Genomic DNA, 288,358 nt, shown 5'->3' with positions numbered 1-288,358 from the left:
CTTTAAGCTATATATTCGTGGAAGCATCGTGTGAGTCTTGGTGTGGCTGTTAGCGCTATGGGTAAAGAAGTTTGTAGATGCGATGGTCAGGGGTTCGGTCAGGGTCACGGTTTACTTTTTAATTTTTTTTTGTTCTCATTTCATTTAACTTTTTTTATATTTCATTTTTCGATATTTCAACGTGAATAAAGTGTTATATAGAGAGAAATAATTATTTTTCTTTGGGAATGTGGGATTAATAGCTGAAAAAGGGATAAATTTCGTCTCCGGAGCTACGCACTCCACTCACTCCGTAGCTCCCTTTAATATTAACTTATAATTTTCAAACTCTGCCAGAAAATAGAGTTTTATATACCAAAACATCATACCAAGGAAAATTTTTATACGTTAATTAGAGAGCACATAATGGGCCAAAATAGATTTTGTTAATTAACCGGAAGGAAGTTCTTTAAGCTATATATTCGTGGAAGCATCGTGTGAGTCGTGGTGTGGTTGTTAGCGCTATGGGTAAAGAAGTTTGTAGATGCGATGGTCAGGGGTTCGGTCAGGGTCACGGTTTACTTTTTAATTTTTTTTTCTTTTCATTTCATTTAACTTTTTTTATATTTCATTTTTCGATATTTCAACGTGAATAAAGTGTTATATAGAGAGAAATAATTATTTTTCTTTGGGAATGTGGGATTAATAGCTGAAAAAGGGATAAATTTCGTCTCCGGAGCTACGCACACCACTCACTCCGTAGCTCCCTTTAATATTAACTTATAATTTTCCAACTCTGCCAGAAAATAGAGTTTTATATACCAAAACATCATACCAAGGAAAATTTTTATACGTTAATTAGAGAGCACATAATGGCCAAAATAGATTTTGTAAATTAACCGGAAGGAAGTTCTTTAAGCTATATATTCGTGGAAGCATCGTGTGAGTCGTGGTGTGGTTGTTAGCGCTATGGGTAAAGAAGTTTGTAGACGCGGTGGTCAGGGGTTCGGTCCAGGTCACGGATTAATTTTTAATTTTTTTTTCTATTTACCTTATTTTATTTTTCAAAATTTATTTTTCGATATTTCAACGTGAATAAAGTGTTATATAGAGAAAAATAATTATTTTTCTTTGGGAAAATGGGATTAATAGCTGAAAAAGGGATAAATTTCATCTCCGGAGCTACGGACACCACTCACTCCGTAACTCCCTTTAATATTAACTTATAATTTTCAAACTCTGCCAGAAAATAGAGTTTTATATACCAAAACATCATACCAAGGAAAAGTTTTATACACTAATTAGAGAGCACATAATGGGCCAAAATAGATTTTGTTAATTAACCGGAAGGAAGTTCTTTAAGCTATATATTCGTGGAAGCATCGTGTGAGTCGTGGTGTGGTTGTTAGCGCTATGAGTAAAGAAGTTTGTAGACGCGGTGGTCAGGGGTTCGGTCCAGGTCACGGATTAATTTTTAATTTTTTTTTCTATTTACCTTATTTTATTTTTTAAAATTTATTTTTCGATATTTCAACGAGAATAAAGTGTTATATAGAGAGAAATAATTATTTTTCTTTGGGAATGTGGGATTAATAGCTGAAAAAGGGATAAATTTCGTCTCCGGAGCTACGCACACCACTCACTCCGTAGCTCCCTTTAATATTAACTTATAATTTTCAAACTCTGCCAGAAAATAGAGTTTTATATACCAAAACATCATACCAAGGAAACTTTTTATACGTTAATTAGAGAGCACATAATGGGCCAAAATAAATTTTGTTAATTAACCGGAAGGAAGTTCTTTAAGCTATATATTCGTGGAAGCATCGTGTGAGTCGTGGTGTGGTTGTTAGCGCTATGAGTAAAGAAGTTTGTAGACGCGGTGGTCAGGGGTTCGGTCCAGGTCACGGATTAATTTTTAATTTTTTTTTCTATTTACCTTATTTTATTTTTCAAAATTTATTTTTCGATATTTCAACGAGAATAAAGTGTTATATAGAGAGAAATAATTATTTTTCTTTGGGAATGTGGGATTAATAGCTGAAAAAGGGATAAATTTCGTCTCCGGAGCTACGCACACCACTCACTCCGTAGCTCCCTTTAATATTAACTTATAATTTTCAAACTCTGCCAGAAAATAGAGTTTTATATACCAAAACATCATACCAAGGAAAATTTTCATACGTTAATTAGAGAGCACATAATGGGCCAAAATAGATTTTGTTAATTAACAGGAAGGAAGTTCTTTAAGCTATATATTCGTGGAAGCATCGTGTGAGTCGTGGTGTGGTTGTCAGCGCTATGGGTAAAGAAGTTTGTAGACGTGGTGGTCAGGGGTTCGGACCAGGTCACGGAGTAATTTTTAATTTTTTTTTCTATTTACCTTATTTTATTTTTTAAAAATTATTTTTCGATATTTCAGCGTGAATAAAGTGTTATATAGATAAAAATAATTATTTTTCTTTGGGAAAGTGGGATTAATAGCTGAAAAAGGGATAAATTTCGTCTCCGGAGCTACGCACACCACTCACTCCGTAACTCCCTTTAATATTAACTTATAATTTTCAAACTCTGCCAGAATATAGAGTTTTATATACCAAAACATCATACCAAGGAAAATTTTTATACACCAATTAGAGAGCTCATAATGGGCCAAAATAGATTTTGTTAATTAACCGGAAGGAAGTTCTTTAAGCTATATATTCGTGGAAGCATCGTGTGAGTCTTGGTGTGGTTGTTAGCGCTATGGGTAAAGAAGTTTGCAGATGCGTTGGTCAGGGGTTCGGTCAGGGTCACGGTTTACTTTTTAATTTTTTTTTCTTTTCATTTCATTTAGCTTTTTTTATATTTCATTTTTCGATATTTCAACGTGAATAAAGAGTTATATAGAGAGAAATAATTATTTGTCTTTGGGAATGTGGGATTAATAGCTGAAAAAGGGATAAATTTCGTCTCCGGAGCTACGCACACCACTCACTCCGTAGCTCCCTTTAATATTAACTTATAATTTTCAAACTCTGCCAGAAAATAGAGTTTTATATACCAAAACATCATACCAAGGAAAATTTTTATACGTTAATTAGAGAGCACATAATGGGCCAAAATAGATTTTGTTAATTAACCGGAAAGAAGTTCTTTAAGCTATATATTCGTGGAAGCATCGTGTGAGTCGTGGTGTGGTTGTTAGCGCTATGGGTAAAGAAGTTTGTAGACGCGGTGGTCAGGGGTTCGGTCCAGGTCACGGATTAATTTTTAATTTTTTTTTCTATTTACCTTATTTTATTTTTTAAAATTTATTTTTCGATATTTCAACGTGAATAAAGTGTTATATAGAGAAAAATAATTATTTTTCTTTGGGAAAATGGGATTAATAGCTGAAAAAGGGATAAATTTCATCTCCGGAGCTACGGACACCACTCATTCCGTAACTCCCTTTAATATTAACTTATAATTTTCAAACTCTGCCAGAAAATAGAGTTTTATATACCAAAACATCTTACCAAGGAAAAGTTTTATACACTAATAAGAGAGCACATAATGGGCCAAAATAGATTTTGTTAATTAACCGGAAGGAAGTTCTTTAAGCTATATATTCGTGGAAGCATCGTGTGAGTCGTGGTGTGGTTGTTAGCGCTATGAGTAAAGAAGTTTGTAGACGCGGTGGTCAGGGGTTCGGTCCAGGTCACGGATTAATTTTTAATTTTTTTTTCTATTTACCTTATTTTATTTTTTAAAATTTATTTTTCGATATTTCAACGAGAATAAAGTGTTATATAGATAAAAATAATTATTTCTCTTTGCGAAAATGGGATTAATAGCTGAAAAAGGGATAAATTTCGTCTCCGGAGCTACGCACACCACTCACTGCGTAACTCCCTTTAATATTAACTTATAATTTTCAAACTCTGCCAGAAAATAGAGTTTTATATACCAAAACATCATACCAAGGAAAATTTTTATACACCAATTAGAGAGCTCATAATGGGCCAAAATAGATTTTGTTAATTAACCGGAAGGAAGTTCTTTAAGCTATATATTCGTGGAAGCATCGTGTGAGTCTTGGTGTGGTTGTTAGCGCTATGGGTAAAGAAGTTTGTAGATGCGGTGGTCAGGGGTTCGGTCAGGGTCACGGTTTACTTTTTAATTTTTTTTTCTTTTCATTTCATTTAGCTTTTTTTATATTTCATTTTTCGATATTTCATCGTGAATAAAGTGTTATATAGAGAGAAATAATTATTTTTCTTTGGGAATGTGGGATTAATAGCTGAAAAAGGGATAAATTTCGTCTCCGGAGCTACGCACACCACTCACTCCGTAGCTCCCTTTAATATTAACTTATAATTTTCAAACTCTGCCAGAAAATAGAGTTTTATATACCAAAACATCATACCAAGGAAAATTTTTATACGTTAATTAGAGAGCACATAATGGGCCAAAATAGATTTTGATAATTAACCGGAAGGAAGTTCTTTAAGCTATATATTCGTGGAAGCATCGTGTGAGTCGTGGTGTGGTTGTCAGCGCTATGGGTAAAGAAGTTTGTAGACGCGGTGGTCAGGGGTTCGGACCAGGTCACGGATTAATTTTTAATTTTTTTTTCTATTTACCTTATTTTATTTTTTAAAAATTATTTTTCGATATTTCAGCGTGAATAAAGTGTTATATAGATAAAAATAATTATTTTTCTTTGGGAAAGTGGGATTAATAGCTGAAAAAGGGATAAATTTCGTCTCCGGAGCTACGCACACCACTCACTCCGTAACTCCCTTTAATATTAACTTATAATTTTCAAACTCTGCCAGAATATAGAGTTTTGTATACCAAAACATCATACCAAGGAAAATTTTTATACACCAATTAGAGAGCTCATAATGGGCCAAAATAGATTTTGTTAATTAACCGGAAGGAAGTTCTTTAAGCTATATATTCGTGGAAGCATCGTGTGAGTCTTGGTGTGGCTGTTAGCGCTATGGGTAAAGAAGTTTGTAGATGCGATGGTCAGGGGTTCGGTCAGGGTCACGGTTTACTTTTTAATTTTTTTTTGTTCTCATTTCATTTAACTTTTTTTATATTTCATTTTTCGATATTTCAACGTGAATAAAGTGTTATATAGAGAAAAATAATTATTTTTCTTTGGGAAAATGGGATTAATAGCTGAAAAAGGGATAAATTTCGTCTCCGGAGCTACGCACTCCACTCACTGCGTAACTCCCTTTAATATTAACTTATAATTTTCAAACTCTGCCAGAAAATAGAGTTTTATATACCAAAACATCATACCAAGAAAAATTTTTATACGCCAATTAGAGAGCTCATAATGGGCCAAAATAGATTTTGTTAATTAACCGGAAGGAAGTTCTTTAAGCTATATATTCGTGGAAGCATCGTGTGAGTCGTGGTGTGGTTGTTAGCGCTATGGGTAAAGAAGTTTGTAGACGCGGTGGTCAGGGGTTCGGTCCAGGTCACGGATTAATTTTTAATTTTTTTTTTCTATTTACCTTATTTTATTTTTTAAATTTATTTTTCGATATTTCAACGTGAATAAAGTGTTATATAGAGAAAAATAATTATTTTTCTTTGGGAAAATGGGATTAATAGCTGAAAAAGGGATAAATTTCGTCTCCGGAGCTACGCACACCACTCACTGCGTAACTCCCTTTAATATTAACTTATAATTTTCAAACTCTGCCAGAAAATAGAGTTTTATATACCAAAACATCATACCAAGGAAAAGTTTTATACGTTAATTAGAGAGCACATAATGGGAGAAAATAGATTTTGTTAATTAACCGGAAGGAAGTTCTTTAAGCTATATATTCGTGGAAGCATCGTGTGAGTCGTGGTGTGGTTGTTAGCGCTGTGGGTAAAGAAGTTTGTAGACGCGGTGGTCAGGGGATCGGTCCAGGTCACGGATTAATTTTTAATTTTTTTTTCTATTTACCTTATTTTATTTTTTAAAATTTATTTTTCGATATTTCAACGTGAATAAAGTGTTATATAGAGAAAAATAATTATTTTTCCTTGGGAAAATGGGATTAATAGCTGAAAAAGGGATAAATTTCATCTCCGGAGCTACGGACACCACTCACTCCGTAACTCCCTTTAATATTAACTTATAATTTTCAAACTCTGCCAGAAAATAGAGTTTTATATACCAAAGCATCATACCAAGGAAAAGTTTTATACGTTAATTAGAGAGCACATAATGGGCCAAAATAGATTTTGTTAATTAACCGGAAGGAAGTTCTTTAAGCTATATATTCGTGGAAGCATCGTGTGAGTCGTGGTGTGGTTGTTAGCGCTATGGGTAAAGAAGTTTGTAGACGCGGTGGTCAGGGGTTCGGTCCAGGTCACGGATCAATTTTTAATTTTTTTTTCTATTTACCTTATTTTATTGTCTAAATTTATTTTTCGATATTTCAACGTGAATAAAGTGTTATATAGAGAAAAATAATTATTTTTCTTTGGGAAAATGGGATTAATAGCTGAAAAAGGGATAAATTTCGTCTCCGGAGCTACGCACACCACTCACTGCGTAACTCCCTTTAATATTAACTTATAATTTTCAAACTCTGCCAGAAAATAGAGTTTTATATACCAAAACATCATACCAAGGAAAATTTTTATACGTTAATTAGAGAGCACATAATGGGCCAAAATAGATTTTGTTAATTAACCGGAAAGAAGTTCTTTAAGCTATATATTCGTGGAAGCATCGTGTGAGTCGTGGTGTGGTTGTTAGCGCTATGGGTAAAGAAGTTTGTAGACGCGGTGGTCAGGGGTTCGGTCCAGGTCACGGATTAATTTTTAATTTTTTTTTCTATTTACCTTATTTTATTTTTTAAAATTTATTTTTCGATATTTCAACGTGAATAAAGTGTTATATAGAGAAAAATAATTATTTTTCTTTGGGAAAATGGGATTAATAGCTGAAAAAGGGATAAATTTCATCTCCGGAGCTACGGACACCACTCATTCCGTAACTCCCTTTAATATTAACTTATAATTTTCAAACTCTGCCAGAAAATAGAGTTTTATATACCAAAACATCTTACCAAGGAAAAGTTTTATACACTAATAAGAGAGCACATAATGGGCCAAAATAGATTTTGTTAATTAACCGGAAGGAAGTTCTTTAAGCTATATATTCGTGGAAGCATCGTGTGAGTCGTGGTGTGGTTGTTAGCGCTATGAGTAAAGAAGTTTGTAGACGCGGTGGTCAGGGGTTCGGTCCAGGTCACGGATTAATTTTTAATTTTTTTTTCTATTTACCTTATTTTATTTTTTAAAATTTATTTTTCGATATTTCAACGAGAATAAAGTGTTATATAGATAAAAATAATTATTTCTCTTTGCGAAAATGGGATTAATAGCTGAAAAAGGGATAAATTTCGTCTCCGGAGCTACGCACACCACTCACTGCGTAACTCCCTTTAATATTAACTTATAATTTTCAAACTCTGCCAGAAAATAGAGTTTTATATACCAAAACATCATACCAAGGAAAATTTTTATACACCAATTAGAGAGCTCATAATGGGCCAAAATAGATTTTGTTAATTAACCGGAAGGAAGTTCTTTAAGCTATATATTCGTGGAAGCATCGTGTGAGTCTTGGTGTGGTTGTTAGCGCTATGGGTAAAGAAGTTTGTAGATGCGGTGGTCAGGGGTTCGGTCAGGGTCACGGTTTACTTTTTAATTTTTTTTTCTTTTCATTTCATTTAGCTTTTTTTATATTTCATTTTTCGATATTTCATCGTGAATAAAGTGTTATATAGAGAGAAATAATTATTTTTCTTTGGGAATGTGGGATTAATAGCTGAAAAAGGGATAAATTTCGTCTCCGGAGCTACGCACACCACTCACTCCGTAGCTCCCTTTAATATTAACTTATAATTTTCAAACTCTGCCAGAAAATAGAGTTTTATATACCAAAACATCATACCAAGGAAAATTTTTATACGTTAATTAGAGAGCACATAATGGGCCAAAATAGATTTTGATAATTAACCGGAAGGAAGTTCTTTAAGCTATATATTCGTGGAAGCATCGTGTGAGTCGTGGTGTGGTTGTCAGCGCTATGGGTAAAGAAGTTTGTAGACGCGGTGGTCAGGGGTTCGGACCAGGTCACGGATTAATTTTTAATTTTTTTTTCTATTTACCTTATTTTATTTTTTAAAAATTATTTTTCGATATTTCAGCGTGAATAAAGTGTTATATAGATAAAAATAATTATTTTTCTTTGGGAAAGTGGGATTAATAGCTGAAAAAGGGATAAATTTCGTCTCCGGAGCTACGCACACCACTCACTCCGTAACTCCCTTTAATATTAACTTATAATTTTCAAACTCTGCCAGAATATAGAGTTTTGTATACCAAAACATCATACCAAGGAAAATTTTTATACACCAATTAGAGAGCTCATAATGGGCCAAAATAGATTTTGTTAATTAACCGGAAGGAAGTTCTTTAAGCTATATATTCGTGGAAGCATCGTGTGAGTCTTGGTGTGGCTGTTAGCGCTATGGGTAAAGAAGTTTGTAGATGCGATGGTCAGGGGTTCGGTCAGGGTCACGGTTTACTTTTTAATTTTTTTTTGTTCTCATTTCATTTAACTTTTTTTATATTTCATTTTTCGATATTTCAACGTGAATAAAGTGTTATATAGAGAAAAATAATTATTTTTCTTTGGGAAAATGGGATTAATAGCTGAAAAAGGGATAAATTTCGTCTCCGGAGCTACGCACTCCACTCACTGCGTAACTCCCTTTAATATTAACTTATAATTTTCAAACTCTGCCAGAAAATAGAGTTTTATATACCAAAACATCATACCAAGAAAAATTTTTATACGCCAATTAGAGAGCTCATAATGGGCCAAAATAGATTTTGTTAATTAACCGGAAGGAAGTTCTTTAAGCTATATATTCGTGGAAGCATCGTGTGAGTCGTGGTGTGGTTGTTAGCGCTATGGGTAAAGAAGTTTGTAGACGCGGTGGTCAGGGGTTCGGTCCAGGTCACGGATTAATTTTTAATTTTTTTTTTCTATTTACCTTATTTTATTTTTTAAATTTATTTTTCGATATTTCAACGTGAATAAAGTGTTATATAGAGAAAAATAATTATTTTTCTTTGGGAAAATGGGATTAATAGCTGAAAAAGGGATAAATTTCGTCTCCGGAGCTACGCACACCACTCACTGCGTAACTCCCTTTAATATTAACTTATAATTTTCAAACTCTGCCAGAAAATAGAGTTTTATATACCAAAACATCATACCAAGGAAAAGTTTTATACGTTAATTAGAGAGCACATAATGGGAGAAAATAGATTTTGTTAATTAACCGGAAGGAAGTTCTTTAAGCTATATATTCGTGGAAGCATCGTGTGAGTCGTGGTGTGGTTGTTAGCGCTGTGGGTAAAGAAGTTTGTAGACGCGGTGGTCAGGGGATCGGTCCAGGTCACGGATTAATTTTTAATTTTTTTTTCTATTTACCTTATTTTATTTTTTAAAATTTATTTTTCGATATTTCAACGTGAATAAAGTGTTATATAGAGAAAAATAATTATTTTTCCTTGGGAAAATGGGATTAATAGCTGAAAAAGGGATAAATTTCATCTCCGGAGCTACGGACACCACTCACTCCGTAACTCCCTTTAATATTAACTTATAATTTTCAAACTCTGCCAGAAAATAGAGTTTTATATACCAAAGCATCATACCAAGGAAAAGTTTTATACGTTAATTAGAGAGCACATAATGGGCCAAAATAGATTTTGTTAATTAACCGGAAGGAAGTTCTTTAAGCTATATATTCGTGGAAGCATCGTGTGAGTCGTGGTGTGGTTGTTAGCGCTATGGGTAAAGAAGTTTGTAGACGCGGTGGTCAGGGGTTCGGTCCAGGTCACGGATCAATTTTTAATTTTTTTTTCTATTTACCTTATTTTATTGTCTAAATTTATTTTTCGATATTTCAACGTGAATAAAGTGTTATATAGAGAAAAATAATTATTTTTCTTTGGGAAAATGGGATTAATAGCTGAAAAAGGGATAAATTTCGTCTCCGGAGCTACGCACACCACTCACTGCGTAACTCCCTTTAATATTAACTTATAATTTTCAAACTCTGCCAGAAAATAGAGTTTTATATACCAAAACATCATACCAAGGAAAATTTTTATACGTTAATTAGAGAGCACATAATGGGCCAAAATAGATTTTGTTAATTAACCGGAAGGAAGTTCTTTAAGCTATATATTCGTGGAAGCATCGTGTGAGTCGTGGTGTGGTTGTTAGCGCTATGGGTAAAGAAGTTTGTAGACGCGGTGGTCAGGGGATCGGTCCAGGTCACGGATTAATTTTTAATTTTTTTTTCTATTTACCTTATTTTATTTTTTAAAATTTATTTTTCGATATTTCAACGTGAATAAAGTGTTATATAGAGAAAAATAGTTATTTTTCTTTGGGAAAATGGGATTAATAGCTGAAAAAGGGATAAATTTCATCTCCGGAGCTACGGACACCACTCACTCCGTAACTCCCTTTAATATTAACTTATAATTTTCAAACTCTGCCAGAAAATAGAGTTTTATATACCAAAACATCATACCAAGGAAAAGTTTTATACACTAATTAGAGAGCACATAATGGGCCAAAATAGATTTTGTTAATTAACCGGAAGGAAGTTCTTTAAGCTATATATTCGTGGAAGCATCGTGTGAGTCGTGGTGTGGTTGTTAGCGCTATGAGTAAAGAAGTTTGTAGACGCGGTGGTCAGGGGTTCGGTCCAGGTCACGGATTAATTTTTAATTTTTTTTTCTATTTACCTTATTTTATTTTTTAAAATTTATTTATCGATATTTCAACGAGAATAAAGTGTTATATAGATAAAAATAATTATTTTTCTTTGGGAAAATGGGATTAATAGCTGAAAAAGGGATAAACTTCGTCTCCGGAGCTACGCACACCACTCACTGCGTAACTCCCTTTAATATTAACTTATAATTTTCAAACTCTGCCAGAAAATAGAGTTTTATATACCAAAACATCATACCAAGGAAAATTTTTATACACCAATTAGAGAGCTCATAATGGGCCAAAATAGATTTTGTTAATTAACCAGAAGGAAGTTCTTTAAGCTATATATTCGTGGAAGCATCGTGTGAGTCTTGGTGTGGTTGTTAGCGCTATGGGTAAAGAAGTTTGTAGATGCGGTGGTCAGGGGTTCGGTCAGGATCACGGTTTACTTTTTAATTTTTTTTTCTTTTCATTTCATTTAACTTTTTTTATATTTCATTTTTCGATATTTCAACGTGAATAAAGTGTTATATAGAGAGAAATAATTATTTTTCTTTGGGAATATGGGATTAATAGCTGAAAAAGGGATAAATTTCGTCTCCGGAGCTACGCACACCACTCACTCCGTAGCTCCCTTTAATATTAACTTATAATTTTCAAACTCTGCCAGAAAATAGAGTTTTATATACCAAAACATCATACCAAGGAAAATTTTTATACGTTAATTAGAGAGCACATAATGGGCCAAAATAGATTTTGTTAATTAACCGGAAGGAAGTTCTTTAAGCTATATATTCGTGGAAGCATCGTGTGAGTCGTGGTGTGGTTGTTAGCGCTATGGGTAAAGAAGTTTGTAGACGCGGTGGTCAGGGGTTCGGTTCAGGTCACGGATTAATTTTTAATTTTTTTTTCTATTTACCTTATTTTATTTTTTAAAATTTATTTTTCGATATTTCAACGTGAATAAAGTGTTATATAGAGAAAAATAATTATTTTTCTTTGGGAAAGTGGGATTAATAGCTGAAAAAGGGATAAATTTCGTCTCCGGAGCTACGCACACCACTCACTGCGTAACTCCCTTTAATATTAACTTATAATTTTCAAACTCTGCCAGAAAATAGAGTTTTATATACCAAAACATCATACCAAGGAAACTTTTTATACGTTAATTAGAGAGCACATAATGGGCCAAAATAAATTTTGTTAATTAACCGGAAGGAAGTTCTTTAAGCTATATATTCGTGGAAGCTTCGTGTGAGTCGTGGTGTGGTTGTTAGCGCTATGGGTAAAGAAGTTTGTAGACGAGGTGGTCAGGGGTTCGGTCCAGGTCACGGATTAATTGTTAATTTTTTTTTCTATTTACCTTATTTTATTTTTTAAAATTTATTTTTCGATATTTCAACGTGAATAAAGTGTTATATAGAGAAAAATAATTATTTTTCTTTGGGAAAATGGGATTAATAGCTGAAAAAGGGATAAATTTTATCTCCGGAGCTACGGACACCACTCACTCCGTAACTCCCTTTAATATTAACTTATAATTTTCAAACTCTGCCAGAAAATAGAGTTTTATATACCAAAACATCATACCAAGGAAAATTTTTATACGTTAATTAGAGAGCACATAATGGGCCAAAATAGATTTTGTGAATTAACCGGAAGGAAGTTCTTTAAGCTATATATTCGTGGAAGCATCGTGTGAGTCGTGGTGTGGTTGTTAGCGCTATGGGTAAAGAAGTTTGTAGACGCGGTGGTCAGGGGTTCGGTTCAGGTCACGGATTAATTTTTAATTTTTTTTTCTATTTACCTTATTTTATTTTTTAAAATTTATTTTTCGATATTTCAACGTGAATAAAGTGTTATATAGAGAAAAATAATTATTTTTCTTTGGGAAAGTGGGATTAATAGCTGAAAAAGGGATAAATTTCGTCTCCGGAGCTACGCACACCACTCACTGCGTAACTCCCTTTAATATTAACTTATAATTTTCAAACTCTGCCAGAAAATAGAGTTTTATATACCAAAACATCATACCAAGGAAACTTTTTATACGTTAATTAGAGAGCACATAATGGGCCAAAATAAATTTTGTTAATTAACCGGAAGGAAGTTCTTTAAGCTATATATTCGTGGAAGCTTCGTGTGAGTCGTGGTGTGGTTGTTAGCGCTATGGGTAAAGAAGTTTGTAGACGCGGTGGTCAGGGGTTCGGTCCAGGTCACGGATTAATTGTTAATTTTTTTTTCTATTTACCTTATTTTATTTTTTAAAATTTATTTTTCGATATTTCAACGTGAATAAAGTGTTATATAGAGAAAAATAATTATTTTTCTTTGGGAAAATGGGATTAATAGCTGAAAAAGGGATAAATTTCATCTCCGGAGCTACGGACACCACTCACTCCGTAACTCCCTTTAATATTAACTTATAATTTTCAAACTCTGCCAGAAAATAGAGTTTTATATACCAAAACATCATACCAAGGAAAAGTTTTATACACTAATTGGAGAGCACATAATGGGCCAAAAGAGATTTTGTTAATTAACCGGAAGGAAGTTCTTTAAGCTATATATTCGTGGAAGCATCGTGTGAGTCGTGGTGTGGTTGTTAGCGCTAAGAGTAAAGAAGTTTGTAGACGCGGTGGTCAGGGGTTCGGTCCAGGTCACGGATTAATTTTTAATTTTTTTTTCTATTTATCTTATTTTATTTTTTAAAATTTATTTTTCGATATTTCAGCGAGAATAAAGTGTTATATAGATAAAAATAATTATTTTTCTTTGCGAAAATGGGATTAATAGCTGAAAAAGGGATAAATTTCGTCTCCGGAGCTACGCACACCACTCACTGCGTAACTCCCTTTAATATTAACTTATAATTTTCAAACTCTGCCGGAAAATAGAGTTTTATATACCAAAACATCATACCAAGGAAAATTTTTATACCCTAATTAGAGAGCACATAATGGGCCAAAATAGATTTTGTTAATTAACCGCAAGGAAGTTCTTTAATCTATATATTCGTGGAAGCATCGTGTGAGTCGTGGTGTGGTTGTTAGCGCTATGAGTAAGGAAGTTTGTAGACGCGGTGGTCAGGGGTTCGGTCCAGGTCACGGACTAACTTTTAATTTTTTTTTCTATTTACCTTATTTTATTTTTTAAAATTTATTTTTCGATATTTCAACGAGAATAAAGTGTTATATAGATAAAAATAATTATTTTTCTTTGGGAAAATGGGATTAATAGCTGAAAAAGGGATAAATTTCGTCTCCGGAGCTACGCACACCACTCACTGCGTAACTCCCTTTAATATTAACTTATAATTTTCAAACTCTGCCAGAAAATAGAGTTTTATATACCAAAACATCATTCCAAGGAAAATTTTTATACCCTAATTAGAGAGCACATAATGGGCCAAAATAGATTTTGTTAATTAACCGCAAGGAAGTTCTTTAAGCTATATATTCGTGGAAGCATCGTGTGAGGCGTGGTGTGGTTGTTAGCGCTATGGGTAAAGAAGTTTGTTGACGCGGTGGTCTGGGGTTCGGACCAGGTCACGGATTAATTTTTAATTTTTTTTCCTATTTATCTTATTTTATTTTTTAAAATTTATTTTTCGATATTTCAGCGTGAATAAAGTGTTATATAGATAAAAATAATTATTTTTCTTTGCGAAAATGGGATTAATAGCTGAAAAAGGGATAAATTTCGTCTCCGGAGCTACGCACACCACTCACTGCGTAACTCCCTTTAATATTAACTTATAATTTTCAAACTCTGCCGGAAAATAGAGTTTTATATACCAAAACATCATACCAAGGAAAATTTTTATACCCTAATTAGAGAGCACATAATGGGCCAAAATAGATTTTGTTAATTAACCGCAAGGAAGTTCTTTAATCTATATATTCGTGGAAGCATCGTGTGAGTCGTGGTGTGGTTGTTAGCGCTATGAGTAAGGAAGTTTGTAGACGCGGTGGTCAGGGGTTCGGTCCAGGTCACGGACTAACTTTTAATTTTTTTTTCTATTTACCTTATTTTATTTTTTAAAATTTATTTTTCGATATTTCAACGAGAATAAAGTGTTATATAGATAAAAATAATTATTTTTCTTTGGGAAAATGGGATTAATAGCTGAAAAAGGGATAAATTTCGTCTCCGGAGCTACGCACACCACTCACTGCGTAACTCCCTTTAATATTAACTTATAATTTTCAAACTCTGCCAGAAAATAGAGTTTTATATACCAAAACATCATTCCAAGGAAAATTTTTATACCCTAATTAGAGAGCACATAATGGGCCAAAATAGATTTTGTTAATTAACCGCAAGGAAGTTCTTTAAGCTATATATTCGTGGAAGCATCGTGTGAGTCTTGGTGTGGTTGTTAGCGCTACGGGTAAAGAAGTTTGTAGATGCGGTGGTCAGGGGTTCGGTCAGGGTCACGGTTCACTTTTTAATTTTTTTTTCTTTTCATTTCATTTAACTTTTTTTATATTTCATTTTTCGATATTTCAACGTGAATAAAGTGTTATATAGAGAGAAATAATTATTTTTCTTTGGGAATGTGGGATTAATAGCTGAAAAAGGGATAAATTTCGTCTCCGGAGCTACGCACACCACTCACTCCGTAACTCCCTTTAATATTAACTTATAATTTTCAAACTCTGCCAGAAAATAGAGTTTTATATACCAAAACATCATACCAAGGAAAATTTTTATATTCAGATTGTTGAAAAAATTGTATTCTTTCTTTTTATAATGGCCTTTCAATTCTTTTTTTTTCTGTGTCATAGTTTCCCGACAGGGATGGGGGAATTATCGCATTAGGCGGTGCAGCCCTTCTGCAGGGACCTAACAAGATTGTGGTTGATTAAGAGATGTTATGGATTTTCGGAAAATTTTGAAGATTGATGTATCCTTTATTTTAATTAAATATACTATTTTTCAAATTTAGAAATTTGATACTAGAAAACTATGAAGTATGCAAATATTTGTTTTTTTTAACACTTTTTGTAAAGAATTCTTGAAGGTATTGGTAAGATAGTTCATTTGTATAATTTATGTGCTTTTTTTTTTATTTTTGTGTGATAATTGAAAGGGATGATCTCAAATATACTTTACCTCACATTTTTTGTTAACTCATAAAGTATATGTGATTCGATTTTTAAAAATATTTCACTCAGAGTAGTACTAATAAAAAAAAATCAGGCGGTGGATTGCAGATCTACCAAATAACATTTTTATTATATTGTCGGCATTGAGCAGTAGACGCAATTCTGAGTTTGCGACTATCTATGTTCAACTAACCTTGTAATTTTGAACCCAGCCCAAAAGACAAGAGAACTCATAGATCAAGCATTGGGATAAACTAGCTCTCGCGGAGGTCATTTTGATGAAACTAATTCGCATTTGCGTTATAGTGAGAGGAAAACCACGAAAACATTTCACAATTAGCCCGAAGGCTGAGGTATACTAACCCTTGATCCATCTACCACTGAGGATATCCTACGAGTGCACTGTGTTCGGTGCGAGTCGGGACCGGAATTCGAATCAACCAGCACCTCTGGGTTTCCAAACTAGGGCTTCTCATTGAGAGGTGAACGCTCTATCTACAGCAGCTCTGATAAAATTTGTCGAAAAAATTTTTCAATGAAATATAACAAAAATATTTAATTAAGTATTTAATTTAAATTTCAAAATGATTCCGCTGAATTTATTTTTACGCAAAAACACTTAAATTATTTACTTATGATAGAACTCCGATGTTAAGCATCACTGGCTGCTGTCAGTGTGCGAGTGGGTAACCATATTGATCAGCCTGCGTAGGGACCGAGGATGCGCCGTATTGGTCCGCGTTAAGCTATTCTACCATATAGTACTCGACTTCGTGCGCAGGTCGTCGACCTACCAAAGCAGGGGAGCCTTTGCAGAGGATCAAAATTGCGATATTATGTCTTCGGATCATCCTCACGGATGTTTCCCAGACCGTCGCCAATAGCCCATTGTGTAGCTCTAATGCGTCGTCAATAAAGTACCTACCTACCTGCATAGTAGATATTTTTACAAAAATTAGGAACAAAAAATACGTTTATAGTTTAAATGCATCAGCTATAAAATATATTTTCCATTATTTGATAGAAAGGTTTCGGAAGAGCATCAAAGCAAAAATGTTAAACGACTTAATATGGGACTAAAATGTTTATAACTTCATATTCAAATATTTTTCTATACGCTGGAGCTGAAAGGTTTTTCACTTGTGAAGAGGACGGTGACCCAAAATAAGTTGGGAAGCTATGTTATACACGCTAAGAAGATTTTAGTCCCAGCTTCTTCAATAATTATTGTTATATTTTTGACGGTGTTAAACATTAATTTACGACTTTTTTTGTCCTCATTTCTGACAAGGATTCTAAAAATATACACATTAACCGCTTCCCTTACCAATATTTGTTGAAACAAATGCATAAAAACGATATATTTTTTTTTATTTCATTAATAAATACAAGGAACTGAAACAAAACATAATAAACAAGTTTTAAGTTAAATTTTTTTTTTTTTTTTATTTGTGAAAAAATATTTAATTCACTATTAGTTTACTATCCCGAGTTATCTCGGGAAAGTGAAGAAAATTAAATAGTAGTCTTTGTATAATAGTTTTTAAAAGTGACAAACAAACAAATTAACACTTTACAACAGCCAGTGAAGTGATGTCCCATTTGTTTTACCCTCTTTCTCCTATGTAATGTCATCAACCATCGTATAAACAATTGCACAAAACATGTTTGCAGTCCCACAATCTAACAGCATAACTCCCTAACAAACTTCTGATCACAGCAGATTTTTTTTTTTTTTTTTTTTTTTTTTGCTTTAGGAAAACAAAGCGTACCGACAAATTCTGCTATGCCCGAGTTTTCTCGGGATAATAAATATTTGCAATATATACGTACCCGAGTTAACTCGGGATAATCAGCGAAGCGGTTTAAGGGCGGACGTTGCAAATCACCTGAATGACGGTTATTTTTAAAAGTAACGCTTTAAAAAAGAAAAAGCGAATAAATTTAACCCTTTGCACTCGAGGGCCTTTCATCGATTAAACACAATTCACACGCAAAACTAAGGAGGATATTATTGAATTAGTTTAAATAATTATTAAAAACTATTTTTTATGTTGAATTATCATCGGATAAAGAAATTTTATAATCGTGTGCATAAATTTTACGATTTGCTTTAAAAGTTTTTCAGTAATAGCGACATACGCACAAAGTGACATTAACAATTAGGGTACCGAGCTTTCAGTCGCTCACCAGCCTTAATATTTGGAACCCGTATTTTATAGACTACGGGCAAGGCAACAACCCTCCATGTTTTGATGATAACGAATCGAAATCCTTCGAAAAAAAGTTACATTTAATGCAAGGAAAATACGGGTTTGTGTTTGAGTTTAGTTGAGTTATATTTCTTAAAAAGTATGAAAAGTATAAAGAAATAAAAACTGAGGAGGATAGAAAAAAAAAATGAATAAAATGAGAAACTAAATTACGGCTGCAAATTCTTCTGATTACTTGCCAACATATTAATTATTTAAAAATCGCTCAAAGTTACTTCCGCCCTCCCCACTTCCCTTCCCTAGACCCTTCCCTTGTCATCCATTTGTGTTTTTCAATCTTTTCTTTGTAAGGTCTCCTTTTTAGAGAGGAATTCTAATTTTTTTTCCTTTTCTTGCATGATTCCCATATTTAAGTCATTATCTTTTTCATAGTTTCCTTTCAAACTTGCTAATTCACTAAATAGGAATTTTTAGTGTAAGATACGATAAAATTAATAATAGCACATAAAATAATGACATCCCGCCTGGAAGGGAGGGTAGGAGTTCTTAAAACTGCAACAGTTTGATACAAAGGGCAGGGAGGGAGTTCTGCAAAACGCACATTTCGATTAGAATCAAAACTTTTAAAATCAGTAGATTAAATAATTTGTATAACTAGTTTTTGTACTGTTTATATATTTTTCATCAAAATTAGTACACATGTAAACAATATTGTTATTATGCTTACAAATGTCATTAGAAACATGCAGTTAAATTTTAAAAATAAAATGTGAAATACGATCTATAATACGCCTTTTTGATTCTGAAATTGTTATATTGTTTATGTATTGTAGCGCGAATGCCTTTTTTAACAAATAAAGTTTTAACGAAATGATTAAAATAACTCATTTCCTAACTAAAAATGCTTGCACACAATGCTAACTAACATGCATGTTTTGTTTTTTTCTCTTAACGAATAACATGTGATAGATAGCAATCAGCTAGTCAAAAAATAACATGATAATTGTTTTTCTTTTTCGATAATTAAATGTAATTGGTTTTCCAATGATAAGTGTATTGTTTTAAAATATTATCCTTCCAAGGTGTATTTCCGCATATGAATAGTATTTTTATTTTGAATATATACCAAATATCATATAATGTTGAATTACTTAAACTAATGTAAAAAAATTATTAAGAAAAAAGCTTTTTTATCGCTTTGAACAAAAAATAAATATTAGGTATAACTTGTAAGAATCGAGTTGAGTGTCTCACAATTTTCCTGATATTATGACCATTTTGTAGAAAAGTTTATCTTATAATGTGTCATAAGAATTTCTTATAATTTTTTTTTTTTTTTAAAGAAAGCAGATGAAAAGACATTGGTTAATTGAATGTTATTTTATTTCATAACCACCGTTGAACGGGTAACACATTTCTGAGTTAACGCATATCAATGTTCAATTCTGTAGCCTTAAAATTTGAACCCAACCCAGAAAACAAGGAAACTCCTGGGACAAGCATTGCGAAAATCTAGCCTTCGTGCAGGACTTTTTGAAGAAATTAATCACACTTACGATAAGTAGGTATATGTATATACCCCTTGCCTTTAGGATATAAATAGTAGAAACGCATGACCAGTTAGTAGAACAATGTGTATGTTTGAGTAGTTTTAAAGTTACGGTAGTGATTTTTATATGTTATAACCGTCGTTGAACAGCCGACCCACTTTTGTTTTGTGTTTACGACTACTAATGTTCAACTCCGTAGACTTGTACTTTTGAACCAATCCAGAAGACAAGGTAACTCCTGGATCAGTACCCCCAGAGGTTTGATTTGTTATGGGAACATGGGGGGTTTTGTGACTAGACAGATTTAACGTGCATCAGTCACCGTTTACTGCCCGGGGAGTCCTTAGCCGGCGGGGTTCGAACCAGCGTCCTCTTGGACATGGGTCCAGTGCCCTAACAACCAGGCTATCCCGGCCCTTCGGTAGTGATTTCTGTTAAATAATTTAACTTGAGCTGCGATGGTTCAGAGTTAAGAGCGTTCACCTTCCAATGAGGTGAACGGGGGTTCGATTCCGGCGATGGCTGGTCGATATGAATTCCGCATCCGGCTTGCTCTGACCACAGTGCTGATATGAGATATCCTCAGTGGCAGACGGATCCCCTAGCCGTTAGGCTAACCGTGGGAGGTGTCTTCCTCTCCATGTAATGCCCATCCAACCCGCAAATGCGGGTTGGTTCCATCAAAAAGTCCTCACAAAGGCAAATTTCTCCCAATATTTGATCCATGAGTTTCCTTGTCTTCTGGATTGGGTTCAAAATTACAACGCTACGTAGGTGAACATTAGTAAACGTAAACCCAAAAATTGGGTCGGCTGTTCAACGACGGTTATAATATAAAAATAAAACAAAATAATTCAACTTATTGTTATAGTCAATTAGCTGAATAGAAAAATAAACGAGCATATATTTCTATTTTATCGCATTAACCTAAACAAATCGAGAATTTAATGCTACAAAATATAGGTTGTTCCGTAAAAACTGCCTCGATGCATATTTTTAGTACCCTTTTAAAAAATAGAAGTCATAAAAGTCTGCGTAGTGGGAGTCGTGAATTTAATAGAGAGGAAAAAAGAAAGAAAACGCTATCAATCGCCGCCTGAGGGGGTCCTGTCTGAAAACATCAAAACATGAAACTTGATCAAAATCTATTAAAAACACCAAGTTTAAACCGTATTCAAAGTGGTTTTAATATTTTCTCAACCAACTTCATTCTTATAATGGTTCGATTTTGACAAAAAAAAAATTTCTTTTTCTCTCTATCGCTGAAATACCGATTTGAGACTTCGAATGGTCATTTTTTGTAAAGGATTCTGATATTCTGAAAGTTCATAATAAAGACTTTTTTACGAAACAAACTGCATGTTCTGGATGTTTTAAATCCTCGTATTTCGAATTCATAACAAACTTAAAATAATAATAATAATAATAAATCTAGCTCGAATTCTTCGTATTTCACTCAAGGAAAAATGAAAAAATAGAATCCTTGAATATTAATAAATAAAATTTTTAATGTTATTTTTAATCATATAAGAAATATTTTCAACTCGAAAAATTAACATATTTTAGTCTGTTTTTTTTTTTATTTGTTTTTATGCGATAAGGTAAAATGAAATTTAATTAATTAAAACCAGCATACAAACACTTTTTTTTCCCCACTATCACAAAATTTTTTTTTTTTCTTTCAAGTATTTCTCTTTATTTCAAAAGAAGAATAAATAACGAAAAAAACACTCTTATTATGGCACATCATAATCATATCTTGAAGGATGGATTTTCAAAACAAAAAGATTAAAATCAAAAGATTAAAAGATTTTTAAAAAGTCGTTAATTCGAATTTTTAAAAAGATACTATGATCAACAATCATTGAATTGGCGACCTTTTCCCCAATGGAAATACATCGTAACCGTCTCGTCCCGCAGTGGACTGATCGTCCCGCAGTGGACCCAGCAGATCACCGAAGTCAAGCATCACTGGCTACGGTCAGTGTGCGGGTGGGTGACCACTTGGATCAGTCTGCGTAGGGACCGAGGGTGTGCGGTATTGGTCCTCGTTAAGCTGTGCTATCGTAAAGTGCTCGACTTCGCACGCAGGTCGTCGGGCTACCGAAGCAGGGGTGCCATCCCCTCCACAGAGGATCAAAATTGTGATGGCATGTCTTCGGATCATCCTCCGGGATGTTTCCCAGACCGTCGCCAATAGCCCATTGTGCAGCTCTAGTGCGACGTAAAGTAACAACAAGTTCTTTATTTTTTTATTTTTTTTTATTTAAACGACTTAAAACTCCTCATGCACCACAAAGTATAGCATGAGGCTTACATTTGTAAGTAGAAAACAAAAAGAAGAAAAAATTACAAATTTACATTAAAAACAAAATTCCGCAACAAGACTCGTTCTGAGGTGCAAATTTCTACGCGCATCGTTGAATTTGATTGGTTAACAAATTCAAGGCTTAGGCGAAGCGCTGTTATTGGAAATCTTAAATTTGTTCTTAATAGTCGTTCTTACACAACGTAAATCACTCTGTAATATTTGCAATCTATTATTAACATTTGCACCTTTAATAAGCGAAACTAATTTTGTGTCATGTCATCTTTTATTTATCATGAACAAGGATTAAGGGTCTGGATTGTCCCAGGGACCTCTCTACTCCAAGGCTAAGCTAGCCACCGTCTGTACATCTGTCTTTATTTCCAGGCAGATATATTAATTTTATTTTTGTAAATAAAGTAGAATATCACATCCGTTATTTTAAATAAAGTGTTTTTATTTACAATTTTATGTATTTACAATTAGTATTTCTCAGTTACTGCTGCCATAATGAAACAATTCATGAAATCTTTAAATTAAAAAGCACTCTTTTTATTGCTTAACTATTATAGTATTGACCATTTTATTTCAGTAACAGACTTTTTGTTATTGGATGAAGTTAGTTCTTTAGCTTAACTTTGCAAATCTACTATTTGAAATGTGTGTTGTTTCTTGTGTTATATTTTTTCCCCTATGATCAGCGGTGGTCTAAATTGAGTTTTAATACTGTTTACATTTTCAAATATAATAAAATGTAATTAATCTTATAATTTTCCGGTGATTTTACAACACTCAAATTAAAGGAATACTTTTTTTAAAGTTTAGCTACATAGAATTAACCAATTAATTTGAGTAACAAGTAAGCTTTCTGTTAGTTGCTTTGGTTTCACATTGCAAATCTGCAATTTGTAATTTTTGTTACTTCTTTTGTTTTTTATTTTTTCTATCTACTAATTTGCTGACCCTTGGCCTAAATTAAATTTTAATATAGCTTACGTTGTGAAATATATTAAAATGCAATAGGTATTTCATGATTTAATTTTAAGGTTACTTATTTTTGAGCTCAGTTTAACCATTTATTATACTAGTAAATATTTTATGCATTTCTATATTGATTTTCTTAAAAGATATAAAATGTAATAATTTTCATTTTTAAATTTTTCTAAAATGTAGGTGTAATATCAGTATATTATATTTAAAATTTCCTTTAAGTATTCATACTTAACGTTATATGATTATAAAAATTTCTATGCTATTAGTAGTTGTGAATTAAATTTGTGATTTGGTGTTGTGTACCTGTTATATTTAGTTGTATTAATTAAAATTCATTATATTTTAATAATTCTTTAGATCATAATTTTTTTAAAAAAAAGGTTTTATATTGTTTATGTAAAATATTGAAGGATTACAGCTATACAATTAGATTTTAATTATAAGATGCTTTAAAAAAAGTTGTTTTAATGTTTGATATTTCTCTAGGAAAAAGTGTTACTCGGGAGAAAAAAAAACATATATATTATTGGGCAATTGGAAGATTTCCCTATCATGATCTGTGGCTGAATAATCTCCAAATATTTGCAACTTCCGGGCAGTGGTTTACAAGGTACTGGACACATTACAGACAAGGACCAACTTGAAGGATATATATCTCATAACCTCCAATCAAGTTTGTATATTTTTTTCTTCTTTTTTTTTTTTAAATTGAGATTTTAAAATCTATTAAATGCATTGGCGATAGCAGTTTGCACGACAGGTTCTTGTGATATGGAAAAATTCTTGGAGAGATTTCATTTACTATCCAGGGTTTTAGTTTTTGCATCAAAAGCTGGTTTTGACACGACATGTCAAAAACCTGTCGAAAATTATAATAAACTGTTTGTCGAAATGTGGCAAAAACTTATAAAAACCAGTGACAAGTTTCTTTTTTGTCATTGAAGATATTTTATTAAACACCCATCTACATAATTATTTCAATCATGCATAATATTTGCATTATAATTACTAATATAATTATTATTCATATTATACATCATATATTAAAAATGTATCTAAAATAATTTATTCGCTTTCTTAATGACTAATGTATTATTTATATTTTAAGGTTATTATGTTCGATATATTATAACTGTTCAGTTTACATTACAGATAATTACTATTGTTCTAATTGTTGAGTTGGTAGTTGTTATTCGTCTGAATATTGATGGTACAATTTAGACAGATGTCTTAGCGTAATTAGAACTAAAGTTGTCACTAATAATTGTATAATCTTAACCTGTGAATTTTTTTTTTTGTAATTCACATTATTTGTTTTTCATGCTTATGTGTGCAGCGTGAAAAAAATAAGCAGACCACCCAGGATGATTTTTGATCTAATGATCAGATCTTCACATTCTCTGACTCAGTCCTAATGGTTTGAAAGGGTGATCTCAAATATGGCAATTAATTAGTGCAGATGACATTTTAAAGACAAAATCAGATGGATTAGGGTATCTGACTCCCAAAATATTCTGAAGAATTAGGATTTCTGATCCACAATCGTGGAAAAGGTCTCAATAGTTTGGTCAGGAGAGTAGTCCAAAATTTGTACCCATTGATGTTAAGTTTTTTATTTCGAATATTTCGTCATATCTGAATGACTTTTTAGTCGAATTTAAAATTTTTTGCCCACAATTATTAAGTTGGTTTATTCAACGATAATTCGATGCCAGAAGATAACTTGCATATTTTATTTAGCAATAATAATCTAAAAAATTTTATACTGTAAAGTGCACAATTATATATATTTTGCAGAATAATTTTGCTATGTAATCATTATATCATTTACTCGTATAAATCGATTAATTTTTTTCAATCAATCGGTTAAAGTGCTTTATCAAGTTGATAACAATATTTAGTACAGTTATTAAAATAAATTTCCCAATACTCAAGTGATTTCACTAGCTTTGATGAAACTGCAGATCTTTAGAAAGCTGTAATTCTAAAATTCTGTTTTTTTTTTTTTTTTTTTTTTTTTTTTGTAAAAGCAGGTCTCTATTTGAAATTATTTAAGTATCTCTATTTTAAGAATCTGCATAAAATGTAAAAATTTGAAAAACTGTGATTTGCAACTAATTCCGTAAATAGTTCAACTAAGAATTTTAACAAGAAGCACTTTGCTAAGCATAAGATAAAACTAAATCTGTCCATTGCTTGTATGCAAAATAATTTAAAAATGAGTGTATAATATTTGGTAGCTTCAGCATAACTTAATATGAAAATAATGTATTCATACAAATTTAATCAAATAGATTATTTTCAATAAATTTTAGTTATCATATAGGTAATTCAAATGAAATATACTACTAATAAACTGCAATAGATTTGAAGTGAAAATTAAAAATTTGACTGTAGCAACTGTTACATCTGTTAAACTCTGACTTATTTTATTAGATCTGTGGGGAGGAAACAAAATTTACTTCTATTTTTTTTATTTCATAACTTTATTTATTAAACTTTGTATATTTCAGTGACTGCACTTTGTGCTGGAAAAAAAAATCATAATTTTTTTTCAATTTCTATATATTTTTCTAGCAGTAAATTAGATAAATTACAATTTTGAAAATTCTTAGTCATAATTATTCAATATTTATTATTAATAATCAATCATCCTCTTCACCAAAACTTATGATTTTCGACAGTGATTATCAAAACTAAAAGGGGGGTTAATGTCAGAACAATTGAACATCATAGTTGATCACTTTTTATTTTCTATGTTTATTTATTTATAATTACTTCACATTCATATTAGCTAACAATTATTTTCTTACCTAAAATTTTAGGTTTCTGATATGAGTGTTAAAACTGTGGTTAAATCTGGATAAAACAGTCAATTGTCTAATGCGTGCCAACTTTGACTTTAGCGTTTTCTCCACTGTGAATAAACTTCGTCCTCTTTGCTTCAATTTTGATTTTTTTCCCCAGGCATGAAAATTTACTTCATTTCAATGAAGTAAGTTGTCATGTCTTTACTCGAAAACATTGTTATATACTTTTCTATGGATGTTTAGTTGACATTTTATAAAATTTTTATATTCTCTTTCAGAGCATATTCTCAGTTAAATAGTTTGAAATGACTTTTTTTTAAAGTGCACTGGATGATGAACAGAGGTTCTGTATCTATTTATCCTTGTGGTATTGGTGGACAAGAGGGTACGAAAACAAGGTATTTTTCAGTTAGCTAGGCGCAATAAATTTAATTATTTTTTTTAATTTTTATGTGTTAAAAAAAAAGTTGGAGATCTACATTTTTCATCAAAAATATTTGTTTATGCAGGTGTAATTATTTCTTTTTTTTTGCTGTTTAATTATATTTTGTGACTTTTTTTTTAAACATAATATTTACTTTGTAAGAGGAAGATATAATAATTTATATTTATTAAACATTTCTATGTTTAAAATTTTTGTTTTTCTTTTAAATTGTAGTATTATATTTTATAGATTAGTTTTTGGTTTTCACATACAATTTATTTAATGTTTCTTTTGCTTTTGTTACATTGCTTCAGCCAAAAATTTTTTTAAATCTTTACAAAAATTAATGATCAATTTAATAATTTATGCTCGCCATTTTAAAGTTTTTATAATATTTTTCTCAATTGTTTTCTGTCCATTAAGTAAATAATTCTATTGTGTATTAAGTGCAGAATTTGCATGAAATACAAAATATTTTCAAGTCAAAATCTACCATCCTTTTTTTTTTTTTTTTTAAACTCTTAATTATTAAAGATTGTTACTAATTGAAGATTATTATGGTCTTTGGTGTAATATATTCATAACATTTCAGTTTTATAGCTGATTTCTTTTATAGCCAGGCAAGAGATTGATCTGACTTGTCCCTGGACAAAATTTCAAACTTTTTAAACTTTAGAAAAAAGTTCCTGAATAAAAAAAAAATCTTTAGTGTCTATTTTTCTTAATATTTCTGAATTATTTTGTTTTACTTTACTATGTTATCCTATTTAATCATGATAATCTTTGGTTTGTTAGACTGTTAATGTGCACAAATTATAACTTTAAATAAGTATGTAAATTATGAAAATGAGTTTTACATACTTTTTTTAAATTATTTTTTCACGAGTTGATATCTGTATTTTAGCTTTTTTATACTTTTCTCACTCTTATAACAAGCCTAGTTAGTGACTATAATAAGCTATCTGATTGGAGGAAATAGTCATCCCGGGGTCGGGGAAGCCTGTTTCAGATGCTTCAGACTTTTCTGTTATCTAGTAGAACTTAGTCAGGCATAAATTATAATATTATAAGTTTTTAAAGTCACACCAAACAATTAAAATTTAGTAGACTAATGGGAGTACTATTCTTTTAGTGTACCGAGATCTTAATATGGTAGATAAACTTGAAGGGGAAAAATAAAACTTTATGTTTGCATAATTTATATTATGGTACACATGCTATGAGATAAGAGACAGCTGCATACAATAAAAAACAGAAATTGGGACACATATAATAATGAAACTTCACTAGAATTTATTTGCATTTATAAATATTATTAAAAAAATTGCATTTAAAGCTCTCTGTTTTTAGATAAATGCAGTTTTCATTGACTTCTATCAACATAAAAAATTAAAACCATACACATCAATATCATTACACTGCAATGCGTCTTATACATAAAACGGAACTTAACTTTTTTTTTTTGTTGACAAATACATTGTCCAAAATAGTAAATATCATGTAAAGTAATTTTTATCAGAAACATTAAGAATAATTATTATAAACATTAAGTATGCTTTTACCATTGTTATAATATAAGATAATGATTTAGGAGTACTGTTTATTAAAATCTAAATCTAAAAATTCCTAAATAAAGGAAATTCTCAAAGCCTAAAAGATATTTCTTTTAGCTGATAGACAAATCTCGCTGTCAGTCCACAGAAAGCATGTAAATTTGAAATTTAAACATTTCAATTTTAAATGCTTCATCTCATGGAAAAGGGGGGTGGGTGGACAAGCCTTCCAAGTGTAGCCACTTTCCAGAAAAATTTAAAAGCTGGTAGCAATTGTTATCCAAAAATATTTGTAAATTTATGTTACAGCTGACAAATTGTATTCATGAAATATCCCTAAAATTAAAGCCTTTGAAACTTGCAATAACCTCATTAAGTAATTGGCGCCTCTTTTAAAAATTTTCAAGACTGTGGCCACCCTGCAACGCGCGGAAGAACTTATTTATTTCTATAATATTCGCTACCGAAACCTTCAGCTTAGAATAATAAAATTAGAAATTTTTTTTAACTCATGGAATTCAATATAAAATTTTTTTTTTTATTTTTATTTTGCTAATTCCTAACATTTCGACAAATTTGGCACCCATGCATATCATTTGGGTGACATTTGTAGAACATTTTACCTAGATTGTTGCTATATTGGCATAAACCTTATAAATTTTAATCAAGCTCGTTGCAGTATTTAGTTCTTATGATACCGATCTATTTAATCAATCCAAAAAGTTAGAAATTTCAAACTGTTGATAGTTTCCCACAACATATATTTATTTTATTATATATTTTATTAATAATATATTTTATTTTTAGGATTAAATGGGCCTTAATAGACTTCATCCTAATGGCTGTGATAACGTTGGGGCTTCATAGCTATTGTTTTGCATAGCTGCAAATGCACTGAGAGTCCCGCAGTGAACTGACTGATCATCAAGATCCCAATAGAACACTGAAGTCAAGCATCACTGGCTGCGGTTAGTGTGCGGGTGAGTAACCTCTTTGATCAGCATGCAAAGGGACCGAGAGTGTGCTGTATCGGTCCTCGTTAAACTGTTTTAAGCAAAGTGATTGACTTCGCATGTCATCAGGCTACCGAAGCAGAGGTCATCCCCTCTCCAGAGGATTTAAAATGGTGATGGCATGTCTTCGGATCTTCCTCTGCGATGTTTCCCAGATTGTCGCTAATAGCCCATAGTTCAGATCTAGTGGGAGGTAAACCAACAACAACTGAGACTCAGATGTTCTGTATTTTAAAAAATTTAATTTAGAACTACCTATGTATAATCATTTGTGTGGATCGGCTCTTCTTTGTCGCTTTGTTTTCACTCTCACTGTTATGTCATTAATTTATGTAAATGCCATCTTTAATGTAAATTTAGCTTCGTACGTTTGCTTTAAAATTAAGTTATTTTAAATGACCTCGGCATGTAAGTGATTTATTATTTCTTATTTAGCTACCTCTGAGTGTAAATTTTTTTTTACCCTTAAGTTTATATTTTATTTAATTACCCATATATATTTTATTTACCTGTCCACAGTAAATTTTCATTTCAAGATCATTTAAAAAAAATAATAAAATTCTGTTTTCAGTTGTTTAATAGCAATTTGTTTTGTTCATTAGTATATTTCCCTTAATTTCTTTCATGAATCATAGTTTGTCCGTTTAAAACAAGGTCAAAACCAAAAAAAAATTTTTTTTTAAAAAAGATAAAGCCTGGTTTTCTTATAATTTTTTTTTTCAATAAACATCTTTTTAAATAAATTTTCTGCTATTTATGTGAATGTTTTTAGTTTGAATATTGAAAAATGAAATAGAAATTCTCACATTTGTTACAATTTTGAGTTTAATTGATAATTGGAATTCACCTACTTGAAATAGACATAAATCTGCAATTTTTAATTGTTTATGTAAAATTAATTTTGTCCCCTCCAAAAAAAGCCTATGTAAAAGAAATTAATGCAATCAATTTTTAGCTAAAATCATAACTCTTAAAATGTTTAAAATAAAATAGATTGTTAGTTGTTCCCTGTTATGTTAGTTTTTTTGTATTAGTTAAATTGTGTGAATTAAAGACTGAAAGAATTAAAGTTTTTCAAACTTTATTTTTACAAACTTGTAAAAGATACATTTTTGCTGCAGTCAAGCGTATAAACAGGAATGAATTACTTTTCTAAATTTTATTTTAACAGTTTAATTTAAGAATTATTTTTTATTATTTAGGTGAACAAATTTGTATTGTATTTATGCAGTATGCTCATATTTATTATTATAATGTTTAAAATTGCTATTTTTATACTTCATTTAAAAAAAAAGTTTGAGAAATTTTTTTAAAATATTTTTTTTTTGTTTATGCTGAAATATAACAATAAGAACTTTGTTAAATTTAAAGCTAATGACCAAAAAGTAATTTATTTATTTTTTTTTTTTTTGTGTGTTTTAGAATCATTAAAGCTGAAATATACTTTTACAATTTTAAATGTTTGTAATTATGTAGCCCATTTATCAATTTTATTCTTTTCATCATTTTAATTATATTATTTAGTTGAAATATTACATTGTCTTGTTTCTCCCATGATGCTGCATTTTAAAATTGCATTGATTTCACATTTCCTCGATCACATTGATTCGAAGCAGCCAGGTTGTATAATTTTTATTTGACCTATATCAGTTCATAAAAGCATGTCTAAGCTAAGCAATAACAAAAATTATCTAAAGACGACTGTTATAACTATAAACTTATGCTCACAGTAATTTGGTTTATATGTTTTCTTAGTATTCATTATACATAAAAAAATTTTTGTTGCTTAATAATTTAAAAAATATGCCGCGACAAATTTCTTTTAAAAAAATAAATAACCAAGATGATAGACATACTAAAACCAAAATCTTAAAATTAATAAATATTCATATTTTTCTTTACAACAAAAGATGTATAGTCATTCATTGATTCAGTTAGATTTTGAGAAGTATGGGTCTCTAAGACTTAGAAAGTCTGCTGTTAAAGAAAATCGTTACATACGTTTGAGAAATCAAGGCTCATTAAGATTGGTCAAGCACCTGCATCTAGGAAAAACTATGTAATATGATGCTGAAAATTATTCTAATTTTCTCGTTAAGCTATTTAATTAAATAGCTTAATTAATTAAATATTTAAAGTTTTGTCTACCATCTCAGATAAAAATATTTTAGTGGATCTGTTAATAACCATTTCTTTTTAAAAACTAATTCCAATTTCTCAACATTACTTTTGTTGAAGAAAAAAAAATAGTTACCTCAAAAGTCCTTGAAAATCATTAAATAGGGAGTAAAGGTTACTGAAATTTTTCGCGACTGGTAGACAGGGTTTAAAAAGCTATTTTTTTCTTCATAAAAACCCAAAAACCAGGTGTTTTTTTAATTTTTTTTATTTTAAACGAAAGGCTAAATAGTATTTTATATCTAAATGTTATCTTAGTAATGTGTGAATATGTATATATACTGTGACGAATTTTAATATCAAGGAGAATGAGATATTCAAGAAAATGTATTTTTTCAATTAAGAAATATTTCATAACAGATTGATGAAAAGAAATAAAATTGATAAATGTGTTACATAAATATATACACACATATTATAGTAAAGGTGGGTTTTAGTTTTGACCGTTAGAAAAACGAAGAACTATTTACTTTTGTGTCATTTATTTTAACATAATTGAGCTTTAAATATAACAATGTTCTTATTGACATATTGCAAAATTATGAAACATTTACTTAAAAAATATTTTAAATGAATTTTAAAATAATGAATGTAAGCATAAAATTCACATTTGTATACAATTCAAATTTGTTTATCTAAGTAGCAGAAAACAAATATGAAATTGAACTGAAAAAATAAAATTTAGAAAAGCACCTTATTCTTGTTTATACTTTTGTTAGAACAAGAATTACTTTTGAATTAGTTATGGTCTAATTTATTTTAAGCATTTTTACAAAACCTCATGTTTTTATTTTAAATTTGCTTACAATACTTTATTTCACATTGGTATTTTTGTGAAAATTCAAATTCTACCTAAACATTTGAAAATAGCAGTTTTGTGTTTATTTAAAATAACGGAATTTAACTCAAAATTTCCGAAAAGGTGAGAAAACCATCTTGTCACTTCGCAATATTTAAACAAATAAAAAATCAATATAAATGCAGGAAAATTTATTTATTAAAAAGATTCTTTTAAAAAAAATATTCTGACTTTGTTTTTTTTCTTCTTTTAAATCATTTGGTTTAAACGGCATTGTTTTAAACCAGCTAAGTCTGCTAAAGAGGTGATTGTGCTCCTGAAAAATACCGGATTTTTTGCTAGCAATACTCCTCAAGTTTCTGGAAATTCTAGGTCCAGAAGCTTCAAGAAATCATCGATCGTGTGTAAAAATTCTTGTCTATTTTATTTAAAAATATTAGAACTAGAATTTATACTTGGCGTCTTTCATTTGTAAATATTTTTTCTGGCAGAATAATAAATGTGATTAGAGATAAAAGTAAACTTATACATAATTATTCATTTAAATTATGCTGTAAATAATTTATTTAGAATTTAATGTTTTGAAAATATAAATAATTTAACTTTATAAAGACATTAATTTTTTGAAATGCGTCATTAATGATTTTAATAAGAAATTTTCAGGATTTTTGAGTTGGGATCACAATCACCCCTGAATAGTTCAACAATACATCGGAATAAAAATCCAGTTAAAAAAAATATATTTAGGAATAGAAATGAGGAAAATGTTTGTTACAGTGATCAAGAGTTTTATGGATGAAATGTGATAATTTTCATTTCTAAACAAATGAATGTTGAACATGGTTTGATTGACATAGTCTTTTGACATTGCTTAAAAACTTATTAAAAAGTTGATATCTAACGTCTAAAATTAAATTAAGGAAATGAAAGTAAAATACAGGGTCGCCACTCCGCAGGGAGAATAGGGAAAACCTGAAAAATAAAGGGAATTAAAAAATCAACTAAATTAACAGGGAAAATGCAAGGAATATTTATTTCTTATTTTCTTTTTTTACAAAATGTTGTCCTCTTTAAGTGCAATCTATGGGGTATTTAAATATAGTTCAGTTGTACTTTACTATTTTATTTGCTGTATTTTTATTTTTTTTATGTATGTTAAACTGTTCCTTATTTAAGTTTTTCTAGCAATTAAAACTAGTATTAGTTATCCTGATATAGCGTACAAATTTGCGCAGTAATTGTGTGTTTCCTCTTAGTATATTGTGTATAATATATACAGGGAAAACGCAGGGAGCTTTTTTTTTCTTCCCAGATTTGAGTAGCAACCCTGTAATAAATCTATAAAATAACTTTTTTGCTCTATGAATTATTCTTTATTATTTCTTTTAAATTAAATTTAGTAATTTTAAACTATATTTGTGAAAAAAATGTCATTCTTTTTCTCGTGTCTTTAAGTAGATATCTCATTTTATCAATTTTTGGCATTTAGCTGAACAAGTCAAAAAGGGGTGAGTAGTAACAGCTCAACAAATAAAGTCTTAGCCATGTACTCAACTAATGTTATTTCTTGACAAGATTGGAAGTAAAAAAAAATGAGTATGTTCATTTTAATTATGTCATAAATTAGTTGTAGTATTTTAGTATAAAATTTTTTAATATAACCTAGAACAAAATCCCTGTATTAAATTACACTTGTTTCAGATTGGATAAATTAGAATAGTTATGAGTGTAAATTAAATACTTTGGTTTCAAAGCTCAAAAGATTTTGAAATTTTTTTTGAGGTTTTACAGTTGTGTACTGTTAATTATATTTAATAACTGTTAGGCAATTATCTTTGGTGTTCATTTAGTTTTGACTTCTAATTGATCTTGCTTTTTTGAATAGCAAATGTTCACAAGTTCAAAAACTTTTTTAATTTATGATCAATAGAGAAACAGGTTCATGGTATCTGCACGCCAGGAAAGTCTTAAATCTTGGTATTGAACAAAATTTGTCATGAAATGTCTTGATTTTAACTATTTATTTTAAAAAAATCATGGATTCAGGGTGCCCAAAAGTCTCTTTTTTTAAAATAGAATTTACCCCCTCACACACACACAATTTCATGATGTACCGAATATCTGAATTTGTAACAAAATCCCCACTCACAGTCATATTTTATTAAAATATAAAATGTTTTTATTGTGTTCTTTAAAATTATGGTGTTCTTTAAAAAAATGAAAGATAAAACATCATTTCTAGAGCGAATTATCTTTTAAACTTCTGTAATTTCAGAATTTTTGTTATTATTTTTATTTTATTTTATCAATTTAAAATTCTAGCTGAAGCAAGCCAGTCATTGGCCATTTTTTTTTATTCCGAAAAGAGAACAGAAATATCAGGAGTATTTCTTTAATCTCCGATACACAAGAAAAGCATTTTTAAAATATATTTCTGCAGTAAAAAAGAGGAGAAACAAATTGCTTTTGTATTTTTTCTGCTATTTTATTGCTTCAACTTTTTCTTTACTCTGTTTTTTAAATTTAAAATAAATATAAAGATGCAGAGTATGAATTTTCGTTATACCTATCATTTCAATTAATGTTATAATGCTTTTTTAAATTTATTGTTGTGCTTTTGTCGGAGAAAATAGTAACTTCGTTAAGTCATGGAATATTCTTGGAATTAGTCATGGAAAGTTATGAATTTAAAAATTTAAAATGTAGTAGATGCAGCTTATTAAACAAAATGATTCATGAAACAAAGATTTTTTTCTGTTTGGAAAGTGATGTCCAATATTTCTGTGATGGACAATCAAATATCTAAGTAGGCCAGGCCCACCGTAGCCCTTTGAATAAATGTACATGTTAAAATTCCTGTTTGTGTGTAAATAAGAGCAATAATTTACACTTATTATGATTTTTATCTTATTCATTAATTTATCCTTACTATATTCTCCATAAAACATTTCTTAGTTAAAACTTTATTGATCTTTCTTTTTTTTTTTCTTTTATGATAATATCTCAAAATGGGCTAATACGAAATGCTATTTAATAAAGTGATGAAATTAAAACAAAATCGAAATTTCGCAAACTTATATGAAAACGACTTAAAGAATTGTGATAATATCAATCTAAAGCTCAAAATATATTTTTATAAATCAGAAAATTAAAACTGATACACCATTAGTACAAAAAAAAGTAAAAAGTTTTAAAATATCTTTTTGTAATTTTTTATAAAAATATAAATTTTAGATAATTTTTTATTTCTGTACATTTTTGTATTTCCAACAAAGTTTATTTCAATAGTTGTATTGAAGTTTGTATGATGTGGAAGAAATATATATTATGATTTTTTTCTTTATAAATGAATGTTTTCTTCATTGGGATTTTTTTTTTTTTGTTGTTGCAAGAAATAAAAAATAACATAACTCCGATGCATAGATGAGTTTCTGTTAACTGTAAAAACAGTTACATTTTAGAACTATAATTGATTTGAAAGAGTGAAACGTTTTGAATAAGATTCAGTTTGTGTTTTTTCTAATCATATATTTTTTTAAATGTAAATAATTAGTAAGATCTATCAAAAAAGTCAAACATGGATGAAATGAGTCCAGTTTTATTTTGATAAAAGTATAAATTGTTTATTACCACTGTCTCCCCTTATACTTTTACCTTTGAGTTTGTATAGCATTTTAAATTTTTACTTTTTGTTATTCTTATTTCAGTTCTTATACAAACTTTCTCAAACAAAATATTGAGTCTATCACTTAAAAACAAAGCATGCCAATAATTATTGCATTAATGCTCCTGAAGATTTTGCTCAATATGAGTGTAGGTTCTTTACATGATCTTCTCATGACATAGTGCAAAAAGTTACACTGGTTGTTATAAATTAAGGAAAAATGATCAAAAATTATATCTCAAAAAGTTAAGTACAAAATGTAGTACATGTAGAAAAGTTCAATAAAATTGACACGCTGGAGTGCACATATTAATGTATAAAATAACATGAAGTGATAATCCCTGTGTCAGAATCATAGAGACACACCGTCTGAGCACGTTAGAGTTCTTGCAAAAAGATCTTTCTTTTGAAAATTAAAAAAAATATATATTTAATTTTCTTTTCAGAAATTTATGCATAATATTTGAATCATGCATATAGATAACCAATTTTTGACATGCTCAATTTACGCCGTTAGTATCGTAAATTAATATAAGGTTTTAATTGTATTTTCAGCAGTTATTGATATTGATTTTCACTTGGATATTAAATATCCCCATATATTTGAAACAATCGGAACATTCGTATCGTGCATTTGAGTATTTACTTTTTAAGGTGATAATTCTATCCCACTTTTTGCAGTTATTGCTATTGATTTCTCCATTTTTTTAAAATCTGATATTTTTTTATGCGCTGTTATTTATTACAATAAGGTAATCTCGAAACGAAGCGTTTGAGGAGCCTAATTCGAAACACGCATTTGTGGAGCTGGATTCGCATGATTTCGTCGATCTTTGGATTTCATACTTTTTATTTATTTTTTTATTGTGAAGATTATTTACAAAATGCAAAGTAGGAAATAATTTGTGTCAACCCCACCCCTACAAAATGAGAGAATATCACCCATAATATTAAAATTAAAAATTATTGCGTGTTTTATTTAAAAAAAATATATATATTTTTTTGTTGTAAACACAGTGATTTTGTTACCTTAAATTTGAAACATATATGTTTGTTATTCTTAAAAGTGTCTTGCAGAAAGATATTAGTGCTAGAAAGTTTTGTCGGAGATAGCTCGAAAAAATTCTGCCGTAAGGGTGATAATTATTATGGTATTACAGAAATAATCCTATGCAGCATCAAATATTCCCAAATAATCTTTGAGACGTATACTAAAAGGCTGGATATTTCCAAATCTTCTGAATATCCATGAAATGCTCCTCTGAAATCCAGGAGTTACAACTGTTAGATATCAAACAGATATTTGGGTATTGTGACATCTGTTGTATATCCCAGAAACACCTGACACATACATGTGACTTATCACAGATATCCATGAGATATCTGAGGGACTTCTTTCATTTATGAATTGTATGTTTTATCTGGATATCTCAGATATATTCTTATTGGATATTAGAGCAATGTTTTAACCGTTCAAAAACTTTATTCTATTAAATTTAATGATCCTATATAAATAGTAAATTTAAGTTTTATATTCCATAATTTTATGAGTAAAACTGGTATTACATCATTTAATTTTGCAGAATAAGTTCATTAACTCTAAGCATACTATCACTTAATCTATACCTATTTCTACCATAGCCGGTCAAATGACTATGTTTCTTGATTGAATGTATAAAATATGGATGTTAGGAAAGAAATAAACTAAAAAAAACTTTATTATGATTAAATAAAATTGTATATTGACAATTTTTATGTATTACAAACACGAAGAATAAAATTTTTTAATTCATTATTAAACTCATTTTTTACATGTACAAAGTGTTTCCATTGTACATTTTCCACAGACATATTTCTTGTAATTATTATTATTTCTATAATTCTTATTATTATTCTTATAATTATAATTCTTATAATTAATATTATTTCTTCTAAGAACTTGTGCTGTCTTGATTGTTTTGACATTTTTCTTTGTAAAAACTAACAATTAGTTAGAAATGAAATATAGCTATCAAAATAAAATATAAGCTACTTACGAAAACAGTTTTTGCCACTTTTTTTTCACAAAAATGTCAAAATCTAAAATTTTAGGTACTTTCTTGAAATTTGAATTCACAGTTATTCTGATTGAACTAATATGCAACAGTCTTAGTAGAAATGTGCAACTCACCGAACGCAATACATTGAATGTGCATTACATCGTAATTTCTGATCCGATAACCTTATAAAGCAATAAATTGTTCTCCGGTCAAATGACTGGCTGTGGTAGAAGCAGGTATATGACAAGTATTATTCGAAACAAACAAAATACCAAAAGAAAAATATAATATTAACTGTATATAATTGTTAGAAAAAGTCATGAAGTCAAATGTTAAAAAATGATAAGCACATTTTCGATGCAAAAATTCTTAAATGGTCATTTTACCGGTAATGATATGTTTAGTGTTAAATTTAAAGTTCTGTGAATTATTCATGATTTATAAATAACGATGTTGGAGAGATGTGTAAAATAAAAAGTGTTTATGATAAAAAAGAATTTAGTGTATTTTGGAAACTTTTGCATGTAGAGAAAGAATCAAATTGGTAATTTTTTTTTACTGACAGGGATATTTTTTATCATAAAATCAAACAAAATTATGTAAACATTTCAAGGCTAGATGGTCATTTGTGATCATACTAGTTTTATTTATTTTATGTTCAAATTTATAATTGCAATAACTTTTTTTTTATAATGATTTTTTATAAAGCATCAGTAATTGTAAATCTGTGTCTGTTTAACATTTGGCTTTGTGTATTTGGTAACAGAAAATTTGTTTTCAGATAAATCTGTTACAGTGAATTCTGTAATATGCAACAAGATAAAATGCACTTTAATTAAATAATATTTATGGTAACATGGCCCTAATATTTTGAATAGAAGTACAAACTGAATAAAATTTTCAGTACAAATGCAGCAAAGTAATTAAAATTTATACTTTTTAAACTAGATGAGAGAAAAGTTAATGACAATACTGTTTCAATCAAAAAAATGCTTAATTTTAATCTAAATACTTTGAAATTATCTGAAGCCATTTGTTTTTACTTTGTTTTGGCAATTTTGTAAATGAACAAATTTTAATTATATTTCCAGTCTTAATAATTATTAGGTAATAATTTGTAATAAGTCTTTTTTAAAATAATTAATATAAAAATTTTGTAACAAATATAAATGCCTAGTTCCATTATTCTTAGAGCATAAAAAATTTTACATCAACTTATAATGCTGTATGAATTTAAATTAACAACTACTTTCTAAATTTACCATAAAAAAAAAGAATTTTTTTAACAAACTTTTATTTAAGTTCTATATCAAGTTCACTTACTTAATACTTGGATTCTTAAATTTGTTTAAATGAACTACGAAAATCATAATGTGTTTTAACCACCAATATTATAGTATAAGTGTTTTTCTTTTAATTTAGACTGTTTCAATTGTGTCCAATTTAAGATGCTTAATTTTAACACTTACCTGTATAATAAATTTAAGAAAAAAAACGTAAAATAAAATATGCTTATCTTTTTCATGGGTGGAGCATAAAACAAAATATTGATGCCAGTGATTATTTTTTAATGGTGTTATTATTAGTTGCTACAGGTTTTGTGTTAATAGGCACTGTTATAAAAGGTACCCAAATTACTCTTATAGAGACCTGATGTAGCTAATGTTTTAATATACTTCTTGAATTATGTGAAAAAGCATAAAAGATAAAAAATGCTTCAAAAAGAATTGATCCAATAAATATTTAGTGTTAAATGTTCTTTTTTTAGAAATAATTTTTTATTTATTTTGTTTTCTTTCTTTCTTTTTTTTATTTTTTTATTCATACTTTATATACTGCTGCAGTAATAGGCTGCAAATTAATTATCTAATTAGCAATTTTTTTTATAATTAACCTTTTTAAATATTGACTTTTCTCTTACTTAAAAATGATTTATTAAATGACTTGGAAATAATACAATTGTTTAAACTAGATTATAGTTATGGATTTCTTAAAGTTTTGTTTTAAATTCATACTTGATATTTCTTTATTGAAAAAAAAGTTTCTTCCTCTTATGTGAGAGGAAGCCTATTTCTTTCACTGTGGTTAAAACTTTTCATTCCTGGTTTCAAGTTCCCTTTTAATTTTCTTTTCTGTGAATGTTTTTCATGTTGTGCCTTATTAAATTTTCTCAATCATAAACTGAGAATCTAACTGTTGCAATTTTAATGTTATGACTTACTGATATTCCTGAAGACTGTTGTTTCTCGCAAAATAATACAGCTTCTAAAAATAATACTAGATTATAGGGTTCAGAAAAGAACCAGCCCACAAAGATTTTTTCTTCTTTCCCCGTGAAACAACTTAATTTTGCCCAGAAATAAGTATTTTTCTAATATATTCGACATGTTACTTTTACATACTAAATATAAAAGTTAAGTAAAGTAAAAACTGAAAAAATATTGCTTGCCTATTACCAAAGGGATTAATAAAAAAATTATTATGAAAATAACTATTTCAGTTATATTTCTGCATTTGAAATGTATAATGCATTGCATAACGAAGTTACAGAAATGGTTCTTTGTAAAATGTAAAGCATAATGTTCTGGGATTATTTTTAAATTTTGAAAAAAAAACCGAAAAAAACCCGCATAGTTTGCTTTAAAAGTAATGAATGGAATTTTTAACAGTATTGTATACATATTTTTCAATGTATTCGTTCTCTGTATGTCTTAGAATTTACAAAAAATTATTAACTTGTTTGTTGTTTATACTTTTTGCTTTAGAGAGGCAGGAAAAGAGAGAATAAATTTTAAACATTTGTTTTCTCTGTTATTTAACATTTGTTGTTCATTTCAAGTACATAATTTATGATTTTTATGAGCTTGTAAAAATGCTTCTTAAATTTAGCTAATAATTATGCAGTCCATAGCGTATGAAAGCGCCAATCATTTTACATGTTTGGTGAAATACTTGCCAGTCTTCATATCCGTCTACTGGCTGAATTTGGTGAGATTCTTGTACTCTCATGTGCAACTCTGCTACATTTTGTATTCTCAATTTCAGGCTTCATTTTCCACCCTCTGATATCAAATTGAAAAATCTCCTGATCCTTTTATAATGGCTAATATAATCAAGAAAAGAGTTCTTTGTCAGAAACTAGTTATTTTATTATGATCATGTAAAGTCTTTGAAAATTAATTTGCATTTTGTTAATATATATATTGCTTAAAAATATTGTTTCTAGTGCTTAAGAAGCACTTAAAAGGTGCTTATTTCTTGTTGAAGCATTTGGCTCTGCACCCTGATTTATATAAAGTATGGGTTCACAACCTGCGTCCCGTCGCAGCTTTTAAATACAATGATTTTTGTTTTTTGAAGAAAAAAAAACCCCCGTAAGTTAGAATTGCTCATTTGAGTTATCACTTTTTGATGCCATTAATTCTATGTTGTTTCTTGATTGCTTTTTTTCGCAGTTATTGCTACAAAATTCCGCATGCTTTTAGTTATAAATTTTTCAATGTGTAAATGCAGAGCGGCGATGGCTCAGGGGATAAAGCGTTCGCCTTCCAATGAGGTGAAACGAGGTTCGATCCCGCCGATGGCTGGTCGATACGAATTCCGGTCCCGGCTTGCACCGACCACTGTGCTGAGATGAAATATTCTCAGTGGTAGACGGATCATGGGTTAGAGTCTCCTTGCAGTCAGCCTAACCGTGGGGCGTTCTCGTGGTTTTCCTTTCCATGTAACGCAAATGCGGGTTTGCTCCATCAAAAAGTCCTCCACGAAGGCAAATTTCTCCCAATCCCTTGTCTTCCGAAATGGGTTCAAAATTACAAGGCTACGACTATAAGAGAATTGTAACAAAATTTTGTTTCATATGAACTTTTCAATCATTTACATGTGGTGTTATGGAAAATAATTTTAAATGAGATTTATGAAACAGAGATCATACATCAAAACATAAACTTAGCAACCACAAGGTGTGTAGCGTTTTTTAAAAAGTGCTTGCATGACAATTTTCAATCACAATTTTCTCTGCAGCATTTATCAGAAACTAGTTATTTCATCATCATTATGTAAAGTATCTGAAAATGTTTCCAAATTTATTGACTTCATGTTTATAAATTAAGAACTTTAAACGATAGAAAAAAAATAATTTTTATTACTGCTCAGATCCTAATTGTGTTTTTGTTTTTGGAATGTGATTAAAAATATTTGATTGCTTAAAAGGTGCTTATTTTTCGTTGAAAAATCTGGCTACGCACCCTGTAACAAAAAATTTTGACCCTCGAATATTTTATGATTTTTTACTGTAAACAGTTGTATCTCCTCAGTGCCAAATTTAATAATTGCTTGAAAACGATAAATATTGGTTGCACGATATTTTTATAATTAGCATTTATCTTGGCTAACTAAATTATTTTGATTTGTTTTCATATATTCGTTACGATAAATATTATAGGGTAGTTTTCAAACAGTGGACAGGGTTGCAAAAGAAGACTAAAATGCGACTATTTGCAACTATTTTCGGTCTGAGACAACTATGGCAACTTTTTGCCTGAAAAGGCTAAAAAAAGCAACTATTTTTCTGGAACAGGAGACTATTTAGAAACTTTTCTGTACTGCTAGCAATGTTTTTTTTAAACAAAACTTAGTTTGACAACCTGCGGCCCTCAGGCTTCTAAACACAATGAATTTTTGTCCCCCCCCCCCAAAAAAAAAGCAAAATATTTAAAAAATTTTGAATTGCAAATTTGAGTCGTCACTTTTTAATGCACTCAATTTGCTCAGATTCCATTGTAAGTCTGTTTTGTTTCTCGATCGCCTTTTCAATGGTTATTGCTTCAAAATTCTGCATGATTTAAAAATATATATATTTTTAATACGATATTACTATCAGCGAATTTGAGTAACCACTTTTCATAACGTATATGTACATATATATATATAAATCCCATTCAGCATGAAAGGGCAAATAAACGTCAAAAATCCGTTCGTCCGTTATAAGGTTTTGGGCTTACGTTAAAATTACATTTATTTCACGTGATGATTTTCACCATTTCTTCATTCGTCAAAACGTATATGTTAAAATTACGTTAATTTCACGTGATGATTTTCAAAAGTTCTTCATTCGTTATTAAACGTATCCGTTAAAAGGACGTTATTTTAACGGTATCAATGATTAAATTTTTTTTTTTAACAGAAACTTCAATAAATAGCAAAAATAAAATTTAAGTATTTTGAACAATGTATCAATCTTGTTTCTTTAATGTAGTATATATCTTCATTACTGAAGGAAAAAAAAACATACGTATCAAAAGACAGATAATAAGGAATTCTCACAATTAGTTTCCGTAATAAAATTTAGTGTAGGAAGTTTTAAAATAATTGTTCTTATTAAAAAAGTTTTTTACACAGAAAAAAAATGATTACATTTTGTTTTGAATCTTGAATTTTATAATCTAGAAATTGTTTCATAATAAAATCTTATATGAAAATCATATATAATAAAAAATACGTACTAAAAATATGTTTCTTAACGTGCACTTTTTACCCATTTTTCGACCGTTTTTTAAAGTTGTTATTTTAACAAAAAATTGACCTTTTGTTGCATAGTTATATTTACGTAAATGTTTTAGGATTATAAACGTAAATTGAATATTAAAAATTTTTCAAACAAAAAGGGTGAACCTTTGAGAGCCCACGAAAGATAATCTTTTACGTCTCTCTTGAATTCGAATAAACTGTACATTGCAGATTTTCATTACAATTCATATTAAATTTTTAAATACTTATTATTTTTGTTTCATTAAACTGGTTATAAATATTTGCTTGTTGATAATATTGAGTCGGCTCATTATCAGTAATTGACAAGGGAAATATGAGTTTTAATTCTTATATAACTAAACTATGATGAAAATTAAGAAATTTTCCAAAATACTGAATAAAGTAAAAATTTGTTACAACTTGACATGCAACGAACATAACGTAGAAACACATTACTTAAATTTAAATTATCTCAGTCTAGAACAAGAGTCGTGGTGTAGTGGTTACAGCGTTCGCCTGAAGGGTACGGCGTCCTAGATTCGATCCTACTCTAGAGTGGGATGCTTATATGCGAATACTTATAATTATTATTATTCAAAGATCATGAATTAAAAAATTTATTTTTTTGTTATGTAAAAATTGATTCACTATTTTTTTTATATTGTAATTATCGCTCACCATACGAGTTTATAAAAAATAATTTTAATATTATAATAATTATTTTCTACTTCAATCAACATGAAATAGAAACGATTATTTTTGCTTAACTATGTTAACATTTATTTATTAATTTCTTACTTTGCAATTATCGCTTACCCTGTATAAGTTTTTTCGAAATAATTACTAAGAAATGTGTCTACTTTTAAATTCCACGTTCTTACTGCATGAAAGAGACATTTACTTTATTTTAAAATACTGATTTAATTTTTTTTCCTTCCAAAAACTTCATAAATTATAAAAATAGAATAAAAGTATTTTGAAAAATTTATCAATCTTGATTCTTTAATGTATATAATATTTATTAATGAAAAAAAATATACGTATCAAAAGACAGGTAAAAAGATAATTCTCATAATTAGTTTTCGTAATAAAATTTAGTGTGGGAAGTTTTAAAATATTTGTTGTTATTAAAAGACGTTTTTACCCACAACAACATTTTTACAAATTTATTAAATTTGGCTTTGAATCTTTAAATTTGTAATCTTGAAATTGTTTAATTATAAAATCTTAATTGCAATAAGTAAGTTATTTATAAAAATCATACATAGTAAAAAATAATATAAATTTATAAAATATAAAAAATAATATAAAATAGCATAAAATATAAATAATTGTAAGTTTTGTTGTAATGTCAGAAAAATAATTTTTTTCATAAGAGCAAGTAATGATAATTCTTTATTTCTTTGCAAAATATTATTTATGAGTGAGTTTTTGTGTATGTGAAATTGAAGCACTTTTAAAAATAGTTAGAGCGTTAGTTCGGTTTATTTTTCCGAACTGTCAGTTTTTGGCTTTCTTGCATTGAATAGCCTTTTTTTTTTTTTTTTTTCATATCGGGCAATAATGTTACATAACAGGGAATTTTAGTAAAATTTACCTAGGGACACAATGCTTGGAAGGTTTTAAATAGTTAATGAAGTTAAATAAATTGTTTTTAATTATTTAGATCATATAAATAAAAAAGAAAAGGATTTAAGTAAGGAAAAGAGAAAGTTCCTCAAAAATTGAAATTAAGACCTAAATTTTGCAATGCTAATACATAAACCCTAAAAAAACAAACCCACCTTTAAGAACAAAAAAGGAAGAGAGAAATTAAATATTTCTTTTTTCATATTTTGACATTAGTGCGACAAATTTTTTTCTATGTTTTTTTACCAAGATTTTTTTATTTAAACTTAGTTCCCGGTTAATAGGGGTTTTAAGGGCCATTCTAGTCCTTGACGGAGGCGATGCTCGATCCTCGACACCACCGAGTACATGCGATATATGTGCTATTAAAATCTGTGGAATCGAGAGGCCTGTGGTTAGTCGCATTGCTGTACCAAATGTACAGGGATCTGGAGAAAATTCCCTACCCCTTCAGAGATTTACAGGGTGGCCACCCACCTGGAAAACCTGGAATTATCAGGGAATTTTTTTTATACTGGAAAAATCAGGGAAATATGGATAAAAACTTGGAAATTTTAAAGAAAAGCTGGAAATTTTTTCTTATATATTTTTTTAATTTCACTAATTTAAATTATTTGCTAATTTTCTTAATTTAAATTGTTTCATCCATTATACCCACATTTTTTAGACCGAAATGTGTTTCCAAACAGTTAAAAATATCATCGACTTACTTTGCTTTCATCAAAATTTGCTCCATTATAACCCTGTTAAACTAGAATACAACATAAAATTCTCCCATGGTTGCTAAGCAAATGTAGAAACCTTTGATCTCTATGCAGACTATGGGACTGTGCAATTTAGGAAAGGCAAAGATTATGGTGGATGTGGAAGACGGGGTTAGAATATTTCCTTCGGTTTTTGAATTCTGTCCGTGGGTTTGTTCACACAATGATTCAAGTTTGTTTGCAATTGAGAGTGGTAATTTTTTCTATTTTGACAAAATGAGTCAAAATGTTTTTGTATCTTTAACTTTATTAAATTCTCTAAAAATTAGTTGGTTATAATTTAATAATAATAGATTTTATATTGCACTCTTTTTCTGAAAGCTTTTTAACTCCCATTCAAAGAAATCTGTAAATTATTTTTTCTCAGCAAACCAACCAATCACAACATTTCCCCCATCACTAACAGCAGTGTTTGTCGACAAATTGTTACAATTCTTGCATTAATGCTAATTTTTTCTATTTCATTTTAACCTTTTATAGTATATTTTTATTTTGAAAAAAGTTTTTTGTTTAGAACTAACTGTATATTAATATCAAATTTTACGTTTTTGTTGGTAAATATTAGTTTTCTGATTCAAAAATTCGAATTGTATAGTTATCACAATATCGAAAGTTCGTAAATGTTGCTTGCATTCCAGAGATGATGTTTCAAAACTATTCCTCTTTTTTCCTAAAAAAGCTGACAATGACTAAGGAACATATAGGAAACATATTAAATGATGTATAAACATAAAATATAATTTTTTTTATTCATATGTGTTTAGTACAAAGAAGGGAAACGAAACTTAGTGTTTTACTTCTGCACCGTACAAGAGTCTAGTTGTTAAAACAAAAACAATTGACTATACTAAACTAAAAAACTATGTGTTTAGATTGGAATTCTTTAAATATTTTAATTTCATTTAAGAAAAAAAAAGAATAAAATTTAAAGAATTTTATCTTTTTTCTTCGATAAATTAAACAACAAAAAGTTAGACAATTATACATTTGTGACGTTTATTTTTGGATACTGAATCTCTTAAAATAATAATGCTAATTCAAAAAAAAAACATTGTTTAAAAATTTCACTTGAGATATTGGTTTAAAGAAAATATGATCAATTAATTTTTTAAAATGCACTGTTAAGATAAAATACAGTTTACAGTACAGCTTTATATTGAAATGTAAATCCAGTGATTCACAAAAGTGTTGGTACACTTATGACTTTAAATGAAATAAGACTATTCGTTAATTAAAATGAATATTTCAGAATGGATATTTAATAATAAAAAAATATATTCTATTTTTATCAAGACTGCATGGAATATTTTAAATACAAAGCAAAAGTTAATTTGTAAGAAATCAATCATCAAAAAGTAACAATCACTTTATCGCACAAAAGTCATTATACACTTTCAAAAAAATCTCTGCCTATTAGTAAATATTCTAATTAGTAATATATTAGTTTCCTTTCACATCTAGAATAGCTTTTATAAGTTCGTAAATAAATGCAAGTAGTTTTTTTTTGTCTGAACAAATTCGAGCAGAATATTTTTTATAAAATTTTACAGAAACTGTTTCAACGCTCAATTGTTAATTTATGAATTTTTCCACAAATTTTATAATTTTAATCTCTGATATGAAGTCCTTCTTTTTAGCATTTTATTGCATATTACACATTTACAACATTTTATCGCATATTGCAATAGGACATAATATATTAATTTAACAATATTCATTACTGATTTACCTCTTATGATGACAAATAATCAACTATTGTTTTATTTTGACCATGAGGCGTTTTTAAAAGATAAAAGAAAATATTACAGTGAAGCAAAAATTAAAATATAATTTTAATTTTTAAAAAAATATAATTTTGCTGTCTCAAATTTGATACTAAATTGCAAATAAATATATAAAAAATGAAATGAAAAATAATTAAATGAAAAAATTAAAGCAACAGATGATAATTTTAATTCTGAAATCGGAAAACATTTAATTTTTGTTGCTATTTCATTATTGATATCTTAAAAATAAACTTTTGCTTTGTTTTTAAAATATTCCATGCAGTTTTGCTTAAGGTTAGATTATACATCTTATTGTCTGAAATATTCATTTGAATTAATGAATTTTTATTGCCTATTTCAATAACAGTTATAAGTGAACGAAGACTTTCGGGAGCCACTATAATTATAAAAATGTATTAATATATAATCTCCTGAAACGGTTTTCCTTTTTGCTTAATGAAAATATGTTAAACAATACCTATCCAAGGTCTTATTGGTCATTCTTTTTTGCCATTTTCTAGTTACACTTTGAGCAAAAACTAGTTAAAGTAACACATTAAAAAATTGTATTCAATAAAAACAATATATTCTACAAGTTAAACGTATTTTTCTCCATGTCTTAATTTCCTAAAAATTAATGTTGTACCAAAACATTAAAAAACAAATAAAAAAAATCTTGCAAAATTGTCAAAATAAATTATTTTTTTCAAGATGCTATGTTAAAAAAATAAGTTTTTAAATAAAATATTTTGTAATATAGACACTTTTTTTGTACACATCCTGCACTTTATAAGAGAAAAGAAACACAGACCTGGAAGTTTAAGATAGTTACTTGGAAAACCTGGTAAAATAAGGAAAATTTGAAATCTAATTTGAGTGACCACCCTCTCATAAAAGTTGCCAAACCTGAAAAATGTTAAAAGTCTAATCAAAATAGAATTCTGGAAATATTTTTCATTATAAATCTAGCAATATTTTATATCTGATGCTGAAAAAAATATATAAAAATTTAAATTATAATATGTTTGATGATAGATAATTTTTAAAATGAGGAATAGTTTGTAACATTTTATGATTTTCAACTTTTTCGTTTTACAATATATTTTATGTTTTCTAATGTTATGTTTGTAACATGTTATGTCCATATATTAAACCATTTTATTTTGCATTTGAAATTTGTTAATGAAAACTTTTTCCTCTATTTTGTTTTCGAAATAAGACTGCAAAATTATGGGTGTAGGTGTCTATAATCAACTAAAAATATCCTAAGTTTAGATTTAAAAAACGTATTAATTTGAAAGAGAATCACTGTACTTTGTGTAAACTAGACCACTTTCTTTAGATCTGAAATCTTTTATTTTATTTTTTTTATTAAAAGTATTTCTTTGTTTTTTTTTTTAAATAATTGAAATTTTTTTTAAACTGTTTTAAATGTGGTGAGAAAATAATTAATTAAAAAAATTAGTTTTTTAATTTCTCAGAATTTTTTTTTTATGTGGACCTCTGATGCCCAAATCTTCTATGCTTAATGCTTGCATATATTATGTCAAATATATTTTTGTACAAATTTTATTAAATTATTTATAATTAATGGAGATAATTAAATTGCAAATTCTTTTACCAAAACTTATATTTTGGTTATTATAATTAAAAATATTTAAAGATTGTCATTTTATTTCAAAATTTAGAACTGGTGGTCATCAGTGGGGTTCTCCAAAAATATGTTCTGAAATTGGTGGTGTGAACTGGAGTCCAAATACACCTGTGTCAAACTATGTTGGTGTGCCACAGAATGTACCACCTGTGGTAAGAACAATATTTTTATAAAAATTGATTTTAATATCTTTTCAAGGTTGCTAAAATTTTTTATTTTTAAAAAAAATGAAACAAACTTGTATTTTTGCCCTCTATGTTACCTTACTTGTTAGGCATGAATTTATACTTACAAAAGCTTATATCAAGTTTAATTGAGTTTGAATAAGTGCAATTTCAAGAATGATAATTATAGCATGTTTCTTGTAAAAATGTAATGTTACATTAACTTGCATATTGTATGACTTTAAAAAAAGTGTTTATAAAATTTTGTTCGATTTGTTAAGATGTTTGTGCATTTCAAATTTCAGAAACATTTTTCACTTTTGTCCTCTGAAAAAGCTATTTCTTTTATTTTCTAACAGTTATTGATATGACCTCTCTTCAGAACTCCTGAGGGCTGAAATTAGTCTTGAGAAAACGCAAGAGACCAGAATGCCATAGGACAATTAATATCTTTCCAATTTGATTTTTGAATTTATCAGGAAAAAAAATTATTTCTTCTTTAAAAAATTAAACAAACATACCTGCCAAGTCTCCTGTATTTTACGATCTCCTGTTTACCCATATGTTCTCAAATTTCTCCGTATTTGTTCAAGAAATTTAAGAAAAAAAATTTGGTGATAAAATATCCACTGATGGCAAAAATAATTATCTTATTACTCAACAGATGATACTATTGCTAGTACTGTAGTATGCTGAATGTTAATAGTTTAAGAAGAGGCCGGGATAGCCTGGTTGGTGGGGCACTGGGCCCATGTCCTAGAGTTTGTGGGTTCGATCCCAAACCGACCGAAGACTCCCCTTGTAGTGAATGGTGACTGCATGTTAAATCTGTCGAGTTGCAAAGTCCTACGTGTTCCCATAACAAATCAATATCTCTGGGGGTACTGATCCAGGAGCTCCCTCGTCTTCTGGATTGGGATCAAAATTACTAGAATACAGAGTTGAACATTGGCAATCATAAGCCCAGAATTGGGTCAGCTGTTCAAATAAAATAGTTTAAGTATTTATAAATAATGGTTTTAAAAAATCTTCTTTAGATTAAAATTTGTATGCATATTTTTTACTTCACTAAATGTAAGTGTTTATATTATTTCTAAATGTGAATTTTTACTTTTTGACTTACATAATTATGCATCATGTGTCAAAACTCCGTTATTTATTTCTCCAATGTGGACAGATATGAACAAATATTTTTGGTTAAAAATTATTTAAAATAATATGTACTTTATTATTACTTTTATTACATTATAATGAAAATATTATTTGTTGTAAATTGCAAAATAATCAAATAATGATGTGACACCGCAATGGAAGAATTGGACGCATAATACTTCCAACGTCTTCCGTGTTGGATCTACTTCAGTTTGTTCGTCGTCCTCCTCTTTTTTGAAATTTTGAAAGAATTAAAATTAAATGCTCAAATTGGGAATTTTTAAAAAAGAAAATTTATAGAGTTAGGAATAAAAGTTTGTGATATATAGAGATATGAATGGTTCTAAGAAAAAATTATTGTTTTTCAGCAAATGGTGTTTATTTTAATCTTTATTTTTTAATGACTTTTATTTTTCATGTTGTGTAGCGTTTTTAAAATGTGCTTAAACGTACTTATCTTGATTTTCATTTTTTTTAAAGCCCTTAAAGGTGCTTTTTTCTTTGAGTATTTTTAAAAAGTGCTTTTGAAAAAGAGATTTTTTTCTTTATTATGTCGATTTTCGGCATGTATTTTGCAAAATCGCGGTTTTCACCTTGTTCTATTCAACATTTTCACATTTTATTCAACCACAATCCATTTCGGCCTATCGTCTGTCCAATAGCGTATGAAAGCAGCTATCATTTTACATGTTTAATGAAATACTTGCGAAACTACATGTTCGTCTGAGTTCTTGGAGATTCTAGCACTCTCATGTGCAACTCTGCTGCATTTTGCTAGATATTCTCAATTCCAGGTTTCATTTTCCACCCTCATTTTTCGGACCGAAAAATCTCTCAATCTTTTTATGGTGGCTAATATAATCAAGAAAAGACTTCTTTGTCAAAAACTAGTTATTTTATCACGATCATGTAAACTCTTTGAAAATAATTTTGCATTTTGTTAATGTATACTTAAAAATATTTTTTTAGTGCTTAAAAAGTACTTAAAAGGTGCTTATTTTTTGTTGAAAGATTTGGCTATGCACCCTTTTTTTGTTTTGATTGCTGCAAAAAATATCTATAAATATTTTTTTAAGAAAAAATAAACAAGTCAATTTTATAATATGTGGACCATTCTCATGGAAAAATGCGTAAAAAGTTTAAGATTATATTATCAAATTCGAAACACATTTTTTGGAGTAACAAACTGGCTCATGTGAACATGAATAAATATTTCTTAATTATTCCCTTGTATTTTAATGTAAGCCAATTTCTTATTCACACCCATTTTGAATATATGTGTAAACTAAGTTCTCTAGCAAAGTTTGTCTCAAAGTAGTGAAGTAGTCACTACAATTCAAAAATAGTTTGTAGTCAGTTCATTATTTAAAAAAATAGTTGTAGTTAACTGCATTTTTAGCAAGTTGTAGTTGTAAATTCTGTGTAGTTGCAGTGAACTACAAAAATAATGTGGTTTTTCAAACTACTGGCTGAAACTCATGCTAATCATACATTGGTGAATCTGATTAATTTAAACTTAGAGTTCATTTCAAAAATTTAAATATATTATGTCAGATTATTTTGTCTCAATTCTCAAAGGTCTGTTTAGAAGAAATTTGGGTCCGTTAATGGACCCTTTACAAAATATCTTTTCATAAAAACGGACCCTTCACAAAATAATTTGTCTTTTAATCGAACCCCTCACAAGTGACACTCGAAAGATGTGTGCGTATTATTGTAAATGGGCAGGAAAAATTGACTGATGCTGAGTGTTTTGTTAATCATGTTTTTCTGCTTTAATTCTAAGGCTAAATTTGATCTCATTTCATTTATATTAGATCCCTTAACTTCTTCGAAGTAAAAAAAAAATTTATAAATTCAAAATGTAGTATTCAAAGAAAATATATCTACTTCTACAAACATCGTGTGTACATTCTTATTGATATTAAGGGATATTTTTTTGTAAATAAATAATTGAGCAATATATTATTCATAAAATTTATTGATAAAATATTATGTAAATAAAAATTAACTTATATCAATTTTTAAAAAAAACTATTGTAAATTTAAGAATTGTTTAAGTTTACTTAATGTGTAACACATTAAGTAAATACATAACGAAGTTATGTTATTTAAAATGTGTTCTTTGAAATTATTAAAAATGTGAGTGATTTTGTATCCATTATTTGTCCGAAATGAATATTCTTTGTTGTGCAGTATAGGCTAAATACCAAATATTTGTATGTTGCATCTCTAATTTAGTAGCAGCAATAGCTGTTTATTTTTGAAAATTAAATATTTTTAATTATAATTTTACAGTGTTGAGTATAATCTTGTGTCCATTTACAATTTAAAAGCTCCTTGAAGAGGTTTTTTGCAATAACGGAACCCTATTTGCACAAATTCACAAAACTGGACCGTGGTTGAAAGAATGTGACTTAACACTTATTTTATATTCACAAATCACGAGTAATTTTTTCACAATTTTACAAATACAGAACCTTTCACAAAATGTCTTGATAGACCCTGATTCTGGTATAATATTTTAAATTATAATTTTTATCTAAAAAAATAAAGATTGTTTATTTAAATAACTACATTGTTTCTCAATTCCACCATACTTTCACTGCTAGGTTTAAATTAACCAGTTTATAAATGTTTGCAAAATGTAATTTCTTTGTGATAAGCCTAAATGGAATGAATGGAATTTTTTTCCCTTCTAGGCTGCTGTTGGGCAAGGAATGGTTGGAATGGTCAATGTTCCAGTTTATGGCTATCCTCAAACAGTAATACCTACTATGATACCTGCTCAATCCTTCAGGGTAACCAATACAGTTACATCTCTAAGTGATTTTAGGAAAAACTTTAAAAAGTTATTCCAAATTAGTTTTGCAGAAATTGTTTTATTTAACAAAAAAATTGACAAAAAAGCCCATTTATTAATTTTAGAATGCCGCTACTGGAAAAGCTGTTCTTTAGATTAGAACTATGTGCAAACAAATTGTTTAAAACTTTCTAGATTTTTCTCCCCTAAAAGTTTTAAATAATAAAGAAAAAGTCATTTAAAAAAATGATTTTTTTTTTCTATTTAAAATTATTATACGTTGCTGTTTTTAGCATTTTGAATAAATAACTCCTAATTTTTATTGTCATTTTATTTGCATGTAGCATTTTACTTGATTTATAAAATTGGAGCTGATTTCATTTGTATATTATACCACATTATCCTTTTTTTTATTGTTATCCCTGTTATTTTATTTGTTTTTTTTTTATTGTAATCTCTGCTATTATAGTCCTTTTTTATTGATTTAAATCAGCTTGATTTAAATAACAATTTAAATCATGATATAAATCAAAAGATTTTTTTAAAAAAATTATTGATTTAAATCAACTAATTTTTTTTATATATATTGATTTTAAAAGTTAAAAAACAGTGTTTCAAATATTGATACTTTTATTATTTTCTTATCTTTGTTTTAAAATTTATTTCAAATAAATTGCTGCATTAATTAATTTTAGTTAACGAAATTACTCTCTTTCTTGATGTGTGTTAAATTCCAACACATTTGAAATTACATTTTTAAAAATCTATTGATTCTTGAGATTGAAAGTACAGATTAAAGTAAACATTTAATGCTGTCTTAATATTGACTTGCATAGCTGTAGAAAGTAATTAATAAACATGACTTTTTTTTAAAAAAATTGCAAATAATGCTAATTAAAATTCTACCTTTTGATTGAAAAAGTATGGAATTAAAATCTACATTATATTTTATTGATGTACGATTAAAAATGAATATTTTAATATAAAAATTTATAGATTAAATTTTTATTTATTTTTTGATGAATGACTACATTTATAAACGCAATCTGTTACATTTATTTTGCCATTTTAAAAATCAAGAGGAAAAAAAAGAAATCACAATTTTAAATTAAAATTGTGGTTTGCTAATTGAAACTTTGCTTTAATAATTAAAGTACAGGGGTCTGTCCGAGCCAAATTTACTACCGTTTAGAGGTACCTTCACAAATTCAACTTTAGGAAAAACTGTAGAATAATTTCACAAAATACTTTTTCTTAAAATTTTAGTTTTGTGTCTCGAAGGAAACGATAAATACATATTTTTACAATATTTTTGTGTTGATTTTTTAATATAATTTTTTATTTTCACAAATTATGTCTAAATTTTCACAAAATAGGTACATTTCAGAAAAACCTAAACAGTCCCCTGAAGTACTCTTTAAATTCTCTATTTCATCTAGTCTTTAAATTTCAATCATGCATTTGTTCCAAAATGGTTGCCATGCATTCAAAGCTATGTATTATAACGAAAAATTATTTTAGTAAGTTAAAGCTCCTAAAATATTGTTATAATATAGTTTTAATGTTAATTTAATTTTGACTAAACATTTATGAAGTATTTTTAATCATAAATTAAATTTCTTACAGTGTATTTGAGTAAAAAATCAAAAAAATCTGATTTAAATAAAAAAAAAAAATCTGATTTTTTTAGTTTTTTTTAAAAAAATATCAAAAAAATCTCAAACCCTGCTATGTATACACTAAATTGAATGAGAATAAAACCAAGCTGTCTGATTTAATAGTGAAGCAATTCGAAATTTTTTAAATGTTTCATGTGTAGAAAGTAAAATTTTTGTTTTTTTATGCAACTGACATTGCTATCTAAACAAATGAGACATTTCTTCAAATTCAATTTTTTATGCTTAACCTAATAAAATAGACCTTTGAAATAATTTTTAAAAAGAAATGAGGGTTTAATGTATGAAATATGCATTTTTTGACTTACCTTTTAATCTTAAAATATTTGTAACATCAAAACTGTTAGATCTATCAAATCAATTCTATTTTTTTTTTACTTTAGTCTAAAAAATACACAATAAATAATGTCTCCGGATTTATTGTCATAAAATTAATTTACATTGCATTAAGGGATCATTCTATTCATCATTTTAACATTGCATATCAGGAATATCATTTTTATGAAAAACCAATTTCTTTTTAAAATTATTTTTGAAATGTAAAAAGATTTTCAATTTCATACTTGCAAATTTATTATTATAAATTTAAAGCATATAACACTTTTAAAAGCTTCAGTTATAAGACTTTATTAAAAATGTTAAAAACAAAAATTATTCATCGTACAATTATAGGAGATAGTTTTTTAATCTCCCTTTTAAAACACACTACTTGGTTACATTTAAAAACACATATCCCCCATCTCAGTCACCCGTTGCCACCACCAGCAACAAGTGGAGGAAAAATATCACTATGGTGATTTTGGTTGGTTGGCGCGTGGCCGGAGGACATAGCGACCAACCCGTTTGCGATAAGCATTCATTATTGGTATATGATAATTAAATTCAAAGTTACATAATTTATTTTAAGACAAATTTATTGTAATATATACACTATATAAATTCATTAATAACTAGGAAAAAAAACTGTATTTTATAAAGAGCATACTTTTTCATGTACCCTATTATTTTGTTATAGGCTTTAAATGTGTTTTGTATTTTAAATAATACAAGAATCAATTGAAAAAGTCAAGTGAAATGTTTAGAACATTATTCATTTACATTTTTTATTTTTTAATTTCATTCATAAAAATTTTACAACTCTTTCCTTCTTCACCAAAAAAACCTTGCAAGATTCCACAAAATATCTGAAATAAAAGAAAGAAATCACTATCATGATAAAATTTTACATATTAACATTAGAATACACACATTAGAATAAGGGGGATTAAATACCATTAATTTGAAATCAGTTAAGCCATCAGGTATCCCTTATAAACTGATTTAAAGTTTGCCAGATATTTTGATTATAGTTCTAAGATTATTCTATACTCTAATGAAAGATGGCAGATATTTGGTTTTGTAGCTTTAACGTTTGGGCTGAAATTTGTTTTAAAAAAATAAATTGTATTTATAAACGAAGACTATTAAAAATGAAAGTATATTGAAAAATTAGTAAGGTAAACTTACATACTTACTACCATTGTAGAAAAGTAAAGTATCCATAGATAAATGTAAAGTATAAATAAAAAGTAAAGTATCGAGAGTTAACTTTGAATAATAATAAACAAAATATTATGCAAATCATCATTTAACAAAAAAAGAGGGGATGAATGTAGAAACAGATAAGGAAATTGGGAATTTCTATTTTTAAAAATTACTTCTTATATATAATACTACTACCTTTTTCTAATACTTTTCAATAATTACCGAAAAATGGTGTAGCTTTGTGAGAGAGAAGATAAATATTTATGTTTTCTAACTTGTTTTAAAATTAACTTTTCAAAAATTAAAAGAATTCTTAGGGAAGAATAAAATAACTATTTCAATAATAAAAATAAAATAAATTTTTCAAATAATCAAGCACAAGCTTTAACAATCAGCTGAAATAAAGATTAAAGTTTAAAAATAAAGAAATACAATGATTATTATATTTTATGTTACAATAATGCCACAAAGTTTGGCAAATTGCTTGGCGGATATTTCAAAATGAAGTTTTTCACCAGTATAAATCTTTACATACATTAAAATAGAAATTATTTCTATCTAAAGTAATTAAAACTTTATTTGGAATAAATTATAATAAGTTTTAATTTTATTAGTTTGAACCAAATATAAATATTTTAAAAGAAAATGTAGAAAATAGTTTACTGAACTCACCACTTTTGAAATGAGGTGCAGGTTCCTGTTATGGTACATCAACTTCATTGAGATTCTCATCTCATCATGTAAAAGTATTTTTAATGCTTTAAATTAAGGCAAATGTTATTATTGAACTAAAAAACTGTTCTGTTTCATCAACAAAAAATTTCATCTGATTATTTTCTTCATCAGCGTCGCCGCCATTTTTATTTACCTTTGTATATGTCATCCCACAAAATTGAAATTTCATAAAAAGCAAATGATCTGAATTGTTCAAATGTTAACGGAGAGAGAAAAATTGCCTGAGCAGTTGCTAATATTTCGGGCAACCGTGATTTCTATATCGCATGAAGATTTTCGAGCATTTTTTGGAGGATAGCGATTGACTTGCCAGTTTCATTGCCGATAATTGTCATCGTGTGATCTAACCATAATATGAATTTTGCTGCTTTTCTAAGCTGAAAACTTTTTAAGGAAATAAATTGGTTACATATTCTTATTTATATAAAATAATCATGTTTGAAAATTAGTTTGGCATTTCTCATACATTTGCATTCTCTTCCAAACTTTATTTTTTGACGTTTATTTCAAATTAGCAGTTTTTAGTCTAATGTTCTACTTTTTAAATTACTTCTAACGTTATATTAAGAACCCAATTATGTTTCTTTTTAAATCAAAGTTTGTATTATTACTTTTGTGTTAAATTTGTCTTAATGTTTATTGAATTCATTGTGTCTTGTCTATGTCTTGTGTCTTGTCTATGTCTTGTGTCTTGTCTATGTCTTGTGTCTTATCTATGTCTTGTGTCCTGTCTATTTCTTGTGTATTTGTCTTTATTCAATTGATTGTTTTACCTTTTTCTGATATTTGCAAATAAATTCAATAACTGATAATAATAATTTTTGTAGCATGTATAAAAATGTATTCCTCATTAGATTGTGTAACCATCAAATTGCTTCATTTTGAACTTTTCATTTTTCATTTTAGGAAATGTTATGGGGTTTGTCGGAATCATTGGATCTCTTTCTTTCTCTCTCTGTGTGGAAGCATATATTGCTGCAGCAATGCTGTTAGACTTGCTATTTTTTGTTGCTATTTTTATTTTTATTTTGATGCTATTTTTTTATTCCTAATCTTGATGAGATGAGTTAATTGAATTTTTTGACTTGTGTAAAGAAGAAAATTTTTCTGAATATATCAATATCAGCTGTATCAAAATTTGATTCAGTCAGTAACAAGCTCTCAAAAAACTTCTCAAAAGGTACTTAACTTAGTGTTTAAGTTTCATTGAATAAGCTCAAACTTTAATAAGGCATTTTTATAAATTATGTTACTACATAATTACTTTATATTTTCTCATATATAGCTTTTGGACATTTGGTCCTGCTTTATGAGATCCAAAAAAATAGGCATATGAGAATTTTTTTTGTCTTGATACCTCCTCTCTGGTAATAATTTCTTTTTATATTGTATTTCTTCGCTAACTTAAAACAAAATTCTTTGAAAGATTGAAGCCATATTAATGTACTATTTTTTTTTCAGACAATTTCGCTGAGGAATCTATATCCAGTAAAGAAAAACTTTCAAAGAAAAATAAAGTTAGAGCTGCTTTTAAACGGATGATGTGTGTGTGTGTGGTTTTGCTGTGAGTATAATATTTTCTTCAGATTTTTCTTCCATTATCATAGTGATGGTTATAACTAGCCCAATCGTTAACAGAAAACTGAAGCTTAGTTTTTAATCTTTTAACAATTCACTGATGGCATTATTATCTGGTTCTTTAGTTGATCTTACCAAAAGTTTTGTTTGATAATTTATTCCTTATTGAAATGACTATTAACTAATTCTAATTCCTGGGAATGTAATTAAATATTATGATTTAGATATGGATTATGCAAATTATGTTTGTAAAGAGTTTTTTCATCATTTCTGAATCTAAATTTTTTCCCTTTGTTTTATATGATTTTAGCAATACCTTTGTTTAACTTTCTTCCTATGGAATTTTATACCTAATGGCTAAATTAAAAAATTTATTTTCTATAGGAAATTTGGTTTTCATTGTGAATTTACTTTATTAATACTTTATCAGATTCTGTATAGTGTCAAGATTCTGACTAATATACGACATTAAGACTCAGTAGTATAGTTACACTTTAAAAAGTTTAGAATTAGGCATAATAAACCATGACTAGATCATCTAAATCTAGTTATTAAGGTCTTGATTTTAAACAAAAATATCTTAATTATTAAGCAAGTTTTAAGCTAGTGTGAAATCTGTGCAATATTTACTTCACTTATATACTTAATATTTTAATACTCTTCTTATTATTAAAAACTCTCACTCTCCATCTTAATTACACCAAATGAAATTTGCAATAGGTGATGCTCATTTTAAATCAGTAAAAAATTGTAAAATGTGGACAAAGAATGGTCCTATGGTAAATGGTAAAATGGTCCTATTTGATAAAAGAAACAAAATAGATAATTTTTGCATGTATTAAAATACAAGAAAACTAATTTTATAATATTTCATCTATAAAACTTGTATATCAGTCTATTCTGGTGTCAACTTTGGGCCAATGTTAATAAGTTGGCTATCAGTTCAATATTCTATGATTTTTTCAGTTGATTGTTTATATTTTTAGACGCTATTCATTATTATGACTTTTCTTGGAATTGTTAATTTCTCTAATTTTCAAAACCACCTATAATAGAGTACAACTGACGTGGTTAAATGTCTTGTCTTTTTCAGAGACAATAATTTCAGCTGTGGTTTATAAATTGCTTTTGAAAAAATTACAAAGTTTCTTTTTTGTTTTGTCCTGCAAAAAACAGAGCAGTATGCATAAGCATTAATTAATGAGTATTGTATATTTATCATTTTTAACATTACTTTTTTAAAAAAAGCTTGGAAACTATAAATTTTTCTTCAATAACCATTAGTTTATTTTAAAGGAAGCCATATTACTGCAAAACCACTTGTTTATATTATATCTAATAATTTATAGCTATATATTCACTTTCTTTGTTTTGCTGTGAAAGAGCTGATCAGTTTACATAGACTGTTTTTTGTTGTGTAATCTAGTTGTATGATATATAGCATGTAGGCTCAAATTTTTATAATTTACCTACTCAAGCAAGCTTCATATGGATTTTTAATTTTTTTTAATTATATGTCTATTTTAAATTGTTAATTCTACTCAATATTAAGAAATCCAATTTTTATTTTCTGTTTATAATTGCCATTAAAGCTGCTTTTTTAAAAAAATTTCCAATGAAAAAAATTTTTTTTTTCAATTATAAGGAATTGAAAGAATATTCCACCGTCATTCAGTTGTTATTAATGAATCAATTACTCATATTGGGAGGGGAGTAAAACATTTAGAACACCTTACTTTGAAAATAATTATCATGGGAAAGGTATGAACTATTTTAAGTTTTGTAAATCTTGAAAATCTACTGAAAATTTGGTTTTTATATTTTATATATAGCTAAATGACAACCATGATGTGATATTATCTTGATAGTTTCAAGTAAAAATTAAATTAACTTATGCAAAACTTGTATAAGATTTTCATCTAATAATTATCTAAAATTTTCATTATAATATAATTAGATTATTTTTAAGTGACACATGTTTTTAGAATATATCTATTCATATATTTTCAAAAATAACTGAGTCAACTAATCTTAATTTGTTGGTATTCATACCTGAATAACCTATAATAAAAGTAGAATATATTTTTATTTCCAACACACTAATGTAGAAGCTACCTAATTTACTCTCCATGACTACAAAGTAAAACATTTTCACAACAGCCCATTATGGGCCAAAGGGGTCGTGGATATTAAGACTTCACAATTTCGTAACCAACAGCATGATAGCAGCAATGTGGTCAGCATTACTACACCAGTCGTCTTTACATCCCAGACAAGCTGGTATCTATCAATCTGAAACTGGGTAGGCTTCAATTAACCATCAGCTGTTGTACTCGAATTCTTAATAATGCATAATTTAATCATTTATTTTCAAAAAGAGGGTTTCAATGCTGTATCAGTTTAAATTGTTCTAATTCTTTTAAATTTATTAGATCTTCAAAAAGAAGATAAATTTTTTAGGATTTTTTATGCTTGAAATTTTTAATTATCAACTTAATCAAAATTATAGTGATAAAAATGAAAAAAAAAAAACATTTTTAAGTTTTTATCATTAAATCAAGTTTATTCATTTATTAGTAAGTTTGATAAATGTACTTCAATTCAGAATGTTTTGCCATTTGTATTTCTCAATGCAGCTATATGTACTAAAAAAATGACCTTTCAATATTTAGTATTACAGTATTTTATATTATATTCACTCAATTCAACATTTTGAGGAGCTTAGCTTTAAATTGTCTTTCTGGTTTTTCTTTCGAATATAGTCTTAAAAAAACTAAATTATAATAATGTGGCTTTTATAGCAGATGCCCATGCCCAATGGCTTAGTGGTAGCATGTCAAAAGTCCTGGGTTCTATGCTCAATCCAGGTAAGGTTAACTTAGCCTTTCATTGCTTCTGTTGGTTGATAAAATGAGTGCCAAGCATGCTTGGGGATTAAACTCTGAGGATTACACATTTGGTTGACAACCCAATTGTAAAATCTACTGCTGTAACCCAGATGTCGAGAAAACCAGGATGGGTACAGTAGGTCTCCTTGAGCAGTTGCACTTCTGAGTTTAGTTTAGCTTTTATGATAAAAATGTTATTGTTTTACTCTACTGTATCTTTGCTATTTTAATTATATTTGTCAATCACAAAATTGCTAAACCAGTTACATTAAAACATCATGAATGTTTATTTTCTGAATAAAAGTTACTTTTTTTTATTTAGGCTTTAGAAATTAAGATATCTTTTAATGTACTTATTTTTTTTTTACGGGAAAGATTAGTATCTTTCAAAAAGTATAGTGAGTGTCGACTATATATTTGTTTTATCTGCTCTTAATGGTCCAGGTATGCAATTCCTTAAAATATCAAATTGCATGAATATTTATGTTTTGAGTTCCTTTATAAATTCAGTAATTTTTTGAATTTGATCATAATATTTAAAATTATTTCATAATTTTTTCAAGGGTACTTTTTTGACAATAATAAATATATTTATTTATATATTATGTGTATATTGTTAAAATTATTCCGATGTATGATAGATTGCATTTTATGCAGTGGAATTATTTCATATAATAAAAAAAACATTTGTAATGTCCAGTTCCATCTTGCTTAATAAGTTTTCTTCCCCTTTAAACTTAGAGAAAGTGATTGTTTTAAACTCATTCAAAAAGTTTTAAAAATAATTTAGTATTAAATATTACAATGCCCCATTTAGTGTTAAATATTACAATGCCTATTGGAAATAAGAAAAAAATATTGCAAAGAGCTTTGCATAAGAATGAATTTAAAAAAAAACTTTTGCTAAACTTTATATTTTTATTTGATTATAAAGTGTGAGTTTAAATGTGCAAAAGAATGAAGACTGGTTGCTTATGTCTGTAGGAGTGCAAATGGTAGCATTATTTCACATTTCAGTCAAAAGAAAAACATGTTATTATACATTTTATTTTATTTGAATTACATGAAATGATGAATAATTCCATAACAACTGCATTTTTCAGTTACTGGATTTTAATATACAAGTGACTTTAATTAACATATTATTTGAATTAAAACACTGATATCTTTCACAAAATTAGTAGTTGGTGCACTAAGAGTCTTGTTGAAAGTTGCATTTTTTTAAAAATTAAAATGTTTTCATTTGGGTCAAAAGTTTCAAAGAACATGCATTTCTGAAATTAATAGTTTTTGAAAAATTTAACACAGTGTTAGCACACACAAGGAAAAAAAGAATATATCTTGTGACACCCATTCCTCTAAGAGTATTTTGAACATAGTTCAAATGTTGCATTACCATCAGTATGTTTTGATATATTATTGCATATATACTCTTTCTGGCTAATAAAATTACATTACTTTTGATAAGTAATGCTATATAGTGTTAATATATTGATTAATTGTCTTCCTACTTTATAAATTCAAAAGTTATATTGTCAAAATATGTGAAATAAAAAAGAAATCTTTTTATATTTTAAAATGAAAATTTTGTACTAATGGGAATGTGTACGCTAATATTCAGAATGGTATTCTCATGGTAAAATAAGTTTAATTTAATGATACAATAAAATCAATACAATTTATTTTAATGATTACTGTTCCTATACAATGTAATTTACAAAATAGATTATTTCTAAATAAAGTTGAAACAGAATATGTATCTATATTTAAGACAAAATAAATGACAGTTGATATTTTTTCAATTGGCTATTCTATACCTTTATTATTCTATAGAGATTTAATAACTTTTTTTAAAATTTTGGTTTGGAAATAGAATGTCTGTTTTTAAAAGCTATTTGTTTTAAAGTGAAAAATAGTGTGCTACTATATTTTATTTTTTAAAAATGTAGTTGTATGCTACCATATTTTCGACTTTTAAAAATTTAATTTTAGCATAAAAGGTACATTGGTTAACATATTATAACTTTTTCTCCTTATTAAAATATTGATTACTAAAATAAATAATAAATTTAACCTTTTACTTGAAATTAAACTTACCTAAAAAATTTTAAATAATATGTTGAACAAGAATTTAAATTGCACAAATTATAGAGCTAAATCTTGCTAGGTAGTTAGCATCTGTATTTATATTTTTCTATCCGAATTAACATTGTAACATAAAGAAAGTTATTTAATACTTATTTTAAATTTCATTAATGTTTGCCTAGTATCATGCTACAAATGAATATACTTATTGTTTTGTATACATTTATTTTAAGCTTATTTAAAGATGATGAAATAGCCAATTTTTTCGATGTGGTGAAAAAAACTTGATTTCTTGTGCGATTTAAAAGAAAAGTTAATATAAATTTTTTATGCTGCATGCTGTAATAATTCTTATTACATTTAGACATGATTGGAATGTTTTTATATACATGTATTTAATGTAAAACTTATTTATTCACCCCTTGTATATTTTATGATTTGTAATGCATATTCGGTATATGATTAGTATTTTATAAAATAAAAATACCAGCTTTTTGCGGAGATACACTGCCCTGGTATATACCCTACATCTGGTATATGTGTAAAATTTGACTGTAAAGGAATGATTTTTTCATCAGAAAGGCCAGACCCTCTGATACGACACACAAAATTGTTTTACAATCGATCGCTAAGTTAACGCATCTGTTTTAACTAAAAAGTTATAAGCAAAATAAATTATTAGACATTTAAAAATCATTAAAATAATTACTAAATCAACAATAAATTAATATATGCATTCTTACTTAAAACTAGAAATTATGTAATTTGATAATTTTCATCACAACTTTACAAATGTATGCAAAATTGTACCAGGTACAATTGTTTACAATTTAAATTTAACCCAATCACAAATGTATTATGTTAATAAATGCCAGTTTAAAATACTCTAATTTTATGTAAGCCAAGTGATTAAGAACCCAAATATAATTAAAATGAGTTATCAAAATACAATAAATTGCTGATCACGTGGCTTTATCTCAATTAATGTAATAATCGGATTTGAAATACCTAAATATTATTAAATCAAATGATTCAATAAAGTAACATAAGTCTTGTTTGACTTAAATTGTACAATAAAACAATCATGAACACATCCCTTTTTTTTACTACTAATTTTAAATTTCTAAAATTTTAACCTATCAAATGATAACAGCTAAAAACTTTAAAAAAATAGTTTTAAAAATAGATGAATAATTGCACAAAATTAAAGCATTAAATGATCGTGAATGCGTTATTTCTTTTAATAATAAAGTTGATCTTCAGCTGAAAGTGGGAAAAAAAACTTGACCTTTAAGATTTAACCATTTCACCCAACTCATTTGATTGGATATTTTTCTTTCACTTTTTTTCTTCACACCTGCAGCAGAAAAAAGGTGGAATTATACTTCCGTTGCGCTTTATAAGAGACTATTAGCAGAGTGATTGCGAGAGGGGAATTCACCGACGACTTTTTTGTGTGAAGGGTAGAACGTATGTTGCACTATTGATACATTCTTGCAAACTGTTTTACACCTCCATTGTTAATTCTTTTAATTATTATTGATCATAAAATATAAAAATAGATTGCTGCAAAAGATAAAGAGATGAAGAAAAATAATGATATTTTGGAGAATCAATTGAACGAAATTGAATTTTCTAGCTCAAGTAGTTTAAAAAAAAAAAAATTACTGTACAGGCTGCCCCATTAGGTACGCAGTGCATACCGAAGTTTAATGTTTATAAATCATAAATGCCATGGTATGCTCTGCAAAATTATGGTATGTCTATCCAAGTTTTTTTTATGCATTCAGAAAAAGTATCTTTTTTTTTAACTACTTGAAAATCTAATGTTTTAAGGGTAAATTATGTTTAAAATTATTTGTTAAATTTTATAAATGACTTAATTGAAGGGCTTAGCTACCATGTATGTTGAGCCCATCAGTTTTATTAGCAAAAATTAATAAGTTTTAAAACTCTTCTCTCTTTTATAAGTAATTACTATTAGTGGAAGTCATAAGCATTTTTTGTAACTTATGCTTTTCAAGTTATTTTTTGTCAGCTTTTTAAAACTTATTTTTGCTAATTAAAAATATTTCTACTAAATTTAATTTATTTTATTTCAGGTTAAAGAGGATGCTTCTGACTACAGTTTCTTATACTGGCACTGTGCAGTTTTTCCTACGTATGTTGCTGATTTGTATGACAATGGCACTGACATATGATCAAACCTGATACAGGTATGTAGATTTTGTTTTTATTTCATTAATGCTCTGCATGTGTATATATGTCTATATAATATAGCATAATAAATAAATACACAAAGGACAAAAAAAAAACAACGAAAATTAAGAAAAACAATAAGTTTTATATTTTAATAAGTTTTTTTTTGTTGTCTTTTTTTGTATTTATTTATTATGCTATGTTTTAGTGATCAGATTTGATGCAGCTTACCTCTTAATGTTATCTACTAGTAACTTACTTTCATTTTCCTTCTGCTTCAGTTTAATAATTTTTTTTTCTAATTTCGTGTGATTGGGACGTTGTGTGTGTTTAGGGCGTTGCTCTATGAGCCTATTTTTATGGATTTAAACAGTTATAACAATTTTGTGCCTCGTAAAAAATATGTTCAATGTTTAAAATTTTTTTTTTCACTATTAAAATTATTCTTCATGTTTTACCCAGTACAAAGAGCCTAATTCAGAGGAGAAATTCGGATAGACATCTTGCTACTCTGGAAGCTAAAGATTTTTTGAATTACATTCCATGCCTGCCAAGTCTCCTGTTTTTTAATGAGGAATCCTGTATTTTATAACTATCTCCTGTTTACCTGTATGTTCTCAAATTTCTCCATATTTGTTGAAGAAATTTTGAAAGTAACTTTTTGCCGATAAAATAATTGATGATGGCAAAAATACTTCTCTTATTCCTCAACAGATGGTGCTATTGCTAGGCAGTATGTTGAGTGTTTATATTTTAAGTAATTATAAATATTGCTTTAAAAAAATCTTATTTTGAGATTAAGAATTATATATAAATTTTTTACTCCAACTAAGGGCGCTTTTTCATTACACGACACGATACCGACAAAATCGGACGACAAATGTGTGAACGACAATGTCGATGCCGGATCGTTTAAGCAATTGTTTTTTCACCTGTCCGATATCGTTTGTCCGAGAAGTAGAAATTCTTGTTCATTCAATGTTTTGAGCTTGAGTGTGCAGAGACATAAAATTTAAATAATTTATTTGAACGTGTTTTGAAAAATTATAAGTTTTAGTTTTGAATTCGTTTTGGCAACGGAGTTAGATATATAATAAATGTTGTTGTGTTCTAAAATGTTTAAGAAATAAAATATGTTATTTTTTTGATAAATTATTGGTAGTATCGTAAATTGGCATTCATTTAATTTAGTTGGCACAAAGACCCAACAAGTGAGCAGTTGCTTGTGTTCCGCTGTGATTTTTTTCTGCAAACTTTAAATATGCCGGATGATAATCGTCGTCTCAAACTTCTTACTTTATTTTAGAAGAAAAAAGCTAGCTGTGCAGAAACGTTTTTGGGTGCACGAAATGGTACTTACGTATTAACGCCACCGCAGCTACAGATTTGGCGGTTTTTAAGTGCCGCCAATCTACACTTAAAATTATGTCTGTTATCACTTAACATTACTTAAATTCTTTAAATGTTTTAAAGTAATAACGTTTTATTCAAATCGAATTAAAATATTAGTTTCATTTAGAATAATCTTTTTAGATGATTTTTTAAATGAGTTTTATCAAATTTATCTTATGAAGCCGTTCTATCATGTTTCAAAAAAATGTTTCAGTTGAATCAGGGAACAGACTTTATATTATTCAATCAAGCAGAAACCAGTAGTAAGATCGATTTCTGTTTGAAATACATAAGGGTCTTTATTTGCCTTCTTATCAAACCGTTACTATTATAAAAAATACCATCCCTTCATTAAAGCATATAATGAATTTATAAAAATTTTCAATGAAACTTTTATGATTGTTTACGTCTTTCAACCTCATTATAATGTAAAAAATGCAACTTCATAAAATTAAAAATTTATAACCAGACATGAGAATAGCACATGATGCAGAGAATAGCATAACCAGACATGAGAATTTATAAAAATTTTCAATGAAACTTTTATGATTGTTTATGTCTTTCAACCTCATTATAATGTAAAAAATGCAACTTCATAAAATTAAAAATTTATAACCAAACATGAGAATAAATTATATAAAACTTTTATTTTCGAATTTTACATTTGACATGATCTAATAAAATATTAAAATTGATTAAAAGAATAAAATAATGATATCAAAAGAGGAGATAAAACAGGAAAGATACACAACAACTTATAAAATCGCCACGATTTGAGGAGAAGTTTGCTTGCCTGACCGACATTTAATTCCGACAAACGATATCGCCTTGTTGGATACGACATAATCGTTATCGTATCGGTGAGTGAAAAAGCGCTCCGTTGCTGACCATGTATTTTACTTGACCCTATGTCGTTCGCCGACAATCGGATCCGTTTTGTCGTTATCGTGTCGTGTAATGAAAAAGCGCCCTAACAGTAACTGCTTTTAATATTTCCAATTTTATATCTTTCTCTTTTTGAGTTACTTGATTATGCATGATGTATCAAAACTTTATTTGTAGCCTAAAATATGTCACTAGTAAAATCTCTGCTATTTTATTTCTCCAATGTTGGCAAGTATGACATTCAATGTCTGAAATTTTACTGGCTTATAAAGCATGTGGTGTTAAAAGGTGCAAAACTTGCCCTAATATTGACCGCAAACATACGCTTCTTAATAACGATAGCTCCAATTCTTTTTGTAAAAGTAAAAATTTTATTTATATGTAAACCTGTGGTTTTTATAATATGAAATATGTTGGACAAACCAATAATTCTCGTAATATTTGAATTAATCAACACCGTTCTGATAACAGTAAACAGTAATAAATTATCAATAATCTGGAAATGAATCATTATAGGGAACATAATTTTAACAGTGTCAAAATTAATATTTTAGATGTAGTAGAAGATTTAGATTTAAGACTACAAAAAGAAAATTACTACAGACTTTTATACAAAACATTTTTGCCGTATGGGCTAAACGATACCTTCCAACATACACAGATTAACTTTAATAACTCCTCAACTTATTCACTTTTTCATATAGATAAGCATACAAATCGAGGTAAACGGGGATCAAGATGTAATAGAAACTCTCTTAATAGTGACAAATTAAATATAAATTTCATTTTTAGAATGGAAAAAGATTTTAATAAACATTATAATATTAAACCAATTAAAGATTTTATGTTCCCCCTTAAGAATAATGATGTATATATGCTTCAAGATCTTATTATTAAATTTTCTTTTACTAATTTACATTACTTTGTTTCGAACTTGTAAAAACTAAAATGAGTAAAATTTCCCCAAATAAAAGGAAAAATTTAGATATTAATATTTCGTTAACTTTCAAAATCCTATTTTCAATAAGATCAAATTTCATAATATTTTTGAAAATTTACTTCCATTAAAAGAATTTCACATAATTAAAAGCTTTAAATATAATAAATCTCTTGGTAGAACTATATTTAATTATAATGATGTTATCAAAAATTTTGGGGAAAGTTTGAATATCACTGTGAAGAAGAAAAAGATTAAAATTTTATTGATAAACATATTATTACTGGTAATTTAAATATTATAGAGAACTTAAGAATTTAATGATAAAAGGCACAGAATTTAGACCCATTTACCATATATCAATTAATAAATTTCTAAAATACTTTCTTAATGATCTCAATAGTTTTTGTTGAAAGATATCAAATAGATTCTCTTTACCTTTAAGTATGTTAACAGAATGGAAATAGGTTGTTTATTATTACTTTAAAAACTTTGTTTTTAATAATAAGGATAATTTAAATAACTGTAACAATTCAACAAATTTTTCTATAATTGTTCAATAAATAAAGCAACTACAAAAACATTTTATAGTTTCCCCATAGACAGTAACTATCCAACCTTCTGTAAAAAATTCTATATTGCACTTTTAAATATGGAGTTAAAAAATAGTAGAAATTTTTGGCTTTATATAAGAGATTAAAATTAGCAATATACAATTCCTTACTTAATTATCAGTCCTAAATTTCATAAAATTCCTATAAAACTTAGAACAATCTCATGTCACTAATACTTACCTAACTAAATCTGGCACCAATTTCTCTAACTACTTAAATAAAATTATTAACAATATTATTAAAGAAGATTTTTCTTGGATTATCACTAGCAATCAACTGATTTTAGAATTTATTAAACATATTAAAATTAATTCTATTGTGACTTTTGATTTCCAGGATCTTTTCAATAGCATTCCCCTTTCTAAACTAAAAGATGTACTTTTGAATTTTTACTATGATTTTAAACATATCCTTAGTCATGATTTTGTTTATTGGGAAATTCTAATTAATTTTTGTATTTTTAATAATTATCTTTGCGATGAAAAAGATATTTTTCTTTAAATTGACCAAATACCACAAGGATCTAATTTTTCATCTCTCTTATCTAACTTATTTTTGCACTATTAGTAAAAAAATTATACTCTTAATATTAAATTTATTTTTAGATTTATTGATGATTTAATTATCTATAATTTTCAAGATTATACGATTTTATTAAACAACATTTACCCCGAGGAATTATTTTTGCTTTGTAATAATGATGATAATATTAATTAAAATTTTTTGGATATTATAAAAGAAGAAAATATCTGCTTTGTGGATTTGTAAGATAAAAGAAATGATTTTAACTTTAATATGAATAAACTAATTACTTAGAATTCTAAGAACATCTATTTAAATACCATTTTTAATCAAATGAATAGAATTGAATGAATATGCAGTAATGTTTATTTATCCAAAAAACAAATAGAAAAACTCTTTCAAAATTGATTAGAAAAAAAACAATGAACAAGAACTAAAGTAATTAAATTCTATATAAAATCATTTAGTTAATTGTATATTATTGTAAATAAATTTACTAAAAAACTTCTTTGTTAATTTATATAATTTTTACCATGTGCAAATCATTTTCAGGCTAATCCATGACAGAAATTATTTGCAAAACAGGAAATTCATGTTTTTTTCTCTTTCCTATTTTATTTTTTTCTTAAATAGAAGTTAATTTTCTGAAATTATTAATTGTTAACTTCTTTAAATTATCCAGTATAATATTACCTTGTGCATATCTATTTTCGGGCCCATTATTGATAACTAACAGATCAAACGCACTTCAGTACTGCAGTAAGAATCCACTATAAAACAAAACCCTCTATTTACGCTTTTACCTCAATTTGAGCTTCTGTTTTCATATTTTGTTATCTGGCAATCTTGTTGTAAACATATTTTAAATCATTCTTGAAAAAATTCCCATTCATGTAAGTTCAATTGAATTCGCTATTTGCTTTATAGATTTTGTTTTATGTTTTATTCTGTTTTTTATTTTATTTTCTGATTTTGCGTGATATTTTTACTTAATGTGTTCTATTTTATATGTTGTAATTTTTTGTAAATTTTTCTTTTAATTGCTGTATTGATATATTTTGCTTTGGCTATATTGATACAATATTAGAAAGTATTCCTTTCTGCGGATATAATCGCGTGAGCTGATGAAAAGATTATTTACGGCTTTTTATTAATTTCCCCCCTTTTTTCGAATTTTTTTTCTCCCGGATTTTTATTATTATTCTTTTTCTTTTTCCCTTTTTTCATTGTTCTATAATTTTTTCCATGTTTTCTCTACATTTTGAAAAAAAAGAAAAATTTATAAATTAAAATTGAAAAGAATATGTTTTATGGATTTAAGAAGGTTTATTATTTATTCTATTCCTGAAATGATCATAAGTGCTCGTATGCCACTATTCTTTTTGTCACCTTTACAGTCTATAGGAATCTTGAAATGTTTTTTTTTTATCAGGGAAAAAATTTTATGGAACTAGAATGTTATGAGGCTGCAGTGTTGTAAGTTGGAAGCATTGCTCGGGAATCTGTTGTGTAGTGATCATCTGCATGCCAAAAGAAAAATTATAATTTGCTAATGCACAAGTCTACTTATATCGTTTCTTTTTGCAACTGAGTAGTGTAAAAGTGTGTAAAAAATTATTAGTAGCAACTAGTTAACTGATCCCAACAAATTTAATTTTATGCTATTAAAAATAATTTCAGCGTAGCTCATAGCCCAATCCACTTTTACTGATGAATTCGATAAGAGAAATACTAGCTAAAATTTTTGTAAGACAAATTCATCTATAAATTTTGATTGGAATAAGATCTATAGAGTTCTGTCCAGATCTAGATACAGATCTACAAGTTTATTTATTAATTGTTCTTATCTCTTGAGTTTTTTTAAAAGTATGTCGAGCATTCTATATCAAAATATAATGAATAAAATGTAACAATTTATTTCTAGTTTTCTTTTCTTCCTTAGTTAATAAAACCTCAATGATTATTATGCAATTTTTATAGTAATTTTTACCTGTAAAGTATTTCAATTCACCCCTATTTGTTGTGTAAAGTATCGACCACTACAACAGAACAACTACCTGGTCATCAATGTGGGGGAGAAGTTATCGCAGATGTCAACCTTCGCCTATGAAAAGCCACCCCACCATAGAATCGAATTAACATGTTTTATATACTAGTGAAATGGAATTGTATTTTTGTAGTGTAGATACACTACAGTTGCATCCTCCCTTCCGCACAATTAAGTTCTGTATTTAGTGGTGTGCCGAGATATTTCATTAATTGCTATAATTTATAATCATTAATTTCATTAATGATTATAAATATGCTAACATAATTTAAATTCCGAAAATATACCAATAAGCAATCATATGTAAGTAAAATAATTAAAAATTCTTTTCACGTCTAGTTTTTTTTTTTTCATAAACTTCCACCAATGAAGGTTACCGCTCAAGCTTTGAACATAAATGACACCCCTAAGTAATTAATGACCATAACTGGACAAATGGTGCATTTTGATTATCTTCTAAGATTAGGTTTAAGGAGTGCTTGAACTTGAAATATGTAACATTGTTGTAGAATCTGTTTCGTATATGTGATGTAAATGTAAATAATGCAAAACAGAACAAACAAACAAAACTGACGGCAATTTTTTTTATTATTATTTAGTAATTTATATTATATCTGTTTTGCTTTGTATATTGGATTTAAAATCTTATAAATGTTGATGTAGTTTTGTTTCACTTTAAATTTTTTTTCCCCAGTATATGGTATCAGCATTACATGACAGTGTCTGGTCAATATTATCATCTCATCATGAATCTACTCCTGAGGCTTGACTGTTTGCATTTCAGACGAAAATTTACCTTACTATAAAGAAAGTTAGTATTTGAAAGTTTTTTTTTCTTTTAAACTAAAAGAATGTTCAATATTTTTATTAATGAATTAATTGTTCACTTTTCATTTCCTTTGTTCTCCAAACCTTTTTTCTTGCTAGAAAATATAATGTGTGCTTGTCTTAATATCACTTTTTTTTAAAAAAAATTGGTTCTTATTTTGTTTTTTCAGGAAACATCTAGTTCATCTTCTATTTTTCAATAAGTAGCAATAATTACTGAGTAGTTAATAGCTTAGAAATGATAATTTTAAATAAAAAATTGGGTAATAAAAATTTTTCTTTAAATAGACTTACTAAAAGTTAAAAAAAAAAACTGATTGATTGAGAAAGTAAATATCTCATTCATTAAAATATACCTAGATGTTTTTAAAGTTTCTTTTGAAAACTTATAAGAAAGTTCTTTAAATTTGGCAATGATGTGATGTATGTAAATTTCATATTTTTATAAAAATTCGATTTGGTTACTGATTTAAGGAAATTCATTAATACGTGCCTTCAAAAATTTTATAAAAAAAAATAGTTTAAAACCATCATCATCATCATATCTGGCTAGACAGCCCAGGGTGGGCCAGTGCCTTCCTTTGAATTCGAATCCACTTCTCTCTACTTTTGACACTTGTTCGCCAGTTTTTCTCCTTTAGAGTAAGGAAATCAGTCTCAACTAAATCCAGCCATCTCAGCCTGGGTCTACCTCTTTTCCTGTTCGTTAGGGGTTTGTGTAATAGGATTTTCTTTAAATTTGAGTCATCATTCCTTCTGAAAGTGTGAGCTGCCCAGTTCGTTCGATTTATTTTAATGAATTTCACAATATCTGGCTCTCTGTAGATTTTATACAGTTCAGTATTATATCGTCTTCTCCAGGAATTATTTATCTTTATCCCACCAAGGATGGCCCTCAAAACTTTTCTCTCAAAAATGGCAATTTTATTTTCACCAGCTTGAGTTAGGTTCCAGGTCTCAGAGCCATAGGTAAGTATTGGCCTAACTAATGTTTTATAGAGTAAAAGTTTTGTATTTTTTGATAAAAGAGAAGATTTGAAAAAACGTTTTAAACCATAAAAAGCTTTATTTGATTAAATTAGACGACTCCGAATCTCATTGTCTATGTTATTGTCGGCAGTAACTATTGAACCAAGGTAAGTAAAATTCTGAACAGTCTGAAACCTGTGGGAACCAATCTCCAGATAGGATTCACTAGAATTTAATTTAGCAAGTAAAGGCATGTATTTGGTCTTATCGGTATTGATGATTTGTCCCATATCCCTAGCAGCAAGCTCCAAAGAAAGGAAAGCTTCCTTGCCACTTTTGTCTATAATAGACTTCTTTTGTCTGTAATAGACTTCTTTTAAAACCATTTTTGTAAATTATTATTTTAGAAAGAATTGCAGTTTATATATTAGGAAGTTTTAAAGGGCATTCGAATGAATAGCAAAGCTTAATCCAAGGTGCTTTTTGGGAACATTGCATTTCTCACAATCATTCTAGTGCTTAATATTTTTAAATATAAAATAATTAAACTAAAATCTTAAGAAAACAAATAAATTTTTGTATGTTAACCCTGTTATATTTTTTAAAATAAATTATTTTTTAGGCAGACACTGTTGGAACTTGCTTCAATGAAATTTATTTCTCCTAAAATTTATTTATCACTATGCCACTGATCGTGATAAGAGGTAGAACTAATGCTGTTTCATGTAAAAATTTTTTTTTGTATTAAGAGCTATAATTTCTTCAAAATTCGCTGAAGATATGTTTTTGAAGTTACATCTATAATTATAATCAATATACTGCAAAACAAATACTTTTTAAGCAAGCTTACTTTTTACAATTTTAAAATAATTTTGAACTACTGAAAAATGTTATTACATCTATGCTTTCATAAATAGACCCCTAATATAAAAATATGTAGTAATGGGAAAGATTGAGGAAAGATAAGACAGAAACATAGCAATAAAAAGCAAAGCAAAAATGTATGTAAAGATTTATGACAAATATAAAAATTGCTTTTGAAGACTGATATAGACTATTACCTAAATCATTAGATAAAAATTAAAATTATTAAAGTGAGTTTGGACTATTCTACAATTTGCATTTAGATGCTATATATTATTTGTTGTTATTCATCTGACAATTTTCCCAACTTGTGCTGTGACAAATATTTCCATATGATTGATTGCTTGTATATATTTTTACTTTTGGATCATTAATGCATTCTTTTTCTTATGAAATTGCAGAAAAATTTTCTTATAATGAACAATTAATAGCGACTAATCAGAATTTAGAAGGATATTTGAAACATTAAAGTATGTTTCAATAAATTTGCTCAATTTACAATTGTTACTAGAAATGACATATACATATTTAATTGCAATACCAATATGCCTGTGCATTATGCATAAAACAATTTAATACTTTGTTACCTGGTGAATCAAACTTCACTTATTTACATGCAATCTTAATGTTTGAAAAGGTGAATTTTAATAATGACTATTAATTAAGGCCAGTAAACTATATATATATTTTTTTTTGTCTGAATAAAGGTATCTTTTCTTCCAATAGATTTGGATTATTGTATCTTAAAAATAGTGGGAATTGCTATCTGGAAATTAACCAAACCAGGAGAGTAGGCATAAGTTTGGTCCCCTTAATTGTCATTTTATTTGTTTGTATTTATAGAACCATTCAAGCAAATCAAAAGAAAAATTTTGTCACTCGTAAAACTTATATGTAAAGAAAAAATTTGTAACTTTTGAATAACGAATTCGTAACGAGGTTCATAACTTTCTATATTGTAAAACATTATAATTTTCTTTGTATAATGTGTGAATTGTAAGGTATATAAATTTTAACATTGTTTAAAACTATAATTTTTAATAATGAAATGCAAATTTCAGGATAAATCACTAATATAGGAAAGAATATATAAAATAAGACTTTTCTCGAAATTTTATACTTTTTCACTGATTCTAATTGATCTTTGGATTTTTCTTTTTTAAAATTACTTAGTTTAAAAAGATGAAAAAAATTTTGTAGCTCATTGTCAGAATTGAAAATGTTTTGCTCATTATTAAAATATTTTGTTAAAAAAAATTATATTAAATTACTTTTTCAATGAAATTATCTTACAATAAATTATGAGTATAATATTATCTTACAATAATTGAATGAGTATCATATTTTTTCAAAAAGAAATTTTGATTTGCTTAAATAGTTCTAAACTTATGATCAAATATGCATAAATGAAAATTAACAAATTAACTTTCAATGACTGTTCAGACTAAATTACTGTGGCCATATTTTACAGATGTCCACTTTGAAGATTAAGAATTTGAATCTGTGAGGGAAAAAGAATGCAGAGAGATTCAGAGAAGTTAAGTTTTAACAGACAAAAAGTTTTTATGTCTGATTTAGTTACTTTAAATATTATCTGCTCTAGTTAGCATATTTAAGGTTATTCTTTTAAATCATTAGGAATAAATGTTAGATGATAATATGATGATTACATTATAAATAATTTAGGTGTTTTTTTTAGTTTGTGCATTGAGCAGTAAAACTTAGGCGCTGACTTATCTTGTATTATGTACAGAATAGATTTGGATTCAACTATCTCCTCTTAAAATCTTCGATTTAACAATATCTCTAGTTTTTATTAAAGGAATAGTTATTTAATTTTTATATTTTTTGAAAAAAAAATAAGCATTCTCTTTTTTTATTTAAAAAAATTAATCGCTTCTGTATATAATCATAAGAGTTAATTTTAAAAATTGAATTTTTTTCCTTTTAGAATAACTTGAGTAATTTTGATTTAATTAACTTAAAAAACTTGTTACAGTTATTTCCTCTACCTTTCTTTACTTTCTATTAACTTTTGAAATTTGATAATTACATGAAATATTTTTAAAAACAGCACACTGTTGATTTTAACTGAACTATTTTTTCACTAGATTATATGCAACTCATATAAAAACGTTTTGCAACTTTCACCCTTATTTGGTTCATTTTTGTCAGTGTTCTATGTTAGCAGTGAAAACATTGAAATTAAAATCTATAGCTTTTCTATTTTAATCAAATGAGGAATCTGAAGCTAATTTGATCAATATTATTTTTCTAACAATTGCTTGTAGTGATGTAGAAACTGAGCTCCATTTACACACTGCCATTATCATTTGCAATTAGATAACAGAAATCCATTCAAATTTGGGGGAAAAGAATTTAATTGTCTTTTCAAACTTCCATCACTTCACTTGTTTAAGCACTTTGTTAGTGTTAAGTGTAAGTATCTCAATCAGTTCATATATTTCGTTTTTATGAATGAAGCTTAGGTTTTAATCTTTGATTTCCAAATTGCTATACAATAAATGTTTGTATAATTTGAAATACATAAGACAAAAATAACTTCACCTTTTATTTCAAATATGTAAGTCTCCAAAAAGAGAGAAAGAAATCTTACACTTGTAGCTTATAGTTTTATTATCATTCACAAAATTCATTCTACTGTTTGTCTATTTTTTTAGTCGTTTTCATAATTTGGTGTCTGTCTGAAAAATATTTTTTTCTTGACGATATCAAAGTTAACATAATTTTTGTGTATTAAATGAACATTAGGTAGATACTTTCCAAGTTCAAAAATATGAAATCATAAGAAGAAAGAAAAAAATAGCATTCCCAATACTATTTATTTATAAGTTTTGATAGTATTTTAGAAAAATAGTATTTAAAGTAATAAGTTTGAGGAAACTTAAAGAATAGTGGTTCTTGAAATAAACCCTAAAATGTTTCTCTTCTGCTCTGTCATATTTTAAACTTAAGTGTTAAATACTCTTAAAAGATTCTATAAAGATTGTAAAAATAAACTAATAAGAATGTAAACTTTTTTTTTTTAAACTTATTACCGCTGTCCTTAAATTGATGTCATATTTGTCAGCATTCATTTACTTTTTTTAAGCAACACAATAGAAATTCGTGGATGGCAACACTTGTTTATCATTGAAGACTGTTTCGAAAGGAAATCATCTACTTTGAATGTTCTGTTTAGTTGATGAAGCTTTTTTTTTTTTTACTATGCCTTGTCTGTTATCATAACTATTTGTATTAAAAATGTTTATTTATTCAACTGAATAATTTAGCTTTTTAATTTTTTCATCTAAATTAAATAGAATTTATTGTTTTTGTTTTCTGATTTTTTTTTTTAAGAATTAAAATACTGTTTTCTGAATTTTCATTCTTTTACAGACATGACTCTTTTTGAAAAGTTTTTTTTTAAAAACTTAACTTTGTTTGCGTTCAATATTATTAAAATTATGCAAGAAATATTTTTGTCTAGAATATGTAAAATTAATAAGTATTATGGCAACAGACTTGCCAATCTTTATCGTATCTAACCGAAAATGTATTAATTAAAAATACTTGTAAAAAATATGAAAAACATTTAAATAATAAAGAAGTTTATTTATTTTTGTATTTTTAAAAATTATACACTCTGCATTATTTTTAATTTTCATGTAATGAAAAGGTGTTTTTTCTTTTTCAAGTTTTCGAGTGACACCAAATTTAAAAAATGATTCTGTTTCAATTGAATGGCTGGAGTTTTTTTTTTTTTTAAAAATAATTCTAACAATTGTTTTTACAGCTATTTGTATGCCTCTTTTTATATTAGGGAAGAAAAACTAATAGAATTAAAATACTGGAATATTTTGTATAATGTGAGAATATGTGTGAACTTGTTTGCTTTAATTTCAGTCTTTAATAGGGAAATGCATTTATAAATTTTAATTATAAAATATATTTTTCAAAAAAGTGTGTTGTATGTTTATAATTTTTTTTTTTAAATGTAAGTATTGTTTTCCAGCTTATATATGTAAACATTATCTATTATATATGTGTGAACATTATCTTGACAAAATATTTCATAATTTAACAACAGTTGCCCTTCACGATTGGAAAACATATGGTGAAATGAGGAGCTTAACTTTATATAAGTATCGCTTAGAAGCTGTCAATGCCCACCTTCCTAGTCAAAATTTAGAACAGGTTTGTTTTAAAATTTCAACATTTTTTCTGCTTAAATCATTATTTTAGGGTTTAGATGTTCTTGAAATTGTGAGGAATACTCATTTAAAATTTGTATCCAAACTCTCTCTATAATCTCTACCTCTACGATCTCTATAATCAGGTGAAGCTTCTTCACTATTTCAATGTACACATTATTTAATCATTTCTTTATTCATCTTAATCTTGAATTAATTTAATGTTTTTTCAAGAGTTATTAAAGAATTATAGTCATCATTATAACTCTATTTTACATATTTCCGTAGTTGAACAGCCGACCCAATTTTCTGTTTACAACTATAGTGTTTTCATCATAGAAAAAAAATGGGTGAGAATTTCTCACCCTTTCTCAAAAATAGGGTGAGATTTCAGAAAGTTAAGTGAGATTTCTAAAAACTAAAAAAACACAAATAGACTTAAAAAAATCTTTTTTTTTTATTATAATACATTTTTCACGTCTTCTATTTTTTAAAGCATTGAATATTTTTGCTGCATCATCATAGAAGATTTTGCCTTTACTAGGTATTTATCCATATTACATTAGTGCATAAAAAATTTGACTGTCTTACATGAAAAAACCTTACCTACAGTAAACACGGTTGCAGAGAAATGTGTTCCGAAAGGGGTTCGGAGGGGTTGTGTTCTGTTGTTCAAAAAGGTTCTGAACAATACTGATAAATAGGGAAGCTAGATAACGGGGCAAATGTTGAAAATAATGAAAGATCCAGGAAGAAAAGTGAAACTGATTTTATTTTAAATGGCGTAAATCGAAGCTTTTTCCAAAATGCGAGAAATTCGCGAATTTCTCACGGTAATCATTTTTTAATGCAAGAAAAGAAAAAATATGCAAGATTCTCGCGTTCTCGCGCTGTAGTGAAAACACTGCGAATACTAATGTTCAACTCCGTAGCCTTGTAATTTTAAACTAGTCCAGAAGACAAGGAAACTCCTAGATCAGTACCCCTAGAGCAGGGACTACAATAGGGGATAAGGACAGTTTACTTTCCCCTCCGGAAGTTTGAAAAGCAGCTGGCCATTTATAAACCGGTTTGTTGCTCAAAAAGTGGCGCTGATTACTTTATAGGGATAAAAAAAAGTGCATTCCATACATTCTTTCCATGCGTTAGAGTTGAATAGTCGCTGTGTTACTATATATTTTCTGTATTAATTAAATTTTGAAATAAAATTCACAATTTTAAAATGCCAAGAGTGTGTTTTTCTACAGGATGCAATACCGGGTATGTGAAACAATGAAGAGAAACAATAAAAGACCCAGTAGAATAAAAGACCCAGAGAAGAAGAGAAACAATAAACCCAGTCTTTTTCAAGCACCAAAGGTATGTACATGTGCTATTTAAATATGTATCGAAGTTATGATTATGCATCATATATTGATATAGTACATACGTCATGAATTGATGATCATTAATCATTGTGTAGTTTCGATTTCAAAATTGTTTTCATTAACTGTATCGCATTTGGAGATGAAACGACGCTATTGTTTAAAATTTTGCAATGATTGTTTTGTGATAAATTTCTTTGAAAAATAAAATATATATATTGACGTTAAATACAATACGATATATATACATAAATAATATAATTTAAAATTGAAAAATACAGTATAACAAATATGTTACATATAATGATAAACTGATCAGATGTCTTAGATTCAAAATTAAAATAATGAAGAAGTGATGAATTAAGGAAAATATATACTATGCACATAAAATAAATATTCTTTAAATTAAAACATTTGTATGTAAATGAATATTTTTGTATGTGTAATAAGCTGAAATGAATTAAAATTCAATAATTATATTTAATTTACTATTAATTGTACTAACTTATATAATAAAAATAATAAAACTTAATAACTTCGCAGAATGATAAAAGTTAATAGCTCATTTATTATAATTTAGTTTATTGATAGGGTTTTCATTCTTTCTGTACAATATCAGATTTATCACTTGAATTGGTTAAGTATGAATTTGCTTTCTTTATATTGCCTTTTCTTAAAGGATGATATCAGGTAATGGCTGTTATGATTTTATCCTTGTAAACTTATTTCTTTAAAATATTTATATCCTCTGGTTCTATGTTCTGCTGAGTGTTGAAATTTTTTTTATTAACTTTTTTGTAAACATGTGTTGTTGAAAAATGTTGTTTTCATAAAAATTTCGTGATTACATCACAATTGAAATTGTTCTGACCACATGAAACATTCCTTCCATTACCATTTAATATTTATTATATAATAATTTATTTATCTGTTTAAATTTTAATACCACTTTTCTAGAACAGTAAATCTTGTTAAATGTAATTTCATTTCATATTTTTTATATATATTTTAAATTAACCTAAACCATTCATATTCAAAACACAGCATTTTTACCTTATTTATGTATTAATTTATTTAACGTAATTTTGATATTTGACAAATTTATTTGTTAAATATCAAAATTATATAATAAAGGATTTGTTAATTTAATTGTTAAATTAATTAATTTGATTTTGACAAGTTTAAATTTATTACACCTTTTGACTTCAATCTTCAGTTAATTCGAGTTTCTTCATATTTGTTAAGATGAATTAACTTTATATATTAAGTTAACCCTCTTTTAAAAATAAATACTTATTTTATGTATTTCAGTAGTTTTTTTTTTTTTTGTATTTTAAATCAGAATAGATAAATCAATCAATAGTGATTATAACCTTTACTACTAAAAATATTGTTCTAATTATCATTATCATGCAAGTAACATTTAATAAAGTGCATAATTATTATGATTTTTAATAGCTTAGTTATTTTGAGTAGTTGATTAATTAAATTAGTTCCTTTTATTCTGACAGCAAAACTTATCCTAGGATTTCAAATTTGGAAAAAAGGATAAAGCTGAGTGTCAAGTCTTCATGGCTAATACTAAAGAGATTAAAAAAATATCCTTATTGGCATAGCATTTCAGGCTCTTTCTTTATCATCCTAATTATTGTATAAAATTTCATGTTTTCCCTAAGAAGTAGTTGTGGTATAACATTTTATTTGTTACATTACTTATAGGATACTGGTTTACTTGATAAGTGGAAGAGATCTATTCTATGAAGTGATCGAGAATTAACTTCCAAGGACTTTGTTTGTGCTTTACACTTCAAAACAAGTGATATTGAAACTCATTATGAAGTGAAATTGGCCGATGGCTCAGTTCGTATTCATATTTAAATGATTTCATTTTCGTACTTTAATGTACCCTTTTTATTTATTAAGTATTATTTTTGTAGATATGGAAAACTGAAAGGGATAAACCTCTATTAAAGAAGGGTGCTGTACCTTCTATTTTTCCCAATCTTCCTCATTATTTGTCTGATTCCACAAGTGTTAGAAAGCCACCATCCAAAAGAGCTCGATTTGAAACATTGCCAGTAAATTTGGTATGGATATCTTCAGTAACTGGTAATTTTACACTTTGCTTTAAATAATCATTAACTTAATTGCCTGGAATTTAGATTACTATATATACTTTGTTATAATTAATGTTAATTTTAGATGAAAACAATATCAGTACAATTTCTGAGGATGTTGTGCCCTTTTCTTATAATGAACTGAAAAAGGCTGCTATGTCTCCACTTGCAAATTCCTCATGGCCGACATCAATAGCAACAGATTTTGTTGCTTTTCTTCTTTGGAATAATGACTGTGTAGAGAAGAGTATAGTAGTAAGAGAAGATCTTATTCCAAAAGTATGTGCTTTAATTCTTTATACAAGTGTGCTTTAATTTTGAATTAAATTTTTTAAAAAAATAGATGGCTGAAGTAACTGCTTCTAAAATACTTTTAATCGCTGGTCTGCATAGTACTTTTTAGCGCAGCTTCCAAAAAAGCATTATAGACTCAGTCTTTTGTTTACTTATTACTATTTCTTTTCATGTCAAGTGTTATATTGACTTTTTTTTTAAATATTTTACTATTAATTTCAATTGTTTGAAATTGTTTCTCACAATGTCAAAAGCAAAAGTGTTACTTAATATAATTATTTATCCATAAATTATTTGCATTCAGGAAGTAGAATTGTAAAAATACTTTTTTTCTTGGATAATTCTCGATATTTTTTCCGTATCTCAGAATTCTATGAATTTTCAAATAATTTTTTCGAAAAGTTGTTTTTTTTTAGATTATTTATAGCAGTAGCAGTATTAAACCAAACTCTTTAGGAAAATTATAACCTGTAGATCAATATAAAGCTTGTTTGACTTTTCTTTTAGGCCTCTATTAAGGGAATTGCTGTTTCATTTAACATTCAAAAGTTATACTGTCAAGAAGATTTACTTAAACTTATAGGTATCCTTGAAAGAGCAGTTGTTTGTAAAGGGGCTGGAAATAATAAGTATGCTATGATAATTATTATTAATTGCTTACAGAATGTTTTTTAATTAAGATTTTGTGTGTACAAAAAGTTTTTAATTGTACCTAAATCTATCCATAACTATTCAGTGAACAGGGTTCCTACACGGTCAGGAAAACCTGCAAAAGTCAGGCTATTCTAAAATTAAGCTAAAAAATCAGGAAAAAGTCAGGATTTTTCTTACATATTCATAAAGTCAGGTAAATGTCAGAATTTTTCTTACATTTTCATAAAGTTAGGAAAAAAAAAAAAAAACTATAGTTCATTCAAAAACTGACAGGCAAAAATAAAGTTTCAAGGAAAAATTCTGTTATTCAAAATATGTAATTTCCTCATAATAACATTCCTCTTTCCATGGTAGAACCTGTCTTGTTAGCAATTTTCCTCCTGTTTATCCAATGATAAGGAATTTTTGATGGGGTTGCTAGGTTTATTGCTCTTTGTGTGAATAACTGGTTTACAGACAATAGTAGCTGAAACAACAGCAGAAAAATCAAAAAAGGAATTTTTACTGTTTTGTGATGCCGCCAAAAAAAAAGAAGAGAAAAAGAGTTTCTTAGAGTTTAATCCACAGCAAACGAGATTAGATAATTTTTTTCGAAATATTTGCATGGAGAAAAAAAATGTGAAAATTTGTGGGAGGTTATAAAAATTGTTCTTATCCTCTCTGGGACTGGAAACTTTTCACACAGATTTATACCTACATTTTTTTCTTTTATTTGTTTACTTATTTATTTTATTTGCCTTTTAAGAATTACTTTTATAATATTTTCTTTTTCAATATATGCTTTTATTAATGTTTGAAATTTTTCATCAAGTTTCTATTACGCATAAATGTAATAATAATTAATTTTGTGTTGCATGTAATTTTAGCATCTGGCTGGAGCCTGGAAACTTTTTACAAAGATTTATATGTATTTTTTTATATTTATTATTCAATATATGCTTTTATTAATATTTGAAATTTTTCATCAAGATTTTATTTTGCATAAATTTAATAACAATTAATTTTGTTTTGCATTTAATCTTAGCATCTGGCTGGAGCCTGAGAACTTTTTACAGAAATTTATGCCTGCAGTTTTTTCTTTTCTTTTGTTTTTTTCTTTCTCTTAAGAATTACTTATATAATATTTTCTTTTCAATGGCTGGAGCCTGGAAACTTTTTACAAAGATTTATACATAGTGTTTTTTTAATTCAATGTATGCTTTTAATTATATTTGCAATTTTTCATCAAGATTTTATTTTGCATAAATGTAATAACAATTTTGTGTCGCATGTAATCTTAGCGTCTGGCTGGAGTCTGGAAACTTTTTACAGAAATTTATACTTACAGTTTCTTTTAATTCAATGTATGCTTTTAATTATATTTGCAATTTATCATCAAGATTTTATTTTGCATAAATTTAATGATAATTAATTTTGTGTCGCATGTAATCTTAGCGTCTGGCTGGAGTCTGGAAACTTTTTACAGAAATTTATACTTACAGTTTCTTTTAATTCAATGTATGCTTTTAATTATATTTGCAATTTTTCATCAAGATTTTATTTTGCATAAATGTAATAACAATTAATTTTGTGTCGCATGTAATCTTAGCGTCTGGCTGGAGTCTGGAAACTTTTTACAGAAATTTATACTTACAGTTTCTTTTAATTCAATGTATGCTTTTAATTATATTTGCAATTTATCATCAAGATTTTATTTTGCATAAATTTAATGATAATTAATTTTGTGTTGCGTGTAATCTTAGCATCTGACTGGAGTTTGGAAACTTTTACTGATATCTACACATACAGTTATTTTAATTTATATATTTATTTCTTTTTAAAAAAATTTATAATATTTTCTTTTTTGATGCATGCTTTTATTAATGTCTAGAACTTTACAATTTTTCGTCAGGATTTTTTTTATATATAAATGTATTAATAATTAATTTTATGTTGCATGTGATTTTTGCATCAAGCTGAAGCTGGAAAAGTTACAGGTTTACATGCAGTTTTGTTATTTATTTTTAAGTATTTTATAATATTTTTGTTCTCAATGCATGCTTTTATTAATGTCTGAAACTTTGATATTATTAATTAGTATTGTTGTTATTTGCTATAATTTCTAGAGTGTGATGAGAATTACTTTCCTGTTTGATGTTTCACTTTGAAATGTATTTAATAATATTTATAGTTTATTCTAAAATGAATTCTTTAGATGATATAATAAATTCCAATATTTCTTTAAAATATTTTTTTTTAAACTGTTAGATTTTTTTAGTAATTTTGTCCCATATTTTTTCATAGTATTTTTTTCATGTAAATTTAATCTTTTTTATTTATTATTTAGTTTCTACTTAAAAATTACTTTTAAAATCTCAGAACGTTTAAGCTATATTTTCAGATTTTTAACAGATTCAAACGTAAACTAAATGTTGAACTGTATTAGGGTTTAAGTGAAATTGCAAAGATCCAATACAGTTCAAACGTTTGGTTAGATTACTTCTTGGCCAAATGGCGGACAGTGAAGCAAGAGTTATTGCCTAGTGTAATGGTGAATCCGAGTATACTAGCCGAATGTGTTTTATGTGTAGAGTTCTTATTGAAAAGGTTGGTATAGAAGATTAGAAATTTTTGATACTTCCTGGTCTTAAATCTAGGTATGTATTCAATAATCATATAATATTTAATATAATTATTTAATTTTAGTTACTTTTTAGTAGAAAAATTATTTTATATCATTAATTTTTGATTTTTAACCCTGTATGCAGGGCCATGTAATATTTTGGTATTATTCAAACTCATGTGATTAAGTCAAACAAATAGACAGAGTTGAGTCAAATATTTATCATATGCAATTTTTTTCTGCACTATTTCGGAGCTTATGTGTATTATTTCTCTATTGTAACAAAGTAAGTAATGTTTTGTTGAAAGCTTAAATTTGCAATTGTTTGTTTTTTTAAATATTTATTTAATAGGATGTTTGTGGGTTTAAATATTTTTTATATTTTTCTTAACTCATAAGAACTGCTTGAAATTATCCAATATAGTTTTCAATAATCATACTATATTTTATGAAATTTTAAAAGATATGTACGGGAGTCCAATTTTTATAATTCTTTTTTTTCAATTGAAATAGTTATTTAATTTAACACTGTATCATGGTGACATGGAACAATTTTTTTTGTAGGCCACATAAATTAAAAATTATGAACTTAATTTGAAGAATATAAAGGTAGAAAAAAAACATATGAAAGCTTTAACATTTAGCATTAATTCAATGCTTTTATTTAAACTTTGATATTAAACTTTTTTTTAAATTTAATTACATGTTTGGAAGTTTAAATTATATTTTCAGATAGCTCTTTATTTTCTGAAGTTTTGAGAACTAAATGTTGAATTGCATTAGGGTTTCAGTATAATTGCTTAAAAACCCAATATAATTTAAACATTTGGTTGGATTCTTTCTTTGTCAATTTGATGAACTTGAATTATTGATTAGCAAGACATCATAGCTCAATCTTTTGGCTGAGTTAGTTTTTATTGGCAAAGCATGATGGAGGAATATTGAAATTCTCATGTCTCAAATGATTCTTAAGCATGAGTATGTATACATTATTATTATTTATAGTATGTGTAGAGTTTGAAATTTTATTAGTTACACTAATATTTTATTACAATAAATATAAGTTTTCCTTTTATTGTAAGGTATGATACCTTGTTAGAAATGATTTTAACAGCTTTTTAAATGGATTTTTTTATCAATGATAATTAAGAATTTATTTTTCTTGATATTAGGTCAAAATAAAGTTTTCTGTTCAATTATTAAAACGAAAATAAAAGCTTAACTATAATTTTGTTGTAATAAAAATAAATAGTTACAGTAAAGGAATTTACAATTTACTGAAAGTACCATTAAAACTGAAATAAAGCAGTGCAATTAATTCCGAATTGTGTAAATTTCATGCAAGAAAATAGCTTTTAATTATAGCTTTTTAATTTTCTTATAAATAAAATCAAGAGGTATAATTACAAAAATGCCAACTCAAAATAATTTTTTTAAAAAACTATTGTAGACATATTTATTTTTCATACAGATGATTGTTTAATCTAAAAACTTTTTATGTATTCCTTGATTTATGAATGTAATGATTTGACTTTACAATATTGGGACGTTTTTTTATTTTTGAACGAAAAGAATCGCAATTTATTTTCTTTGAAAACTACAAACAAATAAAAAAATTTCAACAAAAAATCCTTTATGATATTTTTATTCGAAAGTTACTGTAGAAAATGTAAAAATACGAAATATTTAATAAAACAATATTTCGCACAGTCGCTTCTTATAAATGAATATCTTTTTTAGCATTGATATCGTTGAAGACTCAATTTTTAAATATTATTTACATTCTATCGTTATGTTTCAAACATAAGCTCTTTGATAATTCTTTAAAAATAATTGAGAACAAAATGTTATATAAATGGTCACTAGATGCCTCGAACATAGAGTACAGACTACAATGTTCAACTTCACCGTGACGTCCTTCAGGTGAAGTGATTCATCTTCCTCCTTTATGTCTGTGCCCCAGAGGTATTGATTTGTTATGGGAACATGGATGGCTTTGCCACTCGACAGATTTAACGTGCATCAGTCACCATTTACTACATAGGGAGTCTTTGAGCCGCAGGGATCAAACCTACAAGCTTTTGGGCATGGACTAACTGCCCTACCATATTGTTGTATTTTACTCATTCTTAACACTTTTCTCAATGGTTATATGGTGTTAGTTTTTCTTTTGTTAAAACGCACGGTAATTTATAACTGCAGGATCCTCTTATAAAGTTCTGATGTTTAATAAGGTTCTGGATTTAATGTATAAGTATCTTAGAGTGTAGTATTTAAAGGTCAGCTACTTATCTGGAAATTATAAAAATCTGTCTGTTGTCTAAAATTATGATAGTTAAAAATGAACAGGAAGAGACTTGGAATAGTTAACATGCTTGATATTACAGTACAGAACCCGTTATCCGGAAAACCAAAAAACCGGAACGAAATTCGATAAATTTTCCCGCCATTTTTTAAAAAACATTTTTTTTTCCTCATCAGATTTTAGGATTTTTCTTCTTTTTTGAAAGATGTTTACCTTGCCACCATTTTGGAAATAATCATTAGTGTATTACTTCATCGTTTTTTCTTCTTTTTAAGATTATTTTCAACTATTTTTGTTTTTTTTAGTTGGGTTTAACAATAAAAAAACGGCTTTTTGTATCGATTCAGAAAACCGGAAAAATCAGTTATCCGGAATAGCGATGAACCCGATCGTTCCGGATAATCGGTTCCCTACTGTATTTTAATATTCTTTAACATGGTACGTGAATAAGTTTTGTAAAATAGATCAATTTCTTAGATAATTAGATCAATTTCTTTTAATATTCTTAGATCAATCAAATTTCTTATTTTTTTAAAGATATTTGTTGAACGCTCAAGTAGTAATAAGCATTTGAGTACTATAAATATTGGCCACATAACCAATTCTATACCTACTCATGGAATAGGTGTTATGTTAATTAATCAACATTATGTTAATTACTCAACAGTAAGCGACTTAAACATTTTTTAATATGATATAATTTTTTAAAATTACAGCTGCATGATGTTATTGTTTAATTTTAAATAAATTTTGTTCACTAATTTCTGAGGAAAAATTTCAAATATTTTCCTAATTTCTTTATGATGAGCACATCTAATTAAGATTAACCCTTTGATGGTTATAAACGGGTTAAGCTCGCAATCGAATCGTACTTCATAATGCGTGCAAAACGAGTTCTGCTCGGGAGAAAGATTTCGACCAAAATGTTTAGAAACGAGCAGTACTCTTGTAGTGAAATTTTTCCCAATGCTGACGAGTTGAGCTCGTTCGCAGTTATTATTCTGCATTTATTATGTTGCAAACGAATCCTACTCGCGAAATTTAGTTAGTTTTACTGTGTACAGATGGCAGTACGGGTTCCATTAATTTCTTTTCATAATGAAGCGGGAATTTTTCTTTTTACCTTGTTATTTTTATGCATATTTTGGCACGTTTTTTAGGGTCCTTGTAAAGTAAAATGGCTCATAAACGAAAGCTAGATAATGATGATTATAATACAGAAAGCTTATCAAGTTTTGAGTCTGATGAAGACTTTGTTCACAGTATTTAGGTAATTACTGTATTTAAATGCTTCATAAAGTTTTACATTAGTTGTATTTATTGAGTCCTTTTAATTTAATATTTGTCTTATATTTATAATTAACTATTATTATTTATATAATTGATTATAATCATTTAGAATTTACTATTAAGTAGTATCGTTTATTAATTATTTTATAGTACATAAAATCTATTATTTATGTACTACAAATACTTAAGAAATTTCTAAAGCGCGTGAGGCGAGCTATCTATGGCAATGCCAGGGAAGGATGACATTTTCGGAATTAATATTTTTTTACTTCAGTATTAGTGTGTAGTTTAATTAATGACATAATTTTTGTTTACATTTCTTTTCCTTTGACAAGATTTAAGAGAAAACAAGAATCAAAATGGTCAAAAGGTAACAATTAGTGAAATTTTAAAATTTATCCCATCTATTTATTTTTGTTATTATTTAAGTTTTTGTGTGTTTCTAGATAAAATTTAAACTGGCTATCAATGTTTCATTTAAAGTTCACCTTGTTATTCCATTTTAGTGCACTTTAATTTGTGTTGAAAATTTAATTATGAGAAAAAAAGAGTGTTCCAATTCCTCACTTAATATTTTTTTCTAGTATTAGGCTTAGTAAATTAGGCTTAACTGTGTGCATGAAGATGGCTAAAGTCATTTGGACCAGTTTCAACTTTTGATCAGTGTATGTTCTTTACATTGTATAAAATGACTTAACTCTTTTGCATATTTTTTTTAGAAATTAACATTTTTTTGTTTAGAAAATGTAAATAAATTTTTCTGAATGCAAAAATAATAATAAACAAATTATATTAATTAAAAAAAAATATTCATATAGATTACATAATATAATTTTTCCTTTTATTTATTTATTTTGCTAAATTTATTTCGCACTGAATATTAAAAATGTTCCACATATAATATTGCTTGATTGCATAAAACTTCTTAAAAACAAATTATATTTAATGGAAATTCATACCTTTCTTTTTTTCTTCATATTTAATGGAATTTCATTTCAAAGCTTACTATTTTCCTTTTTTTAAAAAAAATAATAAAAAAGGTAAGAAAAAAACCTTTTGGTTCACTTTTTTCTTATCTGTAGCTGTAATTAATTATATATTATTCTAAGCAAAATAATAAATTTAGGTTTAAAAAATTTACTATTAAATTCAAATATGTATATAGTAATTCTGATATTGTCTGACCATAAAAAATGGTCCTGAAAATTCTTAAAGATGCCTTATCACAAACGAGAATCTCGAAACTTACAGTTAATGAACCCCTTTTTGACGCATTTGATTCGTATGATTTTGTTATAAATACACGCGGTTTTATCAAAAATCTTTTTTTAGTTATTGTCATAGATTCCATGTTTTTTTTAATTTTATTTTATTAGTTTTCGTATGCGATGACGACTCGCAAATTGAGAAAAAGAAGAAATATGTAATTTTTTTCAATGTATATATTCTTTTACGCTTTGATGGGAAAATTTTTTATTAAATAATGGTTTTTCTTTTGAATAAAAGTTTTTTAAATTTCATAAATGTTACTTTCCTGTTAAAAATTAGTCTTTTATTTCTCTTCTATTGACAAAAGAAGAAGAAAAGGAATGAAGTACTTTAAAAAAAAAAAAATGCTTATTGAGGAAAAAAAGATTTCATATAATTTTTTGTCCAGCAATCACATGTCTGTTAATACAATTCGAAAACATTTGTGCGAGTATCATAAATGTTATTTTAATCATAAGTTTAATTTGTGTTATTATAAAGAAAGAGCGTAAAAAAATAGCGATAGCTCTGATGCCGCAAATACCTACAGATGAAGATTCAAACGCATTCATGTTATTATATCAATTACTTCAAACAGATTTTAGAAACAATAATAAAAAATGCTAAAACAACTATGAAAGAATTAAAGAAAGATTTTAATTAGTAACATATTAAATCTGAAACAAAAATAACTTTAAACTTAAATAAATTTTATAAGAAAAATCTATTGTAAAATGAATGAATGATTTGCAAGCGCGACCTCCTATAAAATTTAATACAAATTATTCTGACGATTAATGTTATTTTAGAGGTGCTAGGTCACTTTGCTTTGTCGATTTTACGTTTAATCTACTTTTTTTTTTTCTCTTTTGTCTTCAGTTTATTCCAATATCCTGAGAATTATAATACGTATGAAAAATCTCGCATGCTATATTTATAGAGTAAATTGTGTAAAAGTTTAGATCTAATTTTTACATTGAAAATATGAAGTTAAGCTTTGCTTTATTAATAACATTAGAGAGCTTAGATTCTATTTACTTAATTGTAAAACTACTATAATAAACAAAAACAAGAAAAAGAGGAAAAAAAACTGTAAATAAAATTGCATTCGAATAGGCAATTCATATTTTTATATAACCGTTGTTGAACAGCCTACCCAATTATTTGGGTTTACGACTACTTATGTTCAACTCCGTAGCCTTGTCATTTTGAACTCAATCCAGAAGACAAAGGAACTCTTCGATTAATTATCGGGAGAAATTTGCCTTTGTTGAGAATCTTTTGATGAAACTAACCCTCATTTGTGTAACATGGAGAGGGAAACCACGAAAACTTCCCATGGTCAGCCTGACGACAAAGTGACTCTAATCCATGATCCGTCTACCACTGAGGATATTTCTGGTCAGCACTGTGGTCGATGTAAGCCGACCAGCCCTCGCTGGGACTAGAACTCGGTTCATCTCATTGGAAGCCGAACACTCTATCTCTTATCCATCGCAATGAAATGCATCTATTAACGATAAAAAACTGTTGCATTGTCTGCAAAACTAAATATTTGGTTTGTGATCGGTGAAATAATATGAGAGTACCGCAGAGGGCGAATGTTTTGTGATTTGCTTATTGCTACTAACAAGGGGGTGGAGAGTTACTTAATTACCGTCGTTTAACAGTCGACCCAATGTAGGTTTTATGGCTACTAATGTTCAACACCGTGACCTTGTATGTTTGAACCCAATCCAGAGGACAGGGGAACTCCTGGATGCTCAATATCGGGAGAAATATGAAATCCCGATGAAGTATCGGGAGAAATATGCCTTCGTGGAGGACTTTTTGATGGAACTAACCCGCATTTACGCTACATGGTGAGGAAAACATGGTCAGCCTAACAGCGAGGGGACTCTGACCTATGATCCGTCTACCACTGAGGATATTTTACGTCAGGACTGTGGTCGGTACTGGATATTTTTTCTTTACCTTGTCGATTTTTGTCACAAACGATGCAAAAGCGTGATTTTCACATTGTTCTATTCAACTTTTTCACAATTCATTCAACCAGAGCCGTGGTGATTCAGGGGATAGAGCGTTCGCCTTCCAATGAGGTGAACCGGGTTCGAATCCCATCTGTGGCTGGTCGATATGAATTCCGCATCTGGCTCGCACCGACCGCAGTGCTGATGTGAAATATCCACAGTGGTAGACGGATCATGGGGTAGAGTCCCCTTGCAGTCGAGCTAACCGTGGGAGGTTCTCGTGGTTTTCCTCACCATGTAGCGCAAGTACGGGTTTGTTCTATCAAAAAAGTCCTTGAATGCAGATTTCTCCCTAGTACTTGATCCAGGAGCTCCTTTGTTTTGGATTGGGTTCAAAATTACAAGGCTACGGAGTTTTGAGCATTATTAGTCGTAAACCCAATAATTGGGTCAGCTGTTCAACGACGGTTATAAAATTAAATAAAATTCATTCAACCACAATCCTTTTCGGCCTTCCGTCAGTCCGTAAGGAATGAAAGCGCCAATCATTTTTTCATGTTTGATGATATAGTTGCGGATACTGAGCTGGATGCTGTGGGAAGGATTCCTGTACTCTCGTGTGCAATTCCGCTACTTTTAGTTTAGTTTTATTTAGTTTCATGCTCTATTTCCTACCCTCTGAAATGTAACCGAAAAATCTCTCGAATTTCTGTTGATCACAGGGAACATTAAAAACATTTTTTTTTTAAATTTTGCCTTGCGAAAGAAAATTTTATTTCTCTTGTTAATTTCATCGTTGGTGAAGCGTCATCGTCTTTGGCAAGCTAATGGCTTTCTCGCTCTCTTCTATTTAATAATAATTAACCTTCAAGGATTGTGGTACTGATAAATAGTTATATCAGCTTTGGTTTACTACATTTAATGCAAGCTTCGAAATCAATAATAATGAAAGCTTGTGCCTCCACATTTATTTATTTTGAAGAAAGAAGCCCCCTTTTTTAATAAAAAGATATTGATGTTTCAAAAGATTTACATCACTATTTATCTGTATATAAACAACAAAACACACACCGCCCCCGAGTAGGTTCGAACCATCAACCTTTCGGTTAATAGCCGAACGCGCTAGCTAACTGCGCCACGGAGGATACACAGCTCGTTTAAAATATATGTAAATGTGCATTTAATTGTTAGCTTTATTATTATCAGCTATTAATTGTATCAGGTTTGGTTTACTACATTTTATGCAGGTTTCGAAATAAATAATAATGAAAGCTTGTGCCTCCACATTTATTTTGATTCTCAAACCAACTATCATTTCAATTATCGAAAACAAAGCATTATTTCATCATTACTTGAACCATCAGTCATAAATTAGTCCCATTCTATTTTCGGCTAATACTAAGACTCATTCTTATTTGAACTCAATTCAATCATTATATTTTAGATGCTATCATTTGATCAGTATTTTCATCTACGGTCATTTAATCATTATTTGAACCAACACACTTTCTTTTATCCCCTCTCAAAACCTATATATTTTTATCAATACTTGTAACCACTATTTTTCGTTGGTTTTCGAACTCGCTATCATTTGATCGGTACTCAAATCGATTACCTATCAATCTGTTCTCTAACCGCAGGGTTGCCACAGGTGACTATAATTCGACAATATGCAACTATTTTCAACCTGAGGCAACTATGAAAACTTTTTTTGCCAGGAAAAGTTAATAAAGCCACTATTTTCAGGAAAAAGAGACTTCTGTGCTCCTAGTGATGTTTTTTTTTTTAGCATAAATTGGGTTGATAACCCTGAACACAATGATTTTTTTTTTCTTAAAAAAATAAAACATGTTAAAAATTTGGAGTTTCAAACTTGAGTTATCACTTTCTGATGTGCTCAATTTGCACAGATTCGATTATAAGTCTATTTCGTATCTCGATCGACTTTTCAACGGTTATTGCTACGAAATTCTGCAGGATTTTAAAAATCCCATTTTTCAATGCAATAGTTATAGTAGAATGTGTGATTTCTGAATAACCACTTTCCACACAAGTAGGGAATATTTGCTAAATCAATTATTGATAAAAGGGAAAATTATTTAGAAAAAATATGTTTCTCTTTTTTTAATGAAGTATATTTTGATGGAATTCTAGGAATTAAAAGTATTTAGTTTTCCTTAAAAATACAAATTTTTTTATATAAAAATTTATTGCTGGTACACTAACCCTTATAGAAGAATTATCATAATTTAAACCAACCTGACTAAATGGAATGTTATATGACAACTAAGTCTTTTAATAAAATTTTACTTATATTATTGAAAAAACTTTGTTTTTATTTAGGCAACTATTTTCATGCTTTAAGCTACTAAAAACAACTATTTTGTTCATTTTTTCCTGTGGCAACTCTATAACCCACTCTTTTTTTTAAATTCATACTAAAACGCACCTCTAATCCAACCGACTCTGCTTTTGTCAATACTGAAACCCATTATCATTGATCAACTATTGAACCCACATTTTTCTTTTTGATTCTGGAACCTCCCTATTACTTGGTCAGCAAATGATCTCACTAAGATTTGATCCTTAGTCTAACTAATTTTCTCCTTATCAGTTCTCGAACGTCCTATTTCATGATCAAATATCGAGCCGCTGTTGCTCACTAGTCTATGAATCCGCTATCAATTAATCAACACTCGAAGTAGGATCGAATAATATTTATATGATAGCAAGTTAGAATACTCATTAATAATTCGTGGGCTTGAGTTAATCATTTGAACACTTTTCTAAAATAAACGCTTTTGTTAGTGAGATCGAGCATAATTCGCAAGATGGTAAGCTCGATTGCGGATGAAATGATAGTGGGTTCGAACAACTATGCGAGGGTTAGCGAATCGATACATAAAGTATCGATTTGAATACAGATAGAGTATGTAGGTTTGAACAATATTGAGGTGGCTAAAATCTTATAAAATGATAGTGAGTTCGAGTTTTAATCTAATGATTTAAGTTTCGAAAGCTGATCACACTTGCAAACTGGCTGGAGTACAATTAAACATTTATGGGATGGGTTCGATTACTGATAATTCGATAAAGAGATTGTTGGTTTGGATACTAGAACATGCTGTCATTTAATCAATTCTTAGATCCACTCGTTTTTTATTAAGACTCGAACACATTATCATTTGATAGATATTCGGTATAATAACTTTTAATATGTTATAGAGCTCGCTATTATTGGACCGGTACCCAATCCATTAACTTTTAAATGGTCTTCGAACACATTCACTTTTCATCAATTCTCGAACAGACTTTTCTTAAATTGATTCTCTAATCCATTATCATTTGGTCAATAATCGAACCAGATATCATTTGATCAATAGTTGAATACACAATTTTTTAATTGGAACCTGCTTCTGTTACCATTTTAACGACCTTTTGTACAATACTTGAACATACTGTCTTTTGAACAGTTCTCAAACCTACTATCATTTAAACACAATTCGAACCTTTTTTTTAACGCTGGAACCCGGTGTCATTTGATTAATTAAGTCGCTATTCTTTATCGGTTCTCGATCCCACTATCATTTGATCAGTATTTTCCCATACTGTTTAATTATTATATGAACCCTATATCTTTCCGCACTCCAAGCCAATATAATTGTAACATTACTCGTAACCTTTATTTTTCAAACTCTGAATCCAAATATTACCTCTCTATCTGTATAAAATATCTGGGCAGCTGAGACCGCTTGCTGCCCTTTTTCTATTGAGCTTGATCTGTGTGGTGCTTCGATGCGGTTGTGGAATGCAAATGAACTGAAGGTGTATTCATGTTGATCATTGAGGTTCTGACTGTGTAATTATATGCGTGATAAGTTTATATTGTAAAAGTATGAACTTTAGCTAAGCAGATATGATGAAAATATGGTTATGTATATCTAATGACGTTGGGAATATCACTGCAATAGTATACTACTATTGGTCTGATATTCCTGTTATATTTTCAAATAAGTATATTTCATTGAAATATGTTGCATCTCTCTGTTCTCTATACCCCCTCAAGCGCACTTTTTTCTTCACTCATTTGAAAAGATTTTTTTTAATCAATTCTAGAACCTACGATCGTTTGATCAATTATTGAACCCTCTATTTCGTTATCGATCATGGAAACCTTTTATTACTTGACAAGTAATTGATCTCACGATCATTATTCTAACCCATTTCATTCTAACGCTGTTTCACGCTCAAATATCGAAAAATGGTGGGGTTGAGTTTTAATCAAGAGGTAGTGGGCAGCGATAAAACATGTAATGGGTTTGAAATCTGGACAAAGACAATAGTCTGTTCGTAAATTGACCAAATGAGGGCAGCAAAAGGAGGGCTTCATTATGGATTTAATGATAGTAGGTTCGAGTACCGATGATAAGGTAGATTCAAATTATAGCAGAATTTATATTTTGATTATTAGAAATTAGAGGGTTCGATTATTCATTAAATGATAAGCGGTTCGATTACTTAGATGAGTTTAGAAAGTGTTCAATTGATTTTGAAATCCAGTGATGTTTAAATGATAATAAGCTCTCATAATGTTAATCAAATGTAAACAAATGGTACCGTGCTCGGTTAACGATTAAAATAAAGGTAATTAGAGCACTGTTCAACTGATTGTAGATTTCCGAACAAATTATTGTGGATACCAGTAACGAAAATAAATAGTAGGTCCTATTATTGATCCTATGAAAGCCTATGATAGTGATTAAGAGAGAGTGAGTACGTGAACTCATTTAAATATAGTGGGTCCGATGAAATGTTTGCGAAATTGAATCCGTTCTGAGATATTTTATTAAATTATGGTTGATGCAATAGTGGTCAAAAAATTTTTTCTTTGTGTATTAGCATAAACGCAGTATGTATCGGTGTTCGATTTCGCTACCTACAGTACACGAACCTATTATTATATGATCCGTAATCGAGCTTATCATCTTTAGTAAATTACTCGATCTCTCTGTTAGTACATTTATCAGAATAATACTCTCTTTTGTGAAACTAGGGCCCACTAGTTAATAAGAGTATTCCAAGTTGCTACTATGTGATCAATAATCGTACTCACGCTTATTTCGATATTACTCGATCACCTTATAATTAAAACACGTTTCTAGTAACTTATTTTAAAACTATACTCGAAAGCCTTACTCATTTTATGGTATTTGTACCTTTTATAATTAAATTAGTGCATGAATTTCTGTCATTTAATTAATAATGCGACCGGCTATTATATGCATGATACTATGCGATTTTTTAAAATCTAAATTCATTATCGGCTTTCGAACGCTATATTTTGAACACTTTTTTTTAAACGTCTACCCTTGAAGTATTTAACGTTACTCGTACCCGGTTTAATATGATCAATAATCGAACCCTCTATATCTGGATAATACTACTAATTGAACGTTACTTGATTTTACTGTCAATTGACACGTTCTTAACTTATCTTTCGCTTCACTCATTTCCTATCAAACATCCTATTATTCAACAGTATTTGAATCTGTTATTAACCGAATTTGATTATTAACCGAACACTCTGTAAATTCATCATTGTTTGTGCCAACTATTAGTTTAACATTTTTTAAACAGTTTTAAATACTAGCTTTTTAACCCTTTGAAGCACAGTGGTACGACAGCGAAACCGCACTTTTTAAAAAATTATTCCTAGCGGCACAAAGGTCAATCTCCGAAACCAATAATATTAAAGTATTATTTTAACTTTACTAAACATCACCAGATAGCAGCACTACACTTAGATTATATCTTCCTTTGAAAAAAAGAAAAAGTTTTCAAGGCCCTTTTTCATTACTACAAGTTTTTTTTTTTTTACTCAATAAAATACAAAAAAAGTTTGAAGTATATCACTCAGATTTGTTGTTTATGAGCTTCTTTTGACACACAAATTTTTCCCAATAAAGATTCCTCAGAAAAGTATTTAATTTTTACCTTTATATTTTTTGGTTTCAGAGTGAAGCCACTGTGCCCCTAGAACATTATATCCACCAACACGAGTCTTTATTCTTTTTCCCCCTTCCTTCACTCAGATAGTGAAGTGGGTAAAAATTTATTAGGGTTTTTTCTTCATGGGGCTTATAAATGGGGAGCAATGTGTCTCTTATCTATTTCTATTGAAAATAAAGTCTATTACTTCAAATTTCTTAGCTTATGGATTATTTACGATGGAACATTTTGTTACACACATAGCTGTTTTTTCAATGATTTGTATCCTTTTACTGTTTTTTTTTATTATATATATGTTTTAAATTTGTGCAAAATATAAGGAATCATTAAATGAATTAAATACACAAGATAATACAGAAGAATAAGATTACATTATTACATATCACAGTAAATGCTGAGTAACATATTTACTTTTTATTACATTTTATTATACATTTTATTATACATTTTATTTTATATTTTATTTTTATTATTATACATTTTATTTTTATTATTATATATTTCTGTACTATTTATTTTATCCTGATATTGTATAATATATATTATATTTTACTTAGAATATTTTTTGTGTTTGAAATTCATGCGTTTTATTTTTCACTAATATATATTTTATTATATACTATTTTTGTATTATATTATATTTGTTAAAGCCTTTTTTGGTCTTTAAAATTATATAAATAGTTTTAGTACTTTAAGTTTATTGTTTGATTTCTGAAAAGTGAAAATTTATTGTAAAAAAAGTTAAAAAAGATAATATTTTTTTTTCACATGAAAATGTTCTATGTGGACACTGGTTAACCACCGAAACCACCACCCCCTGTGTGGTGCAATGAATCAGAATTTTTTTTAAATGTCATTTTCCCATTCTTAGATCCTAAGCATCATAATTAGTTTCTCAATTTTAAAAAAATATGAAAATTTATGTTCGTGTGCCTCAAAGGGTTAACCAATCTCATTTGTTAAACTCTACCAATAATCTATTTATCAGTACTCAAACCAGCTCACATGTGACCGATCGAACATAATTCGTTCTTGTTAACATGTGATCCGTTTTCTAAAACATTTTCTTTTGTTGAACTGATGCCTTCTATTCATGCCTAATATCAAAGTAATGCTCGTTCGCACTATTATTTGAAATACTTATTTTGTTACTTACATTAAATAGATTACATATATAACTATCATTTCGTTAGTAAATAATATTATCCAATATTACTTGATCATTATTCGAGCTTACTAAATTTGAACATATTCGACGTCATTTTATTATGACATTATTTAAACTGCTCGCTTTAGCAATTGTTAACTTTAAACCACTTTCTAGTGTTAAACTCGTACCCACTTACAGTTAATCTGCTATCATATGCTCGAGCCTACTATTAATTTAGTGCTTACCCTCATGTAACCTATGGCTTCAACAAATCTTTATGTCGTATGGCCAGCGAAACTGGCGTATTATAGTTATGTTTCTCAACATAAGAAGGAAAGTTAATTATTGATGATAATTAACTACCGTGGTTATCGCAAATTGTATTAGTTAAAATATATTTCTCTCGTCTACTTCATTTATTTAACATATATTTATTATTTGTTTATGTGTTTCATTGTAACCGATATATATTTATTATTTGTTTATGTGTTTCATTGTAACCGATATATATTTTTCTTTTGTGTACCTGGCAACTCTTACGTATAATAAGTCTATATTTGTTCTGCATGGATTTGTACCTGTCCTTGTGTTAAGTCTTTGTGTAAGTATATAGTGAAAGAATTAAATCTTTGTCAAAGAATTTAGAAGAAAAAAAATAAACTCTTCAGTGAGACATTCTATCATTATTTCTATCCAATCCTACTATAAATTCCTATTTCAAATTTTTTCTTTATTTATCTATCATTTTATTCACCGCTGAAGTTAATTATGGCTTTAGTAGTTTTTCTCCTAAGCGGACCCGTCTGCTCAGCGCTATATGTCAATTATTTCCCTACCTAGCTAAGAATTCCTGTTTTCGTTGTGAAAGATGACACACACACAAAGTACATTTTACTTACATCAACTGGTTTAGCATGCACAATATATCATCACAGTATACATTATATAATCATAGTATAATATCTATACAATATATAATCATAGTGTAGTAGCTATTTTCTTCACATTTTAGTTATTGTAACTAAATAAGAGGGATCCTATCGAACTCCATAGTGTTAAACATATGAGATATATCAAGTTTTCCTCAATGGGATTCGAAAACAAGCTTTCTTCACCATTCTGTAAAATTTCTTCTCACTTTTAGTAGTCTATTTCAATTTTCCACTGATTCCCTGTGTTATTCTGTATCCTTGGAGAGAAAAAAAGAACTGAAGATCCATCGTCAGAGTGGGGATGCCTAGAACAACAAGAGAAAAGTTTAATTACACCCCTTAAGAACTTCCAAACAAAAGATTTACTGAAGGTGCATAAACTCAGTTTGTATACCTCTAGTGTCCCTGATTCCCCTAAACATTCTGTTGTGGCAATTTTAAGATTTTCTAAAAAACGTTTCTATGTAACTGCAAACTACCTCAAATACTGTAATCCCTCTCTGCAGAAGTATTAGACACTATCTTCACTCGCTCTGTTTTCTCGTTTCTGCAGAAAATACGGATAGTGGGGGTGAAAATAACTAATGACGTCATAGCAACAGATCTGGGCATTTAACAAATATAGCCTCTATTTTATGAAAAATTAAAAGAAATTTTTATATTCGCTCTAGTTTAAATCTAGAATTAGTTAGACTCAACCTACTAAGGAGATTTATTTGGTGATAACCGGGATGTGTTAAATTTCCATTTATACATATATTCAATGCAGTTATATTTGATATTTTACAATTAAGATCATTTACATATTATTCTCTCGCCCATTCATTGCTCATTTACTTCTCCTCCCCAACGGCAAAACGACTCTTGATTTGAATTTGCATTTTATAATATATTTCAATTTATAGTAAATTTGAATTTTGACTTCAAGTTTTCTATGGGGAAAAATCAATCATAAAACAGTGTTAAGATTTGCCTTACGTATAAAACATTTCTATGTAACCAAACATTACAGGATGAAGACAATTCAATAACATTATACCTTTAAATTATTTTAATTCATTCAGTTAACTTAATATTTTCTTTAATCTCTTTACTTATTACTGTACTTTTATATTTCATATGTTTCACATTAATCTTCAGACTTTACGTTAAATTTTGCGCTTTATACTTAACATTATAATTCATATTTTACGTTTTACTTTAAATTTCATATCTTACGCTGTAAATTATACTTCACGTTTTATTTAACCTTCTACTTTAGTTTACTTTACTTTTCTCTTTATGTTTTACTCTTTACTTTAAACTTTATATTTTACACGTTATTTAAAACTTAGTTTAATCTTGGTCTTACATCACTTTTAGTCAAAACTAGACTAGACTAGTCAAAATTTAGTCTTACATTATACTTTAATTTACACTAAAATTTATATTCTATGGTTTACTGTACTTTCTACTTAACTCGCAATTTATTTTACTTTAACTCTACGCTTACTTTTAGCATACACAATTTTTATATTATGCTTTCCACTTTTAATTTTAGGCTTTACTGTATTAGCTGTTTTCTTTACTTTACATTTTATGATTTAATTTATACATCACATTTTATTTTACTTCATACTTTGCTTGATGCTTTGTTTACTTGACGTTTCTACTTTATACTTTGTTTTAAGCTAAGCTGTACCTTTTACTATATTATATTTTAATTTCTTCTTTACTCTGCACTTTACTTTTTCTTTTCATTATATTTTAAAAATATAATATACTTTCTACTTTACGATTTGTACTTCAAGATTTATTTTATTCTTTACACGTTACAGTTCTTTTATATCTTCTGCTTTATATTATTCTTTATTTTATTTTATTTTTAACGCTTTATTTTACACTTATACCATATATTACACGCTTTACTTGAGTTTACACTTTATTTGTTTTGCGAGTTTCTTTATATTATACAGACTACTTTACACTATGCTTTACTTTTTTTTCCTATACTTTATTTTTTATTCTTTCAGAATTTTACCATCCTCTTTTCACTTTAAGCTTTACTTTTATATTTTACGCTATAAATTATTTACGCTTAACTTTTTTTAAATTTATTCTTTGCTTCACTTTATATCTCACTCTTTACGTAACACTTTACCTTATACTTCATATATTATGCTTTAATTTTTCCTGACACATCACATTTTACTACTCTTTATTCTCTGCTATAATTTCTACTTAATATATTAAGTTTTCTCCATATTAAGCTTTCCCTTTTACTTTTCACTCTTTTTACTTTTACTTTATTAAATATTTTTCTTTTTCCACTTTATATTTTTGCTTTACTGTTCTATGCATTTTCTGTACGCAATTTTTATTTTACGCTTCATTTTATTTGATGTTTCACTTTTCATTTTGATTCCGCATCATTTATTATTTGGACGCTTCAGTAAGACAATGGCATCTAAAATTCATTAATTTAATCATTTTTCACTCAAAATTTAACCATATTCGAAGATACGACAAAAAGAATTCCATTTACCTCTTTATAAGCAAAACAGAAACATTTAGTTCATTTTACGATATTTTATTTTATTTTATTGCGACATTTTAGCACTATGTTAGAATGGGCAAGGTTTACACAGCGTTCAATAAATTTAATTCTTCGCAACACTGCGATTTATTTAGAAAATGCTTTATTTTAATTGGATAAGGTATCATTCTTTTACGACACATTACAATATAACTTCAAATTATTTAATGCTACAGGGGAACAATCTCGAAATGGTTTTATTATCATAACTAGAAAACACTATTCTCTATCAGGACGTCACAGTTAAACATGGCTACTTATAATTGATTTAAAAAGTGTAACCTTTTTTTCGTAAGTCTACGTCACGATTTTAAATGCTTTCATCACAAAAATTATTTTAATTTACTTATATCGTGGATTTTTTTTCCACAATGAAATTCCCTATTTTTTTTAAAAAAAGGCTTTAACATGATTAGAAAACCTCAAACATTTTCTGAACGAAAACAACATTTTTTTTTGTTTAAATATTGACAAATATATGTTGTCTTCCTGCCGAATATCTTGCAAGTCTTGAATGTAATTTCTATTTAGTATACGAAATTATGTTTAATATTAATATATATCTTTATTTATATTGCGTACTCTTTTTATTTCTTTGAAAATTTATATAAATGCAGGTTAATAAGAACACGAAGATTATTAAATTCTGATTTTGTATGACTTACCTTCAAGAAGCTGAGACGTCGAATTCGGTTGGACTGTACTATATAGTGTTCAAAACCTGAAAAAACGCGACGTATTGGTTATAATTATATAAATATTTATGCAACACTATAGGGATCTTACAAACTTAAGGACAAACTTAAGAGGGCTGCAGATTTGTGATTTACTTATTTTTTCCGACAAGTAGCATGTGGGGTACGAGCAACGCCCACTTAAGGCATTTAAATCACATCATTGAAAAAAATATTTTTTTTAAAAATAAAATAAAAACAATGATTGGGGAAAAAATTACAATTGAAATAACTTCATATTTAAAACAAAAGTAAGAATAAGACAAAAGTTGGATAAAAATTGCTTTTATGTAACCATTTCAGAAAAATCAGCAAATGTTCCTAAAGAATACTCTTCTCAAACTTTTATAAAATTGAAATAACCTACCTAATAATTTTAGCAAAGTTACATTGTTTATTTAAGCCCAAAATTATTTAAGCCACATTACTTCAGGAAAAGTCAAAATTAGATCCAGGTGATGCGTTGTCACTTTTTTACGCAATCGTAGGATAAAATTTGCTTGTTTTTTTAAGTTAAAGTTTTTGCTTTGCTAAGTGGCTGATAGGGAACCTAAGATCTGATTTCCTTTTCTCTCATGTTCACTTTTCCAAATTACCAACTTTGACACTTGACAATCCAACTTGAATTTTTTAACAACAACAAGATTACTAAATAAGATTTTAATGACGAATAAAGCTATTTTTTTTTTATCTTCTCCACTCACTGCAATGCGAAAAACTGAGATTTACAGTGTATAAGGTTTCTTTTGAGAATTAAAAATGATTTTTTATTAGAATTAAATTCTAAATTATTGTTCTTGACGGCGATTTTATCCAGGCGCATTTGTGGGTGCATTTTTATAAACTTTTTCTATCGTCGCTTTTTTCTAAAATTTTCGGCTTTTAATTTTTGTTTAAAATAAGGAACTATTTTTTCTGTTTTTTTTTCTGTATAATTTTTTTAATAATTTTTCCATTTTTGAATAATGAAACTCTGAACAATTTTACTTTACACTAGATCAGTATTTCAGGGGAACTGAATTTCGTTATCAAAGATTCATTTCGAAATCAAGTTAATTTCGGCATCAAATTTTAATTTATGGTAAATAAAAAAATAATTTTATGAAATATATTGTGCTATATTAATCCCAATAATATAAGTTTTGTTTAGTATCTAATAAACATTGCGATTCTAAACTAACACAAATTTTATCTAGCATTACTGGTTTAAAAGATTATACCCTAAATTTTATAAGATAAAAACGTTATTCATACTATGCTTATATTTTAAATAAAATTACTTCAAAGGTACAGAACTTTTTTTAAGCACTTAAGAAATGAATCGGGTAGGGTATATAATATTTTGAGAAATGCATTACATAAATAATATGGATTGCTTTCTTAATCGTTTTAAATTTCTAATTTTTGAAAAAGTGGCCCCTATAAAAAATGCCCCTGGCTGACAACAATTTCTTACTAATTTTGTCCTATTTCGCTCAGCAAAAAAATCATAAAAAATTTAAGCAAAATTTACTTTAAGTTAAATTTGTCATCGCAACCCCAAGTTTGAATTTTGCTGCAAAACGTTAGCGAATTATTGTAAGTAGTTCGCCCAAAATTTTCGTAAGGGAAGCCACAAAAAAAGTAAACAAAAAATGTGGCGCCTTGATGACGTAGGAAAAAGTTTGAACTTCGCTACTAATCTTCAGCAATTAAGATTCTGACCGTGGACGCTTAAGACTTCTACAGGACCAATCGCAAGTTACAGAAATTTTTTTTTTTTTTAAACATTGAGTATTACAATATAAAAAAAATTCTACTAAAACATTATTTACACTTTTATCTCTACACATATGTCATGTAATTATCTCAAGTAATTATCTTATGTTAAGTGTTTTAACTAGAGACAAGTTTGAATTTTAAGAGCGGACGTTTGCCCTTAGTATAAAATTGTTAGCCCAAGTATATGCTATGTTACCTACCAAAGAGTTGCTGAAAAAGCAACGTTTAGTTTTCTTTATGATTAGAAAGTTCGAATTTTAATCTCATCGTAAGAAATCATCTGGCCCATAATTTGCTTTCGTTAGTTAACTTGTTAATTATGTATACCACCAAAACTAGTTTTACTCAGCTTTCACTTAGAAATTGCAATTTATGACTTAGATAGTTCAAGTATGAATTTTTTCTGAAGTAGCCTATTACAATGTCGTAAGTTAGCATTGCTTATACTACCCCCCCTCCTCTCATTTATCAGAAAAGAACTAGCAAATCACATTATTACCAGAACTATGGTGCATCGCAAAAAACCAGCCAATTATATGTCATCTTCATCATAAAGACAAGAATTTGATCCGTGAAACTCAAAAAAAAAGTAATAAGATTTCAATGAAGTTATGATCATATCAATTCAAATCATTCGAAAAATTATATTTATAAATTTTCGACACTGTATAACCCTTTATGTACCAATCGGACTTTTAATTTAAACTAATAATATTTCCATAAAGCATTGAAACAGAACAAAATATCCCATTTTAACTTGCCTGTTCCTGTAATATGACTTTACGTTTAGTATTACTAGTTGCCAACACACCATTATTTGAAGTTTAACATCAATGTAACCATTTATATGTTGGTAATTCGCTCTAGGAAGCCATTTTATTATTCCTCAATTCTCAGCTTTCTATCAAGGTCAATTTTGCAAGCAAGTATTTCTTTTTTTCTTATTGATTCATTAATATTTTCAACCAGTTGAGAAACAAAGTATTAAATGGTTAAGTAAAATTTTATAATGAGTTGCAAAATCCATATTAAGAATTTTATGAAAAATTAGAAATGAACATTTAATTTTTAAAAAAAAGTATTTGTCAAAGTGTAAAATAGACTATATTTAATGGGACAAAAATGTTTCTCACTCTTTTGATAATTTTTTAATTAATTGGCATATAAAGTGTAAAAAATTGGTGCTGACAAAATTCTATCATTGAAGATTCCAAAAATATTTTTATTACAATTTAAAAATTACTATCTAACCGCTATTATGACAAAAATGTTTTTCAGGAAAATCTATTGTTTAAGTGAGCAATATACGAAGAAAGGAATGGGAAGGAATTAATTACTACTAAAAAAATATAAAAACTTTTTTGCTGCTGTTATAAAATGCATTGGTGTCCATGCAACAGGCTGTCAAAAAAGATGATTTGATCTACGGAAAGGGCATTGACCATACCAGACAGGAGTTCCAAAATTTGATAAGAACTATATATCGATTTGAGACTAACTCGATATTTTACTAGACACGTAGTGAGAGTAACAAGGCTAGAGACTTCCACGCTTTGAGACTACTACGCATTGAGACTACCGCCACTTAAAACTCATGACTTGTGACTCACAGACGACCTGAAACTACCGTACCTTGAGACTAACACAAACTGAGACTGATTCGACCAAAGAACACGACCTGAGACCAACTTGAGAATACCACGAGAAAATACCTGAGATTACCACAGCCTTAGACTTCCAAGTATTTAGAATGTCCAAGACTTCAGAATATCACGACCTGAGACAACTAAGTCATACGATAACCACAAACATGAGGCTTACACTACTTGAGATTACACAATCAATGTTAAATCTCTTTCATATGTTTATTTGGAATTTAAAATAACATTAGCTTGCTAACCACATGTAAATTCAATTTCTTATGACTTTTCCTATGAATAAATTTATCCCATACTTTTTTGTTTTAAAATTTGAAATTTATTTATTAATATAAATTGAATTTATAGCAACAGACTTTGTAGAGTCAACCTTTACCATTAGTTTTAAGCATCTGAACAGCAATCTAAAACGTCGGAACTCAAAACTATAAAAAAATCAATGAAAAAAACTATTTAAATCTTTTAATGATTGCAAGATAGAACAATTGAAGAAACAAATTCCGTACTTTTAACAAGTCATATTTGTATCGCCTTTCCACACTAAAATACCATACATCAATTTCAAACCAAATATCCAACACTGTTGGGCTGAATTTCAATTTATAGAATTTATGCCTATTTCAACCATGAAGTACCAAATAGAAAAAAAATACCGAGTGACCCAAAAAAACCTTGGACAAGTACTGTTTAATATATTTTCACTAAGCAAAAGAAAATAACTCCGGGTGATTACACATCAGTTAATTTTTATATTTATTTACATTTCAATATAGAGTCATTTTATACTTTATTTTAACCAAACAGTGCTCTTTATAAAATTCATTGATATTTTTTTCTTTAAACCAATATCTTAAGAAAATTTCTTAAATAATGTTGTTTACTTTGAATTAGCCCTATTATTTTAAGAGATATTCAGTATTCGCAGAGGCAAAATTGTCAAATTCTTGTTGCATATTCTATAGAAAAACACTAGATAAAATTCTTTAAATTTTTTTTCTTATTAGAAATTAGAATATTTAAAGAATTCTTATTTAACCTAATGGTTTTTTTTGTTTCGATTATTTAATTGTTTTTTCTTCTTACAAATAAGCAATTCCATGGTGTCATACATAAAAAATTAACTTCATTCCTTAGAAAAATTATCTTATTAAACATAAGTTATAATCATCAAATTTTTATATTAAATATTATTACATTATGACCAATCGAAAAACAGTTTATTTTATAAAAACTGATTATAATAAGTTAAAATAAATGGATTTAATTGTGGATGTCTGATGTAAATCGCACAAAAGCAAAAAAACGATCACTCATTTAATTGATTGATAATTGTCTGAACTCTGTTAATTTGTTTACAATTTAAATATGACTGAATTTTGAAGCTGATACTTGAATAAGAAATTCTATGTAGTTCTTAACTTGTAAAATATGATATATAATTAATTTGAAATTTTTTACTTCAGTGTCAGACATAAATTTTTCAAGATGGATATAAATTTTAGTTAATGATAATCACTATGATCACTGAAAATTATTTTAAATTTAATCTTAATACTATAAGCATTATTTTTCAATTAAATAGCTTCTTTAAATTTAAAATGTTCAATATTTCCTGTTGGAATGAATGGATCAATGTGTTTTAGTAGCATTTTCCATCTTGTAAAAGTTAGTTGAAAAATCAACCTTTAAATATTAACTGTGCAACTTATCCTTACAACAACGTAAATAAAAATCATATATAAGCAATATTTCCTAAATTAAATAGCTTTAAAAATCTTAGGAAAAAAAGCTGTTGCTATTTTTTTTAATAATGTGGAAAAGAATACAGAAAGTTTCATTATTTTTATATAAAATTAAAAAAAAATCTATTGAAAAAAATGTCACTGTACATTAAAAGGAAATAAATTTTTTTTTTTTTACTGTATTATTAGCCTATAACAATTTTTTCTGGGAAAAAAGACTGCGCAGAAAAAATGATAATTTAATAGCTTTATTTATTGCCAGCATAAAATTAAATAATCAATTAGTACAGCTCTTACAACCTATTCTATTTCATGTTTCAAAGCCTTTGCTGAGAAAAAAATAATTTATTGGATGGAAGTACAAAAGCTTTCAAAAAAGAGTGTATGATAAAATACATTATTAAATTATAACCAGTTACATTTTGAAGAATATTATAAAGTTAAAAATACTGATACGTTTTGTTAAAAGAAAAAAAAAATACATCCAAAGCATCGGAACAAACTTGAACTGCAAATGAATTTAGCCCACAGACAAGAAGATAAAAAACAGAAAAACCCTCCTTTTATGAACAGAAGCAAACATACTAACCCCTTCTTCCACCTTCCCCACAATTTTTCCTTAACAATTCCTTAACTGCTTAGTCCCATCTCCAAAGAGGTCAAAGATTTCTCAATTCATTTAGCAACATGGGAGAGTTTTATATGGCATTCTAGTTTAGCGGGGTAATAATGGAGAGAATTTTAATGAAGTATTGCAAAGTTAATGATATTTCAGCTGTTCGAGGATAAATTTCCATCTGAATAAACTGGATATAACGAATGGTGAAATAATTTAAATTAAGAAAAAAATTCTAGCTTTTCTTAAAAATTCCCTGATTTATCCAGGTTTTTTCCAGGACAAAAAAAAAAATCCCTGATAATTCCCTGCTTTTATAAAATTAATTTTTTAAAAATAGATAAAGTTGCAAACATTAAACAACAACCAAAATTTATAAATGCAGACAGTTTTACCCATTAATAATTTGCATATTTATCTCTTATCTATTAAGAAAATTTTCAGAAAATTCAGTGAATTAAATCATTTAACAATTGAAAATCTGCCATAAAAAAATTAAAACCAAAAAGACATACATACCATAGAAGGAGCTTGATTAGAATTTGCTTGAGATAAACCAAACGGACCAAAACGATCTTTTTCTAAAAACAAGAAATAACTATTAATACATTTATTAAAATAATTAGAATAAAATAATTTTTAAGCAGCTAAGTAATAGCTCTGGCTCTTTCTAAGCTTAAACCTTTAACTAACATCAATTTTTGCGCTTGGTTGGGAAATATTTGCATAACTTTGCAAATCGGTTAAAAGGTTGAACAGGTTGTATTGTTGCAACAAAAACTGTTGTTGTAACAAATGTCACTTGCACATAACAGCAATCCTGCCATGAGAATCCAAGCCATTTTAAGGCAGAGAGTGCATTTCTTGTTTTTTCAGTGGCGCCATCTACGTCCAAGAGCAGCCATACACACGTCACAGCCCGTTTTACAGGGAGGACCCATTCACAGTTCATTCATTCCTCCACGCATCATAATCTCAATGTTATGCAATGGGTAACAAGTTAGTAGCAGGGAAAAGCTTTCTCAATTTTGCCTAGAGTTAAAACTTGGAGAGCTAGAGTTTTCAAAAATAAAAAGCAAAAAATAAATAAGTGGATTCAGAGCTATCAAAATGCAATAAATTTTGATACAACTATTAGAGGTAGATTTTTGATACAATTTTTAGGGGCAGAAGCAGTATCAAATCACTTCCAGAGAATGGATCACTCTTTAAAGAAAATAATAATGCTTTATGAAATTTAAATGCACATAAGTTGATACAATACATGTATAATGAACATTCACCAGGTATGATAACATTCACACTCCTGATCATGAGCAACACTCATCGGACTTCGAAGGTATGAAACAGGAGCTACTGAATCGAACAAATGAAAAATTGTTCCAAGCTATGGCCCCCTTCTCACATACAATACATTCTCAAACAAAAACGGTGGAAATAAATCAGCTAAGTAGAAATTGGTCTCAATTATTCAACACCATTTTCAGGGTCTATCTAGATGGTCGTCTGAGGGTGCCTGCAAGTTTTAATTGCTCTTCCCAGAGCATTTCTGACATATTTCATAGAGTCGAGATCTTAAGTTCTTGCTGGATGATTTATTAAGTCTGTATTTTCACTTTTCAGAAAATCGCAGTCTATCTGACTTCTTTGAGGTTGACAGTTCAAAATCAAATTTGGGCCAACTATATCCATTAAAAGGCAAACATAATGGTAGTTTTCTCAGATACTTGAGAAGTTTAATGAGTAGTGTAATGATTAAGAAATTTACTATTATGGAAGATTAGTGTTGAAAGGTCCGAGTATGCTGAATAGCTGCAGACCCCCTATATCTTTTACAAACTAGCACTTTGACTAGCACAAGGCATAAAAAAGAACCCTTGATACTTTATGTTTGGCTTTTCACAGGTGAGGTCCTATTTTCATTTGAAGGTATAAATGACAACACAGAGCTCATTTGGTAAACAATTTCCTGAAAAAGTGCAGATTTTGGTCGAGTAGATTTGATAATCAGGTCTCTGGATCTGATCTCTATAAAGAATGCTTGGTACATTCTAGAGAGCAATTTCAGAGTGCGATATCTCTCCAAAAAGCCTTCAAGGGACTGAAATCAATATTGCTAGATGATCATGACCAACTGCCCCAAGAACTCTAAAACTGCCCAATTCCGACATTAACCCACTGGATGTTTTGACACATTCCTTTTAACTGTTTCAAAACGTTTACACTTTACTTTAAATAACTGTGACTCTGTCCAATTCCCTTGGCCCTCCACTCAAATAACTATTGCATGAAAGGTAAATTTCTTCATATCTGGATAGATGAAATTAAATTTTCTCATATCTAGATTATCTCATTCTAGATAGATGTTGAACTCAGATGAGTGATACACATAATCATGCAAAGGACATTATATTTGTTGAAAGGTCATTAAATTTGTATTACATTAATTATGCTGATAGTAAATTTCACTAAAATCTATACAATAGTTCTGGATATAATCTATTACATCTAAAATGTCGTCTTAATTTTTAAAACCAGTGTATAAAGGAACTTTTTGCTTAAATATCATAAGAATCATAAGTTTTAAGCAAAAAATAAATATGTGAAATAGAATGTATATGTATTGAAATTTTTTTAAAATTAATTGTTATGTTTAAAAACGTATAATACAGTAAACTAAATTAAAACTAATAAGAAATGTATATTTTAACCAATTTACAAAAAGGAAAAAGGAATTCATAAACCTTAAACTATAAATTTTGATTTAATTCTATTTTTATAGAGTTTTGACAATAAAATAAAAAAGTTAAAAAAGAAGAAATTCAAGAATACTATCTAAAGCAATGCATTTGCAGAGTCAAATAGCTGTTTTTTCATAATTTACCCCCATAAGAAACATTATTCATAGTATGTAATAATTTGTAGATTCTGATTGAACTGCATATTTGATCAATTGTATTAAAAACTTCTAATATATGCAATAATATAAAAATTAAACATTTAATTCACTTTCAATAAAATGTCTTGTTTTTGAAAAACGATAAGGACGAAAAAAGAAACATTTAATAATATAAATTTTATTCAAATGATAATTATTTTACTGATTAATATTGTACTTGTATAAGTTTCAGCAATCCGAAACAAAAGCTAAAACACGCAGAAATTACAGAAAATCATTTCTATTGAAATGAATTCTATTGAAATATTGAATTTCTATCTGAAATGGGAAGTTTCTTCCAAAATATTTATTGCATAGCAACCAATTATTAATACCTGTAATAAATTTGAAGTGATCAAAATAAAAGAAATTGTTTAAAATATTGAAATAAAAATTCTCACTTTATTTGATAGTGACGCAGTTACATTCAAAGCACTTTCGAAAGGGTCTCCACTGAAAGGAACACTAGCTGCGGCTGCGACATAAGTATCAACGAAAGGATCTATAAAATAAGAGATTATTCTAGACACTATATATCCCTGAATAGCATTTATTACCAATCAAAAATTTATTGTCATTGAAAAAGTATTAAGTGAAACAAACTATAAAGCTGAAACATGTATAAATTAAGTTTCATTAAATAAAATAAAAAACAAATTTCACAAAATAATAATAAAAACCTTAATTATGCAAAAACTATACAAAATGTCATATAAAGAGTGTAAAAAACTCATTAGAGCTAAAAGCAAAGAGCAACATTTTTAAGAAAAAAATAATTTATGACTAAAACTTAATAACTCAAAAAAGAAAAAAAAACGAATCAAATAAAAATTGCCATTATCAATGAGAGGTTTAGATACCAGCAATTTTAAGATAAATACAGGAACTTATTCAATTTAATAATAAGTTTAAATAAAATTCTCCAAAACAATATTAAGACAAAATGAAAGTTTCATATAAAATAATAAGACATAATAAAAGCCTTTAAAAAATATATATTAAAATTATAGTGTGGTCTCCAAGCCGTAATATAAATGTCAGCAGTAGAATTGTTAATATCAATAGCTATGAACAGCCTATTCACATACTGCAGGTTCACATCCATTGTCAAGTAATTTTAAGGTGGGAAAAAAATCATACACTTTTTTAAAATTTACAAATATGCCATATAAACATTGACATGTGTTTTCAGATATGCATATATTTACTCTGAGGATTGGCTAAAAAATGTTTTGCTTTATTGTCTGAAATTTCAATTTAAAAGAGAACAGAAAAAATAGAAGATTGGCTATGGAATGATGGATCCTCCTAGAAAGATTCCAATAACATTTAAACAAAATAAATAATGATAAAATATCTATAATTCAAAAAAAGTATGAGTAAAACAGGAACATTTTGAGTTTAAACCCAGAATTTTTTGATAAAAATTTGGGGAATTATGATTAAAACGTGTTATAAATTTGTTCAGGTTTCACCGCTCTGAGGGAAAATAGAGGGGTACTCAGGTATGCAAATAATAAGTTTTCATTTAGTTATTTTGTATCAAATTGAAACATTTTATTATTTTTATGAATATTTTTTTTAATGTATCAAAGTATTAAGTCTTGAGAGACTATTGCTTGTAGATACACTATAACAATACTACTATATATTATATAATTGAATTAAAAATACATTAAGTAAAACTTCAAATTAAACATTGCATATTAATTAGTTTTTAAACATATATAATTTGCTTTGAATAATTGTTAACAACTACAATTTAATTAATTTCATTAAATTTGGATTCAACTGCCCAAATCAAATTGTATCTGAATTTATATAACAAACAAACAAACATAACTGCATGTTTAGAGAGATATCAAAAATTATTATTATTATTTCAAAATAATTTTCCAATTTGATTTGCACATATTTACATGTTGAGTAATAATTAATTCTATAAGTGTGCTAGAGTTGACATAATTCTCTTAATGCTTGACAGAGCATGGGGCCACATGTTTAGAGCACTAACCTGGTGCATATTTTGAGAATAGTAATAAGAAAGTTTTAAAACTTTCTCTTCAAAGAAATAGATGGGAAAATATGATTACCTGAAAATCATTGACAGGTGTAGTTACAGCTGGTTCAACTTCATCAAAGGTTTCTGGGACCTTAAAAATATTTCATGCATTTTTAAAAATTATTTAGCTAACTAAATAACAAATGTAGTTTTGATACAGTCCAATATAGAATCAAAGTACTAATATTAAAATAATTTCAAATACTTTTAGACAAACCGTACAGATTTTAACACTCGTGAAGAAACTAAACCTATAAAAAAAATTAGTATCCAAATTTCTAACAAATTAAATTACCACAAAGTTGCATAAATTCAATAATTTGGAAAGTATAAATTCGATTTAATGAATTTTATGAAGAAAAAAAATTTAAAAACAATAAATTTAGACTTATATAATCTAACTAATTTAACATCTGCCAATTCAATAACAAAAAGCAATAATAATAAAAATTTAATAAATATCATTGTATAAACAAATATTTTCTGAGAAATATAAACCATTTTTGTTTCTAGAAGAGGGATTAAATGATGCATGAACTGAAAACTAACTTTTTGAAACAAAACACATTTTTTATACATCTCTGATGCAGTCAGGCACTTTTTGCACATTTGTGGAATAATAAAGTGATTATATCGAATACTTTATAGTTCATTCACTATTTTCTTAAAGTTGATTACAGTAAACACTTGAAAACTACCTTTTGAATATGAAAAAAAAAGGATTGAACATCGAATACAGCTGAAAAGTCCAGACTCATAAAAGAATTTCTGCCCTTGCATTTAGTGTATATTTTTAAACATGCTTAGCAAGAAAATTTTCCCCTTTAACTTATGAAAGTAACACAAACCATTGAATGTATGAAATATGATATAATGCAAGGCTGTTTTATAGTCACCATAGTTAATTAATATGTACTTTTAGACTCTTAGTCAAAAATGAAGTCAATATAAAACGCATATTAAAATTAAAATTTAAGATATGAAAATGTTTCTGAAATTCAACAATGCATTACAAAGGTAGGACGAGAAAAAAATATCAAAAATGATATTGCAGGAAGACACTAATTATTAGAAAAATCCCAAGTAAAATCAGGCTATCAAATTGGTTTTAATAAGTTAGGTTTCCATTCAATTTTAGATATAAAATTTCAAACTTTAAAATGCTTTTTCCGAAATTTTCAACAAAATTGCAGATAACATTTTAGTAATATATAATAATATTCCATTACAAATATATTGGTAAAGTCGTATCTGTAATCTAGCATCTATCTTACTTGTGATTGAGAAGGAAACTTTTTTACATACATTATTAAAATTGCAAATATAGTTACATTAAAAAAAAACACCTAGAAAGACAGTAAACAAAAAGTAATATTCTAATTTTAAGAAATGTAGAAATTTTTTAACCATATTGCAGTAGAATTTCTACACGAAATAATAGATGTTAAATTTATTTACTTTCACTGGACTACATATTGCCAATATGAATCTTGTAATTAGTTATTTTCCATATTTATTGCAAGATTTTTCCAGCTTTAAATGAAAAATGCGTTATTTCCTAAAAATTCCAGGTTTCTCAGAGCTTGTAGAAACCCTGTTCACCTTTTTTACTTCACCAAATTTTAAAAACGTTTTGATGTCTTTCTCACTTAAATCTTCATCTGCAAACTTTGCTAATTCATTTTTAAAAAGTATTCTAAAAATATATATTAATAGGAGTCATTACAGAACACACCTTATATTATATGCAATTTCTTTTATTTAACAAAAACATTGAAATTAAACTGCCACAATCCTTAACTTACCATATCTAAGCTTTGGAGTTTAAAGCCATAAGCTGGACCCCGTTTAGCACTATTCATATAATTTCCAAAAGGCAGAATAACCTACAAAAATAAAGAGTTCATTGTTACAGTAATACAATAGTTGATTATCTCAGTATATGATGTAATAATTTCATACAGTATATGATGTATTCATATATTGTATGAGATTTAATATTCATTACTTATATGATGTAATCATAATAAGTAATGAGTATAATTGATTTTATTCAAAATAAGTCCTTAGCTGGCAGCAAATGTAATTGTAATGCATTGATCTGGTTAACTTGTGCATTATATTCATAAATTAAACATTACATAAGAAATGTATGTATATAATAACAATGTGTATTTGTGAATAAAAAACTTTTAAAATCATCACTTTAGGAATAAAGCATGCCTTTGAACTTAATTATTTCAATCATTTATTAAGAGAAAAAACTAAGATTAGAAATATAAATAATACTCTTATTATGTCCTTATTCTTAATAAGTTCAATATTATAGTCAAATTCTTATTTAGAACAATTATCTCTTTTGATTGTATGTTGCATAAAAACACAATTTTTTAAAATTATATTTAGAATATATATATATATATATATATATATATATATATATATATATATATATATATATATATATATATCAAAAGTATTTCCAAAGCCTCAATTTTTTTAAAGAACAAATTTATAGTAGACTAGTAAAGAAATACAAATAGGCCAGGTCAAATTTCAATTTTATTTTATTTGTCTTTCGAATGATTTATTTTAACAGCATTTAATTTACAAAATTATCTGAAGATATTTCGTCTACAAATTAATTTTTAATCAAAGAAGTAGAATGTCTAAGTAAGAATATCTTTTCTATTGCATTTTGTTTTTATTGTATTTTACAGGTTTCAAAATTTTCATAGAAATTTAAAATTTCAATTTTTTATGACGTTTAACAGAGTTTTTGGAATGATATAAGTATAATAACAAACATGTAAAGCAATAGACTATAGTCAAATATCAGTTGAAATATTATGCTCAAAACAGATTAAAGAGGGTTACAAATGCAATAACATTTTTCTATTTTAAATCAATCAATAAAAAATGATGAAATACTTAAATGGGCACGCATTTAAAAATGGATTAAAAAAACTTTTAAAAACTAGAGAACTGAAAAAAGATGGATGCTCAAACAACATAACTGTAGATACGTAATAAATCAAATCAAATTTTTTGTTACCACACATTTTATAATTTTCAAATACACAAACTAACCACACATGCATTCATGCAAACACAATGCACATGCATTCAGGATTAATTAACTGAATACTTACTTAGACCTATCACTGCAAAGTTAAGAATAAAATAGAAGTAGTATATAGTTTATGATGGCAACTTTAGTATCACAGCAAAAATACAAAGAATTGTTAATAAAAATATGTTAAATGCAAATCTAGAAAAATTGCTTAAGCAGATCTGTTCACAACAAATATAAAGATCTCATATCTTAGCTCCTCTGTGGGATACTTTGGCTCTGAATCTGTTATTTTTCTGCAGCTTAGCATCCAATATAATAATTTATTGGTAGTTTTTTTAAATCAATTTTTTCTTCGATAAGTTAATTTGATTTGGAAGTCTAGTTTCTTAACTAAGTAAAAATGTGGTAATAGATGTGTTTTAATAATTGTTGAAAGAAATAATTGAGGTCGCCAGCAAAAATCGAGAGAATAAGAAATTTGTTATATTTAGTTAACTTATGTATTAATATTTTAATTATTTTATCAGATACAATACAAATGCTACCGTTTAACTTAAAAATTATATATGAAGCCTAACTAAAAATGGGATAAGTTTAAATAGTTGTTTTTAAAGCATAAATAACTTTTTAAAATCAATATAGATAAATTAGAAAAATATTTTCAAAATGTAGACGGGAAATTACATAATGGTGTTTAGAGAAATTAAATAATTGGGAGAAAAATATATATCATATATAGTGAGAAAAAGGATATTTATTATTATTTTTTTATTATCTTAGAAGTAAGAAATGGGCCGGCAAGATGTTAAAATTCAATGCAATTCATTTAACAAAAGATGTTTTTATGAATACACTAAGAGAGTTTTTACATTTTAGTTTCAGAATTTCACATGTGTTTAAAAGTTTTTAAAAACCACTATATATAAATTTGGAAATCTATAAACAATACAGCAAAAAAAGTAGATAATGAATTAACAATATATATTACTGAAATTTTATGGCTTACTGAAATTTATTACAACTTACTTGAGGAAGTTTTTTCAGCTTTTTGGAATTTTTTATTGACCGTGATGCATTGATAATGGCGTTGATATTCTAGATAAATAAATAAATAGCATGAATCATCTCAAAAGCAGAAAAAAGTTAATAAAGGAGGAAAAATATGTTAATTTATCAATTCATAAGTGCAAGATTGCTTATATACCTAAACATAAAAGAGGCGTAGTAACTAAGATGCAATTCACAAAATTTTAAACTGTTCACATGACACTTAGTAATACTAAAATATGATTATTGCCAGCATGTCATAAATAGCACAGGGAATGTACATAAAAGGGTGTATAACAAATTAGTAAAAGCTCTAATTATTGTGCTGAATCATACTTCATACAGTAAAACTCTGGGAACGAGGGACTCAAGGAAACAGAAAAATGCTTGTAAAATACAGTTGTTCGTAAATATGAAATTAACATTAGAGCAAAAAGAATTAAGAAAGAGGAACTTACTTAGAGGAACTTAGTAACTTCATCTCACACATTTTTTTTTACGCATCGCAAAATTTTTGTCTCTATAAGAGTTTTATGAATATCTTTCTAGAAGTGTAGTCATAACGAGAAAAAAAACTTTAAAAAAGCAATTTTTAGAGTTTTTTTTAATACTTTATAGAAGCACCTTCTTTCTTTTTTTAAAGGAAAATTGCATAAAAAATCTTGATACACAAAAGTTTTTTTTCTTTCTTTACTTTTTTTGGTTATAGTCCTTAAATCATTAGGTTGTACAGTAACAACATTTCACAAGAATTGGTGAACAACAGATCTTTCATAAATGTAATAAGTTTTACACAAGTCACAATTTCTCAGAATGATTTTGTATTAAAGTGTTTGAGTTGAACCTTGACAGCGAAAGTTATACAATTAAAAAATACTATCCAAAAAACTTCCATAATATATTTAATAAAAACTAAATAACATAAAATTATCATGAGTAAGTTTCAGGAAAAAGATTTAAGTTTTATGAATTATTTTATGTTACTTGTTTAAAATATATCATAAATTTAAAAAAAAATTATGAACTTACTAGAGTAATAAGTTGAATATTTTCGGTGAATCCAGCCATGTAAGACATGATATTGAGCTTCTGAGATAACCTTTCAACTTTAGACAGCTGTAAAATAATTAAATTAACTTCATAAGGCTTTAAAATAAAAAGCAAATATTGTATTAAACCAATATACAGTTTGCAGATATATTTTAAAATCAAATACATATTTCATAAAATTCAAACAAACCTGAAATAGGAACTTGTCTTCGTCTGTTAAAGCATCAACAGACTTCCGATTACGTTCATATTCTTTATAAGCTTTCATCTAAAAACAAACAACTTTTGTCAATTTTGAACAATTCATTATTATTATTTTTTGAAATCCCAAAATGGAATTAAAGTTATCTCACTTATAACAACATAGAGTGAGTTTTGACAGGCAGATGTTAGTGAAACTTTATAGATGCCATTACTTGAAACATAGGAAAAGAAATGCACAATTAAAAAAGTTCATATTTCAATCAACTGATGGAAAGGAAAATTATTCTGCCCAACATAAAAAAAAACGAGCATTACTATTAAAAATATTTAATTAGTCAATTGTGCTGTAGGAAACATTGACATTAGAAAGAGATTACTACTAAACTCAAAAAGACAAAGTTTTTGGAGTTAAGGGTGCACTGCAAGGAATATGACAGAAATGGCTTTTATATGGAATTAAATCAAAAGCAAGTTTTAACAGGTCACATAACTGATATAGATCAAGAAACTTTAATAGTTTACTCCTTTGTACAACCCCAATTACTTTGACCCTTCCATTATAAGGACTGATACATGAAGTCCTGCTTCATAGATACCATGTTATTTTAACACCCTTTAACATTAGAACCTTTTATTCTAATAGAGTGATCAAGCTTGTTGCATTTTTGTTTCATTCCTAAAAAATCACACAAAAACAAGTGTTATACATTTTTACGCTTTGGAAACTAACATTTTTCTATTCACAGTTGTTAGTGAATCAAAACAGGTATCAAAAATATGTAGGAAATTATTCAAACCACTACTACTTTGTGTTATGGCTCAATAAAGGTGAAACAACTGGGATTCTCTATGAATGAAAAAGAAAGAGTGATGGGACCACCTATTTCTTAACTTAAAGAGTACTAGGCATATCTTATCCTCGTGGTGGAACCAGCTCAAAATCTCTTGCAACATTGTAAATTTCTTTTCAAAGGGTTCAATACTTTTATCAATCATATTTTATCTTGTTTGAAAACTGTATTTTTTGCTTTTTGTTAAGTGCTGTAAGAGGTGGTTTATTTTTCAGTTAAAACAAGTGGCATTCATATTCGTCTTGATTTTATTTTTGCTTAGACTTAATAGAAGTAGACAGAAGAATTACGTCAAAACCACAAATTGCTTAAAATATTTAATATACTGGAAAGCACTTTGTTTATAATAATTAAAAATTGGGATCTAATTATGAAGAAAGGAGAACAATGTGTTCTAATTTCACTCCATTATTTTTGTGAGAGAAAATTTCAAAATCTAGAAAAAGCACTGAATGACATTCTAAAAATTATGTGTAACACTGAGTGTCATTTGAAAATCATATCACGAATTACATTAAAACGACTTGCACTTTATTGACATAAAAAAAACTGTTAATGTCAATTATTCTATTTGTTTCACATTTCTTTTTAATGTATAGTATGTTTTTCTCAAAATGAAATAAGTTCAGCATTTATGAATAAGTAAATATTTGCATTAGTCTTGTCTTCATGATATAGCGATGTCATATTATAAGGACCATTTTTCGTTAGACCACTGGGGTCATATCGAGCGTTAACTGTAGCTGGTGAAAGTGGAATGTACAGTCCGCAAAAAAAAAAACGAATCACCCTGAATAACTTTCGTTCTAATGATCGGATTTTCACGAACTAAGTGTCAATCTTAATGGTTCCTGGGGGTGACCTCAAATATGCTAATTAATTAGTGCTAACTATTAATTAAGTTACGAAATCAGACACAAAAACGTACTTTCTCTGAATAAACATGCATTTTTTTTTACATATTTGGATTTCTTATCTTCAAAATATAGGGAGTAGCCGCAATCTGGGAAATGTGGTCCCCATAGTTTGGTCAGGAGAGCGATTCAAAGTTCGTACCCCTTAATGTTAATTTCGCTTTTTGCGTTTTCAGTCATATTTTCAAAACTAATGAAGCAATTCAAAAAAAATTGCACCCACTCATAAAACTCATTTACCCAAAGATAATTTCATGCAAAAAATAATTTTTAATAATTATTTATTATTTTTTATTATTTAATTAAAGTGAGGATGAAAAAAAGTTGAATTATAAGGTATGAATTTTTTTATACCATTTTAATCAACATATTTTTCAATTGGAAAATCTGAAGTTTCAACTGTTTTTATTTATTAGAAGCTGAGAAAAACTAAAATTAATTATTTTTAAAAAAATAATTTGGCGACAATAAAGAAATAACTAATTGGGGCGATTAATATTAAAATGTGATAAACTTGGGAGGAACTTGACTTCGCGCGCGTAGCGTAAAATTTCATTCATATTTTTTTCGCTAATAATCGTTTGCTAATCTTTTTATTTTTATTTCTTTCACACTATAAAATACGATGTTTCTTTTTTAGTCATTTAATAATTTATTTGCAATTTAGTAAAGAATTTTGAATAAAAAACACTTTATTCAACAAATGTCTAGTTTTAAAAAAGCGTGCTTCTGATAGAATACACCAGATTGTGCTTATTTAATGTGATTATTTTTTATTTTTTTTATTTTGTTTTTCAATAACTGATACAATTTCAATAATATACATACGTATGCATAGATTTGGAATAATATATTTATCAATTTCTTGAATATATATTTTATAAATATTAATAAAAATGCGTAGTCAACATTTTTAAACATCTCTCACAACATCGCAAATTTCTCAACATCTTATAGGGTAAACTAAACAATGAAGGAACACTTAAGCTTAGCTTGCCTTTAAAAAAAATTCATAAAAATTTCAAAATTTGTAATTTTAGCTAAATGATGGTGTCGACATGTTTGTTATTAAATGCAAATTATGTAAAAAAAGTTAGATAACTTACATAATATTGTTTTAAGCTTTTGGTGGTTTAAATAATAAGTAGTAAGATGACCAAGTGAAGGAACAGTTCTTACCAGTGAATAAACACTAAATTTTCCAGAGAATGAACACTTAATTTTGATAATGTTTGATGCTCGTTAGGAATCCATAGGCCTCACAAATGTCTAAAAACAAGATTTTTCTTGGAATTACGACATATAACCATAGTTAATGTGGAAAATTTTACTTTTTTTTCAGTCATGGAATGGAAAGTAAAATATGTTTGAATACATAATTTAAAAAAAATGTTTTTCATTTTTTTCTCACAGTTTAATAGTCCGTTCTAAATTATGAATGTTTATCATTGTGTAATCTGATGATGTTTTTATTATTATTATAATTCGATCATTTTTTTGTTTAATCTTTTCCTCATATTTTTTAAGCTTTTTTTTAAATCTTTTTAAGTATTTTTTTTCTCTCCGTCATGAGTAATTTATTTCTTTTTCTTTTGATTTAACCTTCCTCTTTTTTCCAAATTTTTGGCCAATGTAAATGTATCTTCGAAATTTCTTTTGATTTTCCAGTTCCATTTCCAGAATTCCTCACTGGATAATAAATGAGAAAAAGGAGTTTCGAAGTTTGAGTAAAACCCATCTCTCATTGACTTATATCTAGTAGTTACTTATGAAACCAATCGTTTTTGCAACTAACAATGCCTCAAGAGGACTTATCTCAAAATCGGTTTTCAAGATACTTTCATTATTAATGTTAGTTGTCTCAGCTTCAGAGCCAAAATTTGATTATACAATTGTTCTTTTTGAAATAAATTCTTCAATATTGAGAAAAGCGCAGGCTATTGGATATTTGGGAGATTAAACTTTTCTGTCAATGTTCCTTTAAAAATTTGCAACATAACTTGTGAGATTTCCTTCTCAAGCTTCTGAAGAAATAGCGCATCGTTACTCTCGAAGCATGTGTTTTGTTGATAAGTTGTCTTGCTCATTAACTCTTGGTGTCTGTTTTGCATGCATTTGTTACAGTCAACGTTTTCTACATCGAATGAAAAAATATCGCATTTCATAAAAGCATTTTAACTTCATCAGTTGATGCCTCAAATCTTATTTAAAAATGGATGTAAAATTTTTTAGACATATTGTTTTACAATTTTTTTGTTTTCAAGATCTAGCGAGATTTCCAAGAATTACGTAGAAAACTAAACCAAAAAATTTGTTTTGAGGAACAAAACTTGCTCAGTTTCAAATTGATATGAGATTTATACCTATCCAGAAGAAGCAAAATTAGGAATTTGATTGCATTTTTAATTAGCCATGGGTAGAAACATTTGCGATATATTTGTAAAATGTTGCTGCGGTCATCGTTTCATTTCATGAATAGCTTTTTCCAATGAAATATGTAGCAGGGACTGATTCTGTAATATCTCTACGAATTCTTCTGTAAGGAAAAACTACCAATGGAGGTACTTTTTCTTTCCTAGGTACTTTAGAACATAAATCCTTATAATTTTTAAGGCCGCAGATTTTCCCCGTTTAAGGGCAGTATTCAACTCTTGTTTCATTCGCATTGTAAATGCAATCACTTTATAAAAGGATGCCAGGACTACTTCCCTCCTAAAGATTCTCTGAAGTTCTTAAAACCAGTATTTCGAATATTATTCTCTAAGGGAAGTTTTGCCTTTTGAAATTATCTTCGCATTGCACTGAGTTATCGGTGGATGTCACCTTAAAAAAACTTCACCCATTTTTCACCTAGATAATTGTCTTTAAATGGATTTTTCCTACCAGTTCCCGTTAGGACATTAAAGACGGCAATAGGATAATAATTTAGCTAATTATTGGCACAAAATCCTGCAAAGATTCCATTCAAGCTTTTATTATTATATTTAGTTGTTATATTTAGTTAATAAACATAGTTTATTAAGGAGTCTAAGGTATGATGTAATAACTAATCACTACATTTATAAAGATAAATAATAAATTAATTATTATTATAATTCTTTAAATAAATTTAGCAATTAAATTTGCATATTTAAATGAAATAGTTATAGGAACTATTCATACAACATTTAACTGAATTTTAGGAGTCCTCTATGTCGCTGAACTACTAATTATCCAAGTAAAATCATACTTCACACATATTATTCATTCACTGGGAAATCTATTCTCAGTGAAGGAACATGCCTGTTCCTTCACTGGTTAGAAGTTGTTTTTTTTTATTTTTAACATAATTTTGATTTATAATATGACAAAAGGTACAAGAAAATTAAAATTTTTCTTTTATTTTCATTAACTTGAAAAAATTCCAGTAAAGGGACACTTGTTTATACATTGGTTATTCATCGTTCTGTAATCCAGTTAATAAACACCCCCTAATCTCAGTACTTGCTTATGTCATGATGCTTAAAATAAATAAAACGCAACCTCAATGACCATATTTTGAATTCTTTTTTTCACAATGAAAAGAAAAAGCATTATTATATGCAATTAATTGTAGTTTAAACGGATAACAACAAACACTGACCTTATAATTTTGTCAAAGAAACAAGGCGTTGAACAGATACTAACAAATTCAAAACTTTTTATAGAGAAGACTCAAAGACCAGATAACTAAATGCATTGTTAAAGGACTTCCTATTGTTAGGTAGTAAGCTACTCTTACCAATCAATCTAAATTAAAACGTTTAAAATCTTATTTCTAAGAAATATCTATGAAATGCTCCTTCATTTGTTGGTTTACCCTATACCATCCTAATCTTAAAAGAAATTTCCGGAAGTGTATCGCAGAACTATTTTACCAACTATTTAATAAAATTTTAACATTTTAAAATTCTTATTCTTTTCCATTTTACGTTTATTATTTCTTCATTAATATACTAATAATTTTTTTAGAACTTTAATTTAGATTTTCTTTAATTTAGGTTTCCTTTTCAAATTATAGTCAAGTTTTTTTTAAAGAATTATTGTCTGCTAGCTAAGAATAAAACCTTGTTAAGAAATTAAAAACATTCAGGTGTTTAAAATTATTTAATGAAAAACAGCTGATTATTTACTTAGCATACTATTTTTTTGAAAAAAGAATATAAATTATTGATTGTCTTCTTCTTTTTGTTTCTTGTGACTTCAACTTAGATTATCTAAAATAGTGTTGATGTTTTATAAGTCACTACAAAGTGGATAAAGATACCAAACATAAAAAGCTGTGGAATACGTAGCCAATTTTTTTAGTGTCTTAAAATATCTCAGTATCTTAAATGTCGTCCTACTTTCTTAGTTGTGAAATTAAATTTTTAATTATCTGACCACGTGTGATTCACTAATTATTTCATTATATCTTTTACTCTTTATGATACCAAGTAGATTTTTTTTCTGATAATATAGTAAACTATTTTGTTTAATTTTTTACTTTAGCATGATTTCCAAGATATTATTGTAGTATAATTTGTTATCAGGAAAATGCCTTATTTTGTTAATCAGGAAATACTAAAAATTGAAATTTGTAAGGATTCCGAAGCTGTGCACACAATACACAATTTCCGACCTTATTTTAATAAAAAAAAATTTAAAAAAAAAACGTGGCAAGTAGGCTAACATACTTTTTACAGAAACTGTGAAAACTAATTTTTTCTATATTTCGTCAAAAGAGGAAAAGAATGATATTGCTCCAAGGGACCTACTCAATAATTTCGCTATTTCCAGAATGAAATCTGTTTGATCGAAACATATTATTCCTTGAAAATTACACGAGGGAAAAATTAACTTTTATTATTTCTCTAAGCTTATTCCATTTATTTAATGATAGCGGTATTAAGGTTAAGGATATGCGTCGGAAGCTCCGTTTATTATTATACTATAAATGCATTAAATCATGTAGCTTGAATAATTTATTTTAAGTAAATTATTTAATAATTTTAAGCAAATAAGGGTGTAAAAATAAACTCGATCGAAATACTCCGAAAGTATACCCTGAAATATATGTAGAATAAACTTTGGAATCGATATATAAAAAATACCTTTTCAAACAACTTCGAGTAGGACGGAAACGCTAACTTGTTTAAAAAAGTTGTCCTTGTTACTATTTAATTTCGATTCCTGGTACTAGGGGACATTCCATTTTCACATTCGACTTTTGAAATTTCAATTGTAAACGGAATTTTTTTATGACCTTAAACTAAAATGTTAAGGCTTGCAGCAAAAAAAAAAAAATTTTTTTTTACTGCATTAATTTTTTTACAAAGTAGTGAATTATTATTTTTTCAATCTAAGAACCTGTGCCTATAACATATGTAAAACTTATTTTAATATCGAGTGAAATAATTTAATATGTTGTGTAACTAAATTGATAATCCCAAGAAACTGAATCGAAAATATAAAAACTTCATTGATTTAAAAAAATAATAGATGATAATAAAAATAGACATGTTTTGAGCGTCCAATAATAAAAGTCACAAGTTATCCAAGCCTGACAAGTCTTGAGAATGGGCGATTATATTTGAAAACTCGAAACATGTCGACTTTTACTTCCCTCTTCATATGTTTTGAAGCCAGTTGAGTTTTTATCGTCAATTATACTGCTTTACATTTGGGTCTTGATCATTATTTTGATAAGGATTTTACACTAGTTAAAGTAAACATATGCATTTTAATATTTTATCAGGATTCATATGGTCTTTAAAAATGTAAGAACATCAATATTGTAAAAGTTATATTTAACTTAAAAATTAACATTTTGACACCAGATATTTTGAGTTAATGAAATTAAATATTTTATCTCTTAAGTTTTTATGCCCCCATTTCAGTATCTTAAGGATCTTACGAGCTCTGTTTAAAAAGAGATCATCAGATATATATAAGAAAGCAAAAATAACCATAGTAGCAGTATTTGGTGGTAAATGTAGCTTATCGTAATTGAAGAATATGCTGTGCGACATTTTATGGTGAATTTGCGAACGTATAAGTTTCAGAATGTATCGAAACATGGGATGCTATTTGCTAATCATCTTTATCCAAAGGAAACGATGTAACCTAAATATCTAGTAGAATGAAGCGATTTTTTAAGCAATGAATCCTACAATTTGCAACATATTATTTCAATATCTTATTCTTAAACATAACATATTTCAATCTTTTTAAAATGCCACTAAACATTCAGCAATTCCTTGAGTTATAGAAAAAAGAAATATCGTAAATTATAGAAAGCCTTGTGAATGTGCATTAGAATTATTATACAATCTACATTTTATTTTTCAAGCACTTTTTTTTTCTTCAAATTTTCTTGCCTAGAAGACTCGATTAAAACTGTAAAAATGATTATCCCTAAAATTTTGTATATAGCTATAATAAGTTATGCTCATTTTATTTTAGTATAAAATCCTCGAATAAATATAGTAAAAACAGTGTAATCTAAACAATATCAGATAAAAAGTTCATGTATTTAAATTCTAAAAACTATCATAAATAATTTATAAGTCGCTTCAAATTTACTTTTCAAAGGAGATTAAAATAATATTTTTTTTGCTTTTTGGACAGAAATCCCCTAAAAAAAATGTTTATGGCCTGGAAACTTCGAGATATTTTCTATTAACAATAAATTAAGCCCCTCCGAGCAATCACTGAACATTATTTCAATTTTTTTACTATCAGAGTTTGGTTGCGTAGCAACCTATTAAAATTAAGCACTCCTCTTTTGAATTAGTCAATGGGTTATCTTAAAATATTTATTTGCGCAGGCGACTTTTTTTGGCGGTTTTCTGGACTATCGCCAAATATATAAACATTTATTGCGGCCCAATTTACCACCCAATTTTTTTAAAAGTTTGTCTACCCCAACTAATTCAAGGGTCTAGATTCCAAATATGTAAAAAAAATTATATGTTTATTCAGAGAAAGTACGTTTTTGTGTCTGATTTCGTAACTTAATTAATAGTTAGCACTAATTAATTAACATATTTGAGGTCACCCTCAGGAACCATTAAGATTGACACTTAGTTCGTGAAAATCCGATCATTAGAACGAAAGTTATTCAGGGTGATTCGTTTTTTTTTTTTGCGGACTGTACATTAAACATATTTTAAATATTTTAACTTAAAATTTTTTTTTGTTCTTAATGGGTGCTCTTTTCTCAACTCTAAGTCAAACCTTGAAATAGTTTTTTTAAAGCTAATCCAAACAATGCAAATGTAGGATGGTCTAAACAATACATAGACTGAATTTCATTAACTGTTAACTAGAATGGACAAAATGTTGGTCTAAACATAGTAAATGAAATCACTCTAAAGTTTCAACATAAGATATAAATGGTAATCATAAATTAAAGTGTCCGGTAGGTGAACTCACTTCAGCTTCAGTTGGCACCATTCTAAGAAATACTTCAACATAATCCTGAGAGAGAGTTGTCAAATCTAATGCATTAATAGCCCTCACAACCACACCACAAGGAAGCTCAACCTTCCGCCTAGAGATGGCCATATTTCTCAATCTGTTGTTAAAGTAACTTTTTCAGGTACCTACAAAGAAATCATTATTTTATTATCTTTTACTCTTTAGAAAAATTTGGCTTGTAGCAATGAAAAGTTTTCAGTCACCTTGAATCTCTTACTACTGTTTATAGCTTCATTACGATCTGAAAAACCTCCCTGGATTCCCAATTTGAAATGGTCTTCGAACTCAGTGAAGTCTGTAACCTAAAATACATTATTTAAAGTTAAAGTAGCTAATTAAACACAAAATTAGTTCGAATAAAATCCTCTAAAAACAAAATAGATAATTTTAGTTAATTTCAAGAAATGTAAAAAGCACGAGAAATGTTTGTCAATTTTATATTTTTAGTCTTTTTCTTTTACTTACTTTAAAATTAACTCAATATTTTTTTCGAACAATAAATGAAGGCAGTTTTTTGCTGAAGAGATAGCTCGCATTTGCCTTTGAATAAGATAAGAAAAATTTGAATTACTATTTTTTGTTGTTTTGATTTATTTTGCCACTAATCTTCAGGTTTGTTTAAACATTTTAAAACTGCCAATCCTCTTATTTAACTCTTAATTATCTATATCACCAAAAACCCGGACTTGTGTTGGACAGCGGTCACAAAATTCCCTAACAAACATTATCATTTTCAAGTACATACGGAGGACATCTACAAGATCATTCATATCGTGAATGATCAAATTAGTAAAGGGGATTTGCCAAATATTTTATGATTGACTGATTCGACCTCAACTGTTAAAGTTATGTAGTGTGGGTATCTTAATCCTGACTGATTGTTGAAACGTGGCAATTGTTAACATTAGCAACTGTTCTTTCCATTCTATTTTGAGTAAGCCAAAGTCATCAAGTATCAATTCTCCTAAGTGACTCACACTATATTTTTCTCACAAAGATTTCAATTACATTCTTACTTAATATAAAGATATGCACAAAGCCATGGAGAACAAAAACAAACTATTTATGTATCAACGTTGCCAGATGCACAAAGCAAAAATCTATTAAGGTTACAATAAAATACATAAATAAATAATAAATCTAAATTAAGTAAGAGACGTAGACAAGAAAGAATTATATTTCAACAAATTTGATGTGTGATATAACTCAGTATTTATTAACTTCATGTTAATTAACATTCTAAGTCATGTGGATAAACATAGTTCAACATTAACACGCCATTTTGCTAAGAAACAATCAGCTGACGCCAACGTCACAGGTGTAAGTATCTGTGATCTTCTTGAAGTGAAAGTACCCAAATGGCACAGCTGAATAAATATTCATTCAACTGGCCAATATTTTTCTTTTTTTAAAATTAATTTTAGTCCAAAAACTTCTGTTTAAAAAATTTATACTTTTAAAATGTTTTGATTTTTAAAGCTGATAAAAAAAAGTTTTTGAGGAAAATAAATTTATTGGATAAAAATTTTCGTTTTGTAATTTTAAATCAATTTTTAAAAAATTCATTCTGTGCAGAAAAGCTTAAAAAAGGTAAAAGGAACTTGGAAAAAGGTAACATTAAATTGCAATTGAAACATTTTTTTCCAATAATACTGACATGTTTTATCACAGCAATTTAAATAAATAATAATTGGTAATCTATTAGAATCAGGTGCTTACATTGTGTAGCTTGTCATCATCTAATTCGCTGAATATTGTCCCTTTAACTTGGTTAGGCTTGAGTGCTATCCAATTAAGGGTTGGTAATTTGTATTTGGTTTGGAACTTTCTCTTGATTGTCATGCCTATAATATATACATACTATAAAATATTTTAAAAGGTAACGTTTAACGAACCAAAACTAAAGAGTTTATATCGAGAAACCCTTAAATTTTTTTATTTATTTTACATAACCACCCAAAAATTTATGCTTGCTTTGCTGCATAGGCATTTCTAAAAATTCAATTAGTAATAAAAAGAGACAAACAAAATTAAGATCACTAAAGATTATAAATTAAAATAACATTCAGAAATAATAATATTGAAAATATGTTAAGAACACTATTGTCTATACATAAGCAAAAGAAAAAAAAATTTAAAAAATCACTTAAGCAAATACATAATATCTATTTGAGGTTGTTATGAAGAGCTTGGGAAAATATAGAGCCTCATTTTTTTCGAAGGTGAATTTTATATTAAACTCTTTTTCAGTATTTATTAAAGATAGGTATTTATAAGTTTCCGGCCCAATATCTAGAAACCTACAGCCAACATCTCCAAAGGAATAAAATGTTTCCCCAAAAAAGTGTTTATACTTTAGAACCAAGATTTGGTGTTCATAAAATGGATAATCTTTGAATTTGTACCCTCTCTAGGGACAAGTTAAACAGTTACTTATTTTTGCTTTTATTAAAATGGATTATTTACAAAGTTGTATTAGAAATTTTAATAGATTGTCTTTGATAACTTGGAATTGAATAATTGCAATTGTTTGAAAAAGAATGGTCTGCAGTTACAACAAAAGCGTTTTACAAGAGTGATTAAATTTAATAAGCACATTTAAAAAAATTTGAAAATAATTTTATATAAATGTATCCTAATGAGAATGAGTCAAAATAAAGCATATCGTTAGATCTTAGATTTAAGCAAACAATGTAATAAAAAAAATCCATTTCAAAGCGCTGATTACAAATGAAGATAAGAATGCTGACGAAAAAGTATTTCAAATATTTAGTTAAAAACAAATACAAAAAGCACTTTTGAAGTTATTGTTAAATGAGTGAAGCACATTTAAACGATTAAAAAAGGAAGAAAAGAATACCATCTTATGGGGCTTGCATCATGCCAGGCATGGGTGGAGGACCAGGCGGAGCATTTGTGGAAGGGGTGGAGGTGGCATAGCTTGCATGGAGGGTAGTGGAGGAGGGGGTGGTGGTGGCATGACTTTGAATTTGACCATCCATTGCAGTTCCTCCGATAACAGTTCCTAAATTATTAAGGAAAACAAAATAACTTCAATAAAAAAAAGTACTATCAGATTTTTTAAAATAAAGGTTCATTTACTATAAGAAAAGTTATTTAGAGCAAAAATAATATTTTGATATTAGTTAGTTCAATTTAGTTTAAAAGCAAATACCAGACTTAAAGTTCAGAATTCAAGCTTGTAGTTTACAAGTTCCAAGTTACAAAATTAAATACTCATTATGGTAATATCAATCCGAATGAACTAGATTATTCTTTGTAAGAGGCTTGCATATGTCTAACCGAAAGAAAACATTAAAATTGACTGAATGCTTGCTGACCGTAAATGAGATATTGTCCATCTAAGATTGTATTGATCTTCTTGACTTGTACGATTTTGCACAATGAGAAATTGTTTACTAAATAAATTGATTCGATGCTGAAGAAGAGAACTAGTGTAACTAGATACAGGGTATTTCTTTAAAAAGAAACAAATCTTAAAAACAGTAAAGAGCATAATTTTTTATTGCTGTAGCTTCTTTCAATTCCAATTTTAAAATGATATGTAATCCATACATAAAATGAAATCCTAATACATTAGTGCTTTTTTTAAACACACAAGGAAACATGATTTAAATAAATAAACTGTACCTCTAAGCAGACTGTTGCTTTCTAGTTCTTGAATTTTGGACTCCAGTATACTTTGTCTCTGCCTAGATTCTTCATCTTTTTGTGAAACAACTCTTCTAAGAGTATTCAACTCTTCATCTGTCTGTTTATGCAATTCTTAAAAGTAATAGAAACAAATTATTATATTTTTGGTAAGTTAAAGAAGTATATTTCAGTTTGATTGATAAATAAATTAATACCCTAAAAACTAATTCAAAATGTATTAAGAAACAAAAATACATTTTGATGAAATATTTGAATAATAAAAACAAAAAGGTTCATATATAATCAAGGAAACAACTCTAGTATTTTGTACTGAAACAATTTTAGTAATTTTTATATAGTTTTGTTAAAAAAAAAAGAAAAAAGAAAAAAAAAGAATCGAAATCATAATTTGAAGTTGAACAGGAAATACAAATAAATCCTTTATTTTTATTATTTTTTAAATGAGAATGAATTGAAAAATATTGTTGTCATGTACTTCATTGTTTGACTATACAAAGTTCTGTAGAATTGTGAAGAATAAAAAATATTTAAAAAATATCAATATTAGGATGATTTTGCCGAAACTGAAATTAATATAAATAATTAAACTCAACATACCAAAAGTTCATTTCTTTCCCGAGTGACGGCATCCAAACATTCCAAGTGCGTTTCAAGTTCAACTAAAAAATATAAAATACTCAGATATTATGAATAACTTATATAACAACATAGGTTGAGGCAGTTTAAAAATAAAATTCAAAATTTTGACTACCTAGTCGAGCCATAAGTTCATTTTCCATTTCTTGTATTTGCTCATTCGCCTAAAAAATTGGAGAGAAAAAAAATTATTAACAAATTAAATTCATTGAAATAAAATAAAACGAGTAGGCTTAACTTTAGCAATTAAATTTTTTTGTTATAATTGGAACCATTTAATTTTGATCCTATAACAATTCATTTACAAGGTTAAATTTCAAATTTTTATTTTTAATATTTATAAACATGAATGAAATAAAAATAAAAAAAATAACGGAGAGAATTTTATTTTAACAAAGAAAATGGAAGCAACAAAGAAAATATCTCGATTTAAATTTTGGTGTGAAATAAATATAAATTTCAGATGCACAAAAATGAACTTTCGGTCATATTACCTCAAATAAAAAAACATTTTGATACAAAAAAATCTGGGAATTTTCTTAAAATTCTCTCTGTTAATTATATTAATCTAGATCTGTCCCTGTTCTTTGAAACATTCTAGTTCTATATCCTCTCATTCCTTCTGCGGCTGTTTTCCCATATTGATTACTCACTTAAAAAACTTTTAACTGTAACCAAGACACACTATCAAAAAAAAATGGCACAGTTTTGTATATAAAGTGTGCATTAATAGTAGAAAAACTGGTTTAAACTAGTTGACTTAGGATGCATTAGCACTTGTTTATATTCCTAGAGTCAATTTTTAATGGCCAATCTCTCAATTTTGTGTAACTGAGGGGGCATTTAGTTTTGTCCTCTCTGTTATATGAGAAACTTTAAAATTGTTAATCTTTTTTTTCTTCAAAAATGTAACATAACATGATTGTACTAACAGATTTTATTGTAAAAACCAGTTATTAAGTTAAAGGCAAAGTTGGTAATGAATGAAATAAACTTAAAAGAAAAATTCTAACAAAGGGGGCAAATAAATATTTCAGATAATTTTTGACTTGAAAAACCAAAAAAATTTTTTTTGACAGAAATCACTTCATAATTAGCAAATCAGGAACAATTTTACAATGTAAATCAAACTATGTGTAAAATCGTAATATTTTGAATAACTTATTCTTCTTTAAAATCGACATTTTTTTTATAGAATAAGTCGAAATCATGAATGCTCTCTATCTATGATAAATTTTACTATAATCATGCATAAATCCAAAAAATAACTTTTGAATTCATAAATTACAACAAATTTCCTTTAAAATGATACCAAATACAAGGACATTGAACCATAGCTCAACACTTTACTGGATTTTAAAGACTGTCAATTAGATATTTGGTGAAATGTAAAGTAGTTTAGATCAGATCATTTTAATTAAAAAAATTTTTAAAAAAATGACTCTGGGCAGAACAAACACTTCATTATAATACACTAAATATATATTTAATGAGTTTTAAAACCACTTGTATTTAGATAAACATAAAGGTAAATGGGTAAAATTGAAATATGTTTATTACCAGTAAATTATTTTTTGTACTGTTAATGGAAAATTATAATTTAAAAATTTATAATTTAAATATAATAATCTACAAACAATAAAAACTTCATTAACACTTAAAACCATTTTTAAAAATATCACAATCCAGAGAATAGATTTATAATAACATTAAGTTCTAGCAGAGCAGGAAAAACAAATTTAAAAAACATAGGACAACCATTTAAGTGATTGGCTGCAAATTTAAGCCTGGTGCCTTTTACAAATATGAAGGAAAAAGCATTTTTAATTATTAGATTTCAAAAAATACTAAAGTTTGAAAGAAGTTTTTTTTCTTCTACTCTTGAATTTGGGGGTGGGGATTATTTCATTTAAAGAATTGTTTGTAGTACACTCATTGTAAAGGTGTTCTCTTAATTCCATGTAATTTACTTTTTAAAGTTAATTACATTTCACAATTTAAATATACTATTATTTCATTAAAAATTTTAATATATTACCAAGGCACTTTTCGATATGCTGTTATTTTAATTATTTAAATTGTTTAAGTTAAAACTATTAATTGCTTGAAAATTAATTCTCATATTTGCGATTGTTCACATTTTTTTTTTTACTATGTTTGTTTCATAATCCTTCGAAGTAATCAGGCGTGAATTTCGGAATCAAAATGTTCATCCAACATTAAAAAGAGTCCTAACCAATTCATTCCTTTAGAATTTAGATACAAAAAAATAGTTTTTCTAAGGATTTATTCTAACCTTTTTTCTTCTTCTCTCTTCATTAATCTTTAATATTTTCCATATTTTCTCTACATTTTTAACTTATGTGCATAGATATATATTTTGTTAGTTCAGACGCTCCCATAGAAAATTCATACACACACCATCGTTGCAGCAAAAAGGAATATACACAATTGTAATAGAGTAATTCCTCGACAAGATAAGTAAGAATACTCACTACATATTCATCTTCATGGCCTTCATTATCATTTGGCTCTCCACTGTTTGGATCACAATCTTTAACTAAGTACTTTAATATGTTACTCAATGTTCCAAGTACTGAAAGAAATTATAATTTTCAATACAAGTAAACAAAACAACTTGCTTTTTAACACAAAATTAAAAACAGTTAGGTAAATCGTTAATGTCAAAACTATATTAAGTATTGCTCTCTTAGAGCAATACTTTAACCGACCTGACACTGATGTTAAAAATTTTAATTAATTAGCAAAAACACATTTAATTAAAAAAATTTCTATTTTGAAAAATATTGTCATGCTATTATAGGGTATACATATTTCCTAGATTTTAAAATTTCGTTATTTCATCAATTTATAATACTTTTTAACTGGGTGCGTAGCCAAATCTTTCAACAAAAAATAAGCATCTTTTAAGAACTTCTTAAGGAATAGATACATTAAAAACATGCAAAATAATTTTCAAAGAATTTACACGATCATGATAAAATAATGTAAAATGATTGGCACTATCACATGCTACGGACCGACGGTACGCCGAAACGGATTGTGGTCGGTCAAATGAAATGTAAAAGCGTTGAATAGAGCAAAGTGAAAAGCAAGCTTTTGCATAATACATGGAGAAAATCGACATAATAACGAATTAAAACCGTATTTTCGAAAAGAGAAAATTAAGCGCTTTTTAAAAGCACCCAATGAAAAAGCACCTTTAAGGGCTTAAAAAATCGAAAATAAGCACCTTTAAGCACTTTTTGAAAAACACTACGCACCATGTTTAATCATTCCAAATCTCGTTCTAAGCAAATTAAATCAACTGTTTAATTTTTATCCAATTTCATTCAAAGCGAAAATAAATACTTTTATTTTAACACTAAATGTAACTCTTTGCGCAATACAAGCGTATAACTATTTATAAATCAATGTTGCGACAAAATGAATACCAAAAGCTCTTTTTTTTAAAATTTAACTTTCCTTAAGTTGCTTTATTTCTTTATTAACCTCAAAAATGTTTTGGTTACAGGGTTAAATTCTGAAGGGAATCCTTGGTGATTAATTTTCAAGCCAGATTATTTCTAATTTAACGCTAGTTCGCTCTATTTTTGACAGAATCATTTCTCACAGAAGACAGAATAAATCATTAGGATCAACAAATACACTTGGATTTTGAAAATGTTGGACTTAGGTCTAGTGGGTTTTTGTATGTCCCATGGCCCCTCAGTCTGACTGCCAGAAATGTTACAAAATTGACTTTTTGAATCTGTCTTGCTAAAAAAAAGGCTCTGTGAAGGATGCACAATGTGAAGTTTATGATGAATAGGGAATGTGCCTCTTTGTGATGCCATTATTAATAGATAAAGTTCTAAATTTTGATGAATAAAAATTGGTAAACACTTGACTGCTCATTTTCTTAACATAAGAGGACTTTACTTTGCCCTATTAACAGGGCTCAAACTCAGAATGGCATATAATATTTTGTTTTTTCATTGCTTTAAATAAAATTTTTTTAACAGTTAGCCTTTACAGAATTCAAATTAGTACAATTTTGAGGTTTACGTACCATATTTTAAATAGATATATAATATGAAATTATGCAAACTTTTACTATTAAATAAAGAAAGTAACACAGGATTGTTCTTCAAATCTGGAAAACAAATTCCTTGTGCTTTCCCTGTACATATTATACACAATATATTAAAAGGAAACACAATTACTGTGTTGGGTGAACGATACTAACTTTAATTGAGGGAAAAGTTTCGAGGAAAAAAAGGAACAGCTGAACATACTTAAATAATCCATAGATTACGCTTTAAGGGGGCACCATTTCCAGAAAGACGAAAATAAGAAATAAAATTCCTTGCTTTTCCCAGTTTGTAAAGAAAAAATAAAAATCCCCTGCATTTTTCCTGTTATTTCAGGTAACTTTTAAATTCCGTATATTTTCCAGGTTTTCCCTGTTGTCCCTATGGAGTGGCAACCTTGTAACTATTAGATAAGAGTATAAAATTAAAAATTATACATTACTGAAAATTTGTTTCATTGTAAAATTAAATTTCTATTTCTTTGGTTAAATTAGAACTAGATATTATTACCTTTTCATCATTTGAACTACTAAAATATTTTTGCTCTCAACATTTAAGATTTGTTTTAATGTCCTTTTTGCTTTCTAATAGGAGTGAAGATAAATTTTAGACTATCTTGTTGGAAGGAGGGAAAGATGAGATTTCTTTTCTTTACATAGCTGTCAACATTGATAGGAAAAAAACAGGTATACTTAAATTTCAAGATAATTGTTGCATAATGTACTAAATATTTTACACATATGGAATTTTAGGGATTTTTTTATAGTCATCAAAATAGAAAAACAGCAATATTTTACAATTATGATTGACATTTAACATACTTGAAATACTATGTATTATGTTTATACATAATTTTGAATATTAAAAGGCATTTAATTCAAAGATAGTTGAAAGAATTTTTTAGTTAATTTAAAAAGAGAATCTTCATCCCTATTACTTATATGTACTTCATTATGTTATATTTATTTAAATATTCAAGCAAGCAATAATCTGTGCAAAAATTCTATTTAAATGGGAATTTTTTTTCAGGAAACTTACTCAATTTTAGGAAATTTTCAAAGATGTACAAAAACGATTAGAATTTTAAATAAACCAGTAGATCAGGAGAAACTGTCAAAATCCAGTAGAGTTGGCAGCTATATTTTTATTTCTATGAAATCGATTTTCTATTTTTTAAAATTGTTTTTAGAATTGTTCAAAGAGTAGAAAAAAATTATTGTTTCGTTAGAACTTGATTAGATTAGCTCTTGGTAGTTAAGGGGAAAAAACTTATTTTTAAGAATAAGTTTTTCTTTCCGAAGTTTTTAAGTTTTTTTAAGAATAAGATTACGTAAACTCCTGAAAACCATAATTTTTACAACTGAACCGTAAGACTGTAATAGACTATGAAATTGTAATAATTAGCACCACTGCATATAGTTTGCCGAGCCATTCGTCTGGACCATGTGGCGGTGACTTTTGCAATGAGGTATAACTATTTCAAGTAGGGTTGTACGGTCATTGTTTAGGACAGGTTTTAGCTTTTGGTCAGGGAGAGAAAGGGTATCATTTTTTTCGGTTTATTGTGTTAACCCTAGAGTGAAGTGAAGCTACCCTCCCTGAAATGCACTATTCTTGTTTCCATAGCAGCATATGGCCTCAGACATTGTGGTGGGGGGAGTTCTTACCGTGGACAAATTATACATAGCATGCAGATCTGAAAACATTGAGAATCAAATAAAACTTACCAACCAAAGGATCATTGGGTAAGCTGATGCAGGCATATGCTACACCGGGTACACTGTACTGTAATTTTGAACAAGGAGAGTAACAGACCACTTCAAAACTTTCACTGGGATGAACCAGAACATAAACGTTCTACAACACTTGATCTGACAGGATGTTCATGCAGTCAAACTGAAACAAGAAATGCTTTTCTTAAAGAGCTTTTCAATTATTTTATTACTACATGCTGGAAAATATATTTTGTAGAAAGATTGCATTAATAGCACATCATTATAACATGCAATATTTTAATATTATGGGATGAATAATTCCGAGAAAACTAATCACAAAAAAATACGTTTGAAATTGTTTTTTCTTTTCGTTTTATAATTGAAATGGAAGAAAAGCACATTTTGTAGTGATTCTGCTAGATTTTATAAGCTATGGGTTCTGAATATCTCAGACATTCAAATTCCAGAGTGCCTTTTTAGGAAAAACAAGTCCTCGTTTAGAACAATACTTTAATAGATTTAAAATAACAACATAGATTTAAAATAATAACGTTTTGTGGATTGCGAATTGATAAGCAAAGATCATCTGATGATTAGGACTGGGCCGTAAATCGCAAACTATCAATTTAATATATACATCGCCATGGCTATATAGTTGCTGTAGTTTCTTGCAAGCATCGGAATTCTGATTTAAGCCGCCGATACAAGGTGATTGTGATTTAGCGATATAACATGCGAGAGGATCTCTGCGCCCGCTGACGCAGATAATTTTGATTTCATCTAGCTACGAAGATGTTGATTTTATCTTGAAAAGAAAACTATGACGGCTTCGTGATGTTGAATAGTAAAGAGCGAATTGCATCAGAAGTCATGACTTTGTGCGAGGATCAGCGTTGAAATGTAGAACACAATGCATAGTTTTTTTGATGCACCTTTTTTCTTTGGGCTTTACATTTCTTGAAGATTGTATAACTAACTCTCTAAGAAATTTGATGACTAAAGCTGTTAGGTAGGAAAACAAATCTCATTAAAAGGAAGCGATAAAATAAACAATGCATTCTAAGCAGAATGAATTTTAAATACTTTTAGCTTATAAAGTTACTGACAAGTTTTTATGCAGAAGATTAAAACAGATATCAGAATTATAACAAGAAGAAAACTGTAAACTTCTATGCTAGGAATAATTATAGTAAGTTATTTTGCGTGATAATACCTTTAATTAATAAAATAAATTTCCTTTTGTATTGAATATAGTGAATAAAAAATAAAAAGGCAGAAAAAAGAACTGTAATTTTAAAAAAAATAAAAAATAAAAGTAGTTCTTTAATAAATAATTTAAAATAATAATTATAATAAATGATTTTTTAAAATAAATAATTCAAAAAATATTTAAATCGTTGATTTTAAATGTTTATTTTAACCAATCCACTCTTCATATCTCCCTCCCTTATCACAATTTCAAGATAAGGGCACTTATTTATTTCAGTAGAACAACATTTCATCCTTCCCTCATCTTTTGTTTTCCCAGATGTATTGTCTTGTTTTGATGATCACGTTCGGGTCACCAATGTGGGGATAGTAGTTACCGACAATGTCAACCTTCATCCGTGAAAAGGTACCCCATCATAGAATCTAGTTACCATGTGTTATATAAAAGTGAATTGGAATTGTATTTCGGTTGTGGTAGATACACTACAGTACTCCCAACCAGAATTATAGCTATGATAGAATTCGATGAACGGGTACACCAAGTTGATTCATTGCTGTTTTGTGTGAAGCCGCTGTCGCACTTTTAAATGCTGACCTTGAGAGCTGTATTAAGTTCACGGTTGTGGTCTCTCCTGTGTTAGCATTGGCAGTCGAGTGTATACAAGCAATACCTCCTTGAGAGGAATCAAGCCCCACAACGGGTTACTATAGGCGATGATGACGTAGTAGAGTTAGGCCCAGAGGAAAACCAGTCAGGGTAGCTAATTTTTCGAAAAAATCCGAGTCTGATCTCACGAGCCATTGGCGATATTCTGTATGATTGTAACCTGTGTACGCATTCAGCCAATTGGCGAATATTTTTGATTAGAATTTGTAAACAACCGTCGGTGTTCTGATGTAAACGTTCTTCGTAAAATTTATATTTATTCTACAAATGTTATAAATTTCAGCATTAATTTAATTCTTAGTGTTATGAATAATGGTATTTAAATGCTGTGTACCAAACTGCAGAGGAAATTACAAAGTTGATGGTACAAAAGTATCAGTTTTCGGATTTCCCAAAGATGAAGAATTACGTAAGAAATGGCTTGCCGCCATGCCAAGAGATTTTGAAGTTACAAAGAATTCTGAAGTGAGTAATATTTGTTTTTATTTTTAAAAATTTAATTATGATTCTTTATTATATTTTTACTTAGAGTAAATTATTTTAAATTGTGGATGAATTAATCATAATAATTAAGTTGTTCTTATCAATCATATCGAAACTATTGTAATAAATTTTGTGTATAATGACAAAATAACTATATAGCTATTTTTATATATATATATATAGTTATTTTTATAGAGTTTTATTTTATAAAAATATTAATAATTTTAGTATTTTATTAAATTTTTGCTCAAACTTTAAAACATTTTTGTTTGACCGTAATATATTGTAACTGCTTAAAGCAAATTTTTTTTTATTTGATTTTGAAATTTAAATCTATTAATTTTTCTACAAAAATCTATTAATTTTTTTATGCATGAATATAGTATATAATATTTATTTTAAATGCACATATAAATAATGTATTCATTTTGTTATAGGTATGTGAGATGCATTTCAAGGAAAATGACACTAGGAAAGTTGTGGAATTTGTTTGTGAAAAAACTGGAAAGAAAACAGTTGTGCCCTATGAACAACCAAGGTTAACAAAGGAGGCTATTCCATCTATATTTCTTGGATGTCCAGAATATATGACCAAAAATGAGCCAATTCGAGAAGAGCCAGAGGCAACGAGAAAAAGAATGGAAATGTGCCAGTTGGAAAGTGTCCTTGCTGAAAGTTTAGAACTTTATGAACAGCATAATGTAAAATTTAAAGTAGATACTCTAATTGAACTGATAGAAAAATCTAGTTTAGTGGATTTAAATGGTATTTTTAATCCGGTAAGTATTGAAAATAGTTTTTCTTTTGTGAAAATCAAATTTGTTGATCAGGTTCTCACATATATTACTGTATATTTATATACATATACATATATATACATATACATTATATACATATATATTTATCTTTAAGTGTTTTTATTGATAATGTAAAGATTAAAAAACTTCATGATTTAACATTTCCTCTAATCATCAGTAATGTTCAGCAAATTTAAAATGTTTTATGTTATTTAAATAAGTCTAATGATCTAAAGTTAGTTTGATAATATTCCAAATCTTATTAACTCTATAACTGTCCAACTTACAGAATTAGAAAACTTAAGCTCAGATAATCAAAAATTAGGTATTAACTTTCTAAAAGAGCAGCTATCTTTACTTCTTACTCAAAAAAATCAAAACCGATACTCTACAGACTTTCTCATTTTTTTTTCATTGTTTTTATCTATATCTCCTCATGCATATAATTTTTTGAGAAGCAGTGGTTATGTTATTCTTCCGCATCATTCAACTATAAAAAAATCTATTATGTCATATGATATTAGTCCTAAAAATGAATCCACTGAGGAAAACTTCTTATCTTACATTAAACAGAAATTTGATTATTTAACTGATGCAGATAAAACCGTTACTGTTATGATAGATGAAGTCCATTTAAAACCTTTTTTTGACTTTAAGAGTGGCGATATAATAGGAGCATCATATAATTCTATTGAGGCTGCTAACTCTGCCTATGTTTATATGGTGCAGAGTGTGGAATCAAGTTTCAAAGATGTGGTAGCAATAATGCCAGTAAAAACCGTGAATTCTGATGCACTCTATGAGTTTATTAAAAAGACATTAATTGGTCTTGAAACTATAGGTTTTCATACATTTTGTGTCATAAGTGACAATAATTCTATAAACCGCAAGGAAATGTCCAAATTTCCAACACCTCCTAAAGTTCAGGTTGAATATCCACACCCATTTGATAGCAGTAGAAAATTATTTTTTATTATTGATAGTGTTCATATAATTAAGTGTGTTAGGAACAATTGGCTAAATCAAAAAAATTATAATTCTTGTATGTTTTATCCAGAATTTCAGGTAGATGTTACTAATGATATTGATACTAATGATAATGTAAAAAATGTACCATTAAAAACTGCTTCATTTCAAGCTTTACGTAAGTTACACGAATTTGAAAGGTCTAATTTGGTTAAGTATGCACCCACATTGATTACAAAATCTCTTTTTCCTTCTAACATTGAAAGACAAAACGTAAAACTTGCTTTAAATATATTCAATAGACAGTTAATAGGAGCTATAAATTCACTTAAGGAAAAATATAATATTTTAGATCTAATATCAACAGCTGAATATATAGAAATTTTTGTAAATTGGTGGGATATTATGAATGTTAGAACAGTAACTAAGGGATTTCATAAAAGGAATGGATATCAAAAGCCCTTGAGATTAAATGATTTTTCTTTTAGATATTTAAGAGCATTTCTTGAATGGTTATCATTATGGAGTGATTCTGCATTGTGTTGTATGATAACCATTCTTGAATGGTTATCATACAACACAAGGCATGCAAAAAATTTGCCGCTATTGCACTGAAGAGTTAGGTTTAAAATTAATACTGGCAGGTAAATTTCAAACTGATAGTTTAGAAGCAAGATTCGGTAAATATAGACAATTAGCTGGCGGCCAGTATGATATATCAATAACTCAATTATATGAATCAGAAATGAAGCTGAGGCTTCAATCTACTTTGCCATTGATTTTAAAATCAAATGTTTTTGACTATGTTAAAATAGATTTAAACATTGACAACGAATCTGAATTTCTTAACAGTAATTTACTATGCAATAACAAATTTGAAATAAATGTAACATAAGAGGATTTGCAACAATCTAATAGAATTATGCCTGTTATTGTTTACCTTGCTGGTTATGCTGTTCATTCAACATTAAAATTCCTTAAAAATTGCCCTTTTTGTAAGTTATTGTTAACAAGAGACAGTGGCGTATCTAGGGTATGGCAGGCATGGCGAGAGCCATAGGGGCATTATTTGAAAAAGGCGCAAAATCAACCAACACCATCGTTTCTTTCTTTTTTTCAATTTTTCAAAATATTTTGATATTTTGTTTGTTTTAAGAAAATAAATTTTATATACATACAAATACAATTTTAAAAAACAATAAAAATTTTAAAAAAAATAAATAAAACATTGAAAAGAATGATTTAGAAAACTCTCCAGAATGCAGAATATAAACTTCCAATGATCCTCAGATAAATCTTTATTTTTCCAGTACCACAAGCAAAAAGATAAGCAAACATCTCTTCATATCACATTACCAGGATGTAAAAGGGCAATTATCTGGGGATGAAGGCAGAGAAGGCAGGCACCTGCAGGCAGAGAATAGCCCTTTGGTGGTGACAGAGGGCAAAAGAAATGTGAAAACCATGGGGTGTCCATGTCTAGCTTAGCCCAATTATCATACCCTAAAATGCTTATAGATCTTAAATTTTATCAAGGGTGAAAATCACTTTGCAAAGCGGCTTTCGAATTTGTTGAATATACAAATAGAACCCTTGCAGTAAATTGGCGTAAATCCTTCAAAAAAAAAGGGAGGTTTTGCCACACATGGTGGGAATCACTGTCGCAAAATATTTAAATACTAAAAATAGGAGGTGCCTCTGCCTTGCTTAAACCAATGGTGATACTTAACAAAGAATACACCCCATCTATTCTTTTTTTATGAAAAAAAAAGACAGTCATAAGTGTAATTTAAACGAAGTGTTAGGATTTTCTTATAATCAAGGATTAAATTGTAAGTAATCATTTATTATTTATTGAAATCATGCTCACTTTATTATTTCACGTTATATTTTGTAGCGATCGATATATTTTCTAGCAATGCCAACTGCTCCACTTTCTTTAAAATATTTTATTGAGTGGTAGTTAAAAACGAAACCATGCAGAATTTAAGATAATTCTGGTAAAATTTATAATTCTCACCTGGAACAAAATTATGTTTCACATAATTTTTTTTCAATTATTTATTATTTATACGTAGAGGGGGAAAATGGTTTTACATTAAATAAACAAAGAATCATACAATAAATATAACTTTAGCACTCAATAAAAAATATTTTTCTTCACGGAGCAAAACAAGTTTGTATCTCTGTATATGTAGATTGAGAGGGGCGTTTACTACATTATAACATTTTGTTTTTGTATATAATTATTTTTACAAAAAAAAAATCATTTAATATGCACAATGATATTTTGGTAACAGAAAGTGAACTTTGTGTAATTAAATGCTCGTTATTGTATTATTATTTTTAAAAACAATGTCGTAATGGGGAAAAAAAAACGAATGCTAAAATTTGAAATGTTGGAAACATAATTTTTTAAGTTTCCTGAAAAATTATTGCAATAAGTAAATATTTTTGCGTAAATTGAGTAGCATTGGCTCAGTTAAGAGTGCCGACTACCGATAAATGATTTCTTTTCATTCATTAAAAGATAGATTTTAGGTTTAAACACTCATAAAAGTTTAATTTATTTATTTTTCATTAATTAATTTCTTTTTTTATGTATTTATTTACTGAATGAATAGATTAAGGAACGCATCTGTTATTTGCTCAAACTGATTTTTTTTTTTGCTCTTAAGTCACAGTAATATTATTCACACACAATTTTAATTTTAAATTAATAACTTAAGCTCAAGTTTATTCGGATATTGGCTTTGTCAAAAAAAAAATATCGATGGTTAAATCCTTTATTTTAAATATTAATTATTTGCTGCTTGTAAACTGAATTTGCATTTTAATGTAAAGTTTCTCGATTGGTTAAATTTTTAACCGCTAAAAATTCTAAACTTACCTATCACCCCAGACAATATTTAAATTTTAGAAAAATGTGTGTGCATCATTAAATGTTTAAACGAATAACAGCTAAGGCAAAATTTACTTTATCAATAATTATGTATTTGTCGATCTATGTGTTTGGATTAAATTTGATCATATGAATTTTAAATTATTTTTTCTGTAAACATGCATTTCGTCTCTATCTTTTTTTTTATATTTTCACCTAATTGCCGCTTGAGTGTAAAATTTAAGAAACGACATTTTTATTAACTAAGGTTTAACGTAGTAATTTGGTCACATAACAGCCTACTTTGGTTTTAATAAACCGTAATTATAGAAACTTCTCCGAACTATTCAAAATATTTAATAATAATATTACATTACCTTCCTTTAAAAAACATTTTATGCCCGCTCAAAATAATAAATTTTTTTTTGGGGGGGGGGGAATTCATTTAGCAATTTTTTTTTAATCATATCTCTTACGGATTTTTTTAACAATACCCTTGGTACAGTAGCCATGGCTATATTTGGAAAAATAAGATTGTTGTAAAACAGTTCGTATTTATTATATTAATTCAGAATATTTCTTCTTAGAAACTAAGTTTTTATCCTTCATTTTATTTATTTATTTACTTTGTGAAATATGCGAAAATTGTGTGACAAATATGAACAAGAAAAATTAATGTGTGTTTTTAACATTTTAATATTAGTGCAGATTTTCTAAATGTGTTTCCAGTTATTATTGTACTTTCGTTTCTTTACATAAAAATAATATTTTATTTAGTTTAAATTTAAGGGAAATATATTAGGGGGAGGAGGAGCATCATTACGATGCACAGAATTTCGACCTGCTTTCTAGTATAAGCATTTGGGGAATATTTTGAAGATCAAAAACCTAAATTCGATGAAAAATGTGTTTATTAAGGGAAAGTATGTTTACGTTTTCACATTTGATTTTATTGAGCACGTTACTGTATGCACTAATTTTTTTAGCTTATTTCTATGGGTTTAAAGAAAAATAAAGTAAGTCACAATTTTATAGCAATATTTAGCAATTGAAAATAAAAGATTTAACGTTTCCCTATCGAACCATTAAAATTGCAATAATACATGATTATCTGATACTAATAATTAGGATTATCAAAGGTAATTCTTTTTCTAATTTACTTGATGGATTCCAACCACCTTCGGACTTATGTGTATAAAATGAACAAACAAGAATTAAAGCGAAGAATTTTTAATTTAAATACACAAACTTTTAATTAAATATTTAATTCTTTTAAATAGTCTTAAGTCTACAATACGATTTTAAAAAAAGTTTTATTATCCTAAAAGAGAAAAGAAAATGCGAAACGAAACTAAAATGTCTATACTTTTAGTGCCTTTATTTTCCTTTAAAAATGTGAAGCACAATGGCTCAAAAATATGTACATAGTGGTTTCCAATTTCTCTAACTACTTTAATATTAATTATTATCAGTATTATTAAAGAAGGTATTTCTTGAATTATCACTAATAATCACCCGAGTTTTGAATATATGAAAGATAACAAAATCTATTGCGACTTTTGATTTCCAGGATCTTTTCCCCTTTCTAAACTAAAAGATGTCTTTTTGAATTATTACTATGATTTTAAAAATATCCTTCATTGTGATTTTGATCATTGGAAAATTCAAATTAATTTTTGTCTTTTTAATAACTACCTTTACAATAAATATAATTTTTATTCAAATTGATGGACTACCACAAGGATCCAATTTTTCATCTTTCTTACATAACTTATTTTGGCACTATTATGAAGAAAAAAATCATGCTCTTAATATTAAACATGTTTTTAAATTTATTGCTCGACCTTTCATTCCTTCAGTGGGTCGATAAATGAGTACCAAGCATGCTTGGGAACTAAACACTGGGGGGATTTGCGTCCGACTGACCACCTAACCGGAACAACTGCTCCTGCACCCCAGAGCCCAAGGTCAAGTTAACTGAGATGGGCACAGTAGGCTTCGGCCCTCTATGGGCTGTCGCGCCACTGAGTTTAGTTTAGATTTATTGACGATTTAATTTTCAAGGTTACGCAATTTTTTTGAATAATATTTACCCGGAGGAATTAATCTTGTTTTGTAATCAAGATGATAATATTAATTATAATTTTTTAGATTTGGGTAGTATAAAGGAAGAAAATATCTGCTTTGATGATTTAAACGATAAAAGAAGTGATTTTAATATAAATAAACTAATTACTTTAGAATTATAATTTTCTAAAATGCTTCTAATGTTTAGAATTATAATCTCATACCTGCCAACTTTTAATCCTTTGGAGGAGGATTTTCCCTTGTGGTAGTAAAATGGAATTTAAATTACATTTTTATTCAGAAACATACGCTGTATTTTAAAACAGCTTATCCAGACTATCATGACAGTATTAAATATTATTATCTGTCCTTATTTTTTTTAAAAAATAGTGGTGGTTAAAAAGATTTAAAATTATGTTTATAAATGCAAGGATAATATAGAAAACTTACATTTTACTACCACTTTAAATATAGAAATCAAATTTTACGCCAAATGCGTAAAAGTTGGCAGGTATGCAATCTATCTATTTAAATCCATTTTTAATTAAATGAATAGAATTAAATAGAACATAAAATAATGTTTATTTATCCAAAAAAAAATAGGCAAACTCTTTAAAAATTTGATAAAAAACAATGGATACTCAACTGAAGTAATAAAATTCAATGTGAAATCATTGATTTAATTGTATGTTATTATAAATAAGTTTATTAAAAACTTCTTGGTTAATTTATATAATTTCTACCATGTGCAAATGCATTTCTGGCAATTCCTTGGCTAAAAATATGTGCAAAATGGCAATTCATGTTTCTTTCTCTCTTTTTTCCCCTCTTAAATAAATGTTTTTTTCTAAAATCATTAAAATTGTATAATTAAATATCAACTTTATTAATTATGAACTTATCCAGTATAATATCACTTCGCGCATATCCATTTTCGAGCAAATCCTTGGTAACTAGCAAATCAAACGTGCTTCAGTACTGTATTACACACACATACATATATATATGCTGGTGTGTACAGAAATAATAGATAAGTGTTAAACAATAGAAAGTAATAAAAATATTTTAAGAAGGGCGTCGATAGGGAGGATTGCCATAGGCGCCATTTTCTCTAGATACGCCTCTGACAAGAGATGAAGAAATTCTTTATCATGAAAATAACATTTTGATTCACCATCAAGATCGTGGTGGACTAAAGTACCCTGTGGAGGAAGTTATAACTATTGGTTGAACTCTTATGTAATTATTTCAACTGAATTTGAAGAAAATTTTTTAAAAGTTCATAATCAGAGAATTATCTCTTTAAACATAATCAAAGCTGTATTGAATGATGAAGAGAAACACTTAAATTTTGATTATTGTGATAATGAACATTCTTCAGATGTTGTCATTCATTGTATTGTAAAGAAATTTGTAAACATCTTATTAAATAACTATTGTAAATTGAAAAATGATAGCATTTGTTATGCCTCCCATTCAAAAGCTAAAGAAAGAAAATTAAAAACACTTATGAAATCCACTAAAAATCTAAGTTAATAATAGGTAAAAATTATACTTTTTTAAATGTTACTCAAAGTTTAACATATTTCAGTAAAATTTGTGTTTACATTTTATTTATCATTTTTTGAATTTGCTACTTAATAAAATATTTGTTACGTAAGATTTTGATGGGTAAAAATTATACTTTTTTAAATGTTACTCAAAGTTTAACATATTTCAGTAAAATTTGTGCTTACATTTCATTAATCATTTTTTGAATTTGCTACTTAATAAAATATTTGTTATCTAAGGTTGTGATGGGTAAAAATTATACTTTTTTAAATGTTACTCAAAGTTTAACATATTTCAGTAAAATTTGTGTTTACATTTTTATTTATTATTTTTGAATTTACTACTTAATAAAATATTTGTATCTAAGGTTGCTTACTTTATTTTAATTTATCACTTCTAACAATCACACTTCCACAGGAAAAAAATACAAATTATAATCATGCTTTTGATATGTTTTTTTTTCTATCTAAACCTTGTTTGAAGACTGCATTTGATTTTCTGAATTTTCCTAAGCTCATTTTATGTCATTGTTTAGATACAATTTCTAGTTCTAATAACATGCAAAACATAATCATTAAAATCCGAAATAATCATCTACTAAAAATTTAAGTATCGTATTATAAAAATTAGATCCCTTCTTAGTTTTATGTCAAAACTATAATAATAATAAATGTGCAAAATCCCTTTAAAAATATATTTCTTTGTTTTTAATCCATACATTTTATAACAAAAAGCTAGATAAAATTTTCCAATTTATAAAATAAAACTGGTATTTAATGCTTAAAAATATATTTTTTTCATTCACACATCAGTTATTTTTGTTAGAGTTGCTTTATTTTTATTGTTAATCATTTCTGAAAACAAATATAGTAAGCATTTTTACACAATTTAAGAACACTTAATCTAGACAAAAAAAAATATATATAATAATTTGTAGCAAGTAAAAATTAGTAGAAGAGTAATGAAAAAGTGTCGAGAAACGGAAGAAAAAAAAACCCGTCATCGTCAGAAGTGATCAGCGAATCTGGGCCTAACTGTATGAGTCATCGTTTTGCGTCCTTCGGCTTTCTTCCCATCTAGGAGGTATTGATACAGGCCGATGCTGTGAGTGATAGAGACAGACTAGCAACAGCATTAGGAAGTGGATAATGTCACAGTCACAAGTCAACTGTTCAAAGCGGACCTTCCGTCGAAGTAGGCGTGTTCAAATCGAAGTGGGAGTTTCTGTCAATGTAGACGTGTTCGCACCTTGTCCGAAGGTCACCCATGTGGGGAGAGGAGTTATTAAAAATGTCAACCTTCATCTATGATAAGATACCACAACATAGAATCGAGTTAACATGTCTTGTCTTGTCGGTTTGTCGGGGTGCCCGAGGCCGAGATGGCTCTTTACCTCTTCATCATGAGATGTGGATCGATGAGGTGGAACACTGAGATCAGGAGCATGAAGCTAAAGATGAGATGTATATACTAGTGAATTGTAATTTTGTTTTTGTGTAGTGGTAGATACACTATAGTCCCATAACAAATGATATTCTTATTACATTAAAAGGAGCTGTTGAGACAGTTTATGAGACTATCAGAGTTTTACATCTATAGCTCCCAAATCCCTGTGGCAGAATTTTTTTCGGCTTTCTACAACATCTTTCTGCTAGGTACTTTTAATACACATGTTACTGATTTAAAGTAACAGAAGCGTCAACTTCAAAGAAAAAAGAACTTTTCGGATAAAATAAAAATTTTTTTCAAACTGTATATGAAATACTATTTTTATTCTAATATTATGGGCAATATTCTCGCATTTTGTAAGAGGAAGACACATTAATTATTTCCTTTTTTGCATTTTGAATATCTTATTAAAAATATTGTGATATCCGTAGCTAAAACTACAAAAAATGAAAAGAAGATCAACGGCGAAATCACGCAAATCGGACTCTCCAAAAAGAGGTTACGAAATGCGTGTTTTCATTGTGAGATTCAGTAGTTGTAAAAAACTATATCGTATTAAAAATATTGGTTTTCAAAAAGAATGTGAAAATCAATAGTAATAAATGCATAAAAATAGAATTCAGCAGAAAAGAAAACTAAATTTTTTACTTCATTATTCTCAAATGAGAATAAAAAAATCATAAGCACTCCCTCCCCCTCACTCAGATGCACGAGAAAGGTATCTTTAAAATATAATTCTGAAGAAAGAAAAAAATCTTTTAAAAATTTCTGAGAAAAAGAAATTTTTTTAACTTTACAAGGGAAAAAATCTCTCTGCAAGAATTCGGTATTGTTCTGCGACAATGCCGCCACGAATCTGCCACGGGGTCAGAAATTATACCAATAGCTAAAAACTAATAATTTGGTGAATATTCCTCACACATCACATTTGGTGTTGATGCATCAGTTGATAAAACTTGTTGTATTGCAGAAACTGGTAAAGTACAGATCCAATACCATTAGTAACAATGAATATTTGCAATTGCTTTGAAACAATGAGGAATTTTCTGTATTCAGTATAAACTTTCTATTGTTTGCAGTGAATGATCCTAGGAGAAATGACTGATTGAGGTTCAACTAGAAAAAAAATTGTTTCTTACCTGCAACACAATGTGATTAGTGAATGTGTGTTTAATGCATCTAACAACAAACTCAGTCTCGGATTCAGTAAGTTCAATAGGAAGCGAAGATTTAAACAATGGACCCAAGTTCAATGAAAAGAGTTCCGGAACTGCTGACAATTGATCTGAAAATATCAAATTAAAAATATCAGAGACGATTTTAAGTTAACTCTTATTTTGAAGAGCGCTTACTTAATTAAGTGGAAGTAAGTCATTATTTTATCAATTAAAATCCTTATTTGTGAGCATTTTTTTATAGCCGTCGTTGAATAGCCGACCCAATGTGTGGGCTTACGACTGCTAATGTTCAACTACGTAACCTTGTAATTTTGAACCCAGTCCAGAAGACAAGGGAACTCCTGGATCAAGTATAGGGAGAAATTTGCCTTCGTGGACTTTTTGATGGAACTAACCCGCGTTTGCGTTACATGGAGATGAAGACCACGAGAACTTACCACGGTTAGCGTGATGGCAAGGGGACTCTAACCCACGATCCGTCTACCTCCGACGAAATTTCACGTCAGCACTGTGGTCAGTGCAAGCCGGATGTGGAGTTCGTTTCGACTGAGATTCGAACCCGGTTCACCTTATTGGAAGGCGAACGCTCTATCACTTGAGCCATTGCGGCTCAGGGGATTTGCGAGCATTTGAATGAATTGAAAAGTATTGGCAAAGGTTAATAGATTTTTCCAAAGGGGTGCACAATCTGCGGCCAACAGACTGCTTAGGTGCAGCCTGCGAAAGCATTTGAGCACAATCATACCTGCCAACATTGGAGAAATAAAATAACGGAGATTTTGCTAGCTACATTTTTTAGGCTATGAGTAAAGTTTTGATACATTATGCATAGTCATGTAAGTCAAAAAGAGAAATTCAAAATTAGAAATAATATAAACACTTACATTTAGTGAAGTAAAAAAATTATGTAGGTAAATATTAATCAAAAGAAGATTTTTTAAACCATTATTTTTAACTGCTTTAAGTATTAACACTCAACATACTGCAGTACTGGAAATAGCACTATCTGTTGAGGAATGAGACAAGTATTCTTCCACCAGCCGATATTTTATGGCCAATTTTTTTTAAAAAAAATTTCTTCTACAAATAAGGAGAAATTTGAGAATATACGGGTAAACAGGAAACAGTCATGAAGTACAGGAGTCTTCAAACCTGAGACTTGGCAGGTATGCAAAAAAAAAAATTTTTCTTCCAAAATGTTTTAAACAAAATATTGAAAATTTTATATTGCTCTTTTTGAGTTATCACATTTTGACGAGCTCAATTTTCACAGATTCTATAGTAAATCTTATTTTATTTCTAGATCACTTTTGTGTGGTCATTGTATGGATTTCTGCACGGTTTAAAGAAACCCAATATTTTTAACACGGTAGTACGATACACGAACTTTAAATTTTACTAATCATTTCTAAACTAGCTTTAAAAAAAATTCATCGTAAATCCAAGTGACGTTTCGATCCTTCTTTCGTCAGTTACATCTACCTATGTCCATACATTTTTTAAAATCCCGAAACGTTTAATACGATTTTTTGACTAGTCAGTCATCTATCGCATATTTGATTGTTCATTTTTGACGCGATTTACTTCTGTCGATTTCATCGAATATCTCTGGATTATTCCATAATTATAGCAGCGTATTTTCGCAAAGTTTTAAAAGTCTTGAAATTTTTAATGTGATAATATTTATTAATCCTAAAGTTGAATCACACATTTAAATAATATTTTTCCACGACACTTTCTTTGTAAGCTTCATCGTTAATATGAAAGATTTTTTCAAATAGTCATTACTACGCTTTCTTCCGTGATTTTAAATAATAGCTTTTTCACGAGTTTTTACTGATGTTATCGTAAATCTAAATGACTTATAAAAGCAGTTATTACCACTTTTCATTGAGATTTCAAAAATGTCATTTTTTATTATTTCTCAAGTTTTAAATTGTCATATATACCCATAGCATATATATCCATACCATATTAATATACATTTAAAAAAAATCACAATAAACCAATTGGTTAGCTGAAATATTCCTTTAAAAAGTACAATGAAAATTGAAAATTGAAAAGAACAATTTAAATTGAGCTTAGAAACTATGCATACTCCAGATGTTCCAGAAAAGCACAATTTTTATCTGGAAAACAAACTAGAGAGCTATTTTCCTACAAAACAGTAGGCTACCAAAATAAACATCAGGCTGCACTGTGGGCCAGAAGACTGTGGCCAAAAGTCAAAAATTAATTTTCAACTAAAATATGTGTAGGCAGTTTTAATGTTGCCCAAATTAAGTACTCATAATCATTTCAAACATTATAATTTACTTTATGGACCGACAAGAGTACAATGTAATGAAAAATATGTTAAATTTTTTTTTAAATGTAACTTTTAAATTTTTATTTCAGAAATATATATAGGAATTTCACCTTTCTGTTACATTTTTATCAGAGTAATTAGTCTGAAATTATAGTACAGTGTTTCAATTTGTTGGATTAGTTAATACTCTTAACAAACTCATAGTTTATATCTTATCATTTGACATTTTACAATGTTTGAATGACTTTTGAAACTTAGTTCCAAAAAGTTCCGCGAGATAATTAGCTAAACTTTATTTTCTTGTGTTCTTTGATGCTTCTTCGTTCGAAAAAACCTGCCCCATTTCGCCCGTATTGCGCAGCAATATACCGAAAAGCTAAAATTATGTTTTTTTTCTCATGTTTTTGCGCTATTTTGTAATATTACTTCGGAAATATAATTTGCTTTTTATTCATAATATAAAATTACGAAAATTATTATATTTTCATTGCTATATTTAATTATTGAAAAGTACTATATTATTATTTTTTATTTTTGCTCGCCATATTTCTGCCGCCATTTTGTTTGTTTTTCTGCGTATTTTTAGTGTATTTCAAAATTTCAAGTATGAATTCAATTTACCTGCACATAAAAACCCCAAATTTTGAAACAAATTTTATCGAAATACTAATTTTGGCCTTGAAACCTTGAATGCTGGAACACTATGGGCTGTATGCAGAACTATTAATTGTTATTGAAACACAAATTAACTGACTTTTTCAGCATCGCTTGCAGTGGAAAAAATAATTCAATAATGAAGAAGGGCACAAATGTCGGATTAACCGGAGAATGTTTCACATGCAGTATAAAATGTAAGGCGGCTTTATTTTTCTTGGAGCAAGAGCTTCAAAAAATAGTGTTAAACTAAATAAAGATAAGGATAAATACCTCACCTGCAAATATATCTTGACGTGAAGCAGCAACTTTATCTTTGGACTTCTCAAGATGAAAACATCTGAAAATAACAAATCAACAATATCATTACAAAACAAATGAAATAAAATAAAAATATGACCACCGAAGCCGACGTCTTCAGGGGGTACCGGCCCCGGTAGCCATTAAAAACAAAACCATTTCTATTTGAGGGAGAAGCAAAAGCTTAAAATATCTCCCTCAGTACCCCGATGGTTTTGTATAGAGGTCCAGGAAAAACAAGATACATTCAAAAGAATAAACAAATTACGAAAAGAAAATCAATAAAAATCATCAGAAAATTAAAAACTCACAGTCACAGGTCAAGAATCAACTTCAAAAGCGGAGGAAAAGAAAACACTAAAAACTGGAAAACAACGCCCCCTATAATAATGCGCAGTAAAAGTTTATTAAAAAATTGTTAATTTTTTAATTAAAAAAATGATTGATGGTTTTTAAGTTTTTATATATTTTTTCTTTTAACAGGGCGCAATTCTAGTCTTAACTGAGCAGCCCCAGTTAAGCATTCTATTAATTTATCTACATATCTCCTTCTCCTGACCTTTTCATGTCATTTTTAAACTTTTACTGCGCATTATTATAGGGGGCGTTGTTTTTCAGTTTTTAGTGTTTTCTTTTCCTCCGCTTTTGAAGTTGATTCTTGACCTGTGACTGTGAGTTTTTAATTTTCTGATGATTTTTATTGATTTTCTTTTCGTAATTTGTTTATTCTTTTGAATGTATCTTGTTTTTCCTGGACCTCTATACAAAACCATCGGGGTACTGAGGGAGATATTTTAAGCTTTTGCTTCTCCCTCAAATAGAAATGGTTTTGTTTTTAATGGCTACCGGGGCCGGTACCCCTGAAGACGTCGGCTTCGGTGGTCATATTTTTATTTTATTTCATTTGTTTTGTATTGATACTTTTTTCTGAAATTTCTGCTGCTTCTTAGCGCGTTTTTTTCAAAGAAGTTTTATCCTTTTGATCTTAATTATTTGTGTTTTCTTTCAGTATCAACAATATCATATAATAACAAAGCAACAATTTTAGACTTTCAAATTCATGACTTTCCATGACTAATTCGAAGAATTTTAGATGACTTAACGTTACTATTTTTTCCGACAAAAACGCAACAATGAATTTAAAAAAGCATTATAATAACATTAATTGAAATGGTAGGTATAACCAAAACTGTTATACTCTGCATCCTCATACTTATAGATTTTAAATTTAAAGCACAGAGTAAAGAAAGAGTTGAAGCAATAAAATAGTTGCAAAAAATACAAAAGCAAATAATTTTTTTTTTCTCTGCATAATTATATTCTAAAGATAGTTTTCTTGTTCATCGGAAGGAAAAGAAAGACTTAAAATTTTCTGCTCGCATTTCGGAATAAAAAATTTAAAAAAATTCGGCAATTACTTGCTTGCTTCAGTTATAATTTTGAATTGATAACATAAAAAAAATTAAATAATGACTAAGATTCTGAATTCACAGAAGTTTAAAAGATAATTCGCTCCAAAAATCTTTTTGCTTTTATTTTTTTGTTGTTGAAAGAACACCATATTTTTTAAAGAACATGATAAAACATTTTATATTTTAATAAAATATGACTGTTTGTAGGGATTTTGTTGCAAATTCAGATATTCACAACACCATAAAAATGTAGGGGCTGGGGGTAAATTCCATTTCAAAAATTAGATTTTTCGGAGACCGAAAACCACGACTTTCCATGATTTTTCTTTAAAAAATAGTTAAAATCATGACATTTGATGACAAAATTTGTTCAATAACGAACTTCATGAGTGTCCATGATTTCTCATGACTTTCCAGGTGCGCAGATACCCTGCATGCACTTACACATAATACATACACTTAAATTCTAGTCAAAAGAAACTTACCAGCTTTCTTATCTTCTATCAGAAGTTGAGTTGCCAGGAGCACGATGATTTTGATATCGAAGGGCAATTCTGAAGGTTCTAACGTGTACTGATGCAAAGCTTTTTCCTGACCAACAATAGAAACTGATAAGCCTGAAAAGAAATGCGTTAATGAGCAATAAAAGGGAGCACTTTCATTACCTTGCTATTGTAATCATTTGGAACATTTAAAGAGCATAGTTGAAAACCTTAGACAGGGTAAAATTTCGCTGACAGCTCTGCCCCCTAGGTTAAAATATGCCCCAATATAGTTTCAGTTACTCTTAAACAAACAAACTTTCCAACTCATTATGGTTTGAAGTGTAAATGCTAGTCTGTTCACGTTATACAAGAGAGGTCGGGGGGTTCGTATCCCAGCTGAGGAGATTGAATTTTATCAAATATTATTTTGCAAGTGGATAACTATTTTGAATATTTTATTCAATTTATAAGTTATTTTTCAATTTAAATCATTTTTTAAAAAAAAAAACTTAAAATTTGTAAGAACAAAAAAATGAATCGATGTTTAATATTTTTAATTAAAACATGAGGATTATTTTTTTTTAAAAAAAAGCTGTAGTAAATATGTTTCAATAACTAAATTTTTTTTATTCATAATAAATTTAAATTGTCATTGATTTTAATTATGAAAATATGAACAAAGCGATATTATCAGGTTTGCTTAAAAAAGATAAAAATAACTATTTATTACTTAACTGTAATTCTTTGAATTTCAAATAATCAGAATGCATTCGAAATAAATTTTGTATTTTTAATAGAATGGTTTTCCAGTTATGTAATAAATAGTTTTTTTTTTATTAACTTGTCCAACATACTTTTGTTTATATTTTCATAATTAGATTTAATAAAAAATCTAAATTATTTATTATAAAATTGAAAATAATTCAGTTAGTTTATCAAAAAATTTTAAATGACAATTTTTAAAAAAAGAAGTAATCGATATATTTTGATAAAAAGAATAAAAAATTAAATACTTTAAATGCAAACAACTCAACTAATTCTGCTCAGTATACGCACATGCAGACCCCCAAATATTTCATCAAATATGTCACCGTGATGGGTGCCATTATACGCTACGGACAAACAGCATGCCGAAATGAATTGTTAGACCAATAATTTTAAAAATATTAATAATTAATATAAGGGTAATAATTTTTAAAAGATTTAAAGTTTTTGACTTCTTTTCATTTTAGAATCCTCAAATAAATGCTTTTTTACAAATATACAATGTATTTTTCTTTTTACTTCTTCATAATAACTTTTGGCATGTATTATTTTTCATTATACTTGGCACCCTCTTGCTTATCTATTGCACCCAAAATATAAAGGGCAGCTTCTCAGCAATGTACAGAAAGAGAAAGCCAGAGAATTTCTTTCTCCTATTTCCAGTACATCAGAAGAAATTTGTTGGGCTTCAATAACTTGTTTTAATGACATTCCCTGGCCATACCATTTGCCGAAGCGCTCAATCACGTTTAGAACAACATTCATTTTATTTATATTAGCTAGTTAATCTCGATATAGCGACCGCCTATGCCCCATATCATTTAATATCGTCTTAAGTTTTTATCTCTGGCCAAATGTCAAACTGATGCATAAAAATTTAAATTCTTGTTCAAATGTATTTTCGCGCTCAATATGTCTTGCATCCAACAATGTTTAATTTATTGTATCTTATCACATGCTTCTACATCACTCAACTCAACCTAAGCATTTTATTGTTATTCTTTTCAACATTAATTAGAGTTTATACATTTAACTCATTTTTAAGTTAATCTTTACTAGTGCAGCTTTTTGTATAAATAATTACAATGGAACATCGGTTCCACACCTCACTACAGTGTTTCAACATCTGAAAGAGTTCGCGGGGGTCGGAATCGGACTTGCCACTGCCACTTTTTCTCTTTTTCTAACTTTACTTTAAACTTTTTATACCTAAACTTACCCAATATAATATGGCCAAAGAAGGGCTTTCTGCCAATGACATGAACACACCGGGACGCAATACTCGCTTGCAATCAAGAATCTCAAATAGGGACATTTTCACCTCATCATGTTCATCTCAACGTATTTTAGACAACAGTGCCAATTTTGGAGCTCCAAGAAATGGTACGCAACAATCGACTAACCATTCCTCATCACCAAACAGTGTTCATTCGCATGATGAATCTGATGCTGAAACTGTTACCGACGTAAAAGAATCTCCACTTTCGGACCCAACTATCCTGGATAATAAAGAACTGGATCAGCTCTTCCAACAGATTGAGAATAGTCTGAACTACCGAAATAAACAAAAAAACTTCTGTCTTCCAACCACTCCAAGATTGGATGGCCTTAGCTACTTTTCAAGACTAAAATACTTATTTTTTAATATTGCCAAACCGGATACTACAGCAAACACGAATCTGAGCACTATAGAAAGACAACTAAGATCAATCAAAAAATCGATGACCTTAAATCTACAACTTCTACAACCACTGACAAAACCATACAGAGTAAACCACCAAAACCTATAGTAATAGAATCTACAGAAAATGTATCTACTAAGGATATACTGCAAAAGTTAGGAAATTCCGCACCAAAACTACCTATTAAAAAATTACACCGAAATGAAAAACTTGTTGAACTAAAGTTCCTCAGTCATTCGCGAAAAGAAAATGCTATACAATCAATTAAAGAATCAGGCCTCCATTACAAGGATGAAGAAACAAGGCTCACTTCGTTAATTTTATTGAACACACCAACGAGCTTCACAAATGAGGAAATCATTGAAATCATTAAAACCAATGGAGATTACAACGAAAACTATGACACTATCAAATTTGACAAATCCATCCCGCACAAAAAGGAACAGGATAAGCAGCATCTAGTCATCCGAGCTACCCATCGCCTATCTCAAAGACTACTGAAGCAACAGACTTTCTATGCTGGTCTTCAGAAATTCTTCATCAAGAAACGTATCATCCTTCTTCGATGCAGAAAGTGCCAAGTAATTGGTCATCACCAAAATAATTGTGAGTACAATGTCAGTACCTGTGCCCGCTGCGGCGTAAATGGACACACAGCGAACCAGTGTACGTCCAAAGATGAATTCTGTCGAAATTGTAGTGATTCGAACTATGATGAGGGAACCAACTTCAACTGTGCTCATGCCGCTTCCTCGCCTACCTGTCCCTGTTATCTCAAAAGACTCAAACAACTACGCTCCGGCCAATAGGTCAAACACTGATTTTTCATTCTTCAAACTTTTACTTTTTATATTTTTGTTTTTGTATTTCACATTTCATTTTTACAATGTTTACCCATCTTATTTTTCTATAATTTAATCCACTGTAACTTTTTTCACTATTTTAACTCTTTCTTTTTTTTTAAGGAGAAAGAAAAAATAACTTCATTTTTTTATATAGATATATTTTTTTCCCTCTTCTTTTCTCTTATTCTTTCTCTTTTAAGCTTCCCAATATAATTTATATATTATTTGTGAACTTCTTTCTAAATTTACCTAATGGATAATCCCTACGTTAATGATATTAAATAATTCACAATCTCTACCGACCTTTATAAACTTAATATATTACAGATAAATCTTCAAAGAAGCAAAGCCGCCATCTTTTTATTGCAAAAATCTGTTGTTGATCTTGACATTGACATAATCTGTTTTCAGGAACTATACAAACCAAACGATTCCATAATTGGATATCCAAGTTCCTGGAAATTATTTTCTTCAGTAAACGGAAAATCCGGCATTTTTATACCCAATAAATCAATAAGCCCCCTACAGATAGATTCTCTTCAAGATTCTGTTTCGATATCAATAAACTCTTCAAATAATTCACCCTTGATCCTAATCTCATTTTATAATTCTCCATAAGACACAGACTTGAATCTAATGAAAGATCTAATTTACTACAGTAACAAAAACTTCTACAATTATCCAACAATAATTTGTGGAGACTTCAGTTCACATCACAGCTTCTGGGGTTATTGAAACAACGACGCAAGGGGAGAAGTATTGTTAGATTTTATCATATCCAACAACTTAAAAATCTTAAATTCACAACCAGCATTACCGACTTTCGTGACATCTTTAACCTCATCTTTTCCAGATCTTACTCTTACAAATAACATAGATATTTTAACTTTTTCTAATTGGAATGTTCTGGATATAGAAAGTAATTCAGACCACAAATATATCTTATTACAAATCAATAACAAGTACACGTTCTCCTCTTTCACAAGGTTTAAAACTAAGTTTGGAAATCATAATAAATTTAAAAAACATTTCTCGAACTTTATTCCAGATCTAAACATTGAACTGGACAACGTACAAAATCCTATGGATCTTAATATTTTTACAAATAATCTCATTAGTAAAATTTTCTTAAGCTGCAAAAACTCCTACAAACTTAAACTTTTCAATCGTCCTACAAACACTTCTTGGTGGACAGCACAACTTTCAATCCACAAAAAAGAATTACAAGCAATCAAAAGACGTTTTCAGGGATCAAATTTTGATGAAGAAATTAAAAAAATATAAAGCTATTTACAAGCAAAAAAGAGCACAATACAAAAAACTAATTATCAAAGCAAAGTACAATAGTTGGCAATATCTCTGTGAAAGCATTAAAAATCCCCATGGAGCTCATTATAAGTCATCTTTTAAAGCAAACTCCTATCCGACCATCTTAACTCAGATTTATGACACTAACTGTCCAATAGAAGAGGCCAAGAATGTTCTTCATAATCTTTTCCCGTATGACAATGTCATCCAACAAAACAAATACAGCTATCAAAATAAAAATCCAGATTCTCCCTTCAACCACAATGAACTTCAACGTCTTCTTAGAACACTAAACAACAAAAAAGCACCAGGCATAGATGGCATTGATTATATAATTGTAAAAAACTTATTAATGTTTTCCGGTCCACTTATCCTAAATTTTTTCAACAAATGTCTCACTCTGGAAGTCTTCCTTGACCATTTCAAAAAAGGGCAAGTTTTACTTTTTCTTAAAAGAGGCAAAAATCCCAATGTCTTATCTTCATATCGTCCTATAACACTACTTCCTTGTTTGGGTAAATTCCTAGAGAAATTAATCGTTAAGAGACTAACTTTTCATTTAGAGAAACTCAACGCATTGTCTGATTTACAATACGGTTTTAGATTTGGTAAATCGGTCAGTATAGCTCTAGAAAATTTCGAAGATAACCTACCACTTTTAAAAAATAATCACAAACACGTCGCCGCAATATCGCTCGACATCAAAGGGGCATTTGACAATATCCAGTATGATCTAATTAATAGAGAATTGTCAATGTACCAAGTCCCATCCAATCTTTGTTTTATAATAGAAAGCATCAATACGAACAGGCAAGCCATCTTAGCAACAATTTGGGGATATGTTACAAAAACAATTCAAAAAGGCTGCCCACAAGGGTCTTGCATAGGACCGACTGCGGTGGAATTTAGTAATTAATAACCTTTTGAAAATGCAGTTTGAAAATTCCATAATACAAGCCTTTGAAGACGACTTGATAATTCTTACATATGCCAACTCTAGGAGGTAGTTAGAGCAAGTATCGATTCTAACTCTAAATAGTATTCACAATTGGATCACCAACAATTCTTTAACTCTTTCAATTGATAAAACAGCCTATATACATTTTTACAACTCTAACAGGGGTGCAATCTTCAAAATTAACAACGAAAAAATTAAGCAAACAAATCATTTTAGGTACCTTGGAGTTGTATTCGATAAAAAATTGAATTGGGGTCCTCATGTCAATATCCTTAAAGAAAAGGCAAACACTCTTCTCAATTCTCTTTACAAAATCAATAATAAATCTTGGGGAATAAATCAAAAAGCAAGAAAACTCATTTATAACACAGTAATAGTCCCCTCTCTAGCACACGGTTGCAATATTTGGGCAAAAAATATCTCACCCTGGATATCTAGAACCTTAATTTCGATTCAACGCAAATTCCTTTTAAATATGACCAGGGCATACCACTCTACCCCCACGGCAGCTCTTCATGTTCTAACAAATATCCCCCCCCCCTTCCAGACCAGATTATGCACTTGTCATGCTCAACAACATTAACTCAAATTTTAAAAAAATGCATTCTTCCATCAGATAAGTTATAATCATCAGGACTATGAAAATAAATTAAAAGTGCCAATTTATCACCCATCTTATTATATAAAAAACAAAATCTCTTTAACTGAGCAAGGTAACTACGACTTTAGAAAAGATACCAACTTCTTCACAGACGGTTCCAAAACTGAAACAGGCACTGCATTCGCATTTCTTAACAATGCTCATTCACAAACCTTCACATCTGATATTAACAACTCTATTTTTCAGGCTGAACAATTGGCAATATTAGAATGTGTAAAACACATCAAAAATAACTCAAACTTTAACAGACAAATAAATTACATAATCTGGTCAGACTCTAAAGCCTCAATAACATCAATTAAAGACGCAGGATCAACTAACCTCATAACCAAAGACATGCAACATGCACTAATGGACACCGCGATTCAAATCTCTTGGATTAAAGCGCATAACAATAAAGAAGGTAATGAAAGAGCAGACGAATTGGCCAAAAAAGCAACACAGAGCACTAAAAATTATTCCTTTCCTCTCCCTGTTTCACACCTGAAACAATCTCTTAAAAAATATTTATCTAGTAATTGGCAAAACCAATGGAATAATTTCGATAGAGGAAGACTTCTGTTTAACATCATCAATAATGTCAACTACTTTAGTTCAATTCTAATTAAACAAGTCATCTGGTTCCTAACAGGTCACGGCCATTTTCCTTCTTTCTTTCATTACCTTCATATCTCGGATACAAACCTTTGTACTTGTGGTCAACCAGGTACACCAGAGCATTACTTATCAACTTGTCTTTACACAATATCATGGTATACACGACTTTCAAACATTAATAATTTACATATTTGGCAAAAAAACTTTCTTACAAATAAAACATTAAACTCTAAATTAATTAACGTAATGAATTTTCTAGCAGAAAGCGACTCCTTATTAAAATTTTAATTAAACCTGACCTTTTTATGTAATCTTGATAGTGTTTAACAGTTTTTGATTTTGTCCTTCATTATGCATTTCGTCCTCGTTTACATTTTCTTTATTTGTTTTCGTTTTGCTTCTTTTTTTTTCCAATTATTATGTATATAACAAAATTTGCTTCATTTATTGTTCTCTTTGCTTAAAATTTTTTTATTTTTTTATAAATTAAAAAATTTTATAAATAAAATTATTTTTTTATTTTTTGCTTAAAATGTTTTTATTTTTTTATTCCCTGTCTTTTCCAAAATTGTAAAGAAAAAAAATCAAAATTTCCTGTTATTTCAGGTGATTTTTAAAATTCCCTGTATTTCCCCTGTGGAGCGACAACCCTGGATAATTAGGAAACTTTACATATTTTCTATTTGGAAACCATCTCTGCAATAGTTGATTTTGGACTAAAAAATTAAGTTTTTATAGCTTTATTTATAAATTTAATAAACAAAAGAGATGTACCATTAAAGATGAATTGGGAGTAAATTCCTTTTTGGTTCTGATTTAGGATATTTAAATAGTAGGTTGCTCTGTCTCTCACTTCATCATCACAATCCAGGAGGCTCCTTTGCAGAAGAACTAAAATATTTGGGAGAAGCTCTTCAAAGTGAGCGCCAAACTTAGCCAAGGAATTCACAGCAGATGCAAAATAAATGTATATACTTTCAAAGCAATGATCAATCACATGAATGCAAAACATACCTGCCAACAGTGAAGAAATAAAATCTAATATATATAATTCTCTTACGTGGCTCCCAAGTTTTGGCTGTATTTCTTTTCCGCCGGTGGCAACGTTTGCTTTGTTTTGTTTACGTTACTATTTCTCTTACACGGCGAATCTATCAATGATTGCCGCTAAAAATGTCACATGCCAAATCTAGCTGAGGTGGCTCAACATATAGCGCTTTTAAAAACGGAAACTGAAATAACCAGAGAGCATCAGCTGTGGCATCAATCTTATACTATTAAGCTAGGCAGAAGTGAGTAGTTTTTGTCGATAGATCTCTATTTTAGTATTTTGTCGAAAGCGCTTTTTTTCACGAATTTATTTTATATATTACGAATTTATTTGACGATTTTTGATTTATATCACGAATTATACTATAGCACATTTCTAATAGGTTTAACGAATTACATGTCATTTATTTGAATTCAAATTTATTGTAATGATTAAGTATTTGCTAAAAAGATGTAATTTTTTTAAAAAAAAAAGTTTTTATATGGATTTGAATGATTGTTTTGAATTCTTAGAATTTTGTGCATTAGCAATGTACCTAAGTTAGTAGCGAGAGAAGCGAGCTTGGTTTGCGATGCAAACCATATAAGATTGCGTAGCAATTTTCGGGGGTCGACGAGCGTTAGCGAGCAGGGGGCGCAGCCCACTAGTTAGAGATTTTACTAGGCTACGAGAAGAATTTTGATACATCATGCATAATCACGTAAGTCAAAAAGAGAAAATCAAAATATAAGGACTTATATTAAGCAAAATAATATGTATATAAATCTTAATCTAAAGAAGATTTTTTAAACCATTATTTATAAATTATTTTATAACCGTTGCTATTCAGCCAACCCAATTTTCGGTTTAAGGCTACTAATGTTCAACTCAGTCGCCTTGTCATTTTGAACCCAATCCAGAAGACAAGGGAACTCCTGGATCAATCAAGTACTGGGCGAAATTTGCCTGAGTGGAGGTCTTTTTGAAGGAACTACCCCGCATTTGCATTTCATGGAGAGGAAAACCACGAAAACGTCCCACAGTTAGCCTGACTGCAAGGAGTACTTAAACTATTAACACTCAGCATACTGCAGTGATAGCAATAGCACCATCTGTTGAGGAATAAGAGAAGTATTTTTGCCATCATTGGGTAAAATTTTTGTAACACAGAAACCGCAACTTTAAAATTTGCCTTCCAATGTTAGCTCATTGTGAGAAATCAGAGAATGATACTAAGGTAGCAAAATGTTATCTTACATTAGAAAGAGGCAATATAATACAGAACGTGCTAAAAAACGCTAGACTCCCGAATCCTATATTCTAATATTAGAGATAATATTATATGGAACTAAATAGTTGTAGTTCATTTACGTCGCACTAGAGCTACATAATGGGCTATTGGTGACGGTCTGAGAAACATACCAGAGGATGATCCGAAGACATATAATCATAACTTTAATCCTCTGCATAGGGAATGGCATTCCCGCTTCGGTAGCCAACGGCCTGCACGCGAAGTAGAGCACTTTAAGGTAGAGCAGTTTAACGGAGACCAATACCGCACTCCCTCGGTCTCTACGCAGAATGATCCAATTTGTCACCCACCCAGTGAGTCTTGACTTCGGTGATCTACTGTGAACCGTCTCCTAACGATCAGTCGTCCACTGCGGGACTGAGATTAAATAATTTTCAATCTAACAACGAACTTTTAAAATTACCACCTATTTCATTATTTTTCATCCAGCGCCACTTCTTTGTGAAAGTCTATTCCATATTATTATTAAACAAACATTAATTTATGAAGGAAAAAAATGCATTAAATATTACACAAAATATCATTTTTAGCCAATGCAAGAAAGTAAATTCTGTTCGCGAAAAAACTGAAACAGGAAAAAAAATTTCAACTGCGAAGTTGTAACTTCTTCACGATTGCTTTTACATCGCCATTCGCTCTATTGTTCGTGGTGTCGGCAGTTAGAATAAATCGCTTCAACTGCTTAAGGTATTTATAATTTTTAGTAAGCTTTATAAATTTCAATGATAATTACATAAAACTTTAAAGTAGTATCGTAGGTAGCGTTTTTCCAGTAGTTAAAAATCAGCTAGAAAAGTAATATAAAGCACGATTTGTAAGAGAGGATGATGTTGTAGAGACATTCTGTGTACTTCATAATCTTGACCGTTTAATCAAAGCTCAATTAATTTAACTATCATATATCTAATAAAGTCAGTAAATACAGTCAAACAGTAATCCTTCAAGGGACCGAAATTTCTGTTCACTATATCCGTACTGCAAGCAGTTTTAACTAGTTTTTCCGAACTGCATCCATTTATTACACATTATTTAAATAAATGACCCATTAAAAGAAATACCGTAAACCGGGGCGAGTCTACCCATCCAGGGGCGAGTCTACCCATTTTAGTTTTATTTAATTTTCACTATTTTAAATTGCAAATAAAAAAATTTTTACCGACGGAGGACTTAGTTCAGACTCTAAGGAAGATGGCGCTGTAGTAGTTTGATCCGTTTTTATTAATTTGGTGTCTTTTTAACCGACCAGTTCAAACGTCTTTTGAGAGATTTGCATTGAAAATTAGCAAACTTTTAGTTAGTGCTCCGTAAGTATATTATTATTATTACTATTTTCACTTTGGTTTAGTGATAAACTTATCTAAGACTAAGATTACATTAATTTTATATGAAAAAAACCAAAAAGAATGTAAGTTTTGCTGTTGTAAACAAAAAGCCAGAATTCACGGGGCGAGTCTACCCATTCGTATTTAGTTTTAATAAAGCATAATAATATAATTTAGAACTTTGTTTATATTAAAATTAAGTCATTTTAAATGAATTTGAGTATATTATTTCAATTCTGCATTGATAAATTTATCATTAATAAGAAAATTTATAGGTTAAATATAAATGTAAATATAAAATATGTTTATTTTACCTATTTTTTCAATTTTTATGTTACAAAATTAGCTTTTTTTATTTAATGCAAGTTAAATAAATTATTATTTATTATTACAGATGGTTCGAAATTATATTCGCAAAACAAATGGACTTAAATGTTACAAAAAAATGCCACCTGAGATGGAAAAAGCTATCCAAAGGATAAAAGCCAAACAAATAACAATTCAAGATAATTGTAAATTTATATTAATTTGAATTTATTTTTATCAACAATAATCAGAAAAAAATGTTATTTTATAATGTTAATGATTATAAAAACAAAACTGTGATCAAAATGTGATAATCGATCAAATACTCAATTTGTGTTATTTTATGAATAAAAAAATGGAATATATAATAAAGTTATGAATATTACTTCATAAATATCCCATATAGTAACTAAAATAACAATTTAATAGTAAAATTTGATTATTTACAATGTTAACAATCATTTTAGTAGAATGGGTAGACTCGCCCCATACGAGAGATTTGTCAGCAGTTCTATAAAAATATACAGTAGCAGCGTAACTGTTAATATTTTTCTAAAATCGATTTCACAGCTTTAATGAGGGATAAATAGCGATTCCGAAACACCTATTAAAAGACTTTTTTCTTTAATATTTACAAAAGTTTGACCACTTGAAAGTTGACAAACTGAAAAAATGGGTAGACTCGCCCCGGTTTATGGTACAAAAAAGTTTTTTTTAAAAAAAATATGTAGTCCCAAAAAATGTGTTAACTTTTATTTTTTATTGCTCGCCGTCTTGCGTACAAAAATTTTAGGGATGGCCTTTATTTACGGATTGGGAACTGAGATAGAAAAAGCAAACAAGATATTATGGCTACATTCCAGTAAAACAGATGGTTTAGAAAATCTGTAGATGTATTTTATGTAAAAATTTTAAAATTACCAAAAAATGAAGAACAAAAAAATCAGTCGAAGACAGAAAAAAGTTCATATTATGCCTCTCTTCCTTTCATTCCACAAAAAATAATATTATATGTGTATAGGAAGGCACGGGAGCGAACCCGGGAGTTCCCCGATAAACCATGTTCACTATAATGGGGTTTGACTGTATTATTAATTGCGATCATTGACTTCTCTGCTAAAAGTATTGTCTAACTATAAATAATAATTACTGTAATTAATTCAGAATATGCTTGTAAAACATTTGCTTAGTTATTCGTCTGTGACAGAATTTTTATGCAACAATGTAAAAGATAAAAAATTAATTGTCTATTAACAAACTAGCCATGCTGAAACAATTAAAAATTTATAATCTGATACTTATAGCTCAATTAAAACCATTACACTGTTTGAAGTTTAATACAAACAGTAGGGGAGAGTGGGGTCAATTGTAACATTTTTTACTTAACTATTTTTAACTAACAAAAAATCCAATATATTATTAGTATTAATTGACAGACGAGTAAAGTAGACTATCCTCTACTAGAAAAAGAAATAAATACCTTATTTTAAATGTTATTATATCAGTTATTAACAATTTTTGACAGTCGTGCACTTGTTACAATTGTCCCCACTTACGGGGTCAATTGTAACAGTCCATAAATTCAACTAAAACATAGTTAATTATACATATTATCATAGTTGTGATATATTTTTTTATTGATCAAAATAGTAATGATATTTTAGGAGTCAAAATAATGATGAGCAGAGACCTAAAGGGTTAAACTTTAAGTGGTTAAAAATTTTAATTTATGCTGTGAAAGGTGACAAATGAAATAATGCACATGCAACATAATATAAATGATATAGGAAACTATTGGTGGTTCTTAAAGAGTTAAGTAATGGTTTGTAAACATAAAATTATTTATTTTCAGCTGTTACAATTGTCCCCAAGACGCCATTTCAGCTTCATTTGTTAAAAACAATGCTAGTTAATTAGCAAAACTAATCTTTTTTTTATTGAAATGTTAATTAAGGTGTCCACTTACATATTCGGTTACTAATTTTTATTTGCTTAAACAAAATTACTTTGTTACAATAAAATATAATAATACCAAAAAAAGTACTTGCGTGACGTGAAAATATCTTTTGTGATTTAACTCTTTCAAAAGTACATAAAAATGGTTGCCATCAGGGGTGTACATGTAGATTTGTTAAATACACCTTGTGCACCACCTAGGAACCAAATCTAGAACCCGACACTCGAAATTTTTGCTCTGTTACAATCGTACCCTGTTACAATTGACCCCACTCTCCCCTACTGTTACCGTATTAAAATTTTATGTTTAAAATATTGTAAAACAATGAATTACATTTTCGTATAAATCTCTTGACTATAGATCGATATGTGTGTTTTTGATGCATCATCATTTATATTGATTTGTAAATGATTAAAAAAGAAACGACAATACAGTCTATTTAAAATGTTGTTACGGTGAATGAAGAGCAAAGCTGGAAAAAAATACGAAAATTTCCTGTTGCTTTCATATAAACTTGTGCGATGTATTTAAATTAAAAGTGTGGGGGAGAGTAGATATCGACAATGTCAATCTTCATCTGTGAAAAGGTACCCCATCATAAAATCGAGTTAACATGTCTTATATACTAGTGAATGGGAATTATATTTTGTGGTAGCAGATACGCTGCACTACATAAGCATTGAATTTGATAGATTTTCGAATCAGAATACGCCTAAATGTTCACTCCAACTAAAAAGTAGAGCTGAAAATTAAAATTTCAGTTGGTAGCCTGGCAGACTATAATCTCTTAGCAGATACTTTTTCCTTAAACCTAATGAGTTAGTGACCAATATCAATAGATTCAAAAAAATGCTATTAAGACATTTAAAAGCAACATTTTACAAACTTTTTTTTTCCGTGTAAATTATCTATTTTTTATATAAAAAAATTCGTATTAGAAATAATCTAAGGCAATAAAAATTTATTTAAACAATAAAAATAATAAAAATTAAGTTAAGCATACTGAATTTTAAAGAACGTTGTGTAAAAATTTTGGGAAGGGCAAAATATACATGTATATATTAACTGTAAAAGAATCTGTTACTGTTAAGGAATTCTCCTTCGACGTGATTTTTTCAACCATGAATTGATGGAATTTGAACTCCTTGAGTATCAGTCAAAATCAGAGACAAAAGATTCCTTTAATTCTTTCATTAATTGCAAGATAGAACAAATTTTTAAAAAAAATCCATACTTTTAACAATTCATAGTTGTGTACCGTCGCTTTTCAACACTAAAATACCATAGATTGATTTCAAACCCAACTCTGTTGGGCTGAAGTTCAATTAATAGAATTTCTACCTTTTTTAACCGTGAAAGTTAAATTTTTCCTAAAAACGATAGACCACTAATTATGGAATCGTTAACTCGAAATCAAGTCGTTGCGATGAAAATATCAATCACTTTTCGGTAGTTCATCCGTAAAAAAAAATTTTACGATAAAAAAAAATATTAAGCTAATTTCTGACTTCAAAACGACAAATTTGAACTTATACTCACTTATTTCAAACGTAATAATACGTTAGTCTGAGAAAAATCACCATTAGTACTTCAACTAAAAAAAAGGTGCGACCAAATCAAGTATAAGCTTACTTTTGATCTAGAAATGAAAAGCTTGAATTTTCCCCCTAAACATTAACTTGGTCTAAGGAATCATGAGCTCAACAAAAGTTTTCGTTAATCCAAATACCAAAATAAGTTAAATTCAGAACAAATGTTTGCTCATTTATGGTCTAGAAAACAAAAGTCTGATATTTGCTTCCAAACATTAATTTATTGTAAGAAAACGTTAGCACTGTGTTAACCGAATAAACTTTTGTTAGCCTTACCGTTAAAACGCTTTAACGATATTCTGACCTAATTACAAATTTGAATTTAAGATCCAAACGCTAGTCCACTGAAGCAATTTGTTAGCCCAGCAAACAATTTCGGCTCTACAATCATCAATTAAAAGAAACGGTAAAACTAACTTTTATCAAACCTTAAATTTAATTTAGACCACTAATTTATTAAATTCATTGCCGAAACAAGTTTTAGTAAATTTTTCCCTATAAAACACAGGTATAAAATAGTTACAGTGCAAAAGTAAATGAATTTGATGGCAAACCAACTAAAAGTGAGTACTTTTGACCTAAAAAGTGTAATGTTTCATTTTAATGATAGAAATCGTAATTCCACATTGGTTTGATAAAATTTATAGTCTGGAGTTCTTTTCATCCTTCAGATTTGACACATTTGTTTTTGCATTTGAATATTTATAGACGAGAACTATTCCGAATTTTTCTTAGACTCTCAAGTTCACGGAATTTTTTTATTATATTTTATGTCCGTCGTTGAACAGCCAACCCAATTCGACTACTATTGTTCAACTCCGTAGCCTTGTAATTTTGAACCAATCAAGAAGACAAGGAAACTCCTGGATCAGTACCCCCAGAGGTATTGATTTGTTATGGGAACATGGAGGACTTTGCAACTCGATTGATTTAATGAGCATCAGTCACCATTTACAACATGGGAGTCTTTGACCGGCGGGGATCGAGCATACGAACTCTTGAACATGGGCCCAGTGCCCTACCAACCAGGCTTTTATTCAAATTCTCTCTAGCACGTGCTGAAAACTACAAATTTGAAATTTGCATACAAGCGTTACATTTTTTTAGAAAATATTTAGAGCTGGAAGCTCACCAAAATTTGCATTAATTCTCCCGCCGATTCAAAAAAGTTATAACTCAAAAAGTTTAGGCAAATTATTACCGAAGGAAAATTTTACTGTTTTTGGCATAAAAATCACAAAATTGGGTGGTTTTGTCCTAAAATGTAAGCTCGTTACTGGAAACTGTTAGCACTTACACTACTACTAAAAAAATATAGCCAAAACAAGTTTTAGTTGATTTGTAACATAAAAACCGCAACTTTTAAATTTGCTTTCTAATGTTAACCCTTTCTCAGAAATCAGTTAATGATAGCCTCAAAAAATGTTCGCTATCAAAACTACCCAAAACAACAAATTTTTGACATTAAAACTACAATTTTGAATTCTGCTTTTCCTGACAAAAAATAGGCAAAATAAGATAATTTTTTTCATGTTGAATGCCATGGGGTCACCGGTGACCGGCACTAAGTTTGTTCGCAGCTCCACGGGGGTCACCGGTGACTGGCGAAGCCAAGATTATTAGAAACACATAATTCGAGTAAATTTTTAATGCTTTTAATTTTTTAATATTAGTATCGTTACTAAAATGGTTTGAAGAAATTAATGCAATACATACTGAGAAAATAATTTTTGCCAGTTGGGCAAGCCATGTGAAATTAGAATGGCATTCAATGTGTTAAAGGAAATTTTATGTCCTCGTTAACTCGACAAAATATTTCGATAGCTCAGCCGTTAAAAACAACTCTGACCATAACAAGGTTTAGGCAACTCTTGAAAAGTTAATCCGTAAAAGAAAATCTTAAGCTTAACAAAAAAAATTTCAGCCACTCACCAAAAAATTGACTGCTAAACAAAAATTTTCGCTAGCAAACTCACCAAAAAATTTTACAGCCAAAACAATTTTAAGCTCCAAAAATATTTTAACTAATATTTGACATAACTACACGTTTGAATCAAACTTTAGACTGTTATAGTTATGGAAAATTGTTGGCCAATTTTATTCAATTCAGACCCTCCGATAAAGGTAATACTCAAAACAAATTTTATCCATCTTTTGTCTTAGAAATATTGAATATTGTCGACAAATGTTGTATTATATCATTAGATCACCATAAATAGTTTTTTAACCCACCATTACTTTGTGTTTGGTTTAACACAAAGTAATTGCCAAAGCAAATTCTAGCTAACCTTTGACAGAGAAACTACAAGTATGAATTTTACTTCTAAGCATTAACTCTTTGTAGACCAAATGCTAACAGACATTGTCAACAAAAATGTTCGTTAGATCAACTGCCAAAAAAGTTTATAGGAAAAAAAGAGAGTTATGTAATTTTGCAATAGGAATAGTTATAATTTTACCTCGCAATATCAACTCACAGAAGAAAATTTAAATCGTATGCCAACTCAACTAAAATTTTCGTTAGTCTGCCAAAAATAACCAAACTAAATTTCAGTTAATGCATTACTTAGAAATCACAACTTCAAAAATTAGTTTACTGTAATAAATCGAAGAATAAACAAAGAATAGATTATGGCTAAAACGACAAAGAATAGATTATGGCCAAAACGAGTTTCGGATAACTTTTGCTTTAGGAAGTTAGAAGACTGCCCTCCAAACGCTAATTCAGCGTTACGCAACCTGCAAAAAAAAAAAAGGAATGGCCAAAATTTTTTTTACTAACTCCTGACTTACAAACCACACATTTTGATCCTGCATTTCAAACACTAGCTCACAGTAGGAAATCGTTCACCTACCGAAAATAAAGACATTTTTGTGTCTTAAATATGAGCTACACCCTCATTTCCCCCCCTCCTTTCGATGCTTTAGTGTGTAGTGTATATCTGCTACTACAAAATACAATTCCAATTCATTAATATAACCAACATGTTGACTCGATTCTATGTTGGGGCACCTTTTCATAGACGACGGTTAACATTGTCGATATCTACTCTCCCCACATTATGCTTATATTTCTTTAAAATGTTAAATTTTTATGTAATAAAAATGTGATTGTTCTTATTTAATCTCTTATTTATTTAACGCAACCTATGCCTCAAGTTATACTGGGTATTTTAAAATGAATATAGCGATTGCAAACAGCTATAACTATTTAATAAAAAATAATTTATCGCTAAGATGAACATCGAAAGTAGATTGAACATAAAAACTTCTTTACGTAAGGTCCAGGCGCAGTGAAGCGGAATCCTGCACATGCGCGAGTTTATTAGTGAAAATGACCCGTGCAGAAAGAATGCTGCATGTTAGAATTTAGCAAATGTCATCACAGGGCAGAGAAGATTTCGTCAGCGTTACAATCAAGAACCCCCAAATGGGAACAACATCCGCAGATGGCATAGGATGTTTTATGTTTGGTTTTATATCCATCGTTGAACAACCGACGCAATTTTGGGTTAACGACCTTGTCATTAATTTTGGGTTAACGACCTTGTCATTAACGACCTTGTCATTAACGACCTTGTCATTAACCCAAAAGCCTTGTCATTTTGAACCCAATTCAGAAGACAAGGAAACTCCTAGATCAGTACCTCCAGAGGTATTGATTTGTTATGGGAACATGGAGGACTTTGCGATTCGAAAGATTTAATGTGCGCCAGTCACCATTTACTACACAGGGAGCCTTCGGCCTGCCTGGCATCCAACCCTCGAACTCTTTGACTTGGGCACAGCGCCTTACCAACCAGGCTACCCCGGCCCTTGGCAAAGGATGTTTGAAGAAAAGGGTTGTTTGTGAATGGGAAAAGTAGCGGAAGGAAGGATACGTGTTTCAGCTGAAAATGTTGAAGGAATTCGCCGCACATATGAACGAAGCCCACAAAAATCGACACACGAAGGTAGTTAGAAATGTCATAAACAACGGTGTGGCGTGTTTTCAGACAGAGGCTGGCTGCAAACGAAACCATACTGGATTCAACTTGTGCAGCAATTCGAGCAGGAAGACTACGGCAAATGTATGAATTACGGTACGCTTATGCTGGAAAGCATGGAGAATGAAACAATGGCTGATCGTCTAATTTTTGGCAATGAAGAAACCTTCCACACAAGTTGAACGGTTAATCGACACAAAAATCTAATAACTACATTACACAGTAGCGCGACAGCTCATAGAGGGCCAAGGCCTACTGTGCCCATCTCAGTTTTCTTGACCTTGGGCTCTGGGTGCAGAAGCCGGGTGCAGAAACCATCTTTAAACTAAAAAGTAATGCTTTTTCAAAATATAACACTGTATATTCAAATCTTTTTTTCTCTAAACTACTGCTAATATAAATTTCAAAACTTTACCAGGGTTTCCACTCAAATCTGGGAAAAAAAATTCCCTGTGCATATTGCAGGGTGCGTAGCCAAATCTCCCAACAAAAAATAAGCATCTTTAAAGTACTTTTTTTAAGCACTCAAAAAATATTTTTAAGCACTATATGCAAAAGAATTTTCAAAGACTTTACATGATCATAATAACTAGTTTCTGACAAAAAACTCTTTTCTTGATTATATTAGCCACTATAAAAAGATAGAGAGGTTTTTCAGTTCGTCACAGGGTGGAAAATGACGCCTGAAATTAAGATTATCTTGAGAAAATGCAGCAGAGTTGTACATGAGAGTGCAAGAATCTCAACTAATTCAGCTCAGTAGACGCACATGCAGACCCCCAAGTATTTCATCAAATATGTCACCATGATGGGTGCTATTATACGCTACGGACAAACAGTATGCCGAAACGAATTGTGGCTGAATGAATTGTAAAAACGTTGAATAGAACAATGTGAAAACCACGCTTTTACATAATACGCAGCGTAAAGCAACATGGTAAAGAAGAAAAAATCTTCGAGAAGGGAAAGTTAAGCACTTTTTAAAATTACCTCATGAAAAAAAGCAGATTTAATTGCTTTTAAAAAAACGAAAATCTTAAATAAGCACCTTTAAGAACTTTTAAAAAACGCTATGCACCATGCATTATAGACAATATCATAAAAGGAAACGCAATTACTGTGCTCTTGTGTGAGCTATATTAGTCTAACTATGCTAGTTTTAATTGCTGGAAAAACTTGGAGAAAAAAAAAGGAACAGATGAACATATTTAAATAATGCTATGGTAATTGAAACAGTTGAGTATAGTTGGAGTATCATAGATTATGCGTTTAGTGGTCACCATTTTTTCAGAGACGAAACGAAACTAACTTCCCTGTATTTTGCAAAATTGTACAGAAAAAAAAATCAAAATTTCCTGTATTTCTCCTGTGAAGTGGAAACCCTGGATAATTAGGAAACTGCATGCATTTTCTATTTGGAATCCATATCTGCAATAGTTGATTTTACACTAAAAAATTAAGCTTTTCTTAAAATATCACTTCATACCTACTTTCACTAAACTATTGTAAATATAAATTTCAAAGCTTTATTTATAAATTTAATAAACAAAAAGAGATGTACCATTCAATATGATCTGGGAGTAAATTCCTTTTTGCTTCTGATTTAAGATATTAAAATAGTAGGTTGCTCTGTCTCTCACTTCATCATCACAATCAAGAAGACTCCTTTGCAGAAGGACTAAAATATTTGGGAGAAGCTCTTCACATTGAGAGTCAAACTAAGCCAAGGAACTGACAGCAGCTGCAAAATAAATGCATATACTTTCAAAACAATGATGAATCATATGAATGTAATACATACCTGACAACACTGAACAAATAAAATAACAGAGATTTTACTATCGACATTTATTAGGCTACGAGTAAAGTTTTGATGCATCATGCATAATCATGTAAGTCAAAAAGAGAGATTCAAAATTGAAAATAATATAAGAACTTACATTTAGCAAAATAATATGTATATAAATCTTAATCTAAAGATGATTTTTTAAACCATTATTTATAAATTATCTTATAACCATTGTTAAACAGCCAATCCAATTTTAGGTTTACGGCTTCTAATGTTCAACTCTGTATCCTTGTCATTTTGAACCCAATCTAGAAGACAAGGGAACTCTTGGATCAATCAAGAACAGGGCAAAATTTGCCTTCGTGGAGAACTTTTTGAAGGAACTAACCCGTCTTTGCAGTACATGGCGGAGAAAACCACGAAAACGTCCAACAATTAGACTAACTACAAGGAATACTTAAACTATTAACACTCAACGTACTGCAGTGCTAGCAATAGCACTATCTGTTGAGGAATAAGAGAAGTATTTTTGTCATCAGCGGATATTTTATGGGGTAAATTTTTTTTTAAATAACTTTCTTGAAAAAATACAGAGAAATTTTAGAATATATGGGTTGACAGGTGATGGTCGTAAAATACAGGAGTAAAGCAAAACAATTGGCAGGTATGGTAATAATAAAATTCGAAAATATCGTTATGCTTCACAAGAGATATGGGGCAGTGAGAACAAAATATACAATTATTAAATAAGGTTTTTCAAAGTTTTTTTCCATTTCAAAAAGTTTATAAAAGTGATTTTATGTTAAAGTTATAAATATTATTATGCTTCAATGTGCATGGAATATCTTAACCTGGCTACCATGCTCATAAATGAAACGAATTCTTCAATATTTCTTTTCTTCTTCAAATTATGTGTCATGTAAATAAATGTCTTCATTGCTCCATTTTGCTTCTTAATGTTGCCATATTTATACTAAATTTTAATAAACACCAATCCACACACACACAAAAAAAAATTCTATGTTTTTCATACACCTAATATTTATATATTTTTAAGGACCAGCAAGCATTTATGTATGTGCATATATAATGACAAAAACTACAACCAAAAAATTGTATTTACATTAAAAACTTTGAAAAAGAAACAAAATGCATAAAACTCAGGAAAATGAAGAAAGAAAAAATTGCATTATAAAAGAACTAATGTTGTCAACATTTAAATCTTTAATAACAATGTCTAACATATGTTGTGTTAGACAGTAATGTGATGGTTAGTTATTAAACACTTTATTCCATGATGATCTACTCTTATTAACTGGCACTCATTATTTTGGCACTTTGTAATTCGTAAATAGACTAAAGACAAATCTCCCTCACACTAGCAAAACACTGTTTGATAGGTTGACCATGGAGCCAAAGAATAGAGGCTGTCTATTTTTCCAGAAGTCAATGAGTGCAGCAGTTTGCCAAACCAATGAGCTGAGACTGTGCAAACTACAAACTAGGTTGGAGAATAAAAATAGCAGTTACTGCAGGTTCAAAAAATGTTCTTCTATTTATGTTTTAGTGCAATTTTTATTTGTAAAGTAAAAAGTAATTTAAAATTTTTTTTTGTTACATTTAATAGACTATATTACTTCAATAAATGAGTCAAATTTAAAAGATATGCTAAATCAATCTTTTATTATTCCTAAAAAACATTTCATATTTTAATAAAATATAACTATGAATGGGGATTTTGTTACAAATTTAGATATTCGGAACTTCATGAAATTGGAGGGGGAGGGGTGTTGATTCCATTTTAAAAATTAGATTTTTCGGCGACCAAAATCTATTATTTTTTTAAAAAAATAATTAAAATCACGACATTTCAGGACAAATTTTGTTCAATACTGAAATCCATGACTTTCAAGATTTTGCAGGTGCGCAGATACCCTGCTTAGAATAACTTCCGATATTGAAGTGTTTAAGCTTTGTAATATCATTTCTATCTAGGTCCCTTGTAGGCTTATAATGTTAGTTAAATAGTGGGGTGTCTATACTTTTTAACATTGGTCCTAGATAGAAAGGATTCTTGTTCCAATAATGGAAGTCCTTCTAGGACCAATACTTATTACCAATTACCAGACAACCCAATGTTAAACCAACCCTCGGTGCATGTTCTTATTGAAGCAAATTTTAGCCCAACTCTGAAGTGCAAAAGGAAAAAAAATCAAAGTTGAGTTATATTTGGAATCTTCGCATGATACGCTACAGATTGCAACGAAATATTTTCAAAAATAAATTTTGCTTTTATCAATTTTCGAAAATTCTATTTTAGCGTTTATAGCAATAGAAAGAAAAATAGTTGCGAAGCCACTTTTAGCGTTGTTTTTTCAAATGTACTGCAAAACTGGGGCCAAATTAAAACTGATGCTTGAGTAACGTTTTGGCCATTACTTTTTATTGGCGAGGCGGCTAACCAAAGACTTTGGAGAAATATTTTTTTTAAATATTTTCTTTTATTTTTACAAAAACTAACGTTTTTGAAATGAAAGTTTTTGATGCCAAATATAGGCTTACTGTTATGGGCTAACTCTGCTTTGTTAAATTTGAAATTTCCCCTGAAAAGTCTTGGATTTTTAGTTTAAAAAAAAATTTATTAAGAAACTGTTTTCGCTGCTCTCTTTAATTGAGTTATTTTATTTTATTTTATAACTGTCGAGGAACAGTCGACCCAGTTTTGGGGTTTACGACTAGTAATGTTCAACCCCGTAGCCTTGAAATTTTGAACCAATCCAGAAGACAAGGAAACTCCTGGATCAGTACCCCCAAAGGTATTGATTTGGTATGGGAACATGGAGGATTTAACGGGTATCTGTCACCGTTTACTACACTTCGGTCGGTGGGGACCGAACTCTAGACCTCTTGGATATGGGTCCAGTGCCCCACCAACAAAGCTATCCAGGCCTTTGTTTATATTGATTTGATATTTTTAGTTAGTTAATATTTTTAATTGTGTTAATTAGTTGAGTTAATGTTTTTTAATAACTTTTTATAGGTGGGGTAGGTAACAAAAAGTTTTATTAATTATTTCCTACGATAGGCTAATTTTTGAACTCTAAGTCCAATTTCCTGTTCAATTTCATGGTCAGAAATCAGCTGAACTTGTTTTTGGTCATAAATATATTTAGCGCCTGGGGTGCTAAATTTTTTAGCGCTTATTATAAAATCCTTATTAATAATTTCAGTTTATGAATATGCGTCACCTACCTATTGCTAATTCGTAATAAACATTGCTAAAAGTAAATACCCTTCATTATTCATTGATGAAGATCTTGAAATCCTTTAACCATTTTCAACTTCTGATTATGTATCGAAGAATTGATGAAAATTAAAAAAGTCATCGGTGTAAAATATTTCAATTTTGTTATTTGCACACGCAAAATAATTGCTAAAATTTAAAAAAAACAATCGGTTTTGAAGAGTAAGAATCTGCCTTTCACGTTTTCTTGCTCATTGGAAATGATTTATACACTTATTTTTCATTTTAATTTCTATCATAATTCAACTAAATGTTTAGTAACAAAATAAAAATCTGTATTGTTTAAGTATAAAAAATAAATTATTTCTTAGTTTCGTGTTTCATATTACCACTTTCTTTAAAATTTAGCAATGACGCAGAATTTTTATTAAACACATTTTTCATAAAATTTTGTATTAATTTAGATCAAAATGAGTGAAAATATCATATTTAGCATTTTAACAATTTATGGTTATGAAATACAGCATGAAATGTCGGATGGCTTATGTCCAAGCAATTTTTCAAATTTTCATTTCTTCGCAGTTATTTAGATCGAAGAGAAATCGTTATTCATCATTGAAATATAATTTTAAAATCAATTTTTGATAAATTTTTGAATATCAAGGATAAAAAATTTTAAACTACTTTTTTTATGGTAATTTTTAGCATAAATATAATTCCGATAAAGTAAGAGATTTTTTTTAGTAACCTAGACTGCTGTTATAATTATAAAATACCAAAATAAATTTTTATTTGTAATTAGATAGTCAGAAAAAAATGTATAAAAGGGAAATCGATGTTCTATCTGAGTCAAATGGTTAAACTTGATTGATTTTTTTTACTGCAAATTTTATTTCAGTTGATTTTAAAAATTAAAATAAAGTGGTACATTCTAAGATTTTTACACTTAAGATCCCTCACTATATTAATGCTAGCTGTTTTTTAGTAATTAGTATACGCTTTTCATTAATTTAACGCACACGCGGGGGTGTTTTTCAAAATATTAATTCAATTATCTTTTGCAATTTTCTGTAGGTTATATCACTCCAGAAATGTTTCATAAAAAAGTCTGTTCAACAAAATTTAACTTTATTGGAGCAGTACTTTTAGAGAATATGTTTGTGTTTCAGTTTGCAGTTTTGAGAAGAAAAGAAAGCTAGCAAAAGAAACATGTATCAAAAGTTGACAAGTGGCATCAAAATCTTTTAAAAAATCATAAAAAAATATTTCCATTGCAAGTAGAACAACACTAAAATTTTTTTAGAACTATGATTGATAAATAAAAGTTACGCGGACATCTTAATTTATGAAGCAAGAAAAAAAAAATTCTTACCAGAATTATGTTACTTCACATTAGACAGCTCATCTTACACCCTAATATCCCTGTCCAAAAATTAAGGGCCACAAATTGTCCTGCGTAAATTGAAAAGATAACAAAAAGCATAAGCAAAGTTTTACTAAGCATTTCAAATCACAAAATGAAATAAAAATTTATTACTATGTTCACAACACTTTTAATTAAAATAACGAATATGTGCATGGTGCAAAAGAAACATGTGAGTAACATAGAAGTGGCGGCATAAGTTTTTACTGCGTTTTTATAAAACTTGATTAATTATTTCTATAAGATATACACTGGACAATAAAAATGAATTAAAAATCATTAAACTTAAGTATTGCTTTTTCTTTCCCTCACTATGAATGCATGCGATTTACTATTTCATAGGTAAAGACAAGTTGACTTACAGGTTTGTATAAATTTTCTTTTTGTGTAAATTTCCAGTTTTCTATGTGTGATTTTTTCTCTTGTTTATTAGATCAAGGTTGGTAGCCAAATCTTTCACCAAAAAATAAGCACTTTTTAAATACTTTGTAAGCACTAGAAATCTTTTTTAAGCACTAAAAATATTTACAAAATGCAAACTAGTTATCAAAGACTTTTCATGATCATGATAAAATAACTAGTTTCTGACAATGAACGCTTTTCTTGATTTCATTTTCCACCATAAAAAGATCGAGAGATTTTTCGGTTTCGATTTCAGAGGGTGGAAAATGAAACCTGAAATTGAGAATATCATGCAAATTGTAGCAGAGTTCCACATGAGAGTGCAAGAATCTCACCGAATCCAGTTCAGTAAACGTACTTGCGAACCCGCAAGCATTTCATCAAACATGTAAAATGGTAGGCGCTTTCATACGCTACGGACCGACGGAAAGCGGAAATGCATTTTGTTTGAATGAACTGTGAAAATGTTGAATAGAGCAATGTGAAAACCAGGCTTTTGCATAATACGTGGCGAAAATCGACATGGTCAAGAAAAAAATTTCATTTTTGAAAAAGGAAAATTAAGCACTTTTTAAAAACACCCAATACAAAAAGCACCATTTAGGACTTTTGGAAAACGATGATTAAAAATTTGCACCTTTAAGCACTTTTTAAAAACGCTACGCACCACGTAGATTAAAAATTCGCTACAACTTGTTATGACCGTAACTTATGTCTGTATGAAGATCGAGGAAAATTTTTAGAGCGATCACGATTTTCTTCTGTGGGCTAAAGTTACTGTTCCCAAATGGTGTTCCGCGGAACCTTATGGTTCCGTGGAAGATTTAAAGGGATACCGAGACTTTGAACTGTATAAAATTTTTGAAACCTACAATTATATTTAGGTACGTTAATCATTATTTACATCATTATTACAATCATTATTTACTTAATATTTCGGATGTCTTTACTGAATTATTTAAAGTAAATTGACAAAATAAAGGCACATACTTATGAAAAAATAAATACAAACAACTTATTGATGGACTTACACAAATTTGCATTACTATTTCCCATTGCGATTCTCAAATCAAAACTAAATTCATTAATAAAGAAATGTGCTTCCCTAACAATTTCAACTTAAGGTCTTTTTAGTTTTCATTTCAACGGCCTATTTCATTCATTTTTAGCTTATGACTGAAAACAAATTCATACCTAGATTAGATTGCGCTTGCTGCTTCAACAGTTGGATATCAAACCTAATTTAAGATACGAAAAAATTTCATTCCTACTATTAAATATTTCAAAACTGAAATAGACCTTTATTGGTTAATAAATTTATAATTGTCTTTTAGTAGTTTTTCATAATTAGTAGTCTTTCATATTAGTAATTTTTAATAATTAGTTTGTATACGAACTTAACGAACTTGTCTAACGAACTTAATTTATGAAATCGGGGTTCCACAGAAGGAAGTTTGATTATTAGGGGTTCCACAAACGGAAAAAAAATTGTGAACTGCTAGGATAAAGTATAATTTCAAATGTTACTTCAAATAAAAACTACTAGTTAACCAAAATAATCAATTTTTCAGAAGTTGGATTCAGGATGTTTTTGGACGCAACCTTTTTGGCGTTAGCAATAACAAATATTTTTTCATAAGCTGACAATTTCTCACTAGATGTTAATGTTCTCAGAAAAATTAAAACACGTGGTTGTTTGGTCGGTTAATGGGCTAAGACATATTTTTATTCATATTTAACAAATAGTTTTGTTTCAAAATAAGGAGGTTAGATAATAACAGCAGCCCTGTACATGATCCTTAAGGAGCCTACCAGTTGACAGCTGCGGCCAGAAATTTTATTTGAAGAGAAAAATTATAAGTAGGTTAAACTCAAACCTTTCTTTCTAGATCATAAATATGTTAAAACTTGTTTTAGACAGAAATTATTGTCGTGTGGTCTAACGATTTCTCACATTGCGCCTACGTTTGTGGTCTTGAGTTTTCTTGGTCAGCGAAAATGTGTTTTGAATCTAACCCTTTTTTTTTAATGTGGGTAAAATTTTTGTTGGATTTAAAATATTTTCGAGATCTGACGAAATACGCAAAGAGTGAAATTAGCATTAATGACCTCTTAATTTTGAAGAAAACTTTCATAAAAAGTTTTTATTGTTTCAATAAAAAAAAATTGTATAAAATTAGGTGTACATGGCATACAGAGTGCGAAAAATTAAAAAGAGTCCACCCTTAATAACTTTTGATCTAATCATCGATTTTAATGTGCTAAAACCAGAGTGCGCAGCCAAATTTATCAAAAAATAAGCACCTCTTAAGTGCTCAAAAATATTTGTGAGAACTTTAAAAAATATCATAATTAGGATATGGGCACTAATAAAAGTATTTTCTTCCTATTGTTGGAAGTTCCTCTTATATGCATTGACAAAATGCAAAATAATTTTCAAGAACTTCACGTGATCATGATTAAATAGTTAGTTTCTGACAAAGAGCTCTTTTCTTGATTACATTTGAAAACATAAAAAAAACTAATACCCAATTTTAAGCATATTTAATATTGAGTGACCCATTATATTTCTTAAATCAATACTAATTACTTTATTTAATAAGGTAAAGAAGTTTATTAAAAATTATAATTAATTTAACTATTATTTATAAAGGTTCACAAGTGTATTTTTTAGATTTAAATAAAAGTTATTCATAAAAGCATATTCAACAAAACATTAACAAGATTATGTTATTGATCATATCGAATTTATAGAGTTATGTAAAGAATTAAGCAGATTAAGAAAATTTCAATAAATTGGTATACCAAATGTAGATTAGTGAATAACCCCTAATAATTTTTATTAAAATTTGTTACTTGGTTTCAGCATTTCTCTCATGTAATGATTAAAAAAAATAATTTTGGAATGTAAATAAACGAGTTTTGAAACAAAACATTTTTGTTAGGAGAAAATTATTATATGGCCCCTAAATTCATAATATTTAACAAACTTCAGATGATTGATTTTTTTTTTTCATTTCAATTGTTTTTAAATCAAATCATGAAGAAATGAATTTAGAGTTTTTTGGAATAACATAAGATTTTTTGCTGCATTTAAAATAGTGAAAGCCTCTAACTTCATACTTTTTTAATTGATTGATTTATTGATTGAATGTAGGGTTTAATTGCACAAATTCTAAATAAGGACATGCTGCGAAAAACAATCCATACTTTTTTAAATCTTGCCTTTAAGTATTATTGAGTTTTTTCATAAAAGAAATTAAGAGCATTGACAATTTTAAAAGTATTAATACAACAACAAAAAGTAATAAAAAAATTAATTAAATACAAGAAATTTTTTTTAAAAAATGTAGTAAATTACAGGTGGATGGACCCTCAGATAAAAATATTGCAAGTAAAAATCTCAATCAATTTTTATCTTTATTAAATTAAGGAATAAATGAGAGACGGAAATTTAGAGGCAATAAAGCTTTGTAATTCTTGATTCCTCTGGGGATAAACATCAAAATACGTAATTAGTGAATGATCCCCATGTCAAATTCAAGGATTATGGTACTGATCTATATATAATGAGAGCGAGAAGGCCGTTTAGCTTGCCAGTGACGAAGACGACAGCACTTCACTGACGATGAAATTAACAAGAGAAAAACATTTTTCCTTTGCTATTAGGAAAAAAATTGGCTACCCAGTGATCAGCAAAAATGAGAGAATTTTTCGATTTAATTTCAGAGGGCGGAAAATGAAGCCTGAAAATTCTGAAATTGAGAACCCCTTGCAAAAGGCTGCTATACATGAGAGTACCAGAAACCTTCCTACCGAATTCAGCTCAGCATACGCATATGCGGACAAGCAAATATTTAATCAAACGTGTGAAATGATTGGCAGATCGATGGTAAGTTGAAATGGATCGTAGTCGAACGAATTGCGTAAACATTAAATGTTATATTATAATTATGAAACAGTCGTTGAACAGCCTGACCAATTTTGGTTTTACGACTACTAATGTTCAACTCAGTAGCCTTATAATTTTAAGCCCAATCCAGAAGACAAAGAAACTTCTGGATCAGTACCCCTAGAGGTATGATTTGTTATGGAAACATGGAAGTCTTTGTGACCCGGCAGATTTAACGCATAGCAGTAACCATTTACTATACGGGGAGTACCTGGCTATCCTGACCAGTGTAAACACCGAGATAGCTTGGTCGGTAGGGTGCTGGACCGATGTTCAAGAGGTCGCGGGTTCGATCCTCGCCAGCCGAAGAATAAATTAATGAAAATGGTAGTGAATGGTGACTGATGCACGTTAAATATGTCGAGTTTTAAAGTCCTTCATGTTCCCATAACAAATCAATACCTCTGGTGGTACCGATCTAGGAGTTCACTTGTCTTCTGGATTGGGTCCAAAATTACAAGGCTATGGCTGTTCAACGATGGGTTCAAAATAAAATAAAATGAGAAAATCACGAGCCGTGATTGCTCAGGAGACAGGGCGTTCGTCTTCCAATAATGCGAACACAGGCGATACGAATTCCGCATCCGGCTTGCACCAACCACAGTGCTGACATGACATATCCTCAGTGGTAGACAGATCCTGGGTTAGAGTCCCCTTGCCGTCAAGCTAACCGTGGGAGGTACTCGCTGTCTTCCTCTCCATGTAACGCAACTGCGGTTTAGCTCAAAACTAAGGATAGATAAAGGATAGCAAAAGATAGGGTGTTCCAGCCGAAATATTGTTTCGACTCTCTAGTTGTGATGTTACTCTCTGGGTGTTAGATTTTAAGTTGACGAAGGTCGAAAAGAAAGACAGCGGACTGAGGTAGCCATTTAAACCGATTAGAAGCGACCTATTTGAAAAGTGTTCATCTTTGAAAAGCAAACCTTTTGAGAAGTAAGTTCACTTTATCTTATTTAAATACATTTAAATGTTTCTTCTAATGTATTAGATATATTGTGTTGTTTTAATCAAATTTAACGTTTAAATTAAAAGCGTATCGATTATAATCACACCCTGTAACAATGAGTAACTTATCGAAAAAATTGTTACGTACTAGATTTTCTTCTAAATAAATTGTTCATTGCTTTTCAAGTTATTAAAATGCTAACTCCATCTGTTTATTTTGTATAAAAGTTACTAATATGATTTATTAGATAGATATTTTATAGATTACATAGTAATTGAGATTAGTTATATTATTTTAGCTTACATTAAATCTATTTTTTAGCTTTACATCGTGCAAATATTGGATTATTCGACGCTATATTGCATTTTTCTCTTCATTGATGTGAAAAACCTGTAATTCTTATTTGTACAATATTTCTCATACTGTATATTTTATTGTTTGTAATATATTAAGTACAAACAAAATTTACAGTGCATTTCTGTTGAATATCTTATTTATCTACGTATCAATGACAAATAGTTATTTTAATAAAAAATAGTTCTGCTTTGAAACATAAACATGAGATTTTATGTCATACTTTTTAGTAATCTTGCATGTAATATTGAAGATCAAGCAATAATACTTATCCATTTACATATATGCTAAAATAATTTTTTTATAAATTTTCTTATTCTTCTAATTTTAGAGTGGAATAATTAGTTTTCAGATTTAAATTTTGAGAAGACTGATTTTATACCTTCCTTTAAAACTTAATATGCATTTTTAAAATTACATAGCATCTTTATTTTGGTTTGAAGTTTTAGTATTAAATTATTTGACATTTAACATAGTAATGAATAAATATCAATAATATTTACATAAGTATCTCTCAATTGATTTATATAAATTATATGTATAAAATATTAAATGTTTGAATTTTTAGCTTAAATTTTCAGTAGTGAATAATTGTTATAGTTTCTTGTTTAATTCAAATTGTTAAAAATTCTTTGCAGCTTTAATTCGATTAAGTACATTAAGCAAAGATGAAGTCTTTTTAAGATTAAATATTTTTATTTGTTACCAGGTATGTAATATAGTAGGCAATGCTAGATGCATCAATATTTACTAAGGCCTGGTACCTACAAATTTAATTATTTACACATGCATATAAAAACAATTGTTTTTAATTTTTTGTTTTCAATTTTGAATTATTAGTACAATTTTTCTAATTTTAAATTCTTGAAACACATATTACTCATATATACAAAATTTTAATTTATGTTCTTAAAATTATACTGTAGTTTTAGTTCTGATTTTCCATTTGGTTTGGTTTGAAACATTATATAAACATCAGGTCTTATTTAATTTTTTAGTATTTTCTTATTACGTAATATGTAAAATATAAAGCAAGTATCTATCAATTGCTGTTTAATTTTTTTTTAATTAGTCTATTTCCAGTTTTCCAAAATTAATAAATTTTCTGATTTTACTAACTTAAAACCGAATTTTATCTACATTTAAAATTTTAAGCAGCTTTATTTTGATTTGCATATTAGTTTTGGTTTGAAGCATTTCGAAATATTATCAGCATTGAAGCATCTGAAATCTCATAAATCTTATATTACTGTTTTGCCTTTTTTTAATTACCTGACATTTTTTTTAATAACATTGAAAAACAATAAAGTAACTGTTTCTAGTACTTCAAATAATTTAAATACACAATAAAGCAAAATTAGAAATACATATAGTTTTAATTTTGCTTTACTAGCAAATATTTTTGAAATCTATATATACATTTTATGAAGATTAACACATATGATTGTACTATAAATGACAGTGAAAACAATAAAATAATTTTTTTAATGAAAATAATAAAAACTAATTTCAATAGATTAAACATAGCATATTACACTGGTTATCATAAATTAAGGAAAAATCACAAAAATAGCGATAACTCTTTCAAAAGTAAGCCAAACCGTGCAAAATTTGCATATGTTGTCCACTAAGAGTAGCTGAGTAAAATTGCAATATGCAAATTAGTGGCGCTGCACTCGGCTTACGTCATCTGCCTGGAGCATAAAAGTCCAAGTTTGAGAGAAAGCACACAAATTTTACTGTGATTGCGACATTGAAAATCTGAGATAGCCAATTCGTAATAATGACCTCTAGGCATCATTTGCCTGAAGAACTACGATGGAGAGCCATCGGGAGACTAGAGGCAGGGCAGAGTCAATCAGAAGTGGCCAGATGGCTAAATGTGAGTCCATCTGTGGTTCATAGACTTTGGAGGCAATTTCAAACCACAGATTCGGCATCTAGGAGGTTCAGTCAAGGACGGCCAACTGTTACGACCAGTGCCGATGACCGATATTTGACATTAAGTGCACGCAGGAATAGAACCGCTACTCCGACACATCTTAGATCCTCTCTTGCTGCAGCCACCGGAAGGTTGGTGTCAACGTCAACTGTGCGCAGAAGGCTCCACGAAGGTGGTCTGTATGCGAGACGACCAGCCATTTGCGTGCCGCTCACATCACGCCATAGGAGAGACCGTTTGCAGTGGGCCCGACAACATGTCCACTGGACGTCAGATCAATGGAGGCCTGTTCTCTTTACGGATGAGTCCAGGTTTAGTCTAGAAAGTGACAGTAGACGTTATTTGATATGGAGAGAACCTGGGACCCGTTATCATCCATCAAACATCCGTGAAAGAGATGCATACGGAAGAGGCAGTGTCTGTGTTTGGGGAGGCATATCCTTAGGAGGGCGCACATACCTCCATGTCTTTCCAAGGGGAACCGTGAATGCTCAGGTTTATCGAGACAACATCCTTGATGCTTATGTGCGCCCATATGCCGGGGCAATTGGTGATTGCTTCCTGTTACAGGACGATAATGCAAGACCACACAGAGCTCGCATTGTTGATGATTATCTTCAACAGGAAACAATTACTCGCATGGAGTGGCCAGCTCGATCCCCGGACTTGAATCCTATCGAGCACGTTTGGGATGCTCTAGGGAGGCGTGTATCTGCCATCAATCCGCCCCCTCAGACCCTTGCCACGCTTGCAACTGCTTTACAAGAGCAATGGCTCTCACTTCCTATTGAACTGATAGACCGCATAATTGAAAGCATCACACATCGCTGTTTGTGCTGTATTGCTTCTAGAGGCAATCATATTCCATATTAAAGGTACTTTTTCTATTGCAAACCGATACTTCCAATTTGTTTATTTTATACATGTGCTAATTTCTATACTACTATTAATGTCTGATAATTTCTTTTTATGTTGTTTAATACCTTACTATGTGTTGTATATTGTGGGTAAGTTTCATAAAATTCCATGTGTAATTTCTTGAGTTATCGCGATTTTTGTGAATTTTCCTTAATTTATGATAACCAGTGTATTTTATGATGTGCTATGACTTTATACATTTATTGCTAAATTTTTAAATATAGGCTTAATATTACTTTGCATCTTTAGTTTATTTCAAAACATTATGCGTATGAAGTCGTACATTTTTTTAAACCTAGTCAACTTGTAAAATTTTTTTCTTCAATTATTTTATGCCTTACATGCTATCAAGTGATATTATCTACTACACTAATATCCATAGAAGTAATTGTCTGTGTAAATATTAACAGACATTAAGCCTTAATTTTAATTAAATAGCAGTAATTCTGTTATTGTTGTTTTTACATTACATAAGTAAAAAATCTTTAAAATTTATTTTTTTACTTGTAATAAAAAATCTCACTAAGAAAAGATATCACTGACTATAAAATCTATTACTGGAACTATTTGACACAGATATTGCTAAAAAAGAGCAATATAAAACATTTAAAAAAAAAAAAATTCATTACATTTTTGTAAATGTAAATTAAATTTTTTTTTAATTGAGTGTTATTAGAAACTAAACAAAAGGATACAAAATTTAACGCCCAAAAGCCAATTATTTTTCAAATTATAACTGTTTAAAATTTTAAAAACTTATCAATTTTCAAAATTGCATAGCTCAGCAACTGGTAAAAAAAATCAGAAACTTGGTATATTTCAAATTAGAAGCAGGTTTAATGCTAATATAAATACTGAATAATAAATAAATACTGAATTGTTCACATAATTTTTTTTTTTTAAGTTTTATTATTATTGCTTGATTTGATATGGAATTACTCAATTTTGTTCATAATTTTGCCTGAAGTAAGAATGAAAAGCAATAAGATATTTTTTCACCATTTTAGTTACAGAAAGAGACTATTTTAAAACAAATTATGTGACTATTTTGCCATGATATTTTGAATCTGTTTCATATACTTTTTTTTATTTCTTACTTTTCAAGCATTAGCTTCACCCATATGTTATAAATTTGTTAAAACTGTTCCTGAAATTATAATGATGATATTTAATTTATAATTTTAGATGCCGTTTCAATTAGAAGTATATTAAAATTGAGTTTTTTTTATTATTTTTTATTTGTTTTTTAAATTCATCTCAAATTAGATATTTATTTTTTTGTAAATAAATGGAACATGCTATATGTATTTCCTTTGCAGATGCCACGATCATACTGTGTACCTGGGTACCGTTCTAGTTACGAAGGAGAAGCATATAGAAATATCACTAGTTTCCCAAAAGATTTAGAATGAAGGAATCAATGGGAGAATCTCTCTCATCAAAAAGACTTTCAAGCTACTGAATCCACAGTTATCTGTTTTAAGTACTTTGAAGAACGCTTTATTGAAAGAGAACATAAAGCAGTACGAGCAGATGGTTCGATACTTGTTGTACCTCGAAAGAGCACAGACTTAACTTCTGATGCATTCCCCTCTATTCTCCCAAATTTGCCTCATCATTACTTAACCAAGGAACTAAGGCTCCCCCCCAAAAAAAAAGCACCAGAAGAAAGATTTATTGCTCTTGAAAAAAAAAAGGTAAGAAGAATTTAAGCAATGGTCTGCTGATGACAAAATTAAAGATTATGAAGATTTTATATAAAATTTTGAAAAGAAGCTGCCAGACCAGTGAATTGTCATTCATAAAAAAGATAATATTTTCATTTTTATTTATGAGTATTCCATGCATTTTTTAATATAGTACAAAAATCTTTATTTTTGTACAGTTTATCAGCATTATTGTGAATAAAAACTTTTCCAATCTTTAGTATCTTTGTATGGGTTTAATTTTAAGAAATATTTACTTCATATGGTTTATAGTTTGAGCAGGAAAAGATTACATTATGTATTCAAGGGTCTGTCCAGACATTTTGTGAAAGATCCTTTTTTTGTGAAATTGTGAAAAAATTACTCACATTCCTTCAACCAGGGTCCGCTTTTATGAATTTGTGCAAATAGGGTCTGGTTGCTACAAAAAACTTTTTCAAGGAGTTTTTAAATTGTAAATAGATATAAGATTATGCTCGGCACTGTAAAATTATGATAAAAAAAATAAATTTTCAAAAATAAACAGCAATTGCTGCTTCTAATTTAGAGATGCAACATTTGGTATTTAGCTTATACTGTTGAACGCAGAATATTCATTTCGGACGAATAATGGAAGAATCGTCTGCCGAACACAAAACTTAATTCGGTTACATCCATCTTTCTTGTTTTCTGCCCTGGGAAGGGTTTATTCGATTAACAAAATAATAATGAGGATAAACAAATTTGTGAAGGGTCCGATTAAATGAAAAATCATTTTGTGAAGGGTCCGTTTTTATGAAAAGATATTTTGTGAAGTGTCCGTTAACGGACCCAAATTTCTTCTAAACAGACCCCTGGTATTATTAAGGTATCTCATCACCTTTTTTCCGTGAAAATTAATCAAAATATCAATTTTTAGATTTTGAATATTTCATATAAAACAAACGTTTATCTTTCTAAATCCTTTTGAATTTTGTCTCTATGTACAGTAGAACTTAAGTTATAGCATTTTTTGCAAAGCTCTGTCACGAAATATTGAAACCGGAAGTTGTTTTCTCTCAAGCGGAAGTCGAAGTTTTACCCCTTTTGGTTTCAGTTTCTGTTTGAAATTATCGTCAATGCCGTATTATTGAATAGACTTGATTTAAAATGAATTTTATTATTATGTATTTGGAATGGCAACAAATTTAGAGACTATTTTGAAACTTTGATCTGGCAACAAAGTCAATAATCAGATCCTTGTTTATTTTAAAACTTGCGATAGCGTTTTGAATTAGTTACCTTTCATTTGCTTTTATTTTTGATAATTACTTGTTAATTTTTATTTTATTTTTGTGTTATTTAGTTTTATTATCGTTATATTTGTTTTATTGCCGTTATTTCTTGTTATTACTTTCCAATTATGGAAAAATCTATCGCCAGAAAACGAAAACGTCGCTTCCAAGGAAATCAGTTTTCAGCACAAAAGTTGCAAACAAATCTTGAAACGTCTGTAAGTTTTACAAAAAAAATGAGCATTTGGATGTTTCTGATGTTCTGATAATCAAATTCTACATAATATAACCCAGTGCAAGAATGCATATTCTTTCCATGCTTATACACAACACCGTTGGACAAAACCATTTTCTGTCAAAATTTTAATTACTGCAGCATAAATATTTTTATTTACATGAATATTTCCAATGCATGAATTTCAATTTTTTATTTCATTCTTTTTTCTTGAAATTAATATACTCGCATATAACATTGAATATCAATTAGGTATAATCATAGTTATCATGCGAAATGTTTTTCAATTTGTTTTTGCATTTCACTTTATCAAAGTGGCTTAGAACTTTTTTTGAATGTGTTTTCATCGTTTTTATTTTCATAGTAAAATACAGTTACTCAATAACTTTTTACAATTATTAATTTTTCAATGCACTCAAAAAGAATTTAAAAAAAGAAAAAACCATGTATAAATCAATGTAAAAGCATTTTTATGAATTATCGAAGGAAATAATTTAATATTTTATACAATTATCAAGGAAAAATCTTAACACTCAGATTTTCAAACACTGAAAAATGTTCTTTTTAAACGTTTCACCATAGTTCAGTGCTTGATTTAGTGTTTGAAAATCATTTCAAGCACAAATGATATTAAAAAACATTGATGTGCTTTGAAGTCATTCTGTAAAGTGAACGTATCTCAAATTTTGTAAATTTCTTCCATCTTTTACTCAAAATTAAAATATTGCATAAAATTTTAAAAAAAGTAAATTTTTACGAAATTTCTATTTTTTTGGACAATAAAAATGTTATTATTTGGATAATCAGGCAGTTTAATCTAATATTTTACAATTATATATTAATAAAGTTCAAGTATAATGTTATTTTGTGTTTTTCTCAAAATCCATTTTTCCGATTTTTCAACCATCGCAAAACACAAAATCTCAAAAACGTTTCATTAGATTTTCCTCAAATTTTTTTTGTGCATTCGTATTAAATGGTTCTAGGGAATGAACCTTGCTTTTGGATCTAAATTGATTTTCTCACATTTTGTAGGAGTTATCTTGAAAAAAAAGTTTCTGATTTGTAGCATTTTTACCCGTTACTTTATTAAAATGGTTGCTAATTTTTAAAATATTGAATTACAGAGCTATAAGTGGTTCATTCCTGGCAGCAGTGGTTTCTAATTCTTTAACACTTTACAGAATTGGAAAATATCAATTTGTTTTGGACTTACCATGTTTTGCATATACATCAAATTTTGACACTTTTTATGCACTTTTTGACTCATAAAATAAAAAATTCGAACTAAAATAATAATTTTCGCTGTTTATTTTAAGTTTAAATAGCTCCTGCAATAAATAAACCAAAAAAAGTTTAAGTCAATCAAAAATTTCAAAATTTTTGATTGAAAAATGTTTGAATTCAAAATTTTGATTTTTGATTGAAATTCTTTACATAATAATGATGTGGAAAGAAAGTAAAGCAATATAATTTTCTGCGTAAAAATTGAATCATAAAATAATGTAATCTTTTGTTGCATTATTTACATATTTTTTTTTAAAAAAAAATTCTTCAGTTTAAAGTGGATTATGAAAAATATAAAATTTTCAATCAACAGATATATGGATAACAGTAAAAAATATTCAATAGCTTTATTTTCCTAAAACCGATTAATATGCTTTAAGGACTGTATCATAAGAATGTTAAATAATGAAGTGAAGTTCAATTAAATTATCACTTTCAATTAAGATCTTAAACATACTATTCTGACATGCAAGGGAGACCTAAAATTATTAATCTGAAGAAAAGAAAAAGCAAGACATTCTTTTCTAACATGTTACCCACTTGCTCGTGACGTCACAATTCTTGTTCACCCTATCTAAGAGTTATTGGTTAGCTCCATCAAAATGTCCTCCACAAGGGCACACCCAATGGAAAAAGCACCCGGGGTTTTAAGAAAGGAGAATCGAAAATAAGCACATTTAAGCACTTCCTGAAAAAGCTGCTGGTAAGATCCCCAAAGAATGAAAGTTGAGGATATACAAGAATCAAGTAAGTGTTAAAGTTATGATTGAGGGTATTTTTTTTTTCTGGAGAGAATTTTGAAAATATAGTCAAAACAGGAAAATCGGTACTTACCATACTAAAAATGAAGTGCATTTTTCACAAAGTTCAGTCTCCCAACCCTTAACAGTAAATTCTAATAATATTCTCGAGAAGTCTCACACATAAATAAAGGGCGGGTACATCAAAGCGCACTCCAGTTCACTAGAAAAGAGGAAAATAAAGAATAAATATAAATATAAAAACAGATATGAAAAATCAGAGAAATTAAATAACACAGTCAATACTCAATATCGTAGTTTGAGTAGAAATGATTGTTCTAATGTGAGGTTGCTGCATCGTTGCAAACGAATACTGTCATAGCCAAAAAAAGAATATTTGGGGGGGGGGATATATTTATCGACCATGTCAGCCTTCATTTTTGGAAATAAACATGTCTTACATACTAGTGAATTGTAAATGTAATTTTCTAGTTGTAGACACACTACAGTACTCCTCCCCAGAATTATAGCTGTGACAGAATTCGATGAACGGATACCACTGGTTGATTCATTGCTGTTTTGTGAGAAGTCGGGAGAGCTGTATTAAGATCACCCCACTTTTTAGGGCTGATAGTGAGAGTTGTATTAAGTTCACGATCGTGGTCGCTCCTTGTGTTGCCTTCAGCAGTAGAGTGAATACGTTGTGTGTGATCGAGACTGAGTAGCAACAGCTCGAGGTGGATATTGTAACAGTCACAAGTAGCAAGTCAACTGTTCAACTGTGGACCATCCATCGAAGTAGGTGTGTTCAAATCGAAGTGGGAGTTTCCTGTCCAATCAGGCATGTTCACATCAAGTCCGAGTCCTTAATGTGGGGATATATTTATCGATCATGTCAACCTTCATCTATGAAGAGGTACCCCAACGTAGAACCGAGTTAACATTATTTACGAGTGAGTAGGAATTGTAATTTTGTAGTGGTAGACAAACTACATTTCACTTTTATCATATTTTAGAAGCAGAAATATTTAGTACAAAGGCGACTTTTTCTTTTCATTAATATATCATAAAAGTGAAAGTTAAAATAATACTTATATATGCTGCATAATACCTTAATATGCTCTACCAGGGCTGCTATTATAGATAATTGACATACACCGAGTTAACTGAAAAGGCCAGATGTTTTAACCTCAAAAGTAACCACACAATTGGTCTGACATAGCACAAAAAGAGTGAATAAAATTTTTATATACGGAAAGTATAACTGATAAATTTATTGCATCCTTTAAAAATAGTCATAAGCATTGTGAATGACAATAAATTACCACCACCTAGGATAACAATTAACACTTAATATATACCTATTACGGTCAAATAACCGTACTTTATGTTTCTTGATTGAATGTATGAAATGTGGACGTTAGGAAGGAAATAAATTAAAAAAAACCTTATTATAATTAAACGAAATTATATATTGCCAATTTTTATGTATAACAAAGAATAAGAATTTTTAATTTATTGCTCATTTACATTGTACATTTTCCACAAACATATTTCTTCTAATCATTATTATTTCTATAATTCTTACAATTATTATTATAATTAATATTATTTCTTCTAAAAATTTGCGCTATCTTTGGCTATATCGCTATAAATCGCTATATCTCGACATTTTTCTGGGTAAAAACTAACAGTTAGTTAGAAATGAAGTAACGCCAACAAAATAAAATATAAGCGACTTACCAAAACATTTAGTTTTTGTCACTTTTCCTTATACAAAAATGCCAATCTAAGATTTTAGGTACTTTCTTGAAATTTGAATTCACAGTTATTCTGATTGAACTCACTACTCAACAGTCTTTGCAGAAATGTGTAATTCATAGAATGTAATACGTTGTACACGCATTACATCGTAATTTCTGATTCGATAACCTTCGAAAGCAATAAATTGTTCTCCGGGTCAAATGACCGGTTCTGGACGAAATAGGTATACGACAAGTATTATTTGAAACAAACAAAATATAAAAAAATAATAAACGAATATTTTAACTAACTGTATATAATTGTTAGAAAAAGTCATGAAGTCAAATGTGCAAAAGCGATGAGCGTATTTTCGATGCAAAAGCTCTTAAACGGTAATTTGACCGGTAATGGTATGTTAAGTGTTAAATCACGTCCTGAATATATACTGCGATGTGTTTTCTTGTTAATCGTATGTCAGGGTGCGTAGCCAAATCTTTGAATCAAAAATAAGCACTTTTTAAAAACTTTTCAAGCGCTTTACAAAAATTTTCAAGCACTCAAAAAATTCATATTCAATTAATGATATTATTGAAAAACAAAAACTTTATAAACAGTTTTAGCGTTAAAAAAAACCCCAAAAAGAAACGGGCGTAAATCGAAACAATCAGTACTTTCCCACATCACCGAGTGAATTCAACTTGACCCTGTACTCAGAACAAAAGTACCCTTACCCCCTAAGTCAAAAAAAAGTGTTAGAAGTAAAATAAAATAAACAAGAACAAAATTAAAATAAATTAAAAATAAAAACATTTCATAAGGATCTGATATTCTCTATCCGAATTGGAGCACTCGGGTTTCGGTTTCAAGTGTGCGTGCATGCGCAAGTCATAACGTGGGTACGACATGAAGTCCGTGTGAATGATTACGTAACCAACTCCCCATTTTTCGTTAAGTGCATGGGATCCACCAGATATCACTGAAGGAAAAAAAAAATTTCGGAAAAAAAGCACTTTTTAACAACGCCAGCTGAAAAAAGCACCTTTAAAAGCTTTTAAAAGCGAAATCCCCAAAAAAGCACCTTTAAGTACTTTTTACAAACGCTGCGCACCCTGGTATGTATATAAACCGCGATCCATTATTTTAAATCAAGTGAATGCAATTTTAAAATTCGTTTTACCTAGAAAGGAAAAAAGGTGAAATATGGAAGTTTTTTTTCAGTCAATAAAAAAAACAGAACTTTCTAAGAAAAAACGGATTTTTTCTTTTAGTGTCAAACCCCGCTATAGTGAACGTTCTAGGGACCGAAATTTCGGTTCACTTTAACGGAGAGTTCACTATATCCGTACTGCAAACTATTTTAACTAATTTTTCCGAACTACTTCCTTGTACTGCGCATTGTTTAATCAAATGACCAATAAAAAGAAATAAAAATATAATTTTTAAAGAAAACAATATGTAGTAACAAAAAATGCGTTCACTTTTATTTTTAATTACTCTTCGTTTTGCGCACAAAAAAAAATTTAGAGATGGCCTTTATTTAAGGACGGGTAACTGAGATAGAAGAAGATATAATGCTTATGGCTACATTCCACTCAGCAGATGGTTTTGAAAATCGGATTATGCATTTCATGTAAAAATTTCAAAATTACCAAAAAATGAAGAAAAAAATCAGTCGAAGACAGAAAAAAGTTCATATTATGCAATTTCCTCTCTTTTTTTGGTTCACTATATCCACAAAAAATAATATATGTTCATAGCAAGGCAAGGGAGCGAACATTTCGTTCACTATATTCAGAAGTTCACTATAAATTATGTTTACTATGGGGGTTTGACTGTATTAATTTTTAAAAAAAGCGGAAAAAAACTAATCTCTATTATAACGGGGGTCTAACTAAATAACATTGGATGCAAATAAAATAAAATATAAAAAGAATACCTTGATTTTACTGTTACTGTAACTTTTTTCTAATGTATTCTAGGGTTGTAGGTGCACAATAAGCTGTCAACAAAGGACGAGCAACTGGGATGGGAAACTAAATAAAAAGCTAAAAGAATACAAATTATATAGTTAAGAAATATACAAATATGAAACAGAGTTTTCAATTACAATTATTGAAATAAATTTAACCTTTCTTCCAGCACTTTTACATTCCAGCTCATATTCTTCAAAGTTTTAAAACTTCAGATGAGCTTACTTCCAAAGCTTCATTTAACTGATCAACCTATATGTGAAAATAAATGATTAATTAAAAAATAATTTAAATTTAACTGATGTAAATTAAAGTGAATACTACAGTCATTTGTATAGTAATAACAGTTCACTTAGTAATAATGAATAGATTTTAGTTTATCGATTTAGTTGATAAACTAAACAGCTGGGGAAAAAATTCAATCTTAATGGTTCCTGAGGGTGACTTCAAGTATCCCAATTAAATAGTTCAGACCAGCGATTCTCAACCTGTGGAGCGCGCCCCCCTAGGGGGACGCGACCAAACCAGAGGGGTGGCGCAAGAATATTCAAGAGAAAATATTAATTGAAAAAATTGATTAACTGGATGAAAGGAAAACGCACATATACATAGAAAACAAAATACATTTTGACATATTTAATAACTTATTAAAGTGAAACAACTTATTAAATCAAAATTTAAGGTGGGAAGTCAAGGGTGGCTTGGCCTTATGGATTTTTTTTATAATTTTTTGATTAAGTCTGTGTATCTGAATTTTTTATGTAACATCTTACACCTATCTCTAATATATATCACGTATACCTTTAATTGTAAAATAAAATTATAGTACAATTTTAAAATTTTAGCTTCTGCACCTAAGGTTTCGCACAGGTTCCAAAGGTGAGCCATGTTTTGGAATCACTTTTTCACTTATTCAAATTATCTTTAGAAAAAACACTTGGACTGGCAAATTCTCTTAAAAAGGCATTTTAATTGTCTTGCTGGTTGGAACAAGTTTCCCGACTTCAAAAAAGATATTTGTTTTCAGAGTGTATAATTTGTTTATTGATTTTACTTTGATACTTCTTGTGTGAAGTCACTTGCGATTCTTTTGAGTTCACTCATTAGAATTAATTAAGAATTATTGAGTTAATTTTGTCAGAAGGATTAGCCAACAAGTAAGAGTTAAATAACCATACTAGAGTTAACTAACTAAACCCATAGCTAATCTAAAAATTCCCAAATTGGCAAGAAAATACCAGAATCAACCACATAAACACTCACAACTACCAAAAAATAAAAAAATACCTGAAAAATGACTTTAAAATGCAAACAAAGTAAAACACTTGAAACAAAATATCGCAAAGTCTACTAAAGTGCAGAAAACTTCAAAATATTATAAAAATTTTAAAAATACCAAAGTTCCACATTTGCTTAAAATGAAATAAATCAATTGGCATTTAATTCAAGCATTCCTTTTTGAGAAATAATATGCTACGTAATGATTTATAATTAACTCTTTTATAGATTTCACGTTTGCTTCCGAAGGTGGCCCGAGTGTCGCGCCACTTGGCAACATACATAAGGTCTCTCTTTTACCATTTGCACGACATAAAACTATTAATCTGATAGATTAATTCGAATTAAAGTAATGTGGTTAAAGAAAAAGAAATAAACTTTCAGAAAACATATTATAACTCAAAGTTCTAAGAATTTAAACACATTATCTTCTCACCAAGAAATTAGAACGACAACTGCAAATAATTAAATCACTTCATACAATGGAGGCTATTCAAGGAAATATTTTCCAATTCAGCCTCGTGCACCTCAGATACAAGATTTACAATGCAGAAGGGACATCTTATGATTCAAAATAAATTTCATTTTACTTTGGGGGGGGGGCTACGTTAGGAGCACTGGCCACCTTTGGCTTACCCACCTTACTTAATCAAACATACTAATTTTTTTAAAAAAAATTTATAATTTTTAGTGACTTCCTTGGGTCTACCCTGCAGAGCTAAGTTTTTTGAGGTGAAGCTTAATATTAGAAATAGCCACTCTCAGTCCTTTTTCTATATTTAGCCGTGATCTATATTTTGTCTTCAAAGAAGCCACAGCAGAAAATCCAGTTTCACAAAGGCAGGATATTGAAAACGGTAATAGAATGCGAAATGCCCTTTGTTTCAGTGCAGAAAAATCCTCCTCCTGCCAAAATTCAAATAGTGATTTATTACTAAATTGCATTTCAGTTTCGCCACTTGTCGTGAAGTCTATGAATTTTTCTTCCTCATCAATTGAGAGTCCTTCGGGAGTCTTATGAAATGGATTCCTAACCCACTCGTAACTTACTAGCAGTTTGTCATGAGCAGGAAAATACTTTTTAAAATTCTTTGCTAGCATGGCTAAATGATTTTCAATGGTTACAAACGTAACTTTCATCTATTCTTCCTCAGCCTTATAAGTTTTAGTACAATTATACACATTTGCAAACATTGTTAGGTTTTTTTGCTTTAAATTTCTGCCCCACAATTCTAATTTTCTACAAAAAGCATTAACTTCATCACTCGTATCCAACATATGTGTATTTACTCCTTTGAGTTTATAATTCAAGTTATTTAATTTCTCGAATATGACGACCAAGTATCTCAATTTCATCACAAATAAATAATAGTGTAAATTCCCGGTTTCCGGTCTGTTATCTTCTAAGAAAATGACGATTTCTTCTCTTAATTCATGAGCACGTTGCAAAACTTTCTCACGTGATAAACATTTTACCTCACATTTAAATAGTAACTCTGAATGTACTGAACCCATGTCATTACAAAGAGCAGAAAAGATTCTCGATCTCAGGGTTCTCATTTTTATATAATTTGAAATGGTTACAACCGCAGTTAATACAATATTTAAACCAGGACGTATTTCTTTCGAACCCCAAGCTTCTCTGTGGATCATGCAATGTGTCCAGACGCATTGAGGCGATTTTTGTTTTACTAGTGCTTGTATACTTTCGAACCTTCCGGATATTGAACAAGCAAATTCCGATGCATATTCCGATGCAATTTTGGCATTCTGTGTTTGCATCATTCATAACATCATTTAAAATAGCAAATAATGCTAGCGCTGTTGTTTTGAGTTCTATTGATTTGCAGAAAAGTAGTTCTACTACTGACATATTATCACAAAATCAAACATAGGCAATGAAATGAGCATCTTTATTAATATCTCTTGCTTCAAAGTTTATTGAAAACATTTTGTCACGCAACATCGAGAAAAGCTGACACTACATTTTCAGCTGTATCACCAATTCGACGAGCAACAGTATCATTTGAAAGAGGTATGGACTGTAATTGTTTTGAAAAATTAACTCCAAACATAGTTTCTACAATCTCAATTGCTGCTGATTTTTACTTTACTTTTGTTTTGGTAGTTAGTTAAAAATAATTTAAAGACAGAATTAAAAATACTCAATATACATTATTGTTGCATACATTTTACTGCAAGTGGGGAGCGCGATGAAAATTATGATTGAAAACTGGGTCTCGAATACTGAAAGGTTGAGAAACGCTGGTTCAGACATTTCAAGTTACGAACTCAGACAAAATACAAAAGCGTCCTTTTTCTGAATAGCCATATATTATATAACGTATATTCTAAACACAGGGTGCGTAGACAAATCTTTCAACAAAAAATAAGCACTTTTTTAAGCACTATATGCATTAACAAAATGCAAAATAAATATCAAAGACTTTACACGATCATAATAAAATAACTAGTTTCTGACAAAGAGCTCTTTTTCTTGACTATATTAGCCATTATAAAATGATCAAGAAACCTTTAGGTTCGATATCAGAGGGCGGAAAATGAAGCCTGAAATTGAGAATATCTTGCAAAATGCAGCAGAGTTGCAAATGAGAGTGCAAGAATCTCATCGAACCCAGCTCAGTCGACGCACATGCGGACTCGCAAGTATTTCATCAAACATGTAAAACGATTGATGCTTTTATACGGCATGGACCAATGGTACGCCGATATGTATTGTGGTTAAATGAATTGTAAAAACGTTGAATAGAACAATGTGGAAAGCACGCTTTTGCATCATACGTGGAGAAAATCGATATGGTAAAGAAAAAAAAATCTCATTTTCGAAAAGGGAAAATTAAGCACTTTTTAAAAACATCCAATAAAAAAAACACCTGTAAGGGTGTTTAAAAAAGAATATCGAAAATAAGGAGCTTTAAGCACTTTTTAAAAACGATACACACCATGAAACATATTTCTGAGTAAACATATATTTTATAAGAATATATTATATACAATAAATATTTGCCAACAAATATTATTTCTATAAACCATTGAGCCAGAACAAAATATCCCATTGGAACTTGTCCGTCACCTTTCCCTTTATCATTTCTGGTTAGCAACTCAAGAATATTTTGAAGTTGAACATCACCAATGTAACCATTTAGATTTTGCAAATTCGTTATAGAATGCCATTTTATGATTACTCAATTTTATTCCATCAATTCTCAGTTTTCTATCTCGATCAAGTTCGCATGTCTTTCTTATTTTTTTTATTGATTCATTAATTCAACTATATTTAAAACAAAGTATTAAATGTTTGAATTAAATAAAAATTTTATAATGTAATGTAAATTAGAAAATAACATTTAATTTTTAATTTTTTCTTGTCAAAGATGGTAAATAAACGATATTTAATTGGACAAAAAAGTTACTCACACTTATGATAATTTTTGTAATAATTTGGTAAATAAAATGTTAAGTACAGCGAAAGTTAGATACAAGCACGGCATGCAACAAGAAATTGGCTATTACGACAAATTTTCAAGTTACTAACAAAATTTTGTCCTTGAAGATCTCAAAAACATTTACAGGGGTCGGTCCAGACATTTTGTGAAAGATCCATTTTTGTAAAATTATGAAAAAATCACTCGTAATTTATGAATATAAAATAAACCTTAGGTCACATTCTTTCAACCAGGATCCTGCTTTTATGAATTTGTGCAAATATGGTCCAGTTATTGCGAAAAACTTTTTCAAGGAGCTTTTAAATTGTAAATAGATACAAGATTAGGCTCAACACTGTAAAACTATAATTGAAAAAATTAAATTTTCAAAAATAAACAGCAATTGCTGCTTCCTTCTAAACAGACACTTGATTTATATAAAAATTTAAAAATTTAAATCTTACCACTGTAGAAATTTGTAAGTCCAACAAACAATTTCGGCTCTACCTTCATCGATTAAAAGGAAACGGCTAAAACTAACTTTCGTCAAACATTATTCTTCTTTGTCTTCGAACATCATCGGCAAAAAAATTTCATTTAGTCTACTAATCCATTAAAATTATGGCCAAAACAAATTTTAGCAACCTTTCTCCTTCCAAAAACCACAATTGTAAATGAATTTGTAGGTAAACCAACCAAAAATAAGTGTACAAAACAATTTTTAGCTTTCTTTTTGCCTAGTAAGTAAAATGTTTCATCTTGTAGGAAATCGTAGTTCCACGTTGGTTTGATAAAATTTATTGTCTAATCTTCTTTTTGTCTTTCAGATTTTCCACATTTGCTTTTGCCACGGCATTTGAATAGTTATAGATGAGGACTGTTCCGATTTTTTTTTTTTTGTGTCTCAAGTTTACAGAGTTTATTCAAACTCTCTTTAGCACGTGTTGAAAACTACTAATTTGAAGTGTGCCTTCGAACGTCAATTTTTTTTAGAAAATATTTAGAGCTGGTAGCTTAGCAAAAATTAGCATCAATTCTCCTACCAATACAAAAAAAGTCATATGTTTTTATATATAGGAAACAATAGACAGAATTCTACTTCCAAATGTTAGCTCATTGTAGTAATTCGTGACCCAACAAAAAAATAGATCGAATTTTAGTGTCTTACTTAATCTACTTATAATCTTCTTCCTCCATTGTTAGAAAAAATAAGCAAACCACAAAGCCATTTTCGTTACATTTGAACAGCCCGAAAATTTCTGAAGTACGAAATTAAAATTCTTACCAGAACTATGATGCAGCGGAAAATACTTTTCTTCTTTTTCATGTCAAGACACGTCATAAAAAATGCCAACAACGCTTATCAGCATTTCAAAAAGAACAATTAAAAATAATACTGCTTAATTTACAGCATTGTTCATGCATTATGTGTATAATTTATTAATAATATTTTCCCCCTTGCCGTCAGACTAACCGTGGATGATTTTCCTCTTCATATAACGCAAATGCGGGCTAGTTCCATTAAAAAGTCAGAAAAGAAGGCAAATCTAGGAGTTCTCTTGTCTTCTGGACTGGGTTTAAAATTACAAAGCTACGGAGTTGAACATTAGTTGTCGTAAGCACAAACAATTGGGACGGCTGTTCAAGGACCGTTATAAAATAAAATAAAAAGTATTATTTATTTGAAAGAAAGAATAAATACTGCGCAACTTTTATTCTATGAACCCATACCTCTCATTCCCATACTTCTGTCTATCAAAGTTGCCCGCTAAGCAAAGATATAACTATTGTGAAACAAGCTTTAGCTAACTTTTGACCCAAAACTTTTACCACAGAACTCATGACTCATTTTAATAACTCGTCATCCTACCATACATCTTAAGGATCTAGCAAACACAAGTTTCAATTCAGTTTTTAAATGTTAACTCATTATAAGAAAACGTTGGGTGTTAGCCAAACAAACATTTTCGTTAGGCCGAAACAGGTTTCAGCAATCTTTCAATCTAGTAGCCGCACATTATAATTTTGAAACCAGACGTTATTCGATTATACAATATGCCACGTGAGTTCAACAAACATTTTCGTTCACCAATCAAAAAATAATAATAATAATAACGTCAAATGAAATTTTTACTTTTTTTTCACCTAAAAATCGCAAAATTTGGTTTTGTCCTAAAATGTAAGCCCGTTGCAAGAGAACTGTTCGCCCTACACTACTAATCAAAAGATGTAGACAAAATAATTTTTAGCTGATTTTTAACACAGAAACCGCTACTTTAAAATTTTCTTTAAAACGTTAGCTCAATGTTAGAAATCAGTCAATGATACCCAGGTTCCGATTTAACCAGGTTTATAATATCACCAGGTTTAGAAACTGCAAGTTTGACCTTCGCTTCAATACGTTAACCTATATTAGGAAATTGCAGGTCAAATCAAAAATTTTTGTTACCAAATCAATTTATCGAAAAATATGGCTATAAGTCTTTGTTAACTACAAACAAGTTTGAATTTTATCATAAAACGATACTTCATTACAGAAAATCGCTAACGCAGAAAAATTTTGCGATTTGTTAGAGTAGATGATGTTGTAGAAACATTCAGTGTATTTAATAATCTTGACCGATTAATCAAAGCTTAGGAATCAATTTAACCATCATATATCTAATCAAGTCAGTAAATATTATGAATTGTGATCATTATTGACAATGAGCAGCTCGCACGTAGTAGTTGACGTTTCTGCTAAAACGTATTGTCTGAGTGTATATTGTAATTATCTCAGAATGTATTGGTAAAACAACGTTTGCTTAATTATTCGTCTGTGACAATGTAAAATATTAAAAAATAATTGTCTGTTAACAAACTTGTGATGCTGAAACAATTAAAATCAGGGGTGATTGTGAGCCCGACTCAAAAATTCTGAAAATTTCTTGAGTAAAATCATTAATGACGCATTTAAAAAAATTAACGTCTTTATAAATTCAAATTTCTGATATTTTCAAAACATGAAATTATAAATAAATTATATGCAGCATAATTTAAATATTTATGCATAAGCTTACTAAATCTAATGTCTGATCACATTACTTTTTTAGAAAAAATATTTACAAATAAAAGAGCTGCCAAGTATAAATTATAGTTCTAATATTTCTAAATAAAATGTACAAGAATTTTTATTCATAAATGTGATCGATAATTTTTTTTGAAATTACTGGATGTTTGGTTTCCGAAAACTTCCGGATCGCGGTAATGAATCCGGATTTTTTTCCGGTGCACAATGATTTCAGCTTTTAGCTTAATTAAAACCATTACATTGTTTAACATTGTTTAAAGTTTAATACAAAGAATACTGTTATCGTATTAAAATTTTTTTGTTAAAATATTGAAAAACAATGAATTACGTTTTCATATAAATGTCTGGAATATAGACGGATGTGTAAGTTTATGATCCATCATTTATACTGATTTGTAAATGATTAAAAAATAAACAACAGTATGGTATTTTGGTGAATGAAGAGCAACGCTGGAAAAAAATACGAAAATTTCCTGTTGCTTTCATATATGCTTGTGCGATGTATTAAAATTAAAAGCATTGAATTTGACATATTTTCATATCAGAAGATGTCTGAATGTTCACTGTAGTGTCTACAAAAATATAATTCCAATTCACTAGTATATAAGACATGTTAACTCGAATCTGTGGAGGGGGGGCACCTTTTCACAAATGAAGATTGACTTCCCTCCCCACATTGATGAACTTAGCACGTGATGTGAACACGCCTGCCTTGGCAGAAACGCCCACTACGATTTGAACACTCCTACTTCGCAGGATGGTCTTCATTGAACAGTTGTACTGCGACATCGTCCTCCTCCCGCTGTTGCATCTCAGTCTCGATCACACAACAACGTATACACTCGACTGCTAAAGGCAACACAGGAGAGACCACGACCGTGAACTTAATACTACTCTCACGATCAGCACTCAAAAAGTAAGGGGATCTTAATACAGCTCTCCCGTCTTCTCACAAAACAGTAATGGACAAACTAGTGGTATCCGTTCATCGTATTCTACCACAGATAAAATTCTGGTGGGGGAGTTCTGTAGTGTATCTATCATTACAATTACAATTCACTAGTCTATAAGACATGTTCACTCGATTCTATTTCGGGGTACCTTTACATAGAGGAAGGTTGACATTGTCGATAACTACTATCCCCACATTCTTAGCAGCCACTTTTTCCTTTAACCTAATGAGTTGGTGACCGATATCAATACACCCAAAAAGATGCCATTTAAGACATTTAAAAGCAAAATTTTACTAACTTTTTTTTTAATTTGATTAAATTATGTATTTTTTATTAAAAAAAATTCCCATTGGAAATAATTTAAGGCTATAAAAATTTAATAAAACAATAAAAATAATAAATATGTAAAAACATTTTGCTAATCATGCTGGTTTTTAAAGAACGTGATGTAGAAATATTTGAGAGGGGCAAAATATATTTAATGTATTTATTAACTGTTAAAGAATTCTCCTTCTACATGATTTTTTCAACCATGAATTGATGGATTTTGAACTCCTTGAGTATCAGTCAAAACAGAGACAAAAGATTCTCTTAAATCTTTCATTGTTTGCAAGATAGAACAAATTGTAAAAAAAAATAATAATTCCGTACTTTAAACAATTCATATTTGTATACCGTCGCCTTTCAACACTAAAATACCATAGATGAATTTAAAACCTAATTCTGTTGAGCTGCCCTACCAACCGGGTTTTATTAAAATCCTCTCTATCACATACTGAAAACTACAAATTTGAAATTTATCTACAAACGTTAGATTTTTTAAGAAAATATTTAGCGTTGGTAGTTCAACAAAAATTTACATTAATTCTCCAACCAATACAAAAAAGTTATAACTCAAAAAGTTTAGGCAAATTATTATCCAGGGAAAAGTTTTTTTGACATAGAAATCACAAAATTGAGTTTTGTCCTAAAATGTAATCTCGTTGCTGGAAACAGTTAGCCCTACACTACTAATCGAAGGATGTAGACAAAACAAGAAACCGCAACTTTTAAATTTGCCTTCCAATGTTAGCCCTTTGTTAGAAATCAGTCAATGATAGCCTCAAAAAATGTTCGCGATCAAAACCACCAATTTCTGACATGAAAACTACAATTTTGAATTGTGGCTCTTAACTATGGACCATTATGGAAAATCATTAGCTCAAGTTTTTTCTGCAAATATTAGACAAAATAAGACAATTTTTTTCCAAATGACAGTTCATTAAAGGAAATTTTATGTCCACGTTAGCTGGACAAAATATATAGATAGCCCAGCCGTCAAAAACAGCTGTGATCATAACAAGTTTCAGGAAATTATGTACCATGAAAATATTTTGAACTATGAAAACTTGTAAAAGAACTTGTAAGTTAACTTGTAAAAGAAAATTTTAAACTTAACAAAAATCCTTTTTAGTCAGAACACCAAAAAATTGGCTGAACTGTGTTTTAACTCATTTGCTTAATAGAAATCAAAAGTTTGATTATCGAATCAAAACTTTAGTTGATTACAGTAAATCATCAGCCCAGCAACTTTATAATCTAGTAGCAACAAGTTTAAATTTTAACTTCAAACGTTAACCCATTGTAATAAAATCGCTAGCACATTTTTGTCAAATTAAAAGTTTTGTTAGAAATTATTCCCAAAGAAAAATATGGCCAAAACAAGTTTCAGCTAGTTTTTGACTAAGAAACCGCTAGTTAGAATTGTAGGCCAAACAAAAAATTTTGTTCCTTAACCTATAAGAAAATGAGTTTTTTTTTTCGCTCACTTTGGACGAAGAAAATTTAAATTTCGCCCCCAAACGTAAGCTCATTGTACGAAATCGTAAGTCCATGATAGCTCAACCAAAATTTCGTTAGTAAATTGACCAGAAAACTTTACGACCGAAACAAGTTTTAGCTCCAAAAATATTTTAACTTATATTTGATATAACCACAAATTTGAATCAAACTTTTGACTGTTATGGAAAATTTTTGGCCAATGTTATTTTTTATTTTATTTTATTTTATAACTGTCGTTGAACAGCCGACCCAATTCTTGGATTTACGACAGCTAATGTTCAACTCTGTAGCTTTGTATTTTTGAACCCAATCCAGAGGACAATGGAACTCCTGGATCAAGTATTGGGTGAAATTTACCTTCGTGGAGGACTTTTTGATGGAACTAATCCGCATTTAAGTTACATGGAGAGGAAAATCACGGAGATCTCCTACGGTTAGCCTGGTGGTAAGGGGACGTAAGCCTCCCACGGTTACCCTGGCGACAAAGGAACTCTAACCCATGATCCGTCAACCACTGAGGATATTGCACGTCAGCACTGAGGTCGGTGCAAGCTGGATACGGATTCGTATCGACCATCCATCGCTAGGATTCGAACCCGATTCACCTTGTGGCGCCAGGCATGGTGCGTAGTCGCCAAGAGAATCAAGGGATGACAAACACACGATCGGCAACTTTGTATCTTCCCCATATTTAAGAAGCTTCGAACTTTACTCAGTCTCTATCACACACACATACTTAATTTTACGTTTCTGTTTTTATCTTGTTATGTTTCAGTTGTTAATAAATGTTTAGTTGATTTATGTCCTAGTTGTCTTCAACTTAATATGACAGGGTTCATCCCCCTCAACCTCATTGGAAGGCGAATACTCCATCGCTTGAGCCTTCGCGGCTCTGACCAATGTAATTCAGAACCTCCGAAAATAGTATTGCTCAAAACAAATTTTCCCCATCTTTTGTCTTAGAAAAGTTGAACATTGTCGACAGATGTTGTATTATATCATTGGATTACCATAAATAGTTTTTTAACCCACCATTACTTTGTGTTTGGTTTAACACAAAGTAATTGCCAACGCAAATTCTAGCTGACCTCTAACAGAGAAACTACGAGTATGAATTTTAGTTCTAAGCATTACCTCTTTGTAGACCAAATGCTAACGACAGACATTGTCAACAAAAATGTTCCTTAGATCATCTACCAAAAAAGTTACAAATAATTCTAATGGGAAAAAGGGAGTTATCTAATTTTGCGATAAGAATTATAATAATTTTACCTTACAATATCAGCTCACAGACGAAAATTTAAATCGTATGCCAACCAAACTAAAATTTTCGTTAGTCTGCCAAAAATTGCGAAACTAAATTTCAGTTATCACAACTTTATCTTATGCCAATACTCCAGGCATATCTCGAATTTCTCCGGCAGCAACTGCGATTCTTGAACCAGCTCCTCAGCATTGTCAACGGGGTATCATAAACCATTGTTTTCGTATGACCCCATAACATACCCTCCAACTGCTACGGAATTTCCGTAGTTTCAGAAATCTTCTTTTCAGACGGTAGCAAAATTAATGTCTTAATATTTTAAAAAAATTAATTTTAGCGTAACTTGTCCACTATTACTTATAAAAGTGCGGGCCATAAGGCTAGATTCTTAAGTTCTGATAAAAGTTTTATGAGCGATCCATTTGCTTTAAAAATTTCTACTTTGGTTCACTACCACTAGAAAGAATTATTTTCAAAATCCTCATAAGTTGGAGGGTATGCCATAAATAAAAATCAAGACATGATAGGTCGGGTGACCAAGGAGGCCAACGCACTGGAAAGCTCGGAACTTTCGTAAAACTCCCTCTACCGCGTCTGGAAAGCATTTCCGACCCCGCATTGCTATATGATTTCGAGTCGTCAGGATGCACTCTACCCCTCTTAGGAATTCTGAAACGTTTAACGTAGACACCCTGTATAAGACATATTAACTCGATTCTTGACTTGAAGGTACCTTTTCATGGAGGAAGTTTGACATTGTCGAAATCTACTCTCTCCACATGGGTGATCTTCGGACGTAATGTGAACACGCCCACTTCTATCTGAACACGCCTACTTCAATGGATGGTTCACATTGAACACTTGACTTGCTACATATGACTGACATTATCCACCTCCTCGCGCTGTTGCCACTGAGTCTCGATCACACACAACATGAGCCTGCATACGCTCGACTGCTAACGTTAACACAGGAGCAACCATGACCGTGAACTTAATACAGCTCTCGCGATCAGCAAAAAGTACGGTGATCTTAATACAGCTCTCCCGGCTTCTCACGAAACAGCAATGATTCAGCTAGTTGTATTCATTCATCGAATTCTATCTTATCTATAATTCTGGTGGGGGAGTACTGTAGTGTGTCTACAACTAGAAAATTACAATTACAATTCACTAGTAAATAAGACATGTTAACTCGATTCTATCAAGGGGAACCTCTTCATAGATGAAGGTTGACATTGTCGATATCTACTCTCCCCACAAAACCTTCCACTGTAATTGAACATGACTCAGCTAAAGGTAAGATGTTCTGCACGATCTCATCACGTAAATTGTACCTTCCTTTTTCTTCTGTGAGCGAAGTGTTACGTTTTCTTAACATGCTTAAGGTATGGTGCCACAGGTAGATGCTGATTCTATGGATTACATCTTTCAGTAAGATGGAGCACCCTCACACTGGGGTACGATGGTTAGCACATTTTTTTATCAACATCTTCTAAGAGTTGAATCGGTCGAAGCGGAGATGCCGATGATGTCTTCTACTCTTGGCCACGGAGATCTCCGGTCTTGATATCCTGCAATTTCTATCTATGGGTTATGTGAAAGACGGATGTACGTGCTTCCCACGCCCAAAACAATGGAAGAACTCAAAGAACACGCGATTGAGTCGGCGGCTGCACAAATGCGTCAAAATGTATGGCGTGGAATGGACTACCGCCTAGATCAGGGGTCCCCAACCTTTTTGTACCTAAGAGCAAATACCAGAATATCGATCGAAGGGCGGTGACCATTTATTTTTCAAGATAAATTTATAGTTGATAGACATAGGTAATAATACACACTACATATAATGCAGAAAAAATTTAATTTTAAAAATAAATTTACCTTATGAATATAAATAGTATTCATATTCTTGTGTAAAATAAATTATTGCTAAATTGCTTTCAAAACATACGAAGCATAAAAATTATTTATAAAATATATGAAATACAGTTAATGTTATCTTAATTGCAGTTCACTGGCCAGCGCTTCATAATTGGGAGAATATGATGAAATTCCTGCTCGCAGGCAATCGTCAAGGTGGTCATCTGTAAGTCGGGATCTATATTTTGATTTTGATATTCATTGTCGAAAACAGTGATTCAAACAAGTATGTGGAACCTAAAAACGACTTTATTTTATATGCTGCTGTGACAATCGAAACCCCTGTCAACGCCATCTATGAACACTAAAGAGACTCAAATAGAGCAGTTCTAAGTTAGTTTAACTCCATCTCTCGAACCGAAAACATGTAGGTTTCGAATTTCCCCCACTTAAGTTTTGTTTTCTCCCTGATTGTATTAATGCTTTATTTTGTGACTTGTAACTTACAATTTCATGTCCTTTGTCCCATTAAAATTCCTTAATCACACCGTTGATTAGAATTCTTTAAGTCGCATGGCACCACGCTGCTCCTTTTAAGAATGGAATTTATTTCTGTCAACTACATGTATTAAAGAAGTTCTCATCTGATATAATAGTTTTGCGGATAATGTCATCCTGAAGATCAAAAACTTCTCTCTCCCCTTCTTCGCGCCTTACTTGAAGAAATTCTGAAATGTACAGGTATGTTGCTATTACGGTATGTTTATTTGGTTAGTAAAAGAATTTACAAAAAAAGGTGATCAAAGGGTCGATTATATTAAATTGTTGAAAGCGCTTTTTAAATTGAGCTTGAAGCGTTGATAAGCCAATTTCACTGTCACCTATCATTTTTTCATGTTTGGAAAATACAGAAGAAACTTCATTTTCAAATGTGATATACACAAAAATAACTTATCTCTGAAGGAGCCCCTGTCATTCTTGCTATATGTTTGTCCTTTCTCTGCAGCTCCAAAGTTTAAATTATTTAGTTTTTCCATTATGTCGGTTAGGAGAGATAAATCTGCGAGGGATCTCTTAGCTCTAAAAATATTTGATTTTTTATTTCTTCAATTAAATGTAGAAATCTATCAAGTACTTTGCCTTTACTGAGCCAGAGTACTTCAGTATGCATTTGCATAGAATTTTAAGGGAAAATGGAATTACTTTATAGTTGGGCACAAACAGCGAGCTCACCTAGATCGATCGACGGGCGCCATAGTGCCCGCGAGCATAGGGTTGGGGACCCCTGGCCTAGATATTGTCCGTGTGACCAATTGAAGTCCTATAGAAAATCTGTGACGCAAGTATACAAAATTTTGAAGTTACTTCTATATTTTGTGTAATGTTTATCGATAAATTCTTTTTCTTTAAATAGTTAGAGCCGTTTGTAATCGCTATATTTATTTTGAAGTACACTGTATATTTGAAGATCCTACAATTGCTGAAGCATAGTAAAATTCTTACCAGAACTAGTGGTGTATCACAAAATACCAATGAAGTCAATGCCACGACTCCTTACGAAGACCAATACAAACTCTCCTGCAAAATGCAAAGAAAGAATAAGATTCCAAATGAAATTATTAACATTTCTAAAGAGACGTTATAAATAGAAAGAATCACTGTTAATTTATATAATGTCAATAAGAATTATTTATTTGATAGGGAAAAAAATATAATTAAATGAAACACTTACACTCCCATACCTCTGATAACCAAAATTAGCACACTAAGAAAAACAAGTTTTAGTTAATTTATAGCATAAAATAAGTATTAAAAATTTTTCTTCAATGGTTAGCCCGTAGTAATAAATCGTTCACCTAATAAAGTACTCTTCTAAGCCTACCGACCAAAAAAGGTCAAATCTAACTTTTGAGTTAGAGAATTTTAATTTTGCCTTCAGACGTTAGGCTACTGAATAGATTTTTTAGCACACGTTAGTCCTGATAAATAGTGTTGACCCATCAAACTAAATAAAGCTAGAGTAAAATCAAGTTTTAATAACCGTTTGACTTAAAACCAATGCAATTTTTTTTATATACGTCGCCCATGGTAGAAAATTTTCAATCCGAAATTTTCTCAAAATAATTTTTTAAAGAATCTATTGTGGTATTGTATTATAAAGAGCCTGGGTGTTAACTTTCGAAGAAGAAAGCACAAATTTAAATTGCTCAACCAACCGTTAGCCCAGCAAGTATTTTCGTTAGTTAAAACACCGAAAGAAGTCTAAAACAATTTATAAATTATATAATGAAACAATGAAAGCTAATTTATGATCCAAAAGCCGCAAGTTTGATATTTCTTTTAAGAGTTCAAGTATTACATAAAAACATTAGTACTATGTTAGCCCATCAAAATTGTTTGTACGACATTACCAATTTCACCAATGAAATCAGTAGCCCAATAAAAAAAAAATTTTAGATCAAGGAGTTATGCCAAATAAATTTTTAGCTTACTTTTGATTTAGAAAAATTCATTTTTACTCCAAATAGGAGCGCATTGTGAGAATTTTCTGGTAGCCCACCCGCCAAAAAAGTCATGTCAAGTTTTAGTTAGTTTATGATTTAGAAACTGCAAGTTTGACTTTCGTTTTTATACCCATAATAGGAAATAGCAGGCAGAATCAAAAAAAAATTTGTTAGAAAATCAATTTATCGAAAAATATGGCCTAATTCTTTGTTTGTTAACTATAAACAAGCTTGAATTTTATCATAAAACGTTAGTTCATTGCAGAAAATCACTAGCTCAGAAAAATGTTTGACAACATACCAAAAAAAAGTTCTGACTCAGAAAATTTAAATTTCACTTTAGCTAGAATATTTAAATGTCGCTACCCAGGTAGCGAAAGGATATTATGTAATATTAGAAAGATGTAATATAATACTAAATTTGCTAGAAAACGCTAGTCTCCTGAATGCTATCTTCTAATATTATATCAAATATTATATAAGGTTAGATAGCGTCCAATCTAACATTCATCTATTTTATTACTTTTTTGTGAAAGGGCATCCCATATTATTAATAGATAAACCCTTATTTAAGAAAGAAAAAAAATTACATTGGATAAAAACGATAGTAAATAATATTAATTTCATGACAGAAAACACAAAAAAAGATTTGCGGAAGTGTTAGTTTTGTTCGCGAACGATTCAAAACTGGAAAAACTTTTTCAACTGTTGAGTTGTAACTTCTTTAAGACTGTTAATATCGCCATTTAATTTGTGGTCGACCGCAAGAATGAATCGCTTCAATTTCAAAGTTATTTATAATCTAGCAATTTTTTTGTAAATTTTAATATTTTGTGTAACTATCATTGAAATTTATAAAGTAGTATCGTAAGTAATGCTTGTTGTTTTCTTAAAAATCAACTAGAAAAGTAATATAAAGTACTTAAATACATGATGTGCTAGAGACGATGTTGTAGAAACATTCAGTGCAGTGGCGTACGCAGAATTTTTTCAAGGGGGGGGGTTCATAATTTTCAGAAATTACCAAAAGAAATTATGTATGAAATTATGTATTATGAAAGTATGTAATAAAGCACTATTACTTCCCTAATTTAGACAGCTAGAGAATTTTGACTTTTTATTTCGACAACATTGTTTAGTTAAATTTTGTTTTTATTTTTTAAGTTTAAGAATATAATTTTTTTTATAATAAGAGGTAAAATATTTTATTTTTATTAAAAAGTAGGAATAAATCAAGCCAGAAAAAACTACTCATACTGTAACAGCTACCTAAATAATAACCATATAAATGTGAATATTCCATAGAAAACCAATGAATTTAACTAAAAAATGACTTACCAACAAAATAGGGAATTAAACCAGTATACAAACACGCTAAAAATTTATTGATTTATACTGTAATATCCAAACGACGGGGTTTTTTTGCAAGTTCGTTTAAAATGTCTTTGGCAGCTGGGGTAAATTTTCTATGAATGCTTAAGAGCGCCAATCCATTCATTCTATTATATCCCGTTGAGTTGCATATATAAGTCTTCAAACGGCGCAAAGTCGAAAAGGATCTTTCGTTTGCACTCGTTGAAACAGGTAGAACGACCAATATTTCTAGGAGTTTGAAAATGTTTGGTGTTATATCTTTATTGCACATTCCAAGAGCATCCGCCGCAGTTTTCGGAACACTAACTCCGTCTTCACTAATCCTTTTTAATCTTTTATACCAGAGTTTTAGTTCAGACTTAAGGCTTTCTTTACAGGTATCCAAATCTCCAGCGTAAAATTCCACTAATGCTTCAAAAGCCTTTTGTTTGAAGGTTGGCAAATGAAAGGATCGGCAGGTAGAAGACACTGAAATCCTTTCAAAATATCACGATGCGATACAAATCTTAAGTTTAATTGTGTTATAAAATTTTCTATAAATGGAATAAAAACACTAACTCTGAAATATGTTTCCGGTGTCGATGACGGAAAATTATCGCGATTTTTCTGTCTTCCTGTTACTCTTGGGATTTGCATGGAAGTGGAAGATCCAATGCTTGTTAGCATAAGAGAAGAAGAGCTGAATATTTCAGAGAATGTTTCAGTGGCATTTTCACGCATTAATTTTAGATCTTTAATGACATCTTCTGCAAGACTCACTGCCTCTATCAAATCTATGCTTGTTTTTTGTAGGTATCTACAGAGATGGATTGTTATGGTGAAAACTTTGTAAATGCACAAAAGAGATATTACGAATTGGCAATTAGATACTGTGCACAGTAAAGAATTAGACTGGGTAGCTGATTCCTTATCCTTCCATTCTGATATTTTTTGTAGTGTTTCGGCGATAGGCTCGAAAAGTTCCACCACAGCGGTTACTGAGTCGTATCTTTCCATCCAACGGGTTGCACATAGCTGTTTAATTTTCTCCCTCTTAGAGCTGGTTTCCATCTCCTCTATTGCTGAAGATAGGACATACTGTCTTTTTGGCGTATTTAAAAAGTCGTATAATGTTTTAATTGTCCCTAAGCAATTTCTAATGCCAGTTATTTCGCATGCATTTGATACAGCCAAATTGAGGCTATGAGCAGAGCAATGTACATAGAGTGCTGATGGGACAATACTTCTTACGTGGGCTTGTACACCATTAATTTTTCCACTCATTGATGCAGCACCATCGTACCCCTGTCCACGTAACTTTTTTATATCAACTTTCATAGACTGTAATTGGTCTAATATTGTTGTTGCTATTGCTTTTCCGGTTAAGTCATGCACCGGAATGAATTGCAAAAACTGTTCGGTGATGTTAAAATTTTCTTTATCGACATATCGAACGCATAACGATAATTGCTCTATACCTGCAATATCAGTTGTTTTATCTGCAAGAATGGAAAAGCAAGTTGCATCATTAATCTTGCTGACTAGTTTTTGCAGGATTAAAATATTGCAAACCTCAATAACTTCGTTCTGAAATCGAGGGCTGGTAAACTGAGCATTTTTTCTGCTTGACTCTAAAATGTTCTTAAGAGTCGAATCGTTCTTACTCCGGAAACGAAGCAATGCCCGAAAATTTCCGTCGTTCTCTTCACCTGGTTGTTCAGCAATTATTCCCGAATCCTTATGTCCTCTTAGAGCGAGACCTTGATTTCCACAAAATAGGATGGTTTCAATGATTGGAGTAATGTTTTTTCTATTTTCTAATTTTCTTCTGCTCTACTGCACTGTCAACTTGTTCATCCACAGGTTTCATCTTTCCAAATAAAATATCGTTTAATGTCCCAGCAGTTTCGATCGATTTGTGATAAAGACATTTCTCGTGTTCAGAAAATCGCTCTACAGCATTTTTCCAGTTGTCAAATTTTACATTGCACAGTTGGCCTAAAGGTTGCTTTCCAGAACCGGCACCACTTGGGGCGAAAAGTACACAAAATTTGCAAAAAGCACCACCCTTAACCTCTGAATATGCAAGCCATTTCCAGCGATAAAGCCATTTGTACTGAAATTTCAATTTTCTTTTTCCTTTTTTAGGAAAAACAAATGCTGGATTGGGTTCCCAAACATTTTTAAGTATATCCAGCTTTTTAGCCTCGCATGTATTATCTTCTGAAAAAAGTCCAATGTCATATGGGTGGGAAGTAACACTTTGAGGACCGCTTTCACATTCATCAGATTCTGTTACGCTAGAAACGTTTTCTTCAACGGAAGTATCACATTTCTGTTCAACAGAAAAACTTACATTGGTACTAGATGCTGTCACCTCACTAATTTCAGCTCGTGATTTTTTCTCAAAGTAATTAAAAATTGTTAAATTCTTGCGTTTAGACATCCTAAAGATCCAAGAACAGCACAAATATATACATATATGTTGGCACAGAAATATCCACTAAGCTACGATCTCAAAGTTTCGAGCTGGAATGAATAACTTCAACGAGCACAGAGTCTCCAAAACAAAACAGATTTAGAAACAAGCTCCGAAGGACAAGCGGCAGAGATAACTTTTAATCTGACTAAAATCGAAAATAAATGTAACCCCCTTTCATATAATTTTTTTAACCGCATCTACAAAATTCTCGAATTGTCTCAAAGACGACAGAAAGTCTAGGATTCCAGACCTCGCGAATGCCAGCCAGTCTCGAAAACTATCGCGACTGGCAGGTCAGAAAGGAACCAGTGATCGGGGCTCACCCGTAACAGTATCACGTGAATTTGGTTTCAAGAATACAACCCTATTATAGTAAATGTTTTATCAGTATTCTGAGAAATACCGTGAGAAAAAAAAAGTAGGCATAAGGCAAATAAAAATATATAGTCTTAAAAAATAATAATCCGCATAATTTCTACTAAAATTTTTATTTTTGTCTGTATTATTTTGTAAATTCACTTTGTCTGAGTTCAAGGGGGGTGTTTAAACCCCTAAACCCCCCCCCTTGCGTACGCCCCTGATTCAGTGTACTTAATAATCTTGACCGCTTAAACATAACAGTTAAGAATTAATTTAATGATCATGATCTAATATTTAATAAAGTCAGTAATTTTATGATAGTGTTCTTTATTGACAATGAGTAGTTCGCGCTTAGTAGTAGACTTTTCTGTCAAAATGTATTGTCCAACAATAAATAATTATTGTAGTTAGTTGCTTGTAAAAACAATGTTTACTTGGTTATTCGCAGCTGGCAAAATTTCTCTGCAACAATGATAAAGAAAAAAAAATATTTTCCGTAAGCAAATATGCCATGATAAAATAATTATTAATTAATTGGCTACTTTTCAGTTAAAACCATTACATTTTAGAATGTTTGAAACTTTATTCATAAGACGAACGCTATTGTTACTTTATTTAAATTTCCTGCTTAAGTTTTGTTAATCCTAATACCAAAATAAGTTAAATACAGAACAAATGTCTGCTCATTTATGGTCAAGAAAACAGCTTGAAATTTGAAGAAGTTTGAAATTTGCCTTCAAACGTTGATTCATGGTAAGAAAACGTAAGCACTACGTAAGTGGAATAAACTTTTGTTAACCTTACCGTTTAAACATTTTAACGATATTCTCATCTAATTACAAATTTGAATTTCGTATCTAAACACTAGTCCACTGAAGGAATTTGTTAGCCCAACAAACAATTTCGGCTCTACAATCATCAATTAAAAGAAACGGCCAAAACTAACTTTCGTCAAACCTTAAATTTAATTTAGACCACTAATTCATTAAAGTCATTGCCGAAACAAGTTTTCATAAACTTTTCCTTCTAAACCACTATAAAATAGATACAACGCAAAAGTAAATGAAGTTGTTGGTGTACCAACTAAAAATGAGTAACATGCAAAACAATGTTTAGTTTACTTTTGACCTAGAAAGTGTAATGTTTCATTTTAATGATAGAAATCGCAATTTTTGTAAGAAATCGTAATTCCACATTGGTTTGATAAAATTTATAGTCTGGAGTTCTTTTTATCTTTCAGATTTTACACATTCGTGTTTGCCAAGGCATTTGAATAGTTATAGACGAAGACTGTTCTGAATTTTTCTTTGCCTTTCAAGTTCACGGAATTTTTAATTTTATTTTATATCCGTCGTTGAACAGTCGACCCAATTGTTTGTGACTACTATTGTTCAACTCCGTAGCCTTGTAATTTCATAGACGAAGGTTGTCGATATCTACTCTCCCCACTTTGGTAAACTTCGGACGTGATGTGAACACGCCTACCATGACAGAAACTCCCACTTCGATTTTAACACGCCTACTTCGATAGATTAAACAGTCGACTTGCTATTTGTGACTGCGACCGTATCCACCTCCTTGAGTTGTTGCTACTCAGTCTGTATCACGTGCAACGTCGGCCTGCAAACACTCGACTGCTAATGGCAACACAGGATGAACTTAACAGGATGGACCGTGAACTTAATACAGCTCTCACGATCAACAAAAAGTACGGTGATTTTAATACAGCTTTTAAGACAGCAATGAATCAACTAGTGGTATACGTTCATCGAATTCTATCACAGATATAATTCTGGTGGGAGAGTATGGTAGTGTATCACTACAGAAATATAATTCCAATTCATTAATGTATAAGACTCGATTCTATTTTGGGGTGACTTTTCCTAGACGACATTGACGATATCTACTCTCCCCACGTTATGCTTATATTACTTTTAAGTACGTGATTGTCTTTACTTAATCTCTTATTCATTTAATGCATCCTATGCCTCAAGTTATACTGGGCAATTTAAAATGAATATAGCGATTACAAACAGCTACAACTATTAAATAAAAAATAATTTATCGCTAAGATTAACATAGAATGTGGATGGAACATCAAAATTTCTTGATGTAAGGCGCAGTGAAGCGGAATCCTGAGCATGCGCGAGTTTATTAGTGAGAATGATCGTGCAGAAGGCATGCTGCGTGTTAGAATTTAAAAGTTTCCATTCTGTTATCACAGTGCAGAGAAGATTTCGTCATCGTTATAAAATTTTTGATACTCATATCAAATGTTACAAAAATGATCAACGACAAGAAAAGATCATCGCTAGGATTCGAACCCAGTTCACCTTATTGGACAGCCGAACGCTCTATAACCTGAGCCATAACGGCTGGCATAGGATGTTTGAAGAAACGGGATGTTTGTAAAATGAAAAAAGCAGTGGTTAATGTTGAAAAAAATCTCCGCAAGCAAGAACGAAACCCGCGAAAATCGGCGCTCGAAAGCAGTTACCAAACAACGGTGTGGCGCTTTTTTAGACAGAGCCTGCAAACGAAACCGTACTGGATTCAACTGCTACAGCAATTGAAGTAGGAAAATTACGGCAAACGTATGAAGGATTATGCTGAAAGCATGGCAAAAGAAACAATGGCTGATCGTTTCATTTTTAGAGATGAAGAAACCTTCCACATAAGTTGGATGGTTAACCGGCACAACAGTCAAATATGGGCTACGAAGAGGCCTTCCACTGTAATTGAACATGATTCAGCTAAAGGTAAGATGTTCTGCACGATCTCATCACGTTAATTGTACCTTTCTTTTTCTTCTGTGATCGAAGTGTTACGTTATCTTAGCATGCTTAAGGTATGGTGCCACAGCTAGATGCTGATTCGACGGATTACATCTTCCAGTAAGATGGAGCACCCTCACACTGGGGTACGATGGTTCGCACACTTTTAAATCAACATCTTCTAAACCTTTGAATCGTTCAAGGTGGAGATGGCAACGATGTCTTCTGATCTTGGCCACCAAGATCTCCGGACTTGATACCCTGCGATTTCCATCTATGTGGTCCCATGTATGTGCGCCCCATGCCCAAAAACAATTGAAGAACTCAAATAACGCGCGATTGCGTCGGCGACTGAACAAATGCGTCAGAATGTATGACGTGAAATGGACTACTGCCTAGACATGGTCCGTGTGCCAATTGAAGTCGCATCGAAAATCTGTCACGCATTTATACAAAATTTTGAAGTTCCTTCTACATTCTGCGTAAATCCTTTTTCAATTAATAGTTATAGCCGGTTGTAATCGTTATATTCATTTTGAATTACCCTGCATATTTGAAAACCCTAAAATTGCTGAAGCATAATGAAATTCTTACCAGAACTAGTGGTGTATCACAAAATACCGAAGAAGTCAATTCTATGAATCTTCACGAAGTTCAATACAACAGTTCTGCAAAATGAAGAAAGAATAAGATTCCAAATGAAATTATAAACATTTCTAAAGAGACATATAAATAGATATAGACATTGTATAAATTAGCAGTGATTCTAAGTATTATTTATTTTATAGGAAAAAAAGTGATTAAATGAAGCACTTACACTCCCATACCTCTGAAAGCCAAAATTAGCCCACTAAGAAAAACAAGTTTTAGTTAATTTATAACATGAAATAAGAATTATTAAAATTTTCTTTTCGATGGTTAGCAGTTAGTAATAAATCGTTAACCTAATAAATATTTTTGTTAGCCTATCGACCAAAAAAGGTCAAATCTAACTTTTGAGATAGAGTGTTTAAATTTTACCTTCAGAAGTTAGTTTACTGAATAATTTTTAGCACTCGTTAGTCCTGATAAATAGTATTGACCCATCAAACTAAATAAAACTAGAGCAAAATCAAGTTTTAATAACAGTTTGACTTAAAACCAATGCATTGTTTCGCTTACGTAGGAAATAATTCCATAGTAGGAAATTTTCAGTTGGAAATTTTTTTCATAGTAGAAAATTTTTACTTGGTTATTCGCATCTGACAAAATTTCTCTGCAACAATGATAAAGATAAAAATAATTTTCTGTAAACAAATATGCCATGATAAAATAATTATTAATTAATCGGCTTATTTTCAGTTAAAACCATTACATTTTAGAATGTTTGAAATTTTATTCACAAGACGAACACTATTGTTTCTTAATTTAAATTTCCTGTTTTATTGTGAAATAAAGAGTTAAAGATCTTTCTTTTCTTGAATACAGACTGATTTGCATGTTTTTTATGCATCTTTATTTATATTAATTTGTAAATAATAGAATATGATTAAAAAATAAGCAATAATATGGTCTATTCCAAGTGTGTTAAAGTTGAATGAAAACGAGTTGCAATTTTTATTCAGGAAGTTTGAAAAAAAGTATGAACATTTCCCATTGGCTCTATGAGCTTACACAATGTAACAAAATATTTAGATAGTTAAGCGCCATGCTGTATCTTTAAAAATTTTTAAAAAAGCATTGAACTTGAGATTTTTTGTATCAGTATATGCTCGAATGTTCACTTCAAATTAAAAGGGCTTAAATATTTTGTACTATAATTTTGTTTTAAAGAGAAAGAATAAAATTTTTACTTGACAGTGGTTAAATTAAACGCTTTTAGCTAATCACCTTCCTTCTGTTACGTTTTTCGATTCTTGTGTGAAGATACCGTGATTTTTTGGCGCAATATATACGGAAATCTACCCTTTGAATTTAATTATAAAAGATATCACAATTTCTTAAAGATATTTTCGAACTAAATAATCAAAATTTTAAAAAATATTCAATTCTTAATAGTTTTAAATGTGGTGTTTTCAATGTAAAGTTTTACTTTTTATTTTCTAGTAAAATGTTAGCTTCGTCTGCTAGATTTACAAACTAATCTGCCAGAAAAGAATAATTCAATTTTGAGATGTGCTGCTGGACACTGCAGATGGAAAATAACACTCTGGTAGAAAATTGGGGGTGGTTAGTTTGATCCTGACAGAAAACGAAGCTACTGGTGTGTATTTGCAGCAAGGTGCACTTTAAATCTCTCGTAGCTCAAAGTCCTGTTATTGGTTGTTGTGTAGAAGTTAGAAGAAAGGCGCGTACCTGTGTGAAGAAAGGCGCATACCTAGTGAAGTAAACAATAACTTGCATTGGCAGAATAAAACTGTATGAAATTGCTTCGGAAAACTTTATCACTTAAAAATAATAATAAAATAAACGCACATTGTCTAACTGATGTTATTGACAGTAGGCAGATATGATATGTTCATTAGTAAAACTTAATAACATATAATGTTTGAATTTTTTTTATAGTGATGCTTAAGTATTATGAAAATAGATATATTTAAAATTTGGTTACTTTAGAATTTTCAAGATATCGAAAGCAATTTCATTTTAACATTGTAGTTAAACATAAACTTTAGCTTCGAAGTATACTTATACTACTAACATTGCATTTATTACTTTAATTACTAGCTACTACTATTATACTACTAGCATTGTATTTATTACTTTATTTGAGATGACATAAATAAAAATAAATACTTCTCATGTTTAAAATAATATAATAGTAAAATAATGATAATAGTAAAAATTTCTTCGGCTCAATATTTAAAATTTAGCTGAAGAACATTTACATTATAGTGTAAAAAACAAAAAATTTAAATCAATGTAGAAAAAAATCGCGTTTAAATTTCCATCTGTAAGGTCCTGTATATTCTTTGTGAAAACAAGTTTTTTTAAATGCATGTCATAGTTTTTTATGGTTAATTCACCAATGTCAGAAACTTGACTCCAGCCTTTGCTCTATTTTTATAATTTTCTCTTTATAAAAAGCTCTATTTAAAATGTTTACACCTAATTTTTCTTTAACCTATTTATGTTTATAAAGCGTTATCAGGGAAATACAGGCAATGCAATTGTTTTAAACAAAAATCCTTTTTGTTATAGCAACGATCTCAAAAGAGTAATTGATTGTAGTCAAAATTTGATAATTCATACTAAATGCAGCTTCAAAAAGATGATGTAAGAAATTTTATATTTTTTCGTCTCATTCTCGTATGCAATTATATGTTTGCGCAAATTTAATTTAGATAAAGCATAATATTTACTACTTTTTTTGGTTTTAAAATTTAAATATTTTGTAACTTTTTGGCTAAGATTGTTGGTTTAGTGCATAGAGCACCTTTAATTAATTATCGAATTGTAGAAAGTTATTTTTACATCAAAAAAATTACTAGCTATTTTCATTATATTAGATGCTTTCTTGATACCACACCCTTGAAAAATTTTTACGTTGAGATTTTTTTTTTCATATGTTTTGTTAAGTAAAATTTCAGATATTAAAAGAATAAAGTAACGTAAGAATTTCTCCATTAAATTTCAGTGAAAAAAAGAAGTGGAAGAAGTATTTATTAAAGTAAGTAATTTGAATATTTTTAAATTATGTTTTTTATTGTGTTGATTATTACAGAAAAGGACAATTTAAAAATTAAACAAATTCATTAAAGGATTTTAAGGAAATTTTTTTTAAAGTTAAAATTTTCAAATGTTCATTATTTAACCAAATCAAGTTTTAATCACCGTTTGATTTAAAAATCAATGAAATTTTAAAGTTCGTTATATGATAAAAACTCTTCTTAGTTAAATCGCATGAAAATATGGCCAAAACAAATTTTATATAACTTTTGACTTTGAAACCGCAATTTTAAGTTTTGCCTTTTAAACCTTAGCTCAATGAACGTAATTGTTAGCTCAACGAATATTTTCTTTAGTTTAGAAACTAAAAAAAAGTATGGCAAAAACAAATTTCAGCTAACATTTGATTTGAAACTTTGAATATCATACGTTAGACCATGATAGAAAATTGTTAGTCCATAATAAATTTTCCTTTCTTCGTTAGCAAAATAATTTAGGATCAAAAAAAGTTTTAGATAACTTCTGAAACAGAGACTCACAAGTCTGAGTTCTATTTCCAAATATTGGCCAATTGTAATAAATTGTTAGCAAAAAATTAGCTAAAATTTTAAAGCCTGACAAAAAAGCAAAAGGCTTGAATTTCGCTCTTAAACTTTTGACCGTGGAAGAAAATCGTTAGCCGACACAAACACATCAAAAAATTCTTTTAGCCAGCAAACTTTATTCAAATAAGCAACAAAAAAAAATTTAAACTAGAAATATCTTTTAGCGAACTTTTGACCTGGAAACCACAAAGTTCAAATATTGTTTAAATAAGTTAAGACTATGTTAGAAAATCGTTAGCCCATCCACAAAAATAGATTATGGCAAAAACAATTTTAGCAATTCAATGTCGCATAAAAAATGTTTGAAACTCGTCAAATAAGTAAGGTTATGAACCAAATTTTAGCACATTGTTGGAAATCTTTAGCATACGTTAGCCTAAAATACTTTTCGTTACTTAAATCCCCGAAAAAAGTTTCAGCTTACTTTGGACCTAGAAAGCTTATATATGTCATTGCAAGTTATCGAAAGTTCACAGTAATCCGATACATTTTTTCAATAGCTCACAAGCGAAAAGAAAAAAGTTACGTCCAAAACAAATTTTAGTTGATTTATGACTTATAAAACCACAAGTTTGAATTAAATCCCCAACAGATCTTTAAATGACCAAAGAAAGTCAACTTAAAAACACACGAGCCAAAATATGTTCTAATCAGACATTAGCATATCGAAAAGAATCGTTACAGTACGTTAGCACACCCACCAAAAATAAATTGGGTAAAACAAGTTTTAGCTAATTCATTACTTAGCCACAATCTTAAATTTCACCACCAATTTTTAAACTATTATAGGAAATCGGAAGCCCAACAAAAAGTTTTTGTTAGGTAACCAATTAGAAAAAGAGTAACAGTCAAAATAATTTTTTGCCTACTTTTTTACAAAAAAGGTTACATTTTACAAGTGATAGTGCCAAATGATAGTGTCAAAAAAGGTCAAAATGAGTTTTTCTTAAACTCTAAATAATAAACTACAAATTTTAAATTTAATTCATGTTTATTTTATTTATAGCTGTGTTTTTAAAACGTGATTCTATCAAACGAAATAATTTGAAAAGAAAAGTAATTAAAATGAAAAATAAGTGTTGAAAAGCAAAATTATTGGAGAAACAGTACTAATTTATATAGGACAAGTATAAATAATTGCCGTACTATTATTGACACCTACGATGCACTAGGTAATAGGTTCTAATTGAAATTAAAAAAAAGTATGTCCTAAAAAAAGGTACTTGTTCTTTTCGAAGAACGATGAAAAATCACCATACTATTATCGACTCCAATGCAGCTTAATTTTGGTAATCTGTACAAATTTAAATAAAAAAAATAAACGGTGCACTAAAATGAAACAACTTGGTAGTAAGAACTAAATGAAATTAAAAAAAAGTAAGCTATATATTTTACGTTGTTGTTCTTTTACGTCACACTAGAGCTGCACAATGGGCTATTGGCGACGGTCTGGGAAACGTCCCTGAGGATGATCCGAAGACGTGCCATCACAATTTTGATCTTCTGCAGAGGAGATGGCACCTCCGCTTCGGAAGCCAGACGACCTGCACGCGAAGTCGAGCACTTTACGGTAGAACAGTTAAACGAGCACCCTCGGTTCCTACGCAGACTGATCCAAGTGGTCACCCACCCGCACACTGACCGCAGCCAGTGATGCTCGACTTCGGTGATCTGCTGGGAACCGGGTCTTAACGATCAGTCCACTGCAGAATTATATATTTTATGAACAATTAAGTAAAATTAATGGAGAAAAGCCATTAATTAATTGTGGAGAAATGTAAAAAAACAGCCATATTATTATTGACAACAATGACGCTTCATTTTAATTATAGACACTAAAGGTAATATGGTAATTGAATCAATTTTCATAGGTATTACATGTAAGAATATATAGGCCATCAATACTGGGAGGCTTTTTAATACAGGCGCTGAAAATAAAAAAGTTTTTTGGATCTCTTTAAAGGGATCTCTCGATGGTGTTAAATTTTGACTAGCATAAGTTGACCTCTATCATCATGCCAAATGATTCAAAATAGAGATTTTGCTTAATTTTGATGGAATGAATTGTTGAAACTTGATTTGTTAATCTGATGACGTAAAGCTATAGCAGAGTGCGTAACCAAATCTTTCAACGACAAATAAGCACCATTTAAGTACTTTTTAAGCACTTAAAAATATTTTCAAGCACTATATATGTATTAACAAAATGCGAAATAATTTTCAAAAACACTACACTGTAACTCGTATTAGTACTTAATTCACAAAACCAACTACAAACAAAGCATATGAACCTTCAAATTAAAATTAGGAAGAATAATTTTTTTAACTGCAAGAATTAGTAATCGAAATTCCACACTTGTTCTATTTTTAACAGAGTAAAAATCAAGGATGTGAACATTGTATTTAAATGTATTGTTTGTATTCTTTTGGTTCCATATAAATTTAATAATTGCCTTTTTTTAATATCTGTGATTTTTAAATCTAATTATGTAAAAGGTTTTGCTTAGCGTGGTCTTAAAATGTTTACCTAATTCGGTTATGAAATTTTTCGTATGAATGAATTGTGTATAGTACGTATGATTGCGCTATGATCTTAAATTATGTTTTATAATAAAAGGAAGAGAAAAGAGCCCATATTTAAAATATTCCTATTCTTTCATTTTCTTGACAGTTGATATAAATGAAATAAGTAAAAGCGTATTTTTAAAATTAGGCTGTATAGTCCTTTTTCTACAACAGGGTATCTGCTACATTTTAGATTTTCAAATTCATGACTTTTCAGGACTAAGTTCAAGAAACTTTCATGACTTCACGAAGTTACTATTTTCTCCAACAAAAACACAACAATAAATTTAAAATAGCATTATAGTAACATCAACTGAAATGATAGGTATAACCAAAACTGTTATACTCTGCATCTTCATATTTATAGATTAAAAAAACAAAATAAACAGATAATTGAAAGAGTTGAAGTAATTAAATAGCTGAAAAAATACAAAAGCAAATACTTTTTTCTGCAGAATTATATTCTAAAGATACTTTTCATCGGAAAGGAAAGAAATACTCCGGATTTTTCTGTTTTCTTTTTGTAATAATAAAATTCGCCAATGAGTGGCTTGCTTCAGCTTGAATTTAAAATTGATAAAATAAAAAAAAATAATAAAAATTCTGAAATCACAGAAGTTTGAAAGATAATTCGTTCTAGAAATGTTTTTTTTTCCATTTTTTTCAAGAGCAGCATAATTTTTAAAGAATAGAATAGAAACATTTTATATTTTAATCAAATATGACTGTGGGTGGGGATTTTGTTACAAATTCAGATATTCGGAACGCCATGAAAGGGGAGGGGGGGGGGGATAAATTCCATTTTAAAAATTAGATTTTTCGGAGATCTAAATCCATGAACTTCCATGATTTTTTAAAAAAATAGTCAAAATCATGACATTTCATGGCAAATTTTGTTCAATACCCAAATTCATGTCTTTCCATGATTTCTCATGACTTCCCAGGTTGGACTGATGCGTTTATTTGCGTTACCAGGTGCGTTTTACTCGTCAGCTTGTAATTATGTTAACAGTTATAAACATTTTAGTGTTTTTATACAATAAAATAACATTCTGAATAATTCTTTTTAACTTTATAAGACATATTTTTGACGAATAAAATAGTTGTGAGCTTAGAATTGACTTCCTTAGCAAGATACTAGTGCCAATTAATTGTAAATCATAATCATAAATTAATCCTTATGCATAAATAATTATATGTGAACCATCTAAGAGTAAATAACATATTTTTTATTAAATTTGAAATTTTTTTTTACATATTTTGTATTTTTGTTGCAATGAAATGAACATTCAACAATTATTTTTTATTAATAAGGTGAAACTTTTATACTCGAATCAAACACTTTAAATCTTTATTAAATCTTTTAATATTAGTTAAAACGTAAGGCAATTACTTTTATATTTTACTTATTTGTTGCATCAATCATTTGAAAAGGCTGTAGTAAAAATTCAGCATTTTTCAACTAATATTGTAAAAAATAAATTTTATGTAGGACGTGGATTCATGCTCGGAAGGACAAAATATTCTTTAAAAAAATATTCTGTGCCTTTTTCCAAATTAATCTATATCAGTAGATTTTTGAGTTAAAGCTATTAGAAAAATATTATTAAATAATAGAAGAATGTAATTTTTTATTTTTTTGCAATTAAATATTTTGAGGTATTTTTATAGATATAATCCTTAATATTTATGCAGGGTGGTCCCAAATTCATGGTACAAATTTTAAGAGTAGGTACAGGGCATTGTAACAATCATTTGTATATGAATGTATGGCCGCAAGGGACGCAGTGAGACGCAAACACAAAAAATAAGAGTCAAAAGGAAGGACAAATTGCTTATTGAAAGCCTCGTTGACAAGTGTAATGTTTAAAATAACTTGACAAAATTGCTACCATAATGTGCTTGATTACAGCGTCGGTGGAGCGATTGGCGCACACGTTCAAAGACGCCAGTTATTTCACGCACACGTGCAGCAGCTCCGGATATTACAGCAACAGAAGTGGGCTGGCGCCTCATCATACTGAAACCACATGCAGTTACGAATCTCGATCGGAACATCCTGCAATAGTTCTGATAACACTTGCTCTAGAAAAATAAGATAACATTCGCCGTTAAGTCATGTCGGTAGTAAGTGCGGGCCAATCAAAAAGTCGTTGACAATACCAGCCCACACATTCATACAGAATTGTTGTTGATACTCATGTGGTCGCGTTGAATGTGGTTTCTTGGTTGCCCCCCCCCATGGGAATTGCACGCACTAAATACATCTTTGCGTGTAAATGTTGCCTCATTGAATAGTACATGAAGTATGAAGTACGGCTGCAGCGCACATTGCAGGGTCGCCACAGTAAGAAATGAACAAAAATAGTCGCTTTTAGTAGCCTCAAGCATGAAAATAGTCGCCTCAAACCATGAAAATAGTTGCCTGAACAGAAACAAAAAATTATCAAAAATAGTTGCCTGAACAGAAACAAAAAATTATCAAAAATAGTAGCCAAATAACTAAAATTATAGCTTAATTGTTAAATACTATTATTAGGACTGGGTGATGTCAGAAATTTTAAATCGTGATTCATCGTCAGTTAGACATCACGATATAGTAATGTATCGCAATTTAGCATATGTTCAAAAATTACCTGTGGGAGATCTTTAAATCAATCAAAAATAAATAAAAATAAATAAATCTATTACAAAAGAAAATATTAATTCTAAACATATTCTACTGTGACATCAATATCATTGCTTAATTTTTTCTATTAAATTAATAAAGAAGTCAAAGTAAAAGCAAACCCAAGCTTTATTTAATTTTTCTTAAATTAAAAATGATTTAAGATTTATTGGTTTAAAAATAATAATACTGTAACAAATTATTTTACATACATGCATTAAAAATTAAAAGGAAAAAAAACGGAAGTGGAAAACAAACCAAAGAAATATTCACTTTAAAAAAAATATTTTTTTTTAATTATTTGTTGGAAAAAAACATGCTTTTGAAACATTATTAGACCCTCTTTTATTTACTTATTTAAAATAATAAAAAGTAGTATTAACTAATGGTCGAATTCTGTACTTAATAAATGTAAAAATATTTTTACTTATTTATTATTATTTTCATTTTTGAAAATAAAATCGACTAAAGATTTATTTGTTTAAAAATGATACTGAATATCTAACAAATTATAAAACAAACAAGTATTGAAAGAATTTTAATTAAAATTTTAAAAACATACTTTAAGTACTAATGTTAAATAATTAAAAACCTCAAAACATTACTAAACTTTTTATTTAATTTTTAAAAAAAATTGTTTTAATTAATAGTCAAATTTTTTTAAAACTTTGTTTTCATTTTCTCAAAAATGAAAGCAAATTAAATAAAGGTAAGTTTTGTTTTAATTTTTTTATAATTAAAAACGACTGAGCATTTATTGCTTGAAAAACAATCAAATTATTATACTTACCTGCATTTAATAAATTTCAAAAAACTAACTTTTTATAACAAAGTTAAATACGAAATACCCCTATTAAATTGTATCGCTGAAAATGAAAAACAATAATGGAAAAAAATCAATGAAAATCTTTTTTTATTTTATTTATATTTTCGTTTCATTGATCTATTGAGTTCAGAACGAAAATTTAAGATAACAGCGATTGTGCAGCAATCGCAAAGTAACAGTAGGTCTACTAAAAATAATTGACAAGAATCGTTATGAAATAATGCAGAACGAAACGATCGCTGCAAAAGTCTAACTGAAAATGATTTACAAGAAGCCAGGCAATTATTTCTGACGAAATAAAATGCACAACGATCGCAAAATGACTTAAGTCCCATTGAAAATAATCTTCAAAAAACGCCAAATTCCAAAGACAAAAATGGACATAAAGAAACTATGCATTGCGTTCTATATTATAACGCTGATCCTCGCACGAAACCGGGAGTTCTGATCCAATTCGCTCTTCGTCATTCAACATCACGAAACTAACATCATCTTTATAGCAAAACGTTATCTACATCTCTGCAGCTAGACGAAATCAAAATCGTCTTCGTTAGTGCGGTAACAGCGTTAGCCTGGTCAAGGATCCTTGCATATTAAATCATAAACCGCAATTGCAATCTTATTCCGGCGGCTTAAATCAGATTTCTAATGCATCGCCTAAAACGAAAGTCACTACATCGGCCTACTGATATATGCGTTAAATCGATATTTCGCGATACATCGATTTATCGCCCAGTCCTAACTATGGCAGAAGTTCAGGCTAAGAGGATTATCTGTCTGATTCAAAGCTTGTACTCGCTGAAAATGGCCACAGCTCCAGACAAATGTTTGGAAGAGTACCTATCTTAGACAAGCAATAAGCGATTTTCGCTTAAAACTCTATAAACAATCTCATGGCTCAGACCAATGTTATGAACAACAGCTATTGTACTTAACTCGTGTCTATCATCCACAAATTTCATGATGCTTTCTCCCAGGTTTGAACTGCATACAGTCTTTCGTTGACCAGCTTCATGTCTGGTGACGTGGAAAAAACCAGTTGGCGATGTAACAGCAGAAAAATTCTGTGAGCCGGCATTCGTCGATACCAAAACTGTGCGAGATACATTCGTAGCGCAACTCTGCCGTTAACCCTTTGCACGGCCGCACATGCAATGTATGTCGGCTTTTTCGACATACGTAAAGTCGCCCATTGTGGAAGTTAGTATAATTGAGAATGGGGCTTTCCTTTACTGAGATACATCATGTTGAACGGCTGCTAGACTTCTACTGCCCTCTATCGGCAACGCAAACAACCGATAACTCCATTTCTCTTTCCTTTTATTTCTCCTGTTTGCGCCTCACCGCGTCCCTTGCGCCTCACCGTGTCCCTTGCGCCCATACGTTCCGGAACAATAAATGATTGTTACAATATCCTGTACCCATCCTTAAATTCTGTACCATGAATTCGGGACCACCTTGTATATATTCATTGTATATCTCCTAGTTTTACTGGAAACACTGTAAGCATGCTTTTCTTCTTAAAGTACACTATTGCAAATTTCTGCAAATTTCATCTACACTTGTATAACTTTTTTTTCAGCAAAACTAATTAAATATATTAGTTAATTATTCCTTTTTTAAAACAGTAACATTGAAAAGCATTGTTTGAAAAAGAGTTGTAAAGTTTGGAAGATTGTTGTGTAGTAGTTTTCTATTGTTGTGTATTCAGATTGTTGTGTAGTCCTTTAATATTGATTTCGAAATTTTTGTCAAAAATTAAGTTAAATAGGTATGCGTATTAGTGTATTCACACTATTATTTACGCGAAGAGGAAAGAAAACATACAATCAAAAACTGTTGAATCAAAAATAAGGAAGATGGGATGAAAAAACATCAAAACCAGTATCTGATTAAACTAGGAGTTTCTAAATCACATTTAAACTACTTTCTTTTCTACGGCGTTCAAACATATTTTGATTTTTAGATATTTTTCTCTTCTGTGAAATATTAGATATGTTAATGCTATATACTATTTTGCCTAAATTTTAAGAAGAATTTAAAAAAAATATACATAAAGAGCAATCGTTCTGAAATAATCTGTATTATTAGCTGTATGGAATAATCGTTATGGTATAATTGTTAGAAAATTAATATTAAAAAGTGTTTTGTTATTACCACCTTTAATATATATTTTTGAAATCTTTGTAAAAATTTAAGTAAAAAATATTAACGAATTAGTGTTTGTCGGTTAATATATTATTGACGAAAGAAACAAAATAAACTATCGGAGTTCAGCGAATCACTTTAAAAAGGAAAGCGAGGTTAAAGGAATCTAAACCTGTTTGACTGCCGAAATAAAACAGAGAGTAATTGAAACCTGATTCTTATGAATATTTCCTACTCTTATCAGACAATCAAACTGGTTTTGTTGTGTTTATTTTTCACTACTCGCAAGAAATTCGACAAAGTTTGATGATTCATTTCTTTATTCTCTAAATATTAAATTATCTTCGAATTTAGATTAATTTGCATCTCGCATCTTGTTAAGTTATTTTGTGTTTTTACTTTTGACAGGGGTACTAAATAGCCCTGTACTAAGGGTAACCGATACAAGCACCCAGAGTAAAATTTCTTTATTTCAGGTTTTTGAAGCATATATAGTCTCTGGTATAATTGGAAATTCTGTCAGGGGACAGGGCCATCTTATTATTTTGAACTGATTTATCAAATACTACGTGTTACGTGATTTTAAGACTCTCATAATATTGAAAGTTTAATTGTTGCACGCTGAAACTTTTAATAAATTTCACTTGATAGTTTAATACTTTTTATATCACTAAAGTAAATTGTTAATAAAATAATATAATTTTTAACAATATAATTATTAGAAAATCGACAGAAATCAGTTACAAGGCCCACTAAAATTTTTATAAAAAGAGACACTGAAAATTATTTATGATTTATTTATTTATGCAAAATTATTACATTTTCACACAAATAGAGGTTATGGAAAAATTTATTTAGTTTAATTTATTTAGTTTAATTCACTTTAATTTATTTTTGAGTAAAGTTAATCAGCAAATAGGCAAATGGAAATTATTTCCTTATATTTTATTATAAGCCACCAAACTTTTTCGATTATATAATAAATTCATAAGTAATAAGTTTTATTTATTCATATCAGTGAAAAATTTCAAATTTAAAGTAAAAAAATACAAAAACCAACTTTTTTATTAGAAAACCTATTCATTTAAAATGGTAAAACTTCATTACTAATAGCATTTATATGGAGTTAAAAATTCTGATTTGATCATTTTCAAAAATGTTTTCTTCTTTAAAAAGAAAACGGGGGGGGGGCTGGAAAATCCTTTTGTCTGGAAGATTATAAATTATTAAATTTTTTTTTACATAATTGGTAAATAAAATTTAAAATTTACAATTTATAAAACAGTTAAGAAAGAAAAATAAAGATGGAACTTTTTACTTACGATCTTTATCTTCCAAAAACGACAATTCCTCTTATTCTAAAGAGAAGGAGGCAGGCAATGTTAGAGTCAATCTGCAGATTCCAAAGAGTCAGGCTCTTACTTATATGTCAAGCAATTGAGCAAATCCTTAAAAGATTAAATATAATCAATTAGAATTTAAATCAGCCGTTTTTTCTGATTACAGGAATCACGAAAAAAAATTTAAAAGAAAATGTGAAGTGAATATTTGAATCGATGAAAGCAAGAACCAAAAACCGGTTGAATTTTTCTGTACCAGTTGAAATTTTTAAGAGTGAATATTTTTGAATAATTCACGCTCATATGGTTATAACAGAACTATTTATATTTATATTTGTTATTTCAATTAATTGATAATTTTCAATAGTTTACCATATCATTTGCTTAAATTAAAGTAATATTAAAATTTAGTGTCTTTATTAATTTTTTTTTTCACTTTTGATTCAGTATGATTATAATTATAGTAAATACCTAAATTATTTTAAAGAATCCCTATCTTTTTATTGTATTATATATCACAGTATATTCTTTATTAATTGTATAAGTAAACTTTAGATTTTTATTTTATTATGGTGCTAAAGAAAAATAAGCTATTCAAGTATTTTAATTTTTCTTCTTCTTCTAAATGAAATATTTAACAATTGAAATTTATTTTTAATGCTGAATGTCCTAACAGCGTGGCAAGAATTATAAATTAAATATGATAACCAAAAATAGCGTAACAAATAATTTTGAAAATCTGCAAAATATTATTTTTTAAAAATTGAATTTTAATGAAGAGAGACCCGAAGAGAGTTCTGATATTTCCCATTAACAGACCAAGTTTATAAGAGAGAGAGAAAAAGTCAATCTTAACATAAAGATAAAGTGACCAAACACAAATTGACAATAAAAAGTATCCGGATACACACAAAATAATTTTTGCGAGTGAAGGAAAGAAGAAATTTTGCTCATGATGCTTTTAAAGAATGCGCTTAACTATCTTTTTGGAGATCTTAAAAGAGATATTATCTCCAAAAAGTTATTAAAAAAACTGGTGTATAAAATTTAAAATGTATAAAACAGTTAAGAAAGAAAAATAAGAAGGGAACTTTTTACTTACAGTATTTATCTTTCAAAAGCAACAATTCCTCTTCTGCTTAAAGAAAAGGAGCCAGGCGTTGTTAGAGTCAATCTGTCAGATTCCAATGAGTCAAGCATACACTTATATGTCAGGTAATTGTGAGCAAATCCTTAAAAGCTGAAATATAATAAACTAGAATTTAAATCAACTGTTTTTTTCTGATCACAGGTAACGTGAAAAAAAATTGGAGAAAATGTGAAGTGGATATTTGAATCTATGAATGCCAAAACCAAAAACCGGGATGATATTGAAAATCACACTGAAGGGTAAAAAATGAGAGAAATTGAATGTAAAGTGCTGTGAAACATATTAGATAAAAACCAGAAAACAAACTGAAAATTACTTCAGAAAAATAAGTCATTATGACACATTGAGTAGACACATTGAATGAAAAGCTAAAACTAAATGAAAAAAGAGAAATAAAAATTGAAAAAAAAATTCTAAAACCAATTTAAAGAAAAGTAAAGAAAAAATTAGAAAAACGAAAAGACGAAACACAAGGAACGTAGAATTTGTCACATGTAAAAAAAAAAAAGAAAAAAAAAGAAAAGGCTAGTACGAAAAACGAAATTAAGTGTCAAAGCACGAATTGAATAAACAGTTATACTTCAACGAAAATGTCACGAATCGAAAAACTGGATCACGAAATTGGAAAATAAAACTGAATACACTGCTAAAAAAATTATAACACATAATTAAAAGAATTAAAAAGCATTTTGTAAACAATTTGAACCCATACTAGCATTGAAGCTAGCATTGAAATAGCTGATTTACATATTCGATATTAATTTGAAACAATAAAAAAACTGGATGAAGAAAACAAAAGAAACGTAAATTTTGAAAACAAACTGATAAAAAAAAAAGAGAAGACAAAACACGACCAGACAATTGAACTGCAATTGATACACAGAAGAAAATGGTAAATACATTGCAAAAAACCAGAACTAAAAAAGACTAGAAAAACGAAAAAAAAAAGGAAGAAGAGTTGATAAGTAATAAAAAAAAAAATAATAACTTGAAAATTTGACAGGATAAAATTTGAAAATTAGAAATATGGAAAAAAACAAGATGAAAAAAGTGAGAAATGAAAAATATTGAAAAATACAAGGACAGAAATCACGGATGGAATTAATCAGATGTAGTAAAAAAAAATAGAAAGTTTAAACTTAAACAAAACTGAGAAAAAACTGTAAAGAACATGGGAGAAAAACTGATGGAAAACATACAAAGAAATGTAATACATTGAAAAAGAGTATGAAAAAACACTGAAAGAAAACCAATGATAAATGCCCAAAAATGTGAATTGAAAACGCACCGAAATGGAAAATACAAAGCAAAAAATGAAAAAAAAGTGAAAGACTGAAAGAAAATTAATGAAAAATACTTAAAAATATGAATTGAAAACACACGGAAATAGTATGGAAATCACAAAGCAAAAAATGAAAGAAAGGTAAAACACTGAAAGAAACCAATGATAAATACCTAAAAATATGAACTTAAATCACGCCGAAATAGTATTAAAACACAAAGCAAAAAAAAAAAAAAAAAAAAACTAAAACACTGAAATCTCGCTTCGAAACACTGAACAAGGAAAAACCAATGAAAAATACCTAAAAATATGAATTGAAATCACACCAAAATAATATGGAAAACACATAGCAAAAAATGAAAAAAAAAGTAAAACACTGAAAGAAAACCAATGAAATATACCTAAAAATATGAATTGAAATCACAACAAAATAATGTGGAAAACACAAAGCAAAAATTGAAAAAAAAAGTGAAACACTGAAAGAAAACCAATGATAAATACATAAAAATATGACATGAAAACGGATCGAAATGGAAAACACAAAGCAAAAAATGAAAAAAAAAAGTGAATGACTGAAAAAAAACAAGGAAAAATAACTAAAAATATGAATTGAAATCACACCGACATAGTATGGAAACACAAAGCAAAAAATAAAAAAAAAGTAAAACACTGAAAAAAAACCAATGAAAAATACCTAAAAATATGAAATGAAATAACACCAAAATAATATAGAAACACAAAGCAAAAAATGAAAAAAATTTAAAACACTGAAAGAAAACCAATGATAAATACCTAAATATATGAATTGAAATCACACCGAAATAGTATGGAAAACACAAAGCAAAAAATGAAAAAAAAAGTAAAACACTGAAAGAAAACCAATGATAAATACCTAAAAATATGAATTGAAATCACACCGGAATGGAAAACAAAAAGCAAAAAATGAAAAAGCAAGGTAAAAGACTGAAAGAAAACCAATGATAAATACCTAAAAATATGAATTGAAATCACACCGAAATAGTATGGAAACACAAAGCGAAAAATGAAAAAAAAAGTGAAACACTGAAAGAAAACCAATGATAAATGCCTAAAAATACGAATTGAAAACACACCGAAATAGTATGGATAACACAAAGCAAAAAATGAAAAAAAAGTAAAACACTGAAAGAAAACCAATGATAAATGCCTAAAAATATTAATTGAAAACACAAAGCAAAAACGAAAAAAAAGTAAAACACTGAAAGAAAAACAATGATAAATACCTAAAAATATTATTTGAAATCACACCGAAATGGAAAACAAAAAGCAAAAAATGAAAAAGAAAGGTGAAACACTGAAAGAAAACCAATGAAAAATACCTAAGAATATGAATTGAAATCACACCAAAATAATATGGAGAACACAAAGCAAAAAATGAAAAAAAAGTGAAACACTGAAAGAAAACCAATGATAAATACCTAAAAATATGACATGAAGACGCACCGAAATGGAAAACACAAAGCAAAAAATTTAAAAAAAAGTGAAAGACTGAAAAAAAAAACGATGAAAAATACCTAAAAATATGAATTGAAATCACACCGAAATAGTATGGAAACACAAAGCAAAAAATAAAAAAAAAGTAAAACACTGAAAGAAAACCAATGAAAAATACCTAAAAATATGAATTGAAAACACACGGAAATAGTATGGAAATCACAAAGCAAAAAATGAAAGAAAAGTACAACACTGAAAGAAAACAACTGATAAATACCTAAAAATTTGAACTGAAATCACACCAAAATAGTAGTGAAACACAAAGCAAAAAAAAAAAAAAAAAAAAAAAAAAAAAAAAAAAAAAAAAACACTGAAAGAAAACCAATGAAAAATACCTAAAAATATGAATTGAACTCACACCAAAATAATATGGAAAACACATAGCAAAAATTGAAAAAAAAAAATAAAACACTGCAAGAAAACAAATGATAAATACCTAAAAATATGAATTGAAAACACAAAGCAAAAAATAAGAAAAAAAGTAAAACACTGAAAGAAAACCAATGATGAATACCTAAAAATATTAATTGAAATCACACCGGAATGGAAAACAAAAAGCAAAAAATGAAAAAGAAAGGTGAAACACTGAAAGAAAACCAATGAAAAATACCTAAAAATATGAATTGAAATCACACCAAAATAATATGGAAAACACAATGCGAAAAATGAAAAAAAAAAAAGTGAAACGCTGAAAGAAAACCAATGATAAATGCCGAAAAATATTAATTGAAAACACAAAGCAAAAAATTAAACAAAAAGTAAAACACTGAAAGAAAACCAATGATAAATGCCTAAAAATATGAATTGAAATCACACCGAAATAGCATGGAAAACACAAAGCAAAAAATGAAACAAAAAGTAAAACACTGAAAGAAAACCAATGATAAATGCCTAAAAATATGAATTGAAAACACAAAGCAAAAAATGAAGAAAAAAAAGTAAAACACTGAAGGAAAACCAATGATAAATACCTAAAAATATGAATTGAAATCCCACCGGAATGGAAAGCAAAAAGCAGAAAATGAAAAAGAAAGTAAAACACATTATAAAAACAATGGAAAACACACAAAAAAAGAGAACTCACATAAAAAACCTATAAAAAACATACCGAGAATATACCAATGGAAATTACACTGATAGAAACTACATTGAAAAAAAACCTGACGAACAACACTGGAAAAAACCCTGGAAAAAAAATGATGAACCTATTAAAAGGAAAACAGGTAAACCACACCGAGGAAGAAAACAAACAAACCGAAACTTCAGACGAAACAAATAAAACTCTGAAAGGGTTTCTCTACAGTTTATTTAAAATAAAAAATGAGAAAATACTGTATAAAATTAGAAAACCTTAGAAAAAGATAAAAAACAGAATCAAGCAAAAGCAAAGGAAACTTCGGAAAAGGAATCTGAGAGACACATTTGAAGAAGCAGAAAAAACAGAATGGGAAAAAATGGAAAAAAGCAGAGCGGGAAAAAATGGAAAAAAAACAATGCAAAAAATGGAAAAAAACAATGCAAAAAATGGAAAAAAACAGTGTAAAAAATGGAAAAAAACAATGCAAAAAATGGAAAAAAACAATGCAAAAAATGGAAAAAACAATGCAAAAAATAGAAAAATGGGGAAAAAAACGCAATTGAGAAATGAAAAAAAAAACACTGGAAAAATTCAAAAAAACAAAACGGGAAAAACACTGGTATAAATGAAAAAAACAAGGAAAAAATCGGAAATACACAATGAAAAAAAAACATAATGGAAAAATAAAGAACTCAATAGAAAGAAACACACTGCAAAAAATCGAAAAAACGCAATAGAAAAATTAAAAAAAAAAACATAAAGAAGGAAAAATACAGTGGAAAAACACACTGGAAGAATGAAAAGAACCCAATAAAAAGAACTCAATTTAAAAAATTTAGAAAGCAATAAAAAAAAAATATCGAAAAAACATGGAGAAAATTGGAAAAGAAACAATGCAAAAAAGTCTTAAAATGCATCAATGGAAAAAAATTTAAAAGATGAATAGTAAAAAAAATTGGAAAAGAAATAATAGAAAAAAAACGTGGAAAAAGCACAACGGGAAAAAAACTCAAGGAAAGTGGAGATAAGCATGGACAAAGAAAAGAAAAAAAATTAATAAGTCTCAGAATACAATAAAAAATGAAAAAGAAATGGAAAAGACTGAAAAAAGTAACAAAAATTTGAAAACGAAAAACAGAATGAGATGACGAAACGACGGAATTTCGTCGCATCTAACGTGGACGTAGGACGGATGAATTTTGCGACCTAACAAGTGGGGAAGTGTGACGGGATCCCTCGAACGAAAATATACGAACCCGGAAAAAAAAACCGGACGAAATTTTGCTTTTTTTCCCCCCGAAGAAAAAATGCAATATTAGATTAGCTACTCTACCTTTTTACGATTACTTTGAATATTGTATTAAACAGAAATTCATTATAAATAAATAACTTGTTTTAAAATTAAGTATAATTAGTAAACTTACCTTTACAAAGAACAGTATCACACCATTTCTTGAATAACTGGCACCTCAGATTTCTTAAACTAGTAAAACTTACCTATAGTTTACCTTACCTTACCATTAACGACTGTTATATAGGCTTTTACAAGGCTTCTTGTGCTTTTTTCCTGATATCCTGAGGGAAAATTCAAGATTTTATTGCAATCATTACGTCTCAATGTCGTAAAAGCTACATAATTATTATATTTTAATGGAATTTTTGTCTCCCCATTCTTAATTTTCATAACATTAGGAAAACTAAGATGTCGGAATCAAGAATCTCTATCATGATAATTTACAGATTAACTGAATTGTTGCGTTAAAGTGCAGAATCAAGTGTTTTCCTCACTTTCCCGAGGTAATGAGCACATAAACAGCTTCATGTCGTTAGAGTTCAAAAGTTTGTTTCTTTCATTCTATTAACTAATTTGTAGGTTACATTTATTAGCATAATTCAAAAAATAAATAAATGGCATTAATTTATTTAAATTGTAAATATTCTAATAATTAATGTGAATGAGTTTGAACATTATCTTTATTAATAAAGGGAAGAGTTTTTGTGTCCGTGTGTTCTTCTTATAACCCCAGAATGGTTCGTAGTAGGGTTCTAAAATTTGGATAGCGGCTTCAAGGAAAAATTTACTATTTTTTTATTTTATTTTATTTTATATCCGTCGTTAAACAGAAGGCCCAACTTCGGGTTTACGACTGCCAAAGTTAAATTTCGTAGCCTTGTAGTTCTGAACCAATCCAGAAGACAAGGAAACTCCTGGATCAGTAACCCTAGAGGTATGATTTGTTACGGGAACATGGAGGACTTAGTGACTCAATAGATTTACCGTGCATCAGTCACGCAGCACTTGGGGAGTTTTCGGCAATCTCGGATCGAACTCACGAACTCTTGGACATGGGCCCAGTGCCCTACCAAACAGGCTATCCCGACCTCGTAATGTTATATTTAACGAATAAGAGTCAATATTGTGAAAACGTGAATCAGTAAGCTTGTAAAAAAATTTCGTAAATTTAAAATCAAGTATAACTATTCACCTATTTTATTGAAATTTTGTACATTGTCATTTAAAATTACTTTCTTTAAAATTATGCAAAACTTATGATTCAAATGTTTTTTTTCTAGCAATATTAAATCATGTTATAAATAATTATTTAAAATACTTTTTGCATTGAATTATCTTTGGATAAATGAATTTTATAATTGAGTACAAAGATTTTTCATTTCGGTTAAAAAGTTCTCGAGAAATGATGAAATACAGAAAAAGTAAAAATTCGGTACAGGGTTCGAATTTTGGTCCGCTCTCCTGATCAAACTATTGAGACATTATTTTCCTGATTTCGGCTATCCCCCCACCCCCATATTTTAAGGGTCGGGAATCCAAATCAGTAAGGGGAAAAAGCATGTTTACTCAGAGAAAGTGTTTTTTTTGTATCAGAATTCGTAGCTGAAAATATCGTCTGCACTAATTAGAATGATTAAAATTTGACCCTTGAACCATTAATATTGAGTCATACTACGTAAAATGAGTTCATTTTTTTCTTTTTACGTATTGTTCCATTTCGAAAATATACTGCATTTTCGTGAATTCCTGCGGATTTCACTCAGTAGTAGAAAAAATATCCTTTTAATTAATTTAGTTAATATCAACTTTTATGGAAATTGGTCTAAAATCATTACGAATTCACCATCAAACAATTGTTAAACTTACCTAAGATACAAAAAGAAGAGTTTGCTGATTTCCTTTTAAATATTTCCTGATTTCTTCATCTATGCATACAAAAAGCCATTCATCCATAGAAATAAGATCAGAGAACACTAAACGACTTCGATAAGCTAAAAAAATCTAAATTATTCATTAGTTTCACCTGTAAAAGAAATACAGGGTGTCCCAAAAGGTCGTTTACAAACTTAACATGCTGGTTTGTCATATCATGATGAACAAGATTTACATAGGAACTTGTGTCCGAAAATTAAAACTGAGACCGCTAGAGGGCGATAAGTGCAGGTTTGGATGAGGAGAAATAAATTATATCGATAGCGGTGTTAATATGATTTTTATTATAAAACATCATTACATCACAGCAAATGCTCAAAATTCCTTCCATTCGCCACAATGCACGTTTCACAGCGTCGATGCATGGATTCACGAACCCGTTCAAATTGGCCAGGAGTGTCACGGACACGTGCTGCCGCTTCCGCGATCCTGGCGATAAGATCTATGTCTGATGTTACAGGTGTCTCGTACACTATGGACTTCATGTGTCCCCACAGGTAGAAATCCAGGGGAGTCAGGTCGAGGGATCGCGGCGGCCATGGGACTGGTCCGCCTCTACCGATCCAGCGATTAGGATAAATCCTATCGAGGTATTCTCGAACAGCGTAGCTAAAGTGGGCAGGTGCTCCATTATGCTGAAACCAGATGTTTCGGCGTGTAGCGGCTGGAACGTCCCCCATCAGATCCGGCAAAACTCTTTTTTAAAAAAATACGATAGGTATTTCCGTCGTGGCGTTCAGGTAGAAGGTAAGGGCCAATCAACATGTCACAGATAATACCAGAACAAACGTTTACGCTGAAACGTTGTTGATGTGCATGAGCACGTGTACATCTTGGGTTTTCATGCGCCCATACGTGCATGTTGTGCAGGTTCACGACACCATCCCGTGTAAAGCAGGATTCATCAGAAAACAAAATCCATGATGGAAAATCTAGCTGTGCGACCCGCTGTTGCAAATACCAGCGTGAGAATGCAATGCGTTTGGAATAATCGTCAGCGCACAATGCCTGTACTTTTTGGAAGTGGTAAGGGTGTTGCATGCCATCGTGCAGTATGCGCATTATGGTGGAACGAGCTACACACAAGACACGTTCGCCTTCTTGGAGACTTCTTTGCGGGTTGATGGCATACTCCTGAAGCACGGTTTCCTCTACGACAGGTGTGCGTGTAGCACGTTCTCGACCGATGTGGCTACGTGCTACGAAAGCACCTGATTCACATAATTTGCGGTGCAATCGTCCAAACAAAACATGACTAGGCTGACGTCTGTTTGGGAAGCACTCAAGGTACGTCCGTGCCGTGGCTCGTCCATTTCCATCAGCGGCGCCGTATACATAATGCATGTCGGCCATTTCTGCATTACTAAACTCATTCATCCTTCTCCTTCAACGTCCACGCCTGAAATGATTGTTTTTCCCATCGTGCAATTATCGCCCTCTAGCGGTCGCAGTTTTAATTTTCGGACATAAGTTCCTATGTAAATCTTGTTCATCATGATATGACAGACCAGCATGTTAAGTTTGTAAACGACCTTTTGGGACACCCTGTATAATATTCAAGTCAAAAATTAAACACTTAAAAAGTAAACATTGCACAACAGTTTTTAACGAGTAAAAAGTAGACGTATGACTATCGACGCCGTAAATTTGATCGTCAGTCAACAACAATTATTCTCTCTTAAATTTGATGATTAAAAAATGCTTTCAACGCAACAGAAGCTTTTATGGTTGATTACACTACACGTTTATGTCACTTATTTGTAAAATAAAATTAAAATTTTGTAAACAAATCGCAATTCTTTAACTCGATTTTGTTAGACGTATGTAAAAAAATGTTTCTTTTATAACTCTTTGATAAGCTTATTTACATATTTACTGTGCATAATATATATATAATTTTTTTTGAAACTTCGAACTCAGAAGGCATTAAAAACATTCCATTATCCACATTTACCTAAAATATTATTTTCTGTTTTATGTAGGGCACAAAACAGAATAAAACAAGTTAGCTACACATACAGTATAGTTTTCTCATAGACTAATAATATAGGTAGACTGCTCATCTATGATTGTCAATTGGCAACTAGGAAGTATATTATGACCTAATCACCAAACCTAGCTCTGTTTGGGTTGGGTCAGACTTTGGTGAACATAGGCAAACGCAGGGGAGCTCCAAATAAAAAAGGACAGAAAATTCATCTTTGATTTCTTTAAAAATAGTTCCAAAAAAAATACTTTTAATCTTTCACACGATTTTTTTTTTGACTCCGTACTACTTCTTGCTAATTTCCATAAAAAATTTTTTTATAGGCGATAAGTATTTTCTTCAATGTTTAAGCAAGGTAAAATTCGAGCGACAGTCTATTTTTACATCCATTACGCATACGTTATTGCGAATAGTATTCAATGCGACAGTAAGATAAAGAAAAGTTATGAATATTTTCTTACAAAAAATTATATAAATTTTGTCAGAGTTAATCACTAAACAAATCAAAATGAGATTTTATGATATTTCACAAACTTATTTATGATAGTAAAATATGACGAGTATTTAATAACACGTTTATAAGAGAAAAGATTATTGCTGTAAATTTATTTTTAAAATTTTTTTCTGTTCACTTCAATATAATTGAGTTCAAAATAATTCTGCCGATACTTATTTTTAAGAATGATCTAAATATTTCAAAGGTGCATTCGTAAAAATAATTACTGAAAAAAAAATTCTAAAAATTGGTGCGAAATTGTTTTGAAAACTTGTAATTTTTAGTTCAATATTTTATCTCAATTTCGATTAAAATTTAATACATAAACAAAGCTATCCAAATTCATATTATAATTTGATTTGTTTGATTTAGTTTAGGGCTTCTAAAATTAAAAATTTAATAATAAATATAAGAGAAATTTAAACGTTCAATAGTCCCCCAGCATCGAATTTTGATTTATATTTCCTTTTTTTATTTTTTAAAATGTAACTGTATCAAAAAATAGCGATTTCATAACAAAAATATTTTTCTAGTAAATTCGAAATTAGATTGTACACAATCTGACTGAAATTAAATTTATGAATTATTTATTAGAAAATATAATTGGACTTTGCCCAAACTTTTCGAAGTTACAAATTCTTTTAAAATTGCTTACATTATATTTTGCTCTGCATAATTAAATTTTACTTATTTTATTTTATTTCAATTTTACTTAGTTTAATTTTACTAAGTTTAATTTTACTTAGTTTAATTTTACACAGTTTAATTTTACACAGTTTAATTTTACACAGTTTAATTTTACACAGTTTAATTTTACTTAGTTTAATTTTACTTAGTTTAATTTTACTTTAGTTTAATTTTACTTAAGTTTAATTTTACTTAAGTTTAATTTTACTTAGTTTAATTTTAATTAGTTTAATTTTAAATATCTTAATTTTATTTAGCTTAATTTTACTCAGCTTAATTTTAATTATTTCAATTTTACTTGTTTTAATTTTACTTGCTTTAATTTTACTTGTTTTAATTTTACATGTTTTAATTTTACTTGTTTTAATTTTACTTGTTTTTAATTTTACTACTTTTTATTAAATTTTACATTCCTCCATCTTTCCCTCAAGAAAATGTTAGCATTTTAAAATAGACGAAACTTGCCAAATAATTACTTGTTACCCATGTTTTTCACTATTTCTCAGCTTCATCCTTTTCATTTCTTTTAACGAACACAAAATATTTTAATGTAATCTACCAAAAAATATGTTCTCTAAATAAATATTTTTGCCAAACCTGAAAACCAAATAAATCTTGCTAGAAATTTAATTCTTTCAGGAGTCTGTTTTGATTAATTTAATGCGATAAAGGGAAAGGTACATTTTCAGGGAAAGTTTGTTTCAAGAGGAAGAGTTGGTTTTACGATTGGGGTAACAGTCTAATCCGATTTTATTTGTCTATGGGTAATTTTAAACTCTATATTTGAATGTTAAGCTAACAATCACTTTTATACAAGCTTTCTATTTACGAAAACATAACTTATAAAACATATGAGAGGACTAATATAAACTATTAACATTGAAAAAAATAAAGAAGCCTAATATATGCTGTAAACATTGACAGAAATAAAGCGGATTAATATAAACTATAAACATTGCACACAATAATAGTAACAGATTTATAATTTACAAGTTCTTAATTTGCATAACTGTGGTCTCAGAAGAGCATTTTAAAAGCTCTTTAGAGAACAAGAGCCACAGTTATTAAAACCACAAATCCGAATTTATATCATTACAATTTTTTTGTATTAGAACTAAAATATAAAAAAGCAGAAAAAAAATTAAGGTTTTTAAAATCATGGAAAAACTTAAAATAGAAAAATACAGTAAAATAGATAAATACAGAAGTGCCAACTTTTTAAATTTCATATCAGTAATATACAATATATACAATAAACAATGATATACTTAACCTAAACATATGTAACACATGCAATAATATGTATAACCTAAAGAAATTTCAAATTAACTACTTAATTCTATATAAGTACATATAGAATTAAGTAGTTAATATAAATGATATGAGTAAATTTAGCATTAAAAATACTTAAGTGATACCTTTTTTTTAATATTCGCTGCAAACAAACAAACAAAACAAAAAGACTTTAAAAGACTTAAAAGACAGATTGTGAAAATTCTCAATAAAAACCATAATTTCTATTACTCAAATATAATACTCTTATTTAGAATTAAAAAAAAAATTATAAATAAATCGCAATTGTTGACACCTCTTTAAATAGAATAAATAAATAGAAAGTTTCAAAATATAGAGCTAGTTTACTTCATTATTGAATCGAAGATGTATTTTTTATTGTTCTAAAAACATTTTAAGCTCTCAGAAAGTTTTTCACACGTTTTATTCCTGTCTAGTTAAAATAAATTTGAAAAATATGTACATGTGAGCCTCCTCAACCTTTCATGTACGCATTCAAGTTCTTATTCGTAAATGCTAAAAATGCTTAAAAATATTAGCATAGCATTTCGCTAAACTCTATAAAAATCCCAGTAATAAATTGACATCTTAAAAACTTGTATTTAGAACAGAAAAATATCACTAATAATTCTTTAATTGAAATAATTAACAGAAATAAAGCATTCATTTATATAAACAAGCATTTAACAAACTTATTTTACTCTTTTCGAAAATTTTTGTTTATACTGCATGGGGTTGATTATGAAACTTTCTATTTAAAAATAACATTTTGAAACAATTTGGACAAAATATTATTCTCCAATCAAACACATATAATGCACAATGTGCAAAAATTTTTGTATTTACATTGCACAATATTGTTAATTTCAGAATTATAAAAAGGATTCAAAGTTAAAGTAAACAATGTTTGGCTCTTTTAAATCCAGGGAGGAAGCAAACATTCGATTGAATCAATTACTAAAAGTTTCCAACTGAAAGATATTAAATTGGTAAAACACGAACAATTTATGAGATAAAATATAATTTTTTTTCTCTCACTCATTTATTGCGACAATGTAAATACAAAAATGTAACAATAAAAATCTTCACCTTTTATTGATTAAATTTCTTGATTATAATTTTTAAATCGAAGGAAGCAGCAGCCTTTATATATATACTTTTTTAATTTAAAATTAGCTTTAAAATATAATTTAAATCTTGTTATTGTTATGTAAAAATAATTTCGTGAACTAATCATTATTTTCAAAAAGTTATTTCGAAATAGTTATCTGCATTAAGCAATTCCGAAGCGATCAAGTGTCAACTATCATAAATATATATTCTATACTCATGTATAAAAAACATATGAGGAAAATTGTTTTTCCCCCAAATAGGAAAATAATGCGTAGCGTATTTTAATGCAGAAATAAATCAAAATAGATAATCTAGATTTTTTTTCATTTATAAAAGCAAGATTGCAGTTAAGTTTTTAAAGAAATTTTTTTTTGTTTAAGGCATTTTATTTTTATTTTTTTCTTAAAAATAGCAACAGTACAGAAAAGAATGGTCGAAAACTGCATTTTTTTCACAGGTAGAACATAAATACATGTACAAAAAATTATTATAAGAAAGTTTCTGCACTTAAAAAAGCTGTTTTTATTGCATCTGTTTAAAATAAAATTACTTTTTTGAAAGACAGTTTCCTTACCTTTTTTTTTAATAAGAAAATACATTCATTAATACTGATTTAAGTATTATTTGCAAAATAAATGTGAGGATTATAACTTTTTTAGCCATACACATTTTTTATGCGTAGTTTTAAATCAAAATACAGTTTTTTGAATAGGTTTATCAGATGTGATTTAAAATAGTTGCAAAGCTTCTTTAATTCAGACAAGAAACTTTCAATTTGGAAAAACAAATGCGTTGGAATTTAAGTTTGGAGAATATTCCATTCTCACTCTTTAATCAAATAACTATGATAATAGAAAGAAATTAATAGCGATGCAATTTTACAAGATAAATTTTTCTAGGTTTTAAATACCAATATTTAAAAATTAATTCCCATAAAAATCCATTAAAGTAACTCTTATTATTAATGAAACTTTTTTGAAAAATATTTCCGTCTGAGAGCATTCGTTTTTCCACATATTAAAAATATCAAAAATCTAACTATAACTAATCTAACTATATAAATAGAAAGCTCTAGAATTCAAAAACCAATGAAAATATTATTGCATAATTCCTCTTTCAAATCACAATGCTTGAGAAAAGAAATTAACTTTATTTTCTCAAATAAGTATTTTAAGCAATATAAATTGAATACGTTTTTCTTTATAAGCAAAAATGAATAATGGAATTTTTTTTCTAATTCCTGATATTTTCCACTTATCCAAAACGAATATTTTTATTTCCTATAAAAAAAAATCAAATATTTTTTGTGAACAAGTGATATTTCACAAACGGGGTAATACTTTAATTTAATGGGGTAATACTTTAGTATGACCGGATAATACTTTTAATTTTTGGAGGTCATTTTTTGTAATTCAATAAAATTTTGAGTAACATCTAAAAAAGCGCCGAGAACAGAGTCGAAAAATTATTTATTAAGAAAATACTCTGTCACGATAAAAAAACCGTCCATCTTCATTTTTGTGGGAAAAATGTGAATTTATTTCAGAGATATTAGACAAGTGGGAATTTATTCCAAAAACATTTTTAAACCATTTTAAAAGCATAATATTAGCAATTGATTCTTAAAAAAAGGTTTTGTGGTTACATATTTTTCAACTTTTCTCTTAAAAATAATCGAAATCAAAATTCTAGTCAATAGAAGTAAATATTAAAAAAATGCATCAAACATGGTTTATGCCAAAAATTTCGACAGTAAACGAAGATGGACGTCACTGGGCCACCCGGGTACGTGAAGCCCGTATTTGCTTAACACTACAATTTTAATTGATGAAATAAATATTGAAGATCCAAGGGAGGGACGATTTTGTGTACACGAAAGCTGATTCTGAGAAAAACGAATGTAGAGGTTTGAGAATTTTCATTACCAAGCATAATACCGAAATAAAAGAAAAACTCGAACATCACAAGCTCCTTAGGAATTTCAAAACAAAATTTTTGTTGAAAAAAATAAAATTATAAAATCTGGTGGAACAAGAACCGTCTTTTCATCAAGTTTTTTTCTCATACAAATATTTCCTCATGAAATCTCGTTTTGTTCATCGCACTTTTCTTAGTTCTTCTTGTCCATGCGTGGACCGGAGCCACTTTTTCCAAGCACGGTCTATCTTCACTGAGTAATAACTCTCGTGAAGATATTCTACGTTAAGGACTTGTCAAAAATTAGTAACCCTTAAAAGGTACAAGATGATGATCTAATCATAATTTTTGTAAAAAATGGACATAAACCATTTCTCTCCATTGATCTTCGATTTCCTTTTCCATAGTTTTTTCTTTTAATGTAAAAGATTTAACTTCTAACATTTAAAAGTTTTCTAAGAAATTTTGCTAAGAAATTTTAAAACTTTCCAAAATTTAAAATTTAAAAATCTTGAAACTAAAAAAAAAAAATCACAAGAACATAACATAATCTTTATTTTTTAAGTTAAAAACATTGTTTTCACTCTTAAATGAAAATTTTGTTTTAAGACGAGTACACATAAACAAAAGCTATTCAAAATATGAGTTGTATGAATTTAGAATAAAGTAAAAAAAAAAATTGCAATGTAGGGTTAAGCAAACGCCCTGGGGGAAAGTTTCAATTTAATTTGATAGAAAAAAAAAGCAATTAGCCAAGTCAAACAACCTTTAGTGAGAAAAAAAAGATCAATTATGAACTTCAATTTTGAAACTCGGATTCCAGCTTTGGAAGCTGAGTTTCTTTCATGTTTAATTGTCCCGAGTATGTTTTCAAAAATATCCTTAATAAACAAACAGATCATTAAAGTCTTATACAAACCGGACATTTTTCGTTATTTCTTTCATATTTATTCTTTGGTATGCAGTTAATTTTTGCCTTCTGAGTTCCGTTCAAACTTACGAGGATTTACAGACAATACATAATCTATAAAATTTATTATTCAGCATTATTTTTTTCAAAATACAGTGAGCGCTATTCGCTGCATGTGGAAATTGTCACATGCTCACACTTGTTATTAAACATAAAGTGCAAACCTCAAATTTTAACTGTGGCACTATTTAGTGAGACGCAAGCTTTAAACGAAAAAAATATTTAGATATTTGGAATTTATTAAAATACAAAATGAGTTCATTAATTTTAAAATAGGTAAAATCAATTGACTATGCATTTTCAAGAAAATTTCAGGCACTGCATTAATAACACAGTAGAAACAAACTGTAAAATAGCATGCAAAAAATATGATTAAAATGTAAGATAGGTATATAACGCGCACTTAAAATCTAGTTATTAGAGATAAGCAAAATCTATGAAGAGAAGGGTAAAAAGCAATTATGATTATTAAGCGAAAAAAGGAAATTATAATTTTAAAAAAAATTGGAATTAAAAATATTTAATGAAATAAATTAGAATAACAAAAAAGAAAACAACCAGAAAAAAAATCAAAAGATATAAAAAAATGTAAAAAAACATGCAGGAAGGAGGAAAACAAAGGAAGAAAACATGCAAAAGGAAGTAAATTTGCAGGAAAATAGTAAAGTATATCTTTAAAATATGGCCCCCCTCCCATTTTGAAATTATGCATTAATTTGAAAATAACTCAAGTTAAAATTAGTATTTTAACAAAAAAATGCTGAGTTCAGCCTAATGTAATGTCCTCACGTATCTACTCTATGAGCGTGGTTGGTATATCAATCACAGCCCCTCATCAACGGATTGTCACGGATCATACATATGAAAGCACTACTTTATGAAAGCACCATGGAGGAAACTGTGGTAGAGTGTTACACCCTATAAATTGTAGTGTTCCTCAATGATGCCCTCATGGAGAAGTGCGTCCACACATTTGCCTCCCCGACACTTCATTGAAAGAGGCAATGATGGATAGGCCATACGTTACTCGGAGCATATACAACTGAGAGCATCACATCAGATATACCTAGACTACTTATGCGAAAATACAAAATTGTATTTACCTTTTGTTTACTTCCTTTTGCAAACAATAACCATGATTTTTTAATTTAGTTTAAATTTAATTTAAAATAAAAAGGGGAATTTACATTGTATTCAATGTCTAAATATTTTTTTTGAGTTCATTGAAAAGACCAAGGTACTCCACAACTCCATTCATGATCGGAAAAATAGAATTTTTCAGGGGCATATTCTTAATATTCGTGTTAGAAACCCTTCTTATTTTTTCTAGCATTCGAAACAAGCAATCGAACATTCTCAATTTGATTCTCCCTCACACCATCTCCCTTTTTATCAAATTCTGTCATTTTTATCATCCACCGTTGTTGCATCTTACATTCTCTCTCTATCATTGACCCGCTGTTTTTATGCTAACCACTCTTTCCTAAGCTTTTCCCCGATAAGCAAATGAAGGAAGGTAGGAATTGTCTTTTAAAAATAGATTGTTGGCGTAAACCAAGTCTTGCTTGTATATAATGACACAATTTCTTAGAATTTTGTGACTTTTTGTACAACATATAATTTTTTTATTGTTAATATTTACTATTAACTTGTTAAATAACTGTAAATAATATAAAAAATGTTAAAAATCAATTTTAAACAAATTTATTTACGCATTCACAATCCTGTCATTTTTACTGCCTATAGGCAATATAGGTATATACTAATTTTCCGTCTTTCTAGTGTTAATAGCGTGACATTTCATTTACTTAACAAGTGTTAAGAAGATATTAATCATAATTATATCAATATCATAGTTATATCAATAAATCTAGTTATTCCTTCCAATAAATTTTAAGCAATCTAAAAGGTTCATTCTTTGGTGAAATTTAACCTGATATTACTTCTAAATACTAATTGCATCTCAAATCTACAAAATATTTTCCTTGTACTCACAATTTGATTTTCACACGGACTCAAGGTCACAGACCATAACCCCAAGAAATCATTAAGCATACTTCAGTCTATCTTTCGTGTATAGTACACACCATTTGAGCACAGTCAACAAGTTCAAATAGTTCGTTGTCAGAAACTACCTATCCATGTATGATACGTAATAGATAGTCGGAAACTACCGTACACGTATGATAGAGAAAGGGATAAATAAGCTGGGAAATGTTATCCTTGCGATTATGAATAATGAAGGTGAAAATATTTTCCCCTAAATTTTCACCTCAAATTTATAGAATTTTCCCGGTTTCTTTTTTTTCTCTATTTTGCAGGAGTCTTTAAAAACAATTTGGTGAGAAAAGGTTAAACACTTCTAGAGAAAGCTCCCTTGCAACATTCTTTTAAATCTAGAAATCTCACTGTATTCAAAAACATAAAAAATATTTTTAAACTTTTGGCGAAAAATTCTTATTAATTTAAACAACGATCGATTACATATTGAACATTAAGTCTGGAGTAATATCGAGCTTTAAAATTCCTCTTTCTCTTAGGTAATGTAAGCATTTTAACATGAATGTTAGTAGTGTTTTTTTATATTACCTTGCAAGAGAAGGTAAATATTCAATGCAATATCCGTGGTAAAAATGTCCTGTTTAATGACAATTTGTTTTTCATTTTATTGATTTCTATCATTAACTCGTTTGAACTGGCGAAAAATGAAAATGGTGTTTACGATATTCAATTTAACACACTCAGCAATAAGAGCGAGGTTTGAGAATGTAAACGGATGCAAACCATATATGTTAAAAGGATTTACTGAAAAATGAATAAGTGTAAGAAATCCATTTTCATAACAGCCTTTTAGTGATATTTTGTAGATGAAATGCAAAATATTTAAAATTGTCCAAGAATTTCAAAATCTAAAATTCTAAGAAAAGTATTTATACTTTTATATTTATTAAAATATTTCCTTAGTAAAATAAATAAAAAATTAAACACTTAATTTTTGATATTTCTAAGAGAAAAAAAAAAGAATTTTTTCTTAATTTTCTTTTTTTTTTTAAATTTTCAGATAAAAAACAGAACCAAAGGACTGTTTTTAAAAAAAATATTATTTAGTTTATATATCTGCAGATTAGTCCCAAATTTCAGATGGATCAGAAATTTTTGCATCTACGAAGTGAGTAATCCTCTCTCCCGCTACTCTACTTAATCGTTTCCTCTTTTCTAAGATTTTCTTTTATCTTTTCATTACCAACATACAAAATTGAAGTTATCATAAATTGCGAGATATGCAAAATAATCTGAAATCTTTTTGCTATAGTTTTGAATAGCTATCATTTTCAAGAAGGTGTAAACATCTCTGGCGTATCTTTTCAACTTACTGTAAACAACTGTAGTAGATGCTTACGCTAAGCTCATGAAGAAAATTAACATTAAAACATAAATATGTATATAAAAAGACGTTTAACTTGACAGTTTTATGCTGAAATGTTTCATCTTCAGAAGAAAAATTTTTCCATTTCACCGAAGAAATAAAAGAAAAAATTTTCCATTTCACCGAAGAAGTAAAGGAAATTTCTGCAATGACCGAGACCATGCTGCAGGATTTCTGCTACCATGTTTACAAGAAAAAAAAAAAAAAAAAAAAAAAAAAAAAAAAAAAAAGGTTTTGTATATCTTATCGCTGATTTTCTTTTAACGTATATTAGCACATTTATTTTGATTAATTTGAAACAGGCTTCTAAGAAATTCAGTTGTTAAGTTTTTTTCGAGACCGAGACTTAACGCCTAGTTTTATCTGTAATGTAATCATGAACTGTGCAACGAAATTAAAACGTGTCTTACGTGGCTATTAAATATTGATGGCTTATCCAAGCTAGATTACTTGTAGACCAATTAACAAGGGCCTCATTTCAAACTAAGGAAAGCCAGAAAAAAATCAAGTAACTGAAGTAATAAAAACCAAAGAATTTGGTGTTGAAGACATGACAGAAGTCCAATTCTCCCCGTTTTTTCTGGAGTAATACGAAATGATTCTAATCTACTAGTTTCTAATTTTTAAGTTGCTTGTAGGTCATTGTCGCCAAACATTTTGCGATTATTTTAGTGCAATTACCGATACCGAAATCTCCCCATTTAATGAATAGTACGGCAACTGATTTTGTCAACAAATATACGTAAGTAGTGTTTAGTGCTGTTAAAGGATCTCAAAATCAAAATAATTATCAATAAATGTAGAAAATTTCAGAAGAGCTGATTAGTAAAATTATTTTTTTTTCCAAAACCAAAATTGTTTATTAAAACTATTTGACTTTCAATTCCTTAAACTTTTTCTTTTTTTAAAAATTATCAGATTTTATGTTAACTTTCATATATTTTTTTAATAAAAGTTATCACAACAAATACAACTGCAATTTATACTTATCAAATATTTAACTCTCTCTTCAGTAACGGCACACTACAAATATTAGATAAAGTTCTATTTATATATGAATTAATAACCTATAAATAGAAATTATTAGTTTATTTAACTGGAAGAATAACGCATTATTTTCATACTAATCATTATTTATGAGGATGAGCCTCTACTATAAAATTAGAGGAAATTGTTCCATTTAAGTCTGAAACTAAATTCGACATTTTAAACTTTAATCTAGTTATTTTATATGATGTAACCACTGATTTTGCATCCTTTTAAATTGATAATCTTCAATATGACTTTGAAGATAAATATTAAAATAATATTTTATATGTTTATAGCATGAATCATACTTGATTATACAATAAAATTTTATTTGGAGTAATTCGTTGACAAATATAAAAATAAATTATCGTTTGACAAATATAAAAATGAATTTTTTTTTTCGTAAATCACAAAACATCGATTTTAGAAAAACAGATGAGCAGCCATTCAAAGCTTTAAATTTTCCGATTTTTTATTTCAATAATAATGAGCTAAGAATAAAACAAATTATAGTAATGTTTTCCTTTTTTGAGAAAAGAAAAAAAAACTTAAAAAATTGCAGCACTTTTTATTTTTAAAATATTGAAACGGTCAGCAAAATCTGCTGTTCAGCTATAGTTGTTTTATTCCCTTGACAATCTACTGTAGTATGAAAACCTTTGTAAAAACGGATTGGTTAAAAAAAATTTTAAAAACACTTAAAAAAATTGAATTAAAAGTTGACAATTTTCTTCACTTAGATATGTTGCCTTATAAAAATAACTGTAAGTATGTTTTGCACCAGAGATATAAATATATTCAGTCTAAAAATCTTTTTTTTATTAATCAAAAAATTCGGAACATATTTGTTTTAATATATGAGACCTAAACAATGACACGTGGAGATGAAAATATGATAGCTAGATTTGAGAGAAAAATACTGCGAAGCATTTTTGGTGGAATAAGTAAAAACGGTACCTGGTTTAGAAGATTAAACAAGGAACTTTACAAAGCATATAAAGAACCTGATATCATTAAATTTATCAAAATTCAAAGGATTAAATGGGCAGGCCACATTATAAGAATGGAGGATAGCAGGACAACCAAAAAAGTTTTTTGTGCCAGGCCAACAGGTACAAGGAAAAGAGGACGACCAAACCTAAGATTTTTAGATTGCCTTGAAAAGGACCTACAAATTATAAAGATATTAAACTGGAGAACCTTGGCTAAGGGAAGAATGTCTTGGCATAGGATTGTTGAGAAGGCCAAGGCCCATCCAGGGCTGTCGTGCCAATGAGAAGAAGAATTTGTATTTAAAATTCTTAATCTTTAAAAAAATGAATCTCAAAATAAGCTTTTTTTTACCAATTAGTTGCCCCAATATAAAGCGTGTCAGTAGATTTTTTCTTCTTTTTTTAATAATAAAATATAAAAACACATAAAAAGGCTTAAAGTGTTAAGTTTCTGTGACTTTTAAAATATTTTCCGTTCTGATGAAAGATGCAGTTAATGATCTGCATATTCCCAGTTTCTCACTTTTTTCCCTTTTGCAGTGGATTGCAGTGAGAAAATTTTTCACCTATTGTGGGAGGCAGCAATCAAATTCATAAGGGAATCACACTTATAAAGGAAAATGAGTGAATGATAAAGGACTGGACAAAGCGAATTTTAAATTAAAAAAACAATTTCCGATTATTTTGAAATTTTTACAAAATATTGTCATTCCTAATTTGAGTTTGTATCAGAAATTTTATGAAAAATACTAATTTGTTAAATTATATTCTTTTTTTTAAGAAAAAAAATTTATGTTTTAAACAATATTTTAGGAAAAAATGTTTGAAGGAAATAGTAAGCTTATAAACACTAAATCTGAATAAGTATTTTTAGGAAAAGGCAATTACCTAATGCGAAACTATAGAGCGTCAAATATTTTTTAATGGCAATATTTGGTGAACTTTTTTTTTTAAAATTAATTTTGAAAACATATTTTTACTTCATATGTGTTTCATATTAATAACAATAAACAGATTTTTAATGCTTAGTTTTTTTTAAAAAAAAGTATAATCCATACATTTGTTAATAATTGCTAAATAGGACACTTAAGTATTATCTAAGGCATGACATCATTCTTCTTTTAAAGCTCTGAAAAAAGTTTTTCTAATTTAAAAAAAAATAAAACTATCAGTGTAAAAGAAACCAGAAATCATTCAGTTTCATGCTATTTATAAGCTGTTAAATTGAGAAATACATTAAAACATTGACCAAGACAACAGCTGTGAATTTTAAAAAAATGTAACGAATGCAGAACCGAGATTATTTTATTAAAAGGAATTAACTTTTATTTTGTGTAGAAAAAAAAGCAATAAATTATGCATTGAAATAAATAATCCAATCAAATTTAAATTTTCGCTTAAAATAAGCGTGAGAAATTACGAATTATTTTGCCCCTTCTATTTTCTCAAACTAGTTTTATATCACCGTTTGATTTTATTACATTGAACACGTTAGGGCTTGAGGCAGCAAGAACACCTGCAGCAATTGTGCTATTAAGCACTACATCCAACAACAACGAAAATAAGTACTGATAAACTACATTTAATTAATCATTAGTGGGAAATATAATTTAAATTATAAAAGTATGGCTGAGCTTCTTTATCAAAAGTTCAAATATAGTTTACACAATCATATTTTCATTAATCCATTAATCATATTTTGAGACATTCAAAGTAGTTTTCTAAAACGAGGGTCTTATTAGTTGATATATTTCTGAAAACTTCGTTGATCAATTTGTTATACTATTAATTCTTTTAAAGAAAGACTTAATCATTACTTTTATTTATGTACGCATTCAAATTTTAAATTCTTTTATGTAATTTTTTTTTCTCAGATTGGACATACCAAATACGCACCAAATTAGATTTCATACCAGAGTGGATAATTTGAAAATGCCCAATCTTATAGAATACATTGTTTTAGCAGTTCAAATATAAATCAATAATATTATTAAATTATTTTTCTAATATTTTCTTCCTCAAACATTTCATCTCTTATTAGCATTTATCTTTTAAAATTTAATTTGGCAAATTTCATTTTATTAAATATTTAAGTCCTCAAACAAATCATTGAATTCGCAACCTCAAAAGTCAGTCAGCGAAGTGAAATCATTCGAATCACCCTGAAATTGAAATCACCCACCAAGTAAACTCTAAAAACTTATTAAATTTGAGAAACACAACTTTCTCGTTAGTTTTGTAAATTTTAATAAGAAAAAAAAATTAAGAATGTTTCTTAAATATTCCTTTCTTTATTAATCTAAAAGGTTAAAAACTTTAATAAAAAACGTATTGGCAACTTCTTGGATTTTGTATTTTTATTATTTTATAAAAGGGCTAAACAGAATACAATTTAACACAATTTTGTATATCGGCAAAGTATCGAGAATTTGTATAGATTTATCACGAAATCAGTTTTATTAAGCTTAATAGTTACAAATTCAGAAAATAACACCTCATTGTCAGTTGTTTCAAGGATTTTTCATTTTTTTCAGCTCTCCAAAAAAGCAAATTACGTTTACTAGAATGGGCTTTTCACTGATATTTGCAACTACACAGGCAGTAATATTTAAAACGCTTCATGCATTTACCAATAACTAATGCTTCATTTTCAAATTACTTTTTTAATTTTCAGATTTCTTACACTGAAAAAAAAAGGATTTATAAAGGGAGGAAAACTATTTTTTTTAAAAAAAAACCATACGGGTGGATTATTTCCCTAAGTTTCAAGGAATTTGGTTAAAAAAAACAGCAAAAGGGATTTCTTCAAACTTTTTTAATATTCAAAATTTGTCATTTTTTCTGTAGTTTACAAGTAAAATGTCATTCAAAAGAAACTACATTTTACAAATTCGTTTTGTATTAAGTGTATTAAAATTATTTGAAATAAAAGAAAATAGAAATAAAAAAATAGAGATGAGTCTTAAGTCGTTTGTGCTTATGTTTGATCCGTTCTATGGGAAATCTGTGTTGTTAAACTCATCAATTAATTCATAATATATTCATGAGAGTAAATATATTTTTAACAGTCTTTCGTTAATTTGATTTATGCTTCTATATTTAGTATCTTTTAACGTATTTTGTGTACCGGCATAAAAAAAAGTATTTTCTTAACAAACTTTCATTTATCTAATTTTATTTCAATCCTTAGTGAAATGAGGCCATAAACACAGTAAACCATAAAAAATACTAAGGTTATTGGTTTCGTTTATATATGTGTATTGGTAGATTAACAAACAGCTTAAAATACTAAAAATTGAAAGTTTAGGAATGCCTAAGAAGCTTAAATTGAGCTTTAACCACTTAAATTTTAACTATTGGACATCAACAAACTAAAGCGTTTTGAAATTTTTTGTAAGAAAATCAGACATTTGCAAAACAGTAGCATTCTTTTGAAAAAATGATTAATGATTGACTTATAAGGCTGAATTTAAGAAAGAATTGACAGTTCCTTGTTGAAATAAAAATGATTTTAAAATCAATGTATTTAAGCTTTTATTGTTCCAAAAATACTGATTTGAATACTAAGGGAATAAAAAGGATTTTACACAATAAATTTCAAAAATAATCTTTTTATAATACACTGGTTTCTTTTTGGTAATATGATTAACCAACTAATGACTTAAAACTCTACCAAATTTGCAGTGATTAAGGAAAAAAATAGTTGCTCATTGCTGCAGTTTATATACTGGTCAAATACTAAGCCATATTTAAATTAAAAGATGGATGATATTTTAATTAATAAAGAATTAGGGATGATTAAGAATTAATTAGGATAAATTAATAAAGATATTTAATTAGAGATGATACGTATTTAAATTAAAAATACTATACTCTAAATATTTTTTATTATTTTTAAGTGGTTATTAATGTCTATGTTTCGTACAGACAGTCAGTCACTGTTATAATTATTGGTTAAATATTTAAAAACAAGCATTAGACACATTAACATTAAAAATTCAAAATACTTGTTTCGTTTCTGGTATTTCTTTCCAACTTGGAAATAGTAAAAAATTAATACTGGGAACAACCAGGCAATTTTGAATGAGTCAAGTATTCAATTTTAATCATTATTAAAATATTAGACCAAAGAGGGGAAGCACGTTTAAACAAGAAAAATTTTATATTTAGAATACTAATTATCTTTAAGAAATGTGACTCTTCAATTTAAAAAGTAGCATATTTTAAAATAGTTAAAAAGTCTAAGTTAACCCATTAATTATAACCCATAATATTATTTAGTTGCCTATAGCCAAACTACTTTTTTAATTTGATTTTTACAGTTCGCACTAAAATATTCCTTCGAAGTGAATACTTTCTATGCGTAGTCAATAGTATTGATATTTCAATCCAATGATTTTAAGTAAATATATTTCATTAACAGAAACATTTTCGAAATAAATATCTGAGAAACTGAGTTTTAAAGTCTGAACTAAAAATAAAACACGCAAAAGTATCTTTTGCATGGAAGTTATTTCCATTCCCAAGTTTTAAAAAAGTACTTTTAAATAAAACCATGCAAGTTTTTCAAATAAGTGAAAAAGAAATCTAATTATGAATAATTATCATTAATTACTGCAGATAAACTAAACCTCCGTAGCGAAAATTCAAAAATAACTGTACATGATTAGTTAATTTACTAAAAACTATTTTGTCTCAGAAATCGCATGAATGACTGAAGAGCTTAATTTTTTAAAGCGTTATAATAGTGAAAATTTTAAATTTGAAATACTTTTTATGCTTAGCGAGCATCCTTTTTTTATTTAGATTAAACATATTTTTCCACATTAAAATCATAAAAAAGTAAGTTTCAACAGTACAACAGAATTAATACTTTACAAATAAAGTTTTAGTTAAGTTTTAGAACGTTGCACTCATTTTTGTACCCATAGCCACACCAATAACTGAAACAATATGAAAGCACATTTGGAAAACTATTAATGCTTAATGTTCGAATACTTCCTGCTCATCACAAAATAAAAAAAAACTTTTCAAGTTAAAATTAAATAATAAATTTTAGTATAATTTAAGTACATCAATCAAAATTATATCCTTTTAATTAATATTTTGGTATTGATAAAAGAATGCTCCAAATATCTCAATCTGTTAATAGAACCTAAATGCAAATCCTGGTTCCATAGTAAACTTCGACTAGATTCCTTATCCTGACTCACAAGGAATACAGGGAAGGTATTAAATTACACCAGTAGTTGATTAAACAATATTTTGAAAATTCATGACCATCAGGGAAATGTTTCTCTAAAAGAATCTACGTCAAAGGTAGACGTAAATACAGCTAGTTTTTAACTCGTAGATGCCCACAAATCCTTAAAAGAAATTAAAAAATAAGATGAATGTCGTAATATTGTAGATCAACAAGTCTACTGCCTCTTTATTGAAACTTGTTAACATCAGTTAAGGGGGAAAACTATTTCAAAAAATAAAAAGTATACGGTATATAATAATTAATTATAAATAGTAACTTACATTGCGTTTTTTTACACATATTGATAAAATTTATTTTTTAATAATAATTCACTGCACTTTAGTTACAAAAACAATTTTCTTTTAATCACGGAGGTTGATAAACACATAGATAAAGCATTTTCTGCCAATGTCTAGTACGAATTATGTCGCAGAAATGAAATTATTTGCCAAGACAGAAAAAAATAAAAAGCTCAAAACAATAAAAAACGTTTATGAAAGTAAACTTTATTAATATGATTAAAGGTCGCGACAAGCACAATACCAAAATTTTGCTAAATTAAAAAAAAAAAACCTTTAAGTTTGCGTTTCTAAATATAAGAAGAATTAACGTATTCTTTAATCAACTTGTTTTCGCTTTTAACTGTTGATTTCTATTATATTTTAACTTCTATGACAGAAAAACCATAATTTTAATTAAGATATTTTTACAAACAAATTTCAGATTTTTGTCAAACATCATGAAAACTTCGCATAAACAATTTTAAAAAAAATAACCAGGACATTTTGAGTAAATTGGTGTTTTAAATGAAAAGTTACAATGGAAATAATACAATATAGTTAACTATATAAAGAGTAATTAATTAAATATTCATTTACTCTGAGAGCATCTGGCATTAACATAAGAGGATATCGTGATAAAGCTTTGCCATTCACTTACGTAAAATCATTTATGCATGAATATGAATATCGTCACAGAAACAAAAAACAGATTAGGTTTTAGCTAAACAAAAGTTTTAAAAAGAAGTAAATAATTTGGAATTATATTTAAAGGATACAAGTTAAATAAAATTGAAGGATACAGGTAATAAGTCGGAGCACAGCACAAGGTTTTTATTCTTTGCTCTGCTTTTAAAAATACTCTGATTTCATAATTTCTGGCTTCCAGTAATTGGAACGATAAATGAAACGCGAAATATTGCTTCGCCCTCTTTTTCTAAGAATTTTATTAATTTCATAACAAATATTTAAAATAACGGGTTCAACTTTTGAAAAACGTCCCGTTAATATCATTTTATCGTAGACTGCTAATTATAGTTAATTAAAGTCTGAATAGAAACACTTCGTCATTTCATCTTATTAAATGTTTTTGGGGATTCTATTAATCGATTTGTATCTATTAGTTTAAAGATATTCAAAAATTTAAAAAAAAATTTATTAGGTTCGAATTACTTAGAGTCGTTTTTCGTTTAAAATTTAATTCGTAAAAAAATAAGCTTGTACTGAAGGTTTTCACCATTTTCGAAGTTAAAACAATGTATGTTACTCAGTTTAAAATAAGTATTGGAAAAAAATATGAAACACTGTTGCAAAGATTTCTTAATGCATTTAATTTTTCTTAGTTGAAAGTAATTAATTTATTTTACCATTAGCCAATTATTAGATAAAAAAAGAATTGAAAATTTTTCAAAAAACTGAAAATTTCAATGTAATGAATGTTAAATTCTTGAAGATATGAAATTACTGTAATGGGAAAATAGTCAATGTTTATAAATAAAATGTTAAAAACATTTTAATATACAGAAAATTACAAATGAAAAATGCATTCAAAATATTAATTCGCTCACTTTTTTAAGTTGAATAATACAAAAATTGCTCTTGGCATACATATTAAAAGATAAATACAAAAATGCATTAAATATTATCACCACTGCTTGCTTTTTTTTTTTTTTTTTTTTTAAATTTTTTTCCTTTTTTTTATTTTATATATATATATATTTTTTTTTGATTTTTTTTTCTTTTACATTTTCTTTTTTTTATATTTTTTATATTTTCTTTTATATTTTTTAATGTTTTTTCTTTTTTATAAAAAATTTTTTTTTCATATTTTTTTTTATATTTTTTTTTTCGATATTTTTTTTTATATTTTCTTTTTTTCGATATTTTCTATATTTTCTCTTGTATTTTTTTATATTTTTTCTTTTTATAAATTTTTCTTTTTTTTTTTCGTCTTTTTTTTCTTTCTTTTTTTCTTCTTTTTTTTAAGCAAACAGGGAAATTTTTCATATTATACTTCGGTACAATAAATTACAATCTGGTACACATTTGAATAGAAATGAATTTGCGCATTTTCAATGGAGGTTGAATAAATAGGATAAAAATATAAAACTGTACTTAATATCATAAACGCAATTTATAAAGGATTGTTCAATAAATCATCAGAACAATGTGTATGTTTTAACTAAAGAAAATTTTTAAACACAAAAAGAAAAATAGGATGTTCGTAATGATTCATAAAAAAGGCAATAAGAACGGTAATTATGATTTGAAAACAATTGTCTTTCTCTAACGATAAAATAAAGTTAAAAATCAATTTCATCGTTCTTTTTTAATAAAAAAAAATTCACATTTCAGAATAAGTAAAAATGATTTGTAGTTAGAAACCATATCTTTGATATAATATATTTGAGAACAATGATAAATTTGAATTGACGTAATTAAATACATTAGAAAGGAATGACAAATATATTTGCTTATAAAATATAAATAACTGCGAATTTATTATTTATTACTGATGCAAAGTTCTTGAATAATCCACTCAATCAAAACAATTTCATGTCCAACCATTTTGTATTGCATTTAATTTAATTAAAGCACTTATTATATGTGTATGATATATTTTCAAGAAATTTATATGTAAAAATATTAAAGATATGTAAGAATATTTAATATGCTCGCCAAAATATTTTTTTTATAAAAAAAACGTATTGAATGAAATATAAAAAAAGTAAAATATATCTGGAAGAGACTTACCGCATATTTACTCTTGTAAGGGGGAATGAAATAAATGCGATATAAAATAGCAAATACTGTTATTTGTTTAATTTTTACTGCATATGACAGGCAAGGTAATGATATGAATTAGTATAAAAATATTTTGAAAAAATCCATTTCGGTGATAAAATTGACACGTTAATTTGTTAAGAAAGAATAATTATGCTTTTACTTTTCAGCAACTAAGTAAAACTAAAATATTAAAATTAAAATATGTCAAAAAACGTTTTTTGTAAATAATCAACAATGAACTGTAAAATCCTCTAACGATATACCTCCATGAAAATGCCAAATTTTACAAGATATTGATTATATTTACAAAACAATATCAAGAAGAAAAGGGCAATTTACATGCATTTTAATCAAAAGTGAACATACAACTTAACTAAGACATTTATAATTGCATATAAAGATTATCAATAAACTTATTTTTTCAGTCAACCCCATTTTGTGTAGTTTTGGTGTCTCTGTTTATAGGCATAAATGTTATTGAAATTGACACGTTTTTGAATAAATTGTTCAGCGCTGTTATTTAGCATAAATGGAAAAGCGGTGTGGCAAAGTTGTGTGGGAGTCGGGTCAAAACTGTTTTTTTTTTTCAAGCAGTAGAGCAAACCAGAAAACGCTAGTCAGTTGCAAATATGCAATTTTCACTAAAATGTTCATCTTGCATAGCGAATGTCAGCACCATCACTTGATAGAGCTCAAGTAATATTGATTGTTGCAATATGGAACAGTAATATCGATAACCTGGTGCAAGTAAGTCTAGAACAGAGCTTCTGCGCAAGAGCAGTCAGTTAGATCACGGCTTAGAAAGTCACCGTTCGAATCCTTCTGAAGTGAGATGATAACTGAATAATCGGACTCAGTTCTAATAATTGTCATCTTCTGTTTCTGACAGGTTATCGATGAGATTCTTTATCATCAGAGATGTAAGGTGGAAAGTATTTCACAAAATAGAAATTACTTTTAGCAAAAATGAGATTTTTTTTACCGGAACTTTAAATAATAGTCTATATAGTTGTTGGCAATATAACTGTAAAATTAAGCGTAATTTCATAACTTGTGAAAATCAAATATGAATGATGAAAAGCTCAATCATGGAACCGAAATGCAATTTTCGCGTAGTTTCATTTCACATTGCGTCTTTCAGAAGAGGTATCTGTTTTATTCTTTATTACTGATCGCCTGAAGAGTGAATTGTTGGCATGGATTTTCTTTCTAGAGCAATTAACTGTCAGTATACCTGTTGGTATGGCTTAATATGTGGTGAACTGCATAGCACTTTGATAAGATGCATATATCAAATACGAATGATTTAATTGTCCAAACAGGCGTGAAATGTTTATGTCTAACAATCCACTTTATTTTGTATTCTTCTCAACTTTCACGTGATATATCTGATTCAGTCTTAATTATTAAACAAAAGAGGAAAGAATTCTTGATATAATTTTTTTTTCCTCTAAAAATGTGTTGTATATTTCTTTGTTCGCTCTCAGGCAGTAAGACTAGTTTTGTGGATTCTTCTTATCTATTCTTATCTATTTTGAGCATTTTTATCTCCCCAATTATTAAAATCGCATTTTTTTTCTTAGCTGACTCTTATTTGCATTATTCGTAAGGACAGGATCTTTAAGTTCGAGTTCAAAAGTTAATAAAACTCCAAACGTTAGCAGCAAGTTTTCATAGCACACAAAAGGGTGGTGTACTGTTTCAAGTTGTTTACGTACAAATCCAATCGGCAAAAATAATTTGGTTAAAATCTTCTCTTTTTGAGGAATCAAATTCTTTTACTTTTGCGTGCATAACTAGAAATATTTTCCAAGTAGTCGGTCGTAAAAATCGGGTAGTTGTGCTGATTATAGAAAGTCTTTACCATAAAATATTTTCCATCTTCAAATCATCACATCTGTCATTCAAATTGAAACTGGAAATATTATCAGACTTGTAAAAACTGTTTTTCGGAAATGTTATTTTCTGGCTTATAAATTGAATTAGGCCATTGGATATTTTGACCATATTCTGTATGAACTTTGTAATTAAATAAGTTGGTCTTCAAGAATTTTTAGTCAATTTTTGTAAGATTCATCTACCTTTTGGAAATTATCATTTATGATTGGAAATAATGGTTTTATTGAAGATTATCCGAACATTTTTTTATTCTATGTGCAAAAATGCCAGGAACTTTTTTTACTTGCAGCAAAATTGTCGATAAAGTTCACAGAAACATGTCTTTTAAACAGATCAGTTAAATTCTTCAAAATTCGTCAGTTTTCAGGTAATTTGCAAACGGCGTCATCGCATTAGAATTTGATAGTATTTATATATTAAAAACAATAACAAAGGAAATTTTAGCGAATTTTCCTGGTATTTTAGAGTTATTTATTAATTTCTTTGAAGTGTTTAGAACTTGGATCATTTGAATTAACTATTTTTTGTATCTAGACATACACATTGAACTTATCATTAGCCGTTCATATTCAACTCAAATTGCACAGAAGACATCAGACAATAGCTAATTAAAATTCTATGCATTATTCCTCAGTGATTCAACTTTTTTTCTTTTGACAAATAAAATGACTAGCACTTTCGCTTCAAAGATATGGATGATATCTTTAAATCTATCAAATAATTTTGTTAAACCTTGTTTAAATAAGGTTCCTTCAAATTAATGTTTCCAGACAATTAAAAAACAATTTCAAGCTTCTTTTGTTTTGTTTTCATTTCAGAACATGTTTGTCCTTGAGATCACACTTTTTTAAAGAGTTATTCAATTTTGTTTTCATTTCTCAAATTTTTGAAGTCACACTATTAAAACACTTTAAATTTTCAATTATCACTCATCTCTGGATCTTAGAAAGGACCTCTTCATATGGATAGTAGGTATATATATTTTTGACCTGACTCAACTGCTAATAATTTTAAAACATACATAGTTGCAAAGGGATTGTGCAGTTCAAACAATTTTGTTTTTCAAAAAAAGTTTAAAGAAGTATTGTTTTGTTTATAAAAACAAGTAAAAACAAGTCAGTAAGACTATTTTAACTATAAAAATTTAAATACAATAATAAACTTTCATGCATTATTTTCCCTTCAGAAACATATCCACACATAAATAGCTTTTTAAAATAATAGTTGACAGAAAGCATTTTTAGTAATGAGAAAATAACCAAAGTGAGCAAATTAATTTTTTCTTATATTCCAAGCATAAAGACATGCTTTTAAACCAGACATTGAACAAAAACATATTTTTGGAATAAAAAATCAAAAAAATATTGTTTTTTAGTTTGAATTTAAGAAAAAATATCTAATTTTTAAAAAAAATCAAATTTTGTATAACATTAATTACTGAAATTAACGTAAATATTTATTTACAATCATTTACTAATGGAATTCAAAAAATAACAGCAAACATGACAAATATAACAGTACATGACTAGTTTGCAAATAGAAAATCTGAAAAATAATTTGTTTTCTGACTGAAAAGCTTTAGGAATTATAATAAAAAGCCTTAACGGTTTTATGAGAGTCGTATTTTCTTAACGTATTTTTTAAGCATTGTTAGGTTTTTCTTATATTTAATATATTTTTAGTCATTAAAATAATAAAAAAGGTATGCATCAAAATTTGAAATACGTTAGTAAATAAAACTAAAGCAAAAATATTACTTTTAGCAAGCAAACTTTTTATTCATTTACGTACATTTATCAATGGGTACACTGAAGCAATTTTAAAACGCTTTTTTAAAAAAGTTTTTTTTAAAACGTCACCATCGAAGGCACTTGTATATACAGCTAGTTTATTTAACCTCTTAAATGCCCTCGTCCGTTTTGCAGAATTAAAAATTAAATTAAAATATAAGTCAAATGGGATCAACGTGTCTATTGGATTTTTACTCGGATGTTTATTATACATCATCGAAAATTATTTCAATAAATATTAATTGCAATGGTACATAATATCTAGTATAGAATATGAAGCTTCATATTTATAGAATTTCACCGAACTTCATTATGTATATTTTTTTAATCACAATTGCGACTGATATACAAAAAGCGAGAAAACATTTTCTGCCATGCCTTGTACAAAATTTATGTGAAAATGTAAAAAAATATATTTCTCTGAGAAGACCGAAATTTTGAATATTCATTAGAAGACATTGTGATGCGGCTTTTTAATTAAACTTTAGAGACAGTTGTAGACTGGACTTTTAATTTGATTAAAAGTCCAGTCTACAAGTAAATACAAAAATTTTTATAAAAAAATATTCCGAGCCGGATGCAGGTTCGTATCTACCAGCCATGTCATCGCTGGAATACGAACCCAACTCACCTCATTGGGAGGCGAACGCTCTATCCCCTGAGCCATCGCGGCGCAAGATTTGCAGTAATTCCCTGTGGTCGGTCCAAGCCGGATGCGGATTCGTATCTACCAGCCATGTCATCGCTGGAATACGAACCCGGCTCACCTCATTGGGAGGCGAACGCTCTATCCCCTGAGCCATCGCGGCGCAAGATTTGCAGTAATTCCCAGTGGTCGGTCCAAGCCGGATGCGGATTCGTATCTACCAGCCATGTCATCGCTGGAATACGAACCCGGCTCACCTCATTGGGAGGCGAACGCTCTATCCCCTGAGCCATCGTGGCGCAAGATTTGCAGTAATTCCCTGTGGTCGGTCCAAGCCGGATGCGGGTTCGTATCTACCAGCCATGTCATCGCTGGAATACGAACCCGACTCACCTCATTGGGAGGCGAACGCTCTATCCCCTGAGCCATCGTGGCGCAAGATTTACAGTAATTCCCTGTGGTCGGTCCAAGCCGGATGCGGATTCGTATCTACCAGCCATGTCATCGCTGGAATACGAACCCGGCTCACCTCATTGGGAGGCGAACGCTCTATCCCCTGAGCCATCGCGGCGCAAGATTTGCAGTAATTCCCTGTGGTCGGTCCAAGCCGGATGCGGATTCGTATCTACCAGCCATGTCATCGCTGGAATACGAACCGGCTCACCTCATTGGGAGGCGAACGCTCTATCCCCTGAGCCATCGCGGCGCAAGATTTGCAGTAATTCCCAGTGGTCGGTCCAAGCCGGATGCGGATTCGTATCTACCAGCCATGTCATCGCTGGAATACGAACCCGGCTCACCTCATTGGGAGGCGAACGCTCTATCCCCTGAGCCATCGCGGCGCAAGATTTGCAGTAATTCCCAGTGGTCGGTCCAAGCCGGATGCGGATTCGTATCTACCAGCCATGTCATCGCTGGAATACGAACCCGGCTCACCTCATTGGGAGGCGAACGCTCTATCCCCTGAGCCATCGCGGCGCAAGATTTGCAGTAATTCCCAGTGGTCGGTCCAAGCCGGATGCGGATTCGTATCTACCAGCCATGTCATCGCTGGAATACGAACCCGGCTCACCTCATTGGGAGGCGAACGCTCTATCCCCTGAGCCATCGCGGCGCAAGATTTGCAGTAATTCCCTGTGGTCGGTCCAAGCCGGATGCGGATTCGTATCTACCAGCCATGTCATCGCTGGAATACGAACCCGGCTCACCTCATTGGGAGGCGAACGCTCTATCCCCTGAGCCATCGCGGTGCAAGATTTGCAGTAATTCCCTGTGGTCGGTCCAAGCCGGATGCGGATTCGTATCTACCAGCCATGTCATCGCTGGAATACGAACCCGGCTCACCTCATTGGGAGGCGAACGCTCTATCCCCTGAGCCATCGCGGCGCAAGATTTGCAGTAATTCCCTGTGGTCGGTCCAAGCCGGATGCGGATTCGTATCTACCAGCCATGTCATCGCTGGAATACGAACCCGGCTCACCTCATTGGGAGGCGAACGCTCTGTCCCCTGAGCCATCGCGGCGCAAGATTTGCAGTAATTCCCTGTGGTCGGTCCAAGCCGGATGCGGATTCGTATCTATCAGCCATGTCATCGCTGGAATACGAACCCGGCTCACCTCATTGGGAGGTGAACGCTCTGTCCCCTGAGCCATCGCGGCGCAAGATTTGCAGTAATTCCCTGTGGTCGGTTCAAGCCGGATGCGGATTCGTATCTACCAGCCATGTCATCGCTGGAATGCGAACCCGGCTCACCTCATTGGGAGGCGAACGCTCTATCCCCTGAGCCATCGCGGCGCAAGATTTGCAGTAATTCCCTGTGGTCGGTCCAAGCCGGATGCGGATTCGTATCTACCAGCCATGTCATCGCTGGAATGCGAACCCGGCTCACCTCATTGGGAGGCGAACGCTCTATCCCCTGAGCCATCGCGGCGCAAGATTTGCAGTAATTCCCTGTGGTCGGTCCAAGCCGGATGCAGGTTCGTATCTACCAGCCATGTCATCGCTGGAATACGAACCCGACTCACCTCATTGGGAGGCGAACGCTCTATCCCCTGAGCCATCGTGGCGCAAGATTTACAGTAATTCCCTGTGGTCGGTCCAAGCCGGATGCGGATTCGTATCTACCAGCCATGTCATCGCTGGAATACGAACCCGGCTCACCTCATTGGGAGGCGAACGCTCTATCCCCTGAGCCATCGCGGCGCAAGATTTGCAGTAATTCCCTGTGGTCGGTCCAAGCCGGATGCGGATTCGTATCTACCAGCCATGTCATCGCTGGAATACGAACCCGGCTCACCTCATTGGGAGGCGAACGCTCTATCCCCTGAGCCATCGCGGCGCAAGATTTGCAGTAATTCCCTGTGGTCGGTCCAAGCCGGATGCGGATTCGTATCTACCAGCCATGTCATCGCTGGAATACGAACCCGGCTCACCTCATTGGGAGGCGAACGCTCTATCCCCTGAGCCATCGCGGCGCAAGATTTGCAGTAATTCCCTGTGGTCGGTCCAAGCCGGATGCGGATTCGTATCTACCAGCCATGTCATCGCTGGAATACGAACCCGGCTCACCTCATTGGGAGGCGAACGCTCTATCCCCTGAGCCATCGCGGTGCAAGATTTGCAGTAATTCCCTGTGGTCGGTCCAAGCCGGATGCGGATTCGTATCTACCAGCCATGTCATCGCTGGAATACGAACCCGGCTCACCTCATTGGGAGGCGAACGCTCTATCCCCTGAGCCATCGCGGCGCAAGATTTACAGTAATTCCCTGTGGTCGGTCCAAGCCGGATGCGGGTTCGTATCTACCAGCCATGTCATCGCTGGAATACGAACCCGGCTCACCTCATTGGGAGGCGAACGCTCTATCCCCTGAGCCATCGTGGCGCAAGATTTGCAGTAATTCCCTGTGGTCGGTCCAAGCCGGATGCGGATTCGTATCTACCAGCCATGTCATCGCTGGAATACGAACCCGGCTCACCTCATTGGGAGGCGAACGCTCTATCCCCTGAGCCATCGCGGCGCAAGATTTGCAGTAATTCCCTGTGGTCGGTCCAAGCCGGATGCGGATTCGTATCTACCAGCCATGTCATCGCTGGAATACGAACCCGGCTCACCTCATTGGGAGGCGAACGCTCTATCCCCTGAGCCATCGCGGCGCAAGATTTGCAGTAATTCCCTGTGGTCGGTCCAAGCCGGATGCGGATTCGTATCTACCAGCCATGTCATCGCTGGAATACGAACCCGGCTCACCTCATTGGGAGGCGAACGCTCTATCCCCTGAGCCATCGCGGCGCAAGATTTGCAGTAATTCCCAGTGGTCGGTCCAAGCCGGATGCGGATTCGTATCTACCAGCCATGTCATCGCTGGAATACGAACCCGGCTCACCTCATTGGGAGGCGAACGCTCTATCCCCTGAGCCATCGCGGCGCAAGATTTGCAGTAATTCCCTGTGGTCGGTCCAAGCCGGATGCGGATTCGTATCTACCAGCCATGTCATCGCTGGAATACGAACCCGGCTCACCTCATTGGGAGGCGAACGCTCTATCCCCTGAGCCATCGCGGCGCAAGATTTGCAGTAATTCCCAGTGGTCGGTCCAAGCCGGATGCGGATTCGTATCTACCAGCCATGTCATCGCTGGAATACGAACCCGGCTCACCTCATTGGGAGGCGAACGTTCTGTCCCCTGAGCCATCGCGGCGCAAGATTTGCAGTAATTCCCTGTGGTCGGTCCAAGCCGGATGCGGATTCGTATCTATCAGCCATGTCATCGCTGGAATACGAACCAGGCTCACCTCATTGGGAGGTGAACGCTCTGTCCCCTGAGCCATCGCGGCGCAAGATTTGCAGTAATTCCCTGTGGTCGGTTCAAGCCGGATGGGGATTCGTATCTACCAGCCATGTCATCGCTGGAATGCGAACCCGGCTCACCTCATTGGGAGGCGAACGCTCTATCCCCTGAGCCATCGCGGCGCAAGATTTACAGTAATTTTCTGCGGTCGGTCCAAGCCGGATGCGGATTCGTATATATCAGCCATGTCATCGCTGGAATACGAACCCGGCTCACCTCATTGGGAGGCGAACGCTCTATCCCCTGAGCTATCGCGGCGCAAGATTTTCAGTAATTTCCTGTGGTGGATCCAAGCCGGATGCGGATTCGTATCTACCAGCCATGTCATCGCTGGAATACGAACCCGGCTCACCTCAATGAAAGGTGAACGCTCTATCCTCTGAGCCATCGCGGCGCAAGATTTACAGTAATTCCCTGTGGTCGGTCCAAGCCGTATGCGGATTCGTATCTACCAGCAATGTCATCGCTGGGATACGAACCCGGCTCACCTCAATGAAAGGTGAACGCTCTGTCCCCTGAGCCATCGCGGCGCAAGACTTACAGTATTTCCCTGTGGTCAGTCCGAGCCGGATGCAGGTTCGTATCTACCAGCCATGTCATCGCTGGAATGCGAACCCGGCTCACCTCATTGGGAGGCGAACGCTCTATCCCCTGAGCCATCGCGGCGCAAGATTTACAGTAATTTTCTGCGGTCGGTCCAAGCCGGATGCGGATTCGTATATATCAGCCATGTCATCGCTGGAATACGAACCCGGTTCACCTCATTGGATTGTAGATTTTTCTTTTAACAACAGTTGCGACAGATAAACAGAAAGTGACGAAACATTTTCTGCCATTCCCTCCACAAAATTGCTTTGCATAGGTGAAAAACATATTTCTTTGCGAAGACAGAAATTTTAAATATTCATTAGATGACTTAAAGGTGCGGCTTTTAATGAAGCATTAAGTTGTAGACTTATAATTTGATTAAAGCTCACTACAAGTAAATACAAAAATTTTTATGAAAAAAGATTCAAAACTTTAGAGACTTTTATTTCCAAATGGCGCTTAAACAAAGAAGCAACTAATGTGTCGTTTATTCTTAGTATTGTTTTCGTTTTTAACAGTTTATTTTTACATTTTAATTTTACAGGCAGAAAAATTTCAAATGTAGTTTAGATAATTTTACTAATTTCGTGCTTTTCTAAAATATTTATTATGAAAACTTTGCACACATAAAAATCGAAACAAAAATTCTAAAATTGTTGCTTTAGTTGAAATATTTCAATGGAAATAATTAAAGATAGTTAATTGAAGTGGAAAAAATAATTATTTCTTTACTTTGAAAAGATCTGATATTCGTATGAGAGAATTTCATGATAAAGGCTGGCATTCATTAACGTTTATTCATTTAAGCGAGAATTATGCACCCCCCCCCCTCTGAAAAGAAAACACCCTTGGTTAATTAAATTGAAATTCTATTGAAGTTAGGAAATTATTTTAATAGAATTTACACTTGAATGGATTTGAAAATTCCAGTTAATAATATCAGCACATATAATTGTTTGACAGGCTTCCAGTAATTTGAACCATAGGTGATACGAGAGGTATTGCTCCGCCCTGTTTTTCAAAGAATTTCATTGATTTCATAGTAAATATTAAAAACAAGAAAATAAGAGGATCAACTTAGTAAAAACGTCCTTTCAATATCATCTTATGATACTGACGATTATAGTAAAATTTTGAGTCGATGATCTTAATAGAAACATTTCGCGAATCATCCATTTGATTCAATGTTTTTGAGGATTCTATTAATTGATTCGAATCTATTAGTTTAAAGATATTCTAAAAATTGCAAAAGAAATTTTGGTTTGAGTCACTTAAATTCGTTCTTACGAACTTAACACTTCGTTTAAAATTTTATTCGTAAAAATATAGCCAATTACTGAAGGTTTTCGACTTTTCCGAAATTAAAACAATATATATCACTCAATTTATCAATTCGCAATAAAGTATTACAGAAAAAGTATGAAACACTGATGCAAAGATTTAATTTTTTTCTTCAATTAAGCAAAAAGATTCAGTTACAGCTTAAAAAAATATTATATTTAACAAATAGTCTATAATTAAATAAAATTTAAAGCTATCAAGAAATAGAAATTTTCAATGTTACAAAGTTGAACTCTTGAAGTAATGTATGAAATTATTGTAATTCGAGAAAAAAGGCAAATTGTTATAGATAAATAAAATGATTAAAACAATTTTTCAATAAACAGAACACTAAAAACAAAAATGCATACTTAATATTAATTTCTTATCCTTTTTAGTTGAAAACAACAAAACATTTTTGCATGCAAATTGAAAGGTATACATAAAAATATTATACAAAATACTATTACCATAGTTTGCTTTTTTTTAATTTTTCACATTTTTTTTTACTTTTCTTTTTTAGATTTTTTTCTTTTGTTCTTTAAATTTTTTTCTTGCATAATTTTTTTTTCTTTTATATATTTTTTTTATATATTTTTTCTTTTATATATTTTTTCTTTTTTTTCATATTTTTATTTTTTTTCTTTTCCATTTTTTTCTTTAAATTTTTTTCTTGTACAGTTTTTTTTTTCTTTTAAATATTTTTTTTCATATTTTTATATATTTTTTTTTGAAGCAAACTGTTAGGTTATTTACATATAATACAAATAGGTACAATAGATTACAATCTAATAAAAAAACATCAAAACCAAAATGAAATTGCAAAGTTTTTCATGGAGGCTTAATTGGTCGGTTATATTGGTTACACATATAATAATTGAATTTTTGGAGCAATTGGTTAATAAATGAATTAAGTATTAAAACTTTCAAAACATTAAAGAAAGTCCATTTAGTCCGAATATAATTTAAAAAAAATCACATTTAAGGAAAGAAAAAAAAAGTAAAAATAATTTAGAATAAAAATTTACATACCCCATCTTTTTTTTTTTTTCTTTTTGTTTCGATGGGGGAAATGGATTTTCTTTCATATAAAGTAATTAAAACTATGATATATTTAAGATATATTATAAAGAAAATATTTTCAGATTTTACGCTAAGTGAAGATTGAACATTACATTCTTTAAAAAATATTTATATAACAATTTGAATCATTTAAAAAAAATAATGCTATTTTGCAACCAAAAGAATAATGTTAATTTCCCAATAACTGGGTAAAATATATTTTATATCAAAATAAGTACGACACAGGAAAAGTATGCATGTAATCTAACAACAATGAGCAAACACTTTTAGAACAAGCCACCATAAAAAAAAACCTGCAAATTTTACAAACACTCCACACAAAAAAATAAGCAAAAATTACAAGCTTTTAAAACAAAAAGGAGCCTAAGAAATAAACTAAAACATATTTCTTCAAACATATTTCTTCATTTTCTATAAACTAAAACATTTTCGTGTATTGCGCAAATTTCACACCAAGTTGATTCAGTGTTGAATTTTGTCAGAGGAAGAGTCAAATCTTGGTACTGCTATTCTTTGCCGAATAGTTCAGCAACTGTCCATATGATAGTTGGTAAGAGGAAATATATGTAGAATTGCATGGAATTTCACAAGATGCATGCATCAACTTTAATTGAAGAAATACTCCATTCCCTAAGCACGCATATCATCTTTATCATAGAGCTTTGCATTTTTTTGCTCTCGATTTCGTTTTTTTTTTTTTTTTTTTTTTTTTTTAAATAAGTCTGCGTGTCGAAAATTGATATCGCGTAAAGTATCCTTTTACCATACAAGCTTTTTAACCTTCAGATCATCAATTGCTTCACTTCGTTGAATTCAATTAGGAACTAGCAATTTATCTGTCCACTTTTTGTCGTATACTTCGCAGTTTTCACACCAAGTTGATTCAGTGTTAAATATATATCAGATGAGGAATCACATCTTGGTACTGCTATTCTTTGCCGAATAGTTTAGCAACTGTCCATATGATAGTTGGTAAGAGGAAATATATGTAGAATTGCATGGAATTTCACAAGATGCATGCATCAACTTTAATTGAAGAAATACTCCATTCACTAAACACGCATATCATCTTTATCATAGAGCTTTGCATTTTTTTGCTCTCGATTTCGTTTTTTTTTTTTTTTTTTTAAATAAGTCTGCGTGTCGAAAATTGATATCGCGTAAAGTATCCTTTTACCATACAAGCTTTTTAACCTTCAGATCATCAATTGCTTCACTTCGTTGAATTCAATTAGGAACTAGCAATTTATTTGTCCACTTTTTGTCGTATACTTCGCAGTTTTCACACCATGTTGATTCAGCGTTAAATATATATCAGATGAGGAATCACATCTTGGTACTGCTATTCTTTGCCGAATAGTTCAGCAACTGTCCATATGATAGTTGGTAAGAGGATATATATGTAGAATTGCATGGAATTTCACAAGATGCATGCATCAACTTTAATTGAAGAAATACTCCATTCACTAAGCACGCATATCATCTTTATCATAGAGCTTTGCATTTATTTTGCTCTCAATTTTTTTTTTTTTTTTTTTTTTTTTTTAAATAAGTCTGCGTGTCGAAAATTGATATCGCTTAAAGTATCCTTTTACCATACAAGCTTTTTAACCTTCAGATCATCAATTGCTTCACTTCGTTGAATTCAATTAGGAACTAACAATTTATCTGTCCACTTTTTGTCGTATACTTCGCAGTTTTCACACCAACTTGATTCAGTGTTAAATATATATCAGATGAGGAATCACATCTTGGCACTGCTACTCTTTGCCGAATAGTTCAGCAACTGTCCATATGATAGTTGGTAAGAGGAAATATATGTAGAATTGCATGGAATTTCACAAGATGCATGCATCAACTTTAATTGAAGAAATACTCCATTCACTAAACACGCATATCATCTTTATCATAGAGCTTTGCATTTTTTTGCTCTCAATATCGTTTTTTTTTTTTTTTTTTTTTTTTAAATAAGTCTGCGTGTCGAAAATTGATATCGCTTAAAGTATCCTTTTACCATACAAGCTTTTTAACCTTCAGATCATCAATTGCTTCACTTCGTTGAATTCAATTAGGAACTAACAATTTATCTGTCCACTTTTTGTCGTATACTTCGCAGTTTTCACACCAACTTGATTCAGTGTTAAATATATATCAGATGAGGAATCACATCTTGGCACTGCTACTCTTTGCCGAATAGTTCAGCAACTGTCCATATGATAGTTGGTAAGAGGAAATATATGTAGAATTGCATGGAATTTCATAAGATGCATGCATCAACTTTAATTGAAGAAATACTCCATTCACTAAACACGCATATCATCTTTATCATAGAGCTTTGCATTTTTTTGCTCTCAATATCGTTTTTTTTTTTTTTTTTTTTTTTTTTTTTTAAATAAGTCTGCGTGTCGAAAATTGATATCGCTTAAAGTATCCTTTTACCATACAAGCTTTTTAACCTTCAGATCATCAATTGCTTCACTTCGTTGAATTCAATTAGGAACTAACAATTTATCTGTCCACTTTTTGTCGTATACTTCGCAGTTTTCACACCAACTTGATTCAGTGTTAAATATATATCAGATGAGGAATCACATCTTGGTACTGCTATTCTTTGCCGAATAGTTCAGCAACTGTCCATATGATAGTTGATAAGAGGAAATATATGTAGAATTGCATGGAATTTCACAAGATGCATGCATCAACTTTAATTGAAGAAATACTCCATTCCCTAAGCACGCATATCATCTTCATCATAGAGCTTTGCATTTTTTTTTTGCATTTTTTTTGCAATCCATATACCATGCTTAGAGTTCTTAATTTTTCTTTTTCAAATTGAAAATCTCCAAATGATATTTAAAATTGTGAATGTTATCCTTGAAGCTTTTAAATCTTCCCTCTAAAACATGTTTAAGTTACTTTTTACATGTTTATTTTCACGAAAGTTTGGATTTTCTTATTGTGTTTTTATTTTTACTCTTGTTATGTTCTCTGAGATACATTATTTCCAGTTGATTCTGCTTATTTTTGAATTCATTGTTCAAGAAGTCACTCTATTTCTAGTTCACATCGTTCAGTGAGTTTACGAACAGAATTCCCACTATTCTTGGAATTCCGAAAGTTCAATTATAACCAACAGTTTAATTTTGGTCTATTCGTGTTTATAATAACAGTGTTATATAAGCAGCCTTTTCTTATTGACCCAATTCAGTAACTTACAAATTTTAATTAGTAGGAAGGGGGGGGGGTGATTGTAAAATTCCAAGAATAGTTCCATTTTTCTAAAAATGTTCCATAAATGTTTCCTTAAGTAGCCATATTCAAATATACAGACATAAAATATTAGCTTTTAAAAATAATATCTTAGAGAAAAAAATTTCAGAGATTAGAAAATTATTAACCAGTATAATCAAATACAGTTTGAAACACAAAGTAACGTCTTTTTAAAACTTATTTGAACGAAACATTGAAGTTAGAAAGGCTTAAAACTGCCAAAATATTATTATTTACAGTTTATTTTTCATCAATCTATAAACACATCTTCATGATTTTTAAAAAAATGCAATATGTTTAAAATTAGAAACAAAAAAAATTTAAAAAAAGCTATTTAGGTAACGCTTTTACATAAATCTTTGCATCAGATTATGAGTGATAATACAAGTTTTCAACAAGTTTCATTTTGACAGAGACATTTGACATACATGTCGGCAAAGCTGACATGCTTTGAAGGTATTGCTATGATCGAAAAGTATCATTTATTGTATTAAGAGGACGTTATGAAGATACAGTTGAAGCCCAATCTAACCCTTGCAAAAAATAATTTTTTCTAATTATTTTTTATCTAAAAAGAATTACTCGGGGCGAAGATTCATATAAAGCAACGGAATAAAGATTCTTAAAAGAATTTTCTTTTTAATGTAAAAAGCAGGTTTACAAGACTTTCAAAGTCTTGTAAAAATAATTATATTTTGTAAAAATTTTCCTATACCTCGATCGATACACACACGTTCACAAAGAGGAAGCCAACAAAAAATTATAATACCGAAAACTTAACTCACTACAAATTGATGCTTCGTTTTGCTTTTAAGATAGTATCTTTAAAAGGCGGCAATGAATTCATGCATAAAAAGAATATCGTTAAATATACCAGATCTTATCACGAGTAATCAGAAAACTTGTTCAACACATTTCGAATCATGGATCATTATATGGTAGGAAAGGTTTTTTCGTTAGCGAGCATTTAAATATTGTGGCAACCATTTGGTACTATGAGTATTGTGTGCTTTAAAAAAAAGGGGTAATATTTATTATCTGATATGTTTTAGAGCAGTGATTCTCAACCACTGTGCCGCGGCACTTTTGTGTGCCGCCAAATTCTTAAAATGCGCCGCCAAATATTAGAAATGATACAATAAAAATTATAATGCTTTTTTTATTACAAGTAAAGTTTAAATTAAAGAAAAGTCTATAGATATATATTATTATATATATACTTTTTATAATTTTTCCGCACTTTAACCGCGTGAACATCTCTTTGTGGGCGATTGTCTTGTCTCTGACAATCTTAAAATAAGAAGGAAGTGTTTAAATTGTGTTTGACACACAATTTGAAAAAATGTTGAAATTAGTAGGAAACTTAATGACTATTAAAATTATTAATTAACAAAGGCTAAAACAAGCTAAATACTAACTTCCAAGCGAAAATGAAAGCTAATCATTAAGGTAAGCTATGCAATTAATAGTTATAAAAACAAATTAACAAAGGATGACTAGCAAAAAAAAAGAAATGCTAGCAATTAATAATTAGCAAAAAACTAACTAACAAGAAATCACAAAAAATAATAATTAATGTAAAAAAACTAACAGTTAATAACTATGGAAAACAAGCTAACAATTAATAACTATAGTTATTAATTGTTAGCTTGAAAGTTATTAATTGTTAGAAAAAAAAGACTGTTACTAATTGATAAAAAATTAGTCGAAAGAAATAATTAATCCCTTAATAAATGTGCTTTTGTAGTACATATTATTTTATTTCACATTCAAAACTATTATCACAAACTATTTAACACAGTGTATATTAGGTAAGTAAACAACTTTTAAACTAATTTTTTTTCATTGTGTGCCGACAAATTTCGAAATCGTTAAAAGTGTGCCGCCACAAAAAAAAGGTTGAGAATCACTGTTTTAGAGGAATAAAATATTTTTAAACTACGAAACAAAGCTATCAAACTCACTAAAGATTTGCCATTTTAAATTGCCTAATTACCATTCCAGAACTTGCTCTTATAATTAATATGCTACTAAGTATAAAACACATATCCAATGAAAGAAATCTTTTACTTATCATGCATAATCTTATAAATAAAATGCTTCCCGACAAAGAATGAAATTATAGATGATTATTTTTGTAACTGAGAACAGAACAGCCTACCTCAATTAGAAACTCTCCTTGTGGCAGAAAATGCTTTCGCTTTTTGTTAAACCTTACACAGTAAAACGTCAAAAGAAATTTTTTTATGACGGCGCCTTATTCAAGTTTTCTTTCTGAAAAGGTTTTTAAAAGTTTCATTTTCTTTATTTGACACTCGACATGCATGCGCGACCTGACAGTATTTTCAAAACCATTTAATGACGTCTACGATGTTGAGTAGTTTTTTTTTTTCATAGTCTCAAACAAGACCAATATTAATTGCTAATGAAGGTTGGGGATATAGCTTTGAATTTAAAAAAAAATCGAATATTGTGCTAATTTTCTTTTTAAAATAATTAATATTTCTTCAACATTCTTCAATTTGAAATTAATCATTTTTTCCCAGAAGCATTAATAATATTCAAAATGCTTCATTCTTCAGTAAGTTTTAAAAAATATTTCAAGCAGCTAAATTCTTAACCTTACGGGATATAAGGAATCTAATCTAATATTTGTAAAAAGAGTACATTGAAATGTAAGAAAAGATATCGTAATCTTCACATTACAAAATTCAAGTCCTGCAAAATGCATTTTTCTCAGTTTTTAATGCCTAGTTATTAAATAATTTTTGAATTCAATTAATAAAGCCTTAAAGAATTTTTTAATAATATTTGATATACATATCTGTTATATACCAGCAACAACAAAATTTCTAAAAACATTAAATTTTCCTTAATAATCATTAAATCCCATATATCAAACAAAATTAAAGTTTGAAACCACCAACGAATTTTTTTCTCATGTACATTAAGCAATCTTACAAGTAAAGCAAAATCTTCAAAACTCATTTTTTTTTTACTTTCCTATAAATCAGAAACACTAAGATGAATTTCCAGCATTTATAAAACAAGCAAGGGCAACTTGAAAACGTTAAATTGTGTGTGACATACATGAATGACTAAGAAGCTTGCTGAATTTTCTACATCAAATTAGGAAAAGTCATTTTGTTAACAACAATCTTAGATACAGACTAATTTTTTTCCTCTTAAAACAGTGCCTTTATGATTATAAATTGCATCAACAAATTAGGTTGCAGAGAACGTGGAATCGTTATTACTTTTCTAGTAGTTAATAGTTGTAGCACATTTTTTTTTTCGAGATTTAGATGATTTACGTTTTTTAAGAAAATTATAAGTTTCTTATGAAATTATTTATTGAAAAATCTAATAAATAGAATGGTTACCGCGATTTCTTAGTTTCGTTTCAAGATTTAGATTCGAAATCAAATTTTCAACATTTTTTTTTCTTCGGTTCCTTCAAGTTTTGGTCGACTAGTCATGTACTGATTTATTAAAATAATGTGTAATCTTATAAAACTACTTAAAAGAAATGATAAACATTTATTTTTAATTCAGAAAGTGTCTTTAAAGAAAAAATAAAAGAAAGGTAACATTTAAACTAACTTATTTTGTTTTTTAAAAAAAGCATCAGAAATGGACAATTTTCCAAATAAATAGTTAATATTTTTTTTTAAATTTCTTAGAAAATTTTAAAAAATTCGTTATTTTTAGATCAATATTCAGAATTTTTTTGTTTAATAAATCTTCGCATGAGTGTTGATATTTTATTTAATGCTTTTTTATGTATTTCAACCAAAATCTACCTTTTAAATAATTAGTACGATTATTGAGTAGGAACACTAGTTTTCCTAACGACGAGCCAAATATTCTACATTTTTACATACATTATAACATAAACGAACCCTGTAACAAGTATATATTCTTTTTTGGCATTTGTCGAACGAAACATTGATTTAAAAGATGAAATGACAAAGCAATTTTTTAATTCAGTTTGCACTATCATAAATAATGAAACTACTTCGGGTTACTTTACCAATGTAAGTGAATGCGCCAATAATTTTACCGAATTATTTTTGAAACAAATTAACACTTTTAAGCAAATTGCATTAATAGTTTAAACATTTCAAAATTTAAAAAAAAAATTTAACAGATTTATCTACAGTTCATAAAAGCAACAGAACTAAAATTAGGAAGCGATTCTTAAAAAGAGTTTTACTTTTTAATGTAAAAAGCAGGTTTACAAAACTTTCAAAACTTCCAAAGTCTTGCAAAAATAATCCCATTTTGTTGAAGTTTTCCTATACCTCGATCGATACACACGTTCCCAAAAAAGGAAGCCAACAAAAAATTATGAATATCGAAAACTCAACTTACTACAAATTGATGCTTCGTTTTTCTTTTAAAAAAATATGCTAAGACATGATCGCAATTTTAAAAAGCAACCGGAACCGTTAAAATTCAATCTGTTCCTTAAAAAAAGGATAATTTAAAATAAAAATAATTCGGAAGAAAAATACATAACTGTAAAGATATCGTAAGGCGATGCATAAAAACACGAACTCGTGAATATGGTTAGATATGACATTCCTTATCACGATCAATCGAAAAATTTCTTTAACACATGAATGACTAGCGTTCGGTACCTTATTAATCATAGAACGTTTTGTGGTAAGAAAGGAGGCTTAAATTAGCTACCGTTAGCTATCATTTAGCTGTTTAACACTATTGGTATTGTGCGCAGCAAAAAAAAAAAAAGAGCTAATATTATCTTAGATGTTCTATTTATAAAAAGATTTATTTGGTTGAAAAAGTTGTTAACAAGTTCAATAAAAGCTCAAATTTGCAAAGGCTTTGCCATTTTAAAATGTTTATTACTTGTTTATATAACTACTAAAAATATGATTTTTAAGTTTAAAACACACCAAGCAAATATCAGCTTAAAATAGAAAATGTTATTCGACAAAAGCTTGATCATACAAGATTTTATATGCAACTGAGAACAGGTTATCTACGGTAGATTTCAAACAGCTTGTTGATGTGCATTCGAAGCTAAAGAAATTTCCTTGTTGCAGAAAATGTTTTTCCTTCTTTCGTTAAACCTTGTACAGTAAATCCAAAATTTTATATTTTGTGCGATGGTGCTTACTTACTGTTTTCCATGTCAAATAAAAATGATTAAAAATAATTATTGTTCTGAGCATTAAAAATAATTATTTAATAAAAAACAGCGCTAATTATTTCTTTTTAAAAAGTCATATTACTCAATTAAAAAATCTTCTGGAAATGACATTTTAAACTTATCATGTCAATCACTTTTTACTACAATTATTCATAAAATTTAAAATACTTTTACTTCATTTTTAGTAAGCTTTATAAAATAGTTTAAACATCTAAATTCTATAGTTCACGAAATAAGAAATCGAAACTAATATGTGAAGAAAAAAAATTGAATTTTAAAAAAGATTTTCTTAACAAGTTTAATTAATTTGATTTTTAGATAAGAAAATTTATGCCCTGTAAAAATCTTAGTGTGTGATGAACAGGAATACCTATGGAAATTGTAAAACTTTATGCATAAATTGCGTAACGTCATTTTGAAACATAACTGCTCATCTAAAATACAAGCTTAAATTGCTTCTTAAAACAGTTAATTTTTAATAATTATTAGCTTAACCAAATTAGGTTTCACAGAACAGAGTCATTATCCTATTTCTTACTCTTTTTTTTCTTTAAAAAAAAGAAAATATCTAAAATTCCTTTGGGATTTTTCTCGAAATTTATTAAAATAAATTACGTTTCAGTTTCCTCAAAAAATGTTTTAATTAAAAAAAATTAAAAAAGAATTGAAAATTAAAAATTGGTTTTTAATCTTTAACGCAATTTCTTAGAATCATCTCCAGATTTGTTTTCCTTTTACACAAACAATGTGTTTCTTTCTGTTCTGAGACGACTAATCATGTACTGATTGTTTTATTTAATTCATAGTTTCATAAATACATTTCAAAATTACTGAAAACTCGATGATATAACGTAGAAAGTCGAGTCTAAATGGGTAAACCATCAGCAATTGGCTGAGACCAGTCAGAAATAAAAATTTCCTCATAAACACAATATAAAGTAATTGGAATTTTAATGTTATTAGCTATGCATTTTTTTATAGCTTTTAAAATCAATCTTAAATATTAATGGTATCTCTTAAGCGCAAAATTAATGTTAAATAACTATATAGTGCA

General features: G+C 29.2%; 2 protein-coding genes and 3 long non-coding RNA genes across 9 annotated transcripts; 1 reads left to right on the top strand and 4 right to left on the bottom strand.

Annotated features, from left to right (window-relative positions):
• The first annotated feature begins 23,462 nt into the window (after window positions 1–23,462).
• On the top strand, window positions 23,463–33,266 carry LOC147808297 (uncharacterized). 5 transcript variants are annotated; one of them, XR_015434823.1, is made up of 5 exons: window positions 23,463–23,625; window positions 25,778–25,947; window positions 26,041–26,160; window positions 28,547–28,719; window positions 33,188–33,257. It is a non-coding gene; the product is annotated as an uncharacterized LOC147808297 (long non-coding RNA). The 5 variants fall into 5 exon arrangements; XR_015434824.1 differs by lacking the exon at window positions 25,778–25,947 and having other exon boundaries at window positions 23,464–23,629; window positions 33,188–33,256; XR_015434821.1 differs by lacking the exon at window positions 25,778–25,947 and having other exon boundaries at window positions 23,465–23,625; window positions 33,219–33,266.
• A 79,923-nt stretch (window positions 33,267–113,189) lies between these two features.
• Window positions 113,190–129,794, bottom strand: LOC147808296 (formin-like protein). Its single transcript, XM_087166667.1, has 8 exons — window positions 129,675–129,794; window positions 129,427–129,596; window positions 120,214–120,291; window positions 120,003–120,089; window positions 118,953–119,021; window positions 116,656–116,736; window positions 114,882–114,941; window positions 113,190–113,290 (listed from the first exon to the last, which is right to left on the bottom strand). Exons 2-8 carry the CDS (start codon window positions 129,556–129,558, stop codon window positions 113,216–113,218), a joined length of 582 nt encoding a protein of 193 aa, XP_087022793.1. The 5' UTR covers window positions 129,559–129,596; window positions 129,675–129,794; the 3' UTR covers window positions 113,190–113,215.
• A 1,394-nt stretch (window positions 129,795–131,188) lies between these two features.
• Window positions 131,189–133,273, bottom strand: LOC147808295 (uncharacterized). Its single transcript, XR_015434937.1, has 3 exons — window positions 133,123–133,273; window positions 132,332–132,496; window positions 131,189–131,315 (listed from the first exon to the last, which is right to left on the bottom strand). It is a non-coding gene; the product is annotated as an uncharacterized LOC147808295 (long non-coding RNA).
• A 466-nt stretch (window positions 133,274–133,739) lies between these two features.
• On the bottom strand, window positions 133,740–178,198 carry LOC147808294 (coatomer subunit gamma-2-like). Its single transcript, XM_087166976.1, has 10 exons — window positions 178,121–178,198; window positions 177,881–178,037; window positions 165,589–165,705; window positions 157,999–158,130; window positions 156,080–156,141; window positions 152,801–152,946; window positions 139,604–139,772; window positions 136,278–136,378; window positions 133,898–133,946; window positions 133,740–133,805 (listed from the first exon to the last, which is right to left on the bottom strand). The coding sequence occupies exons 1-6, from the start codon at window positions 178,196–178,198 to the stop codon at window positions 152,911–152,913; spliced, it is 582 nt and encodes a 193-aa protein (XP_087023102.1). The 3' UTR covers window positions 133,740–133,805; window positions 133,898–133,946; window positions 136,278–136,378; window positions 139,604–139,772; window positions 152,801–152,910.
• A 4,507-nt stretch (window positions 178,199–182,705) lies between these two features.
• Window positions 182,706–239,720, bottom strand: LOC147808293 (uncharacterized). The gene is made up of 8 exons (XR_015434936.1): window positions 238,294–239,720; window positions 237,174–237,299; window positions 223,986–224,059; window positions 215,422–215,496; window positions 200,385–200,478; window positions 200,193–200,301; window positions 196,608–196,736; window positions 182,706–182,804 (listed from the first exon to the last, which is right to left on the bottom strand). It is a non-coding gene; the product is annotated as an uncharacterized LOC147808293 (long non-coding RNA).
• Window positions 239,721–288,358: the final 48,638 nt, after the last annotated feature.

This window comes from Parasteatoda tepidariorum, chromosome 6 (assembly GCF_982258835.1).
Source record: "Parasteatoda tepidariorum strain Cologne lab strain chromosome 6, Ptep-v5.0, whole genome shotgun sequence".
NCBI classification, from domain to species: domain Eukaryota; kingdom Metazoa; phylum Arthropoda; class Arachnida; order Araneae; family Theridiidae; genus Parasteatoda; species Parasteatoda tepidariorum.
The sequence above is the reverse complement of the archived record's forward strand: the minus strand, read 5'-3'. Positions and strand labels throughout refer to the sequence as shown.

Excerpts from the sequence above, each read along its gene's own strand:
- LOC147808294 (XM_087166976.1), bottom strand. The coding sequence starts at position 178,198 with ATGCATCAAAACTTTACTCGTAGCCTAATAAATGTCGATAGTAAAATC. Across the intron at positions 165,706-177,880 it reads CTCCCAGATCATATTGAATG|TTCTTCTGCAAAGGAGCCTC; the intron begins GTACATCTCTTT and ends CAAATATTTTAG. Across the intron at positions 152,947-156,079 it reads ACGTCAAGATATATTTGCAG|ATCAATTGTCAGCAGTTCCG; the intron begins GTGAGGTATTTA and ends TGATATTTTCAG.
- LOC147808296 (XM_087166667.1), bottom strand. The coding sequence starts at position 129,558 with ATGGCCATCTCTAGGCGGAAGGTTGAGCTTCCTTGTGGTGTGGTTGTG. Across the intron at positions 120,090-120,213 it reads AAGACAAGTTCCTATTTCAG|CTGTCTAAAGTTGAAAGGTT; the intron begins GTTTGTTTGAAT and ends ATTATTTTACAG. Across the intron at positions 116,737-118,952 it reads AGCTGAAAAAACTTCCTCAA|GTTATTCTGCCTTTTGGAAA; the intron begins GTAAGTTGTAAT and ends TTATTTTTGTAG.